Below are 288358 nucleotides of genomic sequence, written 5' to 3'. Positions count from 1 at the left end.
AGAAACAGAAGACCTATGTATAGAAAACCACAAAACACTGATGAAAGAAATCAAAGGTGACACAAATAGATGGAGAAATATACCATGTTCATGGATCAGAAGAATCAATAGAGTGAAAATGAGTGTACTACCCAAAGTAATCTATAGATTCATTGTAATCCCTATCAAGCTACCAACAGTATTTTTCACAGAACTAGAACAAATAATTTCACAATTTGTATGGAAATACAAAAAAACCTCAAATAGTTAAAGCAATCTTGAGAAAGAAGGATGGAACTGGAGGAATCAACTTGCCTGACTTCAGGCTATACTACAAAGCTATAGTCATCAAAACAGTACAGTTTTGGCACAAAGACAGAAATATAGATCAATGGAACAAAATAAAAAGCCCAGAGATAAATCCACACACCTATGGACACCTTATCTTTGACAAAGGAGGCAAGAATATACAATGGAGAAAATACAATCTCTTTAACAAGTGGTGCTGGGAAAACTGGTCAACCACTTGTAAAAGAATGAAACTAGAACACTTTCTAACACCATACACAAAAATAAACTCAAAATGGATTAAAGATCTAAATGTAAGACCAGAAACTATAAAACTATTAGAGGAAAACATAGGCAAAATACTCTCTGACATAAATCACAGCAGGATCCTCTATGACCCACCTCCCAGAGTAATGGAAATAAAAGCAAAAATAAATAAATGGGACCAAATTAAACGTAAAGTCTTTTGTACAACAAAGGAAACTATAAGCAAGGTGAAAAGTCAGCCTTCAGAATGGGAGAAAATAATAGCAAATGAAGCAACTGACAAAGAATTAATCTCCAAAATATACAAGCAGTTCATGCAGCTCAATACTAGAAAAATAAATGACCCAATCAAAAAGTGGCCCAAAGAAGTAAACAGACACTTCTCCAAAGAAGACATACAGATGGCTAACTACAGATGAAAAGATGGTCAACATCACTCGTGATCAGAGAAATGCAAATCAAAACCATAATGAGGTACCATTTCACACCAGTCAGAATGGCTGTGATTCAAAAGTTTACAAACAATTAATGCTAGAGAAGGTGTGGAGAAAAGGGAACCCTCTTATACTGTTAGTGGAAATGTAAGCTAGTACAGCCACTACAGAGAACAGTGTGGCAATTTCTTAAAAAACTGGAAATAGAACTGCCATAATACCCAGCAATCCCACTGCTAGGCATACACACTGAGGAAACCAGAATTGAAAGAGACACGTGTACCCGAATGTTCATCACAGCACTGTTCGCGATAGCTGGGACATAGAAGCAACCTAAATGTCCATTGGCAGAGGAATGGATAAGAAAGCTGTGGTACATATACACAGTGGAATATTACTCAGCTATTAAATAGAACACATTTGAATCAGTTCTAATTAGGTGGATAAAACTGGAGCCTATTATACAGAGTAAAGTAAATCAGAAAGAAAAACACCAATACAGTATATTAATGCATATATCTGGAATACAGAAAGATGGTAATGATGACCCTATATGTGATACAGCAAAAGAGACACAGATATAAGGAACAGACTTTTGGACTCTGTAGGAGAAGGCAAGGGTGGGATGATTTGAGAGAATAGCATTGAAACATGTATATTATCATATGTGAAATAGATAGCCAGTCCAGGTTCGATGCATGAGGCAGGTGCTCAAGGCCAGTGCACTGGGATGACCCTGAGGGATGGGATGGGGAGGGAGGTGGGGGGCGGGTGTTCAGGATGGGGAACACATGTACACCCATGGCTGATTCATGTCAGTATATGGCAAAAACCATTATAATATTGTAAAGTAATTAGCCTCTAATTAAAATAGATTAATTAATTAAAAAAAAGAATTTTCAAGATGTCTTATGTGAAGAAAGCAAAAAGTTCTTTTTTGAAAAACTACTTTCATAAATACTTACATATTTATGTGAGAATCTCTTGGGAAACTATATCACAAGTGATAATAATGGCTGCCTTCAATGACAGGAGAACTAGGAAGAAAGACTTAAGTTTTATTATATACATTGTTGAAAAATTTACATCTTTATCAGATGCACATATTATCTGTTCAACAATAGTGTTTAAAAAATACTTTGCCTAGCTTTGAAATTTTTCTTTGCTTTGACCCTATCCTAACTTGTTTCCTCTCAGAAAATGTATTTCAGAAAGCAATTTACAAGGAAACAGTTTACAAGACCATACATTTCTTAAACTGAAAATCAGTTATAGTTCATTGTGATAAAGCAAACATAACATAAAATTTATTCTTTTAACCCTTTTTAAGTGTAAAGTTCAGTGGCATTGTGTCCATTCACTTTGTTTTCAATCATTGCCACCATCCAGCTCCAGAAATACTTCACTTTCTCTAACTGAAGCTCTATCCATTAAATAGTTACCTCCCATTCCTCCTCCTTCCAGCCCTTGGAAATCACCACTCTACTTTCTGTCTCAATGAATTTGACTCTTCAAGATTCCTCAAGTGTGTGGAATCATAAATTTTCTTTTTGTATTTGGTTTATTTCACCTAGTATAATGTCATTAAAGTTCATGCATGTGGTAATATTAATATGTGTCAACACTCATTGCTTTTTTGGGGATGGATAGTATTCTATTACATGCCACATTCATTGCATTAGTGAATATTGGGTTGAAGGTTAATTTTGCCATAGAGGAGATTTTTGATTGACCATGTGGCTAAGTTACAACCACCTTCTTAAAGGTTAGGGTCCCTTTAAGAATGTTGAAGGTGATATTAGTCAGATACCCTCAATATATTATAGTGATGAGGCTCTCTCCTAGCTACATCTACAACATATATTAGCATCTTGCAGGTGAAAACTCTGGAAATATTTTTCTTTTCATGATTAGCAATTAAAAATATGATCAAATTAAGAAATTCTTCTTTTGTATGAACATTACCTACAATATTTTTAGAGTATTTGGTTAATATTATTTAATACAAAATATGGAATACATTTGAAACAGTGCCTTAAATTAACAATACTGGTATCTTTAATGACCTTGTAAGCTGAAGTATCTTAATTGAGATTTATTGAAGTATTCATCTTTATAACAGAGTTCTTCTCATGAAGAAGCAGAGCTTCCACATTTTTGTTATACTGTAGTTTAAAATTGCCAAAATCTAGTTAGTACTTCTTACAAATGTACTGTGCACATATAGATTATACCATTAATTTAAAATGACAACCCTTTTGGAAACTTAGTTTCATCATCATTACTATTATGATTATACATATTTTACCTGGAGTAATCCTGACAGGTCTAACGTATTTGGGTCAAAAATTTTTTAGAGAGTGTTGAAATTAAAAAAACAAAAAAGTATTTGGAGACTGAGTAAGTTACAGAGAAGTTGGAAGTCAGAAAGTATCCAACTTTGGACCAGACATTGCTTTTGGAAAAGATACAAATGAGGAATTCTTTGGCTCTCCAGTTTCTCTGTCAAATTCTGTTACTCACTTCTGGTCTCAGTTTATCACACTATGTTTTAATAATTAGTTCTAGTATATAAAAATGTGTTTCCATACATCTAGCTTCTTGAATAGGAGCTTCATTGGGTTCAGTTCAGTTCAGTTGCTCAGTTGTGTCTGACCCTTTGTGACCCCATGAATCGCAGCACACCAGGCCTCCCTGTCCATCACCAGCTCCCGAAGTTCACTCAGACTCACGTCCAGCGAGTCAGTGATGCCCTCCAGCTATCTCATCCTCTGTCATCCTCTTCTCCTCCTGCCCCCAATCCCTCCCAGCATCAGAGTCTTTTCCAATGAGTCAACTCTTCGCATGAGGTGGCCAGAGTATTGGAGCTTCAGCTTCAGCATCATTCCTTCCAAAGAACACCCAGGGCTGATCTCCTTCAGAATGGACTGGTTGGACCTCCTTACAGTCCAAGGGACTCTCAAGAGTCTTTTCCAACACCACACTTCAAAAGCATCAATTCTTCGGCGCTCAGCCTTCTTCACAGTCCAACTCTCACTTCACTGGGTAATTTTATATTTTAAATTGCTTTACACGTTAAATAGAGTCAACTTTCAGTGCAACATTGATATGGCAGCTCTCGAATCAGAAGTTGGTGTTGAAAATACAGCTCTCATACTTATCAGTTTGTCCTTGAGACAGTTACACACACTTCAAGTCTCTGTATGCTGAGGAAGAAAATAAGAAAATTTAGAATGAGTCCATAAGGAATTGTTATGAAAATTAGATGAAGCACCTGGTATGATCAGGATAGTGACATCAAGAACATAGTAGGCATTTGCCAAATATTGGTTCTCTTTACACCTTGTATATTGTTATTGTGTCATTTTTGAAGAGTTCTCTAAAAATATTACTTTTATTAAGATATGAGACATTTAAGAACTGACAAGTACTCTTTATGTCACCAAATTCAGTTCTTTGGCATGAAAGTTCTTAAAATTTTCTACATTGATTTATAACCTTTGAGGGGAAAAAAAAAATACATCTCTTAATTCTCCATGGTTTCTGATCACTTAGGCTTTTCTGGTCTGGGGTAACACAGCATGCCACATGTTTTCCTAACAAATTGCATTCGGACACTTTCCGACACTTTCATTATTTTAACTCAGGTAATAATTAGTCACTGTCAGAGGAAGGACTTAGGTTGTGCAAATCAGAATAAATTTACCTTGCCTTAGCAGCAGTCACAAATGAAGCAATAAATTAGAAATAGCAAATTGTTACAGACTTAAGAGATCACAAATCAAAATTTTCCCCTGAAATCCAGGAAAAGGCAGAGTACTGCCAAGATTTCTTTGAGAGCTTAATTTTTCCAGATAACTTTTGTGTTGAATCAGTTTGTGACAAATCCCAGAGATGATGCAGACACTGATCACAAAGATGACTTTCTGGGACTTCACTCCTGTAACACAAGCTATTTCATAAGGCTTCTTATTAAAAAGAAGTGCTTTTTCTTCTTATGCTATTCAGGAGCTCCTCAATCTTTTTGTACACACACAGACACATAGAGAAATACACAGACATATACAAATCCCACACAGACATGCAGAGAAAATTAAGAAATCTTCTGAAAAGTCCATCTGAGTATACAGAGCCTTTCCTGATATACTAGTAGTCCAAACAGTAAAATGTGAGCTCATGAAACAGTCTTGGACTTGGCTGAACAAGTTCCCAGAGATAGGTAATTAAATGAATTTATGTCACTGAGGGACAATGTTTCTAGGAGCATGTCATGACCACCCTGCACTCAGCCTCATCTTGTTCCACATTTTTATCTGGGATCAGAAAGATGACATAGATGGCATGCTCATCAAATTTTCTTACACAAACCCGGCATTGAACACAGTGAATGAAAGAATGTGAATGGATGCGAATGATGAGCCAAAATATACAGTCATGTCACTGGAACAAATGTAAAGTGTTGCACTTTCATCCAAAGAAAACAAAAGGCCTGAAATTACTGGATGTGAAAACTGTGGCTTAATCAGAGCCTCTCTGGACAAGACTGGTGGCTTCAACTGTGAAATAGAGCCCGTGGCTGTCAACTGTATGCTGTGATACCCAGTAAGCTAATACAGTGTTGCTTTGGTTATAGAAATATAGGTACTCTATTTAAGAAGGGATCATCTTACTTGAGATCAGGTAATAACCAGAGTGGAGTGGTGTGCTTATCTATCATGCTACATCCTAAGAAACACGTAGAAACACTAAGACATGACAGTCACGGTGAAAAAATACCAGTCCATCCATAGGAAAAGCTGAAGTCTGTATTACCCAGAGAAGAGAACCTCCAAGTCAAGGTGGATATTCCTGAAAACTGGTGTTCATTACTGATAGAATCACCATGTAGAGTGAATAACAGACATGTTCAGTTTGGAACAAAGATAAAGACTTTGGTCCCAAAGGATGGAACTCTAATCGATGGGGGTATTTCTATTAGAATGACCCCTGGATGATGAGCATGTAATTTTTCCCATTCCAGCTGCCTGTATCATCCAGGCAGGCAGAGGCTGACATGGCAGAAGCTTTGAGTGAGCTGCTGGATGTGATGTAGATATAAAAACAGACTGAAGGAAGACTTTGAAGTCAGGATTCTCCTTCCTGGGAGAGTAGCACAGAATGACAATAAGTAGAAAATCCACTAACATACTTTGTAGGAGGTGAGCCAACAGGGAGGACAGCATGTTGTGTCCACCCAGGAACCTCTTTCAGAATTGATGCCAGTGGGCTTCCTTGGTTGGCTCAGTGGTAAAGAAATTGCCTGTCAATACAGGAGACACAGGTTCACTCCCTGATCCATGAGAAGCCCACATGCTGCGGAGCAACTAAACCTGCCCCACATATACTGAGTGTGTGCTCTAGGGCCACAGCTACTGGAGCCCATGTGATGCAGGCACTGAAACTTGCCTGCCCTAGAGCCCGTGCTCTGCTTTAAGAGAAGCCATGCCATGAGAAGCCCCAGCTCTGCAACTGGAGAGTAGCCCCCGCTTGCAGCAACGAGATAAAAACCCTGTGGGCAGCGATGAAGACACAGCACAGGCAAAAATGATTAAATAAAGATCACAAATCAAAAAAAGAACCAATGCTATTGCCAGAGGCTCTAGATATCATTCTGTGACTACAGAAGGTGAGCAGGTGAGGTTCACAGCCTGCACTATTTATGATACACGGCTCCCTGCTGGTGCTGTGCAAAGCAGTACCGAGGAGAAGGCCTTCCCAGGTGGCTCAGTAGTAAAGGATCTGCCTGCCACTGCAGAAGATGCAGGTTTGATCCCTGGGTCGGGAAGATCCCCTGGAGAAGGAAATGGCAACCCACTCCAGTATTCTTGTCTGGGAAATCCCACGGACAGAGGAGCCTGGCGGGTTTCAGTCCATGGGGCTGCAAAAGAATTGGACACGACTTAGTAACTAAACAACAACAGCCAGGGAGAAAGCCCTTAAATCCACTTTGTGTAGCTGAGAGTAGGTTTATAAGAAAGATAGATATGGTTTTTGCTCCCCAGGTGCCATTTTACCAAGAAGAAGTCATAGGATTTCCTGGATTTCTGACTTTTAACATACTTCTTCCAGATTTCTGGATCAGGGAGCAGGTAATATAAAGTTGGTGGCACTAGTGGTAAAGAATCTACCTGTCAATGCAGGGGATATAACAGGCATGGGTTTGATCCCTGGAGGAGGAAATGGCAATCCATTCCAGTATTCTTGCCTAGAGAATCCCATGGACAGAGGAGCCTGGCAGGCTGCAGTCCATAGGGTCGCACAGAGTCGGACATTACTGAAGCAACTTAGCATGCACATGATATAAAGTTACATTGACCTGCTCACTGAGGAAAATCTTAGTTGAAAACAGCTGGCATTATAAAATGAAAGACATGCCTGAAGATAAAATCATTGAAATTTAAAATCGGGAGAGATCTTGGACATCTATTGTTATGTTTTAAAATGGTCTTCCTTGGATCACCATTGCAATAAGTACTCTACACAAACATGTTCCCCATCAAGTTTGAGAGCTGCCCCTCTCCAGAGCTTCCCTTTGAGATTCAAAAGAAAACTTGCACACTAAAGACCAACAGATTCTTTGGACAATAAGCCCGCTGAACTTTGTATAATCAAGGTGACTCCCAAATACATAGGGCCAAGTTCTGTAGAGGATTCTTTGGAAAATATTGCTGGAGTCTCATCACATTTTGCAGATATCTTCAGATGAGATGAGCTAAAGAAAATCCACATAGTCTTTACTGACCACCATATTAGAACAATTGTTAGGCTCCCTATTAGAGCTTCATTATTTCTACTATTTGTGCCTGTTTTAAATTATTTACTCAGTCACTTAAAATGATGCATTCTACAGTTGCCTTCCCTGGTGAAGTCCAGTTTCCTGTGAAGGCAGAGGTCATGTCTCTGTTGACCACGACTATTCCTAGTTTTTAGCATACTTTTCGCACTGAGTTTGCTGCTGTATAATGTTGAATGACTACTTGAGCAATGGTATTCTGGTGAGTATGCAGGCAGGTTCTGTGTTATACCCAGCTTCCTTTCCAAGTTTGCACAATTATGGCGAAACCTTCCTCATCCAATTGGAATGGATTAATCTTAGAATGAGGTGACCCTTCATATTTTTTGTTGTTGTTCAGTCGCTAAATTTTGTCCAACTCTTTGCTACGCCATGGACTGCAGCATTCCAGACTCCTCTGTCCTTCACTATCTCCAAAGTTTGCTCAAATTCATCTCCATTGAGTTGGTGATGTTATCTAACCCTCTCATTCTTTTCCACCCCCTTTTCCTTTTGCCGTCAATCTTTCCCAGCATCAGGGTCTTTTCCAATGAGTAGGTTCTTTGAATTAGGTGGTGAAAGAATTGGAGCTTCAGCTTAACATCAGTCCTTCCAATGAGTATTCACAGTTGATTTCCTTTAGGGTTGACTGGTTTGAACTCCTTGCTCTCCATGGGACTCTCAAAAGTCTTCTCCAGCACCACAGTTTGAAAGCATCAGAACTTTCATATTATGAACATTACACAGCCAGAGAGAGTACTCAGCTTAAGGGAGCCTTGTGAAATAGCTATACCAGCGTTGAGGGGTCAGAGCCATATCTAGGCTGAAAGGATGCTATGATTGAATCAATATGTCTTTATAAGTGTCCACTGAACAAATAAATGATTATACAAAAAAACAAGGACCGTAGAAGCACCAGTTCCACCTAACATGGCAGTGACTTCAGGTGGTAATGTCAAGGAATAGGTAGAATTCGTACAGAGTACATTTGCACTCCCCAGTTGAATATCACATATTGGATACCAGTGCTGACAGTTTTCCAAGATTTTGCATAGATGACATGGCTATCTGAACACGTCCATACTTTTATCCTCCAAGTCCTTAAGCATTCTGCCGAGCTCCATTCACTTATAGTATCTGTGGTCTCTTTCCATCCACTGCTTTTAGCTATGGCAGCAAAGGTATTTGTGGCCCAGCAGGAAGCTCCCTAAGACCTGAAGTCAGAAAATTTGGGTTTTAAGTCCCAAATTCTTCCTCTCAGATGCTCTATGAGTAAAAATAAGGCACTGGCAACTCTGAGCATCTGCTTCTTTCTGCTAAAACATCTGCAGTAAAGTTTGCCTTGCCCCAGTTATGAAGCTCTTGAGGGAAAGTCCTTTGTTACCTATACGTTCTCTATATATCGAAGGTTTTCAAAGTTGTCGCTTAAAACTATATTCGTAGGAGAAGCTCTATGAAAAAGTGGCCCAAAGCCCTTGAGAAAAAACACAGTCTATATCCCTGTTTTAGATATTTATAGTGCACATTAGGAATTAGAGGCTTAAAAACATAGCAGCAAATAAATCTGTTTGACCCAGAGAATCTCCCAAGAAATTTCATCACAAACCCTTTTCCTCTGTTTAATGGGATAAATATTAATGTCTGACAGACCACAGTGTCCCACAGAACACACTTCGGGAAATATTTCCCTGGGCCAGTATAAGGCGATATTATTGATAATGTGCCATGCCTCCCAGAAACCTGTTTTGTTTTGTTTTATTTTGTTTCAAGGGAGCTTTCCTTCTTGAACTGATTTGAGTGAGATGCACTGGGATTATCAGGTACTTTGGCAAAGGGGGAAGTTTGGGAACAGAGAACCTTCTGGCAACCAGAGAAAGTAGACAGCTGATGCCTTTTCTTGCATGAAAGGCTAGTCGCGTAGAGGTCAACACAAGTCTGTTGGCTCCTTTCCATCCCCTCAATGCAGCTCAGGCTCTCCTTCTCTCCCACAGACCATAACAGCCCTCTAACTAGCTTCTGTGTTATCTGTCTTACCCTTAAGTGCTGCAGCTCATCCTTTAAAAAAGCAACCCTATGACCCAGCAATCCTGCTTCTGACTGTTTACCCAAAAGAACTGAAATCAAATTCTTGAAGAGATACGTTCATTCCCATGTTCATTGCAGCTTTGTTAACCATAGCTTTATGGAAATAGCCTAAATGTCCATCAACAGATAAATAAAGAAAATGTGGTGTATACATAACAGTAAAGTACTATTTAAACTTTAAAAAGAAGAAAGTTCTGCTATTTGTGACAACATGGATGAACCCTAAGGATTTTATGCTAAGTGAAATAAGCCAGTTGTGGAAGGACCAATAGTGCATGATTCCACTTACATGAAGTATCTAAAATAGTCAGACTCACAAAAGCAGAATTGGAATGACAGGAACCAGTGGCTGAGGGAAGGAGACATGGGAGGTTGCTATTCAGTGGGTACGAAACCTCAGTTATGGAAGATGATTACATTCTAAGGGTCTGCTGCATACCTTTGAGGATTTAGTGAACGATAAATATCATACATATACCTAAAATTTCTTAGGGTTTGATCTCATGTTGAGTGTTCTTATCAGGATAAAAAGAAAATTTTATCTTATCAGGATAAAAAGGACTCAGATATACATATGCATGTATCCATTCGCCACCCAAATCCCCCTCCTATCCAGATTGCCACAGAACATTGAGCAGAGTTCCATGTACTATACAATATCCTTGTTGTTCATCCATTTTGAATACAGCAGTGTGTACATGACCTTTCCAACTTCTCTAACTATCCCTTCCCTGTGGCAACCATACATTCATTTTCCCCTGCCACCTTCTTAATGGGATGAGATGAAGCTTAAATTCCTTAGCAAAGGAACTTTGACTTTTCTCAATCTGACTAGCCTATTTTTTCATCTTCATCTCTGGTCTGACCAAGTCTATATCTTACCTACCCTAAACATATGACTGTTCCCTGAATACGCCACACCTTTGCATGATTCCAGACCTTTGCACATTCTGCATCTTCCACAAAGAATTCACTCTACCAAATTTCTATTTTTAGTACACACCTTCAAAACTAATCATAAATGTTCACTCATCTGTGACTGCTCTAGGCAGTTAACTTCTTTCTTCTCTGGAGTTATGACACTACTACATTGGATTTGGCTGATGTTATATATCAACTCTTGGCATCGAGAGGTAGAGACTTTAGAGTTTGTCTTAGTCTGCTCAGAAGCTAGAACTAAATGCCATAAGGTGGCTCAAATGACAAAATTCGTGTTTTCTCACAGTTCTGGACCTAGAGGTCCCAGATTAGAGTGCTAGTGTGGTACGCTTCTTAGTGAGGGCCTTCTTTTTGACTTGAAGACTAACAGCTTCTCTCTGTGTCCTTACATAGTGGAGAAAAGCACTCTGGTCTCTCTTCTTATAAGGGCCCATCATGAGGGCCTCACTCATGGCCTTGTCTATACCCAATTCTCTCCCAAAGGCCCCACCTCCAAATATCATTGCCCTGGGGGTTAGGGTTTCAGTGCATGATTTTGGAGGGGAGTTGGGGGTAAATATTTAGTGACAATTATTCGTCCATGTGTCCAAGTGTGTAGCACATAGCAAAGTAGATAACATGTGATTAACACTTAAATTTTTCTGGTTAAATGCACGAACAAACCAACCACCCAGCATAATTCTAATGAAGAAGCTGGAGTGGTGAGGTTGCAGGGTTACACACAGGAGGCTGAGATGTTTCATCAGCCCAAAGGCAGGAGCAAGAAATGTTAAATTGACAAAGAAACCTATGTGATGGGGTCTGGAGCTGAAGGAGTTCAAACAGAAAATGCTGAAAGACATTGAAATGCTGAAAGTAAATGACACCAAATGGCTTTACCGGACTTGTTGGATTTATCCATCCAATATGGCTGATATATTATTTCTGTGTTTATGTACATTTGGAATCTCAGTATAAATATTTTTGACTTTCCTTCTCTTAAAAAGAGAAAGGATATTAGGCAGCTGGCAAAAGCATCTTCAAAGAAAGAAATTCTATAGCATTTCAGTCTCAGAATTACAATATGCTAAATCTAATTGGTTAATTTTGTTAAAAGAGTTTGGGTGCGGTTGATAATTTCAAAACAAACAGAAAATAAATTCCTTTAAAATCATTGGAAAAATTACACCTCCAAGGTTACTAGGGGATCTAGGTTAAGTCTTGCTTATTCAATACATATTAGTTGAGTGTCTACAATATGACACGCTCCTAGGTACTGGGTAGAAGCAATAAACAAAGTCTATGCTGAAGGATGGGCTGTTTGTCTCTCTGGAGATGGTCTTTCCCAATTAAAGAGGCTGACATCCATTTGTTACCTCCTTAAATGGCTGAAGGAGCTGTTGATTGCCAGCTTCTTTGCTCAGGAAACCACCATATTTGCAAACACAAACGCATATTTGCACTCTGATGAATAATGAAGGTTATTTATTGCATGTGCTTGAAATAATGGTTGATTTTGGAGTGCCGTTCACAAAACCTGCATCAAAAAGTATGTTATGGCCTAACATTTTCATTGCAGTTCAAGTAAAATAGTCCTTGGAAATTGTCTTGCTACCAAATTGCAATCATAAAGGCAGGGATTTAAACTGGGAGAATCACTTTATATTGTGAACTTCTGGATAATATATAACATAAAGAGTTTAATTGAATCATTCAGTTGGGTTTTTGCCCAGAAAAGTGGGAATTTAAATGCTGATACAGCGTCAGCTTCCAATGACACCAGTCAGCACTCCTTAGATTGGATGTAAATAATCCTATTTGTGGATATGCAATAAGAGAGGGCTATGCTTGTCTGTAAACTTGCTAGCAAAGGTAATTAAATAATTCCATCATGTCTTAATATATATGAAAAAAAAGCACTGACCTCAAAGTAAAATTTGATATGTGTTTTCCTCCTAGCTACTAGAAAAAAATACTGAATTTTTAGCAACCTTTATCTTACTTTGGAACTGCAAAAACAAGATAGAAAACACATACGCACACAAACACACACACACACACACACACACACACACACACACAAACTAAAAGCTCAGAAGTTACCATAGCAACAGTAATTTCTGTTCCTGACCCTCCTTTGGAAAAGTCTGCTGCAAAACCAAACAAAACAAAACAAAAGTTCAACCCAGTTGGGCCATGTGATTCTTCTTTCCTGGATTAGAGATGGGAATTTGGTTCAAGTTCTCTATTTTAAAGTTCATCTTGATTTAAATCCTGAACTTCTCAAGTCCTGTTTCCTGAGCTCCAGCCTTATCACAGCATTTTGAAGAAAATAAATGGGGTCACTTAGAACATTGTAATCGAGTCAACACACAACAGGAATGAAATGCATCTCAAAACAAACAGGCTGTTCCAGCAAAGCTGTTTGGGTGGAGGAAGGGGTTGATTTGTTTAGAAAGAACTGTTCTCAGTGACTGTTCTCAATGTATTCAAAATGGGCTCTGCTCACTTGGCTAAACATTAAGTTAATGTATAAACAATGACAACAACAAATCTTATCGGAAGACAATAAGAAGCTGCAGATTAGAGTATTCCTTTGGAAATCCATCTCCCTGGCATCATACAGGATGGCACACAGCATTAAGCAATGCATCTCAGTATTATCTTAGACCCTTTCTCTGGATTTTCTACCTTTTTAGAAACATTTATTTTATTTTCGTTTTTCGCTGCACCATGAAGCACATTGCCTTCCTTGGGAGCTCAGATGGTAGTGTCTGCCTGCAATGTGGGAGACCCGGGTTTGATCCCTGGGTTGGGAAGATTCCCTGGAGAAGGAAATGGCAACCCACTCCAGTACTCTTGCCTGGAAAATCCCATGGACAGAGGAGCCTTGTAGGCTAGAGTCCATGGGGTCGCAAAGAGTTGGACATGATTGAGAGACTTCCCTTTCACAATGAGGCACACTGGATCTTAGTTTCCCAGCCAGTGATCAAACCTATAACTGCTATACTGAAAGTGCAGAGTCTTAACCACTGGATCACCAGGGAAGTCCCTCTGCCTTTTTCAGTTCAGTTCAGTTGCTCAATCGTGTCCGATTCTTTGCGACCCCATGAATCGCAGCACGCCAGGCCTCCCTGTCCATCACCAACTCCCGGACATCACTCAAACTCATGTCCATTGAGTCGGTGATGCCATCCAGCCATCTGATCCTCTGTCATCCCCTTCTCCTCCTGCCCCCAATCCCTCCCAGCATCAGGGTCTTTTCCAACGAGTCAGCTCTTCACATCAGGTGGCCAAAGTACTGGAGTTTCAGCTTGAGCATCATTCCTTCCAAAGAACACCCAGGACTGATCTCCTTTAGAATGGACTGGTTGGATCTCTTTGCAGTCCAAGGGACTCTCAAGAGTCTCCTCCAACACCACACTTCAGAAGCATCAATTCTTCGATGCTCAGCTTTCCTCACAGTCCAAGTCTCACATCCACACATGACTACTGGAAAAACCATAGCCTTGACTAGACAGACATTTGTTGGCAAAGTAATATCTCTGCTTTTCAATATGCTATCTAGGTTGGTCATAACTTTTCTTCCAAGAGTAAGCGTCTTTTAATTTCATGGCTGCAATCACCATCTGCAGTGATTTTGGAGCCCCAAAACATAAAGTCTGACACTGCTTCCACTGTTTCCCCATCTATTTCCCATGAAGTGATGGGACCAGATCTTCCTTTTCTGAATGTTGATCTTTAAGCCAACTTTTTCACTCTCCTCTTTCACTTTCATCAAGAGGCTTTTTAGTTCCTCTTCACTTTCTGCCATAAGGGTGGTGTCATCTGCATATCTGAGGTTATTGATATTTCTCCTGGCAATCTTGATTCCAGCTTGTGCTTCTTCCAGCCCAGTGTTTCTCATGATGTACTCTGCATATAAGTTAAATAAGCAGGGTGACAATATACAGCCTTGACGTACTCCTTTTCCTATTTGGAACCAGTCTGTTGTTCCATGTCCAGTTCCAACTGTTGCTTCCTGAACTTTTTACCTTTTTACCTTTCTACCTTTTTAATAACTATTATTTCTCAGTCTCTGTTTTGATTTCCTCATTGAGTTAATATTGGAACACTGTTATTCCCAGGGGAGCCATCCCTCACCCTTTTCCCTCTTCATGTGTTTCCCTCCTCATGTACATGAATGTTTAGTCATGTCTGACTCTTTGTGATCCCATGAACTGTAGGGGTTGAACCACCGTCTCCTGTATCTCCTGCTTTTCAGGTGGATTCTTTACAGCTTGATCCATCAGGGAAGCCCTTTCCCTCCTCACTGGGTATTATTTTTCCAAGTAAGATTCAGTTCAGTTCAGTCGCTCATGGACTACAGCATGCCAGGCTTCCCTGTCATCATCAACTCCTGAAGTTTACTCAAACTCATGTCCATTGAGTCGGTGATGCCATCCAACCATCTCATCCTCTGTTGTCCCCTTCTCCTCCTGCCATCAATCTTTCCCAGCATCAGAGTCTTTTCCAATGAGTCAGTTCTTCACATCAGGTGGCCAAAGTATTGGAGTTTCAGCTTCAGCATCAGTCCTTCCAATGAATATTCAGGACTGATCTCCTTTAGAATGGACTGGTTGGATCTCTTTGTAGTGCAAGAGAGTCTCAAGAGTCATCTCCAACACCACATTTCTAAAGCATCAGTTCTTCTGTGCTCAGTTTTCTTTATAGTCCAACTCTCACATCCATACATGATTACTGGAAAAATCATAGCTTTGACTAGATGGACCTTTGTTGACAAAGTAATGTCTCTGCTTTTTAATACACTTCCTAGGCCGGTCATAGCTTTTCTTCCAAAGAGCAAGAGTCTTTTAATTTCATGGCTTCAGTCACCATCCACAGTGATTTGGGAGCCCAGAAAAATAAAGTCCGTCACTATTTCCACTATTTCTCCATCTATTTGATGTGAAGTGATGGGACCGGATGCCATGATCTTAGCTTTTTGAATGTTAAGTTCTAAGCTAACTTTTTCACTGTACTTTTTCACTTTCATCAAGAAGCTCTTTAGTTCCTCTTCGCTTTCTGCCATAAGTGCATTGTCATCTGCATATCTGAGGTTATTGATATTTCTTCTGGCAGTCTTGAGTCGAGCTTGTACTTCATCCAGCCTGGCATTTCTCATGATGTACTCTGCACATAAGTTAATAAGCAGGGTGACAATATACAGCCCTGATGTTCAGTGAAATTCCTACAATTCACCATCAAGTGTATATCTTCAGCCAATACTGCTTTCCAAAGTTGCATTCTGATTCCGAGCTGATCATCTTCACCTAACATCTTACCGATACATAAAACTCACTATTGTCTTCCTCAAATTCTTCTCCATCTCTGTTATTTGCTTCTCATTCAATTCTGTATATAAACTTATATATTTAAAATTATATAAAACTTTCCATTAACTTCTGGGTTTTCCTTTCAGGCAGTATCAACCTCTGTTGACCTACTTCACTAACATGTCCAGAATTCTTACCTTCTCCATGTGCCCTGGGATGCAGCTTTTAGTCTGTCCTTCATCATCTCTTTCTGGGGCTATTTCCAAAGATTCTTGAGCTGTATTCCCTGCTCTCTATTCCATACCATTCTTTTTACTGCCCCACCCAAATAATCTTTTGAATAAAAGTGGAACCATGCTTGGGAAATCCCATGGAGAGGTGAGCCTGGAGGGCTACAGTCCATGGGGTCTCAAAGTGTCACACACGACTAAGGGACTAAACAGCAACAGCGCTTAGAACCCTTCCAGGACACTCCCTTTGCAGGTCCCGGGAGGGCTGTTGTCTTGATCTGATATCATTTTATCCTTGCACTTAAGTTTCTACTCTTGCACACGTGCCCCCTCCTGTCTTTCATTTTCCCCATGTCTTAGGTTAGGGATTTTGACCTAGAATGTCTCAGGTATAAGCTTACAGGGAATCATAGGGATTGTGGCGTTGGAGAAGATTCTTGAGAGTCCCTTGGACTGCAAGGAGATCAAACCAGTCATTCTTAAAAGAAATCAACACTGAATATTCATTGAAAGGACTAATGCTGAAGCTGAAGCTCCAATACTTTGGCCACCTGGTGTGAAGAGCCGACTCATTGGAAAAGACCCTGATGCTGGGAAAGATTGAAGCTGGGATGAGAAGGGTGTAACAGAGGATGAGATGGTTGGATGGCATCACTGGCCCAAGGGACATGAGTTTGAGTAAAGTCTGGGAAATAACGAAGAACAGGGAAGACTGGCATGCTGCAGTCCATGGGGTCACAAAGAATCCGACATAACTTAGCAATTGAACAAGGGGATTGTGATAGACTAGAAAGAGTGTGTACAATCTTGAAGCATTTATACATTTTAAAAACCACTGTGCTCCGCAATCGAAACTCCGCTGTGGGCTAGATGAGCCCTTTGGAAGGCACTGTCACCTCTGCTTCTCCTCTGGCCACGCTCAAAGACACACTCTGTGAATGAACCCATGTCTCTTAAAACTCTGAACCTTTTCGTGTTCTATTTCCTCTAGATTCTTTGCCAGCTATCTATAAAGGTACAACCTTCCTCCAGAAAAGGGCTATTTCCCTCTTCATTTTGTCTGGATAATTTCATAGGAAAAGGGGACCACCCAAAATCTTTCCAATACAAAGCCTCTCAGTCAATACGTATCTCTGCCTCTCTGAGACCTTGACTATACCAGAATAGATTGGACAGTGTCGTTAAAGGGGGGGTATTATTTCTTTATGAACTTGCAAATGACAACAATAAAGCTAAAGATTTGTGTGGAGCTTCACAGCTTCTTAAGCACTTTTGTATTTGATAGTCTCGAAAGACAGAAGACTTCAAGAGGCATAAAGGAATTAGGAAGGGGAGAAACTTATTTGCAGGCACTGGGTAGACGACTGTGTTGCTGGTTTAGTGATTTAAAAAACAACAACAAATTAAACCATCAGTCTCTGTTATAGAGGCCTCTAGAATCACTTTCAACTTTCAAACCTGTGAATGATCACCTGAACTCCACATTGTAGATTGACTACAGGTACAAAGTGCCCTAAATTTGTGTTGTGTTTTGTTTTGTTTTAATTGAAGGATAATTGCTTTACAGAATTTCGTTGTTTTCTCTCAAACCTCAACATGAATCAGCCATAGGGATACATATATCCCCTCCTTTTTGAACTCTAAATTTGTTTTTTGAAAGCACATACCAAGGGTTTTTTTTTTGTTTTTTAATTATAGCCATATCATGCTTCTATGAAGTTTTCATATTTAAATTTATGGAATTGTTATATTGAAATGGAATTGTGTTACACCTTTAAACCTCAAGTGGCTACTAATATTTTATTAAATACAGCTGCCACTAGGCAATAAAAATTTCCAAGGGGCAAAAAAAAGAGTGCGGTGTTTTTCATATCTGCTTTCTTCTTGCAGAAGCCATATGCTAGTAATACGTATATGTCGTCTGGTGTTCAATATATACTCCAGCTCTGTATATAGTTAGCCTACAGCATTACACACCACCTGCATAATTTCAAAACATTGAACACTAGATGTCACAAAACAAAACCCCATGCTCTGCTCTCAAGCACAAAAGCATTTACAGTTGGTTAATGAGATATACAGAAAGCTGTTGCAAAACGAAGGAAGTTAATTTCATTATACAAGTTTAGGAAATGATGGTGGACTTTGCAGGACAGATATTCCACAGCCATAATTAGCTTTAAGATAAATCCATTTGGTATGCATTTGGCTTTTCATTAGGACATACATTTTCACTCCTATGTGCAGAGTCTGAAAGGTTTATATTACATAAAATTAAGGCTGTATAAACTGTGTGCTTCATCTCTTTCTCTAATGCAATTGTGCCTCCCCCTCTCAACACAGTCACCTAAATGAGAGCCCCCATTGTATGCAGTGCACGTCAATAAATAGGGAACATGAATGTGAATCAATATTGTGTTAGTATTGGGATTAAGCAAGCTATTTTCTCCTCCTTTTTTTTTCCTTCTGGGGAGATGAATATGAGTAAATAAAATGAGTGTTTGTCTGAAAGTGTGTTGGGGGATTAGGTTTTGTGTTTTCCTTTTGAGGACAGCGTGCCAACTGGCAGGACTTGGCTGGCTACCTGGGCCAAGCATAGAAACCCCGACGCTCACCCTTGTAGCTGTGAGCCTGCTGCTTTGAAGGACGCGAGGAGGCGGGCTTCCTATCGCCCAGAAAAACCAGGTGCAGTTCCTACAGCCAAGAAAGGTTATGCTTCATATGACTTCGTTTTCTCTCTGCAAATTAAAGGACAATTTATGAGTGTCTAGACAGGAATTAATTGGAATAATATTGGCTGCTTTTGACCCGAGAGTGCTATTACAATAAAGTATATACAACACAAATATAGGATAAAATCATTTATATAGCCTATTATTATGCCAGCATCCAGAGACACCTTACAAGAATAAAATGATTTACAAAGGAAAACACGAATGAAAACATATCTCTGATGATGGATGGTTTTGAAAAGCCAACTTAATCTGTTCCTGAAGTTATAGTTAGAGAGAGCCTCTGTAAGTGCTAACAAGATAAGGACATTTTAAATGGTAAAATAATAAAACAGACTGGTGGGGGTGTGGGGGGCACAGATCCAAGACAGAACTAGTTTCTACAATTTGTAAGAAGTTAGTATGTGAGAATCTTCCAAAATCCTTTTAGTACTTTTGTAAGTACTAAAGCAGGAGAATGTATATACGTTCAAGTCTAAATATGCTTAATACCTATGAAGGAGTAACAGATTTTGTATACACACAGAGAGAAGAAAAAGGCAAGTTTTTTCTATAGAAAAAAAATTATGAAGTTCAGAAACAGATAAAAAGTATTTTTACATGCAAATGAAATATATTATTACTCAAAAAAAAATTAAAAACAATGCTCTTAAATTTACCAAGTAAAGGTAGAAAATATTTGAAGGGTTAAACAATTCATAGAGAATTTCCATATGTTATGTGTTTGGCCCACCATGCACATATTATATGCATATCCTTCCCCCCAAACAACTATTTAAACAGCCTCTATTGTGATGGACTACCTGATACAGTTGGCTATTATCTAAATTTAGGTAGTTTATTGAGTGAAAATGAACTCCAATCTTCTTTAATCTTTTGATTCAGTACAACTGCTTTTTCTCAATACAAAGAAAACAAGATGTTCAACAGTTTATTCCCCTAAAATACCTTTCTTAATTACTTGATTATCTAAGTAGCACAAGCTTATTATATAAAACTTGGAAAATGCAGAAGAATTTCAAGAAGAAAACAAGTTTTCTACATGATCTCCAATACCAGAAATAACCACGGTTAATATCATGGTATATTTTTTATAAATGGAAAATTCTTCAAGTTAATTCTAAATTAATTCCAGCCTCATTCTAAACCGGAAAAATGAACTGCTCCTATAAAAACTCCTGGTGTGTCAAGCAGAGGTGAGAATTTTGGTAACTATTGGGTCAGTTTATTGCCCTCAATATTTTTTTAACCTATCTTGATAATTATTATGAAACTCTTTAAACTGAGCTATCGTAGTTTCCATTCTGCAATTTAATTTAGGAAAGAAAAATTACGCTATGTTTTTTGAAACTAAATGTTAACATTTTTATATTTGAATGTTATAAACTTCAAGTTGTAAAACATTTAGCTATTTTCTTTCTTTTCTTGCATGAATAATGTTAATTATAAATGTAATCTCTTACATACACACACACACACATATGTTGCAGGTATGTATACATAATTTGTCTCCTCTCTATTTCCTTAGCTGTGATAGTAGTAATGTTTCTACTGTTTTATATCTTCTTGCTTGCTCAAAAAAGAAAAAAAATTAGGGCAGAAGACAGGAGGTTATGTTTCTGTTTTTGTTCCTGCAGCCCAGCTCTGAATGGGTTTAATCACTGAGTGCTGGCTCTGGGTGACCAGGGAGTGACATCCCAGGTCTTGCTTCAGTGTGGATTATTTCAAATGATTTCATTGTAAATCGCTGTTCTAGTGGGAGAAAGATCAAGGCCAAAATCTTCACAAAGAAAATATAATGCAAATGTGAATACTGTCAGATAAAAGGCTCTTAATTTGGACTTTTATAAATCATTTTGTCACTTAAATTTGTGAATCCACACCTAAAGATGGGAGAAGAACACCTCTGGACACCAACACAATTCATCTTCTTCCTTGTCTCAGTCATTATGTGATTGCCAAAATCCATTCCAGAGACCCTCTAAATTGTTGTTTAATCCCATAAAGACATAGACCCAGCTTGCAGGGCAATTTTACATTATTGCAATAATTTGTTTGCATATTTCTTGACTTATTTTGTTATTCCATTTCCTTTGATGGTGGTGATTACCCACTCTGTCCACTAAATTTTTTTTAGCTTTTTATTGAAATATAGTTCATTTAAAATGCTGTGTTAAGTTCAGGTATATGGCAAAGTGACTCTCTCTATATTTTTTTCAGATTATTTTCCCTTATATGTTATTACAAAATATCTAGTATAGTTCTTTGTTCTATACGATAAGCCCTTGTTGCTTATCTAGTTTATGTATAGGAGTGTATATATGTTAATCACACACTCCTGATTTATGCCTCCCTGCCTTTCCCCTTTGGTAACCATAAGTTTGTTTTCTTTATCTGTGGTCTATTTCGGTCCACTATTGCCTTTTAAGAAAATTAAATAGAAAATTTGAATTAGTATTAGAGATCATAGGGATAAACAAATCTGTTAACTCTCACCATCATCTAAACCTTGATTTGGCCATTTGATAACTTTGGGGTTACAAATACAGACATAACAACCCATCATTGTGGTTTGTTGCTATCGTTGAGTTGTATCAATTGAACTGATTTAAGCTACCTCCCAGTGAAAGGGAAATTACTTGCCTCTTCTTCCAGCAGTTTAGCTAAGCTGTCTTTTTTTAAGTTTCTGAATCATGTTGCATCCTTTGTTACAATAGCTTAATCTTATTCTAATAAAACTAGATAAGACCCCCAAACAGTAATCTGAGGATACAGTTATATTTAGAAACTCTTGAAACTCAACTCAAAGGGGAACCTTCAATATCTCAAAATGAAAAGAATGTGTCATTCTGCTCTCTCAAAATGGTTGGTTATGTATGATGATTGTTTAAAAATATGAGTAATTATATTTCTCATTGTAATAACTCTATGTAATAACTAATTTGGAAAAATTCTCTGGTGGCTTGTTTGTTTGTTCTAATTAACTACTACATTATTAGGGCTTCCTTTGTTTCCTTTCATCCAGAGCTTTTGTCCTCTGTACCAAATCCTAACATGAATTCTCATTGTCTAATATGCGTTCTGTCCTGACAGGGGTAAGTGGTCCTGCTCACAGTAGGTGCTGTGCAACCACAGTAAACTCGCCTGGGGTACACTCTAAAGGAGTTCCTAGGAACGCTGATGATTAAAGAGAACATACCAGAGCTCATAGCAATGACTGGGAACTCTTGGAGGCAGGTTTGCAAAGTGGTTAATGGGATGGGCTCTAGAGTCAGATAGCTTCAAGGTAAACCTTCAGCAGTCAATGTGCCAGCTAAGTGGGCTTGTGATGGTGTTTAATCGTCTGAGCCTTGGCCTATAAAGGATGATAGATAGTAGCATATATTAATAAGATATGTATCTATATTCAAAGAGCTTAGAATGGTGCTTGACCCGTAAGTTGGTATTTAAAAGATTCTAGCTCATATTATTAATAGTTTCTGTGCCTCAAGCTCATACAGGTCTAATTCTCTTTGAACCACATTTACACATTTTTAATACAGCCTCTTCCATCTTTAAGATAATAATATCCTGAAATTATTGTTAGACTTACTTGAGTTGGGATCTCAGTTCTGCCTTTTACCCAATCAATATGTGACCTTGAACCCAGGAATTTAACTCTCTTATTTCTGGTAACGCATAATGCCTCCCTCTCCAGGATACTATGAGAATTAAATGAGATGATATGTGAAAAGTTCCTAGCACTTAAAAATGTTGACTTGAATTACAGTCTGCTTCGTACTTCCCTACATCCTTCCCCACATGTGTAAAGTTGGAAGCTATCCTGACTATTTACATACGTACTTTTTTTAACAATTGTTCTTTTTGTGTTAGCCTATAAAATCAACCAAGCATTGCCTTCTCAAATCATCTCCAAACCAACAGAGAGATATTGTTACTTGCATATTCAATAGTCACAATCACTTCCTGTCTGACTCTTTCTTTTTTTTTTTTCTGACGCAGTAATCTGCCCAACTTCAGTCACTAATAACAGCTTAACTATATCACAAAGACCTTGGTGACTTCTCCAAGTGTCACTTGCAGCTAGAAGTGGACAGTTACACAAAGGAAAAACTTGTTAGGAGGCTCCAGGGAAAGATTTTGAAATGATGAAATGATAGACTCCTTTTGTTTTGTGGCTTTCACTTTTGTCTTGAATGTGTTTGGAGAAGGTTGAGCTGTCAAGACTGTGGCAGCGATTTTGGAAACAAGAGACAATGCTGAGAAAGCTGGAACAGAGTATTGAAAAGACTTTAATGACACCCTGGAGCTGCTACCCTGACCAGAGAACCACCTATCTTTGGTCTTTCTGGATGGGGAGACAAATAAATACCTTTATTACTTTAGCCATCATTAACATTATTAATTGGATATGCTGTTACTTACAGCTGATATAACTATCTCTAAAATTTTTATTTGCTCAGTCTTGTTCTCTGATTTCTTATTTCTGTTTGCTAAGTGATGTGTCATGGATATATATATATGAAAGTGAAAGTGTTAGTCACTCAGTCATGTCTGACTATTTGCGACTCCATGGGCTACAGCCCACCAGGCTCCTCTTTCCATGGAATTCTCTAGGCAAGAATACTGGAGTGGGTTGCCATTCCCTTCTCCAGGGGATTTTCCCAACCCAGGGATCAAACCCAGGTCTCCTGCACTGCAGGCAGATGCTTTACCATCAGAACCACTAGGGAGTTTTAGACATTTGTATGTATGCGTATATATATATATGTATATATATATATATATATATATAGCATTAAAACATATCAAGATGTTTCCAGTGTCAGATGAGAGATTGTATTTGCATAAACATATCTTCCACTTCTTAGGTGAGTAGAATTAATGTTAATGCTAATATAACAATAAAAGCTACCAATTATTGCCCTTTCTCTCTTTCCAGGCTTGTTATTAAATCTTTATCTGAATTATTTAACTCAAGCCTAATAAGAGTCTTTAGAAGGAGGCATGTTTATCCCCATTTAATAGATGAGGAACCTGAGATTAAAAAAAAAAAAAATCTGTTTCCCAGCTTACCCTCTTGAGTTCGCATATGCTGTTTCACCCCTTAACCTTTTTCTTGTTAGCCCCACTAATTCTTACCCATCTTGCAGACTAAACTGAAACATCACTTCCTTGGAAAGGCCTTTCACGACCCCAGGCTAGATTAGATTACTTGTGACACACATTATTAGCAGCCTGGACATCTTCACAGCCTTTCACACATTTGCAATCATTTAATGGCTTGTAATTATTTTCTTTTCTTCCCTTCTGTGGCTTGTGGGGAGTCGTTTTGTCTATCCTGTTCATTATTGTAGCCATAGGGTTTGCCCCTGTCTCACTTTTAACACTAGTCATTGACAATGTTTTTGTGTCCTCAGCACTGTTTGGAATTCTAGAACTTCTCACAACAAGTGGAAAGGAAATGAGAAGACTCAGACAACCTTGAGAGAGCCTAACCACACCTATGAAGCATTTACCATTATCCCTCTGGTTACTTGTTTCTCCCTCCACACCATCTAGCTGATCTGCTGATCCAGTAGGTCACTTTGGCTCTGTAAGCAGCTCCTTTGCATCTTTTCTCTTTGATCATTCCTGTTTATTTTATTTTTTTTTAGACCTTAATCATAAATATGAGATCATTAGGTAACATTTAACTTTGCTCCTGATTCCTGCTTTACTAAATATACACACGTTACCTTCCCTGCTGATTCCTTTCCTGGATTAGAAGGAGTAAGATTGAAGAATTAAGCAAAGAATGACTGACCCTCTACCTGTAGTTTCCCCTTAATAAATTTACAGGTGGACCACACAGGCAAAAGAAGATCCAATTGCAGATGGACCATGTGAGCAAGACAACATCCCAAGGAAGATGGGGAGAAGTCATCAGATCTGCATGTAGTAGAAAGATGACAAAGAATCTGAAAAGTGAAAGTGAAGTCACTCGGTCGGGTCTGACATCGGGACCCCATGGACTGTAGCCTACCAGGCTCCTCAGTCGATGGAATTTTCTGAACGCCTGCCTTGATGATTGGCTGAGATTATTTCTCCTTTTCACCTTTAAAAATTGTCAAGACTGAGCAGAATCTTTAGAATTTGTCTCTGTACATAAGTCCACCATCTCCCCAGATTGCCAGGTTTTTCTGAAGAAAGTACTTTTCTCCCCTACTGATGCTTTACCCCTCTATCTATTGGCTGTTGAGTGGTAAGTGACTAAACTTGTGTTCAGTTACAGCCTGACATACTCAGGGATTCTGCCAGCCAAGTTCTAATAGTAGCCTGAGGCATCACCTATAACTCAAGGCACTTGCGCCCCCTGCATCTTACATCGCATGAGCTGTTTAGCTTAGTAGTTCACCCAAGAGGCATCTCCATACAGTATTGTGAAGAAGGCTGCTAATTGTGATCCAGTCACTCTTTTTTCCATTTTTTCTTCACTGATATGATCCACCTTGCATCTTGGGTTTGGGGTAGCAAATGGCCACCCATGTAAAACCGGCATTTCTCAGACTTACTTGGACCTGTGTAGACATGTACATTTCTTGCCAAAGGGATGACAGCAAACTTTCATAAGGAAAATACCTTCTTTCCTTCCCTGCCCTCTACTACTTCACTTTCCTCCTTCCTTCCTTCCTATGGATTGGATTAATAACTAGGTCATGGAACTTGTGAGCCAGGTTTGACCACACAGTTAAGGGCATTGAATTAAGCAACAGCTGAGCAGCTAGATTTACTACCCTAGAGGAGGCTGGAATTCTTCAACCTCATGTAGCAGAGTTACCCAGACTTCCTGCCTTTCTCTGAAATACTCTGTGAAAGATACTGATTTTTATCTTTGAGTAGTTTTGCTTCTCTTTATCATCAAAGTTTAGCTTTTATACCAACTAATGCAGATAAATATATAGTTATAATGAAGAAAACCTTGACAAATCAATAGACATTTGATGGAACCTCTGGAGAGCTTACATAGCATCAGTGCCATGCATTATGACCCGTGGGTCTAGACCCAATAGTCTAAATTACTTAAAGTGACTGCATACATTGACATCATCAGCAGTTCCCTAGAACGGTATCTCTCAGGTGACACGCCAGTGACTTCCCCTAAAGCTGGACTGGATGCGGAAGCAGCATGCTTGAGCAAAGAAAGAGAAGAGACACTCCAGCTGGAATCAGGATGCTTAATGTAGGTGCGGATGGGTAGATCTGAATGTCAGTTCTTCACTGATGCTCATATTTTCTTCTGCCCTATCTTTCTAACAGATTCTGCCAGGTTCTGGAGGAAAGTGGTAGTGTCAACTGAAAAAATAATCAAATAAATCTGTTGTAAAGAAACCAAGGCGAGGTTCCTAATTTTTTTGCCTAGTAGTATGGTTGTAATTTTGGTTAGCACTTTCCCTTACCACAATGGTGGTGGCAACATGGGTGACCAAGGACATGAAGAAAGAAAAAAAATCAAGAGGAAGAGAATGTTACCATGAAATTATGGCAAACCTTAGATTCAACCATATTTTCAGGACAAACCGTGAACCAATCGGGCAGAAAGTTGGAGAGGGAAAAATGGAGACTGTTGAGGAAAAAGAGGCCACTAGAAATGGGAGAAGAAAGAGTAGAACTAACTTGTAAAAGAAAAAAGGACTTAGGTCACAGTGGCTAAGGATGTTGATGTTGGCTAGGCCTCTGCCAGAAGCAGGGAAGTGCTTATGTTTGGGATCAGAAACGCAGTCCTGCTGCCTGTGGGAGGCTCTTGTGGTTGTCCTTATTGTTGCCCTCACCCATTTGGTCATATCCCCTCCAGGATGGTGTGAGCTGGGAAACCTGGGCTCCATTTATAAAATATAAATATCTACATGTAAAGAAAATCTTCATTATTTACCATAGAGGTCTGCCTGGGAATCATAATAAACAATTAGATAGTGAGCAGCAGGGGCAGGCACAGAAGTGGACCAAGCATGTCCTCCTCCAGCAAGGAAGGAAAACATTCAGGGGTCAGGCCAGACCCCTCTGGGGATCTTTCTTCAGAGCAACAAACTAGACAGACATACCTTTGTCTCAAAGTGCATTTCAGAATTCCATGATGGTCCAAGTCAGTTTTTAGGGATCTTAAGTTGATATAAACATGCTGATATCAACAAGTTGATATAAACACCTAACATATGCAGAGCATCAAGAATTGGACGTTCACCAAATAATTCAGACTTATGGACAAAAATATCAGGAAATCATTTCCAGAATATGTACAGCAATTAACAAAATCTAAATGTGAGGCAAATAAAAATCAGTTAGGCTAAGGAACATGGGGAAATAAGAAGAGCCAATTGAAATGTCTATGTAAGAGGCAAATTGAATAAAGAATGTACATACATGATTGATTTGAAAATAATAGAGAAAGCAATGTTGTGTCCATTTATTTTGCATGTTTACTTACGGTTATATGTATATGTTTTCTCTCCATAACTATCTTTTAAGCTCTTCAGAGATTTATGCCTTATTTACAGTTCAGGGTTGTCATTTCAGAATGAGGAGTACATGACTTAGAAGATTGTGTGCAGCAGCAAAGGCTTGTCACTTCAGAACTCTAAATATTATCTGCATTCCTTATTTCTTAAATATCCACCATTTGAGGTCTTGGTTGATAATTAGGTGGGTAGATTTTTCATAAAACATGAAACATATAATCATGAAGATAAGACTAAGTGTATGTATGTGCTATGTGTGCAGTCACTCAGTTTTGTCCGACTCTTCAGAACCCTGTGGACTTAAGCCCACCAGCCTCCTTTGTCCATGGGATTTCCCAGGCAAGAACACCAGAGTGGGTTGCCATTCCTTTCTCCAGGGGATTTTCCCAGCCCAGAGACTGAACTCGTGTCTTCTGCGTCTTTTGCATTGGCTGACATTCTTTAACACTGAGCCACCTAAAAAGCCCAAGTGTAGGAATAGTTGTTATATTTTAGGGACTCAGTAAATAGACAAAGTTTGTCTCAAAAAAAGACAACCTATAGTCTTGGAATATATTGGGTCCATCGACTGAAACAGAACACCTTATACATTTTCACAAGTTCTCTCTTTTACTCCTCACAATTACGTTAGGAGATAAAAGATATATTACCTCCTTATTGTAGGTAAGGAAACTTCCATATAGCACTATCTCCATGTAAGCTTTACCATTTTCCTGAAAGTTTCAGTTCAGTTCAGTTGCTCAGTCATGTCCAACTCTTTGCAACCCTATGGACTGCAGCACGCCAGGCCTCTGAGTCCATCGCTAACTCCCAGAGCTTGCTCAAACTCATGTCCATCGAGTTGGTAATATCATCCAGCCATCTCATCCTCCATCATCCTCTTCTCCTCCTGTCTTCAATCTTTCCCAGCATCAGGGTTTTTTCTAATGAGTTAGTTTTTCGCATCAAGTGGCCAAAGTCTTGGAGTTTCAGCTTCAACATCAGTCCTTCCAATGACTATTCAGGACCGATTTCCTTTAGGATGGACTGGTTGGACCTCTTTGCAGTCCAAGGGACTCTCAAGAGTCTTCTCCAACACCACAGTTCAAAAGCATCAATTCTTTGGCACTCAGTTTTGTCTATAGTCCAACTCTCACATCCATACATGACCACTGGAAAAGCCATATCTTTGACTAGATGGACCTTTGTTGGCAAACTAATATCTCTGCTTTTTAATATGCTATCTAGATTGGTCATAGCTTTCCTTCCAAGGAGCAAGTGTCTTTTAATTTCATGGCTGCAGTCACCATCTGCAGTGATTTTGAAGCCCAAGAAATTAAAGTCTGTCACTGTTTCCATTGTTGAAAGCTTAGCAATCTTCAAATATAAATGATGAATTAATAATTTAAGTATGTGAAAAGGCCAACATTCAAGTAACACAATAACATTACAAATAATGTTGATTTATCTAGAGTTCTTTTTTTTTCTATTTTCATATCTGAAAACAGAAACTCATGTCATCTTTTTAAATTTATCATGAAATGAAAATACATTTGGGTTTCATGTAATAGAAGACATTGAATTTTTTTAATTAATTTATTTTAATTGAAAGATAATTACTTTACAATATTGTTATGGTTTTGCCATACATCAACATAAATTGGCCACAGGTATACATGTGCTCCTCCCAACCAATCCTGAAACCTCCTCCCACCTCTCTCCTCACCCTATCCCTCTGGGTTGAATTTCTGAAAGAAATCCTGAGGCTTGGGATAACTTCCATGGTTTATAACTGTTCCAGGAAGGCTGAACTGGGCTTTAGACTTCCAGTTGATCTTAACTACTTGAAGGTGTAAAGAAAACACATCATTCAAACTCACAGTACATGAATTAATGGCTTTCTGTCACCAACCTCCTTTTTCACCTACTCATTGGGTCAAGGGCCCCATGGCCTCTCCTTTCCTCTCTGGGGAACTTTTTTGAAAACATAGCTCCTAAGCTTCTAGCACCCGTATTTTGTCTCAATCAAGATGGCTCTGCTTGTTCAGAAAATATTTCTTTAAGTAGCTGAGAATGATTTGGGTGCCCATCAGTTGAGAATATAAACTGGTTCACTTTAATCTTGGTCATGGAAAAGTAACCACTTAATTTATTGTCCAAACCTAGATACATCTGAGATTGAAAGGAGGTCCTAAGAAGAATTAGTCTGGAACAACAAGCATATACTTGTCACAAGCAAAGGGGGCTATGAGTCTTGGAAGCTGAGTGAGGGATTATATTCCTTATTCTCAGAGCAATGAGAAGACTCTAAATTTTTCAAACAAAGTAGAATAATCAAATGTGTGTTTTGAAAGATTAAATCTCACAGATCAGTACACAGTGGAGAAGCCTAAAGTGACTGTAGATAAAACAGAGTAGTCCAGCAAATATGGTGGTAGTTGAGATTATAGTGAGACAATGGACATTTATGTAAGTGTCCATATTTAACAGATCTACTAAGGTTATCAAGCAACTGAATATGCAGATGGTTTAGATGGGCTTAGCAGATGAGGGAGAGGGAAAAGGCAAGGATAACTCCTTTATGATTTATGTAACCAAATTGATGGTGAATCCATTTTTTGGGAACTGGCAGAGGGCTGAAATGATGGATGGAGTAGTGAGGAGTGAAGAATATAAGTTTAATATTAGACATATACATGTTAAAGGCTTGCAAATACTCAGGATGCAATTTGTATTCGAGTTCTCCAGAGAAACAGAATATATGCATATACAGGTTATTATAAGGAACTGATCATGCAATTACGAAGCTCATAGCTCAATACTCAAAGATCTTCATGGTGAGTGGATAAACTGGGGACCCAGGAGAACCAATAGTATAGTTTTAGACCCAAGGCCAGTAGACTTGAGGACCAGGAAGACCTAATGCTGTAGTTTAAGTCAAAAGGAAGGAAAAAACCCTGATATGTCAGTTCAAAGGTATAAAGTCAGGAGGAATTCCCTCTTGCCCAAGGGAGAGTCAGTTTTTTAATTCAGATCTTCAACTGATTAAGTGAGGCCCACTCACATTAAGGAGGGCAATCTGCTTTATTCAGTCTATAAATAAATTTTAAAATGTTAATCTCATCCAAATCGCCCTCACAGAAATACTCAGAATGTTTGACCAACTACCTGAGCAACCACTGAAATATATCAAGTTGATAAAAATTAATAGCTGAGACATCTCAATAGAATATACAGATTGAACTCAGAGAAAAGACAGCCTGTGGATTTAATTGAAAAGTTATTAATGTAAAGATGATATCTAAAGTATTGGATCTTGATAAAATTGCCCAAAGAAGAGAAGAGAGTTTAGTGTTCTAGTCCTGGATCTGCTTCAATTTCCTGACCTCTCCAATCAACATCATCATCCCTTATGAAAATACAAAGCATATTTCTTTCCGAATTATAAATCTTTGCCTAGATTAGTAGAAGAACCTACTCACTGCTCTCCCTAGTTTCACTCTGGCCCATCTTCAGTCTCTTCTCAAGACAGCAACACTAAGCCTTCTGGAAAAAAAAAAATTGTTAAGCTCTTCTGCTCAGAATACTTCAGAGGTTTCTCATCTCACTCCAGGTGAGACCCAGAGACTTTCCAATGACTCACAAAACATTAATCTGTCTGGTCTCATCTTTCTTTCCTTTTCTATTTGCTAATTCATGTTCAGGCACATTTTCCTTCATGTTGTTCCTCCAAGATGTCAGTGATGCTCCTGTTCTTTGTCCCCTCTGCTTGAAAGGAATCACCCAGGAATCTGCAGGATTTGTTTCTCATCTTCCCCAAGTCTTTATTCAGTTGGCACCATTTTAGGACATCTTCCCCTGACACCCTTTGAAACTATTTCTACCTCCCCAGTCTCTCCCACTCCTATTCTCCTACATTTTTATCCCTTTCTCTGTTTTAGTTTTTTCTTCCAATATTTTTACCATATAGGACATTTTACACACATACATATGCTTTACACACTTACATACTCTTGTGTGTACATACATAGATATCAACTGATTTTATTTATTTATCTTGCTTATTCTCCATAATCCCCACTGGAATATCACTTCTACTAGAAAGGGTTTAGTCATTCCACATGTCTGTATCTGGATGCTTAGAAATGTGCCTCTGCATATAGTAGGAGCCTAATAAATATTTATCAATTTTTTTAAAGTGGAATGAGTCAATAATCAACTAAAATAGCCCTTGTGTTACCATGTCAGATATTCCAGGTATTTGTGTAGCATGCCTTTATGTTAAAAATGAGCCTGTTATTATTTCCAGATTGAGGCTCGGGCAGATGAAGATGCTATAAATCAAACTTTCAGGTCAACTCTACAATATGGCTAAGAACAGATGTCGAATTTTCTAAGACAGTTTTTTTACCTCCACTGTGGGTCCTCAAATACTTAAGAGAGGTCTTTAGTCACTTGGTTCAAGTAGACCTTACTGCCTGCCCTGCCCATGTCTGGACACTTGGTCGGTTCAAGCTGCTATAACTGAAATGCTACAGTCAGGGTGGCTTATTGTTGTTATTTAGTTGCTAAAGTTGTATCTGACTCTTCAGAGACCCCATAGACTGTATACTGCCAAACTCCTCTGTCCATGGGATTTGCCAGGCAAAAATACGAGAGTGGATTACCATTTCCTTCTCCGGGAGATCTTCCCAACCGAGGGATGGAACCTGCATCTCCTGAATTGACAGGCAGGTTCTTTACCTCTGAGCCACCAGAGAAGCCCTGCGTTGGCTTAAACAAAGTATTAATTTCTCATAATTTTGGAAGCTGAGAAGTTTGGGATCAAGGGGCCAGCAGATTCGGTGTCTGGTAAGGACCTGGCTTCCTGGTTTGGGGATGGTCATATTCTCATTGTATCCTCACATGGCAGAAGGAGCAAGGAAGCTCAATGAGATCTCTTTAATAAAGGCACTAATCTCATTCATGAGGGTTCTACCCTCACCATCTAGATCTAATCACCTCCCAGAGATGCCACATCCAAATGCCATGACAATGGGGATTAGCATTCAACATATGAATTTTGGAGGTGGATAGTCTATGGCACCTTTTATCCCCATCCCTCTCCTGAGCTCTGTCTTTCTACTGAATCTGGACATGTAGCATGTAGTAGATGGCCTTTAAAGATACACTCTAACCCAACAAGGCACTTCCCTGGTGGCTCAGATGGTAAAGAATCCACCTGCAATGCAGGAGACCTGGTTTGATCCCTGGATTGGGAAAATCCTCAGGAGAAGAGAATGCAACCCACTGCACTATTCTTCTCTGGAAAGTTCCATGGACAGAGGAGCCTGGTGGGCTATAGTCCATGGGGTCACAAAGAGCCAAACACAACTGAGAGATTAATACTTTCATCCACCAAGAACAGAATTAGAGAATAAAGAGAGAGGACACAAGAGTGTTCAAGACTGAAAGAGAGGAGCAAGAAAATGAAACCCAGAGGGCTGAAAGCAGCCTCTGCCTTTCTCCTGATTTTTCATCCAGTGTGGTCTCCAGGAGTCTCCAGGAGACCCAATATGGTAGTTTCCCCCCACATAACTCTCTAATTTTCAGTTACTCTACTTCTGTGACAGAGTTTTGTTGGTATATATATATATGTATATATATATATATATATATATACATATATATAAATTTATTTATTTATTTTAACTAGAAGCTAATTACTTTACAATACTGTAGTGGTTTTTGCCATACATTGACATGAATCAGCCACAAATGTACATGTGTCCCCCATCCTGAACCCCCTCCCACCTCCCTCCCCATCCCATCCCTCAGGGTCGTCTCAGTGTACCTGCCCTGAGCGCCCTGTGTGACAGAGATATTTAAGGAACTGGAGCAACAGAGTCCAACCTAATCATTCATTCACTTATAAAATAAATAGTCAGTTTAGCTCAGTCACTCAATCATGTCTGACTCTTTGGAACCCCATAGACTGCAGCATGCCAGGCTTCCCTGTCCACCACCAACTCCCAGAGCCTACTCAAACTCAGTGCATTGCATCTGTGATGCCATCCAACCATCTCATCCTTTGTCATCCCCTTCCCCTCCTGCCTTCAATCTTTGCTAGCTTCAAGGTCTTTTCCAATGAGTCAGTTCTTCTCATCAGATGGACAAAGTATTGGAGTTTCAGCTTCAGCATCAGTCCTTCCAATGAATATTTAGGACTGATTTCCTTTAGGATGGACTGGTTGGATCTCCTTGCAGTCCAAGGGACTCTCAAGAGTCTTCTCCAACACTACAGTTCAAAAGCAATAGTTTTTCAGTGTTCAGCTTTCTTTATAGTCCAACTCTCACATCCATGCATGACTACTGGAAAACCGTAGCTTTGACTAGATGGACCTTTTATTCAAAAATATTTAAGAAGCCTATACTAGGTGCTGCTATATGCCAGGAATGGGAAATACATCAAAAAAAACCAAACAAACAAACAGAAAAGTTGAACATGATGACACTGCTCCCTTAGAATTAGAATTCATGGAAGCTTACCCATGACCACTGAGAAAGATGCCATCCTTTTTTACAAGACCCCAATACACCCAAATACTGTCCCTAAACAGTCCTGTCTCTTCAATTTAAAGCAAGGAAGAAAGTTTCCCCCAACCCTTATTGCTTTTTCCTGAGTACCATTTCCTCTGTGTCTAGACAAAGCATCTGCCCATGAAGAATACCCATCTTCCAAGCCACCCTTCTACCCTCCCCAACTCCACAAATTACTCAAGATAGCAGCCAAGCCAGAATACCATTTTGAACCTACTGTAAAGGGCACAAACCCTTTTAAACTGCTTAGGATATTATCGCTTTCCCTTAAGTGGTAACCAGGTGACCTGAAAAGGCACACTGAGCTTCCAAAAAGTGCTTAACCAAGAATGAAGGAGGTACTTTGGCCCTAAGAAACTCTGGATCATTAAATAATACTTGCCTTAAATGCACTCATAAAACATTTTACATTAAAGTTTGGCAATCGGAGGGCTGAGCCCAAAGATGGCTTCTTCAATTTCTTTTAGGGGAATTGGAACGGAGATTTTACTTTGCTCCTCTTCCTATCACAGAGAGTGATCTCCCTGAAGATTTTATTGGCAGCCTCATCCTGCCAAAAGCATCCACTGTCCACATGGCTCTTGCCTGTCCTCCCAGAGAATCACAGTCCCGTGAGAAAGCACGTTCACAGTGCTGCTCTGTGGGAAACACCAGGAGGAGGACTCTTCCCAAATCTGTGCAAATTGAGTAACTGGAAGCAATACTCACCAGCTTCCTTGTTTATGTTACTCTCTGTAAAAATATTGGAAACCCAAAACAAGCCAGAAGCATGTTGGCACTGAATTATATCAGGACAAACATTCCATTCAAAAGAATTGCTGGATGTATTTTAATAGTTGAGAAACCTGGAGACATGTGCAGCCTATTCTGGCTGTCAATTCACGACCTTTAAAAACATTTTTTACATTGACTGGTCCTTAGATTCATCCCACCTCATCTTGTTTCAGCCAAGTTTTACAGATGCCATCTTAAAAATCCATTCAAAGAACAGCCATAAAACTGAAAGCTTCCTCCTTGAAGTGTGGATGGCAGAATGCAATTTTGTTTAATTTTAATTGACAGAGATGTCAGCCGAAGAGAATATTTTAGAATATTAGTAAGAACAGTAAACTTGCGCCTTGACATTTTTATGGTATAATAGTATAATTCCCTGGAAAAAAAATCTCCACTGTCAGGATTTACAGTAAAGCCATACATGTGTTCCTTTTTTTTCCACTCTCTAAAGGAGTGACAAATGTATTATTAATTATACAATTGCTTTATTATGTGGAGCTGTAACTAAAATCTTTTCTGGATTTTCCAGCAAAATTGAGCTTCTTCCGAAACGATTAATTCTAGTGAATGGACATGAGTAGAAAAAATTGATTCCAGCTGAAAGAAAACTAGCTCCCTGCCCACTTCAATTGGAGAAACTACTAAAGACACACTTCCAGGACTGGGCTATATTATTGAGTTTTATCGGTGTCAAAGTTTTCCGAGGAGAGATGCGAGAAGCCAAAAACTTAATTCTCCTAAGTTTATTATAGGTATAAACATAACCAAGAAGTCAGAGGGTGGTAGAAACCTGGATTTTTGTTTTTGTTTGTCGTTGAGTTGCTCAGTGGTATCCAACTCTTGCGACTCCATGGACTATAGCCCACCAGACTTCTCTGTCCATGGGATTTCCTGGGCAAGAATACTGGAGTGGGTTGCCATTTCCTTCTCCAGAGGATCTTCTGGACCCAAGGGATTGAACCCACATGTCCTGCATTGCCAGGTGATTCTTTATCACCTGGGAAGCCCAGAAACAGGGATTACTTTGGGTTTTTAAACCTTCATCTTTGGGCAAATGCCTCTTTTTGAACTTAGGTAGCATCTGGTGCATACTTCAGCTTTAGAATTTATTACATTTTGTTGAAATAATGTCTTTATCTATAGGTCTTCACCGTTAGACTCCACTGAGATGTCTCAATTAACTTTGTACCCATGATATCTCACATAAGTCTTGATTCATTATAGACGCTCAACACAAGTGAGCTGAAGTAGAGGGGTAATTTTAACTCAGTTCATACAAACCAAGAGATTGCCTCTCTGCAATTTTGGTATCAAACAGAGAATGCTGCTTTTCCAAAAATGGTTCCTGGAACCCTAGGAACAAATCTTTGGTCCTCAACAGAAATGTGCCATGCTGGAGAGGAATATCCTTTATCAGTATCTCCTGGTTTCTCAGGGCTAAAAGAGTGTCTAGAACAACAGTAGCAAAAAATTCAGTGAGCACAGCAAAGCATTTATGCAGGATATCTTCAGGACATTGGCCAAGGCAGAAGAAACTTGGAAAGACTGCAGACCATCAACTCAGATATTTAGTCACAAAATTTGAAATCAATTTTAGTACAGCCCATTTATTTCAGCAAACTTCATTAAATCCCCTCCTTTATTAAAGAGTGATTAGAGAGGGGTAGAGGTGGTGTGATGCAGGAGAGACAGATAGGTACTCCCCATTGCATAGATTACATATTAATGAGATCCTTTACAGAAATTTAGCACTGTGATAAGCTTAGAAAAATGCTTAAGGTATGGGAATTAAAATAATACTAAGAGCTAAGCATAAAAAGAGGAAATATATGTCCAATACCAGTAGCAGTACAAACTGCTGAGAACCAGAGAAAAAGATTAACTATAAGAAGATAAAAGGAATCGTCCTAGCATTTTGCATGGTCCTTGGAGGAAGAAGAGGATTTGAAAAAGTGGCCATAAGGGTGAAGGGGGTTTTAGAAGAAACCTCTTAGTAAGTCAAGGCAGGACAACAGAGAAGCCCATGGTGAATTTGGAAAATGGAGAATATTTTGACATTATTAAAATTTTGACTGATCTATGTGTGGTTTGGTTGAAATGATATAGTGGTGTTTCCTTATGACAGGCTATGAATACTATAATAACTCATAAGAGTTATGCCAAAAAGTTAGTGTATACACCATCTTTACTTGCCTCTTAAAACTGCCCATCATTAAGCTGTTATCTATAGACAGCCTTTCCTTACGAAGAAAGACAATGATATAAAATAGTAAATAAGAGATTTTGCCTAAAAAATACATTGTTCAAGATGTTTGAATTTCTATTTAAAGCAGTGTTTAAGAGTCCCATTCAATCTGTATTTCTATTTAATTACAACAGGCTGAATTTATATCTGTGTTTAATAAATGGTATTGTGAGATGCATGGTTTGGTTAAGGCATTAACTGGTGTTTCCCTGCAAAGAGTTAATGGTCATATACATTGTAAAGATGCTGTGAGGGCAATCTTTCTCAAGGAGATTCATAGTGAACATCTGCAGATAAAAAGCTCTGAACATACTGCAATCAAAAAACTATCTTAAGTATATTTCATCTCAAATTCTTCCAAACTGTTTTTCACCATGAAAACTTTGTGTATGTGTGTGTGTGTGCGCGCGCGCGCGCACGTGCGTTCGTGAGCATGAACATGTGTGTCTAGAATAACCATTAACATCTCACTGACTTAGTATTTTAAGGAGCATATTTTGGGAAATTTCCATAGCTATTATTGAGCTGTTGCAGTTGTAACCCTGGATAGAACTAATCGACTTTGAACTCCCTGCAAAACCTTATGGGACAACAGATATTTCTGGGGCTTTGCTGATCATTTTATCCTTGAAGTGTACAGAAACAGATTTCTCTCCCTCAAATTACATTTAAAATAATTTTAGAATGCTTGGTACTGAATCCATCCAACTTTATCATTTAAAACATTTTCATGTGTTATATACTTTCACAGCCGAAATATTTTCACATCCTAAACGGAAGAAAAAAATCTTGCCATGTCCTGTTTTCAGAATTTGACAGATAAAATGAATAAATCTTCCAGCTTCTTCCTAACATGTTCAGCTCAGGACAGCTTGGCCTGAATACAGTGTGGATAATGTGATGCAAATGAATTTTTACACGGGAGTTTAACTTTTATAGTGGAACTCCTCAAAGGTAAGAGCGATGAAGGTGAAGGAGGCCTTAATCACTTGAAAGAGAAAGTTATACAGAAAGGAAGCGAAGTACAAGCAAAGTTCACTGTCTTGCCTAAGTCCTGTAGCTAACTGTGATAAGGCACTGCAGTGGAGACCAGATGGCCTGTTTCCTCTCTCTGTTCTTTTCCCAAACACACAAGATCTCACAATCCCACCAAGAGGAAATGACTTAGGGACGAAGGCTTCAGAGGAGGGGGAAAAAAAAAAAAAAAAAGAGGCTTCCGATAAAAATCATTTCTAGGAGGAATGAAGCTGTTATTGCCAAGTCAACCAGTAATAGAGATGACTTTGGAGAGAAAGAAGTTCTATCTTCTATCCCCATGTCTGGTAGAGAATATGTTTGCAGGTAAGTTCTTTGGGGAAATAAGCCAAACAGCCAGGTAGAGATGAAATGCACACCCAGGGACCCACAGTCAAGGTAAATAATCGGATGCGTTTTAAGATTTGTGTCTGACTGCAGAAGACACCGCTGATCTTTGTCTCTGCATTCATTCTCTGGCCTCCTGGCTCACCAGCAGTTCATCTCCATTTTTTTTTTTATTATCCAGCAGGAGAAATACAGTGGTGGGAGGGGGGAGCTGAGGGCCAAGAAGGGGAAACCAAGGGCAGTGCAGCCGATGCTCTGTGATCTGGGAGCGTGTGAATTTTAGGTCAGCTAAATCAGGACACAAAGCTCCAGCTGCTAAAACCACAAAGGCCCACATATAGTTTCCCTGGCTCAATTGATTCCCAGCTTCAAATCTGCGGAAGAAAGAGCCTTCCATGGGGGGGACCTTCTTCTTCCCCAATTAGTGCCTTTTCACAGCGGCAGGATGGAAAAGGTTTTACTCGGCAACATTACTGAACATCAGTAATATGCAAAAGATCTGTGAAATCAATTCCCATTATTTCAAAGGACGCTGCCTAGTAAAAATAATGCATAGTAAAAACACTGTAATGAAACTACTGCTTAATCTGCCGTGATTATCTAAGACGAACCAGCAACTGTTTCATCCTTATTTTGCAGCATCTGCTCAGTGGTACATAAACTGCGAGTGCCATAGTCAGGCTTCATGCTTTGGTGGTGGAAACTGAATTTGGGGGTGTCTTTGGGATAGAAATTCTAAGGGATTGAACACTGGGCTGAAGATCATTAAAACATTTCCATTCTTACTTCTTTTATTGGTTTAATGCATTGCTAGTTCTCCGAGTTATATTTTTATTAATGGAAAAATTTTAAAAGCTCAAAGAATGAACGGTAGTGGCGTGTTCTTTAAAAGAAAAAAATACTAGATTGACCATTACGCAAATGGCACACTGCCCACATTCCTCCTCCCCCGTTTGCCCCTCTGCCCCTTGCTAATAACAGTCAGCCTTGTTTAGCCGCAACTTGGCAAAACTCTCCTACATTTTTGCCGCTCTATATTTCAGCCATGACTTTTGTCATATTTTGAAGAGAAACTTGCACCTGGCCAACCAACTCACATGCCAAGCTCCAGCCCATTGAGATTTAAAATGGATTTGAATCGATTGGCCTATGAAATTCCAAATGGATAAAAAAGGCAGCAATAAAAAGTCACAGTAGAGTTGGCTCGCAGAGGTGAAAATAAAATAAAGATATCCTGAGAGGTAGCAATCACTTCCAGTATCTTTAAAAACACAGGGTATTTTTGCCCTCTGCAAAGTTAAGGAAAGAAAAAGCAGCTAATAACAGGTATAATGAGAACAGAAGGCATTATTCTTTGAGCATCTCTGATGCAAAGAAAGAGCTTTTGTGTTTATTATTGTTATTACAACTTACAATTAACCTGATGCCCAGGTATTTTTGGGGGGCTTCCCTGGTGGATCAGATGGTAAAGAGTCTGCTTGCAGTACAGGAGACCAGGGTTCGATCCCTGGATTTGGAAGATCCGCTGGAGAAGGGAATGGCTACCAACTCCAGTATTCTTGCCTAGAGAATTCCACAGACAGGATCCTGGAGAGCCACAGTACATGGGATAGCAAAGAGTTGGACAAGACTGACTAACACTCCTACACTCCTACAGGTATTTGCTATTGGATGATGTGTTATTAGCTGCTTTTGTGCTTGCTTAGTTGATCAGTTATGTTGACTCTCTGTGACCCCATGGACTGCAACTTACAAGTCTCGTCTGACCATGGGATTTCCCAGACAAGAATACTGAAATGGGTTGCCATTTCCTCCTCCAGGGGATCCTCCCAACCCAGGGATTGAACCCACATCTCCTGCATTGGCAGGAGGATTCTTTACCACTAAGCCAGCTGGGAAGCCTGTGTTATTAGTTACCTTTAGAGTAAACATATTATGAGAAATGGAGCCCTTCTCTTCTCTAGGGATTTGTGATTCCCCAAGAACTCTTCTCGGCATATCCTCACTTCTGATGCTTTCTTCTCTACCGGGGAAGACAAACAGAGAAAGTCCATGCATTTGTCAGTTTGGGTACCTGGTGATAACTATACCATGGAGGCAGCAGGCATTTGGAACTGCCATGTCATCAAGGTTAGGCTGTCCCTTGATTCAGCCAAATGAGGCCCCCAAGTGTCAAATGGCATCTATTTCAGTCCAACTAGAATGTGTTTATGAATCACTTCAGATCTTGTTAAAAACGCGAGTCTTGAGTGAGGGGTTCTAGATTCTCCATTTCTAACAAGCTTGGGTGCCTGTGGCCAGCCAAGGCACAGATGCTGCTCATCCATAGATGGTACCCTGAGTACCATGGTTTAATACATTGGGCCCCTTCCTTTCAATCAAATGTCATACACTTTTAAACAAACTTCTGAATGTCATAGAAATCTAGGCCCAAGACTAGGAAAATGGAAAATCATGGCTCCAGAACCACAGATACAATCTGATCAAAAGAATATTTTGAGGTCAGACAAAACGTACTACAAACGTGAGTCAGTGAAAGCAAGAAAGAGCTGAGACTCATAAAGAAAACCAATGGCCAGGAGGTGGAGATCCAATCTCTTCTTACATGTTGAAAGTCACCAGCTGATAATGACATTAGTTTCAGTATGTTCAATTTTATTTATTGATGTTTTTGATCTAATTATGTTTAATGTGTACATATCTTTTATTGCAAGCAAGTTCAAATCTGCTTTTCTTTTTACCAAAGAAATCCATAGGTTGAAAAATGAAACCATCACAAAATAAAAATGTATTCTTCTTCTTTGCAAAAGTGTAGCTAATATTTGTGACATTCCACATAGTCACATTGTGACTGGGTGGCTGATCATTGACAAAGTTATTGGAAAATTCACCCTTAGCCCTAAAGACATCTTGGCTCATTATACAGATAGATGCATTCTGATAAATGGAGCTCATGGCAAGCTGAACTGTGACTTTTTAAAGACTTGTTTGAATTGCAAACCAGTAATGTTAATATTTTCTAATTGGTATTAATAGAAAATACATTCCAGATGGCACACTTACTTTAGCCTACAAAAGAACAAAAAGAATTATTTTGTATTTAAAACAATTGCAGAAGGACTATTCCTGTGGGTTCATCTCTTAGCACCTGTTCCACTCTGCAAGTAAAGTCATCCCTTGGTGTAACCTAATGTGGCAGCCGCCCTGCAATAATGGGCTCACTTTGTTATCTTGGTTTCTGGGTCAATGTTGCCTAAACCAAAGCATCTCATCAATTACAAGCCTGTTTTCTTTTTTTTTTTTTTCCCCTTCTGGACAAAGGATAAAAAAAAAAATGAGAAAGAAAAAAAAGTTTGAGTGTAATATTGCTACTGAATATTCTTATTTCCCTTAATTTTGTGATGCTATTTTTATAGAGGGAATCCAATTTTTAAACAAACATTCATATGCACATTTGCAGGAAGGTAGAGATTTTATCTCTGCTACCAGGGGAGGTACCTGTGAGGCAAAAAGCACAGATATACTCTACAAATGTATAGGCTGTGAGTGATGTCCTGGTCAAGTTATATATATAACTTGCATTTTTATTCCTGCATAGAATTGAGAAACTAGGGTTTCCCTGGCAGTCCAGTGTCTAACACTCAGCACTTCCAATGCAGGAAGGTTAGATGTAGGTTAGATCCGTGGTCATGGAACTAAGATCCTACATGCCGCACAGCACCACAGAGAAAAAAAATAAAAGATTAGAATTGAGAAACTAAAATGGATTTTTTCCCCTAGTTTATCCGTGGTTTATCTATTGGGATAATGCTTCTTTACATATGAGTTGGCAGAAGGGTTGGCAAGTAGCTTACGGAGATAACTTAAGGAACCTGACCAAAATATTTTTTTTAAGTACTAGCTTATTTCTTTTATTTAAGAATGTAAATCCAAATTGAATATCATCCACTCAAGTCACAATCTACTTATTTTGTCAAATGAACTATCTCAAAGTACCTTGTTGAAAATCAGGTTTTATCTCTTAAAAGAGATATAAGCAAAAAAATACATAAGACCAGTAGAGAAAATATTCCTTCCTTCCACATATTAGAGAATTCTTTTCTGGAAAGGTTGAAGTCCTTAGCTGACTTTCAGAGTGATTCACTTTTTATTTCACAGGTAAACTGCTTCTGTCCTCATTTTACCAAGCGTTCCCCTTTCTGTACACTTTCAAATATATCTGCGTTTTAGAAGAGATTTTTCAAATGCTGTGTTTTACACACACAGCTGCCAAAGTCTCTAAATCTGAAGAATGCTCCTTTTACAGACAGGGATAAACAACTCGATTTGGAAGTGTCAATAGAAGCCTGCATTGTAGGTTGTGAATCGTTCCAGTGTTATTTTTTACAAGTGATATGTTTATTTTTGTGATCAGTGAGAGGTTTGGTCTATGAGTCCCAGCTGAGAATCCCAAGCACTTCCTCAGTTCTCGAGAAATGGAGGACACCTGGGAGGGGACTCAATGAAAACTACAAACTCTCAGCCCCAACACATGCAGACAAGATGCCCGAGAGCTGCGGCTCGGTTGCCAGTTCAGAAACAAACAAAATTACAAATCAAATCGAGTATTTCTGTCTGATCGTCCTTCACCTCGTGTCTTTGATTTAAAACAGGCAGATCAAGAAATAAACATTCCCCCAAAGCACCCCCCCCCCACCCCTCCCCAAGCCATTAGGATCTCCAAAGTAAATAAGAAGTGGTACTGCCAGGCGTGAATTGCTGCCTCAATTCCGGGGAGAATCCTGATTTTAGCACCACTGTACCAAATTTGTCATTTAGGGAAGCTCTTGTTCCCTTTATTGAGTTCCACTGTAGCGAACAATTTCTGCCTGCATCCCTCGTGTGTCCTTTTGGTTTTATTATCTTTCACTGTGAATTGAGCCTCCACCATCAGTTTCATGGGAAGCCTAATTTCACTCACTGCTTATACATATGAGGAGACACCCCTCCCAGCCTCCCCCCTCCAATGTTCTTATCAAATGAAGAATTGTGGATAAGGGTTAGGTGCAGATAAACATGAGTGTAGCACTTCCAGAAAGGTCGTGACCCCCCCATAAGGTGCTTCTTGTTATGCCTGACCTTCAGATTTTCATCATCAGCCCGCCTGACAACTTAATAATGCAGAGGAGCCGGATTCATTTCGCCCCTCTGAGAAAGCCAGCACGGGACGCCCTTTTCCCTGATTATTTCTCTGCACTCCCGGCTGCCCTTTATAAGCCAACCAGAACTCCATCAATCATGCTCCTCTCTTCCCTCGCCTCCTCAGTCCCCTGTTCCGAAGCCTCTAAAACCTGCCCCGTTCCTTTTGTTTGGGGCTGCCGTGGGTACACAGTGATTCCCCAAAAGGGGAGTGATGGAGGAAAAAAAAATACACACACCTTGAGCAAATCACCACTCCACTTCCTGTGTTTGTGAATTTCTTTTTCTTTCTCTCTTTCTTTTTTTTGTTTTTTTTTTTTTTTAAAGACATGCTTCCAAAAGTTCTTACCCTCATTTGGGTGTGTGACTGTCATCCCCATCTCCCAATGAGCTCTGATCAGTGCTGGGGTTTAAAACACCCTGAATGTAAGTTAGAGGTTTTTCCTGGCCTGGTTTCTTCATTACTGCGGGTGTTGTTGTGAGAGCTTTTATTGTTCTGGAAGTAGTAAAAGGAGATGAGACTTGTTTTGCACCTTCCTTCCCAAGCCTCTCTTCTCCTGGCTGCGGAGAGGAGAGAGAGAAAAACAGAGATGCAGATGCAAACAGAGAGGAGACTGTGGAAAGAGACAACGGAGTGGGTTTGGGAGGAATGGGGCTTTTCTTTCACCTTTGTTGTTTTAGTCACTAAGCCGTGTCTGACTGTTCTGCGATGCCATGGACTGTAGCCCGCCAGGCTCCTCTGTCCACGGGATTTCCCAGGCAAGAATTCTGGCGTGGGTTGTCGTTTCCTTCTCCAGAGTATCTTCCTGACCGTGGGACTGAACTGGCGTCTACTGCTTTGGCAGCCAGTCTTTACCACGGAGCCACCTGGGAAGCCTGTTTCACCTTGATCGGAGTGAAAGTGGATGTGAAAGTTTGCAGGGGAGAGCAGAAGCGTTTGGGAAGGTGATGATATAGATTGGATTTGGACTCTAAGAACTGTAATAAACCTACTCTATAAAATATCATAGAGTTCACCTTTTACCTTGTAAGCGTTCTCCAGCTAGAGAAGAAGTGGTTTCAGAGGACAGGATAAAGCAGGTTCTCACCAGGGTACATATTGCGTCTGGCTAGCACAAGGACCATGGACTGCGGCCGCTTCATCTTTGCTTTCTTGAAAACCGAGTGCATCTCCCCTCAGCCAGACTCAGCTGCACGAGGGACTGTCAGCTGATCCATCCAGACCACGGACATGCCAGGCTGCCAGGGGGCTGGATGGGAACCTGTGCCCAGCTGGACTGGGGTGCCAGTGTCAGCCCAGTTCCCATTAGGCTGCGGCACTGAATTAGAACTTTTTTTAAGAAAGGGAAAGGTAAAGACTAGACTGATGAAAACACAATACATTCCCTTGATGGCCAAATAGCCATTAAAAAAAAAAAAGCAAAGAAACAAACAACAAAAAAAAGGAGATCTTAAATCATCTTTGACAATAGCAAAGCCAAGAAGTAAGTGCAGAAAATACATCACATAACGTTTACTCAAAGGCATATATCCATCCCTTACTTCCTAATAAAAACATGCAAAACCCTATTTTGAAATAGAAAACAAGTTATCTGTCTTGCTTTCTTTCTTGAGTAGGTCACCAGCAGCCTCACGACAGTGGATCTCTCAGGAAACAGAAGAATTAATCTATTACTACAAACATTGATTGTGGGTCTGGTGTGCATCTGGTCCTCAGTGAGATGCCATGGTGCTCACCTGATAGTAACTGGAAATGAATTATAGGTGGGAGGGGATCTAAAACCAAGATTTCTGATGTTAACATCTTATTTTGAACACCTGTGTCCCCAAATTAATAGAATTAGATTGGAATATGTGAATTTGACCTGACCTCAAAGAATTTAGTGTACGTGTGTGAAGTCATATGAAGTCACTTCTGTCATGTCTGACTCTTTGGGACGCTATGGACTATAGCCCGCCAGGCTCCTTTCTCTGTGGGATTCTCCAGGCAAGAATACTGGAGTGGGTTGCTGCTCTGCTTTCTCCAGGGGATCTTCCCAACCCAGGTATCAAACTCACATCTCTTATGTCTCCTGCATTGGCAGGCGGGTTCTTATCCACTAGTGCCACCTGGGAAGCCTGGCTGTGTATCTGTGTGGAGCCCATGTTGCATGCGTTCATATATATATTTTAGAATAAAGAAGTCATGGTGCTTATGCTCTGGATTATTTCAGAGGTGAAAGCCAAATTATCTCTACTGAAATAAGTTAATTTGGTACCCTGGGAGATTAGAGACACCAGGAACGATCATCATTGACCTTCTCCATGTTTATCCTATAGTTCTCCGGCAGGGTAGACTGCTCGGAGGTGGAGATACCCTTACACAGACAGGTGTAAAGTGGAAGATGATGAATTTATCTTGACATTTCTTGATTTTGACAAGTGCCAGATGTGTGGGTAGAGTTATCTGTGGATGGACAGTTGTATACATGAACACTGGGGTGAGATCAAGACTAAACAGATTAGTAGAAAACATGAGAAAAGATAGAAAAGTGTGAAGAATGAGAAGAGACATAAAGAGAGAAACCTGGAAAACACCAAGGGTAAATGAGAGGCCTATGTATGCAGCACCAGAAATGTTCAGAAATATGAAATGAAATTGCTTGGTTTCTATCTTTACTTACTTTTTTTTAAATTATTTTTTTATTTTTTAAAAGTTAATTTAATTTTTTTTTTTTGCTTTACAATACTGTATTGGTTTTGCCATACATCAACATGAATCTGCCACGGGTGTACATAAGTTCCCAATCCTGAACCCCCCTCCCACCACCATCCCCATACCATCCCTCTGGGTTATCCCAGTGCACCAGCCCCAAGCATCCTGTATCCTGAATCGAACCTAGACTGGCGATTCATTTCTTATATGATATTATACATGTTTCAATGCCATTCTCCCACACCATCCCACCCTCTCCCTCTCCCACAGAGTCCAAAAGTCTGTTCTGTACATCTGTGTCTCTTTTGCTGTCTCACATACAGGGTTATCATTACCATCTTTCTAAATTCCATATATATGTGTTAGTATACCGTATCAGTGTTTTTCTTTCTGGCTTACTTCACTCTGTATAATCGGCTCCAGTTTCATCCACCTCATTAGAACTGATTCAAATGTATTCTTTTTGATGGCTGAGTAATACTCCATTGTGTATATGTACCATAGCTTTCTTATCCATTCATCTGCTGATGGACATCTAGGTTGCTTCCATGTCCTAGCTATTATAAACAGTGCTGCGATGAACATTGGGGTACACGTGTCTCTTTCAATTCTAGTTTCCTTGGTGTGTATGCCAGAGGAATAGGATGGGGAGACCACTTTCTCCCCCACTAATTCACCAAAAGAACATTTTTACTTACTTTTTTTTAACATTCCTCTCCACCTTCCCCATCAGGTAAGTTCTGTTAGCACAAAAGCTTGCTCACAGATATATCTGGAATATAGTAGAACCCCAAATAAACGTGCATTTACAAACAAAAATGAATAAATGGCCCAAAGGAAGACCTGGAAAGTGTGATGTCACAGAAACATGGAAGTAGGGCTTACATCTTATACCCTTAGGAGGTTTTGAAAAACAGAACACCAAGAGAATGTGCAGGTAAAGAAGTGGGAGAAAAGAGATCTGATTTGCCAGTTTTGGTGGTTGGTGGAGGGGTCTTTCCACAGAGAAGAGAGAGCAGAAACTGGGTTGTTGAGTGTTGAAAGATGAAAAAGGCAACAGTATGGAGGCTACCGAATATAACATTTCTTTTCAAGAAAAGTTTGGATAAAAAGTCTTGGCAGCCAGACATGCGGGTAGATTGGCAGCAGATGCTTATCTCCCTTTTCAACTGTTTATTGGCAGTGGTCAGAGCTGAGCAGCTCAAGCAGACTTGTAAAATGTAATAACTTATTTATACCTATAAACCTGCAAGGAGCTAGGTTTTTAATTTTGTTATTGTTGTTTAGTGGCTAAGTCCTGTCTGACTCTGTGACCTCATGAACTGAAGCACACCAAGCTTCCCTGTCCTTCACTATCTCCCGGAGTTTGCTCAAACTCATGTCCATTGAATCGATAATGCCATCCAACCATCTCTTTCTCTGTCACCCCCTTCTCCTCCTGCCCTCAATCTTTCCCAACATCAGGGTCTTTTCCAATGAGTTGGCTTTTCGCATCAAGTGGTCAAAGTATAGAAGTTTCAACTTCAGCATCAGTCTTTCTAACGAATACTCAGGGTTGATATCCTTTAGGATTGATTGGTTTGATCTTGCAGTCCAAAGGACTTTCAAGAATCTTCTCCAGCACCACAATTTGCAAGTATCAATTCTTCAGCAACTTTCATTATAAAGTGATGTGTACTAATTATATAAAATACAAAAAGAATGAAAGTAAAAAGTGTACCTTTTCATCCATGTTTAATGTCTTGTTATATTTTCTAATATTTTTCTCTACATGTTTTTAGAAAGGAATCATTCTATATTCGTAGTTTTATATCTGTATGCTCTCATGTATTTTTTCATGCATCATGCTCTTAAATGTTTTTAAAATGTGACTTTTAGTTGATCCCATATCCTATGGAAACACATCTATATCTTTCTCTTTCTATATATATAACTTATATAATATAGTCTATATATGGTAGTGGTGGTTTAGTTGCTAAGTTGTGTCCAACTTTTCCGACCCCATGGACTGTAGCCTGCCAGGCTCCTCTGTCCATGGGATTCTCCAGGCAGGAATACTGGAGTGGATTGCCATTTCGCTCTGTAAGTCTATACATAATTTATATAATATAATTTATATATAATTTGTATAAGATAATCTATGTATTTAATTATTCTTATCTGTATAGAATCTATTTATACATATGTTACGTATGTAAATATGTTATACATAATATGCATAAATGTAGTTTATTTAACTATTTTTCTATTCAGGGATATTTAGGTTCAGGTCAGATGTTTGTTATCCTTTGTCTGCCCAGCAGCTTCGGAACATCCTTCTGATATTTGAGGGAATGCTCCTGCACACGTCCTGTCTCTGCATCACATTTTTTCTTACCTGCAATTCTCTTGTTAGCCACCTCACCTTTCTCTCCTTTACAGCTCTCATTCCACCTGACCAGTGTTTGCCAGAACTCCTGGTACAAATATCTACAAAATCATGTCTGCCTGAGAGTTTTTGATGGAACTTACTCTTACCTTTGCAAAAGATGGAAGTTTACCCTCATCATCCTCCTAACCTGGTGGCTGTGTTTCAAGGGCAAAGCCATAGATCCAACAAAGCTTAGGAAATCTTGAAACCTACTGTTTCCATGAGAAAACACATTTTCAAGGCAGAATCACTGACTTAATTCTGAGCTGCTGCTGCTGCTGCTGCTAAGTTGCTTCAGCCGTGTCCGACTCTGTGTGACCCCCATAGACAGCAGCCCACCAGGCTCCCCCGTCCCTGGGATTCTCCAGGCAAGAATACTGGAGTGGGTTGCCATTTCCTTCTCCAATGGGTGAAAGTGAAAAGTGAAAGTGAAGTCAGTCAGTCATGTCTGACTCTTAGCGACCCCATGGACTGCAGCCCACCAGGCTCCTCCGCCCATGGGATTTTCCAGACAAGAGTACTAGAGTGGGATGCATTGCCTTCTGAGCTACTGGGTACCAATAACTTCTTAATTTGGGTACCACATTCCGGTCTTATATCTATGAAAGAATGTCTCTCAGAGAATCTGATTAAGATTATAAAGCAGGGAGAGCACATTCTCTTATCTCTTTGTGTGTTGGATGTGCCTTGCATATCTTTCAGAGACACGTCATTTCAGAGATGAAATGACTAGGCTTGGCCTCAAATCACATGCAAATTGTACCTTAGCGTTTTGAACAATATTGTGATCATTGCTTCTTTGGAGGAGTTTGCCTTGGTTGATTGGGGTAAGAATAAAAAGAAAAGTCCTTTGTAAGGTTAAAAATCATGATCACAATAATAAAAAGTATCAGTGTAACTTAAAACTACTTCTTCCTACCATCCTCCATGCTTTGACTTTCCCAAAGAGAAACCCAAGTAAGACGGCAGGCACTGCGAGAGGGCATCAGAGGGCAGACAGACTGAAACCACAATCACAGACAACTAGCCAGTCTGATCACACTAGGACCACAGCCTTGTCTAACTCAGTGAAACTAAGCCATGCCCGTGGGGCCACCCAAGACGGGCTGGTCATGGTGGAGAGGTCTGACAGAATGTGGTCCACCAGAGAAGGGAATGGCAAACCACTTCAGTATTCTTGCCTTGAGAACCCCATGAACAGTATGAAAAGGCAAAAAGATAGGACACTGAAAGATGAACTCCCCAGGTCAGTAGGTGCCCAATATGCTACTGGAGATCAGTGGAGAAATAACTCCAGAAAGAATGAAGGGATGGAGCCAAAGCAAAAACAACACCCAGCTGTGAATGGGACTGGTGATAGAAGCAAGATTTGATGCTGTAAAGATCAATATTGCATAGGAACCTGGAATGTTAGGTCAGTGAATCAAGGCAAATTGGAAGTGGCCAAACAGGAGATGGCAAGAGTGAACATCGACATTACAGGTATCAGCGAACTAAAATGGACTGAAATGGGTGAATTTAACTCAGATGACCATTATATCTACTACCGTGGGCAGGAATCCCTTAGAAGAAATGGAGTAGCCATCATAGTCAGTGTTGAAACTGAAACTCCAATACTTTTGCCACCTGATGTGAAGAGCTGACTCATTTGAAAAGACCCTGATGCTGGGAAAGATTGAGGGCAGCAGGAGAAGGGGACGACAGAGGGTGAGAGGGTTGGATGGCATCACCGACACAATGGACGTGGGTTTGGGTGGACTCTGGGAGTTGGTGATGGACAGGGAGGCCTGGCGTGCTGCGGTTCATGGGGTCGCAAAGAGTCAGACACGACTGAGCGACTGACCTGACTGACTGAAACTGAAAATGATAAGCTTCAAAGAATTTGCTTCGTAAAGCTCTAGTCTGTGAAAAAAAAGGAAAAGTCTGTCATTTTGAAACAGAGGACTCACCTAGCGAAAATGTAGTGTGCCAAATGTGAGATGGTATTAGAAGTATGTTCTCCTCCAATGTGACCTACTGCTGGCTGGAGGGGGATTTATAGAAAAGGAGAAGGTTGATCACTCCCTGCATACCTGCAGAGTGGTTTCCATGTGCTGCCTTGGGTGTGCAGTGGAGTCCTGACCTCAATATCTCCCTTCTCTGGTTTGGCAGGGGCTCTTCTTGGCAGAGAATCAATCGGTAAGCCTGACTAGATCAGGATGCAAAATATTTAACTTGAGTCTATTATCGCGAAGAGTTCTCTCCTAATCTGAAATATAGGGATGAGTCATTGATATTCATTTCTAAATAAATTCCATTCTCATTATTGGGGAGAGCAGGTTATTTTGGTAACTCAAGCGAGATAACCTAATTAAAACTTGATATAAAAATTCAGCATGCCATATAGTACTTCACCTGTCCAAAGTAAACACAGACAAGCACGATTTATTTTACTGGAGCATCCCTCATGCAAAATTACCAGTGAGTATATCACAACCAATTACAGGCCACTGTATATGCAAATTATTACTCTTTCAATTATTTATAGAGAGCTGTGAGTGTACACAGTTCTTTATAGAGCATCAAACACAGAAGACAGGGTCTCTGAATAAGGAAATCTGAACAGCAGAGACACATCTCATGGAATGATATGGTTGGGTGGCAGAAAAAGAATATGAAATCCACTTGCAGAAAGTTAAAGAAGAAAAAGGGGGGATGTATGGCTTAAGATCTTCAGAAAATCCAGAGAAAACTAGTCACCAGAATAAGGATGGGCTTCTTGCCAAATTAGGACCGTAGCATATGTTTTTGTTTTCTTGGCTTCCATCCCCCACTGCCAACCACTTGCCATTTTACAATGTTAGGTTCTAGACTTCCTTTTTATCTTTATTTTTCACTCAGACTTATGTGCAATAACAGGCATCATAAGCGAAGGTAAGAACAAGCCGCAACTGAAATGCAATATTTCAACTTACCTAACAGTCAAGGATAAATAACTGGAGTATATAAAAACCCTAAAGATTAATAAGAAAATTACTAAGTACTCAACCCCAATTCATCAACAAATTATATAAAAAATGCAATTACCATAAAAAGAAACATAAGTAGTCAATTACACATATGAAAAGATGCTTGATATTACCAGTAACTGGGGGAAATGCCAGCTGAACAAAGATAGCCCTTTGGCAAAAATTTTAGAATTTAGTAATATATTGGAAATAGCAAAAGGAAATAAATACTCTCAAACAGCTGGTTAGAGTATAAGACTCATGTGTCTGTTTTGGAGAAAACATGCAGTCTTTATTAAAATTGTTTCTTAAAGGGCATATCCAGTGCCCTAGCCATTCCACACCTTGTTGACTACCTACCATAAGAAACATACTTCCACTGCACACAGGAGATACGTTTAACAATGCTTTTTCTATATAAAGAAGCAAAACTTGGCCATTTGTAGAGATGTCGATGGGCCTAAAGAGTGTCCTGTAGAGTGAAGTGAATCAGAAAGAGTAAAACAAATATAATATACTAATGCATATATGTGGCATCTAGAAAAATGGTACTGATGAACCTGTTTACAGGACAGGAATAGAGACACAGATATAGAGAACAAACATGGATACCCAGAGGGAAAGGGGGTGAGAGAAACTGGGAGATTGGGACTAATAGATATACACTATTGATACAATGTATAAAATGGGCTACTAATGAGCACCTACTGTGTAGCACGGGGAACTCTCCTTAAGGAACTGCAGTGACTTAAATAGGAAGGAAGTTCAAAAAGGGGCAGAAAACCGATTCATTTGCTGTGCAGCAGACACTAACACAACATTGCAAAGCAACTATGCTCCAATAAAAAATTAATTTTAAACAAAGAGCTACTTGGGGCTGTGAAACTGTTCTGTTTAATAAAATCTTAGGCACATGATATTATTCATTTGCTAAAATCCATAGCGTTTACAACACAAAGAGTGAGTCTTAGTGGAAACTGTGGATTTGGTTTAGTAACAATATATCAATATTAGTTCACCAGGTGTAATAAAAGTAACCCACTAGCGCAAAATGTTGGTAATAGGGAACATTTTGGGGTTGGGAGTGCATATATGGGGACTCTGTGTCCCTCTTGCTCGGTTTTTCTGTAAACCTAAACTATTGCTCTTAAAAATTAAGTTTACTACTTAAAAGAAGAAAATGGGAAATGTTTAATATGATTGAAGATCTGGTGGTGCAGACAATGACAATGCTGACAGGACGATCTAGAAAGGAGGGTGTGAATGTGTGTGTGTGTGCACGTCTGTGCCCATGTGCATGAATGTGTTTAACCTATAAACAATAGTGGCAGTGAATATATCTTGCTTTTATATCTTTCTTATCTTTTATTTTTAAATACAGAAGTGGCTTTTCTCCCATTAGAGAGTAAGTTTCTTGAGAGATAAAAGATTTTTCTCACATCTTACTACTTTTCAGTCACCCTAAGCAGAGAAGTATTGATGTTAAGTTATTGTCTAAAAGAAGATTATAATTCTGATCAATGCATTTCACTTTTCTATAGATCAGATAAACCAAAAGTGGGCCCGGAAATAACATTAGGTAAGAGTAATATTAGGATAGTTTAACCCTAAAGAGTATTAAAGTATTAAGTACTAAAGAAACAAAAATGTGTCTTTTATAATTCATGAGTTTTCTATAATGAATTTATATACTTTCTTGCTTCTAGGAACACTTGGTTATCATGGTCTCCTCATTTCACTTCCCTCCACCCATGTCGGTAACAAACTCTTCCACATTCATTCCACATTTGAGATTCTTTAACTATGACAAAGAAAGTCCTGGATTATTGTTTCGCCCTTTATTTGTTGATTTTCATTCTTGGTATTGTACTTGTCCACCTTGCGTTCCTTTCTTTCCTGCCTCTTTACTTAAAAATCTTAACTGGATGCCATAGCACTGCCAGCAGCATCTGCCTCTCATCGTCCAAATCTTTGTGTCTGTCCTTCTGCAGGGCTGTAAGCCAAAGCTTCCAAACAAATTGGATCACATATCAGAAAGTTACCAAGTAGTCCGTCCATGGATTCAAAGAACAGTATGTAGACCCCAAGAGTAAAGTTCAGATGCTGAAAAAGCCCCTTGGATTTTAAGTTAGGTTTCTGAGATATTGACGTTTACGTGAAGAGGTCACTCTCACAAGATATTTGAGAAGGACTCTGGAGTCAGAGCAAAGGACTGCTGAAAGATTCAAGCTATTACAAACTGACTTGGCATGGGAAGATCCTCCTGAAGACTAAAGAAAACCAGTGCAGTGTCAGTTAACAGCAAACCATGTGCTTGATTCAGCACCTATTCCATTTGTTACTGTTCAGTTCAGTTCAGTCGCTCAGTCGTGTCCGAGTCCTTGTGACCCCACGAACCGCAGCACACCAGGGCTCCCTGTCCATCACCAACTCCCAGAGTCCATTCAAACCCACGTCCATTGTGTCGGTGATGCCATCCAACCATCTCATCCTCTGTCGTCCGCTTCTCCTCCTGCCCTCAATCCCAGCATCAGGGTCTTTCCAAATGAGTCAGCTCTCTGCATCAGGTGGCCAAAGTATTGGAGTTTCAGCTTCAACATCAGTCCTTCCAATGAACACTCAGGACTGATCTCCTTTAGGATGGACTGGTTGTACCTCTTTGCAGTCCAAGGGACTCTCAAGAGTCTTCTCCAACACGACAGTTCAAAAGCATCAATTCTTCGGTGCTCAGCTTTCTTTATAGTCCAACTCTCACATCCATACATGACCACTGGAAAAACCGTAGCCTTGACTAGACGGACCTTTGTTGGCAAAGTAATGTCTCTGCTTTGTAGTATGATATCTAGGTTGGTCATAACTTCCCTTTCAAGGAGCAAGAGTCTTTCAATTTCATGGCAGCAATCACCATCTGCAGTGATTCTGTAACCCAGAAAAATAAAGTCAGCCACTGTTTCCACTGTTTTTCCATCTATTTGTCATACTGGGGAGGTGATAAAGCCGGAGAAGCTTATAAATCTGACAAGGAGGGCAATGCTTTGCCAATAAGGCCACAGCACATTTATGAAGACACATTCTTTGCCATGAAGTCCCACAGAAACCTGGAAATGCATGTCTTTATTATAATGTGTTTGTATTTCAGTTTTGAAATTTGGGGACAGTTGCTCAAAAAAGAAAAGGGAAGATGTGACGGAAGCAATTGCACATTCAGCCCAGACAGGTTTCTTGTCAAGAGCTTAAGTTTGTCAAGATAAACTTCTGTCTCTCTTAGAGATGAAAAGTAATTGGGAGAGAAGAGGATGTACAGAGTTCTTGAATAAAGCTTATTGTTTCCAGCTGCTACTGCTTAGATGCTTCAGTCACGTCCAACTCTGTGCAACCCTGTGGACTCTAGTCCCCCAGGTTCCTCTGTCCATGGGATTCTCTAGGCAGGAGTACTGGAGTAGGTAGCCATGCCCTCCTCCAGGGGATCTTCCCTCCCCAGGGATCGAACCTGAGTCTCCCGTACTGCAGGTATATTTTTTACCAATTGTTTCCAGGACATAGAATTTACAGAAATGTAAAAGAAACTTATTAACTATTGACTGAAATGTTTGTGAAAAAGGACATTGTATTTCAAAGAATTTCTAAGATACAAGAAATAAATAAGATTAATTTGATCACCAAAGCAATAATTTTTGGAGAAAATTTTAAATAAAGGCATAGTAAAAAAGCAGATATATGATAATTTTTCATAGACAATACAATTTTTAAGCAAGAGTAGAAATATGGTGAGATTAAAATTGCTGGACAAAACTTTTTTCTTCCCTCTTAATAGACCCTGAATCAAAGGGTGAAAGGCTGAAATGAAGTACATAGAAATAAAACTGATAATAACTAAGTGTGACTGTAAGATAAAGGGACCCTGAGAAATGAGAAGACTCAAACATCCAGAATCATAACTTTGTATTTGAGACTTTTTATTAATAATATTTGTTAAATTATAAAATGATACCTTCTCATTGAGATAAAGGTGGTATAGGGAAGAAAAATAATGACGTTCCTTTCCCCACCTCTAACTCTGTCCCTTTGGAATCAGTGCAGCCCTGTGGATTGTATTCTTCACAAGTCTTTCCATGATAAAGACTAAAAGTATTTTAAATATTCTTAGACCAAACTTGGAATTCCTTGCTAATATAGATCATGTATTATTCAACCATATATCCCCAGTAAATAAATAATGATTGAATAAATAGAGAAATGAATGAATGTTTATCACTGTTTAATGGTAAAATCTCTTGAGGCAAGGTATCATGTCTTATTAATCTTTGCATTCTAATTAACTAGAACCTTGCCGTGTTATAGTTATAGGTAATTAATTTTTTTGACTTGTTGACTAAATGAAGGAAAGATGGATGAATTTCAACCTTAAATTGAAATTGAAAGGGGCAAGTGAAGGAGAAAAATATACAATAAAAGAAAGAAATGTAAGGAAAAGCGATGAAAAAAGTGTGAAAGAATTAGAAAAAGAGGAAGTTGGAGGAACAGAGAGAGAGGAACAGATGAGGACAGAGATAAAAGAGAGCTGAAGATAAATCCCCATATTTAGAGAATCCACGTAGTAGCAGGAAAGTTAAAAGAGAAGCCCCAGCAGAGAGAATTTCCTAAGTCTCAATGATCTCCTTGCCAAGAACCATATTTAACTGCTCTTTCCTTTTCCTCCACATCTTTCATGCTATGCGTGTGTGCTCAGCCACTTCTAGGGACTGTAGCCCGTCAGGCTCCTCTGTTCATGGGATTCTCTAGGCAAGAATACTGGGGGGGTAACATGGGATCACCTCCAGGAGATCTTCTCAACCCAGGGATGGAACTGCGTTTCCTGCAGCTCCTGCATTGCAGGCAGATTCTTTACCACTGAGCCACCAGGGAAGTTCTCTCTGATGTTTTGCCAATTCTTTATTTTCTTACAAGCCGTTCATCCCATTTTCCTGCCTAGTCATAATTCATTATGTTAATGGCCATGATGTTAATTCTTCCTGCAATATTACTTAAGTCATAACAGTGCCTAATAAAACAAGTTTGACTACTCTATCATGCTTGCGTGGATTCCTGCTAAGAAACTTCAGCTGTGTCTCTTTGCAACCCTGTGGACTGCAGCCCTCCAGGTTCCTCTGTCCATGGGATTCTCTAGGCAAGAATACCGAAGTGGGTTGCCCTGTCCTCCTCCAGGGGATCTTCCCAGCCCAGGAACTGAAGCTGCACCCTTTACATCTCTTGCATTGGCAGGTGGGTTCTTTACCACTAGGACCATCAGGGAAGCCTTCTATTATGCTTAATAAGCCCATAACTTTGAGTCCAAAATTCAAGGGCTACATTCCATAGGGTTGCAAAGAATCAGACACGACTGAAGAGATTTAGGAGGTACACGCATAAGCTTTTATTATATATTTTGAATCTTTTTGAACTTGTTCATTCAAGATGGATAATTTATCATTTGTCTAACGTAGTGTACCTTTTCCCATTTTCAGTAAACCCTGAATGTTTTTGCTTCAATATACTCTATGCAATATTGTACATTATTCAACTACAAGTGTGTAATATATGTAGCTATATGTGAGTGCTTCCTTTGAATGCCAAGAATATTAATAATATAATTTTTAGAATATAATGTCAATATGGATTAATTCTCTTAAAGCTTCATGATAAAATTGAATATATGATTGATCCATTTATTCCTTCATAAATAAAGTCAAGTATCTATATTGTGCCTAGAAATTATGATAAGCAAGAAAATAAACATATTAATAGCTCCTACCTTGATGGAACTTAAAGAGTCTGGTGAAAAAAGACAAATAGTTTCAGTCAGATAGTATTACTATTACAATAGGTGAAAAATAGATGCCTCAAAATAACATCAACACATGTCAAAATGTGAATAACAAAAAACTAAAACAAATCAGCAAAAACTTAATACAAAATCTTGGAAAGAATTTCTACTGGCTATAAACTCAATTAGATTGAACTGGGAAAAATAACAATTGTCTGTTTCATGCTTTGTCTCATGATCATGAAAGTGAACAAGTGAAAGTGTTAGTTGCTCAGTTGTGTCCAACTCTTTGTGATCCCACGGTCTGTCGCCCGCCAGGCTCCTCTGTCCATGGAATTCTCCAGGCAAGAATACTGGAGTGGGTTGCCATTTCCTTCTCCAGAGGATCTTCCCAACCCAGGGATCAAACCTGGGTTTCCCTCACTGCAGGCAAATTCTTTACAGTCTGAGCCACCAGTGGTCCTAAAATAAATCAAAGCCTCTTTTTACAGATGCCATACCATCTATTTCCTATCTCAGAAATCCAGTTTTTGTTCCATGAAGAATGCTGAATAACTATACCTGTTCTGTACAAATGATACTTTTTGAAGCCCAAAGTTTCCTCTTCTGTCTTTCTGCATTTCATTCAGAGTTCCAAAAAAACAGCAGGAAAGGAAACAGGATTGCTGATGAAGTACAAGATCATCAGAATTAAAGTTCTCAAGGAATTAAATCTCTCACTCCTGGCAAAACATCATGTATTTAACTCAGCATCCTATGCCAAGGAGGTGAAGAAAGCCGGAAAATATCCTGTCCACAGCTATCTTCCATTCAATAATTATAACATCCATAATTCCTTTTACAAACACTATGGTTGTTGTAAAATTGTCAATCTTGTTAGCCTTTGCAGTAAATGTGAGCTATTCATTTCACTGTCATTTTAATTGACGTTTCAGATTACTAACATATGAAGAAATTTTTATACGATTATTAAATATTTCAGCAGTTTCTTCTTTGATGTACCTGTTTGAGTTCTTTGTCCATATTTGATATTGTTTTGTTTTTTAAGATTGATGTTTAGTAGTTCTTAATACATTTCAAATAAGATTATTTGTTAGTTGTGTTTATTCTACACAGCTTCTTCCTTTCTGTACCTTCCTTTTTCACTCTCAATGGTTTCTTTTAAAGAATATAAACACAGTTCAGCTAATGTAATAAATTTTCCTTATCAATTCTTAATTTGGGGTTAAAGTTTTTGGGTTTTGTTTAAGAATCTTTTCCCATTACTTCTATATTGCTATATTATCATTTTAGTTTTATTGTTTAATCTTTTACATTAAGGTCTATAGTTCAAAAGAAGGGTGAAAATCAAAGTGTCAAGTATGACAGAAAGATAGGAAAAGCACAAAAAATGAATCCCCCCCAAAGTAGGCAATAATAAATATAAGAGCATAAATTTAATAATATAGAAAATTGACATACAATAGAGGAGATAAGTAAAGTCAAAAAATAATTATTAGAAAAGTCAATAAAGATAGAGAAGACAAAAATTACAAATATTAGGAATAAAAAAAAAGAACATCACTCTAGATCCTGAGACTTTAAAATGATTATGCAGTGATATTACAAATATGTTGTTGTTAATAAATTTGAACTGACACAAGTTGAGATAGACAATGAGCATAGTCCTTTAACTACTGGGAAACTTGAACACATAGTTGAAAACATTGCAAGGACTTATGTCTTATTGAAATACCCCCAGCACATAACATAAACCTCTAATTTTTCTAAATTCCTAATGAATGCTTCAGCATCATTGTAAAGCTGAAACTCTAGTACTATGGCCAGCTCATGCAAAGAGTTGACTCATTAGAAAAGACTCTGATGCTGAGAGGGATTGGGGGCAGGAGGAAAAGGAGATGACAGAGGATGAGATGGCTGGATGGCATCACCGACTTGATGGACAAGAGTTTGAGTGAACTCCGGGAGTTGGTGATGGACAGGGAGGTCTGATGCGCTGTGATTCATGGGGTTGCAAAGAGCTGGACACGACTGAGTGACTGAACTGAACTGAACTGAATGCATGCTTTATAAATGGATAACTTTTTAGGACAATCTGAGGTGGTTATTGGGAATGCAAATAACATTTCTGAATGAAAATATGACAATATTTTTTAACTGAAAAAAATTGTACTTGAAAAGATAATTCCTTTTAAAGGCATTTACTCAAAAGAGGTAGCCAGAGATGTACAAAATATTTATCTTTTTCAAAAATAAGATTATAAATTAAACAAACTCAATATATAACAGATAATGGATTAAATCATTAATATGTATATTAATATGGGAAAGATGCACTGACTATTCTATGGGAAAAATATTCATCATATAGAATGTACAGATGATAAAAAACATGAACAAAAATTTACAAAAGAGCAAGTATATTATGCTCTCAACCTTCACTTTTACTTAGAATTACAATGTCTATCTTTATAGGTAAAATATATGGCAGTGCATGCTATTTGCTCTCATCACAAAATGTCTCTCCTTTTAGCCTGCCCAAAGATTTCACTGTTCAGTCAGATACATGTTTTTCAGAACACGCTAGCTCTGAATCATTTTCTTCCCCCATTTTCTACAGAATTCGGAGATTTTGAAATGAGTTTGGTGCATTTTTCAGGGTTAGGAGATGAGGCGGCCAAATGTTGGCCTACTTTCCATCCTTTTGAACTTGATCTGCCCACATTCTGGATTTTTACAAGGACAAAACACATACTGAGTTATGAGAAGCTACATAGCAAAAGTAGGGAGAAGGAGGCTGTCCCCTAATCTGAGCCAGGCATGTCCAGGGGGAGACCCTGAGGCTGTGACTGAATGAGAACAATCTTGCTTAGAATAGTCTTAAATCAGAGCCAGTTACTGTACTCCACCTATGTACCTCTCCTTCACAGGTAATTTGTGCTTTAAATGTATCAATTAATCCAGACCCTGGAAGGGACATATATCGTTTGTTTAGGTTTGCTCTCATGCCTCATTACAGCTATTATCACTACATCAAAGAAGTAGGTACTGTATATGAGGGATAATTAAAGGTTTTAAACTCACTGATGCTCAGCAAGAATGAGATATTGTTGTTGTGAAAAAGATGGTAGGGGAAAAAAGTTGAACTATAAAAACTAAAAACAAAAGAAAAAAGAAAATCTAACTAGGAATACAGATTGTATTGATACCAGGGACCCTAAATCCTGAGAGACACAAAAGGTTAAAGGGTTACAAAACACTTCTATCCTGATGCTTCAATTTTAGTCTAACTGCCTGTTTATTTATCTGTCTTTCTAATGGTCTATGATCTCTTGAGTGCATGATCTACGTCATTGTCATCTGTGTAGCTCCCCACTGAGCAAAATGTCTGGCACAGAGAAAAACTGTAATAAACATTAAGCTGAGAACACACATGTATGAATAAGAACTAAAGAAAGACAAAGAAATAAAAACATTATTCAGAAGAAGTAAAAACAATTGAACTCTCTTTTATGCACATACTAGAGACTTTCAGGGTTTAAGAGTCCAAGCCCATGGGTAAGCATGACGTTCTTACAACTGGGGAAAATGAATTTAACAGCATCGTCCATTCATGTTTTAATCAGGTGTCACTAAGATCTATAGAAAGAGGGAATTTCTCATTACTGAAAATGAGTAAGAATTCTTCTTATTTCCATCACAACAGCAACTAAATTAATTTTATTTGTTGTTGTTTTTTTTTTTTTTTTTTTGGCCACACCATGTTGCTTGTAGAATCTTACTTCCCTGACCAAGATCAAACCTGGGCCTCCAGCAGTGAGTATGAAAAGTCCTAACCACTGGACAACCAGGAAATTCTCTAGATTAGAATTTCTCAAAAATTCTAATTTAATTCTAATCTAATTCTAGATTTTTTTCTCAAAAAAAAGAAGAATCAATTACTGGGTTAATAGTCAATACTGTCCAGATTTTAAGATCACCAAAGTAAATTCAAATTTTCTTTGGCATGCTCTGAAGTCCTTTGCGAATATAGAATTAAATATATGAGATAAGCTATTAAATTCACTCCCATTTTAAACCTTAATATTCTATCAATTATAGCATAAATTTCTCATTTAAAAAATAGCTGTATAATAGATTATGCATAATAGAAAACTGACAATTACAGAAAGATATCGTCCAGAACTTCCAGGTTAAAGCTGAATATTTATTTGAAGCAAGGTTTGCTTACCTTAAATACGTATGTAAAGACTTGACAGTTCTATTTTGGGTATTACAAACAAAGAGCGTATTGGTGGATAATATATTCCCCCAAAATTAATTACGTGCACCCATGAGTTCATTAGTATTTCTTATAAATCTATTACTTGGGAATAAAATTAACTTTGAATTTTTTGAATATCTTTTTAAATCTCAACATATATTTTTTATTACTAATTAAGTAACTGTTACATTCTTTTTAATTTCTTCATTTTATATACTGTTGGTCCTTCTCTGCTACAAATTTTGCCCTACAAGTTTTTAGGGATACAAAATTTCAAGACAATAACATATCTGGTGTAAGTAATGACATTTTCTCATTCTAAGTACGATTGGGAGAATATTATACACTTTCAGCATTATTCTTATCCCAGGACTTCAGGGAGATGTTGCCTGCATTCAATTTGTCACTCCTGATGTATAGCGTCAAAGAACTGTCTCATCAGAGACAGTTCATAATCCATAGATGCTTATGTATATTATGACAGAATTTTGATAAGTAAAGCATGTGTTATATTAGTTCAATGGAAGGAGAGATCACTGCAGCGGGAACAGGAACAGGTGAATTCTGGAAACTGCTAGTGGGTCTTGAAATATGACTTAGTATTTAAAGGGAGAGAATGTTCTAAAAGCACAAAAATGTAAGTAAAGGATGAATGTGCTCTGTATCCATCACAATGCATAGTAATATTTTTTTTAAGGTGTGCTAACGTAGTTTCTTAAATCCCATTGAAAACACCCAATTCTAGCTTATTTTACTGTGTGTTAAATCCACCTTCCCCCACCCATGTTTTCAGTGAATTTTAAACTTAGGACATGTTTTCCTTCAACTTGTGCCTTTCCATCTAGAATTTAAATTTTCCAGTCTATCACCTCTTACCCCCTTGAGGATTTTATTTGTCATTCTCTGTACAAGTCACAAGCACATGGACACTTTCTAGAAAAGAGTAAATGACTGTTATGGGGACAATAGCTTCTCGTGTACAGACTTGCATGAGTGTGTGAAGAAATGCAAACACTCACTCTCTCAGGAAATCATTTTGGACAGGCTATGTTTTGACTTTGCCTTTCACTCATCATCCGTCATGAATCTCTTCTTTTATTCAACAAAAAATGTATTGGGCTCCAACCACCCACAAGATTTTGCCCCAAGTATTGAAGTTAAAAGATTAATAAGAAATGACCCTTTGCCTTCAAAGACCAAATGTCCAATGAAGAAATCAGATACACAGAAAGATAATTTTTTTAAAAAAATTTGGAGTTCAATGATAGATATATTCACAGAATGTTTTGAGAGCTGTATAAGAAATTATCTATAACCCATCTTGGTGAATGGCTAGATCAAGGAAGACTTTAGCCAGGCAAACAGAGGGCCTTCTGATTTATCCTCCTAACAAAGATGGAAATATATCGCTTATTTCACTGGACATTATATCATTTGCTATCATTGTGATTCTCACTACAGCACACAACTGACTAAGTTTAGATTTTTAACAAACAACATATTTGCATTTCAACACTGCCATATACCAAGCTTATAGTTTTGTGTTTCTGATATAGTGTGGAGAGAAGTACAATGATCTAGGCTATGATGGTACAGCTGATACCAGTGGAACTACTTTCTAGCAGTGAGAAAATAGAGTGATTTACCCTAGATTGGAGTTTCTCCAAGTGTTGTCCCTGGATTTGCCACATTGTCAATACATAAGGACTTGTGGAAAATGTAAGTTTTTAAGCCCTACCTCAGACCTACTGACTCAGAAATTCTGGGAGTGGGCCCAGAAATCTGTACTTCAGTAAGTACCCTGGGTATGCCTGGTACACTTGAAGTTTGAGAACAATTCCCCTATACAAGAATCAGATCACACCATATCAAAGAGCTTGGTTTCCCAAAAGTGATCTGGAGTGGTCTCACCAGAAAGGGAGAGGAACAGATAACATCCAGTCAACAAGATATGTCAAAAAAAATCTAGGATTACCAACAGTACAGTGTAATACCTAGACTGGTATTCTTTCATGTCCAAGTTCAGCAGCAAGCTGTTCAGTTTTATTCATGAATACAATATTTGCAAAAACATAAGAAGATGGTATATAGAAACTCTGCTCTATTCCTTAATCACTTTAATTAGTGAAATAGTTAAGGAAATTTAAAGTAGATCTTTTAAAAATCATATAGCCTTTCTTTTAAATTAAAGACTTCAATTTAGATCTTTCTACAAGATGCCACTTGTACTTCACATTAGAATTTCTCTATGCCAAAGAAATATGAAAATCTATATTTTCCATTGTATCATGTTAATATTCATTTTAATGATATAATATAAAAATTCCACTTTACTAAGAACATCCATAGCATAAATACCCTATAATAAGACACTTTAATTTCAGTAGCAAAAAAAATGTGCTCTGGTATCACTCTCACATGATGGATAAGAGCATCCAAATTAGGTTTTTAGCACAACCTTTGGACTACATTAGCAAAAATAAATATTAACATAAGAAATATATGATGGAAAATCTTTAGCACTATATGAAACATTAACTCAAAATGGTATATTGATCTTTAAGCCACCTAAAATAAAATGTATTAAGAAATTCTAAATATTTCTTAAAAATACAGAAAAATGTCCTATTTCATACATATTTTAGACAGTCTAAGTATGAAGAACTTACTAAACATTGAGGCAAATCCTGATAGCTTAGGTAGGAAATTTCTGGATATGCCTAGACAGAATTCTGTGATTAGAGAATACATTTCTATAAGTAGCTTAAGATAGATAAATAAGATGCCTCTTACATTTTGATTTCCTGATGAAAAGAGAGTAAATATTGATATAAATTATTCTGATCACATCATGCTCATTTGGATGAAATAGCTGATTAATGTGATACATAAAACCTTGCAGAAAAAGCTTATCATTCTGTATAGAGGAAACAGGAAAAGAGATTCATGTTATTTGAAGAACATGGGGGAGATACTCATTACTTTTTTAAACTGGTGTTTCTCCCCGTGAGCATCAGTGCAGGGGCTAAAATTCTGAGAGGAAAACACTGATTTCCTAGCCAGAAGGCTGAAAAGGGAGGAATACTGGGAAAATACTGAGACTGAGAGAGAAAATACCCTAATTATGTCTATCAACTGGCAGACGGCCCCGTTTTCTCTCCAAGCTGAATATTCTCAGAACACACCCAAGAAGCATAGCAAACATGTTTAGAGCTGAACTATGATGCAAGGTGCTGCCCAAGTGCTACCTGAGTCTTTGGCGGTACATCCACTGGGATAGCTGCAAACAGCACGGTAAATCCTTTCAGACGAAACACATACTTTAACAACTGCCTACAGAAGATGAAACAGAACTTGCGATCTGGAGCTGACTGGGTTGACTGGCTCCTAAAGACAAATTCAAAATTCTCCAGAGGATTCTAGTGTGTCCAAAACCCTCACAACATATTATTCAGAATTCCTAGGAGGCATGCAAAGCTCTTCAGCATACAAAGAACCAGAAAAATTTGAACAATCCTCAACAATGATAATCAACAGATGCCAATCACCAAATGACACGGATTTTGGAATAAAAAGCAGCAATGTGACCATTCTCCATAAAATAAAGGTAAGCACTTTAAAGAATGGAAAAAAAAAGTGTAAATTCTCAGCATAGAAGGAAGAACTATTAAAAATAATCAAATGGTCACAGGGCTATAAAACAAAATATCTGAAAATTTTAAAATGTTGTATAGGCTTATGGAAGAATGGCGATGACAACAGAATGACTCAGTGAACTTAAAGATGGATCAACAGAGATGATCCAACCCAAAGACCCAAGAACAACCATGACAAAAAAGTATTTTAAATCAAACCTCAGGGTCCTATGGGATAATACCCGAAGGCCTAACATTCGTAATATTAGAACCCCAGAGGGAAAGAAGGGAGGGGTTGGTAAAGATAAAACACATAACAAAATAACAGCGGAAAGTCTTGCCAAATTGGGCAAATGTTATATGTTAGAACCTCAAGAAGATTAGAGAAATCTGAACATCAGAAAAAGTCATAGATGTTCATACCCACAAATACAGTAATACAACTTCTGAAAACCAAAGATATGGGAGAAAATGAGAAAAATGGGCAAAAAAAGATACGTTATATGTCAGGGAGCAATGACGGTGGACTTCTCACCAGAAATCATGAATACCAGGAGACAGTGGAATTCCTTTAATGTGCCCTCCCTTCCCCACACACACACAAAGGCAACTTTCTAAAACAGATTCTTATATCCACTGGAAACATCCTTTGGGAACAACAGTAAAAAGAAATTCTCATATGAAGAAAACTAAGAGAATTAATTAACAGCAGATCTTCCCTGAAACAGTGTTAAAAGGAAATCCTTCAGACTGAGGAGAGAATACCAGAGGAAACTTATAACTTCAAGAATGAGGGTGGAGCGCCAGAAATGGTAAATATAATGTACTTTTCTCTTAAGCTCTAAAATATATGCGGCCTTAGCTGTCTAAGATTTTTCACTTTAGTTTTGGTTTTCAGCAACTGGATTAGAATTTTGTTTTTCTTCTGTTACATTCTGTATTTACATTGGTTGGGTTGTCTCGGATTCTTCAATCCATGATTAGTATCCCTTCTTTAATTTTGGAGTATTCTCAGCTATAATCTTTTCTACTATATTCTTTGCTCAAAATCTCTCCCATTTCCTTCAGGAAGATTTTTGTTAGACTGTTTGTTATTTTCTCATAGCTTTTGCATATTTTGCTTGCTTATTTTTCCCTCTATTTTCTATTTGTGATCCTATTGGATAACTTCTGTTTACCTATTATTAACTTGGAGAAGGCAATGGCATCCCACTCCAGTACTCTTGACTGGAAAATCCCACGGATGGAGGAGCCTGGTAGGCTGCAGTCCATGTGGTCGCTAAGAATGAGACATGACTGAGGGACATCCCTTTCAATTTTCACTTTCATGCATTGGAGAAGGAAATGGCAACCCACTCCAGTGTTCTTGCCTGGAGAATCCCAGGGACAGGGGAGCCTGGTGGGCTGCCATCTATGGGGTCGCACAGAGTCAGACATGACTGAAGCAACTTAGCAGCAGCAGCAGCATTATTAACTTAACTCATCCAGTCTTCATTTTTGTCCAATTAGCTCAAATGTCTGTTAAAATAATTCCTCATTTCTGATTTATTTTTTTTTAACTTCTAGCATTTCTATTTTCCTTTAAATAGAGAAGGCAATGGCACCCCACTCCAGTACTCTTGCCTGGAAAATCCCATGGATGGAGGAGCCTGGTGGGCTGCAGTCCATGGGGTCGCTAAGAGTCGGACACAACTGAGCGACTTCACTTTCACTTTTCACTTTCACGCATTGGAGAAGGAAATGGAACCCACTCCAGTGTTCTTGCCTGGAGAATCCCAGGGACGGGGGAGCCTGGTGGGCTGCCATCTATGCGGTTTGCACAGAGTCAGACATGACTGAAGTGACTTAGCAGCAGCGGCAGCAGCTTTCATATCTCTACTAAAATACCTCATTTCTTCATTCATATTGTCAACTTTTACACCAAATCTTTTAACATATTATTCATAGTTATTTTAAAGTTGCTGTTTTCTCTTGGTCTGTTTCTAACTTCATTTTTTTATTGAAAACGAGTGATTATGTTTCCCTTGCTTTATTTAGTTGTCTCCTAGTTTTTATGAGATTGGAGACATTATAAATAAAATGAAGAGACTAAAGTAAATAATACTTAGAGTCATAATCAGACACACTTTTTTTTCTGGCTCTTAGTGTGAAATATTATCATGAAATATAGTAAGACAAGAAGCTGGAACTGGGGCTTCACTCCTAAAGTTATCTTTAAGGCACCACAGATTTCAAAGTCCTGCAGTGGTGGAACGTTAGCACCTTGTGCTTAATGAAGGGTTAGGGGTGACATGGGTTTTTTTTTCCCAAATGTCCCAGCTCCACTCTAACATTTTAGTAGTTCCCGTGCTCCACTCTAACATTTTAGTAGTTCCCGCACAAAATTAATTCTCATTGAGGGGTCTTTTCAAGTTCTTGCCTACTATTTTTAGACTGCTGTTGCTTGTTACTCAGTGCTATACTCACTATGGGGGAAAAAAAGTGGTTCTTGATTGTCCTGGTTGAGCTTCACCCTTATGCAGAGCATGTGTACCTTGAGAATGACTCTTTCTCAGTATTCCTGCCTTTCTTCCCATGGCAACCAAATTCTATCTTGTATCTGGAGACAGTCTTAAGCAGGCAAGTGTTCTATCCATATCCTGGAATTATCCAGTCTCTGATTGTTATTTGTATAGGATCCTGAGCTCCAGGTAGGTTCTTGTCCCTCACTCAAGTGAATATGCATTAACTTCTACTGTTTCTGCAGAATCAAATTTTTACCTGGGTATGGAGGGTGGAAAAGTTTTCTATTCTTCACTCTAACCCTAACCCTAACTTCCTAAAGGACATTATTAGTACTACTATGGTATTGTTATTATTGCTACTTTCCTTAGTTATCACAACACTGTTATACTCTGGTGGAGATTCATTCTGAAATACTTAAGAATGAATGTGTTATGATACCTGCAATTTATTATCAAATACTTCAGCCTGACCCAAGTGTATGTAGAAAAAACAAATGTGAAAAATTAGAGCAGCTGGTGAATCTATATAAAGGGTTTGAGATATTTATTATACAAATCTGTATAACTTATGTATGTTTAAACTTGTTTAAAAAAACTTGGTGAAAAAAAACTTAGTGAAATTTTTTTCTAATGTTTTCTTTGTAGACCCATTCCTAGAATCTGTTATAATTAATATGAATAATTTCTAAAGAATACAATAAAGTCATTTATTCTGCTTTTTAAAACTTACTAAAGTTTAATTTAGACATAGCAGAAAGTTTTATGATTTTGTCCAAAGGCAATAACCTGTAAAAGTGTAACTTAGAAATAAGATTTAAAGAGATTATGAATAAAAGTACAGGGTTTAGTACAGGATTTTAGTAATTTCTAAATGAATTAACACTTTGATCTTTTTTTAAAAATATAGGTTGCAAGTTTTTTTTTTTTAATTAAGATTTAAAACAACTGAGGTAAAACCTAGACATTTGTATACCACATACTCATTATACCAGGCTTCCCTGGTAACACAGATGGTATAGAATCTTCCTTCAATGCAGGAGATCCAGGTTCAATCTTTGGGTCAGGAAGATCCCCTGGAGAAGGGAATGACTATCCACTCCAGTATTCTTGCTGGAGAATTCCATGGCCAGAGGAGGTTGGCAGACTACAATACATGCAGTTGTAAAGAATCAGACATGAGTGTGTGATTAACACTTTAACTTTCTTTTCTGCATATATATGTACATATATATGTGCAGAGTCTAACAAGCACTAAACTCTGAAAAGGCTATAGTAGAAACTTACATTTTGTAGAAGAAATCTGTTCTGCATAACACTGAAGAGAAGATAAAGAACTCACAGTAAAATATTTCTTTTCACATCATTACCCTATTTAAAATCATAAATGACTTCCTATTGCCAGGATAAAACACATAAACTTGCAGCTGCCTGACACTATTTATAGCCTGTTCTCTTTCTACCTTTTGCCTTCTTTTCCACTGATTGTCTCATCAGTAATAAATGACTTGCACTGCCTCAAACCAACCAGACTTTCACAGACTTCTAGAATACTGCATGGATTTCCTTCTCAATGTCATTGACAGCCCTGTCTAGATGGCCAAGTCCTTCTTAGCCCTCTAAGCCTTGCTCAACCTCTTTCACTAAGCTTTCCATGATTCTCTTCTAACTAGAGGATAACTAACAGATCACTTCTCCCTTCGAGTATCCTACATATTTAATTATTTCAAAAACTACTTTGAAATTGTTTGGCTACATCATCCAGCCCCAAAGTCAGGGATAAGCTGTATTTGTTTTTGCAATATAGTGAGGTATTAACTCTGCAATTGACACTTGCTTACACTTCCCTGGTTTCTCAGAGGTTAAAGCGTCTGTCTGGAATGCGGGAGACCCGGGTTTGATCCCTGGGTTGGGAAGATCCCCTGGAGAAGAAAATGGCAACCCACTCCAGTACTCTTGCCTGGAGAATCCCATGGAGGGAGGGGCCTGGTAGGCTACAGTCCATGCGGTGGCAAAGAGTCGGACACGACTGAGCGACTTACCTTTCACTTACTAAAGCACCTTGTGTTCTCCACATGTAACAGAGGATGATGACTTATGAGTGAAAACAAAGTGACAAATCCAAAAGTGATTTTGCCTGAATGGAAAAGATTGTCCCTCTACCGATAAACACAGAATTTAACTTTTGGGAATCCAAATCTGATTCAAGACAAAGGGGGTCGATCTAAATCACTGCAAAGCGGAAAAAAAGTCCCCTAAGTGACCAAAACAAAGCGATTTATTTTTTATTATCTACAGTATCAAAAGCTACCAAACTATAAATGAAGAAGTCATTGTGAATTTTATTATGTATCCAAAGAGCAAAAAAATGCTATTTAATATAAAGTAATAGTTTATAACAATGTGTACATTACTAAGCTCCTCTTAAATGTGTAGAGTAATCTTCTAAAACCCTGGAAAGAGTAGCATGGAAATATATACTACCATATGTAAAATAAATAGCCAGTAGGAATTAACTGTATGATTCAGGGAGCTCAGACCGGTGCTCTGGGACAACCTAGAGGGGTGGGAGGTGGGAGGAAGGTTCAAGAGGAAGAAGACATAGGTATACCTATGGCTGATTCACATGTTGATGTATAGCAGAAACCAAAACAAAATTGTAAAGCCATTATCTTTCAATTAAAAATAAATTTTTAAAAATAAATTAAAACCTTGCATCTTAAAGTGTGGTCCTAAGAAGGGCAGTATTACCATTACTTAGGAGCTTACTGGAAATGCAAATTCTTAGACTCTACCCAGAATCTACTGATTCAGAACATGCATTTAACAAGATTGCCAGGTGATCATATAAACATTCAAATTTGAAAAAAAATGCTGAAAATGATATCTAGAATATCAAGAAGAAAACCAGAGTTTGACTGAAAAATCTCCAAAGAAAAGGAAAATATTGCATTTACCTTTGTGGTGCCAGCTCAGCCTTAGGGACTCACGTTCCTAATGCACAAGCGATTGCTGATAACATTTGTATCCATCTTGCATCCTTGTTATCAGGCACCCATACTTGTCTGCATCTGCTGTTCACAGATAAAGTTAGCATTTTGAAATGAGTAGCTGTATCAATCTATTTGTGCTGAAACAATCACCTAGTATTTATTTTCTTTCTGTGGAAGAATGTGCATGAGTCCATACATGCCAACTTGACTACATAATTTATTCATTCTTTTTCTAAATTCAAAGGAGAACGGAAACATACATTTTTCTAGACTACATTGAGTTTAAGGAATTACAAATTAATAGTACCTATGGCTGATTCATGTTGAAGTTTAACAGAAAACAACAGAATTCTATAAAGCAATTATCCTTAAATAAAAAAATAAATTTAAAAAAATGGTTCAGGTAAAACTGATTTCCTTGTTAATTCCCTTTCCTTGCTATGCTTTATAAAACCAACTTCAGTTTCTTCAACTGTAATTTGAAATGCAAATAATAAAGTTATTTAAATTCCTGCTGATTATGCTGAGATTTAAAAAAAAAAAGGAATAAAGCATCTCTTGCTAAAAGAAATGCTTGAAGTATAATGACCTATTTATAAGGGGGAAAAGTGTCTTGAATAGAGTTATAAAAACAGTACTTCTTTTTTGCATTTCAAAAATCTATTATTTAACAGTTTTTATCTTTCAAAATAAAGAACACGTTAGCCAAGAAAGATTTTGGTAGTTTAATTATAAATAAATTCTCCATGAGGTTAACAGACAAAACCTGTAGCAGAAGTACATCAATAGAATTTTTATTCTCCATCTTTGCTTTCTCAAAGACTTTACAAGCTCACCTAAATATGTACCCTATGTGTCTTTTGCAGGCTACAGACCCAGACCTCTATGAACTCTGGAAGGAAGTTTCCAAGGATTATACTACTATTAACTAACATTTTCTAGAAGGGCCATAACAAACTGCAACATACAATAATTTTACCTGCCACTTAGATGCAATAAGAGAAGTCATTACTCATATTAATTAAAAAGATAAAATTTAAAAAAAAAAAAGATAAAATTTAGTATAGATATAAATTATATTTTTAGATATTTTATTTGTTATCATTATAGCAAACATGTCTCAGACAGCATACGTTTGTAAATACATTCTTAAAACCTTTAATGAGCAGAATATAATAGACTAGTTGTCAGTTTTCTATTGACCTAATTCTCAATCTTAGAGAGAAAACATTGCTTCTAAATGCTTCCAAATGTAAAATATCTACTCACTTCAACCAGTTCTGTTTGCTGTTTAGTCACTATGTCATGTCTGACTCTTTTGCAACCTCAGGGACTATAGCCCACCAGGCTCCTCTGTCCATGGGATTTCCCAGGCAAAAATACTGGCTGCTGCTGCTGCTGCTAAGTCGCTTCAGTCGTGTCCGATTCTGTGCGACCCCATAGACAGCAGCCCACCAGGCTCCCCCGTCCCTGGGATTCTCCAGGCAAGAACACTGGAGTGGGTTCCATTTCCTTCTCCAATGCATGAAAGTGAAAAGTGAAAGTGAAGTCGCTCAGTCGTGTCCGACTCTTAGCAACCCCATGGACTGCAGCCCACCAGGCTCCTCCGTCCATGGGGTTTTCCAGGCGAAAATACTGGAGTGGGTGGCTATTTCCTTCCCCATCCATCAGTCAAATTCAATCTACATGTTACAATTGATTTGTGGGCAGAGTTTAGGAGATTATATCATTTATATTTTTGTTTTCTAACATCATAGTGTACTCTATTTAAAATAGGAGTAAGTAAGTCCAAAAGATGGAAATGAGGGTTTATTCAATTTATTTGATTTTTTTAATCCACTCTAACAATTAAATGTTTTTAGACCGTTCACATTGAGAGCAAGTACCGGTAGATATGCTTGGAATAATATCTATTATCTTGCCACTTTTTTCTTGTTGAATTCATTTTTTGCCCCCAACCCCTTCTGCCTTCTCTGGTCTTAACTGAGCATTTTATATGATTCCATTTTATCTTCTGTTTTATCACATCGTTTATGCTTTTCTTTTCAAATTAGTGATTTACCTTAGGTTTTACAATACAAATTTTGGAATAATCTATGTCCACTTTCAAGTACAGGCTGTATACTTCACATATTTCATAAATACCTTATAATACAGTATTCCTAATTCTTATCCCTTGGACTACTGATGTAACTCTTTGTGTGTGTGTGTATGCATATATACTAAAATTACTCAATTAAATGTTAGTCATTATTTTAGCATAAATTTAGTATTTAACTGGTCATTTTGATCAATTAAATAGTAATAATAAATTTTCTTTCTATCCTCTTCCTTTCTTTATATTGATCCCAATTTCTGACCTATGTATTGAACAGTTTTTTTCCTCTGCTTAAAAATTTCTTTTAACATTTCTTATGGAGGAGGTGTGCTCACAATGAACTCTTTCAGCTTTTCTTTATTAAGCAAGTCACTATTTCTCCTTCCTTTTTGAAGGGTAATATGGCTTGATGTGTAATTCCAGGTTGATAGTGTTTTCTTTCAACACTTTAAATATATCACATCACTCTCTTCTTGACTGCAAGTTTCTTAAAAAGAAGTCTGATGTAATTTTCATTTTTATTCCTCTAAGTTAAGATGTTTTTTCCTCCTCCAGCTTCCTTCAGTTTTGTGTATCTAATTATCTAAAATTTGAATATCATGTGTGTGTGTGTGTGTGTGTGTGTGGTATTAATGCTGCTTGATGTTCACTGAGCATCTAGACCTGTGGTTTGGTGTCTATCAATTTTAGAATTTCTCAGCCACTATTTCTTCAAATATTGCTGTTTCATTCTCTTTTCATTTTTTGTAGTACTGCATTTATGTACATTTTCATATTTTCATTCAGTTTTTAAATGCTTATTTATTATTTTTGGTTTTTTGCTTTTCTGTTGGGGAAGTCTCTATTGCCACATCTTCAAGTCTTTTAATTCTGTCTTTGGTTATGTTAAGTCTGCTAATGAGCCTGTTGAAGGCATTCTTCATTTTTAACACAAAGTTTTTGATTTCTAGCATTTCTTTTTATTCTTTTTTTCAGTGTGTATCTATTTTTGTTTTATTTGGTTTTGTTTTTAATTTTCTCTTTGTGTATTGCTTATATTTTTCCATCAGCAACCTTAATGTATGGAACTGTAATTTTAAATTACCTGTCTGAAAATTTCAGCACCTGTATCATATATGAGTCTGTGTTCTGATGGGTTATTTTTTTCACACACTTTTTCCTTGCCTCTTGTAGGATTTATTATTTTTGCTTTATTTATTTATAGGTTTTTATTTATAAATTTATAAATATAAATATTTATATATGTATAAGTTTGCAGATGTAGTATCAGGGAATAGGAACTGAGGTAAACAGATTTTTAGTGTGAGGATTTGCATTAATCTGCCTAATAGTTGGGCTGTGTTTCATGTTTTCTGTACTTCTAGGCTTCAGAGTTTTCAAATTCCTCTAGTCCTAAATTTTGTCCTTTAACTTGACTTTGGGACTTTCCTATGCACTACTTCTCAGAGAGAATCTATGTGTCACAGCCCTTTCAGCTGTAATCTACACTGACTATCCTGAATCCTTGTTGGTGTGGTGATAGGGTACAGAGGGTAGAAATGCTGTATAACTTTCTGGTTAAGTCCCCAGTTGCCTGTAATCCACCCCCTCCCACTTTAGGTCCAACAGGAAGGCTGTATGGAGCTGGAGTACAGAGGAATTCCCTTATTAAAGCAGAATTATTTTTTAGAACTATGCTCTGGCAAACTCCTTTCCATGAACAGCAGAATTCTGTTATGGAAAAGACTCTGAATATGCTTCATAAAGTTTTCTGTTCCCTTTTCCCTCTGCCCGAGCTTCTGAGGGAGTGCCTTTCTTGGATCTTCATAGCATTCCTGGACTGAAAGCCCAATACACGCGTCAGTGCCTTCTAAGACTGTAGCTTTGAGTATTCTCCCTCCTACTAATCCACATCCTCACTCCAGTAATTTGTCACATTTCCAGTTTCATGTTCCTCTCAGTTTGTGGACCCAGAGGCTTCTGCTCCTGGTAAACATATCTGCATTATGTCTCTCAAGACGTCTCATCGTCTTCAGATTTCAAGATGGCAATTTCCCTTGTCATGTCAGTTCTCTGATGGGTCTAAGAAAAGTTGTTGATTTTCATCTTGTCCAGCTTTTGCTTGTTAGAAATCTGGGAGTGACTATGTCCAAGCTCTTTTTATGCCAAAGCTAAAAGCAGAATTCCTTAGAAAATAGTTCGGAGCCAAATTGCGAAAAGGTTTATTCTGGAAGTTTGGATTTGAGAACAACTGAAGATTTTTTAAAAAAGAGTTTTTAATATTCCAAGTATATGCAAAAGAGATATTAATTTGTAGTTATGCTAAAGTGGGCTAAGGTCAAAGGAGACGGTAGAAGGAAAGGTCAACTGGAAAGTTATTGAAGTCTGTACAGTAAATGTTGAGAGCTTGAGCATACATAGTAAGAGTGGAAATAGAAAGAGAAGGTGAGCATGGGAACAACTGCAAAGACAGACAAAATAAACTTAGTTTGCTTCTCATGGCATGTAGAGAGAAAAAAAGAGAAAGTAACCGATGAGGATTTAACAATTGAAGGCAGAGGTATTGACTTTCACGTTGACTTACACTTGACTTTCACTTGCACGTTGACTTTGGCAAGGCACAGAAGAGAAGGCAGAAGCTTGAAAGAGACATGCTGATATTGCCAGCCTGGAGAAATGTCCATATAGAAAGTTCATCATGCAGTTGAATTCAAACAGCTCATTAAAAATATGGCAGCTGGAGATTTATATTTGGGAATTAGCTACATAAAGACTCTAGTTGAAGTTATGTGGTTTAATGCCTTAGTGGAGAATGACACAAAAATATTTCATTGAACAATATTTACTAATCAACTACTGAAAATTAAAGTGTGTGCAAGTACTGTTTGCTCTCTTTCTTGCTCAATCATAAGCAAAAGCTATTTAAACCAAGATACAATTAACTGCTATTGAATAAAATATTATCTAATGGATGTCTTCTAATGTGGGCCATGTTTTTAATGAACCTCCAATGGTGTCACATTTATCAGGATCAAATCTATAGCCAGAGGTATTAAGGAAGTGTAAATTTATAGACACAATTCATTGGATGTGAAGTTGACCATAACACAAGGCTGTTTTCATCCTGATACAACTAACAGTTGAACTGAAATGCACTTGGATCTTACTAGAAATATCAAAGAAATTTCCATATGATTGATATTCATAAATACTTTATCCACAAAAGGGGATTTCTTTTGAATTAGTATATTTTGGTACTTTCAAATTCTGTGTGTTTATAAATATAAACAAACTCCAAATGACAGTGATTAGGAAATAAGAGTAATTACACAGAGGAATCATTTCTAATGTTGTATGTTCAAGGAACTTAAACATTAGTTCTAAATAAAAAATTAAATATTGAACATATTGGTGCTATTGTGTTCAAACCCACTAATTAATTTGAAAATTCAAAGCAAAATTTTGGCAGCCCAATGATTATTAACCAGCTGTTTTTCAAATCAATAGACTTCTGAATTTGTAGAATATACTAGTTAGTATATTAGTTAATAATATACTCATGTATTTGGGTAGGTCCAAGTATTCAGTATTTTAGTCCAATGTCAATTTATAAATAGACATATCAACAAAGACATATCACCCAGCATGGCTCTGTTCTATTTCTGTACATTCCTGCTTGTCAGGTTTATAATTAGCCCCGAATTCTTCCGAAAGCCATTCTGACTTTGCATGTCTAGAGTCCTTTCAGATTTTGGAGAAGTGCAAGTGTTGTCATGGAGAAGATGAACTACTTCCTTTGCAGTGGTACAATGCATTTCTGTATGAGTTGATGCAGCCATAAGTCACAGACACTAATCTGGGTGCTCATGAAGAAAAGCTAAAAGTTAAAATCATTCGAGGTGGGATGCAAAGGCGTACACATACACATTCTCATGGGAGGTTATGACTTCTGTGCAATGGCAGCCCATATATAAATATTATAGATTTATATTTTCAAAGCTGATGGCCTTACTATAAAATTGCATTTACAGTTATAGTTTATTTTTAAATAGTTCTTGAGTTCGTGAAATACCCTGTGCACTCAAGGATTTCAATGAAGCTCCTGACCAATCAAAACTCATTCACTGTTAAACTGGAAAATGAAAGAAAGAAATCTTATGCCCATCTCGAAAATGATAGAAAGTACTAGGACTGAGACAAAGGAACTTTCCATTAAAGATCAGCTAGTTCTACATGATGCAAAGCTGAAGAGTAAACATTTTCTATCTTAGCACATGTAGCTAAATGAGATTACACAAGTTTATAGGTGCCTGGAATTTTCAGTTTTGTTCCCTATAACGATCAAATAAAAAAATATAAAGACACTTGTTTTCCACTTCATTTATAGAGAGGTACAAACATATTTTTAAAAAATCAACTGAAAGCAGAGGAAGGAGTTAGGAAGGGGAGGCAGGGCTCTTATACTTCATAATACCAACACAAACCCTCCAAAGAGTGTGGACAGATTGGATGCTGTTAGGTGTATAATATTTTAAGTTATATATATATATATATATATATATTAATAACACCTAGTACTCTACTTACAGGTGGTATTCCCAGGTGGCCCAGTTGGTAAAGAACCTGCCTGCCAATACAGGAGGTGCAGGAGACATGGGTTCAATCCCTGGATCGGGAAGATCCCCTAGAGTAGAAAACGGTAACCCACTCCAATATTCTTGCCTGGGAAATCCCATGGATGGAGGAACCTGATGAGCTTCAACCCATGGGGTCTCAAAGAATCAGACACAACTGCGCATGCATGCGCACACACACTGTACTTACAGATGGAAAGTGAAAGTGTTAGCCGCTCAATCGTGTCCAATTGTCTGTGACCCTATGGACTGTAGCCCAGACTCCTCTGTGCATGGGATTCTCCAGGCAAGATTGGAGTGGGTTGCCAGTCCTTTCTCCAGGGAATCTTCCTGATTTAGGGAGAGAGCCCAGTCTCTTGCAGTACAGGCAGATTCTTTACCGTCTGAGCCACCTATATATTTCATTTAAAAAAAAATTGAACCCATTTCTGTATATTCAATTAATTCTACTGGAGACTTGGTAAGATCTCAAAATAAATAGTCTTTTGATCTACTTGACCATGAAAAACATGGTATATTTTCCTAAATATTGTGTGCATGAGGAAAACTTTTTCAAATATAGCATTTCTTTGTTTCAAAGATGTTTAAAAGGAACATTTAAGAATGTTAAGTAAACACTAGATTAGAGGTTAATGTAACATTAGAAATCAACTGTATTTCAATAAAATATGTTTGAAATATATATATATATATATATATATAGAAGGCAATGGCACCCCACTCCAGTGCTCTTGCCTGGAAAATCCATGGGCAGAGGAGCCTGGTAGGCTGCAGTCCATGGGGTTGCTAAGAGTCAAACATAACTGAGCGACTTTATTTTCACTTTTTACTTTCATGCATTGGAGAAGGAAATGGCAACCCACTCCAGTGTTCTTGCCTGGAGAATCCCAGGGACGGGGAAGCCTGGTTGGCTGCCGTCTATGGGGTCGCACAGAGTCGGACATGACTGAAGCGACTTAGCAAAAAAAAAAAAATTTATATATATATATATATAAAATTTGGGGCCATATGGATCATACAAACAATAGGTTTTAATAAATAAAGTATGTTTAAGAAGCACTTACACATTTCTCTTGGTTATAAAAATACATACTAAGTTTAGAATATTTGGAAAATCTGGAAAAGAGCTAGAAAGCAAAATATAAAAATTACTTGACATCTTCCAACTGAATCACTTTTTATCATCTTGGTTTGTATTCTTGAATCATGTTTCAAGCTCTTTAAGCAGAGCAACAGTGACCATTAAGAGTTTCACTTTTCTCTAAAATATTAGTTTTTGTTTAGATAATTATATTTTATATTAATAGCATAGCTAAATTCTAGCTAAACACAAAAAGTGAGTTAGAAATTTTGACCAAAATTTCACTTTGGGGCTTCAGTTTTTAGATCATGTCAGAGTTGCTATGATCTTGCTGATCTAAAATAATGGAATCACTATCTTCACGGTCAACTTCACCTTGTATATTTGAAATGTTATCTTGAACATTATCTTGAATGATCCCACTTTACTACCACCCACAGGTAATCGAGAGAGGACACATACTATGTGAGTAAAGGATAAATACTCAATGATTGGTGCTGACGAAAAGATAGATGTTCCTTTTGTACAGTGTCTAATAGAGAATCCTGCACCTTTACCTTTCTGAGAATACAGAGGCAATTCGAACGGTTTCTGTTTTAATACATATTTAGAGCCATTGTTTAAAGAAGTTTTCATTTTTCTTTCCTTCTCCTCAAAATGCGTGTCAACTAGTAGAAATATCCATATGAGTTAACGTGCCCACTTTTTTTTATTGCAACCTCACTATTTGCTTTTTTATCACCCACCCCTCCACCCCAGACTGCTGCAAAATGTCTGCATCCCATTTATTTTACACCACTTCTTGCTAAATTATCACTAGGTGTGAGCTTTAAAAATACATTCACAGACCACTCAAGTTGGGACATAAACATGTTTAATTCATTTGTCATTAGGCCCTGTGACACCTTGTTCCTTTCACTTCGCAGCCCTGGCAGCAGGCTAGCAAAAGTCCCTCTTTTCTGCGTGGGTTAGTTAAGATGTATCTGGCTGTTTTGCACTATCTTTAGTATGCAGGGAGCACAGAGATGGAGATAAAAGGCGAAATGTCTATCTTTGAGTCCTCTGCAATACCGAATAAGTTATCAACCCACTAACATGCATGTCTGAATAGACTCCTTTGGCAACAGTGAGATGTTATCTCCCATGACATGCGGATTCCTCCCTCATGTCAATCCACGGAAGTACTAAAGGATAAATGCGCTAGTAAAATGGATGTGGCAACACCGCTGGGACTGTGAGAGCATCATATTTTCCCCCAGCTCCTTTCAAAAAAAATTCTCTGGCTGAGTCCTCAATATACATATAAATTAGTCAGTCTGAAGAACAGCTCGAGAATCCATCTCTTTAATCTCTTGGAGTAGGCGTGGGGAATAGACTCTGTTTAATGCTCAGGGGCCTTGTTTTCTTCCTCTTCAGCTTCTCCATCCTCCTTCACACTCAGCCCACACAGATGGAACGAAGAAACATGGCCCTGGGAGCTGGAACCTGTGTTGGCCTAATAAGCATGCACTTGACTGTGGCTTCACCCGAGTGGACTGACCCACAGCAAAAGCACGGGGTCTATCCACCGGATGAAGTCATGGTCAGAATCATAAACATAATAGCTAGCATGGATGGAATAAAAGCCGTACTCTGCCAGAGACTGTATAAGCACATTACTTCCGTATACCATTGGATCCTCCAAATAACCCCATGAAGCTGCATTTTATTTCCATTTTATAGATAAGATAATTGAAACAGAGAGTCAAGCGGGTGGTGGGTTGATTTTCAAACCAAATACTGTGGTTGCAGAACCAGTATTTCTAACCTTCTCTTCTACTGTTTACCTTCCTTCTTTTCAGAGCATATAGTACATTCTTTCTTCATTATTATTCAGGTTTTGCTATCCTTATACTTAAGGGCCCAAAACTGTGTAGCAGGACTCAAAGAATAGACCTGGAGTGAATTAGCAAACTCCCTCTTCTACTTAGTGAAGTAGAGATCAAGTCATTTACTCATCTATACAATAATAATGCATTTTAAGAATTATAAGAATACAACTGAAATAACACTATTTTATTTCTTGAACCTGGATTGAGGTCTTATTGGACAAGTACACAGAAGCACATGATTCAGCTAGGTTTCAAAGACTGGAATTAGAAAAGAACAAAGGTGTGAAACTTGAAGTTCTGCTAGTGAAATTTTGCTAGTTAATTTCCATTAGAAATGTGTTACCTTGAATCTATATGTAAGGACCCATTCTAGGACCAAGAAATGCCACAGTTCAAAATGAACTTTTGCTTTCAGGGGCATTGCCATGATATAATTAAAAATACAGATAGATGAATACCAATACTTGTATGCAAATCAATAAATCAATCTTTCTACCTATTTAGGGAAGGGAGATTTAAAAAAAGCAGAATACATGCAAAAATAATAGTAATAGCTAATGGGAATCTGTAGTAACATTCAATTAATTGCAATTATATTCAAAAATCAATTATTCAAATTTTTATCCTATATTAGGAACTCTGCTGGGCCATATAATGAATACAACATGTTTTATAAATGTAATGCTATCTCCTGAAGAGTTTGCATTCTCAATAGAAAAGAAAGGAAAGCTTTAAGAAATGGCAAGGGAAAAAAAGTATGAAAAACATAAATGCATCCATTCTTCAGAAAAGTTGAGGAACACAAAATAAAGCAGCAGTTCAAAGAAGGTAAATTTCGTTCAGAAAGATTCTTGGATGGAGAAGGATGAACTAAATTTTGAGAAAATAATCATGGACATAAGCTGGAGGAGAATACCAATGCTCTAAAAAGGTCATGTAGAAAGAGGGAGAGATTTCAAGAGATGTCAAAGGGCTGGCGATATGATTGGGATGGATAATTCATAAAATGACAGTGTCAATGAATACCACAAAAATAGGATAATCAATGCTAGATGATGGGGGGGGGGGAGGGTATAAATGCCAAAAGAGGAAGTTTATTGAGATCTAATGGCAACCCACTCAAATGTTCTTGCCTGGACAATCCCAGGGACGGCGGAACCTGGTGGGCTGTCATCTATGGGGTCGCACAGAGTCCGACATGACTGAAGCAACTTAGCAGCAGCAGCAGCAGCAACAAGTGATAGGAAGAAAATATAGTTTTTGGAGCAGTCTATATGACTCATTGCAATGGGTTGATGGAAGCATGGTGGAAGCTCTGTCTAGAAACTTTGTTTCTTGGCAGGAAAGAAACTGCTACTAAAATCCATATGGTCATGACTCTAGACCTCAGGTGGAGTTTCAAGAATTTGTCAGACTCATCTTAGCCTGTAACATGACTGAGCAGTTTGCAAGCCTTTCTTCATCTGTAATGGGATGCCCAATACATGTGGAGCTGCCCCTAGCACCTACAGAAGATAGAAGTGTTGTGTCATTTAGCTGCCAGTGATCATGGTTTGAAAAACTACATTATGATGTTGCATACGTAGAAATAAGGCTCTGAGAAATTAACTGAAGTGAGTCAGATTTTCAAGCCAGGAAACCAGTGCAAACTGGACTAGAATGCAGGCATGTCTGTATGCACACCAAACCCTCAGCATGGTTACTTTCCATATAAGAAGATTAGATTCCTAATCCTCTCTCTCTCCTTTCTTTCCCCATATATTAATAAATATTTGCTTAATGCTTTTCCATTTAAAAACTATGTGCCAATGCTCATAAACTGGTAGATTACAAAGCGAATTCCCATTCTCCTCATTTCCCTGTGCCCTCTTTCCCTTCTCTATTTGCATTGGCATGAAAACTTCTATTTCTACTAAATGAGTCATTTGGGACAAGAAAATTAATTTATTTGAGCAGATGTATATAAACGTTGCTCAGAATAGAATCACAAAACTGCCCAGTATTTACATAAGGTCCTTATAATTGATGACCTTTTTATAGTTTTGTGTGAAGAATTCAAGGAGCTGACTTAGATGCTACATGGGAAATATCAACATGATTAGAAATACAGGCTCACCTCTTGAATTCCAATTCTGTAGTGACACATGGTGAACCTGTAGGAGAAAAATAGCCATGGAGTTCCTCCACCCAACAATGCAGTCTTCACCCTGATTGCACTGAAAGTCAGCTGTCTCCATAGTTTGAAAGTATTAAAATGATGGTAGTTAGTATTGTTAATTACAAATGTTTGATTTCTTTTCTTTTTTTTTTTTTTTTGCCCACACTAGGAAATAGCTAACTTTTAAAACAAAACCAAGACATTTGTCCTGAGTTTGCTTTCAGTGGTACATTCTATTTACATTATAACTAATCATCTCCACTGTGTGACATTTTCAGGCTAACTGTAGATCTTTTGTACAGAATGAAAAGCACTACTTCTACAGGCTCATGGCTAAGCAAAGCTCTTATTTTATGGATCAGAGAATTCCCTTCAAGATTAAGACATTTCATTTTGCAATATTGCAGATTCTGTACTTCTTTAACAAAGTGGGGGGAAAATTATGATTTGGACTTCAAATTCTTGACAGCAGTGGGTGAAGTTTTCTAGGGAAAAAGAAGCACACCAAATAAAAGTACCACAGATTTATCCAAACATAGATGAATACCCTGATAGAATAGCAAGATACTTGAAAAAGTAAATAAATAACTTGGGGAATAAAAGCTATTTTGGACAGGAATTAACTACCTGAAATTTACATCATTATAAATGATACTTTATTTTGGAGAATTAAAAAAGCAAAAAAATACGGTATTATTCCTTAGAGAATTTGAAAGCTTTTCAAAAAGAGAGACATATTTTAAAAAATTAAGAACAAGGAAAGAAAGGTAAAGCAGGAACAAAAAAGCACTGGCAATTTTCAGTGAAAGTAGATGAGAGTCTGGTAAGTTTTTATTCATCCATTCTTGACAAGAAGCTCAGGAAAAGTGAGGAAAATAAATTTGTTTACTGCCAAAAGTGATAACAAAGCAAAGCTCAAAGACTAAGGAATATGTGCCTGCCTGGTGGTGGTGTTGATTTAGTTGCAACCCCACGGACTGTAGCCCACCAGGCTTCTCTGTCCATGGGATTTCTCAGGTAAGAATACTGGAGTGGGTTGCCATTTCCTCCCCCAGGGTGCCTGCTTACAGGTGGACAAATCAGTGCCCTGAAACTATAGTGAAAAGCTTGTCTAAGGAGATATCGAAGCAGGTTTTTATTCATATACTTGTTAAGTCTTCAGTAGGTCATCGAATGCCTCTTTTGGTAAGGACCTACACTCTGGAGGAATAAACATGTGTAAATTGCCTGACAAAGGCAGGGTCTGGCCCTCAAAAAGCTCCCAGTTGAATGAGCAAGGTCAAAAAGTCACTCCCAAATTAATACAACTTGTTAGTGTTATTCAAGTGCACAGGGCATTGTGGAAATAGAGAAGAGGAGCCCCCATCTACTCTAAAGAGCTTCACTCAGGTTCAGAGGCTGATTCACCTTTGCTCTTGCAGAAGCATGAACATTATTAACTATTTCCAGGAGGGGAATGAAAGGAGGATGTTGACAGACTTTCCACACTGAGAGAAAATCCATAGAATGAAATGAAACTGATATATGATTCTAGGAACCAACTGAATAGCCCTATTGGTTTCAGTATTCATAACATTTATTTATTAATAATTTATTCATATCCATTATTGATTATTGGGAAAGTTATTAAAGATAAAGAGAAAAACCACTCCTACTTCAGCCATACCATTCACCGCTGTTACTATATAGTCTCTGCTCATACCTAATATTGACCATACCTAATATTGACCCCTAAATAGGTCAGGAAGCAACACTTAAAACTGGACATGGAACAACAGACTGGTTCCAAATAGGAAAAGGAGTACGTCAAGGCTGTATATTGTCACCCTGCTTGTTTAACTTATATGCAGAGTACATCATGAGAAATGCTGGACTGGAAGAAACACAAGCTGGAATCAAGATTGCCAGGAGAAATATCAATAACCTCAGATATGCAGATGACACCACCCTTATGGCACAAAGTAAAGAGGAACTAAAAAGCCTCTTGATGAAAGTGAAAGAGGAGAGTGAAAAAGTTGGCTTAAAGCTCAACATTCAGAAAACGAAGATCATGTCATCCGGTCCCATCACTTCATGGGAAATAGATGGGGAAACAGTGGAAACAGTATCAGACTTTATTCTGGGTGGCTCCCAAATCACTGCAGATGGTGACTGCAGCCATGAAATTAAAAGACGCTTACTCCTTGGAAGAAAAGTTATAACCAACCTAGATAGCATATTCAAAAGCAGAGACATTACTTTGCCGACTAAGGTCCGTCTAGTCAAGGCTATGGTTTTTCCAGTAGTCATGTAGGGATGTGACAGTTGGACTGTGAAGAAGGCTGAGCGCCGAAAAATTGATGCTTTTGAACTGTAGTGCTGGAGAAGACTCTTGAGAGTCCCTTGGACTACAAGGAGATCCAACCAGTCCATTCTAAAGGAGATCAGCCTTGGGTGTTCTTTGGAAGGAATGATGCTAACGTACTTTGGCCACCTCATGCGAAGAGTTGACTCATTGGAAAAGACTTTGATGCTGGGAGGGATTGGGGGCAGGAGGAGAAGGGGACGACAGAGAATGAGATGGCTGGGTGGCATCACGGACTCGATGGACGTGAGTCTGAGTGAACTCCGGGAGATGGTGATGGACAGGGAGGCCTGGCGTGCTGCGATTCATGGGGTCGCAAAGAGTCGGACACAACTGAGTGACTGAACTGAACTGAAACCTATCCTGCTAATAATTGTTAGGAAGCTTTTAATATTTCCTAAGCAATCCCCAAAATATTTTTCTACATTTATACTGAGAAGAACCATGGTTTTTTTCCCTCAAGTCTGTGTGTGAGATGCTGATGTTTCCAGAATGAAAGATGTGCTAAGTAATCCTGGAGACAGTCTCACTGATATATCAGAATACATTTGTTTTTACTATCCTGCTATGCACTACCTTATCAACATATGCTTTATCTCTCCAAATAGTCTAGTACTGTTTGTGTGGGCTGGGATCATCTCTTAAAGTATTTGCATTTTCTGTGATATCAGTATAGTGCTGGGCATATAGTCATTGTCAAAAGTCATTGAAAGATTCGTCTGTCAGATCTCAGACTTGGGTAAGAATTTAATGGCATACCCTTGGCCTCACATGCTCAGGGCTTGGCACTCAGCTTAACTGGCTGTCGATGAACAGGGATTAGAAGCACAGCCACCTGGACTTTCACCCATGAAATCCTGGGACTTGCATGTTATAAACCTTTTAGACTCTTTCAAAGTTAGAACCATAAATTACCTAATTCTTAACACCAATTACCATTATTTGATCCCTGAAACACTTGCATTAGTTGACCCCAGACTTCAGTGAGCTCATATCTGAACCTGAGTTATTATCCTTCTTTTTTATTTTTCCAATGTTCCAAAGGGAAAGTACCCTGAGGGTGGCCTTCTCCCCGAAGTGACAGTATGATGTAATGGCACTCAGGTCACAATGTCATGGACCATTGTCCAGAAAGTGATAACCCCCTTGTCCACCAATCCATCCTTTAATGCTGAGGTTGGATTCAATGTGGTCAAATGGTAAGTGGCCTGCCAGGCTGAGATATTTACCCCAAAGTGTTCACACAAAGCTATTTTAAGAACCCTGGGCAGCATGAAAAATCACAAAGCAGTAGCAAAACTCAACGTGATGCTCTTCTGCAGAATTACTGTGACAGAATTTGTTTGCTGCTTAAAAAATAAAATAAGCTTTTTTTCTCTCTCTCTTCCCCTCCTCCCCTCCCTTAGGGCCTCAGCTTGTGTCTGTGTGTAAGTCCTGGGGTCTTGGGTGTCAAATGTCAGGCCTTGTACCGAGCTGTCAAAGAGAAGAATGGGCTGAGATGATTGATGACTGGGAGGCCTGAAACCCAAACCTCCACTGCAAATGCTTCTTTTACAAAAAAGCTGGAGCTACCCACAGTGCCTATATTCAAGGTCACTTCGCATGCCATTACACCCACCGCGTTCGACTCCCAACAAGCCACGCCATTCACACAGGGGCCGACTTCTCCTCTGAGCCCTCTCCTTCTCTCCCTTCCTGCCTCCTCTGTTCCTCTCACAAGCCCTTGCCCAAACGTTGGAATACTTAATCCAAATCAAATTTAAAAAAAAAGATAAACAAAAAGATAGAGTCTTTTTGTTTTGTTTTGTCTTGTTTTTCTTCAGGCTACATTTGCTCTGAGAAGCCCAGGGCTGGAGCTTTCTGGAGCACAAGTCAGATGACAAGATTATTAATGGGAGCAGGGCAATGTCATATCTGATTTCATGCATATTCATGAAGGGAGCCACACAGCTGGGACCATGCTCTGTGGAGAGGGAAAATAAAGAGCCCTCTACCCCCCACCCCAGGCATGAAGAATGTCATTGTGGAGATGAGGAGCCTGGCTGGAAAAGTTTAAGTGACTGTATCCATTATTTTGAAAAGAGGGGATAGAATTTGCAGAAACAACAGCAGCAACATAATAAGTTTTGGCTACTTCAGTCAAACTCAGGGACTAAATTCTGCTGTAGTACCTCATGCCTAAAATCACCTATGTGGAAGCTCTCCCAGTGGAAGTAACAGAGGAACAACCTTTGCAAATGGAGTCAACAAAGGAAGTAAATGTGATGAGAACAAAAAAAAAAACAGAGAGAGAGAAGGAGAGAGTGAGAAGAAAAAAAGAAATCAATGAACACAAAGAAGTTCATCATGGCCACTAAAACATGGAATAGTCTCATAACAAAAGAATAATTATGCTTTAGTTATGAATTAAACAATGTAAATTTTGAAGAGGGATAGATTCTAATTGGTTACTAGAACCGAGATCAAACCTCCTTTCGGAGCCAATAAAATGATTGCTGGTAAAGCATTTACCATCCTTTTGCAGCACAGACACACATGAAGAAGTTGTACCACAGTACTACGCGGAAAGTTCCACATGGTATCTCAGAGTCTGCTGATCACAGCTGAGAGAATAACCAGTGAAGAACATGAGCCACAAAGTCTGATAGATATCTAACTGGAAAAAAGGAAAGTCCTCAAGAGGCCATAGCAACACCTGTGAAAGAACACCTGTGGCAAAGCTCTTCCTTTGGTTACCCAACCTCGCCCAACAGCCACGGGGCACAGTGACCAGTTGGAAGAGGTCAAAGAGCAGATGTCCCCAAACAAGAAAGACAGTTGTATCACATATTTCCCCTTCCCAATTTATGAATCACCGTAATAGTTCACACTGTGTACTCTCTATACATGGGGCTTCCCAGGGGGCTCAGTTGGCAAGAATCTGCTGGCCAGTGCAGGAGATGAAAGAAACATGGGTTTGATCTCTGGGTCAGGAAGATCCCCTGGAGTAGGAAATGGCAACCAACTCCAGTATTCTTGCCTGGAAAATTCCACGGACAGAGGAATTTTCTGGTGGCCTACAGTCTATGGGGTAGCAAAGAGTTGGACACAACTGAGCACACACATACCACACAAACTCTATATTGTAAAGAATTCTCATGCAACTTCGCATCAAGCTGTCAACACCATAGACACAGTAATGATGGCTGGATTTAATAACAGTGTTTGAAATCGGACCAACCCACCATAAACCAGGGGCCGAAATACTCTACCCTCTTCTCCTTCCTCATTCTGAGCACTCTTTACCAACACATGGGCCTGTTTTTAAATGGCTCTCATCCCCTTAGGAAGCTTAGAGAACTGGATGAATTTGATAGGCTTATCAATTAGACTAAGAAGTTTAATGATATTTGACCTGTGTAAAATCTATACAAAAGAATAAATTCAAAATATTTATTTTGAAATAACAAACACAGAGTCATTCACTGCAATGTTATTGCTATCAGCATAGAAAAGAAAAATAGAATGAAAAAAAATGAGTTCAATGTTAAATCATAGATAAATGATTAAGGACAAGATGATGCATCAACTGGAAGCAATCAGTTGATATTTTCATATTCTGATCAATTTTTGATAGGAAACAGGGCAGGCTACTATATTTAGATGATTTATCTTAAAATTATGTAAATGAAATGTTACCTCAGAAATTTTGAGTGAATGTCAGTCATTGCATAATAAGATTCATTCATGACATGGCAAATTGAGATAAAATAATAAATAGGCATCTATCCATTTACTATTTCCCATAAAATGATAAAACAGGTGAGTGTAATCTGAGTCAATGAGTCACTCCCTCCATGCCTTGTTTATTATTCCCAGTTAACTCCATTTAGGAAATGCTGAACGAGTGGAAGGGGAAGACAAGGGGTAGTCATTATTAATTTGTAGCTTTTTATAAATAAACAAAAATTAACTCCAGCTTTTCTTCTCAAGTAATTTTGAATAGGATGAATACTTTGACAGAAGATATAACATTTTCCATTTTTGTAGGTGTGAAAAGTGACTGCTTTCCCCATTCTTTCTCTTATTTATACCAGGTATCAAATAAATATTTCTTTCAAACAATTTTATGAGTTACAGACCCAAATTTCAATGAATACAAGGTCAAAGCTTGGAGTTTTGTGTAGCTAATAGTTTTCCCTTTAAATTTCCTCAAAAAATATAGGCACTGTAGTTAAATTATATTAAATGGTTTATATTATACTTTTAGTAATAAATGTTAAATGTTTAAATACAAAGCTAAAAATACACTAGGCTTAATAGAATATGAAAAATGTACTAGACAACGTAAAATTTATCAACTTTAATTATTTGTGTTTAATAACAGTGGGGAACTCACTGGGGAAATATGTCCTGGAATTTTGCTCCCCTTCCCACCTCCTTCCTCCAACCCCTCCACCCCCTATCCCCTCCCACACCCTCTACACCCTCCCACACCCTTCACTCCCTCACCCCAACACCACCCCCACAACCACACTCCCTCCCTCTCTCTCTCAGGGCAAAGCAACATCAGAGAATATTAAACAGTATCAGTATGCATTCCCCAGTGGCTCAGCAGGTAAAGAACCTGCCTGCAGTGCAGGAGATGCAGGGTTGATCCCTGGCTCAGGAAAATCCCCTGGAGGAGGAAATGGCAACCCACTCCGGTATTTTTGCTGGGAAAATCGGTCCTGAGGGCACCCCTGGCTGGGAGGAGCCTCAGGGAAGCATCCCTAAGGAGCAAAGTCTTGGAGGCTGTGCTAAGCTTTGGACAGTGGTTGTCAGGAACAGACTCAGGACCCAGGCAGCAAGAGAGGCCAAGGCAAAGCTGGGTCTGACTCAGACACCTGCGAGGTGGAGCAGGCATTTAGCTGGAAGCTGGAAAATTACCAGTGAATGAGGATGACACAAATACCAGAAAGTGCAGAACGGGGCAGGAGTTGTGAACTGAGAATCAGACAGAGCAGGCTAGACAGCAACAGGAAAGATCACATCTGAAATTCATGGGAAAGGTGAGGCAGCCCACGGTCCCTGCCAGGGAGCCCCTGAGCTGCGGTTCTTAACCTCAGCTGCACATTAAAAACACCTGGGATGCTCTTCAGTTCGGTTCAGTTCAGTTGCTCAGTCATGTCCCACTCTTTGCGACCCCGTGAATCGCAGCACACTAGGCCTCCCTGTCCATCACCAACTCCCAGAGTTCACTCAAACTCATGTCCATCAAGTCAGTGATGCCATCCAGCCATCTCATCCTCTGTTGTCCCCTTCTTCTCCTGCCCTCAATCCCTCCCAGTATCAGAGTCTTTTCCAGTGAGTCAACTCTGCATGAGGTGGCCAAAGTACCGGAGTTTCAACTTTAGCATCATTCCTTCCAAAGAACACCCAGGGCTGATCTCCTTTAGGATGGACTAGTTGGACCTCCTTGCAGTCCAAGGGACTCTCAGGAGTCTTCTCCAACACCATAGTTCAAAAGCATCAATTCTTCAGTGCTCAGCTTTCTTCACAGTCCAACTCTCACATCCATACATGACCACTGGAAAAACCGTAGCCTTGACTAGGCAGACCTTTGTTGCCAAGGTAATATCTCTGCTTTTCAATATGCTATCTAGGTTGGTCATAACTTTCCTTCCAAGGAGTAAGCGTCTTTTAATTTCATGGCTGCAGTCACCATCTGCAGTGATTTGGGAGCCCCCCAAAAATAGTCTGACACTGTTTCCCCATCTATTTCCCATGAAGTGATGGGACCGGATGCCATGATCTTCGTTTTCTGAACGTTGAGCTTTAAGCCAACTTTTTCACTCTCCACTTTCACTTTTATCCAGAGGCTTTTTAGTTCCTCTTCACTTTTTTCCTTAAGGGTGGTGTCATCTGCATATCTGAGGTTATTGATATTTCTCCCTGCAATCTTGATTCCAGCTGTGCTTCTTCCATCCCAGCATTTCTCATGATGTACTCTGCATATAGTTAAATAAGTAGGGTGACCATATACTCTGAAAACCTACCAAATCAAAGCCCCATCCCAGTCCAGTTAAGTCAGAACCTCTGGTGGTCTGAGGCCAGGTGCTAAGCCTCAGTCGTGTCCAACTGTGTACGACTTCATGGACTATAGCCTGCCAGGCTCCTCTGTCTATGGGATTTTCCAGGCAAGAATACTGGAGTGGGTGGCCATTTCCTCCTTCAGGGGATCTTCCCAACCCAGAGATCGAATCTGCATCTGTTACATCTCCTGCATTGACAGGCGGGTTCTTTACCCCTAGCACTACCTGCGAAGCCTATGAGGTCAGGAACTGATACCTTTTCAAATTTCCCAATGTAAATTTGGAGCTTGCCAGTTGCTGAGTGAGGGTGAGCAGGCAGTTGGGATGATTGCAGAGAAGGGTCATATATCTCCAAGGGAGCTTGTGGTCAGGCTGGAGGTGGTGGGCAGTTTGCCCCCAATTTTGCTTTATTCTTGGTCTGCAATCTGTACCCAACAGTTGAGGGGTGAGAGAAAGGTGGTTACAGGCATGACTACACCGCTCATTCAGATTTTACCCATTAGTATCTTTACTCTTCAAGTTTATGCATGAGACAGATAGTTCTGTAGGTTCTATAGTTAACTAAACCTGTGAGTGGACAAGAGGGGTCTAGAATTTGAAGACAAATGTGTTTCAATGCTGTACCCATGGTTAAAGCCACTAAGACAGCCAGCACCTGTGTATTGCAAAGGTAAGGGTGGACCATCCAGATTATAATTTCTTGAAATTAACCAACCCAGTATTTCTTATATTCCTTATACTCCCTCGATGGCAATAAGCTTCAGCAGTAAACATCTGCTTGTCATTATGAGGCAGGTACCTGTTCTATGTTTTGGCTTTCTCATCTGTCAAACAAGGATTACCAAATTAAGCTGTCTTAAAATAAAATACAGTGATAGTTGCAAATTGTTTTCAAAACACAAGCTGGTAATAATCTCATTTAAATATGTAATAGCAATGCCTTTCTTAGCAAAAAATGTTCAGTTCAGTTCAGTTCAGTCGCTCAGTCGTGTCCAACTCTTTGTGACCCCGTGAATCACAGCACGCCAGGCTTCCCTGTCCATCACCAACTCCTGCAGTTCACTCAGACTCATGTCCGCTGAGTCAGTGATGCCATCCAGCCATCTCATCCTCTGTCGTCCCCTTCTCCTCCTGCCCCCAATCCCTCCTAGCATCAGAGTCTTTCCCAATGAGTCAATTCTTCACATGAGGTGGCCAAAGTATTGGAGTTTCAGAATGGCTAAAAATTAAGACCCCAGCCTCAGTATTTTCTGGAGATTTGTTGGCATGCTGGGAGGGATTGGGGGCAGGAGGAAAAGGGGACCACAGAGGATGAGATGGCTGGATGGCATCACTGACTCAATGGACGTGAGTCTGAGTGAACTCCGGGAGTTGGTGATGGACAGGGAGGCCTGGAGTGCTGTGGTTCATGGGGTCGCAAAGAGTCAGACACGACTGAGCGAATGAACTGAACTGAACTGAGGTTTCAGGAGTGGCATTGTGATGAGTGGCTCAGTTTATATGGAAGTGAGATATTGTCAGCTACTTAGAGTGATGTACACCAGTGTGAATTTTAAAAATGTCTATGGCACACCTAAGATGCTCAGACCCTCAAATTCTTCTGTGCTCTGCCTATGAAGATTTAATAAAATGTAGACACTGGATAGCTCAGTTGGTAAAGAATCTGCCTGCAATGCAGGAGACCCCAGTTCAATTCCTGGGTCAGGAAGACCTGCTGGAGAAGGGATAGTCTACCCACTGCAGTATTCTTGGGCTTCCCTTGTGGTTCAGTTGATAAAGAATCCACCTACAATGCAGGAGACCTGAATTCGATCCCTGGGTTAGAAAGATCCCCTGGAGAAGGCAAAGGCTACCCGTTCCAGTATTCTGGCCTGGAGAATTCCATGGATTGTAGAGTCCATGGGGTTGCAAAGAGTTGGACACAACTGAACAGCTTTCACTTTCACTTTCATACACTAGAAATCATCCTAACTTGTGATATCGCAACTACAGTGTTGCAAAGATAAGCAGTACTATCCCTGTCCTAGTACATAGATGTGAATATATTAAATAAACTATATCCGCCCATTGTACAGATTAGTAAACTAGGCTTCCCTGGTGGCTCAAATGGTAAAGAATATGTCTGCAGTGCAGGAGACCTAGATTCTATCCCTGGGTTGGGAAGATTCCCCTGGAGAAGGGAATGGCTACCCTCTCTAGTATTCTTGCCTAGAGAATCCCATGGACAGAGGAGCCTGGCAGGCTACAGTCCATGGAGTTGCAAAGAGTCAGACATGACTGAGTGACTAATATTTTCAATTTCACTTCTCAAACTAGGATTCAAAGGACATTTATTAACTCTCATAAACAACAAGTGAAAGCCAGAATTCTCATCCAGGCTCATCTGAACCCAACACACAAGCTTGTCTGACATTATCTCTATGTCATTAGGGAAATCTTATATTTCTTTACATAAACAAATATCCTTTAACACTAAGCATGTTTCTTTCAATATTTAAAAATGATACAAAATAAAACCTTGTGATTTCTATCTAAAAATATATTTTCCTTTTTGCTTCCTTCATATAATTATGGATTCTATACATATTCTATTTAGAAAAATGCAGAAGAGAATTTTTACCCAATACTCTCTTCTTTGTAGTAGAACTCTGACAATTATCTGGATACCTAGTCATCCTGAATGAAAACTACGTTGCTCAATTTTCCTTGTATCTAAGTGTGGCCATGTGATTAATTTCCAGACAGACAAATATAAATTAAAGTGTGCAGAACTTTCTAGGAGTATTCCAAGAGAAAGGCAGGCTTTTTTTTCTTTCTTTTCTTCTCCCATTTGCCAAAATACAGATGTGATTGATGCTAGAGTGGCTGTCTTGTGCCATGACACAGACTGCTGCTGCTGCTGCTGCTGCTGCTGCTAAGTCGCTTCAGTCGTGTCCGACTCTGTGCGACCCCATAGACAGCAGCCCACCAGGCTCTCCCGTCCCTGGGATTCTCCAGGCAAGAACACTGGAGTGGGTTGCCATTTCCTTCTCCAATGGGTGAAAGTGAAAAGTGAAAGTGAAGTTGCTCAGTCGTGCCCGACTCTTCGCAACCCCATGAACTGCAGCCTACCAGGCTCCTCCGTCCATGGGATTCTCCAGGCAAGAGTACTGGAGTGGGGTGCCATTGCCTTCTCCGCCATGACATAGACACCACATGTTAAAAATGGTAAACCAGGAAGAAAATGGAGTCATCATCGTATTCTTAGATTACCTATGTTTACAAAGGCTGTTTTTCAAACTGGGGATAGGCAAACTACAGCCCACACTTCCAAATTCAGTTCACCATCTGTTTTTGTAATTAAAGTTTCACTGGATAACACTAATGCTATTCTTTTATATACCATCTATAACTGATTTCATGCCACAAAGGCAACGTTGAGAAGTTACCATCATGTGGCCTGCAAAGCCTAAACTGTTCACTGTCTGGCCCTTTACAGAAAATGCTTGCTGACCCTGAGTTTAGACCACCATTCATTTAGATTTTCTGTCACTCAAAGCTAGGACTAATTCAAGCTAATACAGAGGCCTTTGATACAGGCCATGGTAAAAAATTGAAAAATTTTCCAGGTGACAGTAGGGTACCATAAAAATTTTACTTATCTATTTTTGGTATGTTGTATTAAGGTATAGTTACACATATTTAAGGAGTAAAATTTGATCCATTTTGATGTAAGTGCACTCCTGTAGAGGCCATCACCACAGATAATGAACATATCCATCACCACCAAACATTTTCTCAGCACCTTTAGTAATCTGTCATTTCTGTCACCCCCATCCCAGACAGCCATAAAATGTCTTCCTGTTTGTATGTCCTAGCCTTTTTAAAAAAATAAATCATAGATAGTATGCATTTATAGAGTCATACAATATGTTCCCTTTTTGGCCTGGTTTGGTTCACACAGCTTAATAATTAAGACTTATCCTTAGTCTCCTGTTCTTGTGTGTTTCATAGTTTATTTCTTCTTTTTTAAAAAATTTTGATTAATAGTATTTTATTGTATGGTTAGAACATAATGTGTTTATTCATTCACGTGTTGATGTTATTTGAGGGTTTTCTTTCCCCTGATATTTAAAACTGAAATGGCTAGGTTGAATAGTAGGTGTGGGTTAATTTTTTAAGAATATGTTAAACTGTTTTCCAAAGTAGTTGTACCACATTACATTTCCAACAAAGCTACATGTGGAAATATCAACTCTGCATATCCTTACCAATGCTTGATACAATCAATCTTTTGGGTTACAGTAAAGTAAATAGGTTTGTAACTGTATTTCATTATAGTATGAATTTGTATTTCCCTGATGACTAAACTTTCCATATGCTTACATACAGTGACACTCATCTCTTATTTGGCAAAGCAGATTCAAATATTTTGCTCAGTTTTGATGGGGCTGTTTGACTTATTATTGAGTTAAATATGTGTGTGTGCTTAGTCGCTCAGTCATGTCTGACTCTTTGCAATCGTGTGGACTATAGACGAATATTGGAGTGAATTACCATTCCTCATCTAGGATCTTCCCACCCAGGGAATCAAACCTGTGTGTCCTTCATATTCTGCATTGCAGATGTATTCTTTAACCACTGAGCCACTGGGGGTGTGTGTGTGAAAGTCATTCAGTTATGTCCAACTCTTTGCAACCCCATGGACTACACGGTCTATGGAATTCTCCAGCCTAGAATACTGGAGTGAGTAACCTTTCCCTTCTCCTGGGGATCTTTCCAACCCAGGGATTGAACCCAGGTCTCCTGCTGGGCAGGCGGACTCTACCAACTGAGCTACAAGATGGTTAAGTTGTATCATAGGTGTTTCACATTGAGTTTTACATATATATATATATATGTGTGTGTGTGTGTGTGTGTGTGTATGTGTGTAAAGCTGTTTTAAATCTATGAATATCTCTCTAAGCATTGCTTTAGCTTCATTTCATAAATTTTGATATTTTCTTTTTCATTCATCTAAAATATTCATCTAATTATCCCTGTGATTTCTTTTTTAACCTGTGAATTACTAAGTAGAATATATAATCTCTAGATATTTGAAGACTTCCCAAATATCTTTGTTATTAATTTCTAATTTAATGTCTTTGTGATCGAAGAGAACACTTTGTGTTATTTTAGTCCTTTTCACTTTACTGAGACTTTTATGGTCTAGCATATGGTCCATCCTAAAGAATACTTTATGCCACCTTGAAAAGATTATATTGGGGTGTCATGAGATAAAGGATAACATAACTGTCACTGAGGTCAAAATGGTTGATAGTAATTCAGGTCTTTTATATCACTGGAGATTTCTCTCTCTTCTTTTGAGATTAGAGTATTAAAATATCATCATTGATTATGTTCTTTTCACTTCTATCAGGTTTTCGTTCATGTGCTCTGGAGTCATGGTTTATTAGATGCATATACATTATATTTATTATATCTTCCAGAAATACTGAGTTCTTGCAGCATTTCTTTTTATAAAGTCCAAAATATTGTCTAATATTTAATTATAGCTAATCATTTCTCTCTTGGTTTATTATTTCCATGGTATGTCTTTTTCTATTCTTTTATTTCTACCTGTTTGTGTCATTAAATATAAAATGTGTTTCTTATAGACAACATGTGGTTGAACATTGCCTTTTTAATCAATCTGACAATTGCTGACTATTTTTCTTGGAGGAAACCTATATGCAGGTCAGGAAGGAACAGTTAGAACTGGACATGGAATAACAGACTGGTTCCAAATAGGGAAAGGAGTATGTCAAGGCTGTATATTGTCTCCCTGCTTATTCAACTTATATTCAGAGTACATCATGAGAAACACTGGGCTGGAAGAAGCACAAGCTGGAATCAAGATTGCTGGGAGAAATATCAATAACCTCAGATATGCAGATGACACCACCCTTATGGCAGAAAGTGAAGAGGAACTAAAGAGTCTCTTGATGAAACTGAAAGAGGAGAGTTAAAAAGTTGGCTTAAAGCCCAATGTTCATCGCAGCACTGTTTATAATAGCCAGGACATGGAAACAACCTAGATGTCCATCAACAGATGAATGGATAAGAAAGCTGTGGTACATATACACAATGGAGTATTACTCAGCCATTAAAAAGAATACATTTGAATCAGTTCTAATGAGGTGGATGAAACTGGAGCCAATTATACAGAGTGAAGTAAGCCAGAAAGAAAAACACCAATATAGTATACTAACACATATATATGGAATTTAGAAAGATGGTAATGATGACCCTGTATGCAAGACAGCAAAAGAGACACAGATGTGTAGAGTGGACTTTTGGACTCAGAGGGAGAGGGAGAGGGTGGGATGATTTGGGAGAATGGCATTGAAACATGTATACTATCATGTAAGAAACGAATCACCAGTCTGTGTTCGATGCAGGATGCAGGATGCTTGGGGCTGGTGCACGGGGATGATCCGGAAGGATGATGTGGGGTGGGAGGTGGGAGGGGGGTTCATGTTTGGGAGCTCATGTACACCCGTGGCGGATTCATGTCAATGTATGCCAAAACCAATACAGTATTGTAAAGTAAAATAAAATAAAAATAAAAATTAAAAAAAAAAGCTCAACATTCAGAAAACTAAGATCATGGCATTCAAGCCGTCACTTCATGGGAAATACATGGGTAAACAGTGGAAACGGTGTCAGACTTCATTTTGAGGGGCTCCAAAGTCACAGCAGGTGGTGATTGCAGCCATGAAATTAAAAGATGCTTACTCCTTGGAAGAAGAGTTATGACCAACCTAGATAGCATATTGAAAAGCAGAAACATTACTTTGCCAACAAAGGTCCATCTAGTCAAGGCTATGATTTTTCCAGTGGTCATATATGGATGTGAGAGTAGGGCTGTGAAGAAAGCTGAGCACCAAAGAATTGATGCTTTTGAACTGTGGTGTTGGAGAAGACTCTTGAGAGTCCCTTGGACTGCAAGGATATCCAACCAGTCCATCCTGGGGGAGATCAGTCCTGGGTGTTCATTGGAAGGACTGACATTGAAGCTGAAACTCCAATACTTTGGCCACCTGATATGAAGAGCTGACTCATTTGACAAGACCCTGATGCTAGGAAAGATTGAGGGCAGGAGGAGAAGGGGATGACAGAGGATATTGAAAGAGACACGTGTACGCCAGTCGTAGCACTGTTCGCAATAGCTAGGACATGGAAGCAACCTAGATGTCCATCAGCAGACGAATGGATAAGAAAGTTGTGGTACATGTACACAAGGGAATATTACTCAGCTATTAAAAAGAACACACTTGAATCAGTTCTAATGAGGTGGGTAAAACTGGAACCTATTATAAAGAGTGAAGTAAGCCAGGAAGAAAAACATCAGTACAGTACGCTGCTACTCCTAAGTCTTCTCAGTTGTGTCCTACTGGTGAGACCTCATAGATGGCCTGTCACCAGGGTCCCCCATCCCTGGGATTCTCCAGGCAAGAACACTGGAGTGGGTTGCTATTTCCTTCTCCAATTCATGAAAGTGAAAAGTAAAAGTGAAGTCGCTCAGTCGTGTCCACCTTTTGCAACCCCATGGACTGCAGCCTACTAGGCTCCTCCATCCATGGAATTTTCCAGGCAAGAATACTGGAGTGGGGTGCCATCACCTTCTCCATCAATACAATATATTAACGCATATATGTATGGAATTTAGAAAGATGGTAATGATGACCCTATATGTGAGACAGCAAAAGAGACACAGATATATAGAACAGATTTTGGACTCTGTAGGAGAAGGCGGGGGTGGGATGATTTGAGAGAATAGCATTGAAACGTGTATATTACCATATGTGAAACAGATCACCAGTCCAAGTTTGATGCATGAAACAGGGCACTCAAAGCCAGTGCACTGGGACAACCCAGAGGGATGGGGTGAGGAAGGAGGTGGGAGAGGGGTTAGGGACAGGGGGACATATGTACACTCATGGCTGCTGATTCATGTCAATATATGTCAAAAACCACCACAATATTGTAAAGTAATTAGCCTTCAATTATAATAACTACATTAATTTTAAAAATAAAATAAAATATATTTCTTGTAGGCAGCACATAGTGGAGTCTTGCTTTTTTAAGCTACTCTGGCAATTTTGTTATGCTTTTTTTTTTTAATTGAGGTATTTAAACTATTAACATTTAATATAATCATTGATTGTGTTGGATTTATGTCCATAATTTTACTACTTTCTTTTTATTTCTCCTGTTTATTTTATTTACTGAATGTTTGTCAATATCTCTTTGTATTATTTTAGTGATTGCTCTAGAGATTTCAGTATACATACTTAATCTTTTACCTTTAATATTGTATCACTTTATAAAAAATGAAAATCTTTGCAACTATATTAGGTCTTTTCTCCACCACAGTCATCTTCATCTTATAACTGTCATACTCTTTGCTTCTATATACCTCAAGAATTTCAAAAATGTATTAATTTTTGTTTTAATAATATACATTTTTGTTTTAGTCAGTAAACGTAATTTTTACATTTATCCTGCTATTTGATATTTCTCTTGCAGTGAAGTGAAGTGAAGTCGCTCAGTCGTGTCCGACTCTTTGCGACCCCATGGACTGTAGCCTATCAGGCTCCTCCGTCCATGGGATTTTCCAGGCAAGAGTGCTGGAGTGGATTGCCATTTCCTTCTCCAGGGGAACTTCCCGACCCAGGAATCAAACCTGGGTCTCCCGTACTGCAGGCAGACGCTTTACCATCTGAGCCACCAGAGAAGCTGATATTTCTTTTGCTTTTCCTTAATTCCTAAAAATTCTAATCTCTATATCATTTTCTTTTCACCTTGAAGAAATTCCTCTAGAATTTCATAAATTTTCTTTTAGTGTTTGTTTATTTTTAAATTTATTTATTTCACTTTTATTTCTGTAGAATATTTTTATTGGAGATAGCATTCTGAGTTGCTATTTCTTTCTTTCAGTGCTTTAAGGATATTAAAGAGAAATTTATTCAAATTTTTCTTCCATTATATGTCATGCCATTTTCTAGACCTTTTTCTTTATCTTTAGTTGTGAACTGATTATAATATATCTACACATCATCTTCTTTGATTTTATCTAGGTTGAAATTTGCCAGTCTTCAACCTATAAATATGTTTTTCAAGAATTTAAATTTCCTACTGTTATAGCTTTGAATACTATTTCAATCCCAATATCCTTCCCCTCTTCTTCTGAACTTCAATTACACATTCAAAGAAACCAAAACTCTGTTCTTGTTGATTTTTTTAAATCTTTTTTCTCTCTAGCCTTAGGATAATTTCTATTGATACACCCTCAGGTTTGTTTACTCTTTCTTCTTTGGTCACTTTTATTATTGGATCCAATTAGCACTTTTAAAAAATTTCTTATATTCTATTTTTCAGCTCTAAAATTCACATTTAGTTCTTTGTGTAATTCCTATTTCTGTTGACAATTTCTCATTTTTATTACTCATTTCAGAATACTTTTCTTCTAAATATTAATAAAATTTAACGTTGTTTTAAAGCATGTGTCTGATTTTTCCAGCATTTGGACTAACCTCAAGCTTGGCATATGTTTATTTTTACCTTTACAATTTTGTGACATTTTATTATTATCTGTCACATTTTATTATTTGTTACTGTTAAAATTTGTTTAGTTTTTGAATCAATTAATTTTGGATTACACCCTGAATTTGTGAATGTTAAGTTGTTGGGCACTGTACTTTGTTGAAGTGCTCTGAAAAAGTATTATTATTTTCCTTTCAGCAAGCAATCAGTCTAATTAGTTTGCGTCTTCTCTTCTGTGGGAAGAGGCTCAATTATTAGGTTAAATTCTCAAAGTGTTTGTTATGAGGATTTGAATCTGCCTTACGCTGAACAGCTCAGAATTTAGACAGGTACCTGTGCAGAGTTCAGTTGTGTTCTGCAAGCATTCACCATCCTTTGTTTGCGTTTATTCCATATGTATACTCTTCAGAGACTGCACTAAGATTTGTGTGTGTCATTCAATTCTCTTCATTCATCCAAGCCTTAGTTAGGCTACTGTTGGTCTCTCCCACAAAGACGTAGCTCCAGGTATGGACTAACGCTTGCGTGTTCCTATACAGATAATTAGAGGCGCCTCTTCTCTTCCTTTGAGCATCCGTCTCTCGATAACATCTCACCTTAAGAGTCCTCTTTTCTTTGTTCCTTTAGCCAGAAACACAGAATTTTACTCAAAATTTTAGCTGAAGACTGCACTACTCCTGCCATACTGAGAGAAAATGTATGATAGGATGTCAGGAAGCGTTTAACAGGAGGCTCCCTGTGTGCTGGTTTGGATCTGTCAGGGATTCTCTGTTCCTTATTAATTCCTAGGAATTAAGAGGAGCGGCAAGCCTCTCCCAGGGGCTGAGGAATTCAGGCATTTCCTTCGTTAGTTTTTTCTATATGGTGATAAGTACCCTCTTCCTTTTTATGAACCATATGGTAAAAGTGATTATTTACAACTCTCTCTCTCTTTACTATGGATCGCCTATGTTTTGTAAGTCTGGAATTTTAATCTTTATCTTTACTGAGAATAACTACAGTATATATACCCACATTATGTTGATTAAAACACCTTTGCTGCATCAGAGCTTTGGTCCCCCTGTCTTTCTTCCTTTCTCTCTCTCTCTTTCTGTCTCTCAGGCTATTTCTTTGGAGTGCAGAGGTCCTCTGCGTTCACTTTCCCGTCTGGGCTTTTGAGACCCTCTCCAGAAGGTGCTCTGTGCTTTCATCCCATCGAGAGGGAGCTTGAGGCCTTCATGAACAGAGCAAGCCCTGTGCAGGTGCTTTATTGGCTTTCTGCGTAAACCAAGGAATATCAGCCTCTTTCTCTCTCCTTTTCTTTCTTATCGGTCAACTCTGGACCACCAGGTTCCAGTCCATTAAAGAACCCCAACAAGTGGTGCCCAGAACAGGAGCTTGGTACACGTAGGCAAATTCAGACGGAGTGACCTCAGGGCCTATTGAGGCCAGTAAGTACTAAGACATGGGTAAAATGGCTGCAAAGCCCATCACTTTTCTACTTTACTTCATTACTTATTTAAAGTTCTGGGATCTAATTAAATTATGCTGATTTTTTAGCTAGATTAGAAACTGCTATTTCCCATAGTGTAATTGGAGAAGAAGCCAAAAGGCAACTAGAGAAATTACTTGCTTATGAAAATGCAAATCAGGAATGTCAAAAAGCTATAGCTCCAATTAGTGAGACAGGGACTATTATTGATTATTTGAAAACTTATCACAATCTAGGATCAGAAACTCAAAAGATACAAAAGCTAGCTAAAACAATGGTTGCTGCCATTAGAATGGGAAATGATGGATGCTTTACATGTGGAAATAAGCTCAACATTCAGAAAACGAAGATCATGGCCTCTGGTCCCATCACTTCATGGGAAATAGATGGGGAAACAGTGGAAACAGTGTCAGACTTTATTTTGGGGGGCTCCAAAATCACTGCAGATGGTGACTGCAGGCATGAAATTAAAAGATGCTTACTCCTTGGAAGGAAAGTTATGACCAACTTAGATAGCATATTGAAAAGCAGAGGCATTACTTTGCCAACAATGGTCCGTCTAGTCAAGGCTATAGTTTTTCCAGTAGTCATGTACAGATGTGAGAGTTGGACTGTGAAAAAAGCTGAGTGCCAAAGAATTGATGTTTTTGAACTGCGGTGTTAGAGAAGACTCTCGAGAGTCCCTTGGAGTGCAAGGAGATCCAACTAGTCCATCTTAAAGGAGATCAGCCCTAGGATTTCTTTGGAAGGAATGATGCTAAAGCTGAAACTCCTGTAATTTGGCCACCTCATGTGAAGAGTTGACTCACTGGAAAAGACCCTGATGCTGGGAGGGATTGGGGGCAGGAAGAGAAGGAGATGACAGAGGATGAGATGGCTGGATGGCATCACCGACTCGACGGACATGAGTTTGAGTGAACTCCGGGAGTTGGTGATGGACAGGGATGCCGGGTGTCCTGCAATTCATGGGGTCACAAGAGTGGGACACGACTGAGCGACTGAACTGAACTGAAAAAGGGACTGCTCTAAGAAAGCTAAAAAAAAAAAAAAAAAACCTCCAAAAATCTGCCCTCACTGCCATAGAGGAATACATTGGGCCAAAGATTGTAAATCTAAATTTGACATTAAAGGGAAACCTATTCCAGGAAACTCCAAGCAGGGGAAACCCCAGCTCCCCTTCAACACAAACCAGGGGCAAATTCCATCTTTTCCCTGAAGCCCTCAACATCCAGCAGTGCTGCCATCAATATACCAGTCTGTTCTTAGATAATTTGGAGTTAATGAGCTCTATTTAAATCAAACTCACATGAACTAAATAAAATATTCAATATTAAATACAATGTTTATTTAAATATAATTTAAATATGATTCTTTGCTAATCTAATTACGACATGTCTTATGTCATCAACATTATATAATACTTTTATTATGCCTAGGTTTATTTAAACTAAATTTATCAACAAAAAGGCAACTGTATATATATATATATATATAAGTGAGATAAAAACTTTTAGATAAACTCTATTAAAAATAATTATATTTTAATAGAACAATCTATTATAATCTAAAATAATCTCTTAGGATTGGGATAACTTAAATTTCTAGAGCTGTACTAAACTAAATAATAAAGAATTATTAAATAACTAGGTCATTTCCAAATAAAATAAGATTTTAAAACATTAATTACTAAACATTAACTTCCTCTTACAAAGTTTTTGTTACAGAAAAACTAGAGATTTTAAACTATTAATAAATATAGTATATAATGTATGATATATATAAATATATAATGAATATATATAGCATAATATGATATAATAAATATATTCACCAATCCTTAAAATACTAATATGCAAGACACTTCATAGTTGCTAAGGAAAAATAAGATACATACTTTTAATAAAAAGATATAAGATATGGAAAACTCAGATATACATTCCACATTTTTCCTAGGGGCCACTGCTCATTTAACAAACAGTACAATTAATAAAATAACTTGGAAGAATGACAAGACTGTTTGGACAGAGCAGTGGCCCCTCACGAAAGAGAAATTACAGGCTGCTAAAAAACTTATAGATACACAATTAGAATTAAAACATATTGAAGAATCTTGTTCTCCTTGGAACTCTCCTATTTTTGTTATAAAAAAGAAATCTAACAAATGGCATCTCCAGCACTCTTGCCTGGAAAATCCCATGGACAGAGGAGCCTGGTGGGCTGCAGTCCATGGGGTCGCTAAGAGTCGGACACGACTGAATGACTTCACTTTCACTTTTCACTTTCATGCATTGGAGAAGGAAATGGCAACCCACTTCACTGTTCTTCCCTGGAGAATACCAGGGATGGGGGAGCCTGGTGGGCTGCCGTCCATGGGGTCACACAGAGTTGGGCATGACTGAAGTGACTTAGGAGCAGCAGCAGCAGCAGCAACAGACCTTAGAATCCATCTATGAATCCTATGGGTGCATTACACCAGGAATCCCATCACCTACCACTATTCCTCAAAATTGGCATATCTGGAATATTTTGGAGAAATTTCATTTCATTATCCTTTTGGTAAGCTGTAGAATTTCTTCAAAAATACTGAATTTATTATTTCTCTGATTATCAGCTCACAGCCTATACCACAGGCCAAGGTTTTTTTTATATAGATGGAACTAAAAATGCTTATTTAACTTATATGCAGATTACATCATGAGAAACACTGGGGTGGAAGAAGCACAAGCTAGAATCAAGATTGCCGGGAGAAATATCAATAACCTCAGATATGCAGATGACACCACTCTTATGGCTGAAAGTGAAAGTGGAGAATGAAAAAGTTGGCTTAAAGCTCAACATTCAGAAAACGAAGATCATGGCATCTGGTCCCATCACTTCATGGGAAATAGATGGGGAAACAGTGGAAACAGTGTCAGACTTTACTTCTGGGGACTCCAAAATCACTGCAAACAGTGTCAGACTTTATTTCTGGGGACTCCAAAATCACTGCAGATGGTGATTGCAGCCATGAAATTAAAAGACGCTTACTCCTTGGAAGGAAAGTTATGACCAACCTAGATAGCATATTCAAAAGTGAAGTCTCTCAGTCATGCCGACTCTTTGTGACCCCATGGACAGTAGCCTGCCCCAAGCTCCTCTGTCCATGGGATTTTCAAAGCAAGAGTACTGGAATGGGTTGCCATTTCCTTCTCCAGGGAATCTCCCAACCCAGGGATCGAACCCAGGTCTCTCACATTGTAGACAGACGCTTTACCATCTGAGCCACCAGGGAAGTCCTAGATAGCATATTGAAAAGCAGAGACATAACTTTGCCAACAAAGGTCCGTCTAGTCAAGCCTATGGTTTTTCCAGTGGTCAAGCATGGATGTGAGAGTTGGACTGTGAAGAAAGCTGAGCGCCAAAGAATTGATGCTTTTGAACTGTGGTGTTGGAGAAGACTCCTGAGAGTCCCTTGGACTGCAAGGAGATCCAACCAGTCCATTTTGAAGGAGATCAACCCTGGGATTTCTTTGGAAGGAATGATGCTAAAGCTGAAACTCTGGTACTTTGGCCACCTCATGCGAAGAGTTGACTCATTGGAAAAGACTCTGATGCTGGGAGGGATTGGGGGCAGGAGGAGAAGAGGACGACAGAGGATGAGATGGCTGGATAGCATCACTGACTCGCTGGACTTGAGTCTGAGTGAACTTCGGGAGCTGGTGATGGATAGGGAGGCCTGGCGTGCTGCAATTCATGGGGTCGCAAAAGAGTCGGACACGACTGAGCGACTGAACTGAACAGAACTGAAAAACACCAAAGCTTCATTCTGGTCTCTTAAGGAATATAAAGTGTTTTATACTAAATTTCATTCTGCTCAACAAAATGAATTATATGCTCTTATTTAAGTTATTTGCCTACATCCTTACCCCATTAATATAGTCACTGACTCTATATATTCTGTTTTTGTGTTAAAAAATATAGAAACCTCCACCAGAAACTCCAATCAACCTATTATTCAACAATTCTTTTTGGAACTACAATCTGTTGTTAGAAACCGCAATTCTCCCATTTATATTACACATATTCGAACACATTCTTGTCTTCTGGGGCGCATGACTTATGATAATGAACAAGCTGATAAACTGGTTTCCCTTGCTACTCCAGAGGAACAGCATGCTCTGTTGCATAACAATGCTGGCTCCCTACACCAGCTATGGAAAGTCCCATACTGCCAGGCTAAAGAAATTATTAGTAATTGTCCTACTTGTAGACCCCTACATCTTCGACCCATGGCATAAGGTAACTCATTGCCCTGAACTTCCTCCATTTTCCTTCCTACACGTCTGTATAGACACAAATTCCTCTTTTATCTGGGCCACACCTCTTTGCAGTGAAGCTGCACAACATGTTATTGGAGAAGGAAATGGCAACCCACTCCAGTATTCTTGCCTGGAGAATCCCCTGGACGGAGGAGCCTGGTAGGTTACAGTCGACGGGGTCGCAGAGTCGGACACGACTGAGCGACTTCAATATTTCTAGACACTTTAAAGAATTTTTACAATCTTTTTCTATTAAACATATTACAGGTATTCTTTATAATCCACAGACACAAGACTTAGTCAAACGAACACATCACACACTAAAGTTGCAAATAAAAAAACTTTTTAAAAGGGGGTATACACAGGTACACTATTGTCTTCCTTATCTAAAGCAGACTTCACTAGATTCCAACATAAGATACTTTCTAAACCTATAGCTTGTTAATACAATTTTATTTGTTTTAAAAAAAATTTTTTTAACATCTTTGGAAGATTCAACCCAAGGGGGCCCCTGGCATTCAAAATGGAGATGAAACAAGAACCCCAGGAAGAAGAAATTCCAATACGGGCTATGTCCCCTCTAAAGATCTCCAGAAAGCAATACCCTCGGTGGCATCACCCCTACGATCTCCCCTGGGGACAAATAAAAACCCTTACTAATCGAGCTGAAAATATGGTCTCTCAACAGGGATTGCCTCGGAGTCCTGAATACATTATCCTGGCAATGCTCAATCTTTTGGCCTGTACCTCCCCCCGCCCCCGCCCCCTGCACGAGCTCAACTAATACCCAAACCCCCTTCATTACAGGTGGTCAAATGGACAGAGAGAGGACGAATCCTTTCAACTAATGACTCTATACATAGGCCCCCTCCCTAGAACGTGAAGGAGCCATCACAACCTGGGAGGAAGGAAAACCAATCGACATTTCTTTAGGCTATGAAGTCCTTCCCTTGTGCGTGGGCCCAGCGGTAGTATGCATAAACGTCAGCCAACAAACTTGGGTTTTCTTCCTGCCTCCAAAAGAAGACCTTCGGAAGTTGCTTGGGTTATTTACTGTGAACCATGTTTACGCTACTGAAACTTTAGGGAAAGAGTTAGGGAAAGAACAGAAAACATTATGTAAAAGGTTACTAATGAAACATTACCATGACAAAGGCCTTCTTAGCTGGCTTGACTGTGGAATGACACCCCCTCCTCCCCTTCCAATCGTCCTCGATAAACAAATTGGGCCTGAACAATGTGACATTTGGAAACTTGCTGCGAACCGAAAAATTTGGAGCTTGGACCGGACATTTCACAGAGACCTGTGGTGGTCATAGTAACGATTTTTTTCGCTATAATCAGTCATATTTTATACAGGCCTGTGTTCCACTCCCTTTTGTTATAGCCATAGGAAATTTGCAATTTAATAAGACTTAACGTTCTGTAACTGGTATTAACTGGAAACTATATACTTGTCTTAACTCCTCTATTTCTTTAAGCTACTCAATTTTGTGTTCAGTTCAGTTCAGTTCAGTTGCTCAGTCGTGTCTGACTTTGCGACCCCATGAATCTCAGCACGCCAGGCCTCCCTGTTCATCTCCATCTCCTGGAATTCACTCAGGCTCATGTCCATCGAGTCCGTGATGCCATCCAGCCATCTTATCCTCGGTTGTCCCCTTCTCCTCCTGCCCTGACTCCCTCCCAGCATCTGAGTTTTTTCCAATGAGTCAGCTCTTCTCATGAGGTGGCCAAAGTACTGGAGTTTCAGCTTTAGCATCATTTCTTCCAAAGAAATCCCAGGGCTGATCTCCTTCAGAATGGACTGGATGGATCTCCTTGCAGTCCAAGGGACTCTCAAGAGTCTTCTCCAACACCACAGTTCAAAAGCATCAATTCTTCGGCACTCAGCCTTCTTCACAGTCCAACTCTCACATCCATATCCAGTTCAATTCAATCATAGTGCCTACAACTGGGAACAAATCAAATTTCATTTACAAAATATACATGATAATGCCTCTCTGAATGTACATTTACTGCAAAAGGAAATCTTTAAAACTTTTTATAAAATCTGCCCTCTTCCCGTAATTTGGAAACTTTAGCTGAAAAATTATCCGGGCTAGACCCACGAGGATGGTTTCAAAGTATTACCCATAGTATCGGGTCTGGAACTGTAACTTTGGTGATTGTCTTGATAATTATATTTGTTGTTTACCGTCGCCTTTCTATAAGGTTGGTTAATACTAACCAAACTCATCTGGTCAGGACCCTTTTTTTTACAAATATAATAAAATAGGGGGAATTGTCAGGAAGCATTTAACAGGAGGCTTCCTGTGTGCTGGTTCGGATCTGTCAGGAATTCTCTGTTCCTTATTAATTCCTGAATATTAAGGAATTAGAAGAGGCAAGCCTCTTCTCGGGGCTGAGGAAACCAGGCATTTCCTTCATTAGTTTTTCTATATGGTGATAAGTACCCTCTTCCTTTTTATGAACCATATGGTAAAAGTGATTATTTACAACTCTTTCTCTCTTTGATATGGATCGCCTATGTTTTGTAAGTCTGGAATTTTAATCTTTATCTTTGCTGAGAATAACTACATTATATACGTCCACACTATGCTGATTAAAACACCTTTGCTCCATCAGAGCTTTGGTCCCCGTGTCTTGCTTTCTCTCTCTCTCTCTCTCTCTCTCTCAGGCTATTTCTTTGGAGTGCAGAAGTCCTCTGTGTTCACTTTCCTGCCTGGGATTCTTTTTTTACTTTACAATACTGTATTGGTTTTGCCATACATTGACATGAATCCGCCACGGGTGTACATGAGTTCCCAATCCTGAACCCCCCTCCCACCACCCTCCCCATATCATCTCTCTGGGTCATCCCAGTGCACCAGCCCCAAGCATCCTGTATCCTGTATTGAACCTAGACTGGCAATTCGTTTTTTACATGATAGTATACATGTTTCAATGCCATTATCCCAAATCATCCCACCCTCTCCCTCTCTCATAGAGTCCAAAAGTCTGTTCTATACATCTATGTCTCTTTTGCTATCTCGCATACAGGGTTATCATTACCATCTTTCTAAATTCCATATATATGCGTTAGTATACCACATTGGTGTTTTTCTTTCTGGCTTACTTCACTCTGTATAATTGGCTCCAGTTCCATCCACCTCATTAGAAGTGATTCAAATGTATTCTTTTTAATGGCTGAGTAATACTCCATTGTGTATATGTACCACAGCTTTCTTATCCATTCGTCTGCTGATGGACATCAGCCTGGGCTTCTAAAACCCTCTCAAGAAGGCACTCTGTGCCTTCACCCAATCGAGAGGGTGCCTGAGGCCTTCATGAACAGAGCAAGCCCCATGCAGGGGCTTTATTGGCTTTCTGTGTAAACCAAGGAATATCAGTCTCTTTCTCACTCTTTTACTTTCTTATTGGTCTCCGGACCACCAGAGTGGTCCATTAAAGGACCTATTGTTGGGGCCCATTAAAGGTCCATTAAAGGACCCCAACAATAGGATAGAGAAAAAAAAAATCTCAGGGTACAGCTCTATAGAGTTGCTTCAAGATTTGGCTCTACTCCACCTGCTTTGTTTATTTTTCAGAACCCTCACACAATCAGTTTTGTATTTTGTCCAAAGATTTCAATTGTAATTAGTTGAAGAAATAGGCTAGAGTGGATCTTCACCATCATGCTGATACCTTCGTATCTCCTGTTGTGTGGAATGCTTTTATATAAGAAAAGATAGTTGGTTACTATGTGAAACATGCATGTGACAACAGAGCTGTTGTTGAATGTTTTAATCTGGATGAAAGCTGAAGGTGGTGACGGGATAAAAAACCAAAGTGGATTAAGACTAAGCATTGACAGGACAATAGGAATGATTGGTTATGAAGGATAGGAGAGGGAAGAGACCCCAGATAAAGCCCTGGTTCTGATTCAGTTTGATAGACATTGGCAGTTCCCGTCATTAAAATGGAGAGAAGAGAAAGAACGTAGGGAATGGGTACAACAGGGAAATTTCATCATGAACATGTTAAGTTTGGGGTGTCCATGGGCTATCATGAGGTTTAGTAAGAAGTTAATAGAATTACTAGCATAAAACAGGTATTTGTTGCTGTTCAGTTGAGTCTGACTCTTTGTACCCCCATGGACTGAAGCACACCAGGTTTCCCTGTCCTTCACCATCTCCCAGAGTTTGCTCAAACTCATGACTCAGTCAGTGATGTCATCCAACCATCTAGTCCTCAGTTATCCCTTTCTCCTCCTGCCTTCAATCTTTCTCAGCATCAGGGTCTTCTCCAATGAATCAGCTCTTCATGTCAGGTGGCCAAAGTACTGGAGCTTCAGCTTCAACATCAGTCCTTCCAATGAATATTCAGGACTGACTTCCTGAATATTCATTGATATTCTGATCAAGAATCCTGAATATCAGAATATCAGAAAATCAGGAAATCTGATTTCCTGATCGAACCAGGATGGACTGGTTTGATCTTGCAGCCCAAGGGACTCTCAAGAGTCTTCTCCAACACCATATTTCAAAAGCATCAACTCTTCAGTGTTCAGCCTTCTTTATAGTCCAGCGCTCACATTCATACATGACTACTGGAAAAACCACGGCTTTGACTACATGGGCAGCAAAGTAATGTCTCTGTTTCTTAATAGGTTTAATAGGTTTGTCATAGCTTTTCTTCCAAGGAGCAAGTGTCTTTTAATTTCAAGGCTCTACAGTCACCACTGGCAGTGATTCTGGAGCCCCTCCCCACCCCCCGGCCCAAAAAAAAAAAAAGTCTATCACTGTTTCAAACCACTGTTTCCCCATCTATATGCCATGAAGTCATGGGACTGGGTGCCATGATCTTCATTTTTTAAATGTTGAATTTTTTTTTTTTTTTGGAATTTATTGTCCTTTTTATTTTTTTTTCTCACTTAATTTTATTTTATTTTATTATTTTTTTTAATTTTTTATTTTTTTTAAATTTTAAAATCTTTAATTCTTACATGCGTTCCCAAACATGAACCCCCCTCCCACCTCCCTCCCCACAACATCTCTCTGGGTCATCCCCATGCACCAGCCCCAAGCAAGCTGCACCTACGTCAGACATGGACTGGCGATTCAATTCTTACATGACAGTATACATGTTAGAATTCCCATTCTCCCAAATCATCCCACCCTCTCCCTCTCCCTCTGAGTCCAAAAGTCCGGTATACACATCTGTGTCTTTTTTCCTGTCTTGCATACAGGGTCGTCATTGCCATCTTCCTAAATTCCATATATATGTGTTAGTATACTGTATTGGTGTTTTTCTTTCTGGCTTACTTCACTCTGTATAATTGGCTCCAGTTTCATCCATCTCATCAGAACTGATTCAAATGAATTCTTTTTAACGGCTGAGTAATACTCCATTGTGTATATGTACCACAGCTTTCTTATCCATTCATCTGCTGATGGACATCTAGGTTGTTTCCATGTCCTGGCTATTATAAACAGTGCTGCGATGAACATTGGGGTACATGTGTCTCTTTCAATTCTGGTTTCCTCAGTGTGTATGCCCAGCAGTGGGATTGCTGGGTCATAATGTAGTTCTATTTGCAATTTTTTAAGGAATCTCCACACTGTTCTCCATAGTGGCTGTACTAGTTTGCATTCCCACCAACAGTGTAGGAGGGTTCCCTTTTCTCCACACCCTCTCCAGCATTTATTGCTTGTAGATTTTTGGATCGCAGCCATTCTGACTGGTGTGAAGTGGTACCTCATTGTGGTTTTGATTTGCATTTCTCTAATAATGAGTGATGTTGAGCATCTTTTCATGTGTTTCTTAGCCATCCGTATGTCTTCTTTGGAGAAATGTCTATTTAGTTGTTTGGCCCATTTTTTGATTGGGTCGTTTATTTTTCTGGAATTGAGCTGCAGAAGTTGCTTGTATATTTTTGAGATTAGTTGTTTGTCAGTTGTTTCATTTGCTATTATTTTCTCCCATTCAGAAGGCTGTCTTTTCACCTAGCTTATATTTTCCTTTGTTGTACAGAAGCTTTTAATTTTAATTAGATCCCATTTGTTTATTTCTGCTTTTATTTCCAGAATTCTGGGAGGTGGATCATAGAGGATCCTGCATGTGATTTATGTCTGAGAGTGTTTTGCCTATGTTCTCCTCTAGGAGTTTTATAGTTTCTGATCTTACATTTAGATCTTTAATCCATTTTGAGTTTATTTTTGTGTACGGTGTTAGAAAGTGATCTAGTTTCATTCTTTTACAAGTGGTTGACCAGTTTTCCCAGCACCACTTGTTAAAGAGATTGTCTTTACTCCATTGTATATTCTTGCCTCCTTTGTCAAAGATAAGGTGTCCATATGTGTGTAGATTTATCTCTGGGCTTTCTATTTTGTTCCATTGATCTATATGTCTGTCTTTGTGCCAGTACCATACTGTCTTGATGACTGTGGCTTTGTAGTAGAGCCTGAAGTCAGGCAAGTTGATTCCTCCAGTTCCATTCTTCTTTCTCAAGATTGCTTTGGCTATTCGAGGTTTTTTGTCCAAGTGGGCTTTATCCCAGGGATGCAAGGATTCTTCAATATCCGCAAATCAATCAATGTAATTCACAGCATTAACAAATTGAAAAATAAAAACCATATGATTATCTCAATAGATGCAGAGAAGGCCTTTGACAAAATTCAACATCCATTTATGATAAAAACTCTCCAGAAAGCAGGAATAGAAGGAACATACCTCAACATAATAAAAGCTATATATGACAAACCCACAGCAAACATTATCCTCAATGGTGAAAAATTGAAAGCATTTCCCCTAAAGTCAGGAACAAGACAAGGGTGTCCACTTTCACCGCTACTATTCAACATAGTTCTGGAAGTTTGGGCCACAGCAATCAGAGCAGAAAAAGAAATCAAAGGAATCAAATTGGAAAAGAAGAAGTAAAACTCTCACTGTTTGCAGATGATATGATCCTCTACATGGAAAACCCTAAAGACTCCACCAGAAAATTACTAGAGCTCGTCAATGAATATAGTAAAGTTGCAGGATATAAAATCAACACACAGAAATCCCTTGCATTCCTATACACGAATAATGAGAAAGTAGAAAAAGAAATTAAGGAAACAATTCCATTCACCATTGCAACGAAAAGAATAAAATACTTAGGAATATATCTACCTAAAGAAACTAAAGACCTATATATAGAAAACTATAAAACACTGATGAAAGAAATCAAAGAGGACACTAATAGATGGAGAAATATACCATGTTCATGTATCGGAAGAATCAATATAGTGAAAATGAGTATACTACCCAAAGCAATTTACAAATTCAATGCAATCCCTGTCAAGCTACCAGCCACATTTTTCACAGAACTAGAACAAATAATTTCAAGATTTGTATGGAAATAAATGTTGAATTTTAAACCAGTTTTTTCACTCGCTTCTTCACTTTCATTAAAGTCTCTTCAGTTCCTCTTCACTTTCTACCATAAGGGTGATATCATCTGCATATCTGAGGTTATTGATATTTCTCCCAGCAATCTTGATTCTGGCTTGTGCTTCATTCAGCCTGGCATTTTGCATCTGTATTCTGCATAAGAGTTAATTAAGCAAGGTGACATTATACAGCCTTGACATACTCCTTTCCCAGTTTTGAACCAGTCCGATGTTCCATGCCTGATTCTAACTGTTGCTTCTTGACCTGCATACAGGTTTCTCAGGAGACAGGTAAGGTGGTCTGATAATCCCATCTCTTGAAGAATTTCCCACAGTTTGTTGTGATCCACATAGTCAAAGGTTTTAGTGTAATCTATGAAGCAGAAGTTCTTCTGGAATTCTCTTGCTTTTTCTATGATCCAACAGATGTTGACAATTTGATCCCTGGTTCCTCTGCCTTTTCTACATCTAGCTTGTACATCTGGAAGTCGATATGTGATGAACAAATTAAGTTAAAATTTAACCTTAGCAGAAAGGTGTTATGGGATTATCTTGGATTCTAAAGATAGGCCATTATTGTTATGTTTCCTTTTTCCTCTACTTCATCTAGCGATGAAATACTTGATTAACTACTGGAGGTATTGACATTTCACTTCCCACCAGCACTAAAAAAGTATCATTGTTTAGTATTTAAACATTACAAATGCAGTCTGCAGACAACTGAAAGTAGAGGTATCTTTGTTCCACTCTGGTAGCTTTTTGTTTTCAGCGTTGAGACTTTGGAGATTTCATGGATGACATGGTATAGAAGTAATATGTACATACAGTTGTGTACTCAATACTAAGATGATGCTTTTGATTGATTCAAATGTTTCATTTACAATGGCCTGATAAAAGGATCTAGTAATTACAGCTGCATCTGCACATCATAGAAAGTATGGTAGCATCTAATAATTGTCAATAATATAAACAGACAAAAACCAAATGGTAAGTGGAGGGGGAAGAAAGAAAGAAATCATATTTATTGAGTATTCTGAACTGGCAACCCATTCATATCTGTTGTTTTACTCAAGTTTCATGTAATCCCTTGAAATGGATATTATTAGATCTTATTTGAAAGTCAAGCAATTGAGCCTAAGAAAATGGAACAACTTGCCCAAGGTCACGTAGCTGTGTAGCTTATGCTATAGGACCTTCAAAGGAGACATTTAAAAATATTTGAAGATATCTTTGTCCTGTCTGTTAGCCTGAAAATATCTGTATAAACGATTTGGAAATTCTCAACTCATCTAGCGTTTCATCTGTGCTTTTATAAAAACCTAAGGACAAGTTAGGACCTGAAGATTACAAAGTATTGAAGCAATGCCTCTGACCACTGTTTATGATTAGTCAGCCTCCTTCCTCTTTTGACTAGAGCAAAAGTTTTCTCACATTCAGTTTTAGCCAAAGATTTCAAGGACTATTTTGTTTTGTTTGTTTTAGATTTTGCTCCTTCTAGAACCATCAAGCCAGACAACAGCATTTAAAGCCTAAAATCAAGGCCCAATATTCTGTGCTGCCTTGATATCTCGGGAAACTGAAAAATGAAGTTGCTCAGTTGTGTCCAGCTCTTTGCGACCACATGGACTGTAGCCTACCAGGGTCCGCCATCCATAGGATTTTCCAGGCAAGAGTCCTGGAGTGGGTAGCTTTCCCTTTCCAGGGGATTTTCCCAACTCAGGGATGGAACCTGGGTCTCCTGCATTGCAGGCAGATGCTTTACCGTCTGAGCCACCAGGGAAGCACCAGGGAAACTGAGGGCCTTAAATGACCTAACTGCAGGTTTTCCTCCCCACGGTGCTCTCATGGATGAATCCCCTTAGCCAAACAACCCTCTCTCTAAGAGGACCAGACACAGCTGCTGCCCATCTCTGACTAGCAGATTTTTTTTTTCCTGCCCATCTGCAGCATTATCCAAACAAGCCAATCACATCCTCCCCTGGGCACCATGGGTCACCCCATCCTCTTGATGCTACAAAGACTGACTCCCACAGACCTACTTTTTCACTCTGTCCCTGAATGCAACTTCCATGTGCCCTATGGGGCAGGCACCATCTTTCTCCCTCAAGCTGAGAGTGCGTGTGATTTATAAATCGCTGTCAATCTCATCTGTCCAGTGCCAGGTGACTTTTGTTGGCCATTCTAAAAAGCCTAGAGTAGAAATCCCTCCCTCATGAAATGAGATGACTAGGAGATATCTGAAACAACAATGGCATTAAATAAAGTAATGAGTTTTGCTTGTTATTCCATTGACTTAGATCCAAAGTTTCAGAGAAGTCCTGAATGTGCTGACACCAAAAGTGGTCTCCTTTCATTGATATCCTGAGTAAGAAATGAGAGGAAGAGGAATATAAAACTTCAAGAAATCTTACCTTGTTTTATTGTATCTGTATTATGACTTGAAAAGGAGAAATATAAGCCTGGAATCTGGAGTGTTACTTTGCAGCATAATATAACACAGCAGTTAATGGTGCAGACTCAGAAGCCGGATTCATTGGGTTCAAGTCCTGGCTCCCATACATACAGTCTCTGAGACACTGGCTAGTTAATTAACCTTTAGAGACTTATTTTCCTCATCTGTATAGTAAGAAAATAATTACACCTATTGGTACTTTACCAGTTGGGCTTTACATCTATTGGGCTTCCTTGGTAGCTCAGCTGGTAAAGAATCTACCTGCAATGCAGGAGACCTGGTTTCCTTTCCTGGGTTGGTAAGATCCCCTGGAGAAGGGAAAGGCTACCCACTCCAGTATTCTGACCTGGAGAATTCCATGGACTGTATAGTCCATGGGGTTACAAAGAGTCAGACACGACAGAGTGACTTTCACTTTCACTTTCTTTCATTGGTACTTTGCAACTGTCAATGTTGTGAAAGATCACATGTTTTTAAGTAAATTAAGGACTTATTCCAGTTCCTGTTTCATAGTAGGTATTCTTTCTTTAGTAATGTTCATGTCACATTTGTAATAGTATTAGAATTAAAATCATTGAATGCTCATGTTGAACCATATGAAATGAACACTTTTTAGATGAAAATCAGGTAAAATACAAGTAATCCCTTACAGCTAATTTCATTTTCTTATTTTTATTGAAGTATAGTTGATTTACAGTGTTGTACTGATTTCTGCTATGCAGCAAAGTGATTCAGTTATACATTTGTATACGCCTTTAATGTTTTACATTGTTGTTTATAACGAGATATTGAATCTAGTTCCCTGTGCAGTAGGACCTTGCTCTTTATCCATTCTGCATATAACAGCTTCCATCTGCTAACCTCAGCCTCCCACCTCATCCTTCTCCCAGTTCCTCCCCATTCATTCATTTTCATGCTCTTATGCTCACAACTGAGAAAAGAAATCCTAAAACCCCAGGGTATTACTGGTTTTTGACTCTAGAGAAATATAGTATAAATATATAATGTTGCCTCCTATTCACTGATATTCCACCGTATGTGATTACATCAATATTTAGCCATACCCATTGGCAAAGAGGCAAAAATTACATATTACTTAGAAAGGTAGATCATTAATGAATAAGGGAATCCTTTCTATTTTCATAAGAATGAAGTTTCATGGCTACCTTAATTGTATTGTTATAGTCTTTGTTCATCACATACCTCTCCAGGATTTTTAAAAATTGAATGAAAACCTGTATTCTTAGTTTTACTATCACTTATATAATGTTGAAATTATTTACCTAGGACTTTTACATTTTTATTAATCCAGTATATCTGTATCCAATGGGCATTTTCTGAGCTATTGGCCATAGCAGATTCTTCACTTAAAGACACTGATGTAGGAAAGTCTTCGTGACTTATGCTTCCCTTGTGGCTCAGCTGGTAAAAAAATCCACCTGTAATGTGGGAGACCTGAGTTTGATTCTTGGTTTGGGAAGATCCCCTGGAGAAGGAAAAGGCTACCCACTCCAGTATTCTGGCCTGGAGAATCCCATGGACTGTATAGTCCATGGGGTCGCAAAAAGTCAGACACAACTGAGTGACCTTTACTGTCACTTTATGTCTCCAGTTAAACAAAAAATAAATGCAATTATGTGCACCAATCCTAGATTATCCTGACTCAAACTAGGCATGGAGAATGTGGACTGGAGGAATTAAGTAGTAGTAGATTCAACTCAAATACAATTCATCCAAATAATTTGTTAAGAGAGGCTGAATGTGTTTAAAGTGGCAAAACAATTCAAACAATCTCAAGCAGGAACAGAATTTCATTGGCTCACTAAAAGATGTCCAGGAGAACAGTCAGCTAAATGTTCAGTCAGACCCATGGGCCCCAGGAATATTGTCCGTGATCTTTCTTTGCATCTCCTTCTAAACTCTCATTTCATTGAAATGAAGGTTTCTTTCACTGTGTGAGTAAGATAACCACTGGCCATCTCTGGCTTACCTCTTTTTAGCTGTAAAATGTAGAGATAAAGAGATATTGCCTCTTCCAATAAGCATGAGGCAATCTCGGGGAAGATTCTACTTGAACACTCTTTAAGGAGAGGGGAGTTTAATTATTGGCTCAGTCTGTGTCACAAACCAACCCTGTGTCAGAAAAAGTTGTCAGAGTTTGTGGGACATGGTGAGTGAGGGCCAACCAGGACCAGAGAGAAGTGATACCTAAAGATGGGATATTGACAAAATAGAAATAATGTGTCCACCGATTGTCTTCTGGAAGAAAAAAAAAATCCATTATGGAGAGATTATAGTGCTCTTCCAGAAGGCATTTGTCAAACTGACTTGACAATACTACATATAGCACATCAGGGGTTGACTCCTTTAAAATCGTTGGGTAGAAGCTGTGCCTCATTCTCTGGAGCTGAATCTGTTGTTCACAAATCTGTATATAGGGGTAGTACAATCAAAGCTATAAACATACTCTGCTAGAGCTTCTGATTTTTTAAATAGAAATCCCATACTTATCTCCACACAAAAAGCCATTAGCTCTCTGGTTTCTCTGCCTTTTCTAAATCATAGATCAAAGTTTTCCAGTAGTCATGTATGGTTGTAAGAGTTGGACCATAAAGGAAGCAGAGCAGTTGCTTTCAAACTGTGGTACTGGAGAAGACCCTTGAGAGACTTAGACTGCAAGAGGACCAAACCAGTCAATCCTAAAGGAAATCAACCCTGAATAGTCATTGGAAGGACTGATGCTGAAGCTTAAACTCCAATATTTTGGCCACATGATGTGAACAGCTGACTCATTGGAAAAGACCCTGATGCTGGGAAAGATGGAAGGCAGAAGAAGAGGGTGACAGAGGATGAGATGGTTGGATGGCATCACCCGTGCAACGGAGATGAACTTGGGCAAACTCCAGGAGATGGTGAGGGCCAGGGACGCCTGGCGTGCTGTAGCCCATGGGATCTAGAAGAGCCAAACATGACTTGGTGACTGAACAGCAACAGCAAAAAGTTATTTGTTGTTACAGAACCATTTCAAGGAAAGAATCTTACTCCTTAGGGCGGCTCGGAGCAGGGGTCTCCAACTCCTGGGCCACAGATCAGTATTGGTCCCTGACCTTTTAGGAAGTGTGCTGCACAACAGGAGGTGAGCAGTACGTGAGCAAGTGAAGATTCATCTCTATTTATACCTGTTCCCCACCCTTAACCCCTATCCCCAGTTCATCTTCTGTGAAACCAGTCCCTGTTCCCCAAAAGGTTGGGAACTGCTGATGGAGAGCATTTCCAATCCTTTTCTAAATTCTGCTGCCATAATCCTGAATCAATTATAGGGTGTGCAATGCGATTCATTTTGACATGTATAGACATTTATTTTTGGTGAAAGAAAGAGGAAAGAATTTTTATTCACCTTTCTATCTTTGTAACTCACAGTCCCGAGTTAGTTATCCAACCACAAGGATGTTCTGAAGCCTATGGTTAACAGAACCTCCCTAATAAAACCTGAGCAGCTGAGGTGATTTGGGTTGCCATCTCAAGACTGGCTCTGACCTTCTGCACTCATACTTATCAGAAAATTCACAAACCAACAAGAGAGTACTCTAGACATTACTCCATTGATTCTCACACTATTGTTATCATTTTTCTATCAAAGCCGAAGCCCTGAATCTGGTTCATCTGAGCCCCTGCTGTTATAACTGAAGAGGATAAACTTATGATAATAAAAGTTATACCAGCATGATATCACCATATTAATTAATTCGTTCTAGAGATGGTCCCTTCCCAGTAAAATACTTCAACATAAAATTATTAGAAAAGCTATACTTCTGGTGTCACTTCACTTAGCCATGTGAAGGAAGAGGAAACAGAAAATGATATAGTAAAAGACCCCTAAAGAGATACAATTAGGAGAAAACAAATAACCTGGGATGTGAGAAGGATAGAATGTGAGAAGCAAGTGATAGGACATGACCCTAAAGTCTAGCATTAACCAACCTTAGACTTACAAACTCATTTTACAGTAGTATAATCTCCCAAACTCTTAGGGAAACTTTTTTCGATCTTTTTGTCAATTTCCATGGCATATGATAACATTTCCGAGTAAAATAAATACTTCACTTTGGATAAGAATATTTGAAACAATCTCTAATGACATTCATAAGTCCAGTAACTACAGAATATGTTCGTTATCTTAGACCAAGTCCTTTGAAAGAATCACAGAGATTTTATGCAGGAAGTTTATTGACAAGTTCCTTGCAAGATCAACTCCTGTGGAGGAGGGAAGGAAGGACTGTGGCAGAGGAAGTAATGTAATTTAGAGGGTATCAACCCAATCCCAGAATGCCCTGGAGAGTGTTGGAGATGGATCATCATTTCAAAAGTGCCTGCCTTGAAGCAAGAAGCCTGCACCTTTGGCCTCTATATTACCAGCCACTGGGTCTGTGCCAACACTCGAGGGAAATGTACAGATTTGAGCTCAGTAGTTCTCAGCTGAGGGCAATCCCTGAAGATGGAGTCAAAAGAGTAATATTTCCAGCAACTGTGTATGAGTGCCTCAGTTCTGAAGGATTAATGCAAGCATGGCTTCTTTTATTACCCTTCTCTTTACTGTACTTTGAAAAATCATTGCACTTTTTTTTTTTTTTTAACAAATTGAAGGTTTGTGGCAACCTGCATGGAGCAAGGCTATGGGTGCCATTTTTCCAACAGCATTTACTGATTTTGTGTCTCTGTGTCACAGGTTGATAATTCTCACAGAATTTCAAATATTTTCATCATTATTATATTCAATATGATGCTGCTGAGAAAGATTGAGAGCAGGAGAAGAAGGGGACGAACAGAGGATGAGATGGTTGGGTGGTATCACTGACTCAATGGACATGAATTTGAGCAAGCTGCAGGAGATAGTAAAGGACAGGGAAGCCTGGCATGCTTCAGTCCATGGGCTTGCAAAGAGTCGGACATGACTTATTGACTGAACAATGAACAACAATGATGGTCAGTGATCTTTGATGTTATGACTGCAATTGTTTTGTGGTGCCGTGAACTGCACCCATATAAGACAGTGAACTTAATACATAAATTATGTGTGAGTTCCAACTACTGTACCAACTAGCTGTTCCCCAGTCTCTCTCCCCCTCCTCAGGCCTCCGTACACCCTGAGACACAATAATATTGAAATTAGGCCAATTACTAATCCTGCAATGGCCTCTAAGTTTTCAAGTGAAATGTACACACCTCTCTCACCTTAAATAAAAGCTGGAAATAATTAAGCCTAGTGAAGAAGGCATGCTGAACCGGAATAGTATGAAAGTTAAAGAGTTAGTCAAGTTGTGAAGGCGAAGGAAAAGTTTCTTGAAACTGCTCCCATGAACACACAAATGGTTAAAAAAAAAAAAAGCAAAAAAAAAACCAAATCACTTTATTACTGATTGGGGAAAAGTTTGAGTGTTCTGGGTAAAAGATTGGAAGTCCATTAAGTCAAAGTCTAATCAAGAGCAAGGCCCTAACTCTCTTCAACTCTAGGAAGGCTGAGGCAGGTGAGGGAACTACAGAGGAAAGTGTGAAGCTCACAGAGATCGGTTCATAAGGTGTCGTGAAAGACACTGTCCTTAGAACATGAAAAAGCAAGATGAGAGTGACTGCTGGCAGCAAGTTATCCAGAGGCCTAACTAAAACCATTAGGCATGAAGATGGCTTCTCTAAACTACAAATTGTCAGTGTAGAAGAAGCAGCCTTACACTGGAAGAAGATGCCATTTAAGCCTTTCATAGCTAAAGAGGAGAAGCCAATGCCTGGCTTCAAAATTTCAAATGGCAGGCCAACTCTTGTTCAGGGCTACTGCAGCTAGTGACTTTCAAGTAAAAGCCATTTCTCATTTACTATTATGAAAATCCTAGCACTTTGAAAAACTGTGGACTCTAAATCTACTCTGCCTGTGCTCTATAAATGGAGTAACAAAGCCTGTATGACAGCACGTCTGTTTACAATATCCTTTACTAAATAGTTTAATCCCATTGTTGAGACCTACAGCTCAGGAAAAAAAAAAGATTCATCTTGAAACATTATTGCTTATTGACAATACCCGTGACTACTCAAGAGCTCTATTGAAAGTCAACAATGAGATTAATGTTGTTTTTTATGCCTGCTAACACAGCGCTCATTCTGCAGCCCGTGGATCAAAGAGTAACTTCAAATTCCAAGTCATATTATATAAAGACTAAAGGTGCCACAGATAGTGATTCCACTGATGAATCTGGGCAAAGTAAATTGAAAACTTTATGGAAGGGATTCATTATTTTATATACCTTTGAGAATGTTTGTGATTCATGGGAAGAGGTCAAAATATTGACATTAGCAGGAGTTAGGTAGAAGATGATTCCAGCCTTCAAGGATGAGACTGAATTGCTGCAACCTCACAATAAAACTTAAATGGGTGAGGACTTGCTTCTTATGAATGAGTAGAGAAAGTGGTTTATTGAGATGGAATCTATTTCTGGCAAAGGTGCTATGAAGATTGCTGAAATGACAACAAAGGACTTAGACTATTTCATCAATTTATTTCATAAACCAGTGGAAGGATTTGAAAGAATTGACTCCAATATTGAACAAACTTCTAATGTGGGCAAAGTGCTATTAAACAGTATTGCATACTACAGAAAAATAGTTCAGAAAAGGAAATATCAACTGCTGTAGCAAACTTCAGGTTGTCTTTTAAGAAATTGCTACAGCCATCCCAGCCATGAAATTAAAAGATGCTTATCCCTTGGAAGAAAAGCTATGACCAACCTAGACAGCACATTACAAAGCAGAGGCATTACTTTGCCAACAAAGGTCCGTGTAGCCAAAGCTTTGGTTTTTCCAGTGGTCATATATAGATGTGAGAGTTGGACTATAAAGAGAGCTGAGTGCCAAAGAATTGATGCTTTTGAACTGTTGTGTTGGAGAAGACTCTTGAAAGTCCCTTGGACTGCAAGGAGATTGAACCAGTCAATCGTAAAGGAAATCAGTCCTGAATGTTCACTGAAAGGACTGATGCTGAAGCTGAAACTCCAATACTTTAGCCACCTGATGCGAAGAACTGACTCATTGGAGATGACCCTCATGCCGGAAAAGACTGAAGGTGGGAGGAGAAGGGGATGACAGAGGATGAGATGGTTGGATGGCATCACTGACTCAATGGACATGGGTTTGAGCAAACTCCGGGAGTTGGTGATGGACAGGGAAGCCTGGCGTGCTACAATCCATGGGGTCGCAGAGTCAGACACAACTGAGCAATTGAACTGAACTAACTCCAGCCTAAAGCAACTACCATGCTGATCCGTCAGCAGCCATCATCATTGAGCAAAAAGATTATGATTCACTGAAGACTCATATGACAGCATTTTTATCAACAAATTATATTTTAAATAAGATATGCAAACTTTTAAAGCATAATGCTATTGTATATTTAGTAAGAACTAGCATGCTGCAATTCATGGGGTCGCAAAGAGTCGGACACGACTGAGCGACTGAACTGAACTGAGGATAGGAACAGGGCTTCCCTGATAACTTAGTTGGTAAAGAATCCATCTGCAATGCAGGACACCCTGGTTTGATTCCTGGGTTGGGAAGATCCTCTGGAGAAGGGATAGCCTACCCACTCCAGTATTCTTGGGCTTCCCTTGTGGCTCAGCTGGTAAAGAATTCACCTGCAATGCTGGAGACCTGGGTTTGATCCCTGGGTTGGGAAGATCCTCTGGAGAAGGGAAAGATTACCCACTCCAGTTTTCTGACCTGGAGAATTCCATGGACTGTACAAACACGACTGTCAGACAAAGAGTCAGACACGACTGAGTGACTTTCACTTTCAGGATAGGAACATCTGAAGTTTTGCATCAAAAACCTTCAATCTCCAAATCATCTAGGCCAACGGAAATGGTCTATTCCTCCCTGTTAAAACCTATAGCCCACATTTTTTGTGAAGACTTTGCAGGGTTTTCTGTTTTGCAAAATAAAGTGTGTGCCCTTCAGGATCTGCCCTTATTCTTTCCTGACCACTTTAACTAGGGATAGGTCACAGTGATACCTAGCCAGGGAATCACTGAGCCTACCAAGGGAGGAAAGGAATTTGCTATAAGAAATAGTCAACATGTACTGTCAGAAACAAGGTAATTATATAGAGAATGGATTCAGGGGGTACTGAAAATAAGTGGGACAGAATATAATTTTGGACAGAGAGAGTTTACCAAAATGGGATCACTACTCGAAACATTGGATGCAACAATCTGGCAAAGACCTCGGATGGTGATTTTAACACATTGTTAGGATGTCTCCTAGAAGCTTGGGGAAATCAATTACCCTCAGGAGGCTAAGCAGAACTGACAGAACTGCCATTGCAGATTATACAATAGGGGATCAAAAGGCTCAGAGAATGGACGTGCTAAAGTTGGTGCTGTGTATACGACTGGGAAACCCATCATTTGACTGTGTTCTGCAGAAAGGATCAGAGGTCACCTTGCTAATCAAACTGGCAAGCAAACTGATGAGAGGAATGGAGAAATTCAGTGGTGACTGAGTGGTGTGACCCAGCATCGACAATAGCAGATACTATTATAGAAATGGGCTCAATGATAGAATGGGATCTTGGAATTCAGAAATATTAGAGGGTAGGTAATGACACTTTACCACCAGAGCAAGTTCTATGCAAAGATTATCATAAGTCAGAAATTTTTAAAAAACAACTGGAATTAATGGACCTACAGATAATTGTGAGAATAGATAATAGATCCCACCTTCCTGGGAGAAAGATTGATGAGCAGTTAACAAGAGTGCCATCTATATGATCAAAAGAAATACAAACTGTATATGGTTCAAGGCAACCACCCCAATCAAAAATCCACTTCTTTCTTCAGATACTGAGCCTGACCCAGTTTATAGTTCAGAACCCACTGACTGAAGAAAGAATGATTTCCAGGGGGGGAATCTATAGTAACACCACAGAAAGTATATGTATGAATGGTTTTCTTGGTCTCTTTTAAAAAGCTGAGCCACTTGCTTGGTTAAAAAAAAGAAAATGTCTCAACATTATGAGAGTTTTTGTAGACAGTATTTGAACTGACATTGATATTCAGAATTCTAAAACATCGTCATGGGCCCAACTATTAGTGTGGTTGTATATGGGAAACAGATAATGAAGTTCCAAATCACCTAAAAGGCTGTCCGTTTTGTGAAGAGTTGGGAGAAGGAAAGAGCTTTGCAGCAGACTCAGGATATGGTGCAAATAGCCCTGACATTGAGCCATGAGACCTGGTAGATAATATGGTACCAGTGGTTGGAAACTATGCCACCCTGGCTGGTGTAACTGACATACATTTACAGAATGGAGGCAGAGAAGAATAAGTTTAGTCACTACGTGGGGATGCCTTCCTATTCTTGTGCCTAATTGGGATAGCAAATGGGCAAAAGCAGAAGCCTAGCCTGAAAAGAGCATGGTGACAGACACTCGCACTTTTCATAAATAAGAACATTTTACCCTACTGCCCAGGTAAGCTACCTAGACCAACAAATGGATCCTCCTAAAATGAAGGAAGACTAGAATGGATAGTTCAAAAATGAAATAGCGAATACTGGTTACACGACCTCTGAACAGTGTCAGTGTGGGGGTCTGTGCATTTCTTCCCGTCAGGTTCTTCAGGAAAGGAGCCCACCATAAGTGTGAAAAAGGTGATCCCTAAGTTTATATGAAGCAGGTAGATCTTAGTAGTATAAGACATAAATGGTAACAAATGTAATGAGGTGCCAAACACACTCTTCAGGATTGAATGACATATTTTCCCAGTCATTGGCAGTTCCGATGACTCATTTGCTGCTGAAACACTACCTCCATCCTGACATGGTGAGTTTCCTAGAACAAAGAATATTGCCTCATTCAAGCTCATATGCCTTTCCTTGGAGTAAACCACGTGCAATGCCTGGTCTATGTAAGAAGCTCAGTTCCTTGTTTTAATTTTAGAAAACTCTGAAGGAGGATCCCAGCCCAACTAAGACTTATTCTACATATGCATCACAGTCTAACGTCTCCTTCTGTTAAATCCTGATTCCTTTAGTTCCCCACAAGTATGGATCCTGAGAGAATGTCTCAGAGAATGCCCCAAACTTTCCAGTCCACAGATATCGGGTTCATTGCTTTCTGGGGAACCTGACTTGAGATATCAAACTTGAAAAAACACAGAACTCTTAATAGTTATCATTACATAACTGATCAAACTGGACTTGATTAGGACCAAGCAGAAATAATTTTATTCTCTCACTACTTGTTCTGAAGGTTATCACTCCCCACTCTTAGATGACATTATCATACAGGTCCTTAAGATTTCTAGTCCTCTTTAGGCATAAGAGCAATCATTTCATTGCTAAAAGACAAAATTTTAAAAAGATACATGGAAAATGTTATTGCATTTTTCCTAATTTTTCTAACATTTGATGTCAATAACTAGATTACTGGAGACAGCAAGATTACTGAAGACATCTTTTGACTACTGTACATATCTTGCTGTAATTTATACATATCATGATTAAATGAATTGAGCATTATGGGTCCATTGACATTCATCACCCAGTTTTAATACTGCTTATTAACTCATATTCTAACATTGTATTTCTAAGCTTCCTAGAAATAAACCTTTAATTAAAGGTTTAAACCATGTTATTTATGAAGATAAATAAATAAGTTTAAGAACGGAAAACAATTCGCCTGCCCACTATGACAACCAAAGCTCTCCAGGGTGTTCTCCTTCTATGTTATGGAGGTGTGAGTTATAGGCTGAGCACACCAGCTGGAAATCCACCAATACAGTCATATTGGACTTTAAAGTCATCATTGGAGCCTCTCAATATATTTCAGTTTCGAGGAAGGAATATTTTGCTAGTTTCTTTAATAACAATAACAATAGTAATTAAAACACACCCCATTACAGCCTTTAAAGGCAAGACATATCCATGCCCCTGCTCCTGGGGATAAGCTGCTGCTGATGGTGAGGAACCATTGAAGGGATCTGATAAGATCATGCCTTATCTTAGGAGGACTTCCCTGGTGGCTCAGATGGTAAAGGGTCCGCATACAATGCGGAAGACCTGGCTTCGATCCCTTGGTCAGGAAGATCCTCTGGAGAAGGAAATAGCAACCCACTCCAGTACTCTTGCCTGGAAAATACCATGGAAGGAGGAGCCTAGCAGGCTACAGTCCATGGGGTCACAAAGAGTCGGACATGACTGAGCGGCTTCACTTTAAGGCGTGATCAGATTTGCTGCAATATGGAGAATGATTGACAGGTTGGGGGTTGGGGAAGTGAGCAGTTTAGAAGATGGAAGAAGAATTCAGAGACTATTGTAGCAATGTGAGGATGAGATGACACTGACCTGAAGGAAAATAGATATAGGATTTGGAGAACTAGATAGATTCTAAACACTGTCAGAAACACCTGTGTCCTTGGTAACTGCTTGCTTATTGAGGCTTTGGGCAAAGAAGAGGAAAGACAGAGAGGATGTGAAAGTCTGGCTTGGGGGCACAGATTAGGGAGTGATATCACTCACTGAAATAGGACAGGGAGAGCAAAAAGCTTTTCCAGAAAAAGACAATTTCAGCTCAAGATATTTTGAGATTAGAGTATCTGTGGACAATTTAAGGAACTATGCCAAATACGAGCATCTCATCCAGAACTCTTCAGAGAAGACTGAGAGCAATTGAAGTAGGAAATCTTACTCTAATTGAGTAAGAAACCTCTAAAGGTCCTCACAGGAGAAACTCTCTCATTAATGATGAGTCACCACTCCAACATAATGCACTTTTTAAAATATCAATTTAGCAGCTGTAACTCAAAAGTTAAATTCTACTAACAAATGGTAAGTGCGTTTATTGTCTATCCCAAACAATATACAAAAACAATTGGGATTGAAACAAGCTTTAAAATTTTCATGCCTTGCACCTTACTGCATCTCATAAAATAAGATCCATGTCACTGAACTGTCTTAAAATAAAATGCCAAAAGGAAATTCTGACTCACTATTCTAAACTGATTCAGTTAATGAAAATTAGCACAAATGAGAGTTTGGGCAAAACTTTGTGGAAGGACCACATAGTTGTGCTCAGTGGCAGCTCCCATTCTTGCAGCATGCTCAAATATAGGTTGACAATATGGCTAAATATAAAATTTTATATTAATTTTCTGTGTTTAGGCTACTGCCTCATTTCTGCAATCAGCGGAGTAGTGGATAACTTAAAGTACTAACCATGCCATTTATTCTCATACCGATAATGCAAAGAAAAATCCACCGATAGAGATTATAGCAGTGTAAGGAACATGACAGGGAGACCAGAAGAGAGGAAATAGCATGCTAATGACATTCAATATTCTCCCTGTGTCAAGTCATCAGCATTTTTATTGCCGCTATTTCTCAGCATACACTATTAGAATTTATTGAGTCAATCTGTCTCCATCACCTGTGATATAATATATTTTATTCAATAAGATATGGAATAATATTTATCTTTCAACTCCAATGACTGGCTTTCAGGACAATAACTGCTTATCAACCAAGCATTACAAGAGGAGAAGAGGTTGTACGTTTTAATATCTGACCTCAGGGTTGCCATTTTAGCATCTCTACACTTGGTACTAAGAAGTGTGCAGACTTCAATCCAAGAAATCACTCAGATTCAGTAGTTATGACAAATGATAGTATCAAATCACGTTAGAAAGTTCTAGCCTAGTGAAGCATATTGCAAGAAGTTGAGAGGGGGGGAAAAAATAGACTAGACTCTAAAGTTTACCCTATGAGACATTTGCACTGGGTTCTTGACACCAGAATGAGAATGAAGTGCATACCTAGGAACATTCATTTCATAAGAAATATGGGAATGGAGAATGAATGTTTTTTATGTGCCTCAAACACCTCGCATTGAAAAATCAAGGTAGAAGTGAATCTGTAAGTTATGTTCTCAGGTTGTCATTCTGAATCTAGGTGCATTCAAGGGTGGACATTGGGTCCTGATTTTGCATGTCATCAAGGTAATTGACATTCCACAGTGGCGATTTAGAAGGAGAACTGTGCTGTTGATGGCTGCTTGGTTTCAGAAGTCATATGTGTTTGAGAAATCCTGCAACAGAGTTAATGAAACTCTCAGCTTTCTGCAGTTTAGGTTCCAGTTGTTCATGTCAGGTACTTTTGAAAACAATTAACCGTTTTATTCTTCTGTTGCTTTAATAAACATTTTTGCATATCAGCTTCTTTCTAGTTTTCTCCCCAGAAATCCCATGTTGCTGTGTAGACAAAGGTTTGTCATCATACTGACATGATTGAGTTGATATTTGGTGGTTTCACCTCAGAAACGAAGGGGTCTGGAACTCCTGCTGATAAAAAGCACTAATTCATCTGCTGTTAGTTTTGCTCACCAGGAAGTCCTGTCTCCTGGCCAGAGAGCTCAGAACTGCACACAAGCCACTTCCTGTCAGGCACTTTATTGCTTGATTGTGTCAACTCTTCGCCGACCTGCATGAGTGGGTCAGGAAGCAGGTAAAACACAAAGATATCCACCTTCCAACAAGCACATCTCAACATGTGTCATGTTAATACCATGTGAGCTCAGCGCAGCCATCTTTATTAGTCCCTGACAAAAAAAATCAGTCTGAGCTCTTGTTATAACAATAATTAACTGCAGTCACCTTTCTCTGCCCAACCCCCCTCCCCCCCACACACACACATATCCTATTCATTCAGTACTTCATATGGAAGAAAGTGAAAAAAATGGGGGTATTGGAATCATCTGATTTGAATCCAAATCCCAGTTGAGCTACTTACTAGCTATTTGACATTAAATAAACTCACCTCTCTGAGCTACAGTCCATTTGTCATTAATGCTTGCCTTTAAGAGGCTATGATAAAGATAAATGAAATAATACACAGAAAGGAACTGCCCTCAGGTCTGAGTCACAGTAAGTGCATTTTCTTCCCTTGAAAGAAAGCAGAAAGAAACAACTAAACTTTTGCATTATATTATGCTCTTGAAAGAAGACAGCAGAATGTAGCTTGTTGGTTCATTTATTTACTTATTACTGCACAGGAAGGGGGTGATGGGAAGGAGGAAGTGTGGTTAGGCGAGATCACACTTTAACCCTCCTGGGAATTGCTCTGAGTGTGTGTTTTGTGTATCCTACTTATATCTTCTTAGAGTCCCCATTTTAAAGGCATGTCCTTTCTTTACTTTGGCACCACATGAGATGGTAACAATAGGATTAAAAGGAGTGTATCTGGTTTAAGATTTGTCTTGAAGCTTTACGGAAGCCAAAAGGAGGTGTTATATTCTCGGCTTAGTGGGGCAACTCTTGGCACAGGAAACCTTAGCCTCAAATCCTTGGCTGTCCTCCACAGATTTGAGGTTGCTTTGTTGTGTGTGTACCTTTATGTGTGGGTGTTGGGGGCGGGGGAAGTCTCAGAAGAGGGAGTGACTTGGGGGAAAGTGAACGGAGTTGCGACATCTGATAAAGAGGTGTGTGGGTCTGGATCAGATCCTGACTTCTATGCCTCAGCTGACAATCTTATACAAAATGTCCCATCTGCCAATCTCAGCAGGTCTGTCTTTGGGCAAGTTTTGTAGCCCGAAGGCTCTTGATTTATTTGTAGAGGGGAAGGCGAACATATATCTCAGGGAAGACAGATCAAGAAATATGTACAGGATATATAGATCAATCGTTATTCATTATTCAACCTATATTAGTTTCCTTTTATTGTGTGGCTTCTTGCTTACTTATATGCTGAGAGACCTGCACCTGGGGACTCACAATGTGATATCTATTCCACGTGCAAGAGTTGAGCAATGCAAGAAACGACTTAGACCTTAGGCTTTCCACAGAGAATCCATTTCAAACAGTTTCTCCCATTAAATGAAATTACACTTTCTTGGATCGTATGTCCTGACTGGATGGTCAGCTATGTAGTGGTCCAGTGAATGCCCCCTGACACTCTTCCTTGAGTATATAACAAGAACTACACAACTCAGCATCAAGATCTAAGTTAGTCATCAATCGACCACATAGCTCTAACAGAAGGTCAGTTTATTGAATACCCATTTAACGATATGTTGAGAACCTACTAAATTCTAGATGTTGAGTACAGTGGGAAATAAGATATATACGGTCCTTAAATTTCAGAGCTCATAAGTCAGTGATGGAAAGAAAAGTATCACACACACACGAAGCGGTATCTGATAGTGATAAAATTCTCCGAAGCAAATCAAGGCAAGGCAGTGTGATAGAGATTAAAAGATGGAAGGGACTATTACAGACAGTAAATGTCAAGCAAATCCTTTCTGAGCAGAGATCTTAATTAAGTGAAGGAGAAGTCCAAGCAATGATTTGGAGAAACAAAGAAGCCCACTGATGTGTTAGGAGAATAATGCACAGGCCACTGTGGCTGAGGCTGGAGACAGCCTGTGTCAGACAAGGGGAGACCAGCCAGGCGGGATGTGGGTCAGAGAGGTAGTCAGAAGCCAGGGAACCTCGGTCTTGACTGGAGTAAGGAGTTTGGATTTTTTTTTTTTTTTAACTATGATATAAAGCCATTGATGGGCTTTGAAACTGAGAATGGTGGTACCTACTTTATATTTGCCAAAATTATTCTGGCTGCTCCTGTCCACTTGACGGTAATGAGTAATTATGGGCAAATTACTATGCTAAACATGGTTTATTCAAGGCGCTGTGACTCCGTGGTGAGCATGATAGTGACACAAAGTGGACTGGGCAGAGAAGATGGGGCAGCCCAACTCTAGGCACGTGACCTAATCTTTTGTTTTAATTAGTCTTTATTGGAGTCTAGTTGACTTATCATGTTGTGTTAGTTTCTGCTGTACGGCAAAGTGAATCAGTTATACATATACATATATCCACTCTTTTTAGATTCTTTTTCCATAAAAGTAATTATGGACCATTTAGTAGAGTTCCTTGTGTTATACAGTAGGTCCTTATAAGTCATCTATTTTATAGACAATAGTGTGTATTTGTCAATTTCAATCTCCCAATTTATCTCTTCCCCTGTGTCCCCTTGGGAAGCACAAGTTTGTTTTCTATATCTGTGACTCTATTTCTGTTTTGGAAATAAGCTCATTAGTACAATTCTTTCTAGATTGCCCATATGGGTGCTAGCATATGATATTTCTCTTTATCTGACTTCATTCAGTATGACAGTCTCTAAGTCTATCCACATTGTTGCAAAAGGCATTAATTCATTCTTTTTATAGCTGAGTAATATTCCACTGTATAAATGTGCTACATCATCTTTATCCATTTAGGTTGATTCTTTATCCATTCATCGCTCAATGAACATTTAGGTTGCTTCTGTATCCTGGCTACTGAAAATGGTGCTGCAGTGAACATTGGGGTGCATGTATCTTTTCAAATTATAAGTTACCAAACTTTGAGCCTCAATGCTGTCATCCATAAATTGGGAAGAAGACCACCCACCCCTGGAGCTGTTCTGAGGATGTAGTACAGAGCATATGTGAAGTGTTTAATGATGTTGCTGAAAAATAATAAGTGCTCAAAAATGTTAATCTCCCTTGAGCCTCATGTCACTTTATTCTGTATGTTAAGCCTCGCGGGCCTTTAATGCAGGCCAGGTGCTACAGTCATCAGAGTACAGGGACTCTCACACCCCCCTGGGAAGGGGCATAAGTCACATGGAAAAGGAGCAGGACAGAACCACAGTAATCGCTACCTGCTCAGTGACGCCGGCAGTGAACTCTGGAGAAACTCAGCGGAAAGAGAAAGACCATGCTGGAGTCGTTAGGGCTGACTTCAGAAACTTAGCAAACGTCAGAGCAGTTGACGAGGGAAGGGCAGCTCACCGTGACCTTCTGTCCACATGCGGAGAAATCTGTATTTTGTCCAGCTGAGAAAATGTAACCGTTGCCCTCAAGTGCCACAACATGAGGGAATTCTGTCAGTTCGTGATGTCTTTATTGGAAGAAACATGTCTGTGATTCTGATGTCTTTTCGTTACACACGGAGGAGTCACGGACGGAGAGTCGTGTGGCTAGGGGAGGCTAGGGAGAGAAGGGAGAGGGCAGAGGAGCATATAAAGGAAACGAGAGAAGCAGTGCCTGTTTAATGTACCACAACGGGGAAAGCACAATGAGGAGGGCGCCATGGGAGATTTCAAAACAGTTGCCATTTATGAGATGCCCATGGTGAAGAGAACAACCACAGATCCCAGGTTTAACTTCTCAGCTGCACATTACCTATCACAATACCATCACTGTTTCTCCTAACACAAACTTCAAGAGGCTGTGTGCTCCCGACTGACATCCACCTCCTAATAGGTGTCTGGAAAATCCATTTTCTACTCTATTTGTTAATAAATCTTAGTAAAGCATGAATTATAAAGAAATGCAATGTCTTAGCTTGAAGAAATCAATAAGGCTTTTAAACACAAACTCATTAGTATAAAAGATTATTCCCATTTTTCATTATATTGAGAAAGAAGGAAAATGGTAATCATATCAATGTGTGTCATCCATTGAACTAACATGATGTCAAATGTATCATCTAAAAAATTGAAATGTTCCACACAGATCAGATGTTGTTTATTTATTTACTATCCTTCATCCCAGCAATCTTTTCACATCCCCACACAAAATTCCTTTCAAAGAACAGTTGAGACAGCTTATCAAAATTGCATACAATTCATTAAGATAAAAATCTAAACCAGACAGCCATATATTACTATTAAAAATCAAATGTAATATAAATGAGAAAAGGAACAATGAATGCATCATATTTTAATAGTGATTGCCTTTCCTTCTATAATCTAGTTGGACTCTCTAGATATCAACCTATGAACAGCCCTGTAATATTTGTCCAGGTAATTCATTTTAGGAAAGATTAATACTCAATAAGATATCAAGTAATTGGAGATTACTGCAAAAACAATAAATACTCTGGATAACTGTTTTCCATCTTTTAAGCCATTTTCGCAAGTTCATGGAAGAATTATAATAAGAATTTTTTAACAAGAAAACCTCACTGGGATATTGTCTGTGCATGTCTACCCAGTTCTATTCACACATCTTCACATTTATTCACACACGTACATATGCTTCTGTTTCGGTGCCTATAGATATTTGTATGCTTGCTTTGTAGAGAGAGAAAGATATTCCCAGAAGGCACTGCAGAAGGAGGCTATCACATTTATGAGTTCTTGTGGTGTGCAAGCCAGTACTGCCCCAAGACAGTGGCCCTTTGCCAAGATGAATGGCCCTTTGCCAAGCAAGATTTGATCACTGAGAGGGAGATACATGTCCTCACCTGTGACCACACCTCCACAGTAATTGTAACAAGCACTGGGATTCCTTATATGTAAAGGTATAGAGGTGAGGTTATCCATGTCAGCTGAGAAGAGGAGCCAGGAGCCCTGGGGAACATGTCACTCCTTTTATAAGCGATGTAAATCCAAAAAGCAGTCCAGTGTCAGCCAGACAGTTCACTCCTTGTATTGTTATTGTTCAATCACCAAGTCATGTCAAACTCTTTGCAACTCCATGGACTGCAGCACACCAGGTTTCCCTGTCCTTCACTGTCTCCCGGAGCTTGATTAAATTCATGTCCATTGAGTCAGTGATGCTGTCTAACCATCTCATCCTCTGTCGCCCCTTCACCTTTTGCCTTGTACAAAAGAATATAATCAGCAGATATCTCCCAAAAAGCACAACATAAAGCACTCTAAAATTTTAGTGGTAGATTTTGCATTCTACATAAACATCTCACTCAAATATTTATCATACAGTATTGCTATCTTCCCTTTTCCTGGTTGTTCTCTAAGTGAGAAAATTTCATTAACAAACCATGGATATAAAATATGAAATCAAGATCCTTTACAGCCTAGGAGAAGCCAAACATCACTAAAAAGAATTAGTTTCTTTCACTGTCTAGAAATTTTTCATGAAAGACCTTGGCTGGCCTTTTGATATTAAAACTTCCTAACAAGTATTACACAGGAGTTTTAAATTAGAACTTGCTGTCACCGAGACAGTTATAAACTGTTAAATATGTTCTTTCTATGCTAGGCTCCTGTAAAGTATGCACATGGCCGTGGCCAGGACACTCTTCCTGACAAGTAGCATGGTGAGATCACAGAGATGCTTGCAAGCTGCTTGCAAGGCTGTGCAGGTGGCCCTCTTAGGAGTGTGTGAGTGTGTGCATGCGTGATCAAAATAAGCCATACTTCTCAAATCATATACTTCCCTCCAATGAAACAGAAAAGTAATACATGAGGTCAATGGCCATATCTTATAAATTTGGGGGAGTGTGAGGAGTAGAGAAAAAGGAAACAAACTTCTACTTTTTCTCATTCCTATGCTTTATTTTGTCATTTTATAATATTTTCCAGAAACGTATATCTCATTCCAATTTTTGTTCTGGTGATTGTATAATGAACTTTGCTTTCTCCTATCTGACCAACAGAGCCCATAATTAGTGCTTAATTATAGTTTATGTGGCCACTTTGGCCAAAAAAGAAAAGAGTAGCTTTGTTACAGTCAATGAAGTATTTAAGGCTATGCCCAGGACAGAGCTGGGTTTATTAAACACTTGGGTAAGCAATAATAAGCTTATATTGATCGGGCAACTCGATAGATCTCTTTTATGTGCTGCATAGAACAACAACAACAAAATCAGGTAGAATTAAAAATAAATGGGGGCCCTGTATGCTATAGTGCCCACTTCCCTACAAGGCCAACAGAATGGGAGAAACATAATCCCTTCCTCTGAGAAAAATTAACTCCAAAAATAAGAAATTCCTGCTTCATGCAGACTTGGACAAAAGAGGAGGATACCTCTTATAAGCTACAGTACTAGCTATATGCCTTAAAGTCAGGGATGAGTTTAGCACTTTCCTTGCACGTGTGATGAGTTGCTTAGTCATGTTAGACTATTTGTGATGCCATGGACTGTAGCCTGCCAGACTCTTCTGTCCATGGAATTCTCCAGTGGATTGCTATTTCCTCCTACAGGGGATCTTCCCAACCCAGGGATCGAACCCATGTCTCCCGCATTGCAGGGGGATTCTTTACCACTGAGCCATCAGGGAAGCCTCTCATCCCTTGCATATAAAGGTTAAATAAGTTGTCTAAGGTTTCAGAGCAAGAATTCAAATCAAGGGAGTTTTTTCAAAACATGAACACTTAAATCCCCAATTTTTATCTTCTTCAGCTTAAGCAAAGAAGGATGCTGCTTGTGCGGATATTTGCCTTTTATGATTTTTAAATGAAAAAAATTATTCTTGATTCATCTTCCTTCTAAAATAAAACCTCCTGGGAGACAGAATCCCCCCCCCCTTATTGTAGAGCCTGAAGAGACAGGCTACTCATTGTCCCAGCTTCTGCAGCAAGCACACAACCACATGTCCCAGGGCAGCTGGTAGCACCTGGAGACTTGAATTGGGAGCCAGTGATGCTCAGAAGGTGAGGGATGGGGAGCAATTCTTAGGGGACACAGTGTTAGAGTCTGCCTGCCAATGCAGGTGATGCAAGAGACGTGGGTTCAATCCCTGGGTCAGGAAGATCCCCTGGAGGATGAAATGGCAATCCATTCCAGTATTCTTGCCTGGGAAATCCCATGACAGAGGAACCTAATGGGTTAGAGTCCATGGGGTCGCAAGGAGTTGGACACAGCTTAGTGACTGAGCATGCATGCAGGCTGGATGCTCAGAAGGTGAGTGGGGTGGGGGTCCATTCATTTTGGCTGCAGTAGGTATAACATCTAATTTCCCTGAGTGGCGGGAATTGTACCAGCAGTGGTGTCCAGGGGACAGGGGACAGAGACACATAGGGCCTGGCCATGTGTGCTCTTGGATCCATGCTCATCAGGACAAGAGCTGTGCAGTGACTGCCCAGGTCCTGGCTGCTTCCTGGCTTCTTGCAGGATCTGAGCCTGCTTCTGCATTCTTCCCATTTCCCTGGTGGCTTCAAAAGTATGTTTCCTCTTTAAACTTGTCAAAGTTGGTTGCTGCTTGCAACTGAGATCTCTGCTAAACACTTGTTTATAAATTGGTGTTTTCATTTACTCAAGCATTCAGAAAAATAATTGAGCTTGTTATATTTTGCAGCACTAGGTAAATTTCACATTATTTCTTTGGAGAGTGACATTTAAAATTTGATCATTTCCAGACTTTTCCTCGCTACTGTCCATCCAGCTCACCATATGCATGGATAAAGGTGAGTATGCTAAACCCACTATGTCGGAGCCTGCACACCTTCTGTCAGGAGGGAGCAAGAGAGGCATGTATTGTCATCCCTGTTAGTTTTCTTCAGGGATTATTGCTCAAGGCAGGTAAAAGCAAAAATGAAAATGTATTACTCAAAAATTATTGGAACTTCAGCTTCAGCATCAGTCCTTCCAATAAATATTCAGGACTGATTTCATTTAGGATGGACTGGTTGGATCTCCTTGCTGTCCAAGTGACTCTCAAGAGTCTTCTCCAACACCACAGTTCAAAAGCATCAATCTTCGACACTCAGCTTTCTTTCTTCCTTTTTTTAGTAGCACATTCAAAAAAGACTTTATATTTTTTGTCTCACCAAGATGTGTACACTTTTTTTTCCAAAAATTAATTAATTTAATTGGAGGCTAATTACTTTACAATGTTGTGGTGGTTTTTGCCAGGCATTGACATGAATCAGCAATGGGTGCACACGTGTCCCCCATCCTGGAGCCCCTCCCACCTCCCTCCCCACCCATCCCTCTGGGTTGTCCCAGAGCCCCACCGTGAGTGCCTTGTTTCAAGCATCGGCCTTGCGCTGGTCATGTTTTACATATGGTAATAAACATGTCTCAATGCTGCTCTTTCATATCATCCCACCCTCGCTTTCCACATAATACCAAAGTCTGCTCTTTACATCTGTCTTTTGTTTCCTTGCATACAGGATCATCGTTACTATCTTTCTAAATCCATATGTATGGGCTAGTATACTGTGTTGGTGTTTCTCTTTCTGACTTACTTCACTCTGTATAATAGGCTCCAGTTTCATCCACCTCATTAGAACTGACTCAAATGCATTCTTTTTATAGTTGGCGCTCAGCTGTCTTTATGGTCCAACGCCCACCTCCATACATGACTACTGGAAAAACCTTAGCTTTGACTAAATGAACCTTTGTTGGCAAAGTAATGTCTCTGCTTTTTAATATGCTCTCTAGGTTTGTCATAGCTTTTCTTCCAAGGAGCGAGTGTCTTTTAATTTAACTAATCAGCAGTGTTAAGTCTTCTAATATTTTTAATATAAAAATAATTAGCACCACTGCCTCTACAATAATCACTCCTGCATGCACTCATTAACTCATTCATTGCCTTGGATGAACCCTGACCTCACCCCAGGGCAGTTACACAGCCAAGGTGGGAGCAGATGGTCGTCAAGTAATCACAGACATTCACAATTTGTAAAGGTGACAGGTGCTCTGAAGGAAGGGTTCTGCCTGGGTAGTTTGAAAATATAAAATGGGAGACAGGATCTGCCCTGATAAGAAACGGTGCAAGAGGATTTCCTGAAGAAATGACATAAGAACATAGGGATTGGTTGGGAAGGAGGTAGGACAGGGGGAGGGATGTGCTAGTTGCTGTTGAACAAATTACTACCAAGTTTGTGACTTAACACACATTTCTTACATTCTAGAAGTCAGAAGTCTGAAATTAATTTCACTGAGCTAAAATGGAAGAAATTGGCAGAGTTGGCATCTTCTTGAGACTTGTGAAGGTCATCTGTTTCCTTGCCTTTTCCACCTTCTTCTAGGGGTCACTCAAACCCCTCAGTACATGGCTCCAGCCAGCAGTAGAACATCATGTCTCTGACTTCCGCCTCCATTCTTCTGCCTTTCACTCTGCTCCCCTTGCTTCCTTCCCATAAGGACTCTTAACATTACATTGGGTCCACTTGGACAATCCAGGGTGATCACCTTCAGTTCAGTTCAGTTCAGTTCAGTTCAATTCAGTTGTTCAGTCGTGTCTGACCCTTTGCGACCCCATGAATGGCAGCACGCCGGGCCTTGCTGTCCTTCACCAACTCCCAGAGCTCATCCAAACTCATGTGCATCGAGTTGGTGATGCCATCCAGCCATCTCATCCTCTGTCATCCCCTTCTCCTACTGCTCTCAATCCCTCCCAGCATCAGGGTCTTTTCAAACGAGTCAACTCTTCACATGAGGTGGCCAAAACATTGGAGTTTCAGCCTCAGCATCAATCCTTTCAATGAACACCCAGGACTGGTCTCCTTTAGGATGGACTGGTTGGATCTCCTTGCAGTCCAAGGGACTCTCAAGAGTCTTCTCCAACACCACAGTTCAAAAGCATCAATTCTTCGATGCTCAGCTTTCTTCACAGTCCAACTCTCACATCCATACATGACCACTGGAAAAACCATAGCCTTGGCTAGACAGACCTTTGTTGCCAAAGTAATGTCTCTGCTTTTTAATATTCTATTTAGGATGGTCATAACTTTCCTTCCAAGGAGTAAGCATCTTTTAGTTTCATGGCTGCAATCACCATCTGCAGTGATTTTGGAGCCCCCCAAAAATAAAGTCTGACACTGTTTCCACTGTTTCCCCATCTATTTCCCATGAAGTGATGGGACCAGATGCCATGATCTTTGTTTTCTGAATGTTGAGCTTTAAGCCAACTTTTTCACTCTCCTCTTTCACATGATCTCTTTACTTATCTCAAAACTCTTAATCACATCAGCAAAGTGCCTTTCACTTTGTGACATATTCCAAGTTCCAAAGATCAGGGTGTGGATGGGGGCACTCTGGGTAGAGGGAATAGCCTGTGCAAAGGCACTGAGGCCGTCTGGAGCCTGGTGCATCTGGGGAATTGAGGGACATCAAATGGAAAAAATTGGAAAGAGAGTGTCATGGAAGAGGCTAAAGAGAAGCAAAGAACATCAGTTGCACAGGGAAAGACTGGAAGGTCATGTCAAAGACTTTGCTAGGATCTGAAGCACAGTGAGGAGTCAAGGTTCACTTTGCGACTTATTGTGTCCTTTTTTCAAAAAACATAGTTCAGTTAAATCATAGACCACTATAATATTTCTGGTTACCTGACTTGCGTTTTTAAAGATGGTTGTGACTCCTGATTGAAGAACTGATGGCCATGTAGCATGAGAAGAAGAAAGAATGGAAAGTATGCACAGTAGACACCTACAGGGCTTAAGGTCCCAGGATACATTTTAAGAAATCGAAATGGGAGATGGAGTCGATTGCTCAAAGAGAAGTGTCCCCTTCACGCTCCCTCCTGCCTCAAGCTTGTTAGACCACAAGCCACTCCAGCTAGGGTGAGGAGTCTCTGAACAGAAATAAGTATTTAAAATTCATGGTTAGCAAGGCAGGGACATATATAACCTAGGGGATTGAAATAAAACATTAAAATAGCATTAACAAAATATTTTAAAGGAAAGCCAGTTCTTCAAGAAAGCCTAAAATAAGAATCAGCAGTGTTAAGTCTAAAAAGAAAAAAACAACACAATTCTTGTCCTGGTAGGTTATCCTTCATCTCAGTCACTCTGTCACTGATTCTCCCAAGAGTTTTAATTATGCAGACTCATCTCTTAAAGTAGCTAAGCTCCCTTTTACTGACATGAAAGTTAAAGTCTTTTACAGTTGCCTCCTGTCTTATTTTATTTATATATGTCTCTGAAGAAAGAAAGAAAAAAAAGACTTATTTTTCTATCCCAAATGTTAAGTTACCCTTGTTCTCAAAATATAGATAAAATTACTGAAAAACTTATTACACTTTCTTTGGAAAGCCTGCCATCTTCTACAAAAATGTTACACATTCTGGAGAGATGACAATTTCCTGGTGACCTTTGGCAACTTCCTTTCTTAGAGGCATGTCTAATATAGAGATTATGTCAGTTTTCTGTGCATGCTCCAAAAACCCCTTGGTGCCTATGTGTAAGCTAAAATTTCCAATTGATGGTTAATTTGTTAATTTTAGTAAGAGAAGAGATTATCAGAATATATAATATGTTTCAGCTCAGTTCAGTTGCTCAGTCATGTCCAACTCTTTGTGACCCCATGAATCACAGCACGCCAGGCCTTCCTGTCCATCACCAACTCCCGGAGTTCACTCAGATTCACATCCATAGAGTCAGTGATGCCATCCAACCACCTCATCCTCTGTCATCCTCTTCTCCTCCTGCCCCCAATCCATCCCAGCATCAGAGTCTTTTCCAATGAGTCAACTCTTTGCATGAGGTGGCCAAAGTACTGGAGTTTCAGCTTTAGCATCAGTCCTTCCAATGAACACCCAGGGCTGATCTCCTTCAGAATGGACTGGTTGGATCTCCTTGCAGTCCAAAGGACTCTCAAGAGTCTTCTCCAACACCACAGTTCAAAAGCATCAATTCTTTGGTGTTCAGCTTTCTTCACAGTCCAACTCTCACATCCATACATGACCACTGGAAAAACTATAGCCTTGACTAGATGGACCTTAGTCGGCAAAGTAATGTCTCTGCTTTTCAATATACTATCTAGGTTGGTCATAACTTTTCTTCCAAGGAGTAAGCGTCTTTTAATTTCATGGCTGCAATCACCATCTGCAGTGATTTTGGAGCCCCCCCAAAATAAAGTCTGACACTGTTTCCATTGTTTCCCCATCTATTTCCCATGAAGTGATGGGACGGGATGCCATGATCTTTGTTTTCTGAATGTTGAGCTTTAGGCCAACTTTTTCACTCTCCTCTTTCACTTTCATCAAGAGGCTTTTTAGTTCCTCTTCACTTTTTGCCATAAGGGTGGTGTCATCTGCATATCTGAGGTTATTGATATTTCTCTCGGCAATCTTGATTCCAGCTTGTGTTTCTTCCAGTCCAGCATTTCTCATGATGTACTCTGCATATAAGTTAAATAAGCAGGGTGATAATATACAGCCTTGACATACTCCTTTTCCTATTTGGAACCAGTCTGTTGTTCCATGTCCAGTTCTAACTGTTGCTTCCTGACCTGCATACAGATTTCTCAAGAGGCAGGTCAGGTGGTCTGGTATTCCCATCTCTTTCAGAATTTTCCAGTTGATTTTGATCCACACAGTCAAAGGCTTTGGCATAGTCAATAAAGCAGAAATAAATGTTTTTCTGGAACTCTCTTGCTTTTTCCATGATCCAGTGGATGTTGGCAATTTCATCTCTGGTTCCTCTGCCTTTTCTAAAACAAGCTTGAACATCAGGAAGTTCACAGTTCACGTATTGCTGAAGCCTGGCTTGGAGAATTTTGAGCATTACTTTACTAGCATGTGAGATGAGTGCAATTGTGTGGTAGTTTGAGCATTCTTTGGCATTGCCTTTCTTTGGAATTGGAATACTGATGCAATATTTAAATTGTTGCAACTCTTGAGTCTCTTCCCATAGACATAGGGAAATCAGTTCTTCACCAGATGTTCTTAAAGACTCACTCTAAGAGTATTTACTCAATCTAAAAAGGAAGGCATTGGAGACCTTTACATGAAGCACAGTCAATCTCCACAAAGAATCTACTCTCTTCCTTTTCTCTACTGTAATTTAACTCATGGTGTTGCCACCATGGATTTTCCAAGTGGATTTTTTCCATTTGAGACCATTTTTACCATTTCCTCACAGTAGTTTCTGAAGGCAATGAGTCTGTAAAGATTTACTGTGATCATTGTGATGGATCTCTTCTTTAACAGCTTAAAGCCACATTAGAGTACTTCTTTCTCCTAGCCCTCTCTTCCATTGGTTTTCAAGAAGTAATGTTCTTCTTGCTTGTGTCTCTTCTCCAACCCAGTCATTATGTGTTGGGAGGCCTGAAGACTCAGTCCCAAGACTCTTCTCCCTATATGTATTTTTTGTACATACTCTGGTCTGTTATGGATTACTCAAATTATACTTCAGCTTATTATTCAAAGTATACTTCAGCTTAAACCTCCCTCTGAGATTTAGACTCCAGTCTTCACTGAGGCTGATATGTCTTTGAATGAACTTAGGCTGTTTATGATCCTTTTGTCCAAACTTGATTCTCTTATGTACCTACTTCAGTGACCTTTCATCTAGCTGGGCAAATCAAGAACATTCTCTGCTTTGCTTAGATCCTTAGTCATGTCTGACTCTTTTGTGACCCTATGAACTGTAGCCCACCAGGCTCCTCTGTACATGGAGTTCTCCTGGAAAGAATACTGAAATGGGGTGCTAGTTCCTCCTACAGGGATCTTCCCAACCCAGGGATTGAACCTGTATCTCTTTATATCTCTTGCATTGGCAGGCAGATTTTTTTTTACCACTATCACCACCTGGGAAGCCCAGAAGAAAGGCTTCCCTGACCAGGAATAGAATCTGGGCCATGGTGGTGAGGGCACCTAACCACTAGACCACCAGGGAGCAGCGTCCTTAATTCCCCTCTCTCACTTACACCTGTCTCTTATCTATTACCAAGTCCTCTTGATTTTACCTCCTACATCTCTCGTGAAATCATTCATTTTCATCTTCATTGTTAACTCAAGCATCCATGTGCTCTCACTAGGATGACTGTCTTTGATTCCTTTATACGTGACGTGGTTCCTTCTTCCCCAGGACCTTGGCACATGATACTCTCATCACTTGATTAATTCCTAATCCAAACCTCAGCTCTAGAATCATATCTTTATGAAAGACATTATTGTCTTAATTAGTTCCCTTCATTATATGTAGTCTTTGCTTCACATAAGTTACTGTGAAACGTTTTACTCATTTAAGAGATCATGCATTTAATATGTCTTCTCCAGCTGGCTGTAATTTACATGAGGGTAGAATCCTATTTTGCTCATTTGTACACCCAGCATCTTGCATTGAATTGGACACATAATGATAAATATGTGACAGATAATGATAAATATGCTCAGTCGTGTTCAACTCTGTGACCCCATGGACTGTAGCCCTCCATGGAATTCTCCAGGCAATAATACTGGAATGGGTAGCTGTTCCCTTCTCCATTGGATCTTTCCAACCCAGGTTCAAACCCAGGTCTCCCACATTGCAGGAGGATTCTTTATTGTATGAGCTACCAGGGAAACCCATGATAAATATAAACACATTTATTGAATGAATGAATAAATTTGTGCCCCAGAAAATCATAATAACCTGTAAATTTGGTCAAGAGTCGACAAACTTTTTCTATAAAGGGCAGATAATAAGTACTTAAGGCTTTGGAATCCTGCAGTCTCTGTGGCAACAATATATTCTACCATTGTAGTATGACAGCATCCATGGGCACAGCTGTGTCTCAATAAAATTTTATCAACAAAAACAGTTTCAGGCTGATTCTGGCCCAGTGGTGTACTTTGCTGGCCCCTGATAGGGATGCCAAGTTTTAAAGGGCCATATATCTTTCTTTTTGACCACTTTCATCCCTTGACAAAAGTCAATGATTTCTCCAATTCACATTACTAAATAGTACACTTAACATGTCCATCTTTGTAACATGCCCATCTTTTTAACAATTGTACACCAGATTCGGAGAAACTCACAATTTCCTCCTAGAACAAAGACTACATATTTGCCTTTAGTCACCTCACTAAATGGCCATATGAGGTTTCCTAAAACAAAGGAAGTCAACATTGAGGGCACAGCAGATGTTACTTTGAAGAACCTAAACTAACAGCTACCCCCAACTGACAGCTTCTCAATTATACTGAACTGATTGGAAATACTTTTTCAGTAATAAAATCATTCATGAATGCCTGCTTCCTCTCACTTCAGTGATTGGGAATTACATTCCTCGACTCCATGGCCTAATGACTTGCTTTGGCCAGTGAAGTGGGTTTTGAAGTGCTGGGTGTCAATTCCAAGCAGATATTTTAAGAGTCAGAGAGTATTTCTTTTCTCAGACTCAATGGTCCCTAATGTTCTAGAAAGAAACTGGTCTATGAGCCTGAGCTCAAAGAGAAGACTGCCCATAGCACAGTTGCAGCCTCAAAGAATACATAATGGAAGTACGTATTTTGTTATTTTAAGTTGTTGAACTCATGAGGTCAATTGTTAGTGCATCATATCCTAGGTTATCATGACAAATAAACTGGAAACCTCTCACCCAAACATAGAACATCATTTTTGGAATGTGTGTGTGCTCAGTCACGTCTGACTCTGTGAGATCCTATGAATGGTAGCCCACCATTCTTCTGTTCATGGGATTTTCCAGGTAAGAATACTAGAGTGGGTATCCAGTTCTTCCTGCAGGGGACCTTCCCGATCCAGAGACCAAACTAGCACTTGCCTCTCCTGCATTCTATGTGGATTTTTTTTTTTTACCTCTGAGTCATCAGGGAAGCCCTCATTGTTGGAAAAGCCATTGTTAAAAAGGAATAAGTATATTCTACAGCAATGTGAAAAGGATCCTAATTGTACTCAACAATAGCTCAATGAAGTTAAACTGAACTGACAGACAAGCTACAAAATAAAGGGCAAAAACACATTCTGTGAAATTGCATTTAAAAAATTCAATCAACATAAAGTTATTTTGCAGTTCCTCATAAGATATTTTTATGCCAGCTTTTTAAAATCTCAGAAGATCCAAGATGATTTGAACATAGCCATGATGAACTGGAACCGACTTCAGACTGCCCTCTCTAAACATGGTGACCTCTCTCCATTTTGCTACAAATTCCTCATCTCATGTAGCAAGCACAAATGCCATTCACCAACTTCCTTGACCCTGACCTTTGCATCCACCATTCCAGGCTCTGTACCTACCTGACACCCTGTCTACACCCTTAGTCAATGAGATTCTTAAGACCAGTGATTGTGCTCCCCTCGTCTTTGCATCAGTGGTTCTGAGCACAGTGCTTGGGAACACAGAATGTACTCAGTATATATGGGTGGAGAAGGAAATGGCAACCCACTCCAATATTCTTGCCTGGCAGGCTAAAGTTCATGGGGTTGCAAAGAGCTGGACACAACTGAGTGACTCAGCACACACAGTACCTGCTGGCTGAACATACAGCTGCAGCTGATTTTCTGTACTAGAAGCTTCTGCAGAGTTAAAAGCTTAACAATCAGCGAGGCTTCAGATTTGCTTTAAAGCTATGAGCATATCAATCCATCTCAATATTTATTAAATTCAAACAAGTATTAAGGAAAGTCTGTATGCAAGGCAGGAAAAAAATTATAGAGGCTGGAGAGGTCAAAGGAGTATATGATATTGGTAAGTTCTGAAGCCTACAGGATGCAGTCCAAAATTCAGTTGAACTCCTAATGCTTTCTAAAAAGCAGAAAATATAACAACATGTTTGTCCCTGGTATTTAGTATCACTTAATATGAGACTCTTTCTCCAAGCCAGGTTTGGTAAAGTCCATCCACACCTCAAGAAGAGAGAGTAAAATTTGATGTCTGTGAGCCCAGAACTTTAATATTAATCACAAAGGCCATATCCTTTTCCCAAACCTGCTGTATTTCACTTCTCTGTCCTTCCCTCTTCCCACCCTCTTCCTTGCTCCATTACACTTTATTCTCTTCTTGGGGAGCGGCTGGCAGGGGGAGAGGTAATTCACATGCCGCATCTTCAGACTCTGCGCAGAATGTCGTCTCCCTTCAAGGTGAACGACAGTAAGTCAAGCTCTTCATTTAAAAGGTGAGCATGGGATCCACAGTCAGCAAAAGAATTACACACACAGATCAGCACAGTCTCAGGCCATACAGATAAAGTACAAAGAATCACTTGGCTATAGTATTTAGTTACTTCTTGATATACTTCAGAGATGACTTTTGGATGTGCACAAGATTCTGGACTTGAAGGCTCTGGTAATGTGTTTTTCATTCACAATTTTAAGTCTTCACAATGGTAAAGAAGTGATGAGATTGCACTGATTTATTTTAATGAGAAAAAATACATATAAAAGCTGTCATTTTAATTATATTTTACTTTCATGACATACTTGATATCATTAATTTAGCACTATTAACACTTACAGCATCTTCCCTGGTGGCTCTGATGGTAAAGAGATTGCCTAAAATGCAGGAGATATGGGTTCAATTCCTGAATCAGAAAGATCTGCTAGTGAAGGAAATGGCAACCCAGTCCACTATTTTTGCCTGGGAAAATCCATAGACAGAGGAGCCTGTCAGGCTATAGTCCATGGTGTTGCTTATGGGACAGCATTTTTACAGAGAATTGCTCTAAGCAGAACTCTGCATTCAACTTTACTCTCTAGTGGCCTTATCATTTATCTGCATTATGCCCAGTTTTGCAGCAGGAGAATCACAATATCTTGCAAAAAATATAATAAACTCAGTGAAAGGATCTTGCTCAGAGTGCCTTTACTTTATTCATAGGTGAATTTCTATTGTCCATTATCATTTATATCTAATATGAACCATTCTGCACTGCTTGCCTCTAATTCCCATGCTTGTTAAGAAGCTTAAGGGGAGAATCACTTGATTTCAGGGCCTTTTGGAGTTCAAGGGCAAAGTGATTATTTCCTTAAAGAAAAAAAAAAAAAAGATCATGGACTCATCACAATTTCCAAAGTTCAACTCTTTTTTGCTTCACTAATTAGAAGCCAGACCACACGCATATCTGGAGGCTTTTATACAGGCGATCAGCCCTTTGCCCTGGGACCAATTACAGAAAAGTGTCTTTTACACATTACTCTCTGTGAATATCTAGTGTTCACATAAGCTGTCATGTTTCACCATGAGTCATGCTAAGGCCATATAATCACCTAGTTGGAGAGCTAATGATATGTTTGCTCTTCTCAGTTTAACTTACAAATATAACTGCACTTAAATGCCTACAGCTTATCTGCAACTTAAACATAAATGCATAAATATACATGTATATGTACATGTCAAAAACAGAGAACACCATTTAATCAGTAAAGAAGATCATGCTCTTTTGTCTGAAAGCAATGTCTTTTATGTCTAATTCCATCCATAACATTATTTTGTCCTTGCAAAATGATGGCAATAGTTGAGTGTGTTTATTGAGAGCTTGATTTGGATACCAACCTAAAGTAGGTAGTTGTTTTTGATGTGTTTCAGAGAACTATTGACACAATGGGGTTATGTGTAGGTCTATTTATTGTTCAAAATGGTTTCACTCTTTCAACTTGATTCATCTGGTAAAGAGAGAGAGAAAGGAAGAGACTGGTCCTTCCTGCCTGGTTGAGGAATTGGCTTGTGAAATTATGAAGGCTAAAAATTCCAAGATTTACAATTGGCAAGTTGGAGACCCAGGAGAAACAATGGCATAGCTCCAGTCCAAAGGTCAGCTGGCTAAAAACCCAAGAAAAGTCAATGTTTCAGTTCAAGTCAGAAGGCAGGGAGGAAAAGATGAAAGCAAAGCAATGTCCAGCTTGAAGACCATCAGGCAGGGAGAGTTCTTTCTTACCTATAGGAGAGTCAGATTTTCATTTCATTCACACTTTCAACTGATTGTACAAAGCCCACCCACCTTAGAGAGCACAGTCTACTTTACTTAACTGCTGATTTAAATGTTAACCTCAACCAAAACCATCCTCACAAAGACATCTAGAATAATGTTTGACCCAAAGTCTCATCATCCCATGGCCCAGTCAGGTTAACACATACAACTATTCATCACACTAACCAATGTTACTGGGCTTCCTGATAGTTCAGATGGTAAAGAATCTATCTGAAATGCAAGAGACCAGGGTTCAATCCCTGGGTCAGAAAAATCCCCTAGAGAAGGAAATGGCAACCCACTGCAATGTTCTTGCCTGGGAAGTTCCATGAATGCAGAAGCCTGGTGGGCTGCAGTCCGTGGAGTCACAAAGAGTCAGACATGACTCAGTGTGTAAGCATAGCAGTCTAAAAGGGCTGAGTTCTCATCAGAGCTTTGAAAATTTGAAATGATATAGCAGGAAAGACTCACCCTTAAGCGCTAGGCAACGGTATCATCTTCTCACAGTGTAAAGTCTATGGGACAAACAGAAGAGGTCTTTTAGAGAGAGAACACTTAGAAACCTCTGAAGGATTTATATTTAATACCATGTGTGTTTATAAACAACTCCACTTTCTAGAAAGGGCACCTAATTGTGACATTACAAGTGACTGATGTCATGGAGTGTTATTAATGGTTGAATGGTGAGAAACAACACTCACAACACAGTTTTCTGTGTCTTCTCCTGGAGAGACTACTTGATTATTGTTGATAGAGTGGTTATTGATAGAAACAACGTTTCCATTGCTTCTTCTACTAAATGCCAAGGCTGAAAAGCTAAGTTAACTTTATTTTGTTGAATATTGCACTTAAATCCAAAAAGAACTTATAAGTTATGCTGATTTCCTATTTATTCTTTTTTTTTACAACGAAAGAAAGAGACTTAAGCACAGGATTTGAAGAATGAGGAAAGGGTCATCCTGTCAGTAATTATATAACAATGCTGGGATGGTTAGTGGGGGCTTAAATAGGATGAAAGTGAAAGTATTAGTTGCACAGTTATGTCCAACTCTTTGCAACCCCATGGATTGTAGCCTGCCAGGCTCTTTTGCCCATGAAATTCTCCAGGCAAGAATACTGGAGTGGATAGCCATTCCCTTTTCCAGGGAATCTTCCCAACTCAGGAACTGAACCTCAGTCTCCTGCATTGCAGGTGGATTCTTTACTGTCTGAAACACCAGGGAAGCCCTTAAAAACAAGCACTTGAAAATATTTATAAATGGCTTGCATACGTACATGCTTAGTCACTTCAGTCACATCTGACTCTTTGCCACCCTATGGGCTGTATCCTGCCAGGCTCCTCTGTCCATGGGATTTCCCAGGCAAGAATCCTGGAGTGGGTGTCCATATCCTCCTCCAGGGGATCTTCCCGATCCAGGGATTGAACCTGAGTCCCCTGTGTCTCTGCATTGGCAGGCGAGTTCTATACCACTAGCACAGCCTGGGAAAACCATAAATGGCTTAATTCTGTGTAAATATTATATATGTGAAGAGTTAGACTGATTCCCAAGGTTGATGGTGGATTTTCTTTAGCTGATAAATAATATACCTTCTCTTATTCACATTCCGCCCTATATCTTGTATTGAATGTCCTTCTCAATGGGAGGAAAAAATAATTCTTTAGTCAGTGGCACACAAGAAAATTAATCCATTCCTAGAAGTGCCAAAAAAGAACTCCAAGTTTATTTACTGGATAATAGTTCCAGAAAAACATATGTTTATGCTTTATTGACTATGCCAAAGCCTTTGACTATGTGGATCACAATAAACTGTAGAAAATTCTGAAAGAGATGAGAATACCAGACCACCTGATCTGCCTCTTGAGAAACCTATATGCATGTCAGGAAGCAACAGTTAGAACTGGACATGGAACAACAGACTGGTTCCAAATAGGAAAAGGAGTACCTCAAGGCTGTATATTGTCACCCAACTTGTTTAACTTCTATGCAGAGTACATCATGAGAAATGCTGGGCTGGAAGAAATACAAGCTGGAATCAACATTGCCGGGAGAAATGTCAATAACCTCAGATATGCAGATGACACCACCCTTATGGCAAAAAGTGAAGAGGAACTAAAAAAGTGAAAGTGAAAGAGGAGAGTGAAAAAGTTGGCCTAAAGCTCAACATTCAGAAAACGAAGATCATGGCATCTGGTCCCATCACTTCATGGGAAATAGATGGGGAAACAGTGTCAGACTTTATTTATTTTGGGGGGCTCCAAAATCACTGCAGATGGTGACTGCAGCCATGAAATTAAAAGACACTTACTCCTTGGAAGAAAAGTGATGACCAACCTAGATAGCATATTCAAAAGCAGAGATATTACTTTGGCAACAAAGGTCCGTCTAGTCAAGGCTATGGTTTTTCCAGTGGTCATGTATGGATGTGAGAGTTGGACTGTGAAGAAAGCTGAGCATCGAAGAATTGATGCTTTTGAACTGTGATGTTGGAAAAGACTCTTGAGAGTCCCTTGGGCTGCAAGGAGATCCAACCAGTCCATTCTAAGGAGATCAGTCCCGGGTGTTCTTTGGAAGGAATGATGCTAAAGCTGAAACTCCAATACTGTGGCTACCTCATGTGAAGAGTTGACTCATTGGAAAAGACTCTGATGCTGGGAGGGATTGGGGGCAGGAGGAGAAGGGGACGACAGAGGATGAGATGGCTGGATGGCATCACCGACTCGATGGATGTAAGTCTGAGTGAACTCCAGGAGTTGGTGATGGACAGGGAGGCCTGGAGTGCTGCAATTCATGGGGTCGCAAACAGTCAGACATGACTGAGCAACTGAACTGAACTGAACTGATATATCTATCACATAAATTTTAAGGCATCCACCCTAGAAGAGGCTGGCCAGTGTTGCTAAAATTTTCTTATGATTGAACTATTATGTCCACTTTTGTAAAATCAAGTATTCTGGCTTTCTTTCAGATTGTTGTTTCTTAGTCCTTAAGTCGTGTCTGACTCTTTGTGGCCCCTGGGCATTCTTCCCTGTCCTCTACTATCTCCTGGAGTTTGCTCAGATTCATGTCCATTGAGTTGGTGATCCTATCTAACCATCTCACTCTATGGGTCCCTCTTCTCTTTTTTCCTTCAATGTTTCCCAGCACCAGGGTCTTTTCCAATGAGTTGGCTCTTCTGATTTTAAATCAACAGATGCAAATTTGGATTCTGCTATAATTTCAAAAAACGCATTTCCTAATTTAGTAAGTCATAGTTTACAGTACTAAATACGAGGGAATGAGCTTAGATGAAAGACAGTTCCTTTACCCCTTCAAAGCATACACTCTAGGCTATACAGAGGACTCAAATGCATTAAAAAACAAAAGATACCCTGTTTCATTGAGTATTAAGGCATTCAACTGAGTCAGAAGCTTCCCAAATCTAAGTTTTCAAGTACTGAACTTATAATAAAATCATCTGAAGTCCAGAAAAGTGCCTAGTATAAGAAGATAGAACTTGATAAGCTGATGCAGTCAGTTCAGGAATTACAAAGTTGCCCAACATGGAAAAAATGTTTTTCACTCCACAGCTCCCTTCAAATAACCCAGCTTCCTTCAAATAAACTGAGCTTTCAAAGAATATATAAAATTGAACAAAGAATCTGGTAAGGAATATCAAAGCTGCAAGTTTTTTTTCTGGCATTGAAATTGTGACAGTCTCTGGGTTACAGGTGTGGAAATAAGAAATAGATTCGGAAATCAATTAACAAGGGTGTTAATAAATGTTTGGATGGTGTTTGGTCAAGGACAGAAAAATATAAGCGAACGACAAACATTGTATAACATCTTAATTTGTTAAGAATAAGAAACGATACAAATTAAGGAAACAAAAGATTCTAGTAAGATATACTAATTCAATCTATTCATATTATAACCAAATTTTTTTTACTTATTCATTTGCTGCGTAAATGTAAATTAGCTTATGAACTGATTTGTAAGCCAAGATAAAGGCACAGATTGCCTTAATATATACAGAGCAGATACTCTGAATATCCCTATATGCAGATCCCATTTATAAGGGGCAGTGTCTGAGTTATGAATACCCAATTAAGAATACCTATTAATAATTTAGGGATAAATTCCACTTGAGACCGTAACTCAGTATCTGTGAAATGCATGAGAAGGTGGTCAACATTAGATATTGCGAAGGAGCTGCCAAGATTTAATGAAAGTGTTAACTCCTCATGATGCCATTTTTGCCAAGTTTCCAACAAGGAACAGTCCTGGGAGAAGTTTATGCAGCAGCCGTACCCTAAGCTGGTAAACTGGTTGTTGTTTTTCTCCCTAACCCAGCCTTCAATGAACCACAGTAATGTCACTGCAGAGGGACCGTGTCCTCCCCAAACCACCACCACTGGAACCTGAACATCTCGGCTGTGACCCCCCTATGCTGCCAAATGTGTACCTTGGCTAGCCCCAAGCTGCTTCTCAGGTTCCCTGGAGCTTTCCCTATGCTGATTAATGGAAACTAGTTAAACCCATAAGTGCTCATTTCAAATGGGGTCATCAGCATCATCAAGCTGCTCTGCAGAGTTTTTCCCCCTGCTCATTCACTACTCTGGAGAATCTGTCTTTATTTTTGGCAATGGAGGAACTACGCAGAGGAGAGGGTAAAGTGAGGAAGATGTTCTTTCTTTAAGAGGATCTGTAAAGATGAATGAAGTGAAACACAGTTGGGCACTGGCTGTGTTGTTGCTGTTGTTGTTGTGCTAAGTCACTTCTGTCACGGCAAACTCTCTGTGACCCTGTAGACTATAGTCCACCAGGCTCCTCTGTCCATAGGATTCTCAGGCAAGAACACTGGAGTGGGTTGCCATTTCCTTCTCCAATGCATGAAGGTGAAAAGTGAAAGTGATGTCACTCGGTTGTGTCCGACTCTTAGCGACCCCATGGACTGCAGCCTACCAGGCTCCTCCGTCCATGGGATTTTCTAGGCAAGAGAACTGGAGTGGGATGCTATTGCCTTCTCCGATGTGCAGTATATAGTATTTCAAATTTGTTTTAGAGTTAAACAGGTTTTTTTTGGTTTTTGGTTTTGCTGTAGTCATATACAAATGTATGAGTTGGACCATAAGAAAGGGTGAGCACCAAAGAATTGATGCTTTCAAATTTTGGTGCTAGAGAGACTCTTCAGAATCCCTTGGACAGCAAGGAGATGAAATCAGTCAATCCTAAAGGAAATCAACCCTGAGTATTCATTGAAGCTGAAGCTTCAGTACTTTGCCACCTGATGTGAAGAGTTAACTCATTGTAAAAGGCACTGAGGCTAGGAAAGATTGAAGGCAAAAGAAGAAGGTAGCAGAGAATGATATGGTTAGATAACATCACGGAGTCAATGGGCATGAACTTGAGCAAACTCTGAGAGATAGTATAGGACATAGAAGCCTGGCATGCTACAGTCCATGGGATCACAAAGAGTTAGATATGGAGATAATTCATGAAGAATGTTGAAAGCCATTCTTTAGAATACTTTAAAATCATTTCTAAAAGAGGATTAAACAAAATACTTCTTTTCTTTCTTTGGCATATTTTCCTGACAATTAATTGAGTTTATGTTTTTCATATAGATTTAAAGATAGGGATAATCCCAAATGCACCTAATTTCCTATTAAAAAAAAAAAAACGAATATATTCACTGATCAGAAAAAGAAAATCACTAACTTTCCTAAAGGATAGCTCATATCTATAGGGAAAAGCAAGATTCTTTTAACTGACAGATGCAACATTGGAAATAATTCATGTTTGACTGAACTGAATGGTATAAAAATTGTTAAAGCAGTTAGTTAAAGTCTATCACACTACAGAGGGTTTGCTGCTAAGTCACTTCAGTCTTGTCCAACTCTGTGCGACCCCACAGACGGCAGGCTCCCCCGTCCCTGGGATTCTCCAGGCAAGAACAGTGGAGTAGGTTGCCATTGCCTTCTCCAATGCATGAAAGTGAAAAGTGAAAGTGAAGTCACTCAGTCATATCCGACTCTTAGTGACCCCATGGACTGAAGCCCACCAGGCTCCTCCGTCCATAGGATTTTCCAGGCAAGAGTACTGGAGTGGGGTGCCATTGCCTTCTCCAACAGAGGGTTTAAGTAAGCATAAATTACTAGCTTGAGTAAAGATAGCAAGTTTCCTCTTTTCAAAGAGAAGGACTTTATTTTTGTCTATGGCATTAAAAAATGTTCTTCTGTGTATGTGTGTTTATCATGAGAAATTTTATTTATTGTTACAGTAGGCCCTTGTTGGTTATCCAGTTTAAAAATAGTACTGTATACATGTCATCCCAAACTCCCAATCTATCCTACCCCCCAACCGTAAGTTCATTTTGTAAATCTGCGAGTCTTTTTCTATTTTGTAAGGAAGTTCATTTGTATCATTTATTTTGAGATTCTTCATATAAGCAATATCATTTGTCATTCTCTGTCTAACTTACTTCACTTAGTATGATAATCTCCAGGCCCATCTGAGTTGCTGCAAGTGACATTATTTAATTCACCATTTTCACCACACACAAATATAAACTCCAAATAGATTAAAGACCTAAATGTAAGACCAAATACTATAAAACTCTTAAGAGAAAAGCATGTGCAAACCACTTTTTGATGTAAATTGCAGCAATATCTTTTTCAATACATTTCCAAGAGTAATGGAAACAAAAAAAACAGAAATAAACAAATGGACCCAATTAAACTCAGAAGCTTTTGCACAGCAAAGGAAACCATAAACAAAATGAAAAGACAACTCCCAGAATAGAAGAAAATATTTGCAAATGATGTAACTGACAAGACATTTGTCTCTAAAATTTGCAAATAGCTCATGCAGCTCAATATTCAAAAAAGCAAAAAACCCCAATCAAAAAGTGGACAGAAGACCTAAATAGACATTTCTTCAATGAAGACATGCAGATGGCCAGGAGGCATATGAAAAGACACTCAACATGGCTAATTATTAGAAAAATATAAATCAAAACTTCCATGATGTAGTACCTCACACTAGTCAGAATGGCCATCAGCAAAAAAATCTACAAATAAATGCTGGAGACAGTGTGGGGAAAAGGGATCCTCTTGCACTATTGATGGGAATGTAAACTGATACAACCACTATGGCGAACAGTATGGAGGTTCTCAAAAAGCTAAAAATAGAGCTACTGTATGATCCTACAATCCTACTCCAGGCATATATCTGGATAAAGACATGCTGTAAAAGGATGCATGTACCCTAGTGTTCATTACAGAACTGTTGACAATAGCCAAGACGTGGAAGCAGCCTGAATGTCCACCAACAGATGAATGAACAAAGGAGACATGGTACATATATACAATGAAATATTACTCAGTCATTAAAAAAATGAAATAAAGGCTTTGCAGCAAAATGGATCAACCTGAGATTATCATACTAAGTGAAGCAAATCAGAAAAAGAAAGACAAATATCATGTGATGTCATTTATATGTGGAATCTGAAAGAAAAATGATACAATTGCACTTACTTACAAAACAGAAACAGACTCACAGACTTAAATGAATTTAGCGGGGTGGGGCGTGGGGTGGGGTGGGGGCAGGGAAATGTAGCAGGGAGAGATAGATTGAGAGTTTGAGATTGACATATACACACTACTATAGTTAAAATAAAATGCCTTTCCATCAAAAGCAAAACAAAAACAAAGAGAAGGACTAAGGGCAATAGAGTTAACTCACAATCTTTAGGTATTAATATGGGAGAAATATTGTTGCCTAGACTTCTGGGTACAGTGGATTAGTTAACTGTGTTAAAATTTCATGCTGAGAATTACTAGAAGAGCTAGGTAAAATGTAAAAAATCTATCTATTTGAAGATTCTGCAAATCAACTTCAAATCATCTCAATCATAGGAGTATCATTAAGATTATTCCAGAGTGTAAGAAAGCTTCTACCTGTCAAAGAAAAATGTGAAATATTTTAGAGGAAGATAAAATCATGCATGCCTCAAAGAATTATTACAAATAACTTTCAAATAAAATATCAGGCAAAAAACATGACCAGTCCTATGAATAATTCAAGACTGTGTGAACAAACCCAGGAGAAATACGTTAATAGGGGTTTTAGAATTTGAATAATCAAAAACAGATTTTAAAACAGCTTTGTTCCAAAAAACAAGCATTAAATATATTTGAAAATCTTGAAAGATATCTATAAGACAGCAATGAAAAAAAATAGAAGAAAAAGGAGAGAAAGAAGGAAAAAGAGAGGAGGAAGAAAATAAAGAGAAAGGAGATGAGAAACAAAAGAAAAAAGAGTGAAATTGAAAGTCTAGAGTTGGACAAAAAATAAATAAAATTAAAACTTACTGGATGAGATTAATGCCAGAAAAAGACAAAATGGAAGAGATAATTAGTGAATTGAAAAATGTGTTAGATGAAACCTTTCAGAATAATGTCAGACAAATAGAAAAATTGAAATAGAACAGAACAATAAAAGTTAATCCGTGTAAAATTAGATTTGAAGAAGTAACAAGGAGCAAGGGAGGGGATGGTGAGGAAGAGAGAAAGAAGTTGAGAATGGAGCAGAAAGAATGATTGAGGAGATAATGGCTAAGAAAATCAGAAAATTGGTGAATGATCTCAAATTCAAGAAACACTGTAATTATAATTAGAATAAATAACAGTAAATCTGCACCTAGAAATATTATATAACAATTGGCAAAAGCAAGATATTAAAGAGAAAATCTTAAAAAAAAAAGTTTCAGTGTGAGAAAAGGCAGATTTCCCAACTTCTCAATAGAAAAAATAGGAGGCAGATGGTATGGAAATTTTTTCTTAAAAAAAAAAATTAAATGTTAAAGTAAAATAACATCCACCTGAAAATTTTATATCCAGCAAAAATTATTCTTTCAAATTAAAAGAGAATTATAATAATATTTAGACAAGAATTGAGTTTAAGAAATTTATCACCAGCATTCCTATAAAAAAGAAGTGCTAAAAGATACTTTCAGAGAGCAGAAACTAGCACCAGATGGAAGATCAAAGATCCAGAAAGAAATAAAAGCATAAATAAATGAAAATCAATATCAACTGTAGAAAAATAACATCTTGTGTTTCTATATTTAGAATTAAATTTTAGCAGTAGCACATAAATAAGAAGAGGGAAACAAAGGGCCCTAAATGTCTTGCATTGTCTGAAAATAAGTGTCAATCAATATGACTTTGATAATCTGAGAAATGCATATATTTCTCTAAGGTAGAGAATCACAAATTTCAAAGGATCAAAACAGTTATTATTTTAAAAAATTAGTAACAAAAAGCTAGAAAACTATTATTGTGTGTAAAAGTAATCTCTTGTAACTAACCTGGATGGCAAAGACAAGTTAGCAATAGAAAGCTAAAAATATTTTCAACTAAAAGAAAATGAAATACTGCATATCCAAACATGCAAGTAAAGCTTTTGCCCAGTGGGATAAGTTCAGTCACATATAAAGAGAATAAAGGAGGTAGAAGTCAATCATCTAACCATTCATTTAAAAATTTGAGGAAAAAAGTGGTAAAGTAAACCCAAAGAAAGAAAATGATAGAAATTATATATAAAATTATTAAATAACGCAAAACTAATTTAAAATGGGACTTCCCTGGTGGCTCAGCAATAAAGAATCTGCAGGAGACTAGGGTTCAATCTCTGAGTGGCGAAGATCCCCTGGAGAAAGAAATGGCTACTCACTCGATATTCTTGCCTGGACAATTCCATGAACAGAGGAGCTTATTGGGCTACAGTCCATGGGGTTGCTTAAAATGATGAACACAGTACTCTGTTATCTGGATACACTTAAAAAAATTTTTTTTAACTTGTAGTAAGACTGATTAAAATGAGAAAGACTGCAAAAATAATTAATGTTAAGAAGGAAAATATAAACATCACTGCAGAGACTATGTCTTTTTGCATTAAACAGAATGCAAAAAGTGTTATAAACATGTTTAGCAATTTAAAAATTTAATTAAAGTGAACAAATTCCTTAAAATAGAAAAACTGATACAAGAAATAAAAAATATAAATCCATAATTTTGTGTGTGTCATTGCACACACAGAAAATAAAAAGCAAAAAGAAGGGAAAGAGAAATTTAAAAAAGAAGGAAGGGAGGGAGGGAGGAGAAAAGGAAGTACAAAAAGCAGCCGAAGGTCCAAATGGCTTCATGGTTGAATTCCATCAAAATTTCAAGGGAAGAAATGCCAATTCTTTAACAGAGGAGTAAAAGAGAAATTTACTCTTTAAATCTTTTCTTGAGGACAGCATAAATTCATTACCAAGATCTGATTACAATAAAGTAAAATTATTGTATCTAAATGCTAAAATTTTAACAAATGAAATCCTGCAAAATAAAAATATAATAGGCCATGATAACTGTTTGTATTGGTTCAAAGTAGGTTTACTTAAAGGAACCATTGGATTTACAGCATTAATCAAATAAAAAAAATTTTGTGAACATTCCAGTGGATGCATCCAGAGCATCTGGACACCATTTAAATATGTATCAACAGTAAGAACATTGTAATATATAAATGTTAACATGTGCATGCATGCTATGTTGCTTCAGTGGTGTCTCTTTGCAACCCTATGGATTATAGCCCACCAGGCTCCTCTGGGTTCTCCAGGTAAGAAAGCTAGAATGAGTTGCCATGCCTTCCTCCAGGGGATCATCTCTACCCAGGGATGGAACCTGCGTCTCTTGCAATTCCTGCACTGCAGGCAGATTATGCTGAACCACTTAGAAAGCCCAAATATTAATGCAGTGAGATTAAATTCAGCAGTAAGAATGAGCAAGCTAGAAAATATATACACATAACAACAAGTTGCACAAAGATAATGCTGATCAAAAGAAACCAATATGGATGAATAAATGTTGTTTGATTTCATTCATATAATGTGAAAAACCAAGAATTAAACCAGTGTTAAGGGTGCAAGCTTAGGTGGTACAAAGAAAGGAAAAGGTGGTTATATAAATGCCAGGGTCATGATTACTTTTAAAAAGAGCTATTATTGTTGTTGTTGTTTATTTGTTAAGTCATGTCCAAATCTTTTGTGACCCCATACACTGTAGCCCACCAGGATCCTCTGTCCATGGGATCTTCCAGGCAAGAATACTGGAATGAGTTGTAATTTCCTTCTCCAGAGGATCTTCTAGACCTAGGGATCAAACCCATGTCACCCACATAGTAGGCAGATTCTTTACCACTGAGCCACCAGGGAAGCTGGCAGAAAAGCTATAGGAGGTGTAACTGAGAGGGAGCAGCTTCTGGGATGTTCTATTTTTTGACCTGGGTGGGATTATATGGATATTTATTTTGTGATAAATCATTGAGCTACTTAGCTTTGCTTTGTACAGTTTTTTTTTTTTTTGCATAATTTGTGGCTGTATTTCATAAAACATCTCTATCAGTCATATACCACTCACAAGGACAGCTGTAGATTATAGTATCAAAGGCTGTATCACAAATGTGAAAAACATATTTAAAGAATTAGTATTCTAGTGAGTCAAGTTAGCAAATGCAAAACATCCCTTTTTTTTGCCTTCCTTCTTATTTATTCCTCATGTAAGGACTAAATCAGCATCAGTTCAGTTCAGTTCAGTCGCTCAGTCGTGTCCGACTCTTTGCGACCCCATGAATCGCAGCACACCAGGTCTCCCTGTCCATCACCAACTCCCCGAGTTCACTCAGACTCACGTCCATCGAGTCGGTGATGCCATCCAGCCATCTCATCCTCGGTCGTCCCCTTCTCCTCCTGCCCCCAGTCCCTCTCAGCATCAGAGTCTTTTCCAATGAGTCAACTCTTCGCATGAGGTGGCCAAAGTACTGGAGGTTCAGCTTTAGCATCATTTCTTCCAAAGAAATCCCAGGACTGATCTCTTTCAGAATGGACTAGTTGGATCTCCTTGCAGTCCAAGGGACTCTCAAGAATCTTCTCCAACACCACAATTTAAAAGCATCAATTCTTCGGTGCTCAGCCTTCTTCACAGTCCAACTCTCACATCCATACATGACCATAGGAAAAACCATAGCCTTGACTAGACGGACCTTAGTCGGCAAAGTAATGTCTCTGCTTTTCAATATGCTATCTAGGTTGGTCATCACTTTTCTTCCGAGGAGTAAGTGTCTTTTAATTTCATGGCTGCAATCACCATCCGCAGTGATTTTGAAGCCCCCCAAAATAAAGTCTGACACTGTTTCCACTGTTTCCCCATCTATTTGCCCTGAAGTGATGGGACCAGATGCCATGATCTTCGTTTTCTAAATGTTGAGCTTTAAGCCAACTTTTTCACTCTCCTCTTTCACTTTCATCAAGAGGCTTTTTTCTTATTTAATATCATTTTGAAATTCTGAATACTTCACGATTAAGAGAAGAGTGACCTTAGCCTCAGAAAATACACCAAAAGATTTTGCTCATGCTATAAATTTTGAGAACTGTGCTTGAAACATGAAGCATAAACATAAAACCACAGCAGATAATTCACAAATTACAAAGTGAATAAATGAGTTTACCTGTGTAGTTTTAAAAGCAACATGAAAATTGCACTGAATGCATCTTTTTAAATCTGCTTTGATGTGCAAATGCTTTAGCAAACACTCCATTCACTGGTTAGATTGTCGCTTTAGATCTATCAAAACCAAGATGCTCCTTATGGAAAAAAACTAGGCATTATTCTCCTTTCATTACTTCTAAAAGCACCCATCAATAAGTTTTTATTAATGGTTTCTCTTAATTTTGAACAAATCAAATCTGAGGCAAAATCTGAGGTAAGAAAGCATATTTGGGGAAGAAGGACATGAGTTAGGAAAGTTGCAGCTGAAATGGGCAGTTTAGAAGGAAAGTCTCATCCTAAGAAAGCTCTAAATTTGAAGGGAAAAAAAAAAGATATCAATATAGAATTCCACCAGAACTCAAACATTTCAGAAAAATGGAAGTCATACTTCACCATATAATTGTTGCCGTACATTCTCTAAGTCATGTACAACCTTTGCAACCCCAGGGACTGTACACTTCAGGCTCCCCTGTCCTTCACTGTCTCCCAGAGTTTGCTCAGATTCATGTTCATTGTGTCCGTGATGCTCTTTAACCTTTTCATCTTCTGCCACCCCCTTCTCCTTTTGACTTCAATCTTTCCCAACATCAGGGTCTTCCAATGATTCAGCTCTTCATGTCAGGCAGCCAAAGTATTGAAGCTTCAGCTTCAGCAGCAGTCCTTCCAATGAATATTCAGGATTGATTTCCTTTAGCAGTAATTGGTTTTATCGCCTTGCTGTCCTAGGGACTCTCAAGAGTCTTCTCCAGCACCACAATTTGAAAGCATCAATTCTTTGGCGCTCAGCATTCTTTATGGTCCGACTCTCAGATGGGTACGTGACTACTCTACCGTGCAAACTCCAAAAAGGTCGAGGTGGGTGAGATTTCAAAGGAGATGAGAAAGTAAAACAGATAGGAAAGGAACAGAAAAGGAGAAAATTGAGAAGTTTTGGAAAGGGACACAGTTTTTATGAGATTCTGAGCAAAGGGCAGCTACATAGAAGATTAGATACTAAGATAGAAAATTATTGTGCCCCAAGTCAAACACAACTCATCCCACATACATACATAGTGATTTTAATATTTGGTGTTTTTTCCTACTCTTTTTTAGGTTCTTTTCCCAAATAGGTCATTACAGAGTATTGAGAGTAATTCCCTGTATCTTACAGTAGACCCTTAAAGTCACCTCTTTAGCATATAATAGTATGTATACGTCAATCCCACTCTCTGAATTTATCCCAGATGCTCTCCCCTGCCATAACCAAAAGTTTGTTTTCTACATCTAAGACTCTATTTCTGCTTTGTAATGCATGAATTTGTGCCATTTTTTAGACTCCATGAGTAAGCCATAAGTGTGTGCGTGTGTTACTCGCTCAATCGTGTCTGACTCTTTGCAACCCCATCGACTGTAACCCACCAGGCTCCTCTGTCCATGTAATTCTCCATACAAGAACATTGGAGTGGATAGCCATTGCCTTCTCCAGGGGATCTTCCCAACCCCAGGATCAAACCTGAGTCTCCTGCATTACAGGCAGGTTCTTTACCATCTGAGCCACCAATTTTTTCAGAATCATAAAGATGTATATCCAACTAACTTCTATCAGTCAAGAGAAATCCCTTCTGCTGTGATTAAGAGGATGATGGTTTAAAATGGCTCCTGGCAGAGAAATACAAAATTATTGAAAATAGAATCCTGATGGGAACCATTTAGCAGTTCAGGTCAAGTCCTGCAAAGGGCCAGCCTCCAAGCACTCTGTTCCTCCAGCAGAGAGATTAGGGAAGCTCTTGGTCCAGGGGCAGCAGAGGGCACTCCAGGCCACATCAGGTTAAGTTGTGGTCACTTTATCTCTTGTTGTTGACGCAAAGTCCCGAGGCCAGGGCCCAGGGTTTTCCTGCAGAAATGTGTTTACAAGCAGGTCAAGGACTTGTAGACAGATAACCATTAGCAAAACAGCTTTTCTATTGACAACAGAGCAAAGAAAGGTGTATTTGCAGATGAATTATCACTTGCTACTTAAGAGGGGGAAAAAAAAAAAGCTCAACCACATCACTAAATCCCAGCTTCCTTACCCCAGGACTGAATTTTCTGAGTAAAAAGAACTGCTTCTTGTTTTTCTCACTGTTACGTTCACACTTTACCAATGCAGAGAAATCTGCAGTGACACTTTTCAGCCTTCAGCAATGCCAATAAATTACCCATTTGTGTCTTATTGAGATGAAGAAATGATTTTATGCTGGAATTTGGAAAAAAACAAAAAACAAATAAATAGCAAGAAAGTATTTAAATCTCTTGAGCAAGACTTGGGAGTACTTTATTGCCAGGGAAAGGAGATTCTCAAAAAACAGCTGAGACTTTCTGATTTGAACCTGTGTCGTGACCTTAAGCCTGCTGATATTTGGAGTGAAATTCTAAATACATAAGGACTGAAAACAGAAGAAAGGGAATATCCCAAGAAGTGGAGGCAAGTAGAGGAAAAGCAAAAGAAAACCAATCCAAAAACAAACAAACAAAACAACTTCAAACAACAAAACTGTGGGTGATCAGAACCCACAGGAATGGAAAGCTTAGCTGCTGAACATGTTTAAAGCTTTGAAGACTGTAGCTTATTTCAGCTCAGAGTGTGATGTAACTGGTGCATAGAAACTGGGGAGAAGTAAGCTTATCCTGACATGGCTACTTTTATGCTAAAGAAGGGAACTGGCATTTTCACTAAAGAAGAAAAATCTGAACTTGGAAATCTGTGCATGGGTAAATATGAGCTGTCTCATTAGAAAGATACTTCTCAATTAGTTTTCTTTTCATCCCTCTTGCTTTCGCTCTCAGCTCTCTTATGCACACGGCCCCCCCGCCTCACCCCAACCAAACACACACAGAGTTCTGCACTAGCCAAGGGTCAGAAAGGTTCCTGCAGATTTCTCTCCATAGAAGTCTTGACAATGTGGCATGTGCAGTGTCCACAATGACATGCCACTCAAAATCCCTCCCTTCCGATTGTCCCTCCCTTTAAAGGAGACAGCCAATGTGAATGAAACACTTTTTTTCCCCAGGGACATCTGACTTGCTTTTATTAACCCAGATACAAAGTGCCACTCAGAGGCTTCGGACAGTCGAATTCTTTATTTCCTTAACTGGCAATTCATTTGACCCTCAAGAATAGTATTAAAGCTCCATCGTGTTTCATATTATTTATATTATGCTCCCACTGCTCCACAAAGCATGCTTCTAAAAACATTGTCATGTGCTGTAAAGTCTTATTACAAGGACATTTGAAACGGTTTCATCTTAACATGCTTCTGTCACTCAAATTGGAAAACTTTATGCTAGTTCCTTTCCAAGCTGTTAAAGATTAGCTTGATGTAGATAAGACTATTCCCCAAACTCATTATCTGTCTTCCAAATGCACCTAAAGGACTCCTTAATAAAGTCAAGGTTACACGAAGAGTATCTTACTGAAAACCAGTGAATGACTATTAATAAATCTGCATTAGAGAGGAGTTATTTCGTCCCCTTCCTCTCATCTTTACAATGAATGGTCCTTCTCTTTTATTAGGTTTTTCAAACAATAAGGCTATTTCTTAATTTTCCCTGGTGGCTCGAATGGTAAAGAATCCACCTGCAATGCGGGAGACCTGGGTTTGATGCCTGGGTCGGGAAGATGTCCTGGAGAAGGGAATGGTAACCCATTCCAGTATTCTTGCCTGGAGAATTCCATGGACAGAGGAGCCTGGTGGGCTACAGTCCATGGGGTTGCGAAGAGTCGGACATGGCTGAACGACTTTCACTTTACTTCACTTTATATTACCAACAAATCTGTAGCAACTGGTTGGAAGGAGCTAGAAAATAACTCCACCAGTTTATAAACAGATGTAGGCCACCTACTCTATGTCACCCCAAAATTAAAACTCCAGCCCACCCCTATCTTTCTTAACAGCTTATAATACACACACACACACACACACACACACACACACACACACAACCTTCTTCCTAAATAAAAACATGAATAGTTTCCATCAGATCATTATGCTTTTAGTTCTGGTGGAAGAAAATTCCAGTCCATATAATTAATGTAAAGGGTGTTTCTCCAGTTTGTACAGATCTAAAAATGCCAGGCACTTGCAAACTTAGTAATTCTACTGTCACCTGTATCTCTAAGTAACTGGAATTCCACCCAATGTTGTTCCTACTATTTAGTTATTCACTAAATCTGCACCTTTCCTACTACATACAGTTAATATCACATGTTGCTTATGTAAGAATCACCTCTTTAATTCTGGAATCAGGCTTTCTAACTTTCCCGCATTCTCCTGTTTTCTTCACCAGACTGAAGACCCCAGAATTATTTGGAATGTGGCTTTATATTGTATCCTAAGTCATTAGGTGGTTAGTCACGCAGTCGTGACTGGGGTGAGCTCACAACTCTTTGTGAAGCTGTGGACTATAGCCCACCGGCCTCCTCTGTCCATGGGATTCTCCAGGCAAGATTACTGGAGTGGGTTGCCGTTCCCTTCTCCAGGGGATCTTCCCAGCCCAGGGATCGAACCCACTTCTCTGGCGTTATAGGCAGATTCTTTACCATCTGAGCCACCAGGGAAGCCACCTTATAGAGTCATGAGGAGGTTCTGTCATAAGGTAAGATATGTAAGTGGAATCCTTACATATCTGTTTTTACCGCATACACCAAAGTGTACGCACATCTTTAAAGACTTCTGAATAACAGAGAAATGTTTTATCAGTGTTTCCTTAAGAACACTGGAGTGGGGTGCCATTTCCTTCTCCAATGCGTGAAGGTGAAGATACTCAGTCGTATCCAACTCTTAGCGACCCCATGGACTGCAGCCTACCAGGCTCCTCCGTCTGTGGAATTTTCCAGGCAAGAGTACTGGAGTGAGTTGCCATTGCTTTCTTCCTGAAAGATCCTAGCCAGGCTCACATCTTTCGGTTGAAAGCTTTTTACCAGGGTTCTTTCAAGTACTGGCTTTCTAAGAGTGATTTTCTCACCTTTCTGATGTAAGTCTAAAATCCAGTGTATGTGAATCATCTGTATTTATTGATCATGTTGGGGTAAGCCAAAATCACCATCTGCAGACAAATAATCATATTAATAGTATTAGTGCTGCAGCAGGCCAATGATATATGGACCCTACAGAGGTTGAATGAGTCTGGACTCATAATAATGTTGCTTAATCTGCACCTTCACACACTTGAATATGAGTAAATGGAATCTTTGTTCCCTGGGTTACATCTTCTCAATCGAGAGACTCACCCACTGTTTAATGTCTTCCTGGTAGCCTGTTCCACATCCCAGTTTAGAGCCCACAGTCAGCAGCTTTTCCAATGAGAAAGGACAAATCTGGCTGCAAATTATACAGAAAAACATGAAATAAAGTTTTCTCAATGTCTCTTCCATTTTGTTTTCTGAAAGACGTTCTGCGCTGTTTTGGTTCTGTGGTTCTCCCAAAGGAAGCCAGCCTTGCCTTCTGTCTGCCTTCTCCCCACGTTTCCCTCCTGTGTGACGGACAAGTGATGGAGAGGAAGGGCAGGTGCCAAGGAGGCCTAGGGGGTGAGCAGTAGGGCAGTGGTGTCACTGGCTCCTGCTGACGGCAGCCCCATGCAGCAGGGGACTTTCAAGGGTGGGGTAAGTACGGTCACTCCAGATGGTCCCCCCATGACTAATCCCAGTGACCCTGGGGGATCCGTCCTGATGGGGAAGTGAACAACTCACCGGAAAAAAGAGATTTAAGAGACAGAGGTTGCAAATGAACCTATAATTGAAAGCCTTTAAAATATTTTTATGTCCTGTAAGAGAGGATCATAAAAGCAGCACATGAAATAAAGTAAATATCAATGACATTTTATACATTTTAAATTAGTGATAATGAGTACTGTATATTTTAACTTCCATTTGCCATCTTTTACATGCTGTAAATTTTCAGGATCTTCCTCTGGCTTCTGTTTCACTGAGATACTTGGAGATTAAAAAAAAAAAAAGTATATCAAAACATACTTAAAAAACAACTCAAATATCATATATATGTTCAATGCCTTCTGGAATTTGTGATTCACTGGGGTCCTGAGACCAATGTATATATACAAGCTTTTCTTTGACTTCAGTTCTTGCCTTGTTGATCCACTTCTGAACCATCTAACCAGAAACAGGAAAGTACAGTGGTCAAGTAACACATTTATATTTAGATCTAAATTAAAACCCCAGATCCATCATTTGCTAGACATTTAAATTTCTATAAAAGTGAATAATAAAATTATTAATTAACTTTCCAGGTGTGCAATGGTATAGAATCTGCCTACCAATGCAGGAGAGGCAAGAGACATGGGTTCAGTCCCTGAGTTGATAAGATTCCCTGGAGAAGGAAATGGCAACCCGCTCCAGTATTCTTTTTTTTTTTTTTTTTATACTTCTCTTTTTTTTCTATTTTTTTATTTTTTTAATTTTAAAAATCTTTAATTCTTACATGTGTTCCCAAACATGAACCTCCCTCCCACCTCCCTCCCCATAACATCTCTCTGGGTCATCCCCATGCACCAGCCCCAAGCATGCTGTATCCTGCGTCAGACATAGACTGGTGATTCAATTCTTACATGATAGTATACATGTTAGAATGCCATTCTCCCAAATCATCCCACCCTCTCCCTCTCCCTCTGAGACCAAAGTCCGTTATACACAGCTGTGTCTTTTTTCCTGTCTTGCATACAGGGTCATCATTGCCATCTTTCTAAATTCCATATATATGTGTTAGTATACTGTATTGGTGTTTTTCTTTCTGGCTTACTTCATTCTGTATAATCGGCTCCAGTTTCATCCATCTCATCAGAACTGATTCAAATGAATTCTTTTTAATGGCTGAGTAATACTCCATTGTGTATATGTACCACAGCTTTCTTATCCATTCATCTGCTGATGGACATCTAGGTTGTTTCCATGTCCTGGCTATTATAAACAGTGCTGCGATGAACATTGGGGTACATGTGTCTCTTTCAATTCTGGTTTCCTCCGTGTGTATGCCCAGCAGTGGGATTGCTGGGTCATAAGGTAGTTCTATTTGCAATTTTTTAAGGAATCTCCACACTGTTCTCCATAGTGGCTGTACTAGTTTGCATTCCCACCAACAGTTAGGAGGGTTCCCTTTTCTCCACACCCTCTCCAGGATTTATTGCTTGCAGATATTTGGATCGCAGCCATTCTGACTGGTGTGAAGTGGTACCTCATTGTGGTTTTGATTTGCATTTCTCTAATAATGAGTGATGTTGAGCATCTTTTCATGTGTTTGTTAGTCATCCGTATAACATACCTCAACATAATAAAAGCTATATATGACAAACCCACAGCAAACATTATCCTCAATGGTGAAAAATTGAAAGCATTTCCCCTAAAGTCAGGAACAAGACAAGGGTGTCCACTTTCACCGCTACTATTCAACATAGTTCTGGAAGTTTGGGCCACAGCAATCAGAGCAGAAAAAGAAATAAAAGGAATCCAAATTGGAAAAGAAGAAGTAAAACTCTCACTGTTTGCAGATGACATGATCCTCTACATGGAAAACCCTAAAGACTCCACCAGAAAATTACTAGAGCTCATCAGTGAATATAGTAAAGTTGCAGGATATAAAATCAACACACAGAAATCCCTTGCATTCCTATACACGAATAATGAGAAAGTAGAAAAAGAAATTAAGGAAACAATTCCATTCACCATTGCAACGAAAAGAATAAAATACTTAGGAATATGTCTACCTAAAGAAACTAAAGACCTATATATAGAAAACTATAAAACACTGATGAAAGAAATCAAAGAGGACACTAATAGATGGAGAAATATACCATGTTCATGGATCGGAAGAATCAATATAGTGAAAATGAGTATACTACCCAAAGCAATTTACAAATTCAATGCAATCCCTATCAAGCTACCAGCCATATTTTTCACAGAACTAGAACAAATAATTTCAAGATTTGTATGGAAATACAAAAAACCTCGAATAGCCAAAGCAATCTTGAGAAATAAGAATGGAACTGGAGGAATCAACTTGCCTGACTTCAGGCTCTACTACAAAGCCACAGTCATCAAGACAGTATGGTACTGGCACAAAGACAGACATATAGATCAATGGAACAAAATAGAAAGCCCAGAGATAAATCTACACACATATGGACACCTTATCTTTGACAAAGGAGGCAAGAATATACAATGGAGTAAAGACAATCTCTTTAACAAGTGGTGCTGGGAAAACTGGTCAACCACTTGTAAAAGAATGAAACTAGATCACTTTCTAACACCGCACACAAAAATAAACTCAAAATGGATTAAAGATGTAAATGTAAGACCAGAAACTATAAAACTCCTAGAGGAGAACATAGGCAAAACACTCTCAGACATAAATCACAGCAGGATCCTCTATGATCCACCTCCCAGAATTCTGGAAATAAAAGCAAAAATAAACAAATAGGATCTAATTAAAATTAAAAGCTTCCGCTCCAGTATTCTTGCCTGGATAATCCCATGGACAGAGGAGTCTGACAAGCTACAGTCCATGGGGTTGCAAAGAGTCAGACATGACTGAATTACTGAACACACACACAGTAATTGAAATTAAGGAAAAATGACGTGATATATTTTATATAATTATTTAACAATGTACTGCTTTGTTTTCTGATCTGTAAAACTGGACAATATTACTAACTTCAAAAGCTTATTGGGATAATTAAATTAAATTATTTAAAAAATATTTGTCTTGTCTCACCGATCATAGCCAATAACTAATGACTGGTCTTGCCCATATACACATGCAAACATACACACATACATAGCACACATGGCTAGCTATATGTGTGTTTACAGTTAGACCAAAATTCCTGATATTGCATAAATATATCACTGATTACTCTCTCACTTACTGGATCTGATGCATAATGCCCCATACAGAGCTCCTGTGACTTCAAGTATTGATACCTCCTAGGCACCGCACTCCAGTACTCTTGCCTGGCAAATCCCATGGATGGAGAAGCCTGGTAGGCTGCAGTCCATGGGGTCTCTGGGAGTTGGACACAACTGAGCGACTTCACTTTAGCTTTTCACTTTCATGCCCTGGAGAAGGAAAAGACAACCCACTCCTGTGTTCTTGCCTGGAGAATTCCAGGGACGAGGGAGCCTGGTGGGCTGCCATCTATGGGGTTGCACAGAGTCAGACACAACTGAAGTGACTTAGCAGCAGCAGCAGCAGCAGCTGCAGCAGCAGCAGGTATTTGGCATTGGAAAGCTTAATGTAATCTATCAGCCAGAATTGCAGAAGGCATAGCTCATGGTAACATTCCTAATAAGGTATTTAGTATCTCTCTACCCTGGTGGCTCAGATGGTAAAGAATCTGTCCGCAATGCAAGGGACCTGGGTTCCATCCCTGAGTCAGGAAGATCCCCTGGAGAAGGGATGTCTATCTACTTCAGTATTCTTGGAGAATTCCATGGACAGAGAAGCCTGGCCAGCTGTATAGTCCATAGGGTCATAAAGAGTCAGACATGATTGAGCAACTTTTTTTTTTTTTTTGATTCAGACATAGTCATTTCTCTCTGTAAATAAATTAAAATATGTATATGCTTTACATATATATTTAATACATATATATATAATTTCAAAAGATTTTACTTTTAGTCATTCTAGTGAGTATCTGCTAAGTCACTTCAGTCGTGTCCGACTCTGTGCGACCCCAGAGGGCAGCCCACCAGGCTCCCCCATCCCTGGGATTCTCCAGGAAAGAACACTGGAGTGGGTTGCCATTTCCTTCTCCAATGCAGGAAAGTGAAAAGTGAAAATGAAGTCGCTCAGTCGTGCCCGACCCTCAGAGACCCCATGGATTGCAGTCTTCCAAGCTCCTCCATCCATGGGATTTTCCAGGCAAGAGTAATGGAATGGGGTGCCATTGAGTATGATTGTGTGTTAAATTTGTTTTCCTGATGATTATACTGAGCACTTTCTCAAGTGTTTACTATTTATTTTCATATTTTCTTTGGTGAAGTATTTGTTAAGATTCTTTGCCAACCTAACTGGGTTGTCTTTTTACAGTTGATTTATAGAAGTTCTGTAAACATTCTGGATACAGATTTTTGTCAAGTATGAGATATGTCATGTATTTCCAGTCTATAATGGAACCTGAGGAACCAAAATGATTTTGAAAAATTCCATATTTGTTAATTTCATGGTTACCGCTTTATGTATCTGTGTAAGAAATTGCTTTTCACTCCAAGGTTGTGAAAATACACCCCTTTATTTTCTTCCAGAAGCTCCATGGTTCAGAGTTCACATTCTGGCCTTAACTCAAGTTGGTTTTTGTATGTGGAAAAGACAAGGATTGAGGTTAACTTTTTTAAAATGTGTATTAAGATACTCTAGGCATATTTGTTTAAAATGTTTTCCTATCCCTCTTTGAAACTGATCAAAAATCAATTGTCTGTATATGTTTAAATCCAATTGTGTAGCTTATTCAGTTTGTTATCTACATGTCCATTCTTAAGATGAAACTACAATACCTTATTATAGTTTTTTAAATTTATTTATTTATTATTTTTTTCCTTATTTCACTTTATAATACTGTATTGGTTTTGCCATACATTGGCATGAATCCACCACGGGTGTACATGCGAACCCAAACATGAACCCCCCTCCCACCTCCCTCCCCACAACAACCCTCCGGGTCATCTCCGTGCACCAGCCCCAAGCATGCTGTATCCTGCATTGGACATAGACTGGTGATTCGATTCTTACATGATAGTATACATGTTTCAATGCCATTCTCCCAAATCATCCCACCCTCTCCCTCTCCCTCTGAGACCAAAAGTCCGCTATACACATCTGTGTCTTTTTTGCTGTCTTGCATACAGGGTCATCATTGCCATCTTTCTAAATTCCATATATATGTGTTAGTATACTGTATTGGTGTTTTTCTTTCTGGCTTACTTCATTCTGTATAATCGGCTTTCATCCATCTCATCAGAACTGATTCAAATGAATTCTTTTTAACGGCTGAGTAATACTCCATTGTGTATATGTACCACAGCTTTCTTATCCATTCGTCTGCTGATGGACATCTAGGTTGTTTCCATGTCCTGGCTATTATAAACAGTGCTGCGATGAACATTGGGGTACATGTGTCTCTTTCAATTCTGGTTTCCTCGGTGTGTATGCCCAGCAGTGGGATTGCTGGGTCATAAGGTAGTTCTATTTGCAATTTTTTAAGGAATCTCCACACTGTTCTCCATAGTGGCTGTACTAGTTTGCATTCCCACCAACAGTTAGGAGGGTTCCCTTTTCTCCACACCCTCTCCAGGATTTATTGCTTGCAGATTTTTGGATGGCAGACATTCTGACTGGTGTGAAGTGATACCTCATTGTGGTTTTGATTTGCATGTCTCTAATAATGAGTGATGTTGAGCATCTTTTCATGTGTTTGTTAGCCATCTGTATGTCTTCTTTGGAGAAATGTCTATTTAGTTCTTTGGCCCATTTTTTGATTGGGTCATTTATTTTTCTAGAATTGAGTTGCATAAGTTGCTTGTATATTTTTGAGATTAGTTGTTTGTCAGTTGTTTCATTTGCAATTATTTTCTCCCATTCAGAAGGCTGTCTTTTCACCTTGCTTATATTTTCCTTTGTTGTGCAGAAGCTTTTAAATTTAATTAGATCCCATTTGTTTATTTCTGCTTTTATTTCCAGAATTCTGGGAGGTGGATCATAGAGGATCCTGCTGTGATTTATGTCTGAGAGTGTTTTGCCTATGTTCTCCTCTAGGAGTTTTATAGTTTCTGGTCTTACATTTACATCTTTAATCCATTTTGAGTTTATTTTCTTGTGCGGTGTTAGAAAGTGATCTAGTTTCATTCTTTTACAAGTGGTTGACCAGTTTAAATCTTAAAATCAGATAGTATAATTCCTCAAGCTTTCTCTTCTTCTGCAAAATTGTTTTGACTACCTAAGTTCTCTGAATGTACATAGACACTTTTAAGTTAGCTTGTGTGTGTGTGGTTACACTGTCACTTCAGCCGCATCTGGCTCTTTGTGACCCTGTGGCTGTAGCCCGCCAGGCTCCTCTGCCCATGGGATTCTCCAGCCAATAATACTGGAATGGGTTGCTATTTCCTACTCTAGAAGGTGTTCCTGACTCAGAGATAGGACCCGCCCTGAGTCTTTTACATCTCCTGCATTGGCATGTGGATTCTTTACACCTAGGGCCATCTGGGAAGCCCAAATTAGCTTGTAAATGTGTACAAATTAGTTTTCTGGAACTTTGATTGGGATCATGTTGTACCTATAGATTAGTTTGGGGATAACTGATATCAACTTTATTAATCTCAAAAAACTAGCATTTGGCCTTATTGGTGTTCTATATTGAACATCAATATCCATTGATGTTCTATATCATTGATTTCTGATCTTATTTTGATTATTTTTTCTTTTACTTATTTTGGGTTTAATTTGCTTTTGTTTTTTCATTATCTTAATGTGGAAGTTCAAATTATTGATTTTACCTCTTTTTAAATTTGATCTATAAACTTTTAAAGTTATAAAATTTTCTGTTAGCCTTACTTCCACTGCATTCAACAAATTTCATATATTGTGTTTTCACTATTATTTAACCCAAAATATTTTCTAATTTTTGCTTGTGATTTACTTTTGAATCTATATTTTATATAGAGATTTGCTGATGAATTTCCAAATACTTAGAGAATTTTAAGAAATATCTAATAGTGATATCTTATGTCTCATCACTATTAATTTCTAAGAACTAATGTGGTCAGATGATATAAACTGAATGATTTCATGTTTTCAGTATGTGTTAAACATGTTTTAGTATCCATTCTATATTCTGTTTTAATAAATGCTCCATGTATATTTGTTAAATAGTGAAAAGAATTGTTAGTCTATCAATTGTGTCCAGCTCTTTGTGACTCCAGGGACTGTAGCCCACCAGTTTCCTCTATCCATGGAATTCTCCAGGAAATATTTGTTAGATAATATTCATAAATGTTAACTAAATCACATTGGATAATAATGCTTTTGATATCATCTGTATTTTTATTGTTTGGATTTTTCTTTTTTTTTTTTGGTTTGCCTGTTTTATCAGATATTGAGAAGATGCTATTAAAATTTCAAACTATGCTTTGTGTTTATTTTCCTCTTTATTTCTGCCAAATTTTCTCTCATGTATATAGAAGTTTTAAAAGGGCATACACAATTAATATTGTTATAGCTCCTAATGAACTTGATCCTTTCAACATCATAAAAAAAAAGCAAATTTAGTACTGTTTTTCAAAGTTTAATACTTTTATAGGCACACCATAGTACATGTTTTTTCCACACATTTAATTCAAAATTATGTTTGCTTATATTTTTAAAAAACATATGTTTCAATTCTTTTTTCTTTAATTTAGTCTAGAAATGTATGTCTTTAAATAGACTGTCTAATCAACTGACAAGGTAATTATCAATATGATTCAATTAAGCTCGTCTATCTTGAATTTTTTTCACGTTTACCCCATTTCTTTCCACTTTCTTGTTGTCTTTTGTATTAAGCATTTAGCTATATTTCTGCACTCTATTTGATGACTCTTCCAGTGATTGCATTATTTATCTTTAAATAATCATTGTCTACCTTCAAATAATATTGTACAATTTTTAAAACAATGTAAGAATCTTAAAATTCAATACAATTTAATTTACCTTCCTCTCACTTCTGTTCTTTTTTTTTAATATATTTTATTGTTATATCTGCTATATATCATGCAATAGAGTATTATTATATTTGCTTTAAAAAGACAAGAGTCTTTTAAAACTTTGTGTCTATATGAAATGAAAGTTCTACAAAAACAAACCTTTTATGTTTGCCAAGATAGCCTTTCCGGTAACCTTTAATTTTTCCTGAAGAAGATCCTCAGTTCCATCTGCCATTATAATTTTCCTTCTGCTAAAAAAATTCTCATTTTAGCATACATTATAGTGTTAAATTTTATGTTTCTATTGCTTGAGATTTAATTCCAGCTGGAAAATATTTTTCAAATTTTGGAGAAAACCTCTGAGTTTGGAATCCAGGAAGAATTTCTATTTTCTCCTCAACCCTCCCATATGAACACTCAGGAATAAGAGTTCCACTTCACCATCACTCCAAACAATGAATATTTATCAATTCTATTTCAGGCACCAGGAAAATACCCACCTTCCTGGCATATAGGAGTCCCTGTGGCATTTGGGTATCTGATTTTGGGGTGATAAATACCAAAAGGCCTTTGAGGTCTCTGTTAGAAGAGATGTCAAGGATGTGTAACAGGCTATCAGGCCAACTATTGGTCTGTGCCCAGCAAGACACAGCTACAGAGAAAATTAAAGGCTTCCTGGGCAATAATTTACCTGGAAGAAAGAAGAAGCTAAGCACAAACATCACTAGTCAGCAAGAGAGTTCATTCCTCGGTCTCTCCAGGAGAAAGGATAATGACTCTGAGTCATGAATTTTTTTCACCAGAATATAAGGAAAATCTCTATGGACACCTGTAAGAAATTTAGGGATATGTACTCATAAGAATATTACTCTGAGTGTGATAGTTGTATGTGGTCTGCCAAAAAGTTCATTTGGGTTTCCCAAAAGCTGTTATCAGTTCAGTTCAGTTGCTGTCATGCCAGACTCTTTACAACCCCGTGGACTGCAGCACACCAGACTTCCCTGTCCTTCACCAACTCCCAGAGCTTACTCAAACTCATGTCTGTTGAGTCGGTGATGTCATCCAACCATCTCGTCCTCTGTCATCCCTTTCTCCTGCCTTTAAGCTTTCCCAACATCAGGGTCTTTTCCAGTGAGTCAGTTCTCATCAGGTGGCCAAAGTATTGGAGTTTCAGCTTCAGCATCAGTCCTTCCAATGAATATTTAGGACTGATCCCTTTTAGGATTTGCTGGTTTGATCTATAAGCTGTTATGCTGCTGGTGCTGCTAAGTCACTTCAGTTGTGTCTGACTCTTAGCTAAACCATGGATGGCAGTCCATCAGGCTCCTCCGTCCATGGGATTTTCCAGGCACAGTACTGGAGTGGAGTGCCACTGCCTTCTCCGATAAGCTGTTATAGAAAAACCCAAATGAACATTTTGGCCAGCTCAATATTCATATGCTCATAAGACTACAGATACTTGAATTATGTAATGATAATGACAGAAACACTGAGAAAAAGGTTGTTGGATTTGACTGAACACAGACGTAAGCTTCTAAGTTCTAGTTAAAACTTGGAAATTAACTGAAGCAAATGGTTATCTCAGGAAAAATCATAACTAAAAAATAATAATAATAGCTATCACATTTAAAAGGTTCTTAGAATAGAATATCTCTTTTAGAAACAAATGAAAGCAGTTAAAATAAATTCCTTAACAAAAGAAAAGAACATAGAAAATAAACATATCAAGGGTATTTAAAAATGCCTAGTAGTCAAAAAATGCAAAGGAATATAATAATAAGATATTTTAATTATAAAATGGGTAAAGATGTTTTAATGATATATCCACCATTGTGAAAGTCCATTCATAAAGAATTAAGAATAAGAAGCTTTAAGAAATTATGTTTTCATCTCTTCATGGGGATCTATACAGCCATTCAAAATTATTTAAAAGAAAATATGACAGCATAGAAGAAAACCTGTATTCTGATGTCAAAGAAAAAGCAAGTTACAGAGCACAATGATCTCACTTTAAAAAGTGGTACTATATAAATCAACAAGACTGTAAGGACAGATGCATGTAGCTCTTATCAATACGGAAGTTAAATTTCCGGGGCTGTAATGAATGAGAAAACTGCAATTATATTAAGAGTTAATGGGAAATAAGGGTTTTACTGGAAAAACAATAAAATGCATTACACTTAAAGTAACCTGTTACAAAGTGAAAGAGATATGTAGAGTTAAAAAATATCTGCTTTTGTAATTAATCATACTACTGATTTGCCATCTTCAATCTTTCAGTGAATTGTTATTTTTAACACCATTTATGGGCAAAGGCAATATATTCCACTAACTGTATTTCACTTACACACTATTTGGATTTGAAATTTTTAAACTTTTATTAGTGTTTTCTTTTTGAACCTGTGTTTCCCTTCTGTATTTTTTTAACAGATATCAGAAATCTAAATACTCCCTTGGCTTTTGTACACAATCATATTTTGAATGTCTCTTCTGATATTTTTATATATAAAAGGGATGGAGTTTAAAGAGGTCTCATCATGTTACACTTATTCAAAGAAACTGAACTGAATGCTACATGTGTAAATAGGTTGTGGATTTTCAATTTTGGCATGATAATACAAAACAATATCAGCTCAAACCTTTGGTTGGCAAAGCTGAAATTGGCAAAGGATTATGATATCTCAAAATATAAATCATGATTTTCTGGGTGGAATTATAAAGATTTTTTTTCTCACTGCATTTTTATATAATTTTCCAAATTTCTAAAACAGCATGCCATAATTAGGAAAAAACAATGAAAGCTATATCTCTCTCCATATATATATATATAGAAAGAGTAAAATATAGATTTGTGGTTATTTGGGGGGAAATAGCTCTAGAAATTATTCTGGAGGTACACTAGCTGTTAATAAGTGAGTGGGGTTCCCCTCCCCCCACCAACCAGGAGACAGCATCTTACAGCGTCATTTGGGAGTAATAGGAAGAGATAATTTTGTGTCTTCTAGCCCTGAAAATATCTTATTTGTCTGGTCTCAAGAAGAAATGTGTAATAAAATAATTTGAGAAGTCAATAGCAATTGCCCACATAGGTATTTATGATGCATTTAAAGCTTAAAAAAATTATTTAACCTGATGCTAGTGCAAATGAAGTTTGATATATGAGTATGCCAATTCCCACTGAGATTGCCATTTTAAGAAATGGTAATAAAAACCCAAAGGAGAACAAAAAGAAAAGAAAAAGAAAACATCCTTTCCTTGGAAACAAAATGGGATTTTCAGCACTTTGCAGTTTTGAATTTCACATGAAGATGACCTTAAAAACAGTGACCATTAAAATAGTTGTTAGAAAAGTGTATTATTTACACGGCATGCACTTTTGAAATAGAGGTTACAGGAAGACATAATCGGACCGTACAGTGTAACCTACTTTGAAAGGTGTAGGCAGCATAGCAAAAAATGTCCTTACATCACACTTGTCAAGAAACAGAAGTTTTATTACCAAGGAATTTCACTTTTGCTGCTTATTCTTAACACTAGCCCAGGGACTGAGCGGATTTGTTGATCTAATATAGATAGCGATGTCTTGGGTTTGTTCAGATTTATATGGACAGCATCTGGGGATCAGGAATTACATTTAAAATGTAATAAAATGTCCCCATGCACTTTAACTTACAAATACTATACTTAAAAAAGTAAGCATCAAATAATATCAGGTATCTTTCAAGAAAATGTTGACATAGCTCAAGGAGCTCAAACAGATATCTTTGAATCATTTCTAAGTAAACTTAATAAACTTATTTTCGTATTCTATAGCTGTACAATAAACGATCATACCTGGGAGAAAGAGAGATACCAAAGCATATAGTCTCATTTGCTCATACTACATGCTTTCTAGTTAAAGTAAAAAAGATGTTTTTCTAACACTATCAGAAAGATCCATTCAAACTAAAAGTAAGCACATATAAAGGGCAATCTATTACCAAGAGACTACAACAAAAATATCAGTAATCACACATAAAAGAGCAAGAACACTCACAGTATTCTTGAATCATTTTCCTGAAGCATTCATATCACAGTCAGAGTTACCATTAGACTCTGGTGTTCCAGAATAAAGGCACTTTCATTTAATTAAAAAAAAAAAACCAACTTTGGACCAAGAAACCCCTTCCCTATATTTCCTTAATGGCAAAACTAGGAAATTCACTGAAACTGGATTAAAATACAATCGAACTTGGCATTGTAACATGTATACTATCATGTAAGAATCGAATCGCCAGTCTATGTCCGACGCAGGATACAGCATGCTTGGGGCTGGTGCACAGTGATGACCCAGAGAGATGTTATAGGGAGGGAGGTGGGAGGGGGTTCATGTTTGGGAACGCATATACACCCATGGTGGATTCATGTCAATGTATGGCAAAACCAATACAGTATTGTAAAGTAAAATAAAGTAAAAATAAAAATAAAAATAAAAAAATAAAAAAAATACAATTGAACTAAAAAAGAAAGAAAAAAAATTGTCTCCATTTTTCAAATGGCAAGTTTTACTTTTGTTTTCACGTCTAAGCTACTGTTAACAAGAACCTTGCCCCCGTCCCTACTCAAACCCCAGTCCACTCATATTCTTGGTGTGTTTGATTCATAGCCAGATCACTGAGAACGCCCAATTCTGTTGTTGCTTAGTTGCTAAGCCATGTCTCACTCTTTTGCGGCTCCATAGGCTATAGTCACCAGGCTGCCCTGTCCATGGGATTTTCCAGACAAGAACACTGGAGTGGGTTACCATCTCCTTCTCCAAGGGATCTTCCTGATCCAGGGATTGAACGCATATCTCCTGCATTCCAGGTGGATTCTTTACCACCGGAGCCACCAGGCAAGCCCATACTTTAGTTAGGAAGGTAATTAAGTGGGCTGGGAAGAAGGCTACAGTTTTATAGGCTTGCAGAGTTGAAAACAAGTTTCTACTGGAATAGGACCATACTTTGAGGAATGATATTTTCAGTCAGGGTTTTTAACCTATGGAACCTCATAGCACAGTGAGTGCAAAAGCAAGCAAACAAAACCTGCCTTATAGTATTTGAAGATTTTGTTCCAAATATTTATTTCCATTTCAAGTAATATTAATAGAAGTTTGTTTACTTTTAGTAAACTGCCTGTGACAGAGAAAGATACCTTCTAACACCAAGATATGGACCACCATCATCATATTTCACTCAATTCCATTTTGACTAAAATATTTTTAAAAAAGCCTGCCTGTGAAAATTATAGATCGATATTATATATACTAAAACTTATAAAATTACTGATTTATATACTTTCCATCTTAGATTATATATATATAAGGAGTTTGATAAGGTTTATATATCCTTTTTGATAAGGTTTATATATCCTTAGTTCAATTTACTTTTAATGACTGGGCGGGGGGGGAAGCATTTTTTTTTTTTTTTTTTGGCCATTTAGAGTCAGTGTTCTTTCTGAAAAAACATTGAATGGTGTGAATCTTTGTGTGTAAGTGTGTATTGGTATGTGAGAGAGAGTGAAAACAAAAATGGGAGAAAGAGAGAGAAAGAAAGAGACAAGACGTTTTCTCAGATTTTCTTCAATGCCAAACCTTTTGCAAAGCATTCCACAAAATGCTTTTTCATTTTCCACATAGATTGGGAAGCCATGCATAGGGTATATGCCTGAACTTTATGTGACTTAGAACACTAAAGGAGCATATTTTTAAAGTAGAGCCTATCACCTCTGAGCGGAGGACATTTCTTTCAATGTTTGGAACCAAACACAGAGTTCCTGGCAGTTAAACTATTTCTCTTTGGAACTCAACAAAATGAAATAGATTCTGTCTTTAAATTGCAAGCTTCAAGGTGTCCATCTCCTATGGGTACAGTTTGCACTCGGTATCCGAGGGCTCATGCCTCCTTGGATTCAACCAACTGCATATCTATTATTTCACTGGATGTAACAATTCCATCTGCAGTTGGTTTCATCTGTGGTTGTGGAACGTGGATACTGGGTCTACCTGCGCTGTGCCATTTTATGTAAGGAGATTGAGCATCTGCGGATTTGGGTATCCATGGGGTCCTGAAACCAATTCTGGTGGATGTCCAGGGGTGTCTCTACTCTGATGACACCAAAGAAATATTATTTTTGAGCACCCTTTGAAAAATTAAATGAACATAAATAGCTTTAATGTGATTATTTATTTGGAAAACATGTCTTCCAGAGCCTCCCTAGGCAAGTTGCCACTCTGGGAGTGAAAAGAAGCAATGATGCCAGAGTTACCTTGTCTAGAACATTGATTTCTACTAGGCAGAAATGAGTGTCAATGCCTTTCTTTTATTCATCTAATTTTTACTGAAATTGAACTAGATGCCAGGCACAATGCAAGGCTCTTTTCAGCATCTGACAGAAGTCTGAAGAATCCACTTAAAGTTCAAGACTTCTAACAGATTTACTTTACATGGGATAGTTATTCTGTTGATGGAAACAATGCGCTGGTATTATTAATTCATAAGGTCAGAAAAATGATACTTGAGTTTATGATAAATATCAAAAGTTAAGATGAAAAACTATTCTAGAGATAGAAGATGGAAAATAACAAACCCAAGACCAACGTTTCGAAAACGTCAAACAGAATTTGAGCTATCCACTAAAAATTAAACAAAAATGCAGGTAATTAAGATTGTTGTTGTTCAGCCTCCAAGTCCTGTCCTACTCTTCACCACCCAATGGACTGCAGCACACCAGGCCTCCCTGTCCCTAACCTTCTCCCAGAGTTTGCCCAAGCACATGTCCGTTGAATCGATGATGCCATCTAACCATCTCATCCGCTGTCGCTCTCTTCTCCTTCCACCTTCACTCTTCCAGCATCAGGGTTTTTTTCCAATGAGTTGGCTTGTTTCCATCAGGTAGCCAAAGTATTGGAGCTTCGGCTTCAGTATCAGTCCTTCCAATGAGTATTCAGTGTTGATTTCATTTAAGATTGACTGGTTTCATCTTCTTTCTGTCAAAGGGTCTTTCAAGAATCTTCTGCACCAGTTAGCCTCCAATTAAAATAAATAAATTTTAATTAAGAAAAAAAAAAAGAGTCTTCTGCAGCCCCACAATTTGAAAGCATCAATTCTTCGGTGCTCTGCCTTCTTTATGGTCCAGATTAACCAGATAAGAATCCCTATATCTATGTGCTTATGTATCTCTCTGTCTATCTATGTATCATCTATTTATCTATCTTACCCATCTATCCATTAAAAGGAGCATAAAGGAAATCAATTTTATAAAACACAATAAAATTTCATTTTATATTTAAAATTCATTGGAACTTTATTAAATCATGATTAATGACGGATTAGTGATATTCTCTTGTGAGCCAAGACAAGACCAAGTACTTATTAGTCCCTGCGTTAGCCACATTTAAGGAAAACATCAACTGATAGGATACATGGTCTCTACCAAGAGAGAAATTACAAAGTCCCAACACTCTCATTTAATGAGATTCTATTACTCTTGGGTCATGTGCAGGATTTAATAGTGTGTGAGTTACAAATATCTAGAGGTGCCTCACAGCAGAATTCTATCTTCTGTGTTTTTCTATTAATATATTACAGTGAAAATTCCAGTCTTACTCTTTGGTCATTACTTTGTCATCTGTGAAATTAGGGTATTAGACAAAATGATGTATAAAGGCACTTCTAGACCTAAAATTCTGAGCATGCTTTTTCTATTTTTAATCTGGTTAAAATTTTTGACTTTTTATTGTCATTCTAGGTGAAGGGATCAGACAAGACATTTCAGAGTACAAATTATATCAATTTTTCACCCTCTGTTCATTGTAAGCATGAATAGCAAAAAGTAGATGATCTCTGTAAGATTTATAAAATGCATTAAAATAGTATAGAGCTGTATGAATTGAAGTTTTTTCCTAATCTTAAATATTATTACATTATTAGGTGGCCTGAGTTTTCCTTCTTATTTTCCAGATTGTTCTTATAAAACTGTCTTTCAGCTATCACATACAGTGCTGCTAAAATCAGGAAAATTGACATTGAAAAAATGCAGCAAAGTTATGCTGCTCTAAGAAAAAATTTCCTCTTGTATGTTCTTTTTCTGTGCTTGCCCATTTGTATCCAGGCATATATTTGCATTTGTAATCATTTTATGGATAAAATTTTTGTGTTCATTTTTTTAAAATTTTAACTTTCATAAGAGTCATTTTCTTACACTGTACTGCATCTTTGCTTTTTTCTGTAGGGCAACTTCGACTACTTAGAACTATTTTCCGTAACTGGAAATATCCTCTCAGGTAGCAGTTAAATTTTTATTTTTCCCTTGCCCTTACCAACATTTTTGATACCTTGCCCTACTGAAATAGAGATAGTTATTTCAATAATAGATCAGCAGGTATTTTAGGCCTATTCTAATTTTGATAGTACTGTATCTAATTAGCAGACACATACTTTGAAAGGAATAGAAAACATTAAAGCTGGTACAGATGGAAACAATAACAGTGATTAAAGGACAGGAAAATGGGACCCCTGAGGAAAGATAAAAGGAGATGAAATTATTTGTTCTTCAGAGAAGAAAACCAAAAACTGAGGGGTAGCTTTATAATGTTCTTTAAAGAATGTGCAGAATTAGCATAAGAATGAATGTTTCTAGTTGTTCTTCCATTTTGTAAGAGCACGTGGATAAATGGGTTTAAACTGTGATTAAGGTGGTCATAAAGATCCTGTGATGGCTACATACCTCTGAGATGGAGCTCCGAGAAACAGTCAACCAGGAAATGTTTGAGCGGAAGGCAGTACTCGGGTGTTTTCCACCTTGCTAAAGGGGATGTGTCTCACCATATAGTGATTATAAGTTGTTCCATTATCTCTTCCTTCAGAGCACTGCTTATTTTCCAGAGGGACCAGTATCTATTCTCAGTAATTACAGCCTCTGATTAATGTATCCGTGTTGCAGACACCTAACCGTTGCTATGAGGTGTGTCACAATGGATACCAAGCTGTGAGTGTGTGTCCTTAGTCGCTCAGTCCTGTCTGCCTTTGTGCAACCCCATGGACTATAGCCTGCCAGCCTACTCTGTCCATGGATTTCCCAGGCAAGAATAGTGGAGCAAGTTGCCAGTTCCTCCTCCAGGGAATATTCGAACTCCAGGGAGCAAACCCGTGTCTCTTGTGTCTTCTGCATTGGCAGGCAGAATCTTTATCACATCACCACCTAGGAAGCTAGTTCCCAAGTGGATACCAAACTAGCTCCCCATGGAAGATTTGGCCTTCAATCCCTACTCCTTTTACCTGGGTGACTGAGTGCTGTTGAATGCCAAGATCCCCAAAACAAAGAATTTTACTCAATATTATTCTGTTTCTCCCACAATCTCTCTTCTGCTTTAGTCAGTCTAATCAGCATATTCAGCCAGCTGCTCAGATGTGTGTTCCACTAAAGAAAAATTTTGGAGACCTTATGATAGGAAAAAATATATATCAATTAGGTATTAATTTCTCATATGTTATAATTTTTTCAGTTCAGTTCAGTTCAGTCGCCCAGTCGTGTCTGCCTCTGCAACCCATGGACTGCAGCATACCAGGCTTCCCTGTCCTTCACCAACTCCTGGAGCTTACTCAAACTCATGTCCATCGAGTCAGTGATGCCATCCAACCATCTCATCCTCTGTCATCTCTTTCTCCTCCCACCTTCAATCTTTCCCAGCATCAGGGTCTTTTCCAATGAGTCAGTTCTTTGCATCAGGTGGCCAGTATATTGGAGTTTCAGCTTCAGCATCAGTCCTTCCAATGAATATTCAGGACTGATTTCCTTTAGGATAGACAGGTTGGATCTATCTATCATTTTTTTTAAGTAATTATAAAATACCTTTTTAAGAAAATTACTCTCTTATTTGTTTGTCTTATTTTTAATCCTTAGAATTATATGAAGTCTCTAATATTATCCACAGCTCCTATGCCACAAGAACAGAGACCTATGACTTCTCTTCTTTAGTGGATCAATAATTGTTTTATTTCTGCACTATGATTCTTTAAATTCTTAAAAGCAGTAATTTCCCCACTGTTTTAGAAAGGCTCCATTTTATAACTACCATTTTATATTTACCATGCAGACTCTGGGCTTCCCAGGTGGCACTTAGTGATTTTAGTGAAGTCGTTCAGTCGTGTCCGACTCTTTGCGACCCCATGGACTATAGCCTACCACACTCCTCCATCCATGGGATTTTCCAGGCAAGAGTACTAGAGTGGATTGCCATTTCCTTCTCCAGAGGACCTTCCCGACCCAGGGATCGAACCCAGCTCTTCTGCATTGTAGGCAGAAGCTTTACCGTCTGAGCCACAGGGGAAGTGGTTAAGAACCTGCCTGCCAATGTAGGAAGATGTAAGAGACCCGGCTTCAATCCCTGGGTCGGGAAGATCCCGTGGAGGAGAGCATGGCAACCCACTCCAGTATTCTTGCCTAGAGAATCCCATGGACAAAGAAGCCTGTGGCTACAGTCCACAGGATTGCACTGCACTCCAAGATCAATGGTCAGGACTACCTTTCCACTGGGAGGCAACACTGATGGTTTTCCTGTGAATGATCCCCTTATCTAGCTTGTAATGCTCTGGTCCTGCCATCTCCTTGCCACAGCATTGCTCTGGGTGTAGGGCAGCTGAGAGTGGAGTACAAGGCTTATATGATACTATATGATATCACTTACACACAATTTAAAAGCAATACAAGTGACTGCACATGCAAAATAGAAACAAGCTCACAGACACCAGGGCTTCACTGGTGGCTCACTGATGAAGAACACGCCTGCCAATGCAGGAGACACAGGTTCGATCCCTGGGTCAAGAAGATCCCCTGGAGGAGGAAACGGCAACATGCTCCAGTATTCTTGCCTGGAGAATCCCATGGACAGAGGAGCCTGGCGGGTCCATGGGGTCACAAAGAGTTGGGTGACTTAGCAGCTAAATAGCAACAGCTACCCCATTAAAAAATTTTCTTTTCAGTGTTCACGATTAAAAGAAACAAAAACAAAAAACTATATTCATGTGTTTAATAGACTATGGTGATTTATGATCAGGACATCCCTCCCGTATTGTACAAGTTTTCAGATTTACTTCTTTTATTCTCTCTTCTTCCTCTCATCACTATCACTATATTATCTACTCTCTGATATCAAGAAGTCCTATTTCATTAAGACTTTAGCCAGGACTTCCCTGACAGCTCAGTGATGAAGAATCCCTGCTAACGTGGGGGACATCAGTTCGATCCTTGGTCCGGGAAGATTCCACATACCTTGGGGCAACTACGCCTGTGCACCGCAGCTACTGATCCTGATCTCTGGAGCCCTCGAGCCACAACTACCAAAATCCATGCACCCTGGAACCTGTGTTCAACAAGAGAAGCCATTACAATAAGAAGCTCTTCACGAGAGCAGCCCCTGCTCTCCACAACTAGAGAAAGCCTGCACGCTGCAACGAAGAACCAGCACAGCCAAAAATACATTTAAAAAAAAAAAGACTTTCACCAAACGTAAACATTACTACTGGAGAAGGAAATGGCAATCTACTCCAGTATTCTTGTCTGGGAAATCTCATGGACAGAGGAGCTTGGTGGTCTACAGTCCACAGGGTTGCAAAGAGTTAAACATGACTTAGCAAATAAACAACAATAAATCATTACTACATTTCTCTCCCTGGGAAAATTTCAGTGTCAGATATTAAAATAATAATAAAAGCTGTCTCTGCCTCATCACTCTAGATTTGAGCCCTGGCTCGGCCACTCTGTGGCTTTGTGACTCTGGTCACATCACTTCTTCACAGACCTTAGACATTTTAGTATCTTAACCTAGAAAGCAAGAAATATAAAACACAAGGTTTTAAATGGGTTAATACATTTAAAATGCCCAGCAGAATATCTGGCAATTGCATAGCTGAAATAAAGTTTTAGCCCTCATATCCCTGAATTCACTGAGTTAATATAATAGGAACTTGGGGTTAACACACATACATTATTATATATAAAATAGATAACCAACAAGGACCTACTGTAAAGCAGAGGGACCTCTACTCAGTATTCTGTAAAAACCTATATGGGAAAAGAATCTGCAAAAAATGAACATAAGTACAACCTAATCACCATGCTGTATAGCTGAAACTAATTGTTGTTGTTGCTCAGTTGCTAAGTCATGTCCGATTCTTTGGGACCCCATGGACTACAGCATGCCATGCCTCCCCATTCTCCACTATCTTCCAGAGTTTGCTCAGGTTCATGTCCATTAAGTCGGTAATGCTGTATAAACATCTCTCTCCGCCCCACCCCTTCCCCTTTTGACATCAATCTTTCCCATTATGCAGGGTCTTTTCCGATAAATGGCCTCCTCACATTGGGTGGCCCAAAGCATTGGAGCCTGAGCTTTAGCAGTCCTTCCAGTGAATATTCATGGTTGATTTCCTTTAGGATTGACTGGTTTGATCTCCTTGATTAGCCGAAACTAACACAATATTGTAAATCAACTGTATTCTAATAACATTCAAAAATAAATTAAAATGATCATCAAATTAAATTAAATATATGAGAGAATTTTATCAGCTACAAAGCTCTGATTGTTACTGATAATATCTTAAACCATTGTTGGCATTTATCTTTTTCCTGCTTGCATCTCTGTGCTTCTATACACTTGATGCAAGGATTGTTGTGAACTCTGTGTCAATCTTCAGGCTTCAAGCAGATTTGCCAAGAAGAATTTGGGACACTTCTATTTTGCAATCTCAGGCCAGCCCTTGAAAAAGGAGCCTTGGCATACCTGCTGTTGGGATCTCTCTCAGTTTTAGGTAAAGGATAAACTAGGAAATTCAAACAGACTGGAACTACCTCACAAAACAAAGCGCAAAACACACCTTCTTATTTTCTTTGTAAGTTAATTAATAACTCAGTAAATGTAACTAACCTAACTTGGACTTGTGAAAGTACAAGGCTTCTAGCCATAAATTAGTCTTTACTCAGTTTGAGAAAGTTGCAAATTAGCAAAGTGACTTTAATAGGGTAGAGGAACCAGTGAAGGGGGCCCACTGTGATCTACAATCTCATGATATTAAAGATCAAATATTTAGGAGATGGTGAGCTATGTCCACAGGACTCAGAGGTAAATTTGAATGGTGTTATACTGGGTATACAAAGTATGTTGCTAAATCTCTTTGAGAAAAACGGGGAAGAAAAATGTTGCTTGATATAAATTTCTTTTAAATAAGATTGATTTTAGCTGTGATTGAGAAGAGAAAAAAAGACTGCACTAGCAAGTGAAAAACAAACTGTGGAAGCTGTATTTTAAAAGAAAATTTCCTCTTTAAAGGCATATTTATAATATAAGATTGAATTAGCATTTACTATGAGGTAAAAGGTTTTGTTGATCAGTCCTGGGATTTCTTTGGAAGGAATGATGCTAAAGCTGAAACTCCAGTACTTTGGCCACCTCATGCAAGGAGTTGACTCTTTGGAAAAGACTCTGATGCTGGAAGGGATTGGGGTCAGGAGGAGAAGGGGACAGCAGAGGATGAGATGGCTGGATGGCATCACTGACTCTATGGACATGAATTTGAGTGAACTCCGGGAGTTGGTGATGGACAGGGAGACCTGGCATACTGCAATTCATGGGGTCACAAAGAGTCGGACACGACTGAGTGGCTGAACTGAACTGAACTGAATGGTTTCTGGCATAAACTTGAGAAGAAATCTGCGGAATAGAAATAATTATCCTCAGGTTAGAGAGTAAAGACTGAAACCCTGGTAAAGAAATCAATTAAATAAAACAAACAACAATAACAAAGTCCCATTATTACGATACTCAGTCCAACACCATTTAACCAACTTGTCTCCTCCTCAGTTACAATGTGTCCTTGACTGTGATTGTCAGAAGCTGCAAGAAATGATCCTACAGTAAGATCCAACAGTATGGAGCTAAATGTTATGCTCTATGACTGAGTTCTTTATACAAGCACTTCCTAATTTTTCACACGCATCTCATTTAAATGGACTTATACCTTGGAGTATATATAGAATGCCCAAATTAAACAGTTAATGTGTCTAAAGTATAGTAGATGGATAGCAAATTTTACTGAATTATACTCTGTATGCTTTATCAGTTCAGTTTAGTCACTCAGTCATATCCGACTCTTTGTGACCCCATGGACTGCAGCACGCCAGGCTTCCCTGTCCATCACCAGCTCCTGGAGATTACTCAAACTCATCCCCCTAGAGTCGGTGATGCCATCAAACCATCTCATCTTCTGTCATCCCCTTTTCCTCTTGCCTTCAATCTTCCCCAGCATCAAGTTCTTTTCCAGTGAGTCAGTTCTTCACATCAGGTAGCAAAGTATTGGTGCTTCAGCCTCAGCATCAGTCCTTCCAATAAATATTCAGGATTGATTTCTTTTAGGATGGACTGGTTGGATCTCCTTGCAGTCCAAGGGACTCTCAAGAGTCTTCTCCAGCACCACAGTTCAAAAGCATCAATTCTTTGGTGCTCAGCTATCTTTACGGTCCAACTCTCACATCCGTACATGACTACTAGAAAAACCATACCTTTGACTAGAAGGACCTTTGTTGGCAAAGTAATGTCTCTGCTTTCTAATATGCTGTCTATGTTGGTCATAGCTTTTCTTCCAAGGAGCAAGCATCTTTTAATTTCATGGCTGCAGTCACCATCTGCAATGATTTTGGAGCCCAAGAAAAGAAAGTCTCTCACTGTCCATTGTTTCCCCATCTATTTGCCGTGAAGTGATGGGACTGGATGCCATGATCTTCATTTTTTGAATGTTGAGTTTTAAGCCCGCTTTTTCACTCGCCTCTTTCACCTTCATCAAGAGCCTCTTTAGTTTCTCTTCACTTTCTGCCATAAGGGTGGTGTCATTTGCATATCTGAGGTTATTAATATTTCTCCTTGCACTCTTGATTCCAACATGGACTTCATCTAGCCTCGCATTTTGCATGATGTACTCTGATTGTAAGTTAAATAAGCAGGGTGACAATATTCAGCCTTGACATACTCCTTTCCCAATTTGGAACCAGTCTGTTGTTTTATGTACAGTTCTAACTGTTGCTTCTTGAGGTGCATACAGATTTCTCAGGAGGCAGATAAGGTGGTCTGGTATTCCCATCTCTTGAAGAATTTTTCCACAGTTTTTTTGTGATCCACATAGTCAAAGACTTTGGCATAGTCAGTAAAGTAGACATAGATGTTTTGTTGGAACTCTCTTGCGTTTTCTATGATCCAGTGGATACTGGCAATTTAATCTCTGATTCGCCTGCCTTTTCTAAATCCATCTTGAACATCTGGAAATTCTCAGTTCACGTAGTGTTGAAGCTTAGCTTGGAGAATTTTGAGCATTACTTTGCTAGGGTATGAGATATATGCAATCGTGTGGTAGTTTGAACATTCTTTGGCATTGCCTTTCTTTGGGATTGGAATGAAAACTGACCTGGAGAAGTGAATGGTTACCCACTCCAGGATTCTTGCCTGGAGGCCTGGAGTATCCTATGGACTGAGGAGCCTGGAATCACACAGAGTCAGACACAACCAAGCCACCATAACTGTCACTTTTTGATTGTATTTTACATGTATGTGTTTTTAAACACAAAACTAGTTTGTACTATATTTCTCTTTTAAATGAGGTATTTTCATTTACCACATCATAAATGTTTGTCCATGTCATTACATGATTTTCTATGGGCTGATTGTTAATATCAGCAAGTTATTGTAGGCTTTCATCATAGTAGCTAATAGGCTTTCTTTTTTTTATTAACTGTTTTCTAATTATAAAGCATTATTATAGCTGGGAGATTATCATTTTTAAAACTTACTCATTATCAAAGATTTTAAACTTTTGTAAAGTCACCAAGTTAACAACAGAGTTAGTATCTAGTGTGTGTTTATGTGCTGAATTTGGCCTCATCAGGATTACATACATTCAGAAATAAACTGTGAATTTTTCCAATTTTTTACCTAATTTCTTCACTTTCTTACAGACCATGATTTTTACATTTCTCTTGATAAATCTGAAGCAAGCTACCCTTCAGACTATCTTGACTAAGTGTACTTTTTTAGTCATTGTTACATTGTTCTAAAGTTATTGATATATTAATGTTTATAAATTTAATTTTGGTAATTTTTGCTTTCTTATAAAAATCTCTGTTATATTGAGGTTTTCAAATTTATTAATGTTGATTAATAAATTTAAAATATGTATCTTTTTTTCAAAAGTTTTCCCACTATATGTTTATAGATCCTTTTCCATATATAATTTTGCATGTTTTCATCTTTAATTTTTTAAATTATGATTTCTAGAGAGCCTTTTACAAAGAAATTCCCCAAAGCTGTGACCTCTGATGTGTCTCCATTTTAGAATTTTGAGGTATTTTATCACCGACTATATATATATATATATGTGTATATATATATATGTATATGTATATATATATTGGTAAGTTTTCCAAGGAAACTGATAAAAAATGGTACTCTCTGGTTTTCGGAAATAATTCTCAATATACTTACAAAAAAATTGACATTAGTTTGCTAATTCTTCTGCTAGAATTGTACTTTAGTTGCATGTTTATTGGAGATACTTTTTTGTAGATTTCCATGCTTTGTCATTTGGCTCTGTGATTTTTTAGTACTATAAAATTATCTGTTTAATATTGTGTCCTGAGTTCTTTTTTCCATTCTCCTTGCTTTTTGGTGTGTGGTTCATTTTGATTTGTATAATATAATCTGGGGCTTCTTTTATTTTTCGTTTATGTATTTTAGCAATATCCCTTTATAATAGCATAAAATTCAATATTGTTCTGTGACTCAAAATTTAAAGTGAATGAAAGGCAGTCAGTCGTGTCCAACTCTTTGCAACCCAATGGACTATACAGTCCATGGAATTCTCCAGACCAGAATAATGGAATGGAGCCTTCCCTTCTCCAGGCTGTCTTCCCAGCCCAGGGATTGAACCCAGGTCTCCCACATTGCAGGCAGATACTTTACCAGCTGAGCCACAGATGTATTTGTCACTTAATAGAAAAGCTTAAGGCATTCATATTTGTCAACTTACATTTGTTCTTATCACAGTCTACTAAACTTTCTGAATTTCGGTTTCCTTTCTCTCTACTTTTTTTTTTAATGTCCCCATGATTAGTTGGTTCAGAGAATTGTCACTGTATTTTTTAGTGGTTGCCCTTATGATTACTTCAAATCTACTAGAATCTAACATTTTTTTCTAAGTAAGCATGTCAGGGGCTTCCCTGGTGGCTCAGATGGTTAAGAATCTGCCTGCAAAGAAGGAGATCTGAGTTTCATCCCCAGGTCATTAAGAACCCATGGTGAAGGGAATGGCTACCCATTCCAGAATTCTTTGCCTGGGGAATTCCATGGACAGAGGAGCCTGGCAGGCTACAGTCCAGGGGGTCCCAAAGAGTTGGACATGACTGAGTGACGTTCACTTCACTTCAAGCATGTCAAGATTCATTTTTAGAAATTCAGCCTGCTTTTGCATCTTTTTCCCATTCCTCTCTCCAATTATTGGTTTTTATTTGCACAATAAGGAATTTTTCCATATTATAATTAAGAAATCATTGCTTTTACATGATTTATGCTGAATTTTTTTCAAATGTTTTCAAATGCATTTGTTCATTCAAATTATTGAATATCTCAGACTTTCCAATGCAACAGTCTTTATTTTGATTCACCTCTGAAGCAGCTGAGCTACATCTCAAGTTTGCCTTCTTCTCCTCTAAATTCACTGTCTGCTGAATCCATCAAGTCAATGTCCTGCTTCCACTTTCATTATCTTTTTATGGCGAGATTTTTCTTTAGTTGTTCACACTTTCTCCTCCCTCAGCTGTCTGTTTCTCATTTCCCTCTGCCTTATAAGCTCTATTCACCTGTCTGGGTCAAGGAATCTTGTTTCTTTCCTTGTTTCCCACAGTGTCTGAAGCATTCTTGAGTGGCCTGCTTTCTCATGAGAAAATTGTGACTTGCACCTATCATTTGCCCTTCATTTACAGAAATTCTTCAAAAGTCATTTATATAGCTAATACCTTCCTAATTTTGAGTACTTCTTGTTTCTTACTCTATATCTTATTATTATTTCCATGTTGGATTACTGATAAAATACAGGACACCGAGTTAATTTTTATTTCAGACAAACAACAAACAAATTTTTCAAATAAGTATGTCCCTTGCTTGTTTACTGTTGTTGTTTTGCTAAATCTGGCAATATGATTTCCAGTGGAAATCTGAGTGGGAGGTAAGGAGTTACAAACTGTGCCATCTACCCAGAAATCTACCTTTTCCCCTATCTTTTTCCACTTTGATTTCTCCCCCAATGTATGTAGTGCATTTAATACTTAATATTTAACTTATGAGAAATAACTATAGCAATCTGCCTGGATAGGTCCTAAGAAGTCCATTGGCCCAGTCTTAAATTAAGGCTCAAACTCTACTTAGCCCAACTGAAAAGAGTACTGTGCTGGATGTTATAGTGAAAAGTCACACAGTCGTGTCCGACTCTTTGCAACCCCATGGACTGTAGCCTACCAGGCTCCTCCATCCATGGGATTCTCCAGGCAAGGATACTGCAGTGGGTTACCATTTCTTTCCCCAGGAGATCTTCCCAACCCAGGGATCAAACCCGGGTCTCCCGCATTTCAGGCAGACGCTTTACCATCTGAGCCACCAGGGAAGCTCAGGATGTTGTAAGAGAACAGCAAAATTGATCGAACAGTTTCCAGAATTGCCCATCGGTCACACAGCCCCTTCATTTTATTATAGCGTATGCACGGACAACCTTGCTTTGCAAAGATCTGACGTCACTGAGGATAATGTAGCACCCTCCAAAATTGAGACTGTGAGCTGCCACAAGCTAGGAGAGTACACACTGCTCCTGCCGACTGAAAGGATGCACAGATGTGAGAGTTGCAAGTTAAGTTTTAAAATTTGGGGCAAAATAAGGACTGCAGCCCAGGAGACAGCACCTCGGGTAGCAGCTGAGCAACTGCTCCAAAGAGGCAATGAGGGAAGGTCAATAGATAAGATCTTGGTGAAGGAGGGGTTCAGTGCAATCAGACCTTACTTTACAGAAGTTTTCCTGCTAGTCATGAGGAGCTGATGTCACCATGAAGGGATTTAGTGACTTTCTAGATTTGAAGAGATGCAAGGATTGGAATCATGGAATCAGTTTCTGAAAATATCTAACTATCTAAAGACCTGTTCTACCAGTTTCCCTGGAGTACAGAGTGCCTCACTCTCCACCCTGAATTCCCCTCAGGAGGGTGTTGAAGGTCAGCAGCTGCAACAGCACAGGGTTCAGTCTCACAGAGGCAGATGGCAAAGGCCCTTGTTGTTTAGTTGCGGGCAAATGCTCTCAGCAAGTGCCAATTTGTAGTTGACACTCTACACATCTCATTGCGGTTTCCTCCAAATTTTTAAATTTGTGATTTGCTTTTTGTGCGTGTGATTTGTCTGTGTTGCACTGACATACGTTGTGCATCATTTGGAAATCTCACTCCTAACTCACTCCTGACATGATCAAACAATAATTTTTTGCCAAACTGGTGGATGTCAAAAGGTATAACATTATTTAATTTAAATTTCCCAAATTATTAAGGATATTTAATATCTTTTTAAGCATTTCTTGGTCAACCGAATTTCCTGTTTAGTTGAATTACCTATTAATTCTTTTTGTACATTTATGGGAAGTTTATCTTATTTTTGTTATATGCATGTGTGCTCAGTGGTATCTGACTCTTTGATACCCTCTGGTCTGTAGCCCACCAGGCTTTTCCGTCCATGGGATTTTCCAAGTGAGGATACTTGAGTGGATTACCATTTCCTCCTCCAGGGGATCTTCCTGACCTAAGGACTGAACCTATGTCTCCTGTATTGCAGGAAGCGTCTTTCCTGCTTGAGCCATCAGGGAAGCTATTTTCGTTATGGGTTCTTTATATATTCTGCAAACTAATCCCTGTGCATTATATAGAAATATATTCTCTCAGTCAAGTCCTTCTCTTTAACTTAGTTTATTGAATCTTCGTTTACTAAGACTATCAAGTAGAACTCAGACTAAAGTCGAATTTAAAACTTGAAGATTCAATGGACTTATCTACTTCTCATTTTATGGAAGAGAAAACTGAGGGTGATAAAATATGTATTGGGCTGACCAAAACAATTTGTTCTAAGATTACTCTATCAGTTAGTGGTTGGGAAAAAAAAAGAAAGAAATTAGATCTCTTGATTTCTGGGTTAATATATTGGAGCCATGCCAACATATTCTTCACTGGACTCTGGTTAAAGTTGTATTCTTAGAGGAAAAATAAAATATATATATACACACACACCAAAACCCACACCCGCATCCACTACTAATTCATTGTGTCTTTAAATTATTCATATGCTGATTTTTTTTTCCAACAAAGGCTACACTCAAGTGTAAAGTACCTTTTGAGAGTTCTCCTTTCTTCCTCTGTCTTTCCATTCTGCTAGGCCTCATTTGATAGCCATGAACTGTGGATAAAGAATAAATATGGCTTTTCTGTACCCCAGGACTATCCTCTGCCTTATTTATGTCTGACCTGGTACAGCACTGCTGACCTTGGAAAGTTTAATTGCGGCTGGAATTATATGGCACAGCTTGAGGCCACCTGAATTTAGAGGGTGTAACATACACAAAGACACACACACGTTGAGGATAGAACAGTCTGATGAGCTGATGTACGTGTGTGTGTCTTTAGCTCTGCTGAAAATGATAGCAACGAAAAAACCTATTGTGATTGGTGTTGGGCAGAATTCTTATGAAACAATACAATATGCCTACATACTTCTATAATTAAAGCAGAGTTTATTGGTTAAAGAAATGAAGAATTACTTAAATATGTAAGCTATCAAGATGGAATAAGAAGCATAGACAGTTGTAACTAATTCAAGGAATTCTGTGAAATATTTCTTAACCATTTTAATAAAAGTTCACGTGATTGATAAATGTTGACATTTCCACTATGTTGTGAAGATAATTTAATAATATAAAAGCAAACAAAAGTTTCACTAATTGATTTATTTTAGATAAGCATTAAAATTTTTTAAAGCTATCCTGTGATCAATTATCAAAAAAAATGTTCTATTGTGTTTAATAAGATTATAACCAAGATTTTAGATCTAATTTGTACATGAAATCAAAGACATTGCTACTGAAAAGAAAATATTAAGTTAATGTTTTATTAATTTACTTGATTTGTAATCAGTTATGCTCCTAGCCATTGATTCCCTAATTATCATTCTACTACATAGTTGGTTTTGAACTATTTTAGTATAGATGCCATTGCAGGTAAACCTGAAAATTAAAGCAGGTAGTGTTATTCACAGTATTTATGTCTAATTAATTAAATAACTACCCTATTTTTCAGAGATATTATTATATATCCTCTGTAATTATTTAAGAACAAAGCAAAGCCCAAAAATACATACCAAAATGTTTCCAAATTAAAGAACAAGGTCAAATTTTTATTTTATCCAACGTAACTAAAAGTAGTTCTGAAAGTTATCTTAAAATAACAACAGAATAAAGTTAAACAGATTAATAGATGCTATTTGCAAACATATAATTTATATATATTATATACAGCATAACACACATACATATATGAAAAAATCTCCAGAGAACATACTTTTTAATAACTAAATAGCTAGAAAAGATTTATTCTTTTGCTATCATACATATAAATATATTACACATTGTTTTCCCCTACGTACAATGTCATAAGTATGAACAGTGCTCCGAATTTGTGAAACACAAAGGAAGAAGTCAAGTTTAGCCACAGGTCATTCTAAATTCACACACATAGAAGCTGGACACAGAGAAGCAGATAATTACGTCCATATGCACCCATATAAACTCCTCCACAAACAAGGTTTATAACTGTAAGTGAAACTCAGGATGTCACCAAATCACAGCATAAATTCATTAATCAAAACATTAAGTAAAACTATTTTAAAATTAGTTCTCAAAGGGGCAAGACCTCTTTTGGTTACCAATTATTTCTCATGTAATATAAACAATGAATGCACAAACATCTCAATAATTTTTAAAATTTAAAATCAATTATCACACCAATTTAAGTGAGAGAAGATTAAGAACTTATGTCCACATTCTGCCATGAGTTCCAGGATCTGTAGATTTTGTTTTGCTAAGAGTTTCAGACAAATTAGATTCCCCTAATAATGACTGTGTTCTAATTAAGAAATCTGGATTGATAAATAAGAATAATGGTAAGTATGATTATCAGCCCTTGAACAGCATTATGTGCCAGATACTATTCTAAACACCTTGCACATAGTAATTCATTGATTGTAGTTACTCATTAATCAAATGTTCTTGCTTGCCCTAGAAAGGAATTTTACTTGACTACACAGAGATAATATAGAAGCAGATTTTTTTTTTTGCATAAATAGTAAGGCACATGGAGAATAAGGTGTTCAGCATTTATCCAACCTCACATTGACTTCTTATTCTGGGTCAGATCCCAGAAGCCACCACAATGCATGAGAATTCTGTTTTAAAATGAATAGAAATATTTTCTGATACCACATTAAAAAAATTTTTTTAGTAAGAAAACTAGACAGTTTGAGAGGCAAAAGAAAAAATAAAATGGACAGCCTTCAGTGTTCTAGCTATAATGACTCAGCATCTTAATAATTAATTTGGAGAGATTTGACTTTCATTTTCCATGTTCCACACATGCCTGGATTTCTCAATACCTTCTGAATACCAACAACATTATAGGTCCATAAAAAATTTTATCTGATAATGTTAAATAGCAGGATATTCAAAATTTGAAATTTTCTTTAAAAATAGGTATTAGGTTAGGACATTGTAACTTTCACTATTGTCTACCTGACCTATTCCTGATGGATTTCTCATTTTGCTTGTGACGGCTAAATTCACTAATGATTTGATACCCAGAGCTATATGTGTAATTTGTAATATGTGACCCATTTATTGCACTGAATTTACTATGCTTAGGAAGGATCATTGCTACAGTCAATAGAAACTGTTACTGAAATTTGATAATACTGGTTCCCCCTCTCAATGCGGCAGCAATGGCAGTTATAAAGAATTATGTAAGGCTTGCTCTATTTTTCAATATTGAGATATATGCATATATATTTTTTTCTACCCAAATGGGTTTCTTTATTAATAGTAAAGACTACTCACACATATTGCTTGCAAACAGCATAGGCACGAAAGTATAAAAATAAACCAGCGGATATTTAAGGGCAAATACAAAGCTTCACATTAGGTCATTAAAGATTTTGTATACCTTTGTATTCTATAAGTTATCATTAACTAAATAAGGTGGAAACCAGCAAGTATCATATGCCACCATTTGTGTTTTCAAAATGAGGAATACAAATACCCTTTCCTATCATCTGTAAATAAATGCTTTAAAACAGAAATTCAACTAGATAAATATATATACATGTGTGTGTGTGTATATATATATATATATATATATATATAATCATATCATATAAGAACAAAAGATAAAATCAAATGGCTTGAATATCTACTATCCAAATAGGGTGCACTTTCCCTTCCATGAGCCATCCCAAGACAGATATAAACTGAGTGTTCGGGATGCTGACAGATGTGCTGTATTATGCAGGGAGACATTTTATGACTGAAGGCTATTGCCCTCTAGAGATGAAGCAGACACCATGGGCCACTTCACCTGAGACCACAGATCACACTCAAGTTGCTGGCCCCAGAGGCCTTATCATCCCAGGGAACCACTAAAGTCCATTTTTGTCAAGATCTCAATTCTTTTCCTTTCCTTGAGGTCAATAGCGTCAAAGGCACTGAGGTGGCCCACCCAGACCTATGCACATTCACTTTTGGGGGGATTCAGCTTAGTAAAATCTATCTACCTTAGGTCAATTTAAATTCCACCATGGAACATGAAATATCAGTAAGTATCCATTACTTACAGAACCTTTGAATCCTTAGAGAATTCTATACCTTTAAAATAATAATAAAAATGATAAGATAAAAACACTATGAATTTTCCCTAAAGAGCATCTTAAGCAGAGTTCCTGCCACTGCTTTTTTTTGTTGTTTAATCTGTGTTTTGATTCCTGGTGATTTCTATTCAGTCACTCCTGCTTTTATCACTAGGCTTCCATGCGGGTTTATGGGATTACTTTCTTAAGTGTGTAAATAAGGTCTATTTATTCAAATGACAAACTTTACTGAAAGATCCACAAAGCTTCAATCTGAAGCTGTCACATCTTTAACATGACTCCAGCAAAGTTTATTTTTGCAACTGTGAATAGAATTCCAGCACTGATGAAGATCCCATACATTTATGATGAGTAATATAGGAACAAAAGTAGTGAGACTGGAAAGAAATATTTTTGGATTTCTTATTTATTACATTTTTAATAGAAACTCAGGGAAAGCCTTATCTGCTGTCATTTGGTTTAAATTCCACAGTACTTTTTGTATTTGACCAAATTCCCTTATCTCTTATTTCCTTGTATTCTGCTGTGCCAGCCTCCTAGCAGTTGATATACTTATCTGTGGTTTTATAATAAAGTTTTAGCTTCTACTGAGGGAAAAGAGGAAAAAAAAATAGAAAAGGAAAAGCTGCTCCTTAGATACTAAATATACAGGCAGCCTGCGTCCATTATATGGCTTTGAAATGGTTGCCTGTTCTTGGGTTTATTTGTGAAGCTTTGGGGGTTAGTTCCATGCATCCAATTAAGAGGTGGACACTGTGCCCAGTGTCATAGTCTCTGATTTATTTACAGAACAAGAGATTATACAGTGTACAAGATGTAAAAGGGGGAAAAAATATGTACACACATATACAAACACACATCAAATGGCAAAACAGAAATAAAAATAGAGTACAGAAAGAATGGAGATATATACATATATAAGTGATTCTATATATGTGTGTATGTATATATATACATATATATCACTGATTCACTTTGCTGTATACCTGAAATTAACACAATGTTATAAATCAACTATACTCCAATAAAAATTTTGAAACAAAACTGATTAAAGTTGAAAAAAGGAGTAGGGGAGGTGGTCAGTTCAAAATAAGCTATTAGCTCTGTTTCAGAACTGAAGGGAAACGATAATTTTTGGCACGCCAACCTAATTTGATATTAAGTACTGTATTTTAATCCTCATTCAAAAGTTACCTTTTAAATAAACAAACAATTTACAATAAAATGTGAAAAAGTTAGATAGTTTTGGGAATCCAAACTATCTAATGTCATGATAGGGTATGGATTCTAAAAGTCTCATAGTCCTCATGCAAGGAGATGAGACACAAATTCATGAACAAATGAACACATTACTCAAAGTAATTGTAGACAATGATATTCTTTCTCAGAGGGTTTAGAAAGGTGAGTCTTTCATGCTGCTGACTGGTCTAGAGAGATCCAATCCAATAAGGAGTTTGCTAAGTATTTACAATGTGCTAGACTCTCTCCTGAGGACTACTGGCTCTTGCTTAGATTAGCAAGGTATAATTCTGACCTACAATTTAGAAGCGTTGTGCCATACATATATATACACACATATCTATACATATGGGCTTCCTCAGTGGCTCAGCAGTAAAGAATCTGCCTTCAATGCAGGAGACATGGGCTTGATCCCCGGGTTGGAGCGACCTCCTGCAGGAGGGTATGGCAACCCACTCCAGAATTCTTTCCTGCAAAATCACAGGGACAGAGGAGCCCAGGAGGCTATAGTCCATAGGGCAGAAAAGACAAGACTGAAGAGATTTATACATATATATAAACTCATATGACCTATGAACCTCACTTAATTCATCTGTACAATGGAGATCCTACAACCTGCTTGAAGAAAAGAAGCAGAATTCATTTGGAGTCCTTGCTGAAATGCATATAATCAAATGATTTTACTGTCTCTGTAGATCCATATAATCTTCTAAGAAAAATGGACTCCCATTGAATTTCCTTGAGGAAACAGCTCTGCTTTCCAAAAAGCAAAATTGGATTCCATGATTGTTCTGAATTACGAGGGCTCAAAATGGTCTAATTTTAAGTTCCCTCTAAAACGTCCCTTCTGAGTCCACTTGGCCCAGTTTGCCATGAAGGTGCAGTTACACGGTGCAGAAAACACACATACTTTGCTCCCAGTCAGGAACCATTTGGTGCTGCCCCGAAGCCTGTGATCTTGGAAACAGACAAGCTGCCAGTTTTCACTGGCAGTAAATTCACCAAAACTTCTCTGTGAATGTGCACAAGAGAGATGGAGGGTCTCCTCCTCCTTGTCTTCCCCAACAGATGTTTTGCCTCCGTGACAGAGTACAATAAACCTGCGAAATAAGAAAGGCGGAACTCGCACTGAAACCTCTGGATGCTTCTGCAGGGAACAAACCGATTAGATTATTTCCACGATCTTCTGCTGTGTCAGAATGTGACAACTATACCTTTTCATTTCCCAGCCAGCCTTCAGGAGATGGAAGATTTAGTATCCTTTCGCACACTTTAAGTCTGAAAAACTTCTCCTTATGGCTTCTGATGAGTCCTGGAGACTGGGAAAGAAATCAAGTTGCTTGAGATTGGCGGCAAAGATTCATATTAAGCTGCTCCCATTTGCAGCAGAGACGCTTGTGGCACTTTGCAAATATTGTCACCATTGACCCACAGAGGTGGTACATCTCCACCTCTGAGCACCGCTTTCATGTCAGCAAATGAGCTGTTTTCAATCCCTGTTCCACATTTTTTTTTCCTGCTATTTTGTCAGGTTCCAAGCTGAGACTGTCAACATTACTATAACTTGTGATCTCGCACAGCCATCAGTTGAAAACAATTTCCATGCACATTTATTCAGGCCAAGCCACAAGCAGGAGGTCCCAAGGTGGCAGGTTCTTGCGTTACTCTAATCCAGTTACCACTGAGTTAAAATGCTTTCATTACAGTTTCAAACCCCCGGGAGAAAGTAGGTATGACAAGCTGGGCTCTGCTTATTATGTTTTAAACCAAGATTGACTCCAAGAAATAGTAGCAAGACTGAGCTAGTATATTTTTGCCTACTTCCCTTCTTCTGTCTTTCGTGGTTCGTGTTTTGAATGCTTCTTCATTTGAACTCTCTTCAAGATCATTGGGCCCACCTTGCTGGAGATTTGGAGAACAGAAATACAAGCAATAATTATGAATACATTACTTATTTCTGCAAAGTCCTTCGGAAACCTTAGATGTCTTGGGCAGGCTTTAACCTGCCCCTCACCCCCTCTGCTCAACTCAAATATTTTGAAACTGTCTAAACTTATTCACTGAAGCAGTGGTGAATTATTAAAAATTAACTACTTTCTTAACTACTTCCTTAATCATTACAGATGAACACTCTAAATCAAATATTTAAGGTATAATTTGATGTAAAGCAACTTATTTATTCAATTAATATTTATGAAACAGCTACTTAAATGTAAGTACTGTGTTAAACCTGATACCTCAAAGGAGGAGATGTGACCGTCATACCAAACTTTTCTGGGTTTACAATCTTCATGGGCAAACTGGACAAATAAGCATTTAATACTTATAATTTAAGATATGTGCTATAACAGGAGAAGGAAAGAGCTGGGAAGTAAAATCTCAAGGTGCCCTTAGAGACCCATCTCAGAGAAAAGCTATGAAGGCTTCCTGCAGGAAATAACACCTATGATATCCCTAAAGGGATACAATACGTTTTAGAGGAAGAACGGACCACTTTCATGTGGCAGGATCAGCAATGCTTAACAGAGAAAGACTAGGAAGGATTTTGAAACAGAAAACAAGCTAAAGTAAACTTCAGCTTATCAAATGTACATTCCTACAACTTCATATGCATTGGCTGCTAATGATGTCCATTTCCAAGTATCTGAAGCTTATGTCATTTAAGGGTCCAAACTTTATTACTCTATTTTTGCTTCAGCCAAAGACCTCTCTCTTAAAGGCATCATTTCATTCTTTGCCTTCCCAATCAGGAAAGCCCCAGTAACGTCTGTACTTGCCTAGTGAAAGAAATGAGAAATTATTATGAAAGTGACTTCTCCTCCCATCCAGTTTTTAAGATCTTTGAAATTCTGGATCTTATTTTTTATGCTGTCTGTACTCTTAGCTCATATTATGTACTGAATTTTTATTTGTGGGATGAATAAGGCTTGAAGGAATGCACATGTGCATATGTGAATTTAAGTCATGAGTTGGAGGAACAGAAAGGAGACTGCATGGCTAAGGTGCAATTAGTGCAGGACAGGGAACGAGGGAATGATATCAATTAGAGAGCTGGGTGTAGACAGAAGCGGTGAACCGTGCAGAGCTGTTGGAGAGACTCAGTTTTTCTGTTATGATGGGTGGGCCTTCAATTCCAGGGTGGTAAGTGATACATTCTGACTGCCTTTTGATAACCGTCTGTCAGTGTACAGGAGTGGTAGGTGGTGTTGGAGGGGAGCGAGTGGTAGGGAGGAGGGGTATTGCAACAACCTAGTGAGAACTGGGGGTGGCCAGTAGCAGAGTGCCAACAGTGGAGGTGATGAGAGGTGGTGAGATTCTGGACAGGCTTTGAAAGATGACAAGGCTTGCTGATGGACCAGAATGTGGAAATCAACAGAAGAAAAGACACAAAGAGAACACTGGGATTTTCATTTCAGCCAACTATCAAAAGACTTCATTTTTCTTGGGAGGAAAAAATGAGGCATAAGAAACCAAACCCAATGAAAACAAAACTTCTGTTTTCTCATTTGGGAGAGTAAGGGAGAAAATAGATTTCTTCATAGAAGGACAATGAAATGGAACTTCTGGGTTTCAGAGTTGAGAATCTGTCTCTGAATCGACTTTCCACAGACTCATGGCCTGAGTGATCATGGAAAAGTCACTGAACTATGTTCAGTATTCTTATGCACAAAAGAGCAGTAATCATAGCACTTACTTCACAGAAGAGCTGTGAGTACAAAATAAGAAAATCTGTGTAAAATGACATCAGAGTGACTGACACAGTCATTGCTCAACACTTACCAGAAAAACAAACTGCTTTTGTGAAATGAGAGAAAAACTAACCATTTCAAAGGTGATGAAATTTCCCATAAACCATGAGAAACTGTCTTCATATTAGCAGGTAAATAATTTCCTTTTTTGCAAAACAGGTTCTTAGTAACATGAAGTTGGGCACCTAAAACTGAGAGGTGTTGATAGAATATAAACAGTATGGTCCACATTTTTCAAAGAACATATAGCTTAGTGGAGGGGACAGATGTGTGTACAATATTATGTGATAGTCAATGAAAATTGAATGAGAATAGTGATTTTTTTCTCCTGAGAGTGGAATTAGTTTGATGACAGTTTCTAAATGGGAATAAAAGCTTTAGACTATAGTGATGGTACTTGCTGAACAAAAAATCAATACCTGTGACCTGAGAAACATAGTCATGGGGAAAAACAGAGTCAAACATTTGAAATCTGGGCTATCCTACAAAGTTCAACATTGATAACAGTTTTAATGTGCCTCACATCATAATAATGATTACACAAAGTACTATTAAAAATAACTGCTTTCCAACATTCAAATAGATAAGCCCCCCTGTCGGAATAGGCCATCTTTTCCCTAAGAGAAACCCAGAGATACAGTAAGCCAAGTCCCAAATCTGGAGTGCTTATCTGAACTAAAATCAAACCCTTCAAGTTTGTTGCCTTGCCATTATTAATGGATATTTAACACCCTGCTAAGCTGGGCTAGCACTCAGCTGTTTTCTTAAAGTTGGTTGAATAACTGGTATTCTTCCTGCTCACAAAGTCTTTGTTAATGTGCATATTGCAAAATCATCCTGAGTAAACAGTCTGTGTCATCTGTATTGAAGGAAAGTAATGTATGGATTAGTTCATAATAGCCTGGGTTAGAGAGAAAAGTGAGTCACTAAAGTAACTGGTTCAAAAGAATAAATAACTAAATCATTATCTTTATGCCTGACTTAAAATGCTTTAGCTCTCAAAGGCATAATGTCTAAAATATAAAGGCCATTGTGTAAAGCCCCATTATGGACTGCAGTTTGGAGTTTATGATGGAAAACTATGGGCTGAGCATATACTTAAAACACAGGATTTAGAAGAAAAAAAATGGAAAGGAACTATTATGATTTTTCAGCTAAATTTCTTTTTCCCTAATGGTGAAAATTAGAAGCCATTGCCGTGAAAGAGATATGGTATGTAGAAATAAACTGCTTTACATGGCAAGTATTGATCTATCTGGAAGCACCTTCTTCAAAAGGATTTTAATGCAGTTATTGTATCTATTCTCTGTTTCTAGTACATGGGACCCATAGACATTTGACATGCCTGTCATCAAGGACATCACAATTAGAGCAGGTATGGCAAATAGATTTCAGGGATGTATCAGTGGCAGTGGTCAGTAGAAGCTACGTCTGGCACTGTTTTGAGAGGAGTGCTGACTCAGCAGGAGAGATTATTGTGATCCACTCACAGGGATGTTGTAACAGAAGTGAAGGCTCAAACAGTAAATGTTTGACAACAGTGATCTAGTGGAAGGAGCAGACAAAGATGTGCAATAAAATGCTAAAGGAAGTGCTCTGGGGGCATACAAGAAGTGAGGTGGTCAGGGAAGACTCTTTAAAGAGGAGATTACTTTTGGCTTGAGTCTTAAAGGATGATCAGGTATACAACAGTGTTATAGACTGAATGTGTGTGTTCCCCCCAGGTTTGTGTTTTGGAACCCTAATCTTTAATGTTATGGTAGGAGGAGATGGGGCTTTGGGGATAAAATTAGGGATAAGTGAGGTCAAGATTGTGGAGCTGCCATAATGAGATCTGGACATTAGAAGAGGAGGCCTGGGGGCTAGTCTCCTCTCTCTCTTAGCCATGTGAGGATGTAGCAAGAAACCAGCGATCTGCAGTGAGAACGAGAATCCCCACTTCATACTGAATATGCCAGCTCCTTGTTCTTGGACTCCCATCCTCCAGAACTGTGAGAAATAAATACTTGTTTAGGTCACCTGATGTATAGCGATTTCTTATGGCAGCCCAGTCTAGGATAAGTAGGTAGATGATGTTGCAAAGTGCTCTCCTGAGGAACCCAGGACTTTTAAACACACAGAAAAGTAAGAAGGGGCATGGATTGTTCAAAGTTACAAGAAGTTTGATATTTCTACAGGACAGAGTATAAGCTGAACTTGTCAAGCCCAATCTTTCCCAGGTTCTCTTGAAATCCTATTATTTTTCACTCTAGTCTCAAACATTATCATTTTTTACCTAAGCCATCACAGTGACGACCGGTTTTGCATATGTGCAATTTATCCACTCATTCAACAACTTTATTGAGGCATCATTTACATACCATAAAATTCATTCGTTTTGAGTGCACAATTCAGTGATTTTTAGCAAATTCAAAATGTTTCATAACCATGATCACATCATTCTGATTTTAGGGCATTTTCATCACCCCAAAGATCTTTTGTGAGTATCTGCAATCACTTCCTACTCCCCTCTGCCGTTTCATGCACGCTCAGTTGCTAAGCAGTGTCTGACTCTTTGTGACCCCATGGACTGTAGCCCACCAAGCCCCTCTGTCCATGGGATTTCCTAGGCAAGAACACTGAAGTGGGTTACCATTTCCTCTCCCAGAGCATATTCCTGACCCAGGGAGTGAACCTAACCCTAACACCATCTGTAACCCTAACTCCCCCCACTGAATCCCCAGTCAGATACTAATCCATTTCTGTCTCCATAGATTTGTTTTTCTGAGGAATTTCATGTATATGACATCATTCTATAGATAATATTTTGTGTCTGGTTTCTTTCACCTACCATAGTGTTTTTTAATTTCATCCATGTTGGGGCATATATAAGTACTTTTTTTTATTGCAGAATAGTATTCCATTGTATGGATATATCATATTTTATTTACCCATTCACCAGTTGATAGACATTTGGACTGTTTCTACTTTCGGTTATTGTGAATAATGGTACCATGAACATACACATACATAATTTGGTGTGGACATATGTTTCCATTTCTCTTGTTTAGATAACTAGAAATGGAATTTCTGGGTCATATGGTAAATTTAAGACACTGACAAACTCTTCAACAGAAACCATACGATTTTATATTCCCATCAGCAATGGGAAAAAAATTCCCATCTCCAGCTTTTTTCTCCATACTGCTGTCAGAGGTCCTTTTCAAAATTTTTATGACATGATATTTTACAACTGTGTGTGAAGAATTTCAATGACTTCTAGCTGTTCTCAGAGTAAGGAACCAAATTCTTAACAGAACCTATGAGGTTGAGGAAAAGGTCTGGTCCTTGATCACCTCTTTAGGTCACTTCTTCATTTCTTCACATCCCCTGCCTCTCCACTCCAGTGATAGTAGTCTTCTTTCAGTCCTGTAAACATAGTAAATTCCCACAAGAGAGTCTTTGCAAATGCTATGCCCAAGGCTTGACCGCTTCCCCCATTTTTGCTGTTTCTTTGCTTCCTTAACAATGTCTACCCATCAGTTATGTATCAGATCAGGTACCATTTGCTCAGCAAAATCTTCCATAACTCCCCAGGCTAGATCAGATTTCTACCTGTTATATTTTGCATTTTATTGATCTCAGTTCATAATTATGCATTCATTTATTCAATGGCCTCTCTCCACCAACAGAATCTAAGCTTCCTGGAGGAGGGATCATGTTAGCCTGCTCATAATACTACATAGGCAGCATCAGTAAATATTTATTGAATGAATGAAGAAAGGAGAAAATGGAAAGAGGGGATTGGAAAGGTAGAGATGTATCAGGTCACAAAAAGACCTTGGACATCTTTTGCAGGGATGTGTACTTTATCCAACAAGTTGGAGAGCAGTTAGTACTTTCAGATGGATAGAAACAGATTTATATTTGAATTAGCTCACTTCAGTTTCTTTATGAAGAAAGTCTTTAAAGAAGTAAAAGAAACAGAAAGCCTATGTTAGAGGTAGACACTGAGAAAGGGTTTCAATTCAAGAAAAACTAAGATGTCTCCAGTTGTCTAGCTTGATAAGACAGATAAAAGCTACTTATCAAAACAAGAAAATGATTATTGTACAATTGAGCATGTGAGTCTGTGAAACAACTAGCATAAGTAGCCTATAGATTATCATAAAAGCCTTAAAATAGACCAAAGATAACAAAACCCCGGGGAATCCCAATATGTAATGGACCAAGAGTTGAAAGAAAGAATGAAAGAAAGAAGAAATCAGCAAGCCAAGAGGAGTCTAGGAAGAACCAGAGAGAGTAACACAGGAGGAAAGTGCTATGACGTAAATCTCGGCAATGACTTTTGGATGTGATACCAAACGTATAAGCAAAAAATTTAAAACATAATCAAATAGGACTATATCAACTAAGAAGCTTCTGCACAGAAAAAGAAACAGTCAGCAAAATGAAAAGGCAACCAACAGAATGACAGAGAATATTTGCCAGTCACGCATCCAATAAGCCTTTAAAATTCAAAATATATAAAGAACTCATGCATCAATAGCAAAAAAAAAAAAAAAAAAAAGAATAGTACAATTAAACAGAAGGCAAAGGATATAGACATGTTTCCAAACAAGATGTCAAGTGACCAAAAGGTAAATGAAAAGGTGCTCAATATCACTAATCAGTAGAGAAATGCAAATTAAACTGTCATGAAATGTCACCGCAAACCTTCTATAATAGCTATCATCAAAAAGACAAGAGAAACAAACTAAATGTCCATCAACAAATGGATGGATAAAGAAGATGTGGTATGTATAAACAATGGAATATTACTCAGCCATAAAAAAAGATTGAAATACTCTCATTTGCAGCAACATGGAGGGACCTAGAAATTATCATATTAAGTGAGGTAAATCAGAGAAAGACAAATATCATACAACAATCACTTACACATGCGATATAAAAAATGGTACAAATTAACTTACTTACAAACGGAAATAGAGCCACAGATGTGGAAAACACAGCTGTGGTTACCAAAGGGGATAGTGGGGGTGGGAAGATAAATTAAGAGTTTGGGATTAACATATACACAGTGTTATAGGTATGGAAAGGATAAACCATAAGGCCCTACTGTATAGCACAGGGGGCTATACTCAATATCTTGCAACAAACCATAATAGAAAAGAATTTTTTAAAATATATACATATGAATAACTGAGTCACTTTGTTGTACATCTGAAACTAACACAACATTGTGAGTCAGCTATAATTCAATCTAAAAAAAAAGACACACGATAATGAGTGTCAGTGAGGATGTGGGGAACAGGTGTGCACTGTTGGTGAGAAGGTTAATTGGCCTAGCCACTATGGAAAACAATTTGGATGTCCTAGAAGGACTTTAAAATAGAACTACCGTTTTATCCAACAATCTCGCTTTTGGGTATACTTCGTAAAGAAATGAAGTGGCTATCCTCAAGAGACATTTGCACCCTTATAGTTGTTGCAGCATTATTTATAATAGTCAAGACATAGAAACAACCTGTGTCTATCAATAAATAAGTTTAAAAATGCATAAAGGGAACTTCCCTGGTGGATTGTGGCTAAGACTCTGCAACCCCAATGCATTGGTCCTGGGTTCGTTCCATGCCTGGTTGGTGAATAAGACACCACATGCCACAGCTAAAAATCCCCCACCATGACAAAGATCAAAATTCTGCATGGCACAACTAAGACCCACTACAGCCAAACAAATGTTTTTAAATATACATTTTTAAATATATACATGCATATGCTTACTGTATATATGTATATTTAATATATATGCACACTTACTGTATATATATATTTACTGTATATATACAGACTTACTGTATATGTGTATAGATTTAGTAAAATATCAATACTATTCAGCCATAAAAGTAGGGAGGTTCTGCCATTGGTGAGAGTATGGTTGAATCTTGAGGGGGTTATGCACAGTGAACAAGTTATGTAGAGAAAGACAAATATTGCATAATCCCAGAAGCAGAATCTGAAACAACAAAACTCATCAAAACAAAGGTCTAATTTGTGGTTGTTAGAGGCAGGGGTAATAGCTGGGGGAACTATATGAAGGTAGTCAAACTTCTAGTTACAAGATAAATTAAGTCCTGCAGATGTAATGAATAGCATGGTGACTATGGATATCAATTGTTGTTTAGTCACGAAGTCATGTCTGACCCCTTTGTGATCCTATGGACTGTAGCCGACCAGGCTCCTCTGTCCATGGGGTTTCCCAAGCCAAAATACTGGAGTGGTTTGTCATTTCCTTCTCCAGGTGATCTTCTCAACCTAGGAATCGAGCTCATACCTCCTGCTTTGCAGAGGATTCTTTACCACTGAGCCACCCATTGTATTGTTGCTAAGAAAGACTATATTAAAAGTTCTCATCACACAAGGAAAAAACATTTTGTAACTACATCGGGTATTGGATGTTAACTAAACTAACTGTGGTAATTATTTCAGAAGTATCAGTTCAGTTCAGTTCAGTCTCTCAGTTGTGTCCAACTCTTTGAGACTCCATGAAGCGCAGCACACCAGGCCTCCCTGTCCATCACCATCTCCCGGAGTTCACTCAGAGTCACGTCCATCGAGTCAGTGATGCCATCCAGCCATCTCATCCTCTGTCATCCCCTTCTCCTCCTGCCCCCAATCCCTCCCAGCATCAGAGTCTTTTCCAATGAGTCAACTCTTCGCATGAGGTGGCCAAAGTACTGGAACTTCAGCTTTAGCATCATTCCTTCCAAGGAACACCCAGGGCTAATCTCCTTCAGAATGGACTGGTTGGATCTCCTTGCAGTCCAAGGGACTCTCAAGAGTCTTCTCCAACACCACAGTTCAAAAGCATCAATTCTTCGGCACTCAGATTTCTTCACAGTCCAACTCTCACATCCATACATGACCACTGGAAAAACCATAGCCTTGACTAGACGGACCTTAGTCGGCAAAGTAATGTCTCTGCTTTTGAATATGCTATCTAGGTTGGTCATCACTTTTCTTCCAAGGAGTAAGTGTCTTTTAATTTCATGGCTGCAGTCACCGTCTGCAGTGATTTTGGAGCCCCCAAAAATAAAGTCTAACACTGTTTCCACTGTTTCCCCATCTATTTCCCATGAAGTGATGGGACCAGATGCCATGATCTTTGTTTTCTGAATGTTGAGCTTTAAGCCAACTTTTTCACTCTCCTCTTTCACTTTCATCAAGAGGCTTTTTAGCTCCTCTTCACTTTCTGCCATAAGGGTGGTGTCATCTGCATATCTGAGGTTATTGAGATTTCTCCCGGCAATCTTGATTCCAGCTTGTGCTTCTTCCAGTCCAGCGTTTCTCACGGTGTACTCTGCATAATAAGTTGAATAAGCAGGGTGACAATATACAGCCTTGACGTACTCCTTTTCCTATTTGGAACCAGTCTGTTGTTCCATGTCCAGTTCTAACTGTTGCTTCCTGACCTGCATATAAGTTCCTCAAGAGGCAGGTCAGGTGGTCTGGTATTTCCATCTCTTTCAGAATTTTCCACAGTTTATTGTGATCCACACAGTCAAAGGCTTTGGCAATAGTCAACAAAGCAGAAATAAATGTTTTTCTGGAACTCTCTTGCTTTTTCCATGATCCGGCAGATGTTGGCAATTTGATCTCTGGCTCCTCTACCTTTTCTAAAACCAGCTTGAACATCTGGAAGTTCACGGTTTGCATATTGCTGAAGCCTGACTTGGAGAATTTTGAGCATTACTTTACTAGCATGTGAGATTAATGCAATTGTGCAGTAGTTTGAGCATTTTTTCCATTGCCTTTCTTTGGGATTGGAATGAAACCTGACCTTTTCCAGTCCTGTGGCCACTGCTGAGATTTCCAAATTTGCTGGCATATTAAGTACAGCACTTTCACAGCATCATCTTTCAGGATTTGAAACAGCTCAACTGGAATTCCTTCACCTCCACTAGCTTTGTTCGTAATGATGCTTTCTAAGGCCCACTTGACTTCATATGCCAGGATGTCTGGCTCTAGGTGAGTGATCATACCATCGTGATTATCTTGGTCATGAACATCTTTTTTGTACAGTTTTTCTCTGTATTCTTGCCACCTCTTCTCAATATCTTCTGCTTCTGTTAGGTCCAGACCATTTCTGGCCTTTATTGAGCCCATCTTTGCATGAAATGTTCCCTTGGTATCTCTAATTTTCTTGAAGAGCTCTCTAGTCTTTCCCATTCTGTTCTTTTCCTCTATTTCTTTGCATTGATCCCTAAGGAAGGCTTTGTTATCTCTCCTTGTTATTCTTTGGAACTCTGCATTCAGATGCATATATCTTTCCTTTTCTCCTTTGCTTTTCACTTCTCTTCTTTTCACAGCTATTTGTAAGGCTTCCCCAGACAGCCGTTTTGCTTTTTTGCATTTCTTTTCCATGGTGATGGTCTTGATCCCTGTCTCCTGTACAATGTCACGAACCTCATTCCATAGTTCATCAGGCACTCTATCTATCAGATCTAGTCCCTTAAATCTATTTCTCACTTCTACTGTATAATCATAAGGGATTTGATTTATGTCATACCTGAATGGTCTAGTGGTTTTCCCTACTTTCGTCAACTTAAGTCTGAATTTGGCAATAAGGAGTTCATGATCTGAGTATACAAATATAAAATTACTATGTTATACATCTGAAACTTACACTATGTTATATGTCAGTTATAACTTCATAAAACTGGGAGAAAACAAAACAAAACCAAGAAGAGTCTAAGGAGGACCAGAAGGGAGGAACATGCTGAGAATCATTACAAGAGAGCTTCAATAAGGAGGGAGAAAGAGGTCATCATTGCCATGCACAATTAATTATCTCTCAAATAAGGACTATGAAGGTCCATGGTTTTACCTGGGGGAAAATTTGATCAATAAAATTTTATCTGCCACATTGTTGTATCTAGTGGTACAGAATGCTTTCTGATAAATTTTCTGTGGTTTATGTGGTTTAGTAAATGCTTTATTTTGGGTTCACATAAGAGTTTGTTTAGGAGATAACTTAGAATTTAAAAAAAGAGAAACTTGAAATGGAAAAGCAAGACTTCTTAACTCTGCCCAAGTTTCTGTCTTCCTTTCTTCCTTCCCAATCTGTTTTGACATCAAGACTACCTTGTTTTGTCAACTGTGCTGGAGACAGATAAGGATGGCAAGTATGCAGCTTAGTAATCATTAAGTCTCAAGTTGTCTTGACATCTGCCAATAGCTAAAACACTATGCTTTTAAGTCTGAATTGTCTGCTCATTCACTTTTCTTGCTATTCAAGTTTAGTGACACAGCCAAAAAATACCATCATCACCTGTAAGAAAACTACTGTAGCAAATAAATGCATTTTAAAAAGTGCAACTACCTTCTATTTAAAAAAATATATAGTTTTGTAAAAACAACAACAACTTATTAGTCTAAGTCAACCAAATTCACATTTAAGGCTGTTCTCTTATCAACTATAAAAAATAAAAAATCTTATACTCAAAAAGAGTAATCATAAATTTAGAGTGGAATTCCACAGACATTTTCATAACTCAATTTGAAAGTTTAGCAATTGGTTATGTGATAAACCTATGTACCAAAAATATCCACATAATTTAGACAATCTCTTTAAAACTTAAAAAAACACAGTTAATATTTAAGTAGAAAGACTATTTTAAAATAGTAGCACTAATAATTCCATAGATGTGCTATGAAATTGCAAAACTAATACCCACTTATTTTCCAGCTTAATAGAGTATTTAAGTTAATAATCAGGTACACTGTAAATCAGACAATTATTTCTAAAAATAGATTTATTTTCAAACATCTAAGAAATTCTCCTTGCTAATATTTCTCACTTTGGGAATTATATTTTTGAAAGAAATAGTTTTGAAGTGTTCTTTTGGGGCAAAATTTAAAAATTATCAGTAGACCTCAAAAATTAGAATAGGTATATATCAACTTGGTCGGCTATGAAATGAAAATAAAACTTAGATTTTTAACTGGGGTCAAAAGAAAAATATACAGCTCTCATATAAGAGAAAAGGAATGCCCATATACCAAGTCAAAGATTTCTTTAAATTTAGGCGAAGAATTTGTGTTCAGAAACTGAACAACTGGAATGTGAATCACCTCTCCTCACTCATACGGTAAATAACTGGGAAAGTAACTCTACCTGTCTTTCTCTGTGACATGCATCTTACAATTCTATTATAGTGTTTTAATGATAAAAGGTTGAATTAAATGTGTAAAGTACTTAGAAAACTGATGATGCATCCTTAATATTAACAATTACTGCTCATTAATATTATCACTGGAAGTAAAATTTCCCAGAATTTTGCTAGAAGTGTCCTATAACAAGGGATATAACATCTGAACCTTATTACCTTTCAGAGTCATAATCTACAAATTTAAAGTAGAAATTATGTTTAAATATTAGAGTGCCAACAAATCATGTGATATAATTTCTGAGTGTACTACATTATTTATCATATCCCATCTGTTCATTTATTTTAGATAAAACCAAGTTTTTAATTTTAAAACTTTCAGTGAAAATATGGTATTAATGGTGTTGATTAGAAAGATCCAGACTATGCTCCTGGATATAAGGAAAGATGGTATAGCAGGCTAACTCTTGATGAAAACAATTCAAAAATCTGAAGATATATAGATATAGACATAGGTATAGATATAGATACACAAATGGCATCATATATAAACATATATAACAATTATATGAACCACAGACACACACATATCACACATCCAATCTAAGTATCCAAGTGCTACCTAAGCAACAAAGATAAGGAAGCCACGATTCCAGAGATGAGGGAAGCACAGAGAAATTAACCTCTCATTTGACATCATTTTTCTCCTTGAGACAATTTTTTATTCCCAAGACCAATTGATATGCACTGCAGAATGTGCCCACTGAGAGACTGAGAACCTGAAAGACTGAGCAATACTTCCAGCAGGCCTTTGTAGCCAGGTTGACAATATTGGAGTTCAGAGCCCATAAAGTCTAGGGGGTCTCATAAACAGCCAGGGTTCTGAACTGGGAATTCAGAATATACAATTTCTAGTGTTAAAGAGAAAGTGGAAATAAACTAGTTCTGAAAAAGGCCTAAGCTCAGCTTTAAATCAACTTAATTGATGACTGGATTAAAAGAAAGTAATTTACAACTTCTTAGACAGTTTGCTTGACTTCACATTCCAGGATGTCTGGCTCTAGATAAGTGATCACACCATAGTGATTATCCAGGTCATGAAAATCTTTTTTGTACAGTTCTTCTGTGTATTCTTGCCACCTCTTCTTAATATCTTCTGCTTCTTTTAGGTCCATACCATTTCTGTCCTTTATTGAGCCCATCTTTGCATGAAATGTTCCCTTGGTATCTCTAATTTTCTTGAAGCGATCTCTAGTCTTTCCCATTGTGTTGTTTTCCTCTATTTCTTTGCATTGATCGCTGCGGAAGGCTTTCTTATCTCTTCTTGCTATTCTTTGGAACTCTGCATTCAGATGCTTATATCTTTCCTTTTCTCCTTTGCATTTCACTTCTTGGAATTCCAGTTGAGCTATTTCAAATCCTGAAAGATAATGCTGTGAAAGTGCTGCACTCAATGTGCCAGCAAATTTGGAAAACTCAGCAGTGGCCACAGGACTGGTAAAGGTCAGTTTTCATTCCAATCCCAAAGAAAGGCAGTGCCAAAGAATGCTCAAACTACTGCACAATTGCATTAATCTCACATGCTAGTAAAGTAATGCTCAAAAGTCTCCAAGCCAGGCTTCAACAATATGTGAATCCTGAACTTCCTGATGTTCAAGCTGGTTTTAGAAAAGGCAGAGGAGCCAGAGATCAAATTGCCAATATCCGCTGGATCACGGAAAAAGCAAGAGAGTTCCAGAAAAACATCTATTTCTTCTTTATTGACTATGCCAAAGCCTTTGACTGTGTGGATCACAATAAACTGTGGAAAATCCTGAAAGAGATGGAAATACCAGACCACCTGACCTGCCTCTTGAGAAACTTATATGCAGGTCAGGAAGCAACAGTTGGAAGTGTACATGGAACACAAACTGGTTCCAAATAGGAAAAGGAGTACGTCAAGGCTGTATATTGTCACCCTGCTTATTCAACTTATATACAGGGTACATCATGAGAAACGCTGGACTGGAAGAAGCACAAGCTGGAATCAAGATTGCCAGGAGAAATATCAATAACCTCAGATATGCAGATGACACCACCCTTATGGCAGAAAGTGAAGAGGAGCTAAAAAGCCTCTTGATGAAAGTGAAAGAGGAGAGTGAAAATGTTGGCTTAAAGCTCAACATTCAGAAAACAAAGATCATGGCATCTGGTCCCATCACTTCATGGGAAATAGAAGGGGAAACAGTGGAAACAGTGTCAGACTTTATTTTTGGGGGCTCCAAAATCACTGCAGACGGTGACTGCAGCCATGAAATTAAAAGACGCTTACTCCTTGGAAGAAAAGTGATGACCAACCTAGATAGCATATTCAAAAGCAGAGACATTACTTTGCCGACTAAGGTCCATCTAGTCAAGGCTTTGGTTTTTCCAGTGGTCATGTATGGAAGTGAGAGTTGGACTGTGAAGAAGGCTGAGCGCCGAAGAATTGATGCTTTTGAACTGTGGTGTTGGAGAAGACTCTTGAGAGTCCCTTGGACTGCAAAGAGACCCAACCAGTCCATTGTGAAGGAGATCAGCCCTGGGATTTCTTTGGAAGGAATGATGCTAAAGCTGAAACTCCAGTCCTTTGGCCACCTGATGTGAAGAGTTGACTCATTGGAAAAGACTCTTGATGCTGGGAGGGATTGGGGGCAGGAGGAGAAGGGGACGACAGAGGATGAGATGGCTGGATGGCATCACTGACTCGATGGACTTGAGTCTGAGTAAACTCCGGGAGTTGGTGATGGACAGGGAGGCCTGGCATGCTGCGATTCATGGGGTCGCAAAGGGTCGGACACGACTGAGCAACTGAACTGAACTGAACTGAGACAGTTTGCTAAAGCAAAAGTAAGTTCTCACTGAAAGAATATAGCATCTTCCAAAACTTCAAATTGTTTCTGATTTTTTTTTTCATATATAAGATCAAGCATTTGGTAAAAGAATTTATTAGATTTACAGAGAAAACTAACTTACCAAAAGTCAATAGAAAAAATACACAACAAAAATAAACCATAGGAGTCCAGATATTGGAATTCTCAGTCCTAAATTTTAAAATAATAGTAGGCAGCAACTAACAAGAGGGTAATATCCAAAATTACAAGTAGTTCAAGAATTTAATATTGAAAAACTGTTACTGAGTCCCAGCTCGTACTTCTCACCATGAACAGGCCAAAAAATTTGAGAGCTGGGTTGTTGGGGCAAGAAAACATGATTTTACTCAAAAAGCCAGCAAACTGAGAAAATGGTGGACTCAGGCTCTGAAGAACTGTATTGCCTGAGTTAGAATTCAGGCTTCTTTTATACTAACATGGGAGGGAGTAAAGTCAAACTTTTCATGGAGTATGAGATTAACAGATACAAACTGGTACACATAAAGTAGATAAGCAATAAGGATTTACTGTACAGCACAGGGAATTATATCCAATATCTTATAATAAGCAATACTGGAATATAATCAGAAAAAGAAAACTGAATCACTATGCTATCACCCTGAAATTAATACAATATTGTAAATCAACTATAGCTTAAAAATAAAATAATTACATTCAAGGTTAATATTAATATGCACAAGATTTTGAAATCAAATGAAATTGAGATGAAGAAAGAGCAATTAGAAATTCTTTAAGATAATTTAAATTAAGAACCCAAATGAAGAGCTCATCAACAAACTAAACAATTTAAAAGATTAGTGAACCAGAAGATAGTTTAGAAGAAAATATCCAGACTGGCTAACACGAAGAGGGAGAAACATGGGTAGCACAAATGCAAAAAATAATGTAAGAAAGCTATGGAGTATAATGAAAAATCGAACACATTTATACTTGAAAGCCAGAATTTGAGAAGAAAGAGAAAATGGGACAAAAACATAAATGAAGAGATTAACTTAAGAGCTTTTCTAATATGTTTAATACATCAATCCTCAAACAAAATAAATACAAAGAATGTGCTATTTGTGTTTATCAGATCAAAATTTCTGAAAATCAAGAACAAATAAATCACCTTAAAAGAATCTAGACAAAGGATGAAAGTGAAAGTGAAGTCGCTCAGTTGTGTTCGATTCTTTGCGACCCCATGGACTGTAGCCCACCAGGCTCCTCCTTCCATGGGATTCTCCAGGCAAGAATACTGGAATGAGTTGCCATTTCCTTCTCCAGGGATCTTCCCAATGCAGAGATTGAACCCTGGTCTCCCGCATAGACGCTTTAACCTCTGAGCCACCAGGGAAGCTCAGACAAAGGATATACATCTTTAAAAAATGAAAATAAACTTGAGAATAAGCTTCTCAGATGTCCAGAAAATAGTGGACTATGACCCTTAGAGTGCTGCAACAAATTTTCTAGCACCAACACAGAATGTTATACTCTGAACATATACTTAAAGATTGAAAACAAAATACAGAAAATTGAAGATGAAAACAAAAAATTTAATGCCAGCAGTTCTGCATTAAGAAATTTAAGAGTGCTCTTCAGACAGAAGACAGATGACTGCAGATGGAAACTTTGAGATACGGAAAGAAAAGGAATGAAAAAAGGATAATATGTAGGTAAATAGATACAATTATGCTTAAATAATTAACATAATATATTTTTGGATTTTAAATATTTAACTAAAATACATGTCACCTATAACACTAATATATGTACAAGCTGAAAAATCCTAAGGTTCTTGAGTGGTCCAAATATTGTTAAAAATACTACTTTTATAAGAATATGTGTTGGTAGGTCTAGGTAGTAATAAAATGATATAAAGGAAATAAACTAAGACACAGAACAGGGAATTCTTTGCGGTTGGAGGGGGGACAGGAAACATAAAGAAGGGCCAAAAATAAAAATAGAGAAAAAGGAGAGTGAAACTAGACTAATAGAAAGCAAATAATAAAATGAGAAATGAAAGCATAGCATATTAACTGCTAAGTAATTGTTAAGTACAATGAAAGTTAAAGTGAAGTCCTGTCCAACTCTTTGCGACCCGTGGACTATAGCCCACCAAGCTCCTGCATCCATGGAATTCGCCGGGCCAGAATACTGGAGTGGGTTGCCATTTCCTTCTCCAGGGGATCTTCCTGACCCAGGGATCGAACCCAGGTCTCCCACATTGCAGCAGACGCTTTTAACCTCTGCACCACCAGGGAAGCCCTTGAGTACAATAAATGTTCTAATTGAGAGATAATTCTCAAACTGTATAAAGTTCTATACACTGTTTATCAAAATACGTTAAACATAAGAAAACATAAGAAACCAAAAAACAGTGCAAATAATGGTAGAGATCTTTAAGTTATGAAATATATCTATAGATAAATAAAACTATTTCATAATATTAAGAGGGTAATTCTATCAAAAAGATTAAAATATTTAAAAATAAGAATGTAACAAACAGCATGACTGTAAGTACATAAATCTAAAATTGACAGCACTAAAAAGAAAAGTGGATTTTAACATATCTCTCTCAGTATCTAACAGAGCAATATAGAAAAAATTCAGGTAAAATATAGGACATCTGAACATGATTGGCCATTTTGACCTAGTCAAGACATTCAGATAACACTGTATATACCAGTAGTATTACTGTTAACATTCTCTTCAAGTTTATATACCAAGTTTAGCTAAAATTACCCATATCATTAACAAATCTAAAGAATTTGGAAGTTTTTTGAAATAATGTAGAATTCATCTCTGACAATGTTATAGTTAAACTAGGAATTGATTTTGCAAAATGATACTCTAAATAATGTCATTTATTTGTAAATAAAGCATTGCACTTCTTAATAACACCTGAGGCAAAATATCACAACATAATTTTAAAATATTTTGAACAGAATAGCAGTGAGTAAGGAGAAGGCACTGGCAACCTACTCCAGTACTCTTGCCTGGAAACTCCCATGGACGGAGGAGCCTGGTGGGCTGCAGTCCACAGGGTCGCGAAGAGTCGGACACGACTGAGCGACTTCCCTTTCACTTTTCACTTTCATGCATTAGAGAAGGAAATGGCAGCCCACTCCAGTGTTCTTGCCTGGAGAATCCCAGGGATGGAGGAGCCTGGTGGGCTGCTGTCTCTGGGGTCGCACAGAGTCGGACATGACTGAAACGACTTAGCAGCAGCAGCAGCAGCAGCAGCAGCAGTGAGTAAATGACATTAATTTGTGGGATAACACTAATATCATGCTAAGAAGAAAAAATTTAGCCTTGTATATAGACTTGAGAAAGGAAGAAAGGCTGAAATTTTAAATATCTTTATACTCACATCATGAAAAGTTGAAATATTGAAACTAAAGCCTGTAGAACACAAGGAATAATAATGAATATTAATTGGAGACATAAAAAAATAAACTTACAATAGAATCAAATCAGCCAATTGTTATATATCTGAAAACAATATTTAAACTGTTAAAATTCTTACAAGATTGATCAAGAATAAAAGAGAAAAGACACAAGAATCAAGATGAGAAATAAAAATGGGAAATGCAATACAAATATGTACAAAAAGGCATGTTTCAGAAGGTCATCAAGACATTTTTCATAAAAGTCCCAAACTATGAAACTGTCCAAAAGTCCATCAATGAGAAAAATAAAAAAGCTATGGAATATTTCTACAATGGAATACTTAGAAGAAAAGTTATGACCAACCTAGATAGCATATTCAAAAGCAGAGACATTACTTTGCCGACTAAGGTCCGCCTAGTCAAGGCTATGGTTTTTCCTGTGGTCATGTATGGATGTGAGAGTTGGACTGTGAAGAAGGCTGAGTGCTGAGAATTGATGCGTTTGAACTGTGGTGTTGAAGAAGACTCCTGAGAGTCCCTTGGACTGCAAGGAGATCCAACCAGTCCATTCTGAAGGAGATCAGCCCTGGGATTTCTTTCGACGGAATGATGCTAAAGCTGAAACTCCAGTACTTTGGCCACCTCATGCGAAGAGTTGACTTATTGGAAAAGACTCTGATGCTGGGAGGGATTGGGGGCAGGAGGAGAAGGGGACGACAGAGGATGAGATGGCTGGATGGCATCACGGACTCGATGGACGTTGAGTCTGAGTGAACACCGGGAGTTGGTGATGAACAGGGAGGCCTGGCGTGCTGCGATTCATGGGGTCGTAAAGAGTCGGACACGACTGAGCAACTGAACTGAACTGAATGAGACTGAAAAACTACTACACAGTTTGTTATTTGGATAAATTCTATCTTGTCCAGTTTATCTTCATCATCTAAATAGCCCTTGGATGCTTGGATTGTGGTGTGTGTGTGTGAATATATATTTATATTTATAGATGGTATGTGTATATTTATATTTGTATATATCCTAGATTTTTGGGTTTTTTTCAAGACAATTAGCCTAAACAAACTACCGCCTTAAATCCAGACACATACTCAACATCTTTTATTATTACTTTTTTATTCTTGGCTGCATTGGGTCTTCCTTGCTGCCTGTGGGCCTTGTCTAGTTGCAGAGTTGCAGTGAGTGACAGGGTGGGGAGGTGGGGGTGGGGGTGGGGAAGGGGGCCCACTCCCTAGTTGTGATGCCTGGGCTTCTCCTGTGGAGGACGGGCTCTAGGCACACACGGGCTTCAGTAGTTGTGGTGCACAGGCTTAGTTGCTCAAGGCACGTGGAATCTTCCAGGACCAGGGATTGAACCTGTGACCCCTGCATTGGCAGGCAGATTTTTAATCCTTGGACCACCAAGGAAGTCTGATACTCAGAATCTTTTTAATCAATACCATGTGTACATATATATTTTTATAGAGAATTTTAAAATAAAATTTTATTTTAAACTAAAATAAAAATTCCCTTTACTTGTGGAATTTTAAATGTATGGAATATGACAAATAATGTAGTTCTAACATAATGGTTTAAAAAAAACAGAAATCAAATACCTACTGTAAGACTCAATTATATACATTTTATACAAAGGGAAAACTAATATACAGCTTTAAAGTTTGATTATCTTTATAATAGAGACAGGGAGAACACTTCTGTGAAGATGAGGAAATTCTGTTTCTCAATCTTGGTGACAGTTACTTGTGAAAATCTTGTACAAATTTATTGATGTGATCACTTATGAGTTGAGGACTTTCCTGAATTTGTGGTATACTCAAATAAAAACTCTTAAAAAAAATGTCCAGAGTATCATATTTCCTTTTGCACTGTGAAATTATAAATTTAGTTATAAAAACAAGAAAAAGAATGTAAAACTTATTTGACAAAATTCCACTTGTGATTCACATTCAAACTATCATTCACATTATTTCTAAAGAACATTACAAATAAGTATGATTTTAAAATCAACAAAAAATAACATCACAAGACTATTATAGAAAGCAATACTCTCTAAATATGAAGAACTTTCATATTTGCCACTTTATTATTTTTAAAGAAATATAGAGTCCCCTGGAGAAGGAAATGGCCACCCACTCCAGTATTCTTGCCTGGAGAATCCTACGGACAGAGGAGCCTGGCAGGCCATGGTCCATAGGGTCACAGAGTTGGATACCACTGAAGCAACTCAGCATGCATGCATGCAATATACAGTCATGACAAATAATTTACATTATCCAGAAGTTTAGATGTAATAAATGTATATGTGTATATTGTACACATACACATTATATATTTGTGTACTTGTATATGTGTATCTGTGATAGATATGTGTATGCATATGTATATATGAACAGATATATATGTGTATGTATGTGTGTGTGTGTATGTACACACATAAAATACACACAAATGGTTATACATATGGTACGGAAACATGCCTTACTTTTTTCAAAAACTTGTAAGTTTCACTAAAATCTCTTAAACATTCTTAATGTCAGCTGAGTTTCCCTTCATTTTCACTTGTACTGATTTTCTTATTTATCTGTGGCAATGGTCCCTGGTGGCTCAGAGGTTAAAGCGTCCGCCCCCAATGCGGGAGACCTGGGTTTGATCCCTGGGTCGGGAAGATCCCCTGGAGAAGAAATGGCAATCCACTCCAGTATTCTTGCCTGGAGAATCCCATGGATGGAGAAGCCTAGTAGGTTACAGTCCACGGGGTCGCAAAGAGTCGGACACGACTGAGCGACTTCACCTTCACCTTCACTTTCAATGGTACTTTTAACTTAAGGACCTGGCATACTACTACCAGTGATCAAATTCAGTATAATAGTACTGCATGACAGCTGCACAGTGGTATAATACTATTGTTACACCATTCAACTGCTTCCTTTTTCCTCCTCAGTACTTGTTTTGCATCCATATTTCTGCATGTTAGCTCTTCTGTTTCTGTCTCCCTGCCACATGTCACTTCACAGTGTACACCCACTGATTCTAGCCACTCAGACTCCCAATGATAAGCATTTTGATATGGCTCAGTGGTAAAGAATCTGCCTGCAACACAGGAGACCTGGGTTCTATCCCTGGGTTGGGAAGATCCCCTGTAGGAGGGCATGGCAACCCACTCCAGTATTCTCTTGCCCAGAGAATCCCATGGACAGAAGAGCCTGGCGGGCCACAGTCCATGGGGTTGCAAAGAGCTGGACACAACTAAGTGACTAATACTTTATACTTTCCAATTTCTCACTCCACAAATAATGCTGGGGAAAAAAGCAACAAAAAAATTCATGCATGCCCACACATGGACCTGAATGAGAATTTTCTTAGTATATATTCCTAAAAGCAGAAGTGCTGATTTATTTGGAATGCACATATTTATTTTTTCTAAATAACACCAAGTAGCTCTTCAGAGCTGCTATGTCTATCTGTATTCTCACCAGCAGAGCAGAGAGCGACCACAGCCACACAGTACCTGCTACCACTGAGCTTCCTAGATTTTTGGTGGTTAAAGATAAATTGGTGTTTAATTGTTGTTTAAATTTGAATTTCATTAACTTGTAAATAGTTATACATCCACTTAAGTACACTACCCGTTTACATCTTTGCCTATTTTTCTCTTGGGGTTGAAGTAGCTTTCCTGTTGATTTAAAAGCGTTCCTTCTACCGCATTCCCAAGATACTGTTTTCTTGAGAATTTTTGACATTGCAAATATCTTCGTCCATACTCTCTTGTCTCTCACTTAACTTTATGCATATTACTGTTTCTTAATATTATTTTCAGATTCTAAGTATAATAAAATCCATCATTTCTTACTGATTTGTCATTTGATTTGTGTTTCCATGCTAAGTCACAAAGATTATCTCATTTTCTTTTATTAATTTTAGTTTTACCTTTCACAGGTTTTCCACATGGTTTTGCTTTTTCTTATTAACCTATGTGATATAAAAATATAATAATTTTCAGTTGGTCATTCTTTATTCTTCTCTATGGGTACATAATATCATATTATATGACTATAATTCAGTGTATTTAAGCAGTATGCAGATGATTTTTTTAGGGTTTTCTAGTATACTCACTTATATAAAGAGTATCTTTCTGGAGTTGCTAGGCCAATATGTATATATGTTTTTGGTGTTGTTTGTTTTGATTTATTGTCAAACTACCTTCTAAACTACTGTTTTATCTGTGATGTTCAATAACAGTACCCTTCATATTTCATACATATAAATTTATAGATAATTCAAAAGTTATCTACAATTGGAAATCAATCAAGATAGCAGAGTGAATGGACCTGAAGCTCATTTCCCCCTCATTTTCAAAAATGGACCTACATGTGCAACAATTCTCACTGAAAACTAACTGGAAACTGGCAGGACTCCTGTACATTCAAGTTCAGTTCAGTTCAGTTCAATCGTTCAGTCATGTGCAACTCTTTGTGACTCCAAGGACTGCAGCACACCAGGCTTCCCTGTTCATCACCAACTCCCAGAGCTTGCTCAAACTCATGTCCATTAAGTCGGTGAGGCCATCCAAACATCTCATCCTCTGTCATCCCCTTCTCCTCCTGCCTTCAATCTTTCCCAGCATCAGGGTCTGTTCCAATGAGTCAGCTCTTCACATTAGGTGGCCAAAGTATTAGAGCTTCAGCTTCAGCATCAGCCCTTCCAATAAGTATTCAGGATCATTTAGGATGGACAGTTTTGATTTCCTTGCAGTCCAAGGGACTCTCAAGAGTCATCTCCAACACCACAGTTCAAAACCATCAGTTCTTCAGTGCTCAGCTATCTTTATAGTCTAACTCTCACATCCATACATGACTACTGGAAAAACCATAGCTTTGATTAGATGGACCTTTGTTGGCAAAGTAATGTCTCAGCTTTTTAATATGCTGTCTAGGTTGGTCATAGCTTTTCTTCCAAGGAGCAAGTGTCTTTTAATTTCATGGCTCCAGTCACCATCTGCAGTGATTTTGGAGCCCAAAAAATAAAGTCTCTGTTTACATTGTTTCCCCGTCTATTTGACATGAAATGATGGGGCCAGATACCATGATCTTAGTTTCCTGATTGTTGAGTTTTAAGCCAACTTTTTCACTCTCCTCTTTCACTTTCATCAAGAGGCTCTTTAGTTCCTCTTCACTTTCCTCCATAAGGGTGGTGTCATCCGTGTATCTGAGATTATTGATATTTCTCCCAGCAATCTTGATTCCAGCTTGTTCTTCATCCAGACAGGCATTTGGCATGATATACTCTGCACATAAGTTAAATAAGCAGGGCGACTATATACAACCTTACCTTACTCCTTTCCGTATTTGGAACCAGTCGTTATTCCATGTCTAGTTCCAACTGTTGCTTCTTTACCTGCTTACAGATTTCTCAGGAGACAGGTAAGGTGGCCTTGTATCCCATCTCTTTAGGAATTTTCCACAATTTGCTGTACATCCAGAGCTGTAAGATAAACATGTAATCTGGTAGGAAGGGAAGAAAGCAATCAGGTCAGGATCTGTGCCCCTGGGAGGTGACCCGGAGGAAAAGGGAGGTGACAGGGGTAGACACCTGCCCTGGGGAGTGAACAGTGAGAGCCACAGGCTGGGCACCCAGTCCTGGAATTCCACTCCAAGGAGACAAGCTCCCCTGGAGGGTTGGAGCATGACTGGGACTAACAGGAGAGCTGTGTGAAGCCTGGACTCCACTCATGAGGAGCTTGTACTGGCTTGCCCTCAAGGAATAATCAACCCCAGGACACAGAGCTCACCCAGTCCTAGGGCTGAGCCTGAGTGGTAGGTGCTTGTCATTGTTGGCACTTCACTCAAGCACCGCAGCCCAGATTTCTGACAGCAGCCACAGCTTCTCTTGATACACGCCAAAGGGCCACTCGAGCCCACCCACCCTACAGTGCAGTCCACAGCATGGGGTGCGTGTGGAGCCTGGGGACAGGGAGAGGGCTGGGAGAGACAAAGGGGACTTGCACCTGAGGCTGCGTTTGAGTGGAGCAAGGGAAATAAATACGAGCAGCTGCAGAGGTGACAGGTCAGACCTTTGTCTGTGGTCAGCATAAGCCGAGAACTCACATGGACCCCACTTGCTTCAGCACTCACACCTGGCTCTGCCCTCAGCCCCTCCACCACCAGCCCTCCCCCCTACCACACTGACAACTGCCAGTATCAAATCCAGCTCTCTCACCGGAGGCGCTGGGAATACAGTCAGTATAGGCAAGCATCCACTTAAGGACACACTTTCAAGACCACAGTAGGTAAGTGTTTCACCTAAATTCATGGAGGAAGAGAAAGTTAAGCAAAATGAAAGAGCAAGAGAAAACTCCTGGAAAAAATTAGGAAATTATCAGATAAAGAATTCAAAGTGTTGATTGTAAAAACGTTAACTGAATTAAGGGAAAGAATAGAACTACACATTGATAATTTTAACAAGGAGTTAGGAAATATACAAAGACTCAATCAGAAATAACGAAGTCAATGGCTAGCATAAAAAGACATCAGAGGGATTAACAAGATTGTAAATGGAATTATTTTATTTTATTGAACTAACTTCTGAAAAAAAAGTACATCAGAAGAAATAAATAACAGACTAAGTGATACAGAAGAATGAAAAAGTGATCAGGAAGATGGAATAAAATGGAAATTGCTCAATCAGAATAGCAAAAAGCGAAGCAAATTTTAAAAAATGAAAACAGTCTAAGAGATTTCTGGGTGGGATAGCATTAAATGCACCAACATTCACATGGTAGGAGCCCTAGAAAGAGGAGAGGGAGAGACTGGGATCGAAATGCATTTAAAGAAACTATGGTTGAAAACTTTCCAAACCTGAAAAAGGAAATAGATAGAAAACACAGAGGATTCCAAACAGAATGAATCCAAACAAACCCACGCCAAGACATATCATAATTAAAACAGCAAAAGTTAAAAAGAATACTAAAGTTGGCAAGAGAAAAATAGAGTCATACATAAAGGAATCACCATAAGTCTATCAGCTGATTTCTCTGCAGAAACTTTGCAGACCAGAAGGGAGTGTCATGATATATTCAAAGTGCTGAAAGGGAAAAACCTGAAACCTAAGATACTCTGCCTAGAAAGATTACTATTAAGAATAGAAAGAGAAAGGACTTCTCAAATAAGCAAACACCAAAAAAATTCATACTCTACCTTCTCTAAAAGAAATGCTAAAGGATCTTCTTTAAGTGGAAAAGAAGTAAGAATCTAATAGGAAAGGGAAAACCTCACTAGGAAAGGCAAACATATAGTAAGCACTGGGGATTAACCATTTAAATAAGACAGTATGAAAATTAACAGACAATTATAAAAGCAACAATAACTACAATTAACAGCTAAGGAATAAACATGAAAAATATGATTTCAAAACCACAAAATGGAGGGGAGAGAACAGGAGTACAAAGTATGGATCTTTAGAATTTGTTTTAATTTAAATGGCAATCTGTTTGAAAGAAGTTCAGTTCAATCGCTCAGTCGTGTCCAACTGTTTGCGACCCCATGGACAGCAGCACACCAGGCTTCCCTGTCCATCAACTCCCAGAGTGTACTCAAACGCATGTCCATCAAGTTGGTGATGCCATCCAACCATTTCATCCTCTGTCTTCCCCTTCTCCTCTTGCCTTTAGTCTTTCCCAGCATCAGGGTTTTTCAAAGGAGCCAGTTCTTCTCATCAGGTGGTCAAAGCATTGGAGCTTCAGCTTCAGCATCGTCCTTCTAATGAATATTCAGGGTTGATTTCCTTTAGGATTGACTGTTTTGATCTCCTTGCAGTCCAAGGGACTCTCAAGAGTCTTCTCCAACACCACAGTTCAAAAGCATCAACTCTTTATCGCTCAGCTTTCCTTATAGTCCAACTCTCACATCTATACACGACTACTAGAAAAACCATAGCTTTGACTAGATGGACCTTTGTCGTCAAAGTAATGTCTCTGCTTTTATTTTTAATTAATTAATTTATTTTAATTGGAGGATAATTACTTTACAATATTATGGTGGTTTTGGCCATACATCAACATGTCTTTGCTTTTTAATATGCCATCTAGGTTGGTCATAGCTTTTCTTCCAAGGAGCAAGCATCTTTTAATTGAAACAAGTAGATGTAGTTACAGGTCAATGTCAACTCCATGTAACCACAAACCAAAAACCTACAATAGATCCCCCAAAAGAATAGAACTAGAAGAAACACAGGCATACTACTAAAGAACATATTTGCAAATAATAGGGCCTACAAAGGGTTAATATCCAAAACCCTTTGGATATTTGGATATATAAATGGCTGATACAACTCAGTATTAAAACAAACAAACAAATAGCCTAATCTGAAAATGGACAGTAGACCTAAAGAGAAATTTTCCAAAGATATGCAAATGACTAACAGAAACATGAAAACATGCTCAAAATCACTAATTCTTAGAGAAATGGAAATCAAAACCACAATGAGATATCACACCTGTCAGAGTGGCCATCATCAAAAAATCTACAAATAATAAATGCTAGAAGGATGGACAGAAAAGGGAACACTGCTACACTGTTGGTGGGAAGGTAAATCAATGCAGCGACTGTGGAGAATAATATGGAGGCTTCCCAAAAGTTAAAACCAGAACTTACATATGCTCCAGCAATTGTACTCTTGAATATATATATATGAAAACACTAATCAAAAAAGATACCTGCGCCCCAATGTTCATAGCAGCACTATTTACAATAGCCAAGATATGGAAATAACCCAAGTGCCCATCAACAGATGATTTACTTAAGAAGATGTGGTATACATATATATATATAGGAATGTTCAGTTCAGTTCAGTTCAGTTCAGTCGCTCAGTCGTGTCCGACTCTGTGCAACCCCAAGAATCGCAGCACGCCAGGCCTCCCTGTCCATCACCAACTCCCGGAGTTCACTCAGACTCACGTCCATCGAGTCCATGACGCCATCCAGCCATCTCATCCTCGGTTGTCCCCTTCTCCTCCTGCCCCCAATCCTTCCCAGCATCAGAGTCTTTTCCAATGAGTCAACTCTTCGCATGAGGTAGCCAAAGTACTGAAGTTTCTGCTTTAGCATCATTCCTTCCAAAGAAACCCAGGGTTGATCTCCTTCAGAATGAACTTGTTGGATCTCCTTGCAGTCCAAGGGACTCTCAAGAGTCTTCTCCAACACCACAGTTCAAAAGCATCAATTCTTCAGGGCTCAGCCTTCTTCACAGTCCAAATCTCACATCCATATATGACCACTGGAAAAACCATAGCCTTGACTAGACAGACCTTAGTTGGCAAAGTAATGTCTCTGCTTTTGAATATGCTCTCTAGGTTGGTCACAACTTTTCTTCCAAGGAGTAAGCGTCTTTTTATTTCATGGCTGCAATCACCATCTGCAGTGATTTGGGAGCCCCCCCAAAATAAAGTCTGACACTGTTTCCACTGTTTCCCCACCTATTTCCCATGAAGTGATGGGACCAGATGCCATGATCTTTGCTTTCTGAATGTTGAACTTTAAGCCAACATTTTCACTCTCCTCTTTCACTTTCATCAAGAGGCTTTTTAGTTCCTCTTCACTTTCTGCCATAAGGGTGTTGTCATCTGCATATCTGAGGTGATTGATATTTCTCTCAGCAATCTTGATTTCAGCTTGTGTTTCTTCCAGTCCAGCGTTTCTCATGATGTACTCTGCATAGAAGTTGAATAAGCAGGGTGACAATATACAGCCTTGACGTATTCCTTTTTCTATTTGGAACCAGTCTGTTGTTCCATGTCCACTTCTAACTGTTGCTTCCTGGCCTGCATACAGATTTCTCAAGAGGCAGGTCAAGTGGTCTGGTATTCCCATCTCTCTCAGAATTTTCCACAGTTTATTGTGATCCACACAGTCAAAGGCTTTGCAATAGTCAATAAAGCAGAAATAGATGTTTCTCTGGAACTCTCTTGCTTTTCCATGATCCAGTGGATGTTGGCAATTTGATCTCTGGTTCCTCTGCCTTTTCTAAAATCAGCTTGAATATTAGGAAGTTCACGGTTCACGTATTGCTGAAGCCTGGCTTGGAGAATTTTGAGCATTACTTTACTAGCATGTGAGATGAGCGCAGTGGTGCTGTAGTTTGAGCATTCTTTGGCATTGCCTTTCTTTGGAATTGGAATGAAACCTGACCTTTTCCAGTCCTGTGGCCACTGCTGAGTTTTCCAAATATGCTGGCAAAAATGAAATAATGCCATTTATAGCATGAATGCACCTATAGAATATTATTCTCAGTGAAGTAAGACAGAGAAAGGCAAATACTGTAGGATATCACTTATATGTAAAATCTTAAAAAATTAAATACATAAAAGTAAAATATAAACAGACTCCCAGGTATGGTGGGGGGGGGGGAGGGCGGGGCGGAAATACTTAGAGGTTATAACAGGAGAAAAGAAGGGGGAGATAAAAGATAGGGGTATGAGATTAAGAGATGCAAACTACTGTGCATAAAATAGATATGCAACAAAAATATGTTGTATAGCTCAGGGAATTCCAGACTTTTCTTGCAATACCTTTTAATGGAATATAATCTATAAAAATATTGAATTGCTATGCTGTGTACTTGAAACTAATATAATATTATAAATCAATTTTATTTCAATTTAAAAACTTATCTGGCATTCTATTGTGGTATTAATATTAAAGATTTTAAAATAAAAATATTGTATTCCACTACCCATATTATTGCGATTTTATCTTTATTTGAGAGCCTTAATTTTTTTTCTTTACATTCTTTGTTGTGTCATATCATGTTGTTGTTTTTCAGTTGCTCAGTTGCTAAGTCATGTCCTAATATTTGTGACCCCATGGACTGCAGCACATCAGGCTTCCTTGTCCTTTACTATCTCCCAGAGTTTGCTCAAACTCATGTCCATTAAGTCAGTGATGCCATCCAACCATCTCATTTTCTGTCACCCCTTCTCTTTCTGTCCTCAATGTTTCCAGAATCAGGGTCTTTTCCACTGAGTTGGCTTTTCACATCAGGTGGCCAAAGTATTGGAGCTTCATCATCAGTCCTTCCAATGAATATTTGGGGTTGATTCCCTTTAGGATGGACTGGTTTGGTCTCCTTGCTGTCCAAGGGACTCTCAAGAGTTTTCTCCAGCACCACAGTTAGAAAGCATCAGTTCTTCGGCACTCAGCCTTCTTTATGTGTTTTTATACACTTTCCCTGAAAAAGAAAAGACTGTGGTAGGATGATAGCAGACACATTAAAAGAAAAAAGATTTCTAGGAAACATAATAATTCCTGGTTTTATTCCTCCCTCTAAGGAGGTACAAATAAGAACAGACTTCTGAAAAACTTGCAGCCTAATATATTCTACTTATACTTAATATAAATAGACCACACTAAAATCAGAAATATCATTTGCAAAGTGATTATCTACCCTAACCACATTCACAATTATTTTTGTAAGTATTTTCCCCAAAGTTCTCTTGTCTTATCAAACAAAATTTTATTGGTGGCTTCCCTGGTGGCTCAGAGTATAAAGCGTCTGCCCGCAATGTAGGAGACCCGGGTTCGATCCCTGGGTTGGGAAGATCCCCTGGAGAGGGAAATGGCAACCCATTCCAGTATTCTTGCCTGGAGAATCCCATGGACAGAGGAGCCTGGCGGGCTACAGTCCATGGGGTCGCAAAATTATACTAATTATTACCAAATATTCTGAAGGTACATGACAGTAATTTTGGCCAGAAACCACATTTCTAAAATGAGAAAATGTTTAGCATTTGGTCTGTTTTGAAAGACACATTTTAAATTATTTGTGGGGAAAATACACTCAGCATATAAATACACCGGTAACTCATTTTTAAGCAAAATTAAACTTTTTATTTCAAGACAGGAAAAATCTGCTATATGAATGAAATATTTAGTGGCTGAGCTAAAATGCGACAGTATTGGTACATTTTTCTTGTAACAGCATGTTAGCTAGCATATAGGTGACAGGCCTTTTTAGCCATTGTTAGTGGGACTGTAAAATGATACAAACTGGTTGGAATAAAGTTTTACAACACATTCAGTACATTAAATATAAGATGCAAGTTAAAATACTATGAGAGTATTAAATATAATGCTCTGTGGTGTTATCGAAGAAAATATTTAAAGTCAGAAAAATCCCTAAAATTTATTAATGAAAAATAAGTTTTTTGATAAACACTTTATACATTTTGCTCTTTCCTTTACTTTCCAGTGATTAGAAAGTTATATATTCTGTCTACTCTTCCATTAATATACAATATATTTTTGTTGCCTATCTAAAGTCTGTTGACTCAACTCTCTTACTCCCAATTTCACATTTCCTATATATTTCACAATAATTTCAAATTTGAAATTTAGATTATTATTGGCAAACTGCTTTTACTTTATAATCTCCATTTTCAAGAATAATTTTGACATGTGTATTATATTCCTTGACTATATTTTGTGGTCAATATTTTTAAAAAAAAGCCTTAACATTCATGAATTTCATTTTTTACCACTCTTTTTATTTACATCATATTCTTTCAGTTCTTTCATCTGTTATTTTGATTTATTTCTCATTTGGTTAGTATATGTCCTCAGTTTTTTCACAAAACTTTAAAGGGTCTATTTTCTGGGATTCTTTGGGTCTGAGAACATTTTTTCTATCTCATTTGTGAATGAATCATAGCGTGTCTTTATTTAGAAACCTTGAATCACAATTTTTCGTTCTCAAAGCATATGCAGATGTGGTTCCCTTGTGTGAAGCATTTATGAAAGGAAGAAATGTATAACAAATTTGCTTCTCCTCCCTTTCTCGGTTACCTTGTGGTCTCTGTGCTATAGTTCATGACATTTTCAAATGCTGATTTTTTTACAAGATTGGATGTAATTCTCTTTCATTTGATATATTTTGTAGGCATTTAGTGAGTCTTAATCTGAAGACTCACTTTTGCTTCATGTCAGGAAAATTTTCTTCTATTGTTTCCTATTATTATTTTTCTATTTGCTCTATTATTTTTCTATCTGTAATTCCCTGCCATTTTTGCTTGTATTCACATACTGAAATGACCTATTTGTAGACTATTTTGGTTCTTTTTTCTTCCCCCTTTAACTGGAAGAAAAAAAACAGGGAATATAGGGGTATGCTGCTGCTGCTGCTGCTAAGTCACTTCAGTTGTGTCCGACTCTGTGAGACCCCATAGACAGCAGCCCACCAGGCTCCCCCGTCCCTGGGATTCTCCAGGCAAGAATACTGGAGTGGGTTGCCATTTCCTTCTCCAATGCATGAAAGTGAAAAGTGAAAGTGAAGTCACTTAGTCGTGCCCAACTCTTAGCAACCCCATGGACTGCAGCCTACCAGGCTCCTCCGTCCATGGGATTTTCCAGGTGAGAGTACTGGAGTGGGTTGCCATTGCCTTCTCCTATATAGGGGTATAGCAGCATTTATAATCAGTGATCTCTTAGTGGTAGGATTAAAGGTAATGTAAAAACTTTTAAACATTTTAAATTTCATGTGTCCAAGTTTTAAAGACATCTACAAATAATATATATTACTTCTGCAATAATAAAAAAATGTTTTCAAAAATAAAGAAGTAACTTGAAGAGGAAACATAAAAATTATAGAGATGGCATTTCATTGCAATGATTAGTGACCAACTCTGGCCACACTATTATAGATTCTTGTGTTTTAAAATCTGAGGGGGATTTAAGATTCAATAAGTGATTTAGTGATGCTAATAATTATCATTATAATATCAGACAACAGGGGCTTCCCTGGTGGCTCAGTTGATAAAGTATCCACCTGCAATGCAGGAGACACAGGTTTAATCCCTGGGTTGGGAAGATGCCCTGGAGAAGGGCATGGCAACCCATTCCCATATTTGCCTGCAGAATCTCATGGACTGAGGAACCTGTTGGGCTACTGTCCATAGAGTCACAAGGAGTCGGACGTGACTGAAGAGACTGAGCAGGAACACATGCATCGGACAACAAACATACAGGTAAAATTAGAGAAGAAAAGAGATTACATTGCCTGAAAAGGTAACATTAAGGTGAGCTTAAAATTATTTTTCCAGAGTGTGACAGGCTTTCATACTATAGTCATATATTTTCAACCCATGATCTGAACCCCAGTGGAAAGTTTAAGATACTGGAGCTTTTCCCCAACAATAAGGAGATGATTTTAGGAAACTTCCACAGTGGAAAACTTGGAAATTAAGGAATTTATGATTCAGTGTGAGAAATAAAACTGGAATAAATTCCTGAAATCCCTCAAAAATCTATTTAGTTACAATAAAATAATAATGAATGGTGCAGAAATAATGACAGTTGATATCTAAGCCTTAAATTTATAAGGATATATATTGAGCTTTTAATTTCCATTTATTCTTCCAAATAATCCAGAAATATTTTAGAATCTCCTCTAATGCTCTAAATATTTTTAAAGTGCTTTTGATCTGTTTTGCACTAATAGACAAATTAGTTATACAGTGTTTATAGCGATGGATTGCTTTGTATTTATGTTCTTGCCTATGTCCGGGTCTTCTTCAAAGAATGATGACTTTTGGATTCTAATATTTGGAATTTTGTGACCCCCTCCCCCCACATACCCCACTCTGGGTCCTGTCGTCATCAACATTTACTGGGTTAGTTTCACCCTTTACCTTCTTATAGATGATTCCAGAATGTGGCTGTAAGTGGTTCCTTGCCATTCCTTCTGTTTTCCTTACCTCTTTTTCTCTGATCTCTCAGTCTTTTTTCTTACATGCCTGGAGCATCTAAGCCAGGAAATTTGACACTGCCCACAATTCTATACATATTCTCAGCTCAGGCCACTTTTCCTGCCACAAAAAAAGTGGCTGACCAGGTAAGCACTCAAAGCTCTGCTCACTGGGAAGAGCTTATCTTACTAATTGTTTTCAAGCCATCTTTGACTATGGCTATGAGGCAGCCCATCATCCTTTAATGGCTTGCCCCTTGTAAGATGATCCCTGATAATTATCTTTGAGATCTGGTTCCTCCATCAGCTTGTCTTATAGGAGATCCCATGAAGTCACTGATGAGAGTTCAGATGGGGCCACTGGGCCCTCCTGCAGCATATTTTGTCCCTAGGAAAACCATCCCTATTTCATGCAATTAATCCCCACATTTCTCAGTGAGTCAAATCACCATCTGATTCTACTTGGGCTCTATCTTACGTGTTCCTTTTCCATGGAAAGTTAGATTCCTGTGCTGCCTGCCTGATCAATATATAACTAAAAGAAGCCAGTTCATGATGAAAGTTCTAGATCCATGGTCACTTGTTCTTAAACTTTCTATCTCTTTCAGCACATAGAAGAATTTGATGTTTAATTCTTCATTGCAAATGTCATTCCCTTGTTTCAGAATCCTGGGGTCTTGAACCGTGACCTTCCCACTGAAATTTGTCATGCACTCCTCTCAGCATTGCTTGTCACCACTGACATGTGATTGTGTGACCCACGTAGTGGAATGCAAGCCCTGTAGCCTGCTCCCAAGGTAGATGCTTTTCCTACTCCAGGTTCCACTCAAAGAGGATAGAATTTAGGTCAAAGTAAAGTTCCTAGTTGTGTGGACTTTATTAAATTGATTATATGCATTAGGTAGAACCCTCAATGACTGCCCATTTATTTTGTCCCTAGGAAAAATGGGCCTTATTTCATCCAATTAATAATCTCTTCAGTTCACTGTGAGGCAAGGCCCCTTGGGTACCACCCTGCTCTCACTCATTGCACAGCTGTCCCTGAGCACTGGTGGTTAGTGCCAGCACCTGGTATCTATTGCTTTGGGACTCCGACATCCCCACTGCTCTCAGTGAACAAGCTCTGTGTCAGCCTGCAGAGGAGAGTTAATGACGCAGGTGTCTTTCTCACTGGCACATTCACAGCAGCCTTGTGAATACTGTGTCCTCTGGGCCCCGACTTAGAACATAATCTTCCATCCTCTCCAGAACGGCTGCTTTGCTGAACTTTTTAGTTCCTTCCTCAACCACCTGCCGTAGTCATTTAGCTTTTCAACTTCACTCAGTGGGGCCATCTTGCTTTCCAGGCTTCCAGAGCCAGCCTCCCAACAAGTTTGCATCATCCCCTGGTGTCGAATCCTACATCCTAACAGACCGACCCATTCTCTTCACTTTTGGCTGTATTCTAATCACCTTGGTCAGGCACCCTCCAAATCCAGTCTGTAGGTGGCCCCCTGGTTTTTGCCTGTATATACTGATTCTCTTATTGCCCTTTTGGCACAAAGTTCTCACCAGGCTCAGGACATCTTCAGTAAGCTATGACTTAACCTCAGTTTTTGGTTTGGCAGCCAACAAAGGAGGTAGTGGACCCAGTGGACTTAGCAGTGAGAACTCCTGGCCTCTTCCCATACAGGGAGAATACTAACTCTTATTAGGGAGAGAGAAGCCATCTCTCCAGGCTCTGAGAGCTTGGGGGGAGGGGGTCAAATATCTAGGGTGCTTGAGTTTGACTAGGGGTTAATGCACATGAAAAATTAAAAGGAAAAAGGCAAAATCTAGAAGGAGAGCCTCTGACTGTGATAAAAATCTGACTGAGAACAGCCACACAAACCAGGAACTCCAGTGCAAAAAGACTGCCTTATTGAAGGACCCTGGTACTTTCTGCCACACTTGGGCACTGGCTCGGGCTGCCTGGGAGGAGAGTGGTCTCAGCTGGAAAGCTGAAGTGGTCCCTGGAGCTGCAATAACTGCAGGTTGTCAGCTGATTGTGTTCCTTGCCTGTTAATGGCAAGGTCTTCTATGAAAGAAAGATCTCCAAGGCAGAGTCCACGGCTGCCGCAGCCAGCAAAGTCCTCCCACGATGAGAACGTAGGGAGGAGGTATCAGTTTTGTAGGCTTCATCTCCCATTTTCTCCAGGGCACAAGCTCATGGAGAGACACAGAGACCAAAATAGCCCAACAACACACATTATTCTTTCTCAGGGATCCGTCACCCAATTTTTTTGAGTTAAAAATATGCTCGCAAGATTCAATTGCAAAATAAATACTAAAACTAAAATTATCCATTCACCATCTATTGTTTTTTACTACAGACATAGCTTATTTTATTATGTTGCTTTACAGTAATTTGCAGATATTGCATCTTCTGCAAATTGAAGTTGGTAGCAATGCTGCAATGAGCAAGTTGGTGCCATTTTTCCACCAGCATTTGCCCACTTCATGTCTCCATGTCACATTTTGGTAATTGTCTCAGTATTTCAAACTTTTTCATTATTATTACATTTTCCTGTTGATTTGTGGTCAGTGAACGTTGGTGTTACTACTATGACTCAGTGAAGGCTCAGATGATGTCTAACATTCTTTAGCAATAAACTAACAGGGGCCTCCCTGGTGGCTCAGACTGTAAAGAATCTAACTGCAATGCAGGACACCCAGGTTTGATCCCTGGGTTGGGAAGATCCCCTGAAGAAGGGAATGGCAACCCACTCCAGTATTCTTGCCTGGAGAATCCCATGGACAGAGGAGCCTGGTGGGCTACAGTCCATGGGGTCACAAAGAGTTGAACACAACTGAGGGAGTAACATTTTCACTTTTCAGAGTTCCATGTGCTATAACAGTAGGTTCTAAAACACTAGGTTATTGGAACACACACACACACACACACACACACACACACACACTGGGACTTCCCTGGTAGCTCAGTGGCAAAAACTCCATGCTCCCAATATAAGGGGCCCTAGTTTGATTGCTGGCCAAAGAGCTATGTCCACATGCTGCAACTCAGATTTAGCATCCTGCATCTAAAGAACTCATTTGCCACAATTAAGACCCAGTGCAGTCAAATAAATATATACGTGGTTAAAAGTAACAATTTTTTAAACATTTAAAAACATACAAGATGTGCCTTGCTAGGTGCCAGGCCTGTGCTTCTCCTACTCTAGGTCATGACTTCTTAGTGGACTGAGAAATCAGTTCAGTGGGTTGTGACCCACTTTATTTTTTTAAATAGAATGAGATAGCCTGGAACAGAAAATACCATTCTATCTTTTACACAGTAACGGTTAAGTATCTTTTGAGAATTTTGCTTCTATTAGCTATTGTGTGTGTGTGTGTGTGTGTATGCGTGTGTGCGTGTGTGTGTGTGTGCATGTGCTCACTGGGTCACACTATGCTAGGCCCACTGAGTGCAGGCAACAGAAAGTTCATCTAAAACCAGCCACAGGCACTGATCCTTGCTCCTTCTTCAAATTAATTTCCACGTGATTTCTAAGCCTAGGGTCGGACTAACTGATACAGCACCATACTACATTCTACTGACTACCCCCATCAGAGAGGAAAAGCAGCTCCACATAAAGGCCCAAAGAGGTTTATGACAAGTAGGCATAACCATGAGATTTTAAAACACTCTTAAATAACAGGCAATTTGCCCCCAGTCATCAGAGTTAAGAGCCATTCAACTATGAAGATCAGAAAAAGTCAGGGTAAAACTTGGCAACTATTACAATGACATCGCGTGCGCACCAAACTTCCATGTTAACTACAAGCACTTCTACGGTGAGCACGTTATCAGTTCCTCTGTGCTACAGTTTTTAAACATGCAGTCTTTGAAAAAGCTCCTTTGGAATTCTGTGCTTTGATATAGTTAAAGCTGTTTTAGTTTCAAAATGAGTTTTAATTTCCCTTCCAATAGATAGCAAAATATGACTTCTTGCTAATGCCATATTAAAAGAGTATGCTGATTATAAACAGTAGATTCATTTTCCTTAAGACAGTGACATTTTTAGGAGGAATATGGTTATTTATAAAATGGAAACCATATCAGAGAATGGAAAAAGTTTGCAATTATGACTTAGCTGGCACAATCTTCCTTGGAAGCTTGGCTCTTCCTGTACCCTTGACCTGTGAGTAAGATTGCCTTTTCTAGCTTACATGGTTACCCAGCAGGATAAGAAGAGCTGACACTTATTTTTCCATAATGTTTTCTCCTCACCTATGTTGAGATTTTCTAGTTGTAAAAAGTGTCAAGGGACTTCGCTGGTAGCTCAGTGGTAAAGAATCTGCCTGTCAATGCAGGAGACACAAGTTCAAGCCCTGGTCCAGGAAGATCCCACACGCTGTGGAGCACCTAAGTCCGTGCACCACAGCTACTGAGCCAGTGTTCTGGAGACTGGAGCCGCAGCTACTACTGAGCCAGCACGTGCCCTAGAGACTGTGCTCAGCAACGAGAGAAGCCACCACAACAAGGGGCCCATGTGCTGCAACTAGAGAGCAGCCCCCGCTCATCACAACGAGAGCAACGCCCATGTGTTTACAGCGACCTTGAACAGCCATAAATAGATAAATAATTTTTAAGTGACCAAATCACAACTTAAGCTTTTACCCCAAATCTACCACATCTGATTTAATGAAAACCAGATCTACCTCATCTGACTTCATGGTAAATTTAATAAAGTTTAAAGAAAGTTTGGTCACTCAGTCATGTCCAACTCTTTGCAACCTCGTGGACTGGGGTCTACCAGTCCATGGTAGACTGCAGCCTACCAGGCTCCTCCGTCCATGGGATTTTCCAGGCAAGAGTACTGGAGTGGGTCACCATTGCCTTCTCCAGAGGACCTTCCCAACCCAGGGATGGAAGCCGGGTCTCCCATGTTGTAGGCGGACGCTTTACTGTCTGAGCCACCAGGGAAGTCCTAATTTATCAAATTGCGTCTGGACACAGCACCTTATATTTGTTTTTTTATTATTGATGTCACTTGTTTGTTTGCTTTTGCTGTTTTTTAATCCCAAAGTTGCAGCTGCCTCAGAGAAAAATAACTGCATTCCACATGGTTATCCTATCCAATGCAAAAAAACAAATTCACAAACATCTCTAAACTAGGTATTATATCAACTGACTTGAAACATGTATGCCCGTTTTATTTAAAGCACTAGCAAATTGAAATATTATAAAGGAGCATAAGGATCTATATTAAGAGGAAATAAAATATTAGACTCTGCCATCTATATCTGTAAACATTATACACAATAGCATAAAAGGGTCAAAAGAGTGGTACTTGGGACTAGCCCTTAATCTATAATGTCTTTGGGACACATCTTGACCTTTTAAAATGGCTCTTCTTCTTTTTAAGGGGGCAGAGTTAGCATCTGCAGTTGAACCAGGAAAAAGAAGAGCTCGACTTTACCATCTTTAAGCTTACCTTTAGAACTGAGCATTTTTATAGAGGGCAACTTCCCATTTGCTGAGGAAATAACATCCCGGAAAATGAGTCAGAAATAAATATCCTCAGTTTAAGGCTATATAAATACATTTGCCATAGGTTTCATTAAATATTCATATTACACACATGTACAGGTCAAATTACCTTTAAATATTACATTTCTTTCCAGTGGTAGAAAATTTCAGGTTTATTCCATGTTTGGAAGGAGCAGCAATGGGACACAGAGTTATTATCTGCCAGCAAATTCAGCTGCTGGTTTCACTTAACTCACCAAAATGTGAAGCAGCCTCAAGTGTCTTGTCTCTCTCCTGGAAATCACAAATGGAACTTAAAGCCATACTAAAAACCTAAGTATTTTACACATACTTTAAGAAGAAATGGATTGTTTGGTGCCTCCTGTATAATATGCCTCAGGCATGTTATACAAATCTCAGTTAATACAACCAAATCCATGAAGTAGGACTGATCATCCTTCCACATAATGCAATTGATGGAAAAAAAAAAAAAAAGAGGCTCAGACCGATACGCTGCACATGATTGTAGGAAACGGCAGGATCTGCACGGAAACAGATCCTGTTTCTGACAGTTTGTCCGGGTCCAACAGTTCAAGTGCATCTCTGGTAAGATCAATTGTCACGTGGGGCCCTGTAGATTACAGCATTGGCCGAGCATTAACAACTTGAACTAATCAAGCCTTAGCTAACTTCCCCCTCCTGCACAGCAGCACGGGAGCACTCTGGATTCAAGTCTGAAGGATTTTTTGGTCTGAACCCTGTTCTTCCCCTGACTGATGTGCTGTGCTTAGTCACTCAGTCGTGTCCAACTCTATGTGACCCCATGAACTGTAGCCCACCAGGCTCCTCTCTCCGTGGGATTCTCCAGGAAATAATACTGAAGTGGGTTGCCATGCCCTCCTCCAGGGATCTTCCCAACCCAGGATTTGAACCCAGGTCTCCTGCATTGCAGGTAGATTCTTTACCATCTGAGTCACCTTGAGTTACTTGTATATTTTACATTCTTCTGATTTTTTTTTTTTTCATCAAGGGTAAACCAGGAACAATATTACAAGTACTGCCAAGCTCATAGTAGAATCGGAAGATCAGCTGAGATGGTATATGGGGTCACTGTATGGAAAATGCCAAGTCCAAAACTGATGTAGGGCTTATGTAGATCTCATCACACACCCACCTCTGGTAGCAGACTGGTCCAGCATCTTACCCAGCATCTGGCCACAGAAAGTTTATATGAAATCAGTGACAAGATCTGACCCTCTCCTTCCTCATAAATCCATTCCCATAGGGTCTCAAATCCTAGGGTCAGTGTACCTGATACAACAAGACACTACCTCCCTCTGCCCGCTGCTCAGAGAAAGAATAAAGGGCTCCATGTAAAGGCACAATGAGGTTTATGACAAAGCATAACCATGACATTTTGGCAGTTTTTGCTGTCTTTGAAAAAGACCTCAACTTTACCACCTCAACTTACGGCGTCACCTCTGCAGAGATGACTCCCATATTCATTTCCAAAGCCTATTATTCTCAAAGTGCCTCCAACTGAGAATGTTGATGTTTCTATAAATAGGCTTTACAGAGAGTTACTGAGCCATGTGGGGACCATGGAAAGAAGGCATTCAGCATAGGGGTTTAAACATATTGCTAACTTGATTAAACAATTTATCATCCAAACTGGGAGGCTCTTTGAATGCTATTAATAATTATGCTGAGACAAAGGGTTTACACCAGGACTGTCCCAAGCACAGCAAGAGGAAGAATCACCCCATATATACCCCAATAAAAAACCATCCTATTTAGAGAAACATAAGTGGATGTTAACTGTCTCCCATCCTGTATATATGGGTGTTCGTTCACTGCTTTTCTAGTTATAGAGTCATATTAGAGTAAACTGCATGGTAACTAAATAGTAGGAATAAAATCATTTCTTATAAAAAAATAAAAATAAAACCATTTTACTTAATCCTCCATGCTTATATATATTTTAGGAATTCCATCTTAATTTTCTTTAAAAAGGCAGTTGGATTATATCCAATGAAGGTGTTATTTTGATACATGTGAAAAATGTTAAGTATGCCACAAAGTTTCTATTTGTTCTCTCTTTTTTTTCTTAATATGTCAGTTATGTTTAAAAAAAATCAGAAGTGGTTCAGAAGTCTTTGAACCTCAGAGAGCTCTAGACACCCCTAGGCCTGACCTTTCCTCTGGTTCTGTCAGTGTAATTTAAACTAACTGCTGCTGCTGCTGCTGTTGCTGCTGCTAAGTCGCTTCAGTCGTGTCCGACTCTGTATGACCCCACAGACGGCAGCCCCCGTCCCTGGGATTCTCCAGGCAAGAACACTGGAGTGGGTTGCCATTTCCTTCTCCCATGCATGAAAGTGAAAAGTGAAAGTGAAGTCGCTCAGTCGTTTCTGACTCTTAGCGACCCCATGGACTGCAGCCTACCAGGCTCCTCTGTCCATGGGATTTTCCAGGCAAAAGTACTGGAGTGGGGTGCCATCGCCTTCTCCGTTACAGTGGCTGGACATGCACAGTTTTGCATCTTCTCAAACTCAGGATGTGTGCGTGTGCTCAGCCACTCTAGTAGTGTCCAACAATTTGTGATCCCAAGGACTGTGGCCGCCAGGCTTCTCTTTCCTTGGAATTCTCCAGGCAAGGCTACTGGAGTGGGTCGCCATGCCCTCCTCCAGGAGATCCTCCCAACCCAGGGGTCAAACCCATATCTCCTGCGTCTCCTGCATTGCAGGTGGCTTCTTTACCCGCTAAGCCACCTGGGAATCCCAAATTCAATATAGGTGAAACCAAACTCCTCTAAGGCAGGTTCATCTATCACATGACTATGATAAGGAATATAAGATCAACTGTGTCTGGGTCCACTGTCTTTGGGGCCAACACTGGCCCCAAATATCATAGAGTGACACTGCAAATCTGAGCTACAAGGGGAGCAGAAAAGAGGAGAGACGTACATGAAAGCCAAGGCCAGAATCCCTGTTTGGTGTCACTTCCAATGGCTTCTGCTGCCTGTGATTTCTCATCCTCCAAGGGGCAGGGTGCACAAGCTGCAATGTCAAGGCGAACTCCAGGAGCAGGGCAGGGAGCCAGACACCTGAGCCTTGGCTGACAGTGGAGAGCGGCTCAGGCAAGTGGCTTCTGGGGAAGGCAAGGTGACAAAGACGCATGCTGCTTCACCATCTGACACTTACCTGCGGCACCATCTGTGACACCTACTCAGAGCCGGGAAGTCTTCTGGCCTCTGGGGGAAAAAAGGGCTCTCAACTGCAACCCTGTAGGCCCTGAGTTGGTGGATGCCTGCTCTGAAATAGCAGTGGCAATTCCTAGTTCGTAAAAATCCCACCAGGATTCTAGTGACACATTTTGAGGATTGCCCAGCAGGTTCTCATCCTCGTGTAACAGGCCTCCCATACACAACTGCCCCCTTTTGCCTGGTTGAATGAATCCCTTTACACACCCATCTCAACACGCACCTGCTCATTTCACACCCCACATGTGCTGCGTTCACATCCTCAAGGCTGAGTTTCATAATATTGTAAGGTGACCTTTAGCATAAACAGTGCCATCATGGAAGGAAAATCACTAACAATCAGCCAAATTATAATTAGTCCTGTAAGGACAATGCTGTAAGTATCCTGAAGGATGCTGGATGAGGAGACCCACAGGGCAATGACACAGTGCCCATTTCTTAGAGGTGATCATTTCCCTGAGGATTCTCTGGCCTTGGGGCAGACAGAGGTCCCTGGGTGCACCAGTTCTCTGGACCAGATCCTCAAGTCACTAAGCAGTGTCCCTCGTCTGACTAGTTTATCTGTCCTGCTGGCATCCATGGTGGAAGCGGAATTCTTACAACCCACGAGGAAGGCATGATCAGTCACCCAGGTGGCTATGTGAGAAAGAAAGAAACTTCTATTCCTTCAGACTACCAAACCTAAGCTGCATCTAATTACTACAAGTGCTCCATGCCTATTTTTATGTTTCAGCTTTAAAATGGGACATTTTTCTCCCACTTACAGGTCAGAACACAGAATTTCCAAAAGTTCAGTTCTTTATTCACATAACTAATAAATAGAATGCTTTCCAGGTGGCTCAGTGGTAAAGAATCCGCCTGCTAATACAGGAGATGCAAGAGATAGGGATTCGATCCTTGGGTCCACCCACTCCAGTATTCTTGCCTGGAAAATTCCATGGATAGAGGAAGGTGCCTAGCAGCTACATTCCATGGGGTTACAAAGAGTCAGACATGACGGAGAGACTGAGGACACGCACGCTCATTAAACAAAACAGCCAACTGATATATACGCAAACTTTTTTTGATAAGCCTACATTTGGAAGTTTTGCCTTAACAATTGAATATTTGCTGTTAATAATAAAAATATTCACAATTATTATTTGAAAATCTTTTTGGTTTCTAGCAAAATACAGAGACAAGTAGCCTGGATTCAGTGTCCATCAATAAATTTCCAAAATGCTGTGAAAGTAGGAAATTATTTAACAAGCAGAATTTTGCTCTTTAAATAAAATTGAATAATTTATTATGTTTGGAGGAAGCTTATCTTAAAATAAGAGCTATTGCTGGCTACATAGGTTATTGCAAAATCAGACCAAGGAGCACAGAGAATCACAATGTTAATGGCCTTAACTGGCAAACAGATTATAGAAAATTTTCAGACAACTCAGTGGCTAAATTTGTGTCTTTTCCATGATTAAATTATTTTCTTCTCATAGACTCGAACTTTCTTGAGTATAGAAACTCTGTCAATTTAGTCCTTTTATCCACAAAACACCTCACATATTTCTGAGCATGCAACAGATGCTTAAAATATTTAACTTATATAATATTCCAGTCTTAACCTCTGAGGATCAAAAGTATTTGCATCGTACATTACAGTTTACAAATCACTTTTATAAATGGTACAATTAGGAGGATTATCTTCAAAATAAATAAGCCATAGAAGCTAGAACTGAGAAAAACGTAAAGACGACATGGTTTTTAAAATCTGTGTGTTGACGAACCCAACTTTTGACTTGAGCGCCTACAATCTTGGTTTGTATGTAACTGAAGACTTCGCTGAATTAATGGATACATCAATCAGTAATGAAGTCATTGAAAAGTAAACACAAATCAGATTGTGAAGCGACAAGCTAGTTGATGATAAGTACCAAGGTTATTATTTATGTGTTCTTTTTCCTAAAGAAGAGTGACGTAGATGGAACAGAGCAAACAAAATGATACCTCGCAAAACAATAGTCCCACAGTCATCAAGGGGCATGTATGTTTCTTTACACTCAGAGAAGTACAGAGGAGCTTGCTTGATGGAAAAGACTCATAAAGAACCGAATAGTTTGGCATCACAGACCAAGTGGTTCCTCGCTGGCGATGACCACTGTCACAAGCCTGGATTTAGCTTCAGACGTATTGCGTGCCATCTGGCTCCAAAGAGCAAGCCTATTTTTATAATATCATATTTGCAATAAGAGAAAACGACACACATGCTCAGTTGGATGGGCTTCCATTTTTAACACCACTGACTTTCGTCTTCCTGGGGGCCCCAAACTGGGTGGGCTCTTTTTCTCTGCTCTGAGCCTTATCTCTGTTAAGTTGCATGATTAGGATCCCAAAGTCACTGAAGAAACAGGGTAGGATTCTCCAGAACAGACCTCTTGTTCATATACATTTCACTGGCTTTTGTTCGAGAAGTCCGAAAACGGCTATCATCTCCACACTAATAATATCCTTCAGTAAATGATAAAGCCAAGTCCAAAGTAAACCAATAAGCTTTATCGGCATGTCAAAGTGATCCCCTTACAGCTCTGACTTGCCAACTGTGCATCCTTTTCCTAGACACAGCCTCGATGCACATTAAAAGGCACTTACTAGAGTGGGTGTTTGTTTGCCAAAGGAGGGCAGTCTACGCTGATTCCATTCACCCCGGTCGTCACTCTCATCACAGGAAGAGAGGTGTACTTTACAGAGACTCCTTCCTTGATGACCTCTTGACTCAGAGTCTGGGGGAAATTCAGAGCCTCCTGCCAAGTGGTTCTTGCTGTTTCTGCTTGTTAATATTAACTGATGGACTTCTCGGAGGGAGGGTGAATTTCTTACCACGAATCCAAAGAATGCCGCGGTCCGCCAGCTACTCTTCCATCCCTGTTGTCAGAGAAGATGAGTCAAGAAGGATTTACGCACCCCCTTCATCCTAACAGATGGCCCTTCCCCTGTATTCTGAGAGAAGCGGAAAAATCAATCCGCGTTCTCCCTAATTCCAAATTAGGCAAATGAGTGTGCTGGCCTTGATTGCTGGGAGCGGATTTAGCAAAATGGACACAGTGAAAAAGGTGAAAGATGTAAACTGTTTAGACAAGCCTGTATCTCACCTCACTTAGAATTCTGTGCCCCTCCTCTCCCTTCTTTTATTTTAATTAATTTTGATAGGAATATAATTGCTTTACAATGTTGTGCTGGTTTCTGTCACCCACCTCCCCAACTTTTGGCCTAAAAAATGAGGCTTATTTATGAAGGAGTGAAATCAATAATATTCTTTCCTTTCCTTTTGTGTTCTGTGTGTATATGTGTGCGTGACTTTGCCACTCCATGTCCAAGAAAGGTTACTGTATACAGCATATGCTTGTATAATTGGTATAAGTGAATGTGTAACTATAAAAACGTGTCCATTGTATATACATCACACACTGAAATAGCATGTGGGTCTGTGTAGCTAATAACAGGAACAATGGAGACTGCTTATGTTGGGTAATAGCAATATGTCGCAGGTTTTCTTAGAATTTTTTTTTTTTTTATGATTGTAGATAAATATTCCCCCAGGAATGAATGGCTCGGGGAAGGTGTGATGGGATATGAAGCCTTTCGTCATAAAATCCCCATATAAAAATCCTGTCAAGATTGATAGGGACTGAAGTGTGTATAACACTGTTGCTGCGTTGGTTTCATTCCAAACACAGCGTGCTCCTGAATGGCCTGTCATTACCATCAGACCTGAAGGAAAGAAGAGCTGGAGAGAGAAACCTCTCATTGCCACCTATAGGCTGCAAGAGGAAGGTCCAAGGGACAGCCACATTGCTCCGGGGAGCAGCAGAGAAGGAGAGATATTCTAGAGGCCTCCAGTTTGTATTCACATTGACTTCGCCTCACTCCTTTTTCCAAAGAGCACTTTTTGTGCCAATATCCAGCCCAGACGCAGTAGAAGATACAAAGGTGCAAAAGAAATGTAGTCCTCATCTTTGGCTACAAACATGAAAAACAAATCTATCTCTCATGTTCTAGGCGCTGGAGAGAAGCCACAGTGAGCTGAGGGCTTGATTGATGGTGGTGACAGAGAGGTCTTCCTGGAGGAGGTGATATTCAAATCCTGCTAAGTGCTCTACAAGGCCAACAGGGAGAGGGGAGAGGTCGTATTCTGGGTCACAGAGCATGGCATAAGCAAGGGGGTAGGAGGTCAGATGATATGCTTCATGTTTAGGGACCTACAATAAGTTCTATATCTGACTTTGTTCTATGGGTGAATTTTTTACAGTATGTGGGAGGGGGATAGTGTGGCCTGAGATGGGGCTAAAAAAAACTGGAGAAAGATGAACTATGATAGGCTCAAGGACTCTGCTATTGTTGCTATTTAGTCACTAAGTCACGCCCAACTCTTTGCAACTCCATGGACCATAGCCCCCAAGGCTCCTCTGTCCATGGGATTTCCCAAGCAAGAATACTGAAGTGGGTTGCCATTTCCTTCTCCAGGGAATTTTCCTGACACAGAGACTGAACCTCCATCTCCTGCATTGGCAAGCAGGTACTTTTACCACTGAACCACCGGGGAAACCCCATGCTATGGTACTTGTAGTTTATTCTAGACTCGGAGTTGCTGTCTTTCAAATGAGATCAGTATTTGCCAAAAACAAAAACCTTTGTTATTTCACCATTATAAATGCCATGTTTGGCGGTGTCTATCCAGCTCACACTTTTCCCTTTCTTTTGACTCTCTCGCTACTCTGCAGAAAGGCCCCTTAGTGGTGGGTCGTGTGCGAGTTTTACAACCCTGCTCCTCCGACTACCATATGCAGAGTTATTAGATCCCTGGCCCAAGCTGGGCCAATCAGCTTCCTTCTTACATGAGTTTCTTTATTGTAACAAAGAATTCCCGGGAACTGAGTTCACTAATGATAGGCCTCAAGAAGGAAGATCCGGACCTCAATATCAATGTTTCCATACTTTCTGACACCACTTAATTCAGCCCTTTCATGACAACTTCAGTATCCTTCATATGAATACCCTTTTTTGAATAAGCTAGCTCAAGTTATTTTCTCCTGATTTGCAAAGCAAAGACCACTAATACAGTCGATTTCATTTTTAGTGTTTTATTATTTGTCTGGGTGATTTTCCCTTGATAGACAGCGATCTATTCCCAAGGAGACGGGTGGGGCGGTAACTGTTCCAGGTATTGCACTCACACAATTCCCCAGAGTGGTAACTAACTAGTTATGCCCATCATTCACCAACCCACTGAATCAAAGGCTAATTTTTCTCATTAAAATTATTTCACTCAGCAACCCACTAGAAGGAAGATCCAAATACCAAATCCTACTTAAGAATTAGAGAGCTGTATTCATTTCTGTGTTTAAGTCCATTTATATGGAGCTGGTTTTATCTGTTCATTCATGTGTTTAAGAATTCATGTGTTTGAAGTGCATTTTGCATCTACTTAATAGCTGAAAGGAAATTCTGAGCCGCCATATTTACCATTGTCAGGATCTCTGTAAATTAGCCTAGTTATGAGAGATCACTTGTACCCAGGGAAGACATTCAGTAGCCCTCACTGTGGCTCAGCATTTCAAATGAAAAGCTTTTTCCATCAATATGATTCCTTCTGCCCTCTCACCTTCCCTCTTCCTGAGCTACCATCTGGGTAGAGATATGTGAAGGCATTGCCAAAAATTGCTGTATCAAACAATAGGTGTCACTATATGACAGCATGCAAAAATTAAGCTGTTACCTTGGTGACCAGACCGGAATAAAAGAGTCCCATAGACTTAGATTTAGTATAGAGAGACCTGGCGGTTGGGTTGGGTGTGGTTTGTACTCCAGCCAAACTGACTCACACATATCATAATGTCTGCTGTCCAAAGAGCCCCTGTGATAGGAAAGAGTCAACAGGGAACATCTTGCTAGTGTCCAGGAGCCTCAGATAATGAACTTGGAAAGCCTTTGCCCATTAGGCAATTCTAAAATCCTTCAAATCAAAATGCAAGTTTCAATTCTATATTCTCTCCAAGGAAAAAATATTACTAGCTTCATCTATAACACCATCATCTCATTTTAAAAAGGTTTTGGTACTGAATCTCCTTTCTGTCTATGAGATAGAGTCCGAGATATGTTGAAATGAGATTGTTAAGAGCCCAGACTGTAGAATTTTCTCTAGCCATTCGAGTCACTCAGAAAGCCCCAAGCACTCTCTATTTCCATGTATTATAATAAAACAAATTATTCTGGTGTCACAGACCTTGAATACCTACTAACCTTGATAAGCACTTACATCTAAACAAAAAGGGAATCAATTTGCATTTTCCTTTCTACTGGCTAACATAATGCTTCATTTTACAGTCGCCATTAAGGGTTATTGCTATCTTTACATACCACATTAGGCAGTGTGTGTCCATTGTTCATGCATAGTTCCATCAGAATGTTTCAGGTTGAAGGCATTTTTACAATGATGTGGCTTTTGTCCTGTCCCAACGCTATTATCTTGAATGTGTTTATCCCAACAGGTCTCTTCAAAACTGGGAAACTGTCCCCTGTAAGAACATGTCAGTGATCACTTTCCTTCACAATCAGAATTAACAAAGCTCACACTACTATATATAAAATAGATGACTAAAAAGGACTTACTGTATAGCACAGGGAACTCTATTCATTATTCTTTAATAACCCATGTGGGAAAAGAATCTGAAAAACAAGGAATATAAGTATATGTACAACTGACCTACTTTGCTGTACACCTGAAATTAAAGCAACTTTGTAAATCAACTATACTCCAATAAAAATTAAAAAAAAAAGAATCAATCATATTTAAAGTCTCACCAAGCCTCAGTGAGCATGCATACACACACACACACACACACACACACATACACACACAGAGCTTACCTGGATGGGCAGATAGATCAAGCTGCAAATATTCTTGGACTGACCTTAATGAATTGAAAACTGAATAGACTCAAGAAATTCTTTGAAGGAATCATAGCATTCTAAACCATGTGAAGCTTTCAGCCATGCCATGCCTGGCCTTTGTATTAGCATTTTTTCCTCTGATCTATAGCCTCTTAATTTTCTGGAGAAGAGGAAATAAACCACAGGCATTCATGAAACAAACATCCGTGTATGGGAAGAAATGGGAAGCATACTCCTACTGGAAACCACAAATAGTTGAGTCAGAATAATTGAGAAATGGCCACTGGCAGGTAGGGTAACACAATTATTATAGATGTAACCTTTGGGAAAGTAAAAGCCGAAAATCTTAACTGAGAAAGATAGATGCACTCCATGAAAAAGAATGATCACCAAAGACCCATTTCACAATGAAAAAGCATATAAGTAGTGGTTGCAGAACACTATTCCAACAATGACAAATAGCTTGGTCAGAGGTCAAAAATTAAAGCATAAAATATTGATATTTTAAAATTGAGCTTTCATAATAAAAACACCAAAGAACCATTTTCTCTTGGTATGTTTGGCAATCATATTTTAATGTATATTCAGCTATTCCTTATTTTATATTAGTCCTGTAACTTTTTCCTGCTCTGATTCCATTTCAAATCAAGAAAGTATAGGTCTGGAATATTTTGCCATTGTGAGAAGTCTGAATGAATCTTGAATGTCCAATTCTTAATATCTTTATTACTGAATAATCATATTGTGCAATGAAGAAGCTAGATTCTAAGATTCTAACAGACAGGTAAAGTATCTTTAAATTTTGTTCAGGGCCTTGTGTTAAATAGTTAATGATGATGGAAGAAATGCTGATAAATAAAAATAACAGAATCTCTGGCAGAACTATTGATCCTTGAAATATATGGGCACCTTCCAAGGAGTTTAAAATACAATAACATTCCACTCAGAAACTACTTCTTTATGTGTTGGTCCAGTGAAAAGAAAAAAAAAATACACATATTTATAAAACAAGGACTCTGTGACAGGGTCTGGAGTAAGCTCTGGGGAAGGAGAAGGGAAGGAGACTTTGCACCTGCTCTGTAGAATTTTCCAGCCCAGAATAGAGTCTGACAAGAAAGCAATCAAAACGCATATAATGTGGTAAGTGCTTGATTTCCCCGTGCAAGACTGAAAATCATTTCCACATCACCCTTGCCTTAATCTTCTTGATTATCCTATGAACCAGGTGCTAATTATCATCTCAGTTCACACTGGGACATTCTGAGACATTGGGAGAAGACCTAGAGTTAGGTAGGAGGTCTAGGGGTGGACTTCAGTTTCCCCACTTCCAGCGCAGAAAGTGGTGGTGATTTTCCACAGTGTTTCTATGGGAGTGTTGAGCCTGTGGCTATGTCTAAGTTCCTCCCAGAAGGATGTAAAGTCCTGGCGAAGCTGCTTAATTTCACTTGTGTTGGCTACTTCACCTCTCAGCTCCACACCGGATTGGGAATGCCCATCAAAAGGTTGGCAGATTCCATAAATGCAAATTCAAAGAATCTGAAGATCAGGCACTGTCATTCAGAAACTCTCCAAATCCTCAGCCCATCCTCTTAGTATAGTGCCAAATCCAAGTTTACTAAAGAAGTTGAGGAAACAAGAACTCTGATAAAAAGGGAATGTTTTGTTTTGTTTTTTCCAAAATAAAAATACTCATGATGACCGGAAGCTCCACCTAAAGGATTTTAAAATAAATTTTAAAACCAATAAAAATTATTGAGGAGTAAATATTTGTATTATTCAAAAACTTTCTCTCTACGAAAGGGTTCCCTGAAGATTTCCTCTTAATGGTGCACTCCCTTGGTGCTTCTTAAATGGTATTTACAGACCATTAACTACTCACAAAAAAGCAGGTAGAGAAAAACTACCAAAGTATGAGAATCTTTTATTGATTAGCCAAAATTAAGAAAAGCCTCCCTGAGAGATGAAATTCGGCCTGCCAGAAGTGAATTTTCACAATGAATTTTGAAATAAATTCTTGATGGCAAGATTTCTTCCTTGAATGCAAACAGAATTCAGATTTTAAGAACATTATTTTTAATGCTAAAATAATTGGGGATGAAAATATTAAAGCTTTTCAAGCTATTACCAGGGTATTGATAATCAGGAGATTTTTACATTTTTTAAAAACAATAAATAACATTATAATTGAAATCCAAATGCACAAAATTTTGCCACATTTCTGCTTGATCCCTTAGCATTGACTTGTAGAAGTAATAGATAAAATGCACACATTTAAAAAAAAAATTCCTGACCTAACTTATTCAAACACTTTTCAGAAATATCTTTCTGACCCAAGTTAGCATCACCACAAAGACCTTCTTACAGAAATTTCCCAAGAAGTGGGCATGAACATTTTAAAAGTCTTCCTAATATTAGTTGAAAATGATACTTCTTGTTATTTACTCTAAAAGAGTTTGATTGCAAATTAAGTTGAACATATTTTTTATTTTAATTAGCAATTTGTATTTTCTGCTGTAAACAGATAGTTTACATTGTAGTATGTTCCTATTGAGTCTCAGTAATTCCTTATCAATTTCTGTGAGTTCTTCACATATCAAGGATGACAGTTCCTCTCATATTGGTTACAAACAGTTTCTTCAGTTAGATGTATGCACTTTTATTTTGTTTGTGAAATTTGTAACATGTGCTTTTGACTTTTTTCACCAATTTTTACCTAGAAATGTTTTCTCCATAAATTACATAAAGAAGTTATTTATATTTTCATCTGTTGTTACAATGTTTTTTTCTATTGTTTTCAAAATTTTTCTTTTTAAATGTTTTTACCAGTGGATGAGTCAGGCTGCTCTCCTAATCTCTTTGAAACTGTTTTTTGCTTCATAATGCGGAAATTATAATAACTATTTTGTAAATTTGGGGGAATTCTGTGAAGTGGTATTTGAAAGCTCATTTTTGTCCTCAGAAGCAGAAAAAACTGAAATTTCAATAGTATTTATTATTATGGCTGACCAGAATCTGATATGCCAAAATGTTCCAACAATCTTAACCAAGCAAAGCAAAACGAAGTGTGTCTTTCATAGCTTTGAACAACACAGAAGTCAATATGCTTTGGCCAGATGTAAAATAATTAAACTTCATACGAGTGTCTTTGAACCAAATCTTATGATGATTTTTTTACCCTTTTTTTTCCCTTGTTTAATTTTTTTTTCCTCTTTAAAAATCATCTCCAAGTAACGCACAAGAAGAGATTGCCCCACCCCCTTGCCTCCACTGCCCGGTTTAATATGGCTTGGACTGTCTTCTCATATCCCCAGCTCCTATATGAATCATTTTCAGCACTGAGTTCTGATCATTATATACAAGGTCACTTTTTAATTAGAACAATATAGTAAAACATATGCTCACAAGATAAATGAGGTACAAAGCTAGCTGTGCTACAGTGAACCCTTTTATTGGAAAGCCCTTAAAAATAATAAGCGTCATGTATAGTCCAGGGGCCTTTGCAACATATTTCAGCACAGCAAAGTGCCTGCCACAGTGAATGAATACCCTGTTATAGTGAACAATCATTTGGCAGCATAGGTTATTTTAATGGACACATCACTTTAAACGAAGCCTTCGCCATCTGTTCTGCCCTCTAATTACAGATGCAAAAGGAACATAATTCACAATTGCATCATAAAAAAGTAAGATATAAGTGATTTAAATGCATGTGGATCTTCCTTATTCAATGCAGTATGCAGCTGTTATGTTGTTTTCATGTTTCAAACACAAATGAGGATAGAAATCGTTCTTCTCTGATGGAGTGAATTCCCTGATACAGGACATTTTGGGGTGTGAATAAATGCAAAAGTGCTTCCTCTTCCAGCACCTTTCTATCACACAAGAGACAAGGCTCTTCTGTAATGCATTCTGTGTTCTGTTACCATGTGTGATGGAGGGCATGTTTGTGTTAAAATCTAATTTTCAGTTGATTCTTTATTAGGCTTTCTCATCTCAAAGACTGTTCAAGTACTTGTACTTTTGTGATAACCAAATGGTTGGCTGCAGGGGGAAACAGTGGAAACAGTGTCAGACTTTATTTTTCTAGGCTCCAAAATCACTGCACATGGTGATTGCAGCCATGAAATTAAAAGGCGCTTACTCCTTGGAAGGAAAGTTATGACCAACCTAGATAGCATATTGAAAAGCAGAGACATTACTTTGCCTACAAAGGTCCATCTAGTCAAGGCTATGGTTTTTCCAGTGGTCATGTATAGATGTGAGAGTTGGACTGTGAAGAAAGCTGAGCACCGAAGAATTGATGCTTTTGAACTGTGGTGCTGGAGAAGACTCTTGAGAGTCCCTTGGACTGCAAGGAGAGCCAACCAGTCCATCCTAAAGGAGATTAGTCCTGGGTGTTCTTTGGAAGGAATAATGCTAAAGCTGAAACTCCAGTCCTTTGGCCACCTCATGAGAAGAGTTGACTCATTGGAAAAGACTCTGATGCTGGGAAGGATTGGGGGCAGGAGGAGAAGGGGATGACAGGGATGAGATGGCTGGATGGCATCACCGACTCGATGGACATGAGTTTGAGTGAACTCCGGGAATTGGTGATGGACAGGGAGGCCTGGCGTGCTGCAATTCATGAGGTCGCAAAGAGGTGGAGACGACTGAGCAACTGAACTGAACTGAACTGATGTGTTATAACAAAGAAATCCTCCTTCAGAGTAAGATGAGGACATGGTTACCCCAATAAGCACGTTGGTATATCTTACACAAATCCTTTTTGATTTTTCAAGAACTCTTTGGAGTTACAAGCAGAAAGATAGAGCTCCTTCCTTTTTCCCTAATTTGTCAAAAATACTTCAAAACTCCCTCATGAATTCACAAGTTAAGGATTACTTATTTGGGGAAGGATATTTTAATATACAACTTGAAGGTGAATTTAATGCCTTATTGTAAAACTTCCAGTGTAATTTAGTGTTGACACAATCACAATGAATCAGAATATTGTTTTGTTTTCTAAAAACAAAATTTGTTAAATTCATCCTAGAGATGCTCAATTTGTTTTCAAACAATGAACCTGGATAGTCCAATGAAATGTTAATAAGCAAAATATTTCATTCTTAGAACTAATTGCTGGGGGAATGGTGCTAAAAAATGGAATTAATTGGTGAAGAGTGCAAACAGCTTAAAAAGTTAAGACTATTATTTAAAACCCATGCTCTAACTCTGGGAATGACCAAAAAAAAATGTCCCCTGCCAAAGTTTATACTCTGGTTCTACAATGAATGAGATGCAGTTCCATAGTCATTGCTAATAAACAGGTGCTTTGAAGGTGTTCAGTCATTTAAAAATCCACCTTCCCCCAAAATAAAGTTTGTATTTATAATTTATCTAACAACTATTTTTTTACAGATCAGTGAAATAATAATTAGATAATCTAAATATCAACTCTGCAATTATTGTATTCAAATTCATGTCCATTACATTGGTGATGCCATCCAAACATCTCATCCTCTGTCGTCCCCATCTCCTTCTGTCTTCTATCTTTCCCAGCATCAGGGTCTTCTCCAATGAGTAGGCTCTTCACATCAGGTGGCCAAAGTATTGGTGCTTCAACATCAGCCCTTCCAATGTATATTCAAAACTGATTTCCTTTGGGATTGACTGGTTTGATCTCCTTGTAGTCCAAGGCACTCTTAAGAGTCTTTTCTAACACCACAGTTCAAAAGCATCAATTCTTTGATGCTCAGCTTTATTTATGGTCCAGCTCTCACATCTATACATGACTACTGGAAAAACCACAGCTTTGACTAGATGGACCTTTGTTGGCAAAGTAATGTCTCTGCTTTTTAATATGCTGTCTAGGTTGGTCATAGCTTTCCTTCCAAGGAGCAAGTATCTTTTAATTTCATGGCTGCAGTTATCATCTGGAGTGATTTTAGAGCCCAGGAAAATAAAGTCTGTCACTGTTTCCATTGTTTCCCCATCTATTTGCCATGAAGTGATGGGACCAGATCACATGATCTTTGGTTTTTGAGTGTTGAGTTTTAAACCAACTTTTCCACTCTCCTCTTTCACTTTCTCCTCTTATATTAGTTTGATGTTGACTTTATTAATGACTCCTCATGTGTTGTATAAGACTTGATCATACATTGAAATTAGAAATAACCAAACAATTCATGTCAATTAATCCATAAAATAGCTTGATAATTACCATTATTCATTTTTAAAATTATTACCTTTTTTTTTGAAAAATAGCACACAATCAGAAATTTCCATTAAATTCACCTGAATATTCTTTCACATTTCAATGACATTATTTTTTCAGAAAGTATACTAAAGGGATGCTTACTTCTCCCAGGTAAGAAGTAAGCTTTGCAAACCAGTTAGCAGCAAAATGAAAGATGTAAAGACAATGCATTTAAAATAAAATGTACTTAATAAGTTTAAAATTTATTCTGATATTATATTTCTTCTAATTTTTCTGATTTTTGGCATTTTTATGTTAATTTTTATTTTTAATTTTATTGAAATCTAGGTTGATGTGCAATGGTTGATTCACAATGTTGTATTAGTTTCAAGTGCACACCAAAGTGATTCAGTTTTATTTGTATACAAATATATATATTCTTTTTCTTACATCCTCTTTTATAGGTTATTACAAGGTATGGAGTATATTTACCTGTGCTGTGCAGTAGGTCCTTATTCATTCAGTTCAGTTCAGTTTAGTTGCTCAGTCATGTCCAACTCTGAGACCCCAAGCACAGCAGCATGGCAGGCTTCCCTGCTCATCACCAGCTCCTGGAGATTACTCAAACTCATGTCCATTCAGTCAGCGACTCTATCTGACCATCTCATCCTCTATCGTACCCTTCACCTCCTGCTTCAATCTTTCCCAGCATAAGGGTCTTTTCAGATGAGTCAGCTCTTTGCATCAGGTGGCCAAAGTATTGGAGCTTCAGCTTCAGTATCAGCCCTTCCAATGAATATTCAGGACTGATTTCCTTTAGGATGGAGTGGTTGGATCTCCCTGAAGTCCAAGGGACTCTCAAGAGTCTTCTCCAGCACCACAGTTCAAAAGCATCAATTCTTCTGTACTCAGCTTTCTTTATGGTCCAACACTCACATCACAATGCTCACACGACTACTGGAAAAACCATAGCTTTGACTAGATGGACCTTTGTCGGCAAAGTGACGTCTCTGTTTTTTAATATGCTGTCTAGGTTGGTCATAGCTTTCCTTCCAAGGACCAAGCATCTTTTAATTTCATGGCCGAAGTCACCATCTGCAGTGATTTTGGAGCCCAAGAAAATAAAGTCTGTCACTGTTTCCATTGTTTCCCCATTTATTTGCCATGAAGTGAAGGGACTGGATCCCATGATCTTCAGTTTTTGAATGTTGAGTTTTAAGCCAACTTTTTCACTCTCCTCTTTCACTTTCACCAAGAGTCTCTTTAGTTTCTCTTCATTTTCTGCCATAAGGGTGGTGTCATTTGTATATCTGAGGTTATTGATAGTTCTCCCAACAATCTTGATCCCAGCTTCTGTTCCACCAAGTCTGACATTTCATATAGTGTACTCTGCATAGAAGTTAAATAAGCAGGGTGACAATATACAGCCTTGACATATTCATTCCCAATTTGGAACCAGTCTGTTGTTCCGTATCTGGCTTGAACTGTTGTTTCTTGACCAGCATACAGATTTCTCAGGAGGTAGATAAGGTGGTCTGGTATTCCCGTCTCTTTAAGAATTTTTCAGTTTGTTGTGATCCACACTGTCAAAGGCTTTAGCGTACATAGTCAATGAAGCAGAAGTGGATATTTTTCTGAAATTCACTTGCTTTTTCTATGATCCAACAGATGTTGGCCATTTGATCTCTGGTTCCTCTGCCTTTTCTAAATCCAGCTTGAACATCTGGAACTATTCAGTTTACGTACTGTTGAAGCCTAGCTTGGAGAATTTTGAGCATTACTTTGCTAGTATGTGACATGCGTGCAATTTTGCAGTAGTTTGAACATTGTTTGGCATTTCCTTTCTTTGGGATTGGAATGAAAATTGATCTTTTCCAGTCCTGTGGCCTCTGCTGAGATTCCAAATTTGCTGGCATCTTGAGTGCAGCATTTTCACAGCATCATCTTTTAGGATTTGAAATAGCTCAACTGGAATTCCATCACCTCCACTAGCTTTGTTCGCAGTAATGTTTCTTAAGGCCCACTTGACTTCACATTCTAGTATGTCTGGGTTTAGGTGAGTGATCACACTATCGTGGTTTTCTGGGTCATGAAGATCTTTTTTGTATAATTCTTCTGTGTATTCTTGCCACCTCTTCTTAATATCTTCTGTTTCTGTTAGGTCCATACCATTTTTATCCTTTATTGTGCCCATCTTTGCATGAAATGTTCCCTTGGTATCTCTAATTTTCTTAAAGAGATCTCTAATCTTTCCCATTCTGTTGTTTTCCTCTATTTTTCTGCATTGATTACTTTGGAAGGCTTTCTTATCTCTCCTTGCTATTCTTTGGAACCCTGCATTCAGATAGATATATCTGTCCTTTTCCCCTTTTCCTTTTGCTTCTCTTCTTTTCTCAGCTATTTGTAAGGCCTCCTCATACAAGCATTTTGCCTTTTGCATTTCTTTTTCTTGGGGATGGTTTGGATCACCATTTCCTATACAATGATATGAACCACTATATTGTATATATTTTATTCACAAATTCTTAATTTAATTAAACTTTTATGATGAATGATGACTAGGAAAACTTCTGTTACTTGTCACACTGATTTTTAATTCTTTGTAACCTTCAAAATCTTTTTAGGATTTTTTAAACTACAGCTTGAGAGGAGGTAAGTGGGGGAAATTTGGAAGGTAAAAAAAATCTGTTAAACATTTTTACTTTTCTCTGTTAACCAGCTATATGGACATATTTTATAATTGCAGGTTATATACTAAGTAATTCTGTAACTGTTGAACATTCAGTTCAGTTCAGTTCAGTTCAGTCGCTCAGTCGTGTCTGACTCTTTGCGACCCCATGAATCGCAGCACGCCAGGCCTCCCTGTCCATCACCAACTCCCGGAGTTCACTCAGACTCACGTCCATCGAGTCCGTGATGCCATCCAGCCATCTCATCCTCTGTTGTCCCCTTCTCCTCCTGCCCCCAATCCCTCCCTGCATCAGGGTCTTTTCCAATGAGTCAACTCTTCGCATGAGGTGGCCAGCCAAAGTACTGGAGTTTCAGCTTTAGCATCATTCCTTCCAAAGAACACCCAGGACTGATCTCCTTTAGAATGGACTGGTTGGATCTCCTTGCAGTCCAAGGGACTCTCAGGAGTCTTCTCCAACAGCACAGTTCAAAAGCATCAATTCTTCAGCTCTCAGCTTTCTTCACAGTCCAACTCTCACATCCATACATGACTACTGGAAAAACCGTATGTCTGAACATATGAACATTAGGATGGATCAAATATAAAAAACAACAAATTCGGTGTTAGCAACTCATATGTTCAGACATACATTTAAATTTTCTCTTTATTTTTTAGATTATTTTTATGGTAATCAATAATTTAACTAGTAACAAATATGAATTTCAGGGAAGTCAAGCTGAAAGGAATTGTGTCCTTGATAATAGTGTCTACATCTAAAATGCTTTACATTATTTTTATTTCAGATGATTTCAGAAAAGAAAGTCAAATTATATTTCCGAACATGTAACTTTCTGGACAAGACTGTTTTCAATAGATATCATTCAACAGATCACTTCTTTTATTTAAATATGTAGTAGTTGCCCTTGGAAAGGATAAAAGAATCACAAGCAAAATAGATCTTACCTTACCTTTATTTTTCACTTAAATTACAAATAATTTCTTTTTTTTTTTTTTTTGCATAGTTTTCAGTTGCATTTAGTTTAAAGGATGTGTGATTTGTTTAACAAAAAAATTTGCTGGCTAACCATAAATTCAGCTTCATTTTAGAAATTTCAAAGCTATCAATTGCTAGTAAACTTTAAAAGGAACTTAAATATAAATGTATTTATTTGTTGAATGGCTTGTAAGTGAATCCATTTGGGGATGAAGGATGCTAATGACGGTCAACTTGGAGATGAGAGTGTGTAGGGAGTCATAGCTAATTTCATCAAGCAGAAGACACTGCAGCTCACCCTCCCACGGAAGAAAGTCATATGTGATACGTGAGAAGCAATGGTTCCTAGTTGTATATTAATGAAGTACAACAAAGTCTTTGCTCTGGGAAAATCACCTGAGTCTAGTATTGTAAGTCCTTTACTAAGACCACTCAGCCCGACATAGCATCACATTAACACTAGAACCATGGTTGTAATTTTGGTCACCGAGAACCAATGACATTCACAGATCATGTATATAAGGGGTAATAACGGATGATGCTGATGATGGTGACGCTGGTGATGAGGATGATGGTGATGAAGACAATGAAGCTGATAATAGCACTGAAGATAACACCGCTGACGGTGACGATGACATTTAACAAATACGAAATGACTATATGTTAAACTCTTTTCTTTTCTGATTAACTTTTCATTACATTTAATCCTCTCAACAACCCTGTGAGAAAGTCACTGGAACATTAGAAAGGACATACCATCAGAATGAGAAGCTGTAGGGAACATGGTTCTGTGAAAATCTTTACTAACTTATATTGGCCCATAGGAAGGACTGATGCTGAAGCTGAAGCTCCAATACTTTGGCCACCTGATGCGAAGATCCAACCCATTGGGGAAAACCCTGATGCTGGGAAAGATTGAGGGCAGAAAGGGAAGGAGGTGACAGAGGATGAGATGGTTCGATGGCACAACTGACTCGATGGACATGAGTTTGAGCAAACTCCGGGAGATGGTGAAGGGCAGGGAAGGCTAGCATGCTGCAGTCCATGGGGTCACAAAGGGTTGACACAACTCAGCAGCTGAACAACAACATTGGCTCACTTAATTCCTTATGTTGTAAGTCCATTCTTACTTGGCAAAAATTTGATTAGGGTGATTGAAGGAAAACTGATTCAAAAGTATTCTATCTTGAAATTAGTCAAAAATTTAAATGTCATTGCTATTTAATCTATATAGGCATATACACAGTATATACACTAAGTAAATTATTTCCCCAAAATCAAAATAAATGACTGATTCAGTATATATATCTAGAAATGGTGAGAAAACAAAGCAACAACAAAAAAAAGACCCTGAAATGCAGCATCTCTGTGCTCAAGACAGCAGAAGGTAATTAAGCATCTATCAACATACAACTGCTATATGAAAACCACTGGGTTAGAAGCTGTGGAGAAAACAAAGAGAATTCATATCTGTCCTAAGGAGTGACCCATCCAATTAGGAGTGCAAAGATGAACTCATAGAACTACAATAATATAAGACTAAAAGACGGAACATTTCTAATTAGTTACTTGGAAAATACCAAATCACTTTCCTCTTCCTTTAAACCTCCTTCATAACATTTATTTCCACCGGACAGGAGTCATCTCTCCTACCAAGCTTTCACAATCCTTTGTCATTCTTGTAAAACTTGTTCTTCATTGGGCTGAGCCTGTTTGCACCTCTATTTTCACATCTATGAAATGAAATCCTGAGTAACAGCCTCATAGGGTTATTGACTCACTGTGTCAATGACAATAAATGATTAGAATATTTCCTAGCACATGAGAGTGTCTTATTGTTACCACCTACCTCTCTAGTGAATTTCCTGACCTGATTTGTAAACTTCATACCATCTTGTTCACAACTCAAACAGCTTCTAGAAAGCTACATTAGGTGTTTTATGTGTTTTCTCAAATGAGAATAATGAAGTATTTGATATCAAGACTAATGGTGCAGTTGGTATCCAGAGGGTGCATGCTCACTCATCTCTAGAGAAATCAAGGCAGACTTGCTGAGGAATGTGAGCTGAAAGGTACAAGGGAACAAAAGCGACCTCCTTCTGGGTAGGAAACTAGATTGAGGCACAGGTGCTGGAACATACACAGCAAAGAGATGGCTGGAATGGAGAAGTGTGCTAGGTAAGCGATGCAAAAGAAACTCACCTCGGGTGTTACTGCAGTAATTTGGCAATGAACGTCTGAGAGCCTCAACTGAACAGGGCCATAGAGATAGGATAGACTCAGGATGCAGAAGCGAGAAGACTCAGTAGGAACAGATCGCTGCTGCCACATACGGAAAAGAGAAGGAAGAAAAATCAGAGATGCAGCTAAATTTCTGAGTTTGGATAACAAAAGCAATGATAATTATAGAAATGGGAAAATGAAAGAGAGAGCAGAGCTTGCTTTTCTAAGGGGAGACTGGAAGTGAGTTTAACATAGGTGGAGTTTGAGGTTCACAGGTCATCAAATTGGACATGTAAGTCTGTCATGTGAGGTTGAATCACTGAGGGGAAGGCAAAATTAGAGAGTTAGAAGCAACAATTAACCCTTTAATGCAAGTGATCCATGTCCTTGTAAGTTCAGTATCAAGATTCATAGGTATCCACAGGCTCTTAACAGAAGTTTCTGGGGCCAACATCAAGGAGAAGAGGGACAAAACCAAGGCAGCCATTCTTTTTAAATTTCTTTTATTGGCATATAGTTGCTTTACAATTTTGTGTTAGTGTCTGCTGTGCAGCAAAAGTGAATCAGCTATATGAATACATATATCCCTTCTCTTTTGTATTTCCATCCCTTCTAGGTCACCAGAGAACACTGAACAGAGTTCCCAGCACTGTACAGTCAGTTCTTATTTGTTATCTGTCTTACGCATAGCAGTGTGTTTATGTCAGTCCCAGACTCCCAACACATCCCATCCTTCCTTTCCCCATTTGGTGTCCATATCTTTGTTCTCTAAATCTGTGTATCTATTTCAGCTTTGCAAATAAGATCATCTGGGTTATTTTTCTAGATTCCACACATGTGAGTTAATATATATAATATTTGCTTTTCTCTTTATGACTTACTTCACTTTGTTCATATTTCCCTGGCCTTGGTTCTACAAGGATACAGAGCATGGGGCCTGCACTGTGCTTTGTACAGAGAGAGTTCTCTTTCTTTTCCTTGAAGCCACAGTCTAGCTCGAGGAGACAGTTAGTGAGAGACAAAGTAAGGCCTCCTGGCTCAATTCAGCTCCCAGTACACACACCAGAGGGACAAAGTGGCCCACAGCCTGTATCAGCATAAATACAAATGGGCTGAAATAGATCTTTTACCTAAAATAAATGTCAAATAGTATGCAAATAAAAATATATTTTTGTCAGAAAGACCTTGGGCAAGGCAGAACACAAATGTTTATTTAAAAGAATTTTTAAACTCTGATTCAGACTAGGAAAGTCAGGCCAGTCGCTGAATCCCATGGGACAAGCACATGCGAGGGTCTCTGCCCAGTAAGTTAGCTTTTAATGGTGTGTTTACAAAACCACGTGTCCTCAACTAGAACTTTGAAAAACTCCCAAAACATATCAATTCCAAGTGCATGACCCAGGTCTAAATAAAGAAGACAGGAAATGTTTGGTCATGTATATACATCAAATTCATGGACCTTTCCAGTTGTGATACCAACAATACCCAAAATTGAGATTATATTTTTCAGTGTTTACTTGTTTGTTTAAACATACTTATTTCCCATAATTATAATGGGAAAAAAATGCAGTCCACTGTTAGAACATAAGGGACAAGAAAGAAAGAAAGAAAATCATACAGATATGTGTAGTTTGTCCATCTTACAGACAAGAAAACTGAGGGAGATGAAATGAGTGTCTAAGTTCAATGAAGAGAGCACAGACTAGACTGGATTAGACTAGAACGGAAGCCTGCCCAACACCCAATCCGTGAGCTTTCCCCACAAAATTGTGGCCTCTCAGGAAGAAGAGACTCAGAAGAAAATATTAAGAGATATTTCCTACCCTAGGGTTTGACAGATAACCTCTGATGGAAAGTTCCTTCTGGGTTTTGAGTCAAGAGGCAGAAATAAAATGGATAGCATAGGGAAAGAGGAGAGTCAAGGCTAATCCCTTTGCCGCTTTTGAGAAGATCTGCTTAGAATGCTCAATATCTATTTCAGAATTTTCTCAATGAAAACCTGTGAAACAACGTACTCTCTGGAAAAGAGTGGACTAGAAGAGGCAAAAATGGACAAGGAAAAGTGAAACAAATTTCCCAGTAGGTCACATCTCATCATCCCATGAAAATCCCCTAGACATAACCTTCACTTCTCTTTCCTATAACTACAAACTAGGTTTCTGTTTACTTCTGTTCAGTTTTTTTTTTTTTTTCCCCCTGCTATAAGGATACTTAGCACTTCACATCTGAGAGTTGCCAAATGATGTTCTAGGCAGAATGTCAGTTTGAGAGTCTGGAGGGCAAAGGATGAAGAGACCCCAGAGGAATATCCAAGAGCCCAGAGAAATGAAGACCCAATGGCTCTGGGAAGAGGAAGGGGGCATTAGGCAGAGGCAGAGGGACAAAGTTACGCTCACCTTGCAGTTTGCCCCATAAACCATCTCTGAGATATGAAAATAAAAGTGTCACTCTGCGATAACTTGTAGGTTTCTGGAAACAATCAAGGCTCTATTGAAGTGTAAGTAAACATGACTAGATCCTGGAAATAATGAATTTAGGAACTCCAGAAGTGGAAACAAAAGGCAATGAATGAAATCTGCCTCCTTCCAGACATAATGCTTTTATCAGTAAGTCTAAATTATTGCCGGGCTTCCCAGGTGCCTCAGTGCTAAAGAATCTGCCTGCCAATGCAGGAGACTCAGGGTTGATACCAGGAATATCTCCTGGAAGAGGAAATGGCAACCCACTCCAGTATTCTAGCTGGAAAATCCCATGACAGAGGAGTCTGGTGCTCTATGGTCCGTGAGATCACAAAAGAGTCGGACACAACTGAACACACATGCACAAAACTGTTGCCACATAATTGTTCAAAGGCAAATCAAGTTCAAAACAGATATTCTAAGTTCATGACATGTATCAGCTATAGGACTCCCTTAAAGAGGAGGTTAAATGAGTGTGAATCGAAGCTAGTCAATATGTCCTCTATTTTCAAGAAACTTGTTCTCAACTTGAAACTATTAGTTTTTAGAGTAAATATGTTTACTTAAAAGATTCATAGAAAGGAGCTAATCTCAAACAGTTTCCTATCAATGTGATCTCTTTATATCTTAGCCTCAAGCAGTGTTCTCTAAAATGAAATTATAGCACAGTTTTAGAGAATAGAGTTCTTGAAATAACTTGGATAAAGGATATATTCTCAAATGATGTAAAGTGGAGTTGTCAATAGAAGGAGGCGCTAAACTGAGAAATTTTGAAAAGGCAATGGGAAGGGAAGGGAAGCTAGATTTTATAAAACAGCTAATGTGTGATTGATCTGAGTTCCACTGTTAGGGTTTAAATGGAACTCCTCTCAGGTGTTCACATCCTAACTGTAACCTTTCTTCAGCCTGAACATGGGACCTGTAGGGATTTGAGCTACCACACCCTTCTTTCTGTGTACATAAAATATTTTTGGAGAGCTCTTTAGAACCTGTCTGCTCTGAGACCTGTAAGTCCACTCTGAAGACAAGAGGTTTAACTTGAGATGGACGCTTGTCATTGAGGATGGCTCATAAATCATCGTCTGTTGAGCCTCTTTAGAGGATGAAAAGACATCTGAAATAGCATCCTGCCTTCAGAAGGTCTAGAAAGACCTCCAGGAAGAGTGATCTTCTCTAAGCTGTTGAACTTCGTCATAAGCCATCAAGAGGTTCCCTGGTGGCTCAGTCAGGAAAAAATCTGCCTGCGATGTGAGAGACCAGGGTTTGATCCCTGGGTTGGGAAGATCCCTTGGAGAAGGGCTTGGCAACCCACTCCAGTATTCTTGCCTGGAGAATCCCCATGGACAGAGGAGCCTGGCTGGCTGCAGTCTACAGAGTCACAAAGAGTCAAACACAACTGAGTGACTAAGCACAGCCCATAAGCCTCCAAATCCAAATGGGTTCGGTGTTCTGGATTTCAAATCCCTTCTCTTCTAACGCAGATAGAAATGATACAAAAAAGTTTACCTATGCAGCTGCAAATAAAAAAAAATAAAATGCATCAAGTAAAAACTAATGATGAAGAAAATAATAATGAAAAAAACTAGCGGTTGCATCAATCAAACCTCAACAAATCACACAGCTGTGTCCCTGCCTTCAGCACATACGATTCTTAAATGATTGCATTCAACTGATGTGCTTGTTTTAAAGTTTTATTGCCAAAATGTTCTCAGAAAAGCATTGTGCTGTCTGGCCGTGTGATAATCAGAGATACCAATGTGAGTTGTTGCTTTTTTTTTTTTTTTCCTATCTTTTGGATCATATCAATGTACATGGTTTTCAGTCTTGCCTCTTGCATTTGTTTTTTTTTTCCCTCTAGGACCATTTCTGGGGATCTCAAGAGAATGAAAGAAACCACTGTGACCAAGCTGGAATGCATGGAAACCATACCACCTCCTCACAGAGGACAAGGAACAGATCCCACGACTCTGTACTTGCCCCTGTCTTCTTCCCTTCCCTCCAGCTACACGTCCACCCTGCACCCTCATTGCTACCCAGGCCTACTCTACCCTAGCTCCCTGGCCAAAGGGAAGATGGCTACATCTCCTGGGGCCGTGATGTGCGGCCTGAGAGGAAGTGTTGTCTTTGGGGAAATAGCAAGATTGGGTGGCTACCTTAAAGTCAATACTATTTATCTTCACCTCTTGTCCTGTGGGCTGACAAAGGGGCACCACTGTTAGGCCCAACCCCCCTGCACAGCTGCAATAGAAAGAAGGCAGGGACTTGTACTTTCAAGTGTCAGACCCTTTGTGCCTGACTACTAGTTTATGAGGCTGATGTCAAGCATGGCAGTCAATGAAGTCTTTGTCCTAGGTGTACAGGGCAGGACAGTGGAAAAACTGCCCTCTCTTATATCCCAGGCTCATCCATCTTCCCCTCACCCTGGTTCTCAACTTCTCTGTCTCTTGAGCCGACAGAGAGAGGATCCCTCCTGGGTTAATGTACTGGAAAATTGCTCTGCATGTTTATGAGGGGGTCCCTTCCAAATGAAAGAAAAAAGGAAAGGGGAAAAAAACGGGGAAGAAGAGTCGTTTTTTCCCACTGAACTCATTGGCCTTATGCATGTGGGTCTGACCCTGATTAAGAAAATCTCAATGCCCTGCCAGGAGCTTTATTGTCCAGTTTGGCAGAACGCACTTCCGATTGAATTTTTTGTTATTATTTATAATCACAAAGTGGTTTTGAACAGCGACTCCCATCACCCATCCCACCACTACTTCACACACACACGTACACACACATCTAAGCCCTTACCTTTAAAGAGGCCCCATCCACTCACATCCAGTTTCCCTCAGAACAATCTATCCTCCTTTTTAAAGCTGGTTTCCCCAAGGCAATTCCTTATAAATAGCAAACATGTTGTTTTCATACAGTTACATGGAAGTTGGACTGTGTGAACTTTGCCATGGATTTGGACCCCAGAGGTGGCTGCCTTCCATGAAATCAGGTTTGCTTATTTTAACTTTCTTTTTTTTTTTTTAGCTAAAAATAATATCCTCTATCTCCAACCTCTTCCTTCACTCCCAAATTTTATTCCTCCGTGCAAGGCTTGAGGCTAAAACAAAATGTCACATAAGTGGTTAAGGAATCTACTAGGTATCAATTATGTATGCTCCATCTACAGCGGACCAAGAGATTTTTACAAGAGACCTTCCAGAAACTTCTGAACAGAAATCATGGAAATTGGAAACAAGATTATAGATAATTGTTCCTTCTAGAAGCCAGCAGGCACACAGCAAGTGTTTTTTTTTTTTTGTTCGTTTGTTTGTTTCTTTGTTTCAGAAAATGAAGAAAAAAGAACTTAGCAGCTTAGTGCATTTTCTTCTTTCTTCAGCCTGATTTTCAGAAATTGCTTTATGTTTCCGTGGATTATTAGTTTGGCCAGAGAAATTGGAGATGGGGAAATATTTGCACGTAAAAGCTATAATTCATTTTTGACAGAAGGAAAATTTTTTTAGGGAAATTTGTGGAAAAGTCACAAAAGTGGCTCAAATTAAAAAGGTTAATCAAAGGGAAAAATTACTATCCCACCCTCAACCCCACTCCAATGGTGGCTTCTATCCTTGTTTTGAGTTGATGACACCAACCTTGAGGCAAATCCTACATTAAAGTTGAATTCCCTGGTAACTGAATGACCAAACCACGTTTCCTGTTAGGGAGTTTTTTGCAGAAAGTGACAGAACACAATTACAACCGATTTTTTAATTCTATGTACGATGTCCAAAACCGAGACGTTTCTATGAAACAATTCGCTTCCAGCATGTGAGGAATTTCCTGGGTTGTTGATTTTTTTTCTCTTTCTCACTGTGTATTTTTCACCAAGATTTTCCTCTGATTGAAACCTAACTTTCTTTTCTGCAATTTCCAATGCTCTACCACTGACAACAACAGGGCTCATTTAAATGTTTCGCAAGATGACAAAAAGAAAAAGGGGAAAGCTGGCAAATCAGGCTCAGGAGAGGGGGGGAGGCATTAAGTCTAACACAAACATTAATAGGGACCCCTAATCTCTTCTCCCGCCTGCTTTGATAGAAGGAGGTCAATGTGCCTGGTCCCCACGCCTGCTCCCTCAAGACCGATAACAAGCAGATGTTACTGTAACATGCTCAGGGAATCAAGCATAAATATGACCCCTGACCCCGGCTGTCAGCTGATCCACTGAGTCTCTTAGAAATAGACTCTTCACTTTGCTGAATCCCCCCTCTTTCCCACCAGCCCCCTCCCCGGGCCTGGCGCCCCCACCTCGGGTTTCTATGCCCGTGGCTGCCGCCCTGGCCCTTGCACAGTTGCGCTCGGTGTAACCTTTCTCTTCACGGAGGTCAAAGGCCCAAGACCTCAGGCCAGCTTCTTTTCTTGCAAAAGGCCAGCTGATGAATCATTCCAACTTGAAGGGAACAGAGGAGAGGGGAGGACTCTGAAGGCCTTTTCAGAGAAACAACTGTGGCCTATACATCAGCATTTACACTGCCTTGACACTTTCAAAACTCACGTCCCTCTCTGGGAACCACAGAAAGAAGGGGGGACTGAGAGGTCTTGCTATCAGGATGGAAGAAATAAGAAGGAAAGAAGGGGAACATGATACCAGCCTTCAAGACTGTGTAACTGGAGGCTGTCCAGAAAAAGAGAGAAATGTAGGCGTGTACATGTGCGCACTCACACACACACAGACACACAATCTTTGCCCAGATTTCAGCTGGATCAGAGTCACTTTTACAAACTGAGAGAAAATGAGAGCATGAACATGCTTTTCCCCTCTTCCAAGAGAGTTTGGTCACGAGCACTTTGTTGAATGACTCAGAATTCTCTTGCCTATTATTTAGAAAAGTAGCAATCATCTAACTTTGAAAAAAGAAACTCTGTATATGCCTCCTTTAAGACAACCCCCCATGAGTAGAATCAGGAGGGAGGGACGGGATTGGAAGCTAGGATTGATGGCTAAAACACCTGGAAAGCATTTTGGTTTTCACTGTTTTATTCGTTCTACAAAGCTCTAGTTCTAGTTTATACTTTGAATCTGTGAGAAGTGAATCTTTACCCTGAAGTCATTCAGGTGTCTTCAGTAGCCTTACAGTAAGGTTAAGGTTTGGAAATACTTGCGGGGATCTTAGAAAGGAGTTAATACAGACCCAGTTGTCTGTTCAAGGCCTCCAAAATGAAAGGAAGTATAAGGTGCAGGCCAAGAATGGAGACGCAGATGTAGAGAATGGATGTTCAGACACAAAGAGGGAAGGGGGTGGGATGAATTATGAGATGAGAATTCACATTTATCTGCTACTATGTGTAAAACAGACAGCTAGTGGGAAGCTTCTGTATAGCATGGAGAGCTCAGCTCAGTACTCTGTTTTGACCCAAAGGGGTGGGATGGGGGGTGGCTTGGAGAGAAACTTAAGAGAAAGGGAATCTGTGTATGCTTATAGCTGATTCATGTTGTTGTAAGGCAGAAACCAGCACAACATTGTGAAGCAATTATGCTCCAGTTAAAATTTTTTTTAAATCAAAGGTAAACTCAAAAAATTAATTAATTTAAAAAGAGGGAGGGGATGTATGTATGTATATAGTTTATTCACTTTGGTGTGCAACAGGAGAAACACAACATTGTAAAGCAATTATACTTCAGTTTGAAACAAACAAACAAACAAAAATGCTCCTAAGAGGAGCTCTATAGGGACTGCGCTAATTGGACTAAACTTGATGTCATCAGTTTTTTCTCTGTCTTTTCTGTCCTATGTTTTCTCTAAAATCTTCTAATTTAGACAAAACACTGACCCCACTATTACCGACTCCATATGGGAGATAGAGAACTATCACACTTTGAACTCCACTTCATCATATAGTTGTTCGTTTATTTTTTCATTCAATAGAAAGTGAAGTAGCTCAGTTGTGTCCGACTCTTTGCGACCCCATGGACTGTAACCCACCAGGCTCCTCTGTCCATGGGATTTTCAGGCAAGAATACTGGAGTGGGTTGCCATTTCCTTCTCCAGGAGATCTTCCAGGGAATTGAACCCAGGTCTCATGCACTGAAGGCAGACGCTTTACCGTCTGAGCACCCAGTGTCTTTTAATTGCTATAGGGGCACTGCTGCTGCTACTGCTAAGTCATTTCAGTCGTGTCTGGCCCTGGGATTCTCCAGGCAAGAACACTGGAGTGGGTTGCCATTTCCTTCTCTGTGCTATAGGGACACAGAGATGGATAAAACATAAACTTACCTGACAAGAGTTTGCATCCTCCTGGAGTAGATCAGGCAGGAAACAGATAAACATAGAAAAAGATAACACTGCAGGGTGTCATAACCGAGGTGCTTGCCAACTTCTATGACAGCTTGAAAGATGATATCATTTGGTGGTGTCTTAAATAAGAGTTAAGAATGGAACCCCAAAAGATATCTGTATAATGTTCCCATAGAACACAGTAAACGGAAGCATGAAGGAACAAAATGCGTCCAAGGAACGCCACCATGTTTGATCTGACAATCACAATAAGGGACACAGAAGAGAATGGCCAGGGAGAAAAGACAAAAAAATGTGGTGATCACCTGGAATTAAGGAAATATGAAGCCGAAATATCTCAATGGGTTGCATGTCTTTGGACCTGTCAGGGTTTGGGTGTCCTCCAGTTCCTATTAGCATCCTAGTATTACTGAGATGTTTTTCCTGAAGGTGAAGAACATTCCAGATTCATAGGATGAGGAGCAGTTCACTCTTTATAGATCAAAAACTTAATTCAAGTCCTTAAACAGAATTTTTGATTAGCTAAACCTATGAGATTTCCCATTCATAAATGAAAAGAAAAATGAAGATCTGGTCATGACTTCCCTCCTCCTGATGGCAAAGCATCAGCTCAGAGAGTGTGCCCTGTCGGGGCTCTGACTCCTACGCCAGGCCAGTGACTTTGACTTCCTATAATGCTTCCCACAGCAAATGCTAGTGTAATGATCTGCATGTCTACTGCGGCTCTTATTAACAGAATTCATGGGCATCATGTTTAACAGACCATTTTTTAAAATATGGTAGGTTATTCAAATCTGAGAAGTTGAAACTGAATATATCAATAAAGTAGAAATTCTGGCTTAAAAAAACTGATGACCTGTATTCAGTTCAGTTCAGTTCAGTTCAGTCGTTCAGTCGTGTCCGACTCTTTGTGACCCCATGAATCGCAGCATGCCAGGCCTCCCTGTCCATCACCAACTCCCGGTGTTCACTCAGAGTCGTGTCCATCGAGTCAGTGATGCCATCCAGCCATCTCATCTTCTGTCGTCCCCTTCTCCTCTTGCCCCCAATCCCTCCCAGCATCAAAGTCTTTTCCAATGAGTCAACTCTTTGCATGAGGTGGCCAAAGTACTGGAGTTTCAGCTTTAGCATCATTCCTTCCAAAGAAATCCCAGGGCTGATCTCCTTCAGAATGGACTGGTTGGATCTCCTTGCAGTCCAAGGGACTCTCAGGAGTCTTCTCCAACACCACAGTTCAAAAGCATCAATTCTTCGGCGCTCAGCCTTCTTCACAGTCCAACTCTCACATCCGTGCATGACCACAGGAAAAACCATAGCCTTGACTAGACGGACCTTAGTCGGCAAAGTAATGTCTCTGCTTTTGAATATGCTATCTAGGTTGGTCATAACTTTCCTTCCAAGGAGTAAGCGTCTTTTAATTTCATGGCTGCAATCACCATCTGCAGTGATTTTGGACCTGTATTAACAAATTTAGAAAAATAGAAATCATACAAAATACATCCTCAGACAACCATGGAATTAAAGTAAAATTAAATTAACAGAAATCGGTATTTAGAAATTCAACAATAAAAATTAAACTAAATCCATGGATGTTTTGAAACCCATAATGGGTCAAAAAGAAGCTGTCAGGAAAACTGAAAAAATGTTCTGAAAATAAATACATCTTATCAAAATTTGTAGAATATGGTGAAAGCAGAGCCAAAAGGAAGGTTTATAACATTAAATAGGTATATTTGAAGAGGAGAAATATCTAAAATCTACATGTAGAGAATGACAAAATACAGTAAAAAAATAAAGAAAGAAGATCTAAATAAGTGAAAAGATATTTTGAATTTATGAATTGAAAGATCCAGTGATGTTAACATGTCAGATATACCCAGTTTGATCTACAGATGCTAGACAATCTCAATCAAGAATCAAAATCTTAGCAAACTATTTTGTACAAATTGACAAGCTGTGTCTGAAGTTTATTCGGAAAGACAAAAGGTTTATAATAGTCTATATAATTCTGAAGAAGAAAAGCAAAATTAGAGGACTCACATTATCTGATTTGATGTTTAATATAATGCTGTAATATTCCTGAAAGCATGATATTGTGTGAATTAGAGAGCCCAGAAATAGGCCCATACAAATATAGACAACTGATTTTTTTTTTTTACAAAAATGCAAAGAAAATCCAATGGTTAAAAGATAATGATTCCAACTGGTGATGTAAGAATAACTGGCTATCAATATGCAAAAAGTAAATAAGTCAATAAGTAAAGAAAAAAGAACAGACAAGTCTCCCAAGTAGAAGAATTCCAAATAATTCATGTGGTACTCCACTCTCAGTGAGATGGATCATAACTCTCCATTCCTTTAGTGTGTACCATGCATTGTGATTTTCTAAGAGAGTAATATGAAAAGAGGGGGAAAATAATAACTTTACAGTAGAGAAATCTGATGAGTCACGTTGACAGCAGATTCCTTTGATAAGATGTGATGAGAAGGGCACTTTTTTGGATTATCTTCTTACCCAAAACCTGTAATTCCAGTTTAACCACAAGGAAAACATGAGACAAATCCCAGTTGAGCAGCATTCCATAAAGTATATTGCCAGAAGAGGTGTGCTCATTCACTCGGTCCTGTCAGACACGGTGCAGCCCCATGGACTGCAGCCCGCCAGGCTCCTCTGCCCGTGCGTTTTTTCAGGCAAGAATATGGGATTGGGTTGCCATTTCCTGCTCCAGGGGAACTTTCTGACCCAGGGAACAAACATGTGTCTCCATCTCCTGCATAAGCAGGTCGATTCTTTACCACTGAGCCACTGAGAAGCCACCCAAAATACGAAGCCTCCCAAAATACATGGTCAGTACTCCTCAAACTTGAAAGGTCATAAACAGGGGAAAATCTGCTTTATGAGAGAAAAATGTCACAGCCTGGTATAAAGAGGACATTAGGTAAAGACTTTAACAAATTTGATAAAGCATAATTTTAGTTAATTACAATGTATAAATACTGATTCGTTAATTGTGATGTTTATCATACTAAGGTCAGATGTGACTCATAGGGAGAACTGGGTATAAGATGCATAGGAACTCTGCCTCATTTTTTCGGTTTTCTATACATTTTCAAATTTCTATTCTAATATCAAAATAAAATTTTGATGACTCATTTTCTTCAAGCAAATAATTAAATTATATTTGCTTTTCCCTTCACCAATCTTATGAAGCACTGTATTTTTTCTGTGCTGAATGAATGAAAGAGTGACTAGTTGGATGAATAAATATTTTAAAAGAAAATTTGAATTTTGAAAAACTTAACTGATGATTTTAACCTTTATCATGGTGACTCAACCAAGATATTGTTCACAAGGGAGCCTTTCTGAACAGATAGTTCTCTAAATGATATTTGTAACACAAAATTGAAAAAAGTAAGTTGTAGCTTCTTATTTCCACCCAGAAAATCTGGCATAAAACCTTTTTAATAGATTCTATTTTCTATTATAATTAAAAAGTGTTGCCAAATGCACTATCTTTTTAACAAAAAAAATTACTATATTAAGAATATAAAGAGAAATTCCATAGACAAATAAGAGAGCACAATTGCAAAGGAGCTTGTCTTTTTCATCCTGCTGTCCCTTTTCAGATTGCTGGAAGAAATATCAATAGCCTCAGCTATGCAGACAATACCACCTTAATGGCAAAAAGCAAAGAGGAACTAAGAGCCTCTTGATGGAGGTGAATAGAAGAGTGGAAAAGCAGGCTTAAAACAACATTCAAAAAAACTAAGATCATGGCATGTAGCCCCATTACTTCATGGAAACTAGATGGGAAACAATGGAAATAGACTATTTTCTTGGGCTCCAAAATCACTGCAGATGGAGACTGTGACCATGAAATGAAAAGATGCTTGCTCCTTGGAAGGAAAGCTATGACAAAACTTGACAGCGTATTAAAAAGCAGAGACATTGCTTCTCTGACAAAGCTCTGTATAGTCAAAGCTATGGTTTTTCCAGTAGTCATGTACCAGTGTGAGAGTTGAAACATAAGAAGGCTAAGTGCCGAAGAATTGATGCTTTCAAATTATGGTGCTAGAGAAGACTCTTGAGAGTCCCTTGGAGAACAAGGAGATCCAACCAGTCAATCGTAGAGGAAATTAAGCCTGAATATTCACTGGAAGGACTGATCCTGAAGCTAAAGCTCCAATAATTTGGCCACCTGATGCAAAAGGCTAACTCATTGGAGAACATCCTGATACTGGGAAAGATTAAGGATAGGAGGAGAAGGAGGCATCAGAGGGTGAGATGGTTGGATAGCATCACCGATTCAATGCACATGAGTTTGAGCAAACTCTGGGAAACAGTGAAAGATGGGGGATCCTAGAATGGAGTTCATGAGGTCACAAAGAGATGGCCACAACTTAGCAACTGAACAATAACAATCCCTTTTCAGGGATAACTTGAGGTAGAATCAGGAACTCTAGAAGAGGTGAGATATTTTCATCAACTTGCCCTGGTCATTGAAAATTCTTCAGAGGCTAATAACTCAGAAAAAGAATTCATTCATTCGACACAGTTTTCTGAATATGCATGAAAATGTAGATACATAGTTTAATCTTGTTATTAAAGAATTTGGCCCAACAAACATATTATTCTCAATGAGTTCCTGAGTGTAATGTACTGATGATGCTACAATGTGTAACAATAAAGGAGACCAAACTCGGGTTCAAAGGAAGCAAAGAGCTTGAGTGATGAGAGACTCTTTGGTCATCTAGGAGCCAAGAAAGGGGTGAGAATAGAAGAGAGGCCTTAAATTGTATTACGTCACTCCTAATTCACCTGTTACTCCTTATAACTCATGTGTTTGTGTACCCACTAGTCCCCTGGAGAAGTTTCCTGGCTTTTCCTCTCCTGGCCTTTTCCTCTAGGTTATAATGATCATGTGCAGAGTTCCCTGAAGAAGTTCCTGGTTCTCACACAGCAGTGATGATCAAATATATTTATATATTTTTTTAATGTGTTATTTTTTTTCTACATGGTTATCTTGTGAATAAAAAATCTTAACCTGTTCAAAACACTATCTGATGAGATTGTTGGCCAACTGTGAACTTATTAAATAAAACTGTTCTTAGATGAAATACATACATTTTTTTAAAAAATTTATACCCTCTGATACAAAAGTTTAACTATAAAACATTAGCCTCTGGAGTTGAACATAAATGTTTAAAATAACTAAAAGACATGATAATAGTAAAAATTTTAAAAAAACTGAATTTGCAACATGAGGTAATCAATTGATTTTATTATTATGTTAAATTATGAAATCATCAAGCATTTTGTTTTCAAAGAATACTTAAGATACAATGATATTGCAAGACATGTTGTTAAATGGAAACACAGAAACCATGGATACTTTGATTTTGTACACACACACACACACACACACACACATACACACTATATAGCAGAAGAAATGCAACAATAATTGAACAAATGAAATGAGAAAATTTTAGTTCATATTTTCATAGTGATGTTATATTTTCTGAACATTTTCGCTTGAACAGAAACAGTCTTAAATTTCACCCATAATAAGAACTTTACATATACCTGAAAAAATATATTTTTTGTGCTTTGAAAAATCACATTTACTCAAAAGAAAATGTGATTTTCCTATGTACTTGTTATTGGAAAGTATTGTTTAGCCAAATCGCAATAAACAGATCAATGTTTGGGAGAAATACCATTTTCTTTTTTAATGATCCCTATTCCATTTCATGGATAGGGTGGATCATGAGGGCCAAGTGTAATGAACAAGGCACATTTACTTTGGAAAAGCAAAACAGTACATGTCACTATTATTATACATGCTCTATAAGTGGAGATTCCAATTCATTTCTCCATGTATTTTTAACCAATCAGACTTACATATTTATTATACATTTTAGTTAAGGTACTCAACTCACTTTGATTCCAGTAGATATCCCCGACTTTTTGAAAGTTTGCTTTACCATACTCCTATTTTTTAAAAAAAGACTTTTATTAGTTCCTGTTTTGGATAACCAAAAGAACTCAAAATAGAATTTACCTTTTACCCCGCCCCTCCAGCTCCCAACAAAGACAAAAAGCAAAACTAGAGTTCAATACATATTTCTCGGTGAACCGTTACAGACTTCACACATCCCAAGCATGAGAGGAACACTGCCAAGCTCCTTCCCCAGGAACAGCACTGAGCAGCTCCGTGTCAAGATGCCATAGCTCTGAACTGCATCTGTGAGCATCTGTGCTTTGTCTTGATTTATTTTATGCATCCATTAGCAAGTTTGTCCTAAGGTAATTGCTTCTCGGCTTTACACCATTTCTGCTTACTAAAGGTTTCATAGGAACAGTCTACTTTGGCAATCTGTATTTATAGGAAGGAGTAAAATAAAAGTTATACTGTTTCTATTTTTGACTCAAAATTTTTTTTTTTTTTCAGGTAGCAGCAGACTTTAATGAATGGAAGTGAAATAAAAGGATGGGCACAATCTTTCTTCACAAGTCTTCAGCCCTGACAAAATCCGTTTGGAAAATAAATTTCACTCTGTCACCGCCCTTCCTTCTTTTGCCTCCTGCCCTGGCCAAAGTTCACACACTTTCTTTGATCTGCTGTTCTGAGCAAATCTGAAGTGAGATGTTATTTAGAAGAAAAAAACTAATGAGAAGCTATTTGGCAGTGAAAACAATTTCCAGGGCATGGAAATCTCACCCAAAAGTCAAGACTCTTGCTAATCAGGGGCCCTTAGGGCAGCAGACTGGAGCTTAGACCTCTCTGAACCACTGGCCTTAACGGCTACCAGACCCAGCCCACAAAACACTGTTGGCCAGACAGTCACAGCAGAGTCAATAACGGAACTCATAATGTTTCTTTTTCTTTTTTTCAACTTGATCATTACCCAAAGGATACTCATTAATAAATGCTTCCATTCTCCCAGAATATTCTTTCACTTGGACATTCATTTCATCTCTCAAGGGCTGGATTATCTCCATTTTCCAGTTAAAATGTTTGAATTGACATAACTTGGAAATGATGGGGAGTGGGACTCATCCCTAGGTTTGTCTGACCCTAAAGCCTTTCATCTTTCCTATGTACTTGAGCTTCTTACTGAAGCCATCTTCTGTGTAGCGAGGACAGTAAGCGATGGTAATTTCCAATTCTCAGCCCTTTAGCAGGCTCTATCCACATGGGAAGAGAAGAAACACAACTTGGGGGCTGGGTGAAAGACAGGAGATGTATGTGGAACAGTGGAGACATCCATAGAATCAAACTGCCTTGGGAAGTCAAGAGGTAAGATGTTGCTTTCATGTACGTTGTAGAATCCAAAAGATTCATCAAACCATGTCTGGAACAATGAGAGTTTCTGAGCTGTATTTTAGGTAGCTGTGTGGAAAATTGCTTAGAGAAGGTAGAGACCTGCAGACTCAATTAAGAGATTCGTCTAAACAGTAGAGCAGACGAGATAGGGCGCGTTCAGGGTGGAACACAGCCGTTAAAAAGAATACATTTGAATCAGTTCTAATGAGATGGATGAAACTGGAGCCGATTATACAGAGTGAAGTAAGCCAGAAAGAAAAACACCAATACAGTATACTAACATATATATGGAATTTAGAAAGATGGCAATGATGACCCTGTATGCAAGACAGCAAAAAAGACACAGATGTGTATAGCGGACTTTTGGACTCAGAGGGAGAGGGAGAGGGTGGGATGATGTGGGAGAATGGCATTGAAACATGTATACTATCATGTAAGAATCGAATCACCAGTCTATGTCCGATGCAGGATACAGCATGCTTGGGGCTGGTGCACGGGGATGACCCAGAGGGATGTTGTGGGGAGGGAGGTGGGAGGGGGCTTCATGTTTGGGATCGCATGTACACCCGTGGTGGATTCATGTCAATGTATGGCAAAACCAATACAGTATTGTAAAGTAAAATAAAGTAAAAATTAAAATTTAAAAAAAGAAGAAAAAAAATAAACAGTAGAGCAATCTTGAAGATCCGAATCCATGTCATCTAGTTGAAAAGGGAAAGTACATGACAGAAGAAAACAAGTCACCAACGTGTTATTGATAGGAATCAATGACAAAGTAAATATCAGTAGAATAGAACGTATGTAGGGAACAAAAAGGATCTCTGAGACCGCAAACACATGAAGTTAAAGTGAGGATGAGGAAATACTAGGAGATAAGAAAACTATAATTTTTCAGTGAACAAGTCATAATTCTGTTTGAAGCTGGAATTGAATGCTTTAAAAAATTACAGCTAAGAAGTGACCTTCTAAAGATCAGTGAGCTGTAGATTCCTTTGATATAATCTTAGTCATATTCTATAATGGTGCTGATTAATGGAGGGGGGGGGATATAAAGCCAGTCATTAGAAGAAAATCTGACTATGGCTAAGAATAGTTCTAGACACATGTTGGGATTAAGCAAGAATGGGACACTGTGTACCAAAAAGTTGGATATAGCTTCATGGGAAATGGCAGATACTTGGGAAAGGACATTGAGAAATCCTTGGGGATATAAAATAGGATCAATGAAATTCCTTGGTACTACATTTTTTAAACCCCATGAGGAAAGAGGATAGACAAATGGTTCTTTAAAGCTAGGATAATTTTTTTTTCATCCAAGAAAGAAAATCCACAAATGGCCTTAATTTGCCCTCAGTAAATCCATAAATAGACTCATCCTTTACTAAAATGACATAGTAATGTTTAAATTTTGAATATCATTCTAGTACAGCAAATACACCAATCTCTTTGATGTTGCTAATTGATTTGAACAAAAAGTTTAAGAAATAACTTGGATTGCAATTTTTTTTTCCATAACAGTGAAGCATGTTCACCCAACAATTCTATGTGCCTGTGCATATATTTTTCTTAAGAAGAAATACATACAAACGTTGCAGTCAGTCAATATGATATATTGAGAAGTATCCTTGGATAGATTATGGTGACTGATAGAATTGGAATATATAGCATTCCCTCCCTTTCAAGAGCATTAACTTCTGAGGTTGCTGTTGAGTTCATAAGAATTCAACTCAAAAAGTTCCTAAAACAAATGAAAACTTGAAACCATATCTTCCTAATCCTTGGGGATGCCTAATCCTTAGACAAAGATCTTAGGAGCACTGCATATACCTCAAAAACGTTGGTGGATTTTATTTCTAAATTTTATTGATATCTGCATTCACGGATTGTGAAATTGATATGTGCATTTGTTCAGCATATGACCATTTATCCCAAGCTTAAGCGTGGATATTGTTCTCTGAAGACAACTCATTTGAAAATATCCAGTTGACAATGCAGTCACTCTTACTCATGGAATTTCTGATATTCAGAGACTTACCAGTTTACTCAAATTCATTAACTCAGTAAAAACACTAACTCAACAAATATTTATTAGGCACACATTACGTAAAGCTCATCAGACAAATTAATCTCTTATCTGGTTGTTTGACCAAACTCACTGGAGAGATTTGTAAAAATGGTGAAACTAATTATGTGTGTAGAAACAGCAATGTAATCAATATCTGAAAAGACCTAGATGTTTAATGTCAGTAGGCATAACGGTCTGGGAGTTTTATTCAGGCGACCAAACAAGCTTCCGATTATTAGATTATTTGTTGTCCTGAAGGCGACTGATGCCATGTGTCAATAAATCACCAGTAGAGTGAGGACTTGGAAGGGAAGCATGTCCTCTTCTGTGTACCATGGGGTACTGGGTGCACATACATTAGTTCTCTGTTTTGATATGCCCTTCAACCACTCATACAGCATACTCTAATAGAGTTACACGGCCATGTGGCCGGTGAAAGCTGCCTTCAGTACAGAATGCCGCCAAAGCATAAGATTTCTATTATAGAATAAAATATGGAGAACACATAATACATCTTTTTAGGTAAGATTATAATCACTGCCAGACTCATACTGTTTCTCTTTCCACTGTTCCTTTCCATCCTAGTTGTTCGTTTCAGTTATTTATTTAAATGTTTATTGACTCGTGCTACACTCTTGGCACCGCATTAGGAGCTAGGGATACAGAGGCGAGAAGAAGAGGGGGGGAAATGACACCTAAACAAATATCTAACCAGTGTGCTCCATGTGACGCTGGAGGTTCACAAAAGACAATGTGGAAACGCAAGGAAGAGCATGCTAGTGGCAGGGGTTGCCTTGATGCCTTTGTTTTTCCAGGGCTCCTTTAAGACTTTATGGACACAGAGTTAATGACTGAAGAGGAGGGTGAGAAGTAAAGAGACCCATCCTAGGTATTTCATAGAATAGTTAGTACAAACTGGGGTGAGCCATAGGCCTAAAGCCCAGGTATCGTTACTGTAGGTCTAGCGTCATTGCCCGGAGGAGGCAATGGGACCCCACTCCAGTACTCTTGCCTGGAAAATCCCATGGGCGGAGGAGCCTGGTGGGCTGCAGTCCATGGGGTCGCTGAGGGTCGGACACGACTGAGCGACTTCCCTTTCACTTTTCCCTTTCATGCATTGGAGAAGGCAATGGCAACCCGCTCCAGTGTTCTTGCCTGGAGAATCCCGGGGACGGTGGAGCCTGGTGGGCTGCCGTCTATAGGTGGCACAGAGTGGGACACGACTGAAGCGACTCAGCAGCAGCCCCAGCAGTGTCATGCCACCACCACACCGCGTAGATCCGCAGCTGCTTAGCGGGCCTAATATTTTAATCTATCTGACTTCCACCAAGGTCTTCAGTGCTTTAGAGCTTCCCTGGTGGCTCAGATGGTAAAGAACCTGCCTGCAATGCAGAAGACCTGGGTTTAATTTCTGGGTCAGGAAGATCCCCTGGAGAAGGGACTGGCTAACCACTCCAGTATTCTTGCCTGGCCAGAGGAGCTTAGCGGGCTACACAGTCCATGGAGTCACAGAGACTGAGTGACTAACGCTTAGTGCTTCAATCCGGAGCTCTTTGAGATTTGTCTTTCTGTCTTTATGTCTGGTGCTTTGCATTGTACTAGTCATGAAATACATGCTCCGTATGTTTTTCTGAATAAGTAAGTAAATGAAGGGACTGAGTACTGTAGATACAAATAAGGATATAAGATTCCCTGGTGGCTCAGTGGTGATTAACCTGCCTGCCAATGCAAGAGACACAGTTCGATCCTTGATCGGAACAGCTAAGCACATGTACCGCAGAGCGTGTGCTCCAGAGTTTGGGAGCTGCAACCACTGAGCCCACATGCCTCGACTACCGAGCCCAGGCACCCTAGAGCCGTGCTCTGCCACCCGAGAAACCATTGCAGGGAGAAGACTGGGCACCCCCTCACCACAACCAGAGAAAGCCCGCGCGGTAATGGTGACCAAGCACGGCCAAAAATGAATCAATAAAATTATTTAAAAAGAGAATATAGGTTGATGATAGACAGACAGATAGATACACAGATAATAGAGATCAGAAACACTTTTGCATCCCTCAAATTATTCCAGAAAGAAGCAGTTCTAAAGCTGACTTGAGTAGAGGTATTGCCAAATATTTTGTTTTGTTACTTTCACACAAGACTGTAACATAACCATTTTGACCATTGTCAATCCTCATTGCCTGACCGAAAAATTAGAAGCTCCTCTCTGGTCAATTAGATATTAAATTTCAAATTATTAAGAATAATCCAGAAAAGTCTTAGCACTAAAACTCTGGCAGCAGAAAGGCCACAGATGACATGAAGCTAAAAACGTGAATGAAAAGGGCAGTATTCTAAATGATCGTAATTATTGTAAAGAAAAAGTTACTGACATTGACTCTCAAGTTTTGCACTTTTTAATCATGATATTTGGGGGTGATAAGCATGTGCCTTTAATATAATTATATTACAACATTATTAAATTGAACACAAAGTCTCACATACAGCTAATATTATTTCAAGAGAATCATAATATAAGGGTCTAAATTTTATCTACATACATATCTGAAGGAAGAACAAAACAAATTCTCCAAACTAAACACAGCAAAGAAAGAGAAACTTCTGTAAGAATCTTGTGCATTTAATAATCTTACAGATCGGAAATTATGATCACATGAATATTAAAGTATATTTTCCAGGTTGAGGATTATTGGCAGTATATCTAACTTCAATTAAAATTTTGACTGGCCTATTAAGTTTTTACTTTTATAATTTTTTAAAAATTTGATGCTAAAAGAGATCATTACTTTCCTTCACTCTTCACACATACATATCATCAATAACTTTCTTTCCTTTTACTAAAAGAGGAAAGAAAACTTTGATAATGTTTCCAAAGACCCACAATATTTTTCTTTTCCCTTACTCCAATGAGGACAAAAAAACAAAAGAAAAATGTTTAAATCTACCATATAGAATTTCTGCAGCTCACTTAAAGAATTCCACCTTCTCAACACCCTTGCATTTAACTTAATGTTTTTCAGATTTCCAAACTCTATTACCACAATGCTAAACAAATAACTATGGTTCAAAGGTCACAGAAAGAAACCTATTGGGTGAAAGGTTGAATAAGTTGAAAGAAGAGTGTTACAGCTCTAAGAAAGAGGTTTAGCAGGTTTGGGACCTTTTGCCTGCTGGCAACAGCCCATTCTTTCTTATTTTGGCTATTCACCACTAAGGTGTTAACTTTTTCGCTGCTGTGATTTGAGCTTTATTACGTTTTCTCCCTCCATTTACTTATTAAGTTAGAGGAAAGATTACTTCATGGCCAAAACAATATTTCAGATTTTATGAATTAGCTTGCCTTAGGGAAAAACCAAGTTAAATTTGTTGCCTAAATTTGTTCTCATATTTATAACCAAATTAATTCTGTAAACATGGTTCTTCAGGAACACATTGAACCATTCAGGTTAAAACAGATGTTACTCATCCATGTAAAAACCTCAAATGTAATTCTTTCTGTGTCTATCCACTCAGAAGGGGAAAGGAGGCAACCAAGCATATCCCAGGGAGACCAAGGGCATATACAAAAGTTTTACTATCATATTTAAATTCTTCCTTCCCTCTTATTTCCCTCTTTGAGATTTTGGCAAAGAAGAGAAAGAAAATTTTGTAAAAGTTGTTTTCAAGAACTAGTTGGCTTACCCATGACTTTGAATGGAAGATAACTAGTAATAATGCTAAGTCCTCATAGGGAGCCACAGACTAACAGGGATAAGAGGAAGCTGATGGGTTCTTGTAGAAATGATAACACGGAAATTCAGTGTTGGTGAATCCGTTCTCCCTTTCACTCACCTTGCCTGCATCCTGTGCTAAGTGAGGTCCCCAAACATGTAAGACACAGGCCCAGGTACAAAACTTGACATCCACTCAGAAAAGAGTCATTGGAAACTGAATGGATAAAACGAGAGAATTTATTTCAGATGGTTGAATGGAAATAGACCCTCAAGTTCAAAGAATGTTTCCCTTTTCAAGTTGGCTAAAATTGAACTGTAAAAAGTATTACACTGTTTCAGATAAGAAAGATGTAGAGAGAGATTTCCCAAGTTCAGCCGTGGCCGCAGTTCAGTTCAGTTCAGTTCAATTCAGTCGCTCAGTCGTGTCCGACTCTTTGCGACCCCATGAATCGCAGCACGCCAGGCCTCCCTGTCCATCACCAACTCCCAGACTCACGTCCATCGAGTCAGTGATGCCATCCAGCTATCTCATCCTCTGTCGTCCCCTTCTCCTCCTGCCCCCAATCCTTCCCAGCATCAGAGTCTTTTCCAATGAGTCAACTCTTCACATGAGGTGGCCAAAGTACTGGAGTTTCAGCTTTAGTATCATTCCTTCCAAAGAAATCCCAGGGCTGATCTCCTTCAGAATGGGCTGGTTGGATCTCCTTGCAGCCCAACGGACTCTCAAGAGTTTTTTCCAACACCACAGTTCAAAACCATCAATTCTTCGGCGCTCAGCCTTCTTCACAGTCCAACTCTCACATCCATATATGACTACTGGAAAAACCATAGCCTTGACTAGATGGACCTTTGTTAGCAAAGTCCTCTGCTTTTCAGTATGCTATCTAGGTTGGTCATAACTTTTCTTTCAAAGAGTAAGTGTCTTTTAATTTCATGGCTGCAATCATCATCTGCAGTGATTTTGGAGCCCAAGAAAATAGTCTGACACTGTTTCCACTGTTTCCCCATCTATTTCCCATAAAGTGATGGGACCGGATGCCATGATCTTCGTTTTCTGAATTGAGCTTTAAGCCAACTTTTTCACTCTCCTCTTTCACTTTCATCAAGAGGCTTTTTAGTTCCTATTCACTTTCTGCCATAAGGGTGGTGTCATCTGCATATCTGAGGTTATTGATATTTCTCTCAGCAATCTTGATTCCAGCTTGTGTTTCTTCCAGCCCAGGGTTTCTCATGATATACTCTGCATAGAAGTTAAATAAGCAGGGTGACAATATACAGCCTTGACGCACTCCTTTTCCTATTTGGAACCAGTCTGTTGTTCCATGTCCCCTTCTAACTGTTGCTTCCTGACCTGCATATAAGTTTCTCAAGAGGCAGGTATTCCCATCTCTTCCAGAATTTTCCACAGTTTATTGTGATCCACACAGTCAAAGGCTTTGGCATAGTCAATAAAGCAGAAATAGATGTTTGTGGCCTAGGTATGTACATATTTGGGTTTGAACATCACATGTGCATTAGCTGCGTTAACTTCCACTTGTGTCTAAACAAAGAATAGCCCATGGCCACTGCATAGCCTCATAGTAATTCATGGGACTAAAGCTAAATTACACACCTAGGTCATTAGCACCGACTCAATATATTTTCATAATCCAGTGTAACAGTGCTATGTGTTCTAAGTTGCTTCTGTCGTGTCCAAGTCTTTGTGACCCTATGGACTATAGCCCACCAGGCTCCTCTGTCCATGATTTATCCAAGCAAGACTACTGAGGTGGGTTGCCATGCCCTCCTCCAGGGGAACTTCCTGACCCAGGGATCGAACCTGCATCTCGTACATCTCCCGCATTGTAAGGCAGGTTCTTTCCACTAGAGCCACCTGGGAACCCCCATATAATGGGAAAAGTTTATTTCTACCCCACAGGTTGAATTTCCCCTTGAGTAATCTATGGATGCCAGAGAAGGCAATGGCACCCCACTCCAGTACTCTTGCCTGGAAAATCCCATGGACGGAAGAGCCTGGTGGGCTGCAGTCCATGGGGTCGCTAAGAGTCTGACACAACTGAGCGACTTCACTTGCACTTTTCACTTCCATGCATTGGAGAAGGACATGGCAACCCACTCCAGTGTTCTTGCCTGGAGAATCCCAGGGACAGAGGAACCTGGTAGGAGGCCGTCTATGGGGTCGCACAGAGTTGTACACGACTGAAGCAACTTAGCAGCAGGAGCAGCAATCTATGGATGCAGGATAAGGAGGGTGACGTCTGTTTTGTCCATCCTGGATATATCTCCAGTGTACCTGGACTTTTAAAGAACTTTCTAAGTTATACTTTACACTTTTCTTATTTCATTATCTTATTATAAATATGTTTGCTTATATCTTTCACCCCTTGACTAAGTCCCATTTGGGTATATGAGCTGGTTGAAAGTGGAAATGGTATCACTGGCTTTTAGGCTCTTAATCTTAGCGCATGTTAGTGTGAACAGTTCAATATTCTTACCTGAATATGCCCCGGAGGAAGTGGACCGCAATTTTATAACTGACATGGCCATTTATGATAGCTTGAGACTGCAGTTGGTCTTTTGAGTATTTTTAGAAGAGAAACGGAGCATGGCCCATGCCTCTCAAACCGAATCAAGCCAAAAGTCAACATTCACAAAGTTATTTTAGAATTTATCAGTCCCCAGAAGGTTCATGCTCAACTCGTCTCTGCTGACACTTGCATGTTATTGCTTCAGCCAAGACACGTGTGCATGGTGTCAGTAAAACACTTTTTAGATGGGCCAATCCAGGATCAGACCACAAAGAAGCAGGACAAGAAGAATGCAGTTTTTCCAGCAATATCTCTTCAGAGTGGCCAGAGACCCGCCCACCAGGAACTTCTAACAGTCCCTTCTTCCAACAGGAGGCATTTAGCAATTATTCTCCAAAAACCATGCCCACTGTTTTAACCCTCACTGCTGAAAAGGAAGGAGCAGCTCACTAAGTTTACAAGCAGTCCCTGTATTTACCATGAGTTATGTTCCTGGAAAAGGCATTGTAATTCACAGTGATGCAAGGAGAATCTGATTTTCCCATTGAAGCGATGTTGTAACATGGGACTCTGAGTCTAAGAGCCTGTTGCCTGATGACTTACAGAAATGACAGCAAACACCACCTTTAATTAAATGCACAACATGTTTAAGTGCTGTAAGGTGTAAAGCTTTTCAAGGTGTGGGAAAAGCATTTACACTGGGAGCATGATGACAAGTTCATTTACATTTATACAACTGTATTTCTTTAAGGCAATTTCTGAAGAGGGTAAGAGACAATGTGGAAATTAAAAGGTTCAAAGCTGACATTGAGAGAGATGATACGCAAGACAGGCAAAGAGGAAAATGTATCGTCATGCAGAAAAACACACCACCATGATGGGCACGGGCCTGCGGAACAAAGCACAAGTGGCAACGTGATGTGATTGGACGTGGAGCACCGCACAGGAAAATCTCAGTCTTAAGCGTAAATAAGACATAAATGAAAAATA

The 288358-nt window shown here is 38.7% G+C and overlaps 1 long non-coding RNA gene across 2 annotated transcripts; it reads left to right on the top strand.

Annotated features, from left to right (window-relative positions):
* LOC106503340 lies at positions 65372 to 267415 on the top strand. Of its 2 annotated transcripts, none has more exons than XR_001919834.1 (3): positions 65372 to 65437; positions 66194 to 66277; positions 267318 to 267415. It is a non-coding gene; the product is annotated as an uncharacterized LOC106503340 (long non-coding RNA). The 2 variants fall into 2 exon arrangements; XR_001296996.2 differs by lacking the exon at positions 267318 to 267415 and adding an exon at positions 86531 to 86839.

This window comes from Capra hircus, chromosome 21 (assembly GCF_001704415.2).
Source record: "Capra hircus breed San Clemente chromosome 21, ASM170441v1, whole genome shotgun sequence".
Lineage (NCBI taxonomy): Eukaryota > Metazoa > Chordata > Mammalia > Artiodactyla > Bovidae > Capra > Capra hircus.
Note: the sequence above shows the minus strand (reverse complement) of the source record. Positions and strands in the feature narration are given on the sequence as shown.